Here is a 234,979-nt window from a genome sequence, read left to right on the forward strand (position 1 = left end):
TGTTGTGGCAACAGTAGCCCGACAGTTTCAAATCTGCCTTAGACTTCCCTTCTTTCCTATCAGAGTTGTTTTTTTTTTAACACCTTTATTGTAGTATAATTGCTTTACAATGGTGTGTTAGTTTCTGCTTTATAACAAAGTGAATCAGTTATACATATACGTATGTTCCCATATCTCTTCCCTCTTGCATCTCCTTCCCTCCCATCCTCCCTATCTCAGCCCTCTAGGTGGTCACAAAGCACCAAGCTGATCTCCCACTGCATTGAGGCTGATCTTCCACTGCATTGCGGCTGCTTCCCACTAGCTATCTATTTTACGATTGGTAGTGTATATATGTCCATGCACTCTCTCACTGTGTCACAGCTTACGCTTCCCCCTCCCCGTATCCTCAAGTCCATTCTCTAGTAAGTCTGTGTCTTTATTCCCATCTTACCCCTAGGTTTTTCATGACTTTTCCTTTTTATTTTCTTAGATTCTATATATATGTGTTAGCATATGGTATTTGTTATTCTCTTTCTGACTTACTTCACTCTGTATGACAGACTCCAGGTCCATCCACCTCACTACAAATAATTCAATTTCGCTTCTTTTTATGGCTGAGAAATATTCCATTGTATATATGTGCCACGTCTTCTTTATCCATTCATCCAATGATGGACACTTAGGTTGCTTCCATGTCGTCCTATTGTAAATAGAGCTGCAATGAACATTTTGGTACATGACACTTTTTGAATTATGGTTTTCTCAGGGTATATGCCCAGTAGTGGGATTACTGGGTCGTATGGTAGTTCTACTTGTAGTTTTTTAAGGAACCTCCATACTGTTCTCCATAGTGGCTGTATCAATTTACATTCCCAACAGCAGTGCAAGAGTGTTCCCTTTTCTCCACACCCTCTTCAGCATTTATTGTTTCTAGATTTTTCATGGCCATGATGACCAGTGTGAGATGATATCTCATTATAGTTTTGATTTGCATTTCTCTCATGATTAATTATGTTGAGGATTCTTTCATGTGTTTGTTGGCACTCTGTACATATTCTTTGGCAAAATGTCTATTTAGGTCTTGTGCCCATTTCTGGATTGGGTTGTTTGATTTTTGTTATTGAGCTGCATGAGCTGCTTGTAAATTTTGGAGATTAATGTTTCGTCACTTGCTTCATTTACAAATATTTTCTCCCATTCTGAGGGTTGTCTTTTGGTCTTATCTATGGTTTCCTTTGCTGTGAAAAAGATTTGAAGTTTCATTAGGTCCCATTTGTTTATTTTTGTTTTTATTTCCATTACTCTAGGAGGTGTGTCAGAAAGGATCTTGCTGTGATTTATGTCATAGAGTGCTCTGCCTATGTTTTCCTCTAAGAGTTTGATAGTTTCTGGCCTTACATTTCAGTCTTTAATCCATTTTTAGCTTATTTTTGTGTATGGTTTTAGGGAGTGTTTTAATCTCATACTTTTACATGTACCTGTCCAGTTTTCCCAGCACCACTTATTGAAGAGGCTCTCTTTTCTCAACTGTATATTGTTGCCTCCTTTATCAAAGATAAGGTGACCATGTGCAAGTGGGTTTATCTTTGGGCTTTCTATCCTGTTTCATTGATCTATATTTCCGTTTTTGTGCCAGTACAATACGGTCTTGATTACTGTAGCTTTGTAGTATAGCCTGAAGTCAGGGAGTCTGATTCCTCCAGCTCCGTTTTTCGTTCTCAAGTTTGCTATGGCTATTCGGAGTCTTTTGTGTTTCCATACAAATTGTGAAATTTTTTGTTCTAGTTCTGTGAAAAATGTTAATGGTAGTTTGATAGGGATTGCATTGAATCTGTAGATTGTTTTGGGTAGTCGAGTCTTTTTCACAATGTTCACTCTTCCAATCCAAGAACATGGTATATCTCTCCATCTATTTGTATCATCTTTAATTTCTTTCATCAGTGTCTTATAATTTTCTGCATACAGGTCTTTTGTCTCCTTAGGTCGGTTTATTCCTAGATATTTTATTCTTTTTGTTGCAATTGTAAATGGGAGTGTTTTCTTAATTTCACTTTCAGATTTTTCATCATTAGTGTATAGGAGTGCCAGAGATTTCTGTGCATTAATTTCATATCCAGCTACTTTACCAAATTCACTGATTAGCTCTAGTAGTTTTGTGGTAGCATCTTTAGAATTCTCTATGTATACTACCTTTTCATCTGCAAACAGTGACAGCTTTACTTCTTCTTTGCCAATTTGAATTCCTTTTATTTCTTTTTCTTCCCTGATTACTGTGGCTAAAACTTCCAGAACTATGTTGAATAATAGTGGTGAGAGTGGCAACCTTGTCTTGTTCCTGATCTTAGTTTAAATGGTTTCAGTTTTTCACCATTGAGCATGATGTTGGCTGTGGGTTTCTCATATTTGACCTTTATTATGTTGAGGAAAGTTCCCTCTATGCCTACTTTCTGGAGGGTTTTTATCATAAATCAGTGTTGAATTTTGTCGAAACCTTTCTCTGCATCTATTAAGATGGTCATCTTGTTTTTCTCCTTCAATTGGTTAATATGGTGTATCAGGTTGATTGATTTGCATATATTGAAGAATTCTTGCCTTACTGGAATAAACCCCACTCGATCATGTTGTATGATCCTTTTAATGTGCTGTTGGATTCTGTTTCCTAGTATTTTGTTGAGGATTTTTGCATGTACGTTCATCAGTGATATTGGCCTGTAGTTTTATTTCTTTGTGATATCTTTGTCAGGTTTTGGTATCAGGTTGATGCTGGCCTCGTAGAATGAGTTTGGGAGTGTTCCTCCCTCTGCTATATTTTGGAAGAGTTTGAGAAGGATAGGTGTTAGCTCTTCTCTAAATGTTTGATAGAATTCGCCTGTGAATCCGTCTGGTCCTGGGCTTTTGTTTGTTGGAATATTTTTAATCACAGTTTCAATTTCAGTGCTTGTGATTTTTGTGTTCATATTTTCTACCTCTTCCTGGTTCAGTCTCGGCAGGTTGTGCAATTCTAATAATTTGTCCATTTCTTCCAGGTTGTCCATTTTACTGGCATAGTTTTGCTTGTAGTAATCTCTCATGATCTTTTGTATTTCTGCAGTGTCAGTTGTTACTTCTCCTTTTTCATTTCTAATTCTATTGATTTGAGGTTTCTCCCTTTGTTTCTTGATGAGTCTGGCTAATGGTTTATCAATTTTGTTTATCTTCTCAAAAAACCAGCTTTTAGTTTTATTCATCTTTGTATCGTTTCCTTCATTTCTTTTTCATTTATTTCTGATCTGATCTTTATGATTTCTTTCGTTCTGCTAACTTTGGTTTTGTTTTTTGTTCTTCTTTCTCTAATTGCTTTAGGTGCAACCTTAGGTTGTTTATTTGAGATGTTTCCTGTTTCTTAAGGTAGGATGATATTGCTATAAACTTCCCTCTTAAAGCTGGTTTTGCTGCATCCCAGATGTTTTGTGTCGTCTTGTCTCCATTGTTATCTGTTTCTAGGTATTTTTTTAGTTTCCTCTTTGATTTCTTCAGTGATATCTTCGATATTAATAATATATTGTTTAGCCTGCATGTGTTTGTATTTTTTCAGATCTTTTCCTGTAATTGATATCTAGTCTCATAGCATTGTGGTCAGAAAAGATACTTTATATGATTTCAATTTTCTTAAATTTACCAAGACTTGATTTTTGACCCAAGATATGGTCTATCCTGGAGAATGTTCTATGACCACTTGAGCAAATTGTGTATTCTGTTGTTTTTGGATGGAATGTCCTGTAAATATCAGTTAAGTCCATCTCACTTAATGTATCATTTAAAGCTTGTGTTTCCTTATTTATTTTCACTTTTGATGATCAGTCCATTGATGAAGGTGGGTGTTAAAGTCCCCTACTATGATTGTGTTCCCGTCGATTTCCCCTTTTATGGCTGTTAGTATTTGCCTTATGTATTGAATTCTTCCTATGTTGGGTGCATAAATATTCACAATTGTTATATCTTCTTCTTGGATTGATCCCTTGATCATTATGTAGTGTCCTTCTTTGTCTTTTGTAATAGCCTTTATTTTAAAGTCTATTTTGTCTGATATGAGAACTGCTACTCCTGCTTTTTTTTGATTTCTGTTTGCATGGAATATATTTTTCCATCCCTTCACTTTCAGTCTGTTTGTATCCCTAGGTCTGAAGTGGGTCTCTTGTAGACAGCATATATATGGATCTTGTTTTTTTATCCATTCAGCCAGTCTGTGTCTTTTGGTGGGAGCATTTAATCTATTTACATTTAAGGTAAGTATCAATATGTATGTTCCTATTCCCATTTTCTTAATTGCTTTGGGATTGTTATTGTAGGTCTTTCCCTTCTCTTGTGTTTCTTGTGTAGAGAAGTTCCTTTAGCATTTTTTGTAAAGCTGGTTCGGTGGTGCTGAACTCTGATGTTTTGCTTCTCTGTAAATTTTTTAATTTCTCCATCAAATTTGAATGAGATCCTTGCTGGGTAGAATAATCTTAGTTGTAGTTTTTTCTGCTTCATCACTTTAAATATGTCCTTCCAGTCCCTTCTGGCTTACAGAGTTTCTGCTGAAAGATGAGCTATTAACCTTATGGGGATTCCCTTGTGTGTTATTTGTTGTTTTTCCCTTGCTGCTTTTAATATGTTTTCTTTGTATTTAATTTTTGATAGTTTCATTAATATGTGTCTTGGCATGTTACTCCGTGGATGTATCCTGTATGGGACTCTTTGCGCTTCCTGGACTTGACTAGCTCTTTCCTTTCCCATATTAGGGAAGTTTTCAACTATAATCTCTTGAAATATTTTCTCAGGCCCTTTCTTTTCCTCTTCTTCTTCTTTGACCCCTATAATTCGAATGTTGGTGAGTTTAATGTTGTCCCAGAAGTCTCTGAGTCTGTCCTCAGTTCTTTTCATTCTGTTTTCTTTATTCTTATCTGCATTAGTTATTTCCACTATTTTATCTTCCAGTTCACTTATCCATTCTTCTGCCTCAGTTATTCTGCTATTGATCCATTCTAGAGTATTTTTAATTTCATTTATTATGTTTTTCATCATTGTTTGTTTCCTCTTTAGTTCTCATGTTCCTTTTAAATGTTTATTGCATTTTATCTATTCTATTTCCAAGATTTTGGATCATCTTTACTATCATTATTATGAATTATTTTTTTGGTATACTGCCTATTTCCTCTTCATTTGTTAGGTCTAGTGGGTTTTAACCTTGCTCCTTCATCTTCTGTGTGTTTTCATATATTCTCATTTTGCTTATCTTACTGTTTTTGGGGTCTCCTTTTTGCAGGCTGCAGGTTCATAGTTCCTGTTGTTTTTGGTGTCTGTCCCCAGTGGCTAAAGTTGGTTCAGTGTGTTGTGTAGGCTTCCTGGTGGAGGGGACTACTGCCTGTGTTCTGGTGGATGTGGCTGGATCTTTGCTTTCTGTTGGGCTGGTCCATGTCCGGCGGTGTGTTTTGGGGTGTCTGTGGCCTTATTATGCTTTTACACAGTTTCTCTGCTAATGGGTGGTGTTGTGTTCCTGTCTTGCTAGTTGTTTGCCATAGGGTGTCTAGCACTGTAGCTTGCTGCTCGTTGAGTGAGGATGGGTGTTGGTGTTGAGTTGGAGATCTCTGGGTTTTTGCCATTTGATATTACATGGAGCTTGGAGGTCTCTGGTGGCCCAATGTCCTGAATTTGGCTCTCCCATCTCAGAGGCACAGCACTGACTCCTGGCTGGATCTCCAAGAGCCATTCATCCACACGACTCAGAATAAAAGGGAGAAAATATAGAAAGAAAGAAAGAAAGAAAGAAAGAAAGAGGATAAAATAAAATAAAATAAAGTAAGATAAAGTTATTACAATAAAAAATAATTATTAAGAAAAAAATTTTTAAATGTAAAAAAAATGAAAATGGACGAACAGAACCCTAGGACAAATGGTGAAAGCAAAGCTATACAGACAAAATCTCACACAGAAGCATACAGATACACTGTCACTAAAAGAGGAAAAGGGAAAAAAATAATATATCCCACTCCCAAAGTCCACCTCCTCAATTGGTGATTATTCATTGTCTATTCAGGTATTCCACAGATGCAGGGTACATCAAGTTGTTTGTGGAGCTTTAATCCGTTGCTTCTGAGGCTGCTGGGATAAATTTCCCTTTCTCTTCTGTGTTCACACAGCTCCTGGGGTTCAGCTTTGGATTTGGCCCAGCGTCTGCATGTAGGTGGCCTGAGGGCATCTGTTCTTCACTCAGACAGGATGGGGTTAAAGGAGCAGCTGATTTGGTGGCTCTGGCTCACTCATGCCTGGGGGAGGAAGGGGTACGGATGCGTCGCGAGCCTGCAGTGGCAGAGGCTGTCGTGACATTGCACCAGCCTGATGCATGCCATGTGTCCTCCTGGGGAAGTTGTCCCTTGATCATGGGACCCTGGCAATGGTGGGCTGTACAGGCTTCTGGGAGAGGAGGTGTGGGTAGTGACCTCAGCTTGCACACAGGCTTCTTGGTGGCTGCAGCAGCAGCCTTAGCATCTCATGCCCATCCCTGGTGTCCAGGCTGATTCCTGCAACTTGCACCCATGTCTGGAGCTCCTTTCAGTGGCACTGTTAATCCCCTCTCGTTGCACACCAGGAAACAAAAAGGGAAGAATAAGTGTCTTGCCTCTTCAGCAGCTCCAGACTTTTTCCCGGACTCCCTCCCGGCTAGCCGTGGCACACTAGCCCCCTTCAGGCTGCGTTCACGCCTCCAATCCCTGTGATCCAACCTAAGTCCAAGCCTCAGCTCCCAGCCCACCCCCGTCCTGGCGGGTGAGCAGACAAGCCGCTGGGGTTGGTGAGTGCTGGTCGGCCCTGATCCTCTGTGCGGGAATCTCTCCACTTTGCCCTCCGCACCCCTGTTGCTGCACTCTCCTCCACGGCTCCGAAGCTTCCCCCCTCTGCCACCTGCAGCCTCCGCCCACGAAGGGGCTTCCTAGTATGTGGAAACCTTTCTTCCTTCACAGCTCCCTCCCACTGGTGCAGTTCCCATCCCTATTCTTTTGTCTCTGTTTATTCTTTTTTCTTTTTCCCTACCCAGGTACGTGGGGAGTTTCTTGCCTTTTGGGAGTTCTGAGGTCTTCTGCCAGCATTCAGTGGGTGTTCTATAGGAGCAGTTTGACGTGTAGATGTATTTCTGATGTATCTGTGGGGAGGAAGATGATCTCCACATCTTACTCTTCTGCCATCTTTCTTCCAATCCCCCAGAGTTTTAAGTTTGATCAGAGATGAGAGCTCATTGTCTTCTCAGGTCTTTCTTGAGCTTGTGCACAGCTCTGGGCATGCATATAGACCTACACATGTGTATACTTCTAGATTTTGAGAAATATAGTGCTAGATTTCTAGAACTTTTCAAAGTCCCTTTTGGACTTACCATTCCATAACTTTTCCTTCTAAACATTTTGATTAGGTTATTGTCTCTCTCAGTTGATATTTCCCACTTGAGGCACATGTGTTCTTAAATAATTACTGCTAATATTTCTGAAAAACTGTTCCAGGGAAAATGATGTTCACACTGGGAGATCTCTGGGTCAGTTTAAACAAGCCCTGCTGGTGGCATTTTCCAGGGAATGTCCAGACAGATCCAATAGTAATAATTCTCTAGGAATGTGGCTTTGGAAGGACACAAACCTTAGCTTGGCCTTTCTAGTAGTGGCCAGGCTGCTGGTTTCCACTCTGGTTCCAGGTTATTTGTTGTCAAGGGTGCTGCAGGTCTCGGGAAAGAGTTACAGAAATAGAGCAAATTAAAACATCAGAAAGCACACTATTCTTCACAAGAGTTAGCCATTTTTCTCTAAGAAATATTCCATAGATTGTGGCAAGTGTTTAGTCAATTTTCAGAGTACTGAAAAAGTTGGTTTTGACACTCTTTCCAATGTTCTTATTGCTTTTATCCAGGAGAGCACTTTAAGAGGTCCTTATTCTGCCATTTTGAATCTATTGTACTTAGAATGAATCAATCTTCTTTAATGTGTAGATTGATATTTTTCATCAAGTTTAGGACATTTTCATTCATTGTTTCTTTGAATAAGCTTTTGCCCCTTTATCTTTTATCTTTGTTTCTTGTATTTAATTATGTGTCATGCACTTAATAATATCCCATATTTCTCTGAGGCTCCATTCATTTATCCTCCTTTTTTCTCTCTGTTCTTCAGATTGCATAATCTCTATCAATCTATCTTCAGTTTTACTTATTCCTTTCTCAGCCAGTTCAGATATATTTTTGAGCTCCTGTAGTGATTCTTTTTCTTTTTGTTATTGCAGCTTTTATCTCCAGAATTTTCATTTTTAATATAATTTCAACAGTTTACTGATATTCTCTATCTTATGATAGAAGGAAAGTCATAACACTTTCCTTCAATTCTCTCAAAATGTTTTCCTTTAGTTGTTTGAATATATTTATAATAGCTGTTTTGAAATATTTATCTGCTGAGTGCAACGTCTTGCTTTCCTCAAAGGAAATTTGCATTGCTTGTTCTTTTTACTATTTATAGGACTCATTTTCTTGTTTCTTTGCATGTATCATAATTTTTTTAAACTGAACAATTTTAAATAATATGTTGCAGCAATTCCAGATGCTGAAATGGCCTCCTCCTTGGGCCTTGTTGTTTGTTTGTTTGATTGCTTAATTTTTTTAGTGACTTGGCTAAGTTAGTTCAGTGAAGTCTATTTCTATTGCAGTGTGAAGCAGAAATTTTTCTTCAGAAGGCACAGCTTTAGGCATACATATTGTCTTCCTTACCAGTAGGACCACTTTAGATTTTTAGCCTAGAAAATTTGGAGGATATCACATTAATCAAGGAGTAGACTCACGGAGGGCATCATATTCACTGCCGTTTGGGATGCATTGACTCTCAGAGGGAACTATATTGTAGACAATTTTGATAAATCTATTTTGGAGTTATGTGTTTATCATAAGAGTACAGATTTTAATTTTGATGATATTACCAAGGAGCAGTAAAGAGAAAAGAAGAGAGGTTTAATGATGGTATGTTTTTCAACACTGAGATTTAAGGCTTGAAGGAGGAAAAGGAACAAGCAATAGATTTTTTTTTAAGAGCAATGAGAGAGGTAAGGCAGCATTGATAATGCAGTTATCAAACCACAGAGAACATTTCATGAAATGTGGAGAATGATAACTAACATTTACTGAAAGTTTATTGTGTTAAGGCACTTTAAATGAGCAATTGAGCCATTACATTAAATTCTCAGAATCAGCCTAAGGAGTAAATGAATTATCTCTGTTTTATAGATGAAGTCACTGAAGCTCAGATGAATAATATAACTTATCTATGATAACCCAGCTAATATGTGGCAACAAAGGATTTGAACATAGATATATCTGAACCTAGACCTAATTTCTTGTCCATGGTGTCTTCATACTGGTTAACCATGTCAAATGTCAGAGAGTTCAATAAGATATTGAAGAATGATCCATCAGAATGGGTGATTATGATGCATTTGACAACTTTTATTAGACAAATTTTAGAACAGGAGAGGGAGTAGAAGCCAGATTTTGGGGATTTGATTTGTAGAATGAGCACAGAGAATGTTGTTGGCATAAAGAAAGTGGAATTATTCAAGCGAGGAAGAAAAAAGGTTAGCAGTATATAATTGAAATAACTTTGGAGGCAGGCTATACTGAGTTCAAATACTGTCTTTGCCAGTCATTTAATCTTGGGCTCATTAACTAACTTCTTTGAATGTCGGTTTCCTCATGTGTAAAATAGAAATTCCTATCTTGCAATATTGTTGTGAGGATTACAGATAATGGATGTAAAATACTTTATATATTAGGCATTTATTCACTGAAGGAATTGAGATAGGATTTATGATGCAGAAGGGGCTACTGTTGTAAGAGGAGGTAGTCTAAAGTATTTTACCCAGTAGCTATTATTATTATTCCCAGTAGTGGTCCTTACATTTTTGGGGAGATCCCATACTTCTTTCAGAATTTGATGGAAGCTTTGAATTCTCTTCTAGAAAATTTCATATACACACAAATGTTAAAGATAACTTCCATGGCTTCACTGGTCCAATGAAGGTTAACAAAATAATAATTTACATGTATTGAATGCTTACTATATGTCAGATACTACTATAAGTTTTTCATATACATTAACTTATGTTCATTTTAAGATGAAGAAATAGGCTCAGAGAGGTTAAGAAACTTGCCTAAGGTCACACAGCTAGTAAGTAGGAGGGCTAGGATTCAAACCCAAACCACTCTACTATGTTGCTTTATAAATTCATATGTTGAAAATGCCACATATAAAATGACATTATTTACAGAAAAAATTTCAACAGCAAAAAATTATAAACCACCTAAACCACCAGTAGAGAAGAATTAAATTAATTATTAGACAGTCAAAATTGTCAAAAATTATTGGTACCTCCTTATTTTTACAGATAGGCAATTATGTCTAAGATAATTTACTAAGTGGAAAATCAAGGTGCAGATGAATGTATATAGTTTACTGCTTTCTTGTATTAAAAATGAGAGAAAACATATATATGTATGTGCTTGTATGTGCATAGAGTATCTGTGAAAGCATAAATAAGAACCTAAATATGGTAGTTGCCTCTGAAAGAGGGAAGCTGAGTAAATCTTATCTCAGCCTGCATTGTATTCTAGCGCTAAGTATATACATCCCTAACTTTCTAAATTAGATTTTAAATTCCTGAAGAGCAAGGACTTGTCTTATTCATCACTGAATCCACCCAAACATAGCCTAGCACAGGGTCTTGCAATTAGTGAATGCTCAATTAGCATAGCTACTCTGAATTCAAATGAATAAAGGAAAGTACTCTGAATTCAAATGAATAAAGGATAGTAAAGACAGAAGAGATAGCAAAGAGAATACCAAAGGTACATTTGAAGACAGCCAAAATGGCTCTACAGAGAACCTGTAACTTTCATGTTAATGCTAGAATAATATGATATAGATGTTATCAGTTGATTCCCAGTATGAATGTTTAACTATGTCTATAGTTATTTAGTCATAACATTTTGACTGAATTTTTTAACAATCCCTTATGAATCCCTATGAAACATGATTTGAGACAAAGATTCTTAAGGTGTGGTCTACAGATCACTGGAGGTGCTGAGACTCTTTCAGTGGGCCCTCAAGGTCAAAACTATTTTTATAACAATACTAAGACATTTTTACTTTTTCACTGTATTGACATTTGCACTGATGGTACAAAACATATGGAGGGTAAAAATGCTGATGCCTTAATATAAATCAAAGCAGTTGTGTCAAAGTATTCTAGTATTCTTCACTGCCATATATTTATGTGTAGAAAAAGCAGTTTCACTTAAGAATGTCCTTGATGTAGCAACAAAAAATATTAATTTTATTAAATCTTGACCCTTGAGTACAAGTCTTTTAATGTTTTGTGTAAAAAATAGGAAGTATATATAAAGTACTTCTGCTGCACATCGAAGTATAATGGTTGTCTCAAAGAAAAGCACTTGTAAATTATTTAAGGTTTATGCTGAACTAGACACTTTTTCATGGGACACAATTTTTACTTGAAAGAAATTATAGTTGTTCAGATTTGGGTATTTGGCAGACATTTCCTAGAAATGATCAAAGTAAACCTGTGGCTTCAAGGAAAAACAACTGACAAGTATTTGTTGCCAATATTAAAACTTGAGTTTTCAAGTAAATTAGAAATTGGACAACTTGCACCCATCATCATGTACTTGACAGCTTCCTATTACTTACAGACTTTTCTGATGAAAACGGTGGTGATTGTAGCAGATGTGGTGCATTTTTGATTCTGTATAGTGAACTGTATCAAGAGTAGCATAATTCCATGAACCAATATGTTCCAAGAGACCAATGCAAGTAGTTACAAATAATGCACGACTAAAAGACCAATTCAAAATACAAGATATATCAATGAATTTTAATAAAATAGAGTAGGAAAAGTTCCTTGATGTGCTTTCAGAATCCACATTGCAATTATCCTGTAAAAGGCTACTTCTAGTTTAGTTTTCGTATTGTAACAAAGAATATGTACACTCAAATGAAAGGATTATTAAAATGCTCACCTTTTTTCATCTCATCCACATGAGACCATATTTTTTCTCCTAAATTACAACTGAAACAATATATCATAACAGATTGAATGCAAAAATAAATATATGAGAATCCAGCTTTGTTCTGTTAAAGAGGTTTGCAAACATGTAAAACAATGTCACTCTTCTCACTATTTTTTAGAAAATTAGTTATATCTCATAAAATATATGCTAATTATGTTAACATACAATGTATTTATTATTTCAGGTGGATTAATAAATTATAATTTTATCGAAGTATAGTTGATTTACAGTATTGTGTTAGTTTCAAGTGTACAGCAAAGTGATTCAGTTATCATTTTCAGATTATATTCCATTATAGGTTATTAAAATACATTGAATATAGTTTCCTGTGTTATACAGAAAATCCTTGTTGTTTCTTTATTTTATGTATAACTTTGTATCTGATAGTCTAATACTCCTGATTTGTGCCTTCCCCACACTCTCTTCCCTTTGGTAACCATAAGTTTGTTTTCTATGCCATCAATTTTAAATGTCTAATATGGGAAATATTGATAGCGTTGACTTGAAACAAATAGACTGCCAGATATTTCTCCAGCAAAATGAGTTTATCAGGATCAACAGAGAATTGCAATTTGGGGTCTGTAAGCATGATAAGCTAAGTGCAAGTCCCCACACAGAAAGGGAAGGAGAGTGTTTTATAGAGAAGAAAAGAAAGTTTGGAGGGTCATAGTAAACAGCAAGTCCATGGCTTTTCATTCACTGAGTACTTGCCAGGAAAGAAGAGGAGTCTTTCTTCTTCCTGCTGGGCTCAGTTGCAGTTGCAGAGCATGAGAGCTCCACCTTCTGGACTACGAACTCTATTTAATTGAAGTTTTCGTTTATTAGTTATTTACAATAGATAAAACCCATATAAGCAAAAGCTTTTTGGGATCCTAAATAAGTTTTAAGAGTGTAAAGCGGTCTGAGACAAAAAGCTTGAGAATTACTTATTTGAGGATTTTGATTTAATTGCTGATTTGAGGAAGCTTTGTTGCTTGTCAATGCCTGAAATTCCAGACACTTGGAATCCATTCTCATGTGTTTGCAGTGCCCAAATCCTAAAAACCCTTCCTGTTTTAGTATTAAATATATAATCACATCAAATTCTTTTGTGACAACAGGAACCCAGAAGGTCTGGAAAAGCACCTTATCCTAGGAGAGAAAGCTGAACAAAAAGGCCAGAAAAGGAAGGTAGGGCACAAATATAGCCTTCACTTATTCCATCATGTTCTCAATGGTCAGTCCTAGTGATATTTATAAAGTTAGTAAACTTCATAGCAAGGAACCCAAAATAAGAAACCTGGAGAAGAAATACCTTTTCTCATCCCTTGTCCTCTTGCCCATTGTTCATGGCTTTGACTATATAGAAACCAAATAGATGACCAAGAATTTTGGGGAAGCTTATCATTCATGTTAATTCACAATATGTATATACAACCAACCAGTTAGCTGAAGGAACCCTCTTCTTATGGAAATTTTCTGAAATACATTTCTTTAGAAATTCACATCCTGTGAGACTAACCATTTCCCTTTTCAGGACTGTGGGTGCCTCACAGGGGGTCTCAAGATGTTGCTCTGTGCTAATATCTGTCTCCAAAACAAGCCTCTAGGGTTCAGGAAAATTAACTCCCCTTCCAGTTACAAAGTAAGGTTTTCTCATTGAAGAAAGATACTTTAGTGTGTGACTCAAAAACGTTTTAGTGAAAAATATGAAAAAATTAAACCCCTTCAAAGACTAATTTGTTCCTACTTGTGAAGATTTGTTTCCCCTTTCATTTTACTGATTACAGTTTTAAGTGCTCTTTTAAGAAAACTAATTCTTTTGAAATTACTCTTTATCTTCATTCTTACTGTCACTGCCCTAATCCATGCTCTTATTACCTTAAATTTAAATTATTGGCATTTCCTTCAATAGGTCTCTCCACCTTCTGTTTCGTCTCTTCTCCAATGCATTCTGTGCACCTTTGTCTCAGCAATCCTTCATGGAGTGGAAGAAAAGAGGTTGGGCTCTGGAGCCAGACATACTTGGGTCTGAATCTTGCCTCTCTCACTTATTTGTTGTATGATATTAGGGAATTTAATTACCCTCTCTGTGTTTTAATTTGCTTGTAGGTAGGATAGGACATAATATTAGTCCTTACTCCTTAGGATTTTTCTGAGGATTAAGTGAGAGGATGTGTGTAAATTGCCTAGAATGGTGACTAGTACATAGAAAGTACACAATAAATAAGAGTTTTTAATCTCCCTCTCTCAGCTCTGTTTAAAGCCCATCAATGATTTCCTAAATCCTGTGACTTCTATACTCTTAAGTTCTTCTTTATATGGTTTCACTCTCTGAGTTTCTTTCCTGCTGTTCCCTAGCATGCCCTATGCTTTAGTCAAGATTTTGTCCTCCCTATCACACAAATAGTATGTTTACTCTTCATTTACATGCTTGGCAATATTTCTTCTCTCTCCTGGAGTCCCTTGACTTCCCCTTTCTCTTTAAGCTGGTATTTGCTAAATTTCAGATATGCATATGTCTCTCCACTGTTTTTGTTATGTCTACTTACCCTCTATACTATTATTTGTATGTGTGTTGTTTAATCACACTTTTAAAAACTTAGCTACCTACTTTAGCCTCATCCTAAGTAGTATTATGAATGAAATCATAGATGTGAAGTGCTAATTTTATTACATTTAAAGCCTAAAAACAAATGTGTAACTTGAAAATGTTTAAACAGCAATTCCTTGTACCACCACAAATAACCTTGCATGCCTCCAGTGGGACATGCTTCACCCATTGGGAATACTACCGAAACCAAATTTGTCTGTTGAGCAAAGACCAGCCAACCTTCCCCAACAGGTTTTACCCATACTGAACTCATTTTAACTTCCACACAATTTAATAGCAAATCATACTGTTTATGCTTTCTATGTTATGTTTTCTAATTATTTTATGGAGTGATTAACCTATCACTTAAACTGTATACTCTTGGAAGATAGCAGACATATTTTATGCTTCTGAATTCCACTCTTCCCACTCAGCATCCCCAAATTGATTGTTGTTATAGCTTCTTAAGTACTTATTGAAAGATTAGTTTTTAAAAGTGCAAGAATAATCTGTGTTTACAGAATCAGATATGGGCAACTCTTGAAGACAGTTTATCTAAAGCAATTAATACTCACTAATTCTAATGCAAAAGGAATTGAGATCACAACTCACTCTTTCCTCTTTTTTTTCCACTTTTTGTTATACTATTGTTCCAGAAAGAATTGAAGATGGTTTAAAAGGATGCATACTATAGCAAGATAATATAAATACAAAATAGGTGGAAAATAATAAAGAAAAATGGACAAGGATGTAAAATTAGAGCCATGAAAGAAAAGCACACCATAAAAATATCTCCAAACTTGCAGCCAGCCGACTATAAATTAGTTCCAGGGTTTTCAGCAGATTATATTAAAAAAGACACATGACACAGTTATCAGTATCTGTTAAGAATCAAATCAAACCAATTGCTTAGGAAAAATCTAGCTGTTCCCAATACTAAGATCAGGTAGTATTATTGGGTCCTCCTAGAAAACACAGTATATTGTAATAAATAATGTCCTCAACAACAGCTATCACACCTAATTTACTGTTACTGTTAGAGAAGACCTAAAAGCCTTTGAAGCACAGACTCGTAAACTTTCCTAGGCCTAGGGAAGATATGATGTACCAGTTAAACTTTGAAAGGATACATAAGAGAGAAGGGAAGAGTTCAGAAGTATAGGCAAAGTGGGGCAGCTGTACTGTTTTTTAGACTTCTATGACTGGATATTTATTACTTGGTTTGAGATGATAATGATTCTTAGACTATCAGTCATACTCAATAACTAAAGTCTCTCTTCTAAAAGTTAATTGGAGACGATTGTGAAATTATCTGCTTTTTTGGTTTGTCCACAGATTTACTCCTTTAATTAACACTAAAAACTTTACCTAAGTTGAAATGTTCTTTGCCTAAACTGGGTCACTGTCTTCTGAGCTACTTTTGCTTCCCTTTTTAGAACCAATGAAAGGAGAAGACACTTGCATGCAAGAGAGCAATGAGGTAAGCTGGCAAGCTATTTTCTTAGCAATGTTAAGATGCTGTCTGGGAAATGAAAGTGGGCAGCCGTGACAGTAGCTAATTGTCAAGAAAGGGGTCATTTTATCCTTTTGTTCCAGGGTTTGGCTTTAAAGATCAACAGGTCTGGAATTTTCTTTGGCCAGAGAAGGATCATAGCCTAGGAAAACTGGCTTATACTGACCAAACTCAGAAGGGATGGATTTGTAACAGAAAGCCAATTTAATAATTTATATTGAAGACCAGAACTGCCAAATGGACTGAAATGTGTGTTGGCCTATCAGTGTATTCTTTCAGTAAGGGTGCCAAGTCAGAAAACTAAATTAACAACAGATTGGAGCTGGATAAATATATGTAAGAAGGGGATTGCAAGGTCAGGCACGTTTCATTTGATATACCTCAGCCAGAATGGGTACCCTCTTCCTTTACCAGTTCTCACAAGTCATGGCCTTTTCATCAATCAGTTCAAGTTCTCAGTTCCTAGTGCTGAAAGTGTCTCTTTTCCATCTCTTGATGTCCTTGAAATTTATATTAGTGATCTCTGAGTGTTGGGTGTGGCTCTATCTAGTTCTTGAATGATTCTAGTTTTACAAGAAGAGCATGTTGCAGATCCAGGTTGCCCTTCTACAAAAATGTTGTCATCCACTTTAATGAGTCTTATCCATAAATCCAGATGCTACTGTTTGATCTAACCCACAGTACTTTCTTTTCTCCTTTGTTATGGTTATTACCCAGAAGCTCTTTGCAGCTCTAGGCCCTGGGTTCTGAATGTAGCTTCCTCACATGCACACAGAGGTTTGTGCTGGTTTGCAAGCCTTGTTTCTCATAACTACTCTCAGACTTGGCTGATACTATAGTCCCCAAGTGTATGATCTTTCTTTACTTGCAACCTTATAAAGGCTCCACAGACAAAGACTAAACCTTAGTACACTGGAGGGAGACTGAAATATATATGGTTCATTTATTTATTCATTCATTATTTGAATATTTATTTTTTTCATTCATTCCTTCACATTCATTCAACAAACATTCATGAAAGTACCTCGTGCTGGACTAGTTGGAAATGCAGGGATAAGTCAGACATGATCTTTGCCCTGAAGCAGTTTGCAATACACTAAGAGGATAAGAAATGTATAAAAATAAACAAACTACACATTAAATTATAAGCCTTGAGATGAGAGGTTGTGGAAATGTGCTCCAAATGCAGAGAATAGCTTAAGCAAAGGTAGTCTTACTGCTGTTAGTTCTGACATGTACTTTTTATTTTTGGCACTACTTCATAAGTTTATTGAAGGTAAAGGTTATTTTTCTATAGCTTTATAATTAAACTTTTTTAAACCCTCACAATTTAAACATAAGTCAAAATTATAAATAGTACCTTCCTAAATCTACATCATAATTAAAACTCCCAAAGTTCAATAAAATAATAAATCACAAGTTGAACAAACTCAATTTAAGAAAATGTAATGGGAGTTGGAGAATATTCTCTGACAGGTATTCTTGAGGTTTTCTCAGTCTTTCTCTCTCAGGATTGAAGGCGTTGCAGTTCTTGTTCTTAGATAAACTCTCTTCAGATTTTGCCTCAGAATCCCATCCTGCCATAGAGCCTACTGGAATCTAATGAGATGGATAGGCATGTGGGTTGTAGTTGAAAGAGATAGGGTAAGAAACCGTGAAACCATGAGGAAGGCCGGTATACAGTCATTATTTGGTTTTGAACACCCTTTAGCTCTCTGCTCTTTGAATTTCTTTGCACGAATGAAGTAAAAACTAAATGAAACTTGAGTAATGTCTTCTGTTCAAGGGACTTACCTTTGGTCTGTGTAAATATGGTTTCTGTGGTGAGACACCAAATGCACTCAACTTCCTTTTTCAACAACAAATTTGTCAGTTATCAGTAAGCTCCATGCCACCCAGACTTAGGCTTTTCTGCCCCAAGCTCCCTGCAAAGAAACAAGCTCAGCAAGGCTCCAGGGTAAGTTATAGCTTAATATGTGGGAATTGGTATAATTCCATGTGGGAAGATTGGTGGGGACAAGAAGATCTGGGACAGAGACAGATGTGAAACCAGTGTCCAAATTGAAAATGGTCCCTGGTTTCTTATTTCAGACTTATTACAGCAGGAGCAATCGTGACTTCCCTTGAGTCTGACTAGAGTACAAAGTTAGGGTTAATGCCATCAGTCCCCACCATTATTCCAGGAGCATGGGGTTTGTGATGCAGCTCAGTCTTTGCTGAGGGTTCTTTGTTTCTTTATCAACAAGGGAAGATGGCACAAAGTGGTAAGAAAAGAGTATCGTTGGTGAGATTCATTGGGAAAGCTTGACCTATTCAGTCAGAAAAAGAGGATTTGGATTTCTGCTCTGTATAAATTATCTAGTTGCTTACTGAAGGAACATTTTTATGTATAAGCTCCCTTCTTTGGTAAGTTTAACTTTCACAGATACAGCAACAGATAGTAAATTCTCAGGAGAGAAAGAAAGAAAGTCAGATCATAGATTTTGGAGCTGAAGGAGCTCTTAGAGATCCAAATCCCTCACCATACAGATGGGAAAACTGAGAGACAGTGAAATGAAGACATTTAAGATAACCCAGCTAGTTAGCCGCAGAGCTGGAACTAGAACATGTATCTTCTAAATTACGGTCCCTTTTTCCTACAGAAGCTGGTATCTCCCAGAGAATACTGTAAATATATTTATAACTGTGTTGGATTTTAGGTTAGGAAAGGAGAAAATATCCTAGATGACAAAATCTGTTGAAAAGATTTCAAAGTCTGTTCAGAGGCATTTCTAGATCCTTTGAAAGCTGCTTTTTCGCCCAAGTTCATACCTAATGGATAACAGAGCCCAAAAAAGAGGCAGCTATCTTTTCAGTAATTATTGTTCTTATTACGTTGAGTGCTAGCAATCTCTCTGGTTCCGAGACAAGATGACTGAGTCAAAAGGAGACTTCCAGTTCGGTAATCCTTCAAGGTGGACTGTACCACAACAGTTGGTACCAGGATCATTTTGGATAGAATGATAACAAGCTTTATTGTGCTTTTTGGGTGGAGTAGTAGTCTCAGTCCCAAGGATCCTGCAAGTGGGAACACTTTTATTTTGGTTTTTCAAATGGACGTGGGAGTCCTTGCCATTTCTATTAATTGAGGAGTTTATCCCCTAGCTGTGACACAGTAAAATTATTCGCTGTTGAAAATATGTGATAGGTTGATATATTGAGGTTGAAAATAGCATGAACTATACTGAGAATCAAGTCATGCATTTGGGGTAATTATCTTTGGAATGGTTCCTTTTGAACAGAAGGCCTTCTTTGATCAAAGCAGTTCCTTTTTGGGCTCAACTGGAAAAGTTGTTGAGTGCAAGTTGTGCAGACTGCTCAAATCCTGGCAGTGGTGGAACACAAGGCTTCAAATGAGTAAGCATACTTCTGGATGGTTTTTGGTGGCTTTTCACACCTAGTTGTGTTTGAGGTAAGTCAGTTGATGCCCTAAGAGGCAGGGCAGTCTATGGACCTAATAAAGAGAACAGAGCTCTCTTTGTGAAACCATCTTTTCTACGTGTTCCAACAATCAGAGCAATGGCTGGCAGGAAGTATATGCTTTATTTAAAAACTTCTGCTCAAGACGTCTCATATTTCAGGTCGGGATATTTTATATTTAAGTGTTCATCTAGTATTGATTCACATGCATCACAGGCAGAGTGATGAAGTATATGAACCAACACACAGACAGAAAGTTTTGGTTCTAGCTCAAGTTCTGTCAATGATTCAGTTTTGACCTTGGGCAAGTTGCTTTATTTTTCTGGGTCTCAGTAGCCTCACCTATAATAAGGGGGGAGGGGCTTGAAATAGATGGTCTTCAATTTCCTTCCTAGTAATACAAATGTTTGACTCTAGGCTCCTGGTGCCTGAGAAGAGCTGCATATCATGAAGTGGTAAATAATGGGACCATAGTAGGGAAATCTAACTACAGTGAACCTTCTGGAAATACAGTCTAGATCTCAAAGGGAACTCAGTAATCTTTGCTAAGGGCCATTATACTTCTTTCAGAGTAATGTCATCATGAGACCTTCAACTTTTAGAGCACAGGCAAGTGTTTTGTAAATAATTTCCTTTATTTTTCAAATGATAAGATGCAAACATACAAAGGAGCAAGTTCTGTAATCTGATTTCCACAATGACAGTGTCACTCAATCAGTATTTCTCAATCTTTTAAGTGCAAAGTTCCATTTGAAAAACATAAAAATCTCACTAAAAAGTTATTGTGGACTTGCTTAACTAGGAACCAGACCTTGGACTCCTAGAAAAACCTATCCCATAACATTGACATTTTCCAAATACTGTAAGCCCAACAGCCAAAAAGATTTTTCAGATCTGCGCTTTCAACAGTTTGTATTATATGGACAATAATTTTGATTTCCAAATATATTTACTGTAATAAGGAATTTTCTTTTCAAGTAACACATGTTTTCCACTTTTCTACTTTAAGAATTATTGCATTAGTCTTACTAAATATTTCTCACATCTATGCTTTTGGGGAGATTTTCTAAACTTAGAGAAGTACAGCATCCAACCAAAGGCTCATGGAGATTACTCTCTGTACAAGTAAAGTGGAAATGAACTGAGATTTATTTAACATATACAGTGTACCAGACATGAAAATAGATACATTTTCTACTTAAAGATGTACATTTTCTATTTAATCTTTACAATGATATATGTTGCAGGCACTATGATCCTAATTTTATAAATGAGGAAGCTGAAACCAAGAGATACAGAGTCTTTTCAGGCTAGACAGCTGATAAGTGAGTCAAGATATGAACCCAGGTCTGCCCAAAGAACACGATTCTTTCCATCTCCAAAATGCTGCCCCAAGTACAAAAATGATGAATAATTAGGTCTCCTTCTTACCTTATTAAAAATCCAGTAAAGATGCATGCAGGGGAGTTCAATTCCAGCTCTAAGATATTAGTTTGTGAATAGTCTAATTGCTTTAATTTATTTTAAGGGTAAAATAATTTTCACTTCTAATTTTTGGGAAAAATGTCTAGACTTGCAGAATAGATACAAAATTTTGTGTTTCTGACATCAAGCCAGGTTATTTACAGTTGATTTGAATTAATTCAGGAAATGGCAGAGTTCCAGATTCCAGTTGCTCTTCTTTGGCTGTGGTTATGAGTGATTGAATGAAGGACACCATGGTCATGGGTATAGGACTGGCTTGGATAATTCATGTGAGACTTCTGTGGTTTAAATAAGAAGAAAAAGGGGGAAAAAGACAAGTTACATTCCCAAATGGCCTGTAGATATATTCCCCTGGAGAGTGGGAAGGACCTCCATCAGCAATATTTCTCTATTTAGTTTTCACTTCTCCTCCCAAGATGACAAGCCCACATACTGGCCCTATTATCAAAGAAAATAGGAGACACAAATTTGACAGACATGTTCATTTAGTGGTATTAGTGACTTAATGATGAGGGGTGAAAAGAGGGAGAGGACTAAGAGGGTAAAACTTTATAGAGTTGTACTAGGAAAAGAGCAGTTACTTTGATGTCAGAAGCCTATGTTCTACACTCTTCACTCTGCCACTTGCATAGTATTCAGGTAACTGTGATCACTTCTTGGAGTCTCAGTTTCCTGATCTGTAAAATGGGGATGATATCTTCTGACCTAATTTGTTCTATATATGGTGTACGATATGCATATATATATATATACATTTAATAATGATTAACAGCAATTATAGATGTAATAATGATATGTAAAGTGTAAATCAGCAGGTAGGTTGAGATGGTGGCAGCTGTATCAATGATGGCAGTGGCAGTGCTGATGGTATTAGCTAAGGGTGGGGGTTTAGAGGAGCCAGGCCCATAACATCATGGCAAGTTAGATCAGAAGGTAATTAACATGATCAAGTTCATATTGTCTTATTTTGATAATGAGGGAATTGAAACCCACATAAGGGAAGGGGATTAGCAGGACAATACAAAGAGACAGAATTTGAATAGTTACTAGAATCCAAGTGTTTTAGCTCCAAATCCAGTGTTCTTTTTAATAAATTCTACTGCTTGAGATTCCCCATCCTATCTGTCTTGTTATATTCAGCTCACCACTCTTATAAATACATTGTTCCAATACTCTATCCATAGATCTATTATGGTTTGGGTTCATAGGCAAAACTCGTTAAAGATCCCTGGTTTTGATACTACCATACGCTGACACCTGGTGGGCAATCATTTGCCATATATGTATAGTCATAAAAGTGCTAGAAATAGAACCAAGATTATTAGCTTCTTCATCTTTGAAGAATTGTCTTATCCACAGAAATGTTACTTTAAGGTATTTCTGTGCAACAAATTGTTTGCAGAGAAGAATTTTAGCTGTCTCTGCTCATGAAGAGCCTCATTATGACTGAAATCGTAATAGCTGTGACTTTGAGAAAGAAACTTTATCCTGCTGAGCCTTCATTTTCTGATACGTAAAGGGGTATAATAATAATTAACTCAGAGTTCTCTCAAAGATCAAAGATAATATATTAACAGCGCTTAGCTAAAAACTGACAGGATGCATGTGGAAACTTCTTGAACTTAGTATTTCACTGAAACTTAGGAGTCTGGTACAAATTCTGATGCTGCCATAAAATAAGTTCAGTTTGGCTGTAACTTTGTGAAAGCACAGCATTAAGCTAGTTGGTTGGGAAATGAAGCTGCTTTTGGGTAGACATTATTGGTACCTATGATGTTCTTGGACTCAGTCATAGTATGAGTCATATTTAGTGACATGACATACCTTTGTGCTCTGAGACAAAATTTAGTTATTTCCATAAAGTCAAGTGTTTAATGACAAAATTCTCACTTAACTTTATGGGATTCCTACTGGCTTTAAAATAAAAGGTTGGGATTACAGGCTTTGGAGCTTTTAGATTTGTTAGACTCCAACCTTATTATCCTTGCCTTGACCATATTTTCCTCAGTAACAAAGGGTGAAAAACTATTGCTGTTGTTCAGGAGAGTAGCTTATGGGAGAGACATTAGAAATAAAAATGCCGAAGGCTCTGCTAATATGTGCCTATTCTCCATAGTCTTACCTTTATAAACCAATGTGTATGAACTGAGATCCTACTACATGCCTAACCCTCTGCTAAACAAAATGAGGGATATAAAAGTGTAAGATACAGTCTTCCCTCATTGAGACTACATTCTTATAGTGTAGCCTAAAAGTCCAGTACAAACACAAAAAAGGAAGAAGTTGCCCCATGCAAGGAAAAGATGACAGTTGAGATGGGATCTGGAGAGAGGAGTAAAATATTTACTTCTGAGATGGGACCCAGAAGAGAGGAGTTTGATGAAGTTTTAGTCATAATTTTTTTTTTTTTTTTTTTGCAGTACGCGGGCCTCTCACTGTTGTGGCCTCTCCCGTTGTGGAGCACAGGCTCCAGATGCGCAGGCTCAGCAGCCATGGCTCACGGGCCTAGGCGCTCCGCGGCATGTGGGATCTTCCCTGACCGGGTCACGCACCTGTGTCCCCTGCATCGGCAGGCGGACTCTCAACCACTTGCGCCACCAGGGAAGCCCTAGTCATAATTTTATACCAATCTTCATTATCAGGAACATTCTTAAAGCTGCACACTGAAAGTGAATCTTGTTAGCTCGATCATGGTAGCTGATTTTCCTGCTCTGCTTATTAGATTAGAAGTCTGTGCTGGTCACTCCCTTTAGGGTTTAGCTCCCATTACAGACCCCTATTTCAAGAAGAGGCATCTCTATGAAGGTACTGGCCTTTGATGTAGGCAGTGTGTACCCTGGATAGAGCACTGAACATTGGATAAACCAAGAGGCATTTACTTCTTTAAGGATGGTATTGGAGGCACTGGGAATTTAGCCCTCATTCTATCTGGGTGGTTCACAGTCATAGAGCTAGGAGCTCAAGTATATACTAAAGATATGGCATTTTCACAGGTTATAATTTTGCCTGGGTTGTATTTTCTGTGTGGTCCTGCTTAGCTGAGTTGGTTATGCAACACCAGTGAGGTTAAGCCTTTAGGATTAATCCCCACATGAGCCAGTTAACATCAATTTTTTTAATAGTGCTATATATTTAGCCTTGTTCTAGGGTGAGAGAGAGAGAGAGAGAGAGGGGGCGGGGAGGGAACAAAATTTAGGGCATAACCCCTGACTTTACAAAGCTCACAGCCCAGTGTAGAGAGATTCATAAACAGATAAACAATAAAAGAGTTGTCATAAGGCAGAATATTTGCCCAGTTAAAATATTTACTAAGTGATTATGTGCTAATTATTCTGCTAGGTTCTAGAGATTTAAAGATGAGTAAGGCATGCTGTTTGGCTTCAAAAATGCTCATAGTTTAGTTAGAAATAAAGAGATATAAACGGAAACATTCTATAGCAGTGAGTGTATTGTTAAAGCAATCCCTATGATGACACGGTAGCCCAGATTTGCCTTTTTGATATATCATTTTGGCAGCAGAGTATAGAATAGATTTTAAGAGGGCAATCCTCAAAGCAGGTAGATCAGTTAGAGAGTGTTTTAATAATCCAGAGAGAGAGGAGGGAGAGAGAGTGGGAGAGGGAGAAAACTTGGTTGATTGAATGAGAGTGAAGGGATCTAGGATTATTTTAAGGCTTCTGGCTCTTGTAATTGGATAGATGGTGTGGATAAGTAAAAGATCAGGGAGTATGATGAGTTTAGTTTTGAATATTTTTATTTTGCGACACCTGGGAGACATTGAAATGGGAAATCTCCACTGAAAGTTAGACATATAGGTTTAATATCTGAGAGGAGGCCAACCCTGGACATTGAGACATAAGAGTCATCTGGATATGGGTGGTAACAGAAGCCATGAAACTGGGTGATGTTACTTAGCATGAGGGCACTGAATAAGAAAAGAATATGCAGACCTTAGGAAAACAAACATTTAAAGGATGTGCAGAGATAAAAGAAACCATAAAGGAGACTCGGTATGAATGGATAGATAGTTAAGAGGAGACTCAAGAAAGAGTTGTGGCTTAGAAGCCAACAGAAGAGAGCATTTAAAAAACATGGAAACGATCAGACTGTGTCCAAGCTGGCAGAGAAGCCCTGCCTGATTTGGAAATGTGATGGTCACTTGTCACCTTTATTAAAGTAGTTTCAGTGATGTTGTAAAGGTATGCATGTCACCTTGGAATGCATTAAAGAATGTATATAAAATGAGGAAAAGAAAACAGTCAGTGTCAAAAACTATTGTGAGACGTTTATTTAAGAAGAGAAGGAAAATGACAAAGAGCTAGAATAAGATGCATTGACAAGAGAAGTATTATTTTGGGTGTTGGAGAGACTTGATGACAAATATCTAGCTGAGAGTGAAGGGCAACATGATGATCTAGGAGTGAAAGGGAACAGCTAATGAAAGAAGATCCTGAGAAAGATAAAAGGGATTAAGAGCATGGGAATTCATCTTGTGCAATAGGAAAGACAGCTGTGTTGGGAAGGATGCAGTTGTAGATAAGATTGTGTGGGTTGGGAGGGGACAATGGATGAAACTGAGTTGTTTCTCACCCAATAACCTCAATTTTCTTGTGATTTAAGAAGTAAGTTTCTCTGCTGAGAAAGTTGGGGGATGGGAGAACAGTAGAGAAGAAACTTTAGAAGAGTTGTGAAGGTGCTGCATAGTCAATAGGAGAAGAAACTAATCAGGCATGTGCAAAAAGAGGCTGGAGCAAAAAATCTTAGGCTGGAGATCATACACTTCTAGCTTTAGCATTTCAAATATATACTGGTATTTTTAATAGGATCATTCAGCAGTTTGGATAGTAAAAAAGAAAATGGATTGTGGACTTGATCTGGGATTAAGACCTTGCCAGGCTGGTACGGCAGAAGAATCATGAGCAAAGAAGTTGAGGGTTCTTGTGTGAGAATAGTTAATTTGACCATTTAATGTAGTCTGTGTAAGGGAGGAAGTAAGATGAGGGTGGGTGCCAGATTGGCCCAGGAGAAATGGCGAGATTTAGAAATTTAAGGTCTCTGGGAGTGTCTGGTGCAAGCTAGCGTAGTGCAACTTGCAGTGAAGTTCAGTGATTTTAATGTTAGAGAAAGCAAACCATCTGAAGAGTCAGGAATTTATGAAGCTTGGCAGAGAGTACAAATTCGAAAAGTTCTGGAATAAGGAAGAGTTTACTTTTGACTCAGAGTGTCAGGAATAGTGAATACTGTGAGCTGCTAATCTGAAAGGGCTTTGGTACAGTACGAAACTGCGATATCCTTGTATAACATTTGACATGTTTTATAAATGAAGTTATCTTTGACTCCTCAAGCAGTCTCCCAAACTGGTCAATTCCATATCTGACTTTTACTTGAAATTCTAATATTCATGCCATACCAGGTCACAGCTTTTTTTTTTTTTTTTTTTTTTTTTACTTCCTTGACTGTTGGAATAGTAGGATGATCAATTATTCTGTTTGTCCTGGACTGTCACCGAAAATATTACATACTGGGACACCCTCAGTCCTAGGCAAACCTGGACTGTTGGTCACCCTACAAACTCACAACTAATTTGGACTTCCTGTCTCTGGTCTCCCAATCCATCTTCCACACTGTTGCCAGAGTGGTCTTTCTAAAACACAAGTATAGTAATATCACATCTCTTCCCAGAATCCTTCAATAATTCCCCATAAAACCCTCCATGATCTAGCTGCATCTACCTTTTAAGTTGCTTTTCCCTTCCACTACCTTCTCCCACTCTAATCTCCTATTCCACCTTCCCCACCATCTCACCCTGTTTTCCAGCTGGTATAGAACACCTATTCTTCCTTTCTATGGGTCATTCATTTTTATACTTTGAGAACTTTGAATGCTCTTCATTCACCTCTGAAACTCTTTTTTCATCCCTTTTTCCTACAGCCTTCCCACTCCAGCTGCTTATTAAAAGTGAACTTATCCTTCAGGATGAGCTCTAAGACTCCTCTTCTGTGCAGGATTCATTTCTACTCTCACAGAAATTTCTTTGTTATCCCTTTCATGGCACATTTAAAAATCCATTATGGTTAGTTATTCTTATGTCTTTTACTCCTTAAATGACTATAAACTTCTTGAGGACGACAATCATGTATTATTCTTCCTTGAAATTTCCCACCTCACTACACTATCTTTATCAATTTACATATCAAATACACATAAAGCAGAATGTCCCTTTGCTGGATAAAATTATGAATTGCTAAATCCCAGGTGAATGGTATTGATAATACCAAGTTCAGCCTTTCTTGAAGAGATGGGACTCGACCACAGCTTTGAAGGGCAATTTAGATTTAAATACAATAGTGTATAATTCAGGCAAAGTAAGGTTAACTTTTATCTCCTCCCCAGCCACCATCAGCAGTTTGCTCTCTAACCCTGTCCCTGTAGTGACTAATAAAAGAATGCAGATAGCTTGACACAAGTGCCATCTTCTCTGGCTTGAGGTGATCTATCTCTCCTAATTTAATAGAAGCAGCCCAACATGGTTGAAAGAGCGTTAAGTAAGAGGCGTACAAACCTGACTTTTGGTCCTAGTTTCACCATATTTTAACCCTGTGACTTTGGACAGGGTACTGAGTTGTTCTTGAATGCGTCTCTTTGTAAACTAAACAATATGGTAGGGGTATTACTGATATCTGTCCTGCTTACCTCACAGAGATGATGCTGTGCCAACATGAGGATTTCTTATCACCTATGCCATTCACCTCAGTTCTTGTCATGCATTGGTTGTGATGTTGGAAATTAAAAAAAATATTTTCTCCACCACACCAGAAGTTTCTCAGGGACAGAGATTATAGCAGATGATTCTATATTCTCCATAGAACCTAGCACAGAGTTCATAGTATGATGCTTATTAAGTATATGTTGGTTGAGTGTTGGCCTCCAAGGCAGCCAGAGCCCTCAAAAGGCCAAAGAAAAAAGTAAATACACAAGTTGTTTTCCTTTTATGCTTAATTTCCATGTGGAAAATTAAGCTCTGGGGACTACAGATGTTACCTCTCACTCTCGTTCCAAGTCCCACATGTAGGTGGGTAGGAAGCCATTTGCTGATGAGATGAGGCAGGTATATATTTCATTTGCAGAATGACAATCAACAAAAATAAAGGGTTGAGAAGCTTTTGGAAGCAGATCACAAGGACTACCCTCTCCCTGAGGTCTAGATAATAGTGTTGATGGTACTCTGAGATGTTGGGCTGTGCTGGTATCTACCTACAGGATATGTCTGACCACCTCTGATTCTAAATTGAATATTTTGCTCTTTTCTCAGCCTTGTGAAGGCATGTTTTTTCTGAGTTGTAATGGGTAAGTGCAGCAAATATTGATGATAATAGCCCAAATCAGGAGACAGCTTTTGAGGGAAATAACAAACAGCAGAAATATTGGGCTGGCCAAAAAGTTCGTTCGGGTTTTTCCATAAGCTCTTACCCAATATATTAGTTGACATATCAGGGCTTGCATTTTTACTTAATGATTCCAAATAAGGACTTTAAACTATTTTGTATGCAATTGAATCCAATTATATCACTTTTCTTTGGGTGTTTACTAAGTCACAGGCTAAGTCTTGGCTATATGGTCATAAACAGAATAGATCTTTTTATGGCACTAATAGAGCTAACAGCACAGTGAACGAAATAGTCAATAAAAACTGAGCAAACATCTACATTACAAGTATTGATGCTACGAAGAGAAATTGGACGGAGTGTGAGAGTATGTAATGCTATGTAGAATGGCCTAAATAATAGTGACAGTGAAGATGTCTCTGACCTGCAAATTGAGGTTAAAGGAGACAGATATCTGAAAAAGAAGGAAGATAATTCCAGACAGAGGAAACAACGTGTGCAGATGTTTTTGTCAGGAGAAAAGCTTGGCTTGTTCTAGAAACTGAAAGCTTCTCAGTATAATTGAAACAGTAGTGAATGAGGAAAAGAATGGCATGAAGTGATGTTAAATGACACAGGAATGGCCTTCAAGCCATAGTGAGAAGTTTGGCCTTAATACAATAGAGAACGAACAAAGGATTTTAGACAGGAGAATGACAAGATATTTCAAAGAAAGAGCACTTAGGCCACAGTGGGGAAGAGGTTAGAAAGGATTAAGAGATGACATAGTCCCTGCCATCAAGGAGTGCAAAGTCTAGTTAAACAGAAAGACATGTTAGCAGAATTTCAGTGTGTGTGTAGTAAGTACCATGACAGAGGTAAGGGAGTATGGAGACAAGCATGGGATCCAATTCTTATATACCACCTCTACACTATGCAAGTTTTGTGACTTTGGCACAACTTATTTAACCTCTCTGGGTCTCAGTTTTCTCATTTGTAATATGGAAATAATCATTGAGTTGCTATAAGGATTAATGAGATAATATGTGCTTAGCTTGTAAATAGATGGAAGCTCTCAATAAGCAGTAGCCATAATTAATGTTAATGTTAGACACAGTATGGGGATGAACTGCAGGAGACAAGACTGGGGTGCCGGGAGTCCAGTAAGGCATCTTCTACAATAATCAAGAGGAATGATGACAGTGGCCTGGGTTAGAATGGCAACAGTGTAAGTGGAGATGGATTGGAGATAGATTTGCGAGATTTAAAGGAGACAGAATCACCTGGTTTCTGATTAGATATGGGTGAAATACAGTGGTAGGAGTTGAATGAATTCCCAATTTCTATCTGTAGTGTCTGGGAAGAGAGTCATGGCACAGACAGAGAAGGGGAGCTTAGACTCAAGAGTGAATCACCAATCTTGTACCCTTTCCTGAGAGAGGAACCAAAAATATGTCTAGATTGGAGGGAAGAGAGACTAGTATCACAGGGGGCACGAACCAACCAGAAATAGTCAATAATAGAGCCAGAGCCAAAGAGAGAGACACAGAGACAGGAGCAGGGGCAGAGACTGAGAGAAGGAACATGTTCTGACTTTGGCCCTTCCATTCAGCCTTCTCCTGTTAGTGGCTTCTTTGGTTGTTCTCCATTCTAAAATTTCAGTAGTGTCACAGATTGTTAACAGGAAGCTAAATGTTCCCTGAGAGAGTTTATATTTTCACCCTACCCCAAAAAATTCCCCCAGTCTCCCATTACCATGGGGATTTTACATTTAATTGTCACCAGACATATTTGGGGAAAAACCCTTCCTACTTCCCCTTCAGTCTGGAGAAGAAAAAAGATTTTGGAAAGCAGGTCATGTAAGTCTCTAAACTTGAAATAAACTGAATTGCAGAAGCGTAAGAAACCACAGAAACAAAATAAATTGTGAACATAATGCTGTTCTGGCCTAATAGGACTCTGTTATTTAGCACAGAGGTATGAAAACAACCTGTCCCATTAGTAAGTGAAATTTTCTGTACCAGTGAAGCAGAAACAAATATCCATGCTTGTAAAGTGCAGAAGTGGAAGTGTGAATTTGGTGGGTGTGAGCTGTTTTTAGTTCTTAGAACTGTAATGCACTTGATATAGCCTCCCTTGTTCTGTCACAAGCCTATGCATAGATAATAGTAGAAACAGGATCAATACTGAAGTAATATGGAAATAATCACTGGGCTGCTATGAGGATTAATGAGATAATATGTGCAATAAAATGTGAGATAATATGTGAGATAAAAGTGGGTGGTAAGGAGGGGTGGGTGACATGTGTGGGGACAGATGTTTAGTTATATCCTGATGGCATAGCTAGAGTAATTTTAATGTTACAAGATCATAAGGTCCTACTATGGGGTTAGAAAGGTTCTGCCATAATGTGCCCTCCAGATATCACAATGATCCTCATTCTATTAAAAAGTCCCTCCTGAGCAGGGAGAGGCAAGTGGTATAATGGAAATAGCACAGACTTTGGAGCAAGTCAGGCATGGTAGTAAATCCCATTTTTACCATTTTTTAACTTTGTTACCTAAGATAATTTACTGAATCTCTCTGAAACTCAGTTTCTCATCTGCACTATAAGAGTAATAATAGTAACTTAACGATGGTTGTGAGAATTGAATTATGTAATGCATGTGAAAAATTCCATTGCAGATTCTGGGGTACATCATTGATAGACCATTATAATTATTTCCTTTCTTTTCACCTGTGAGTACCCCTACCTTTGTTCTAAGTCATACATACACAAGCAAGATGACTGCATGACTCTTTAGGATATATCACAGATAGGTCAAATAGGGAGTATAAGAGGAGGGAAAATGAAAGTACTCTTTAGAGTAATGGTAGCTTATAAAGTTGACTCTCTTTTATCTGTGAATTAATCCTTTGTGGTTCTGTTCTTTTATCACATTTCTATTCCCTGGAGTAGACTTAGAATGATATAGGAAGTCATTCTGCTACTTATGAAGAGAATCTAAAAGAGGCCACTCCTTTGTTTTTGTAAACATACTTAAAACAAAACAATACCAACAACAAAACTCCACCTGAGAAAACCTCAGTACTTTTTTTTCCAATTCTAGCTCTAAAGGCAATAAACATTCCTGCAGTATGGACAGAAGCTATGTTTGTAAAATTTGTCTTTGAGAGGAAAACAAATGATGGACAGAAGGGTGTGTGTAAAGATTAACCACCTTTTTCCTCCTTTCTGAAGTCCCAGATCTTTCATTTAGTAGATTTGTGGCCTTAATAAATCCCTCTCTGGGCCTTGCTTCTTCTACCTATATCATATGGTGGCTGAATTAAATGTTTTTTAAAGGTCCTCTTCAGTCCAAAATTCTACAAATAAAATAACAAGGTTGTTGCTGTCCTGACATTCTTATTTGCAAACAGCCTGCATAAATCCGTGGCCAGAACGTGAGAAGCCCTAAAAATTATTGTATATTCCCCATGTCTTACATATAATACACAATAAAAACTATACTAAAACATAAAATAAATTAAGGAAGTCCAAAAAACTTTCTCATTATGATGAATAATAAAAAAATATTAAATCTTAAATTGTTTCAGAAAAATGATTTTGGTGGCCTATTTTGCTGGTACCTTAATCGATGTTCACTGTGGCTGTTGGATAATCTGCCAAGACATGATGTCACACCAGTACAGAATTCCCCTTAGATAGAGAATAGGTCTCTTCCCTTCCCAATCACATAAGGGAAAATATCCTGGTTCAGCTTCTAAATCCATATATTACTGAAAATTTTCATGTAAATTTGGAATGAAACCTAAGCTAAGAGAAAGAGAGAAAATGCATGAAAACCACCAGCTATTGTGATAGAATAATAAGGAGGTAATATTCCCAAGCCCTGAAAATCAACAAGGATACTGGTAATGCAGGCTAAAGGAGGCAGATCTGTTTTCCAGGTGCTGTGATGCCAAGTTAGGAAGTCAGGACTCAGTGAGCAAGGTGGCAGACAGAGGAGAGGCAAGAAGACCTGAACAAGAAGACTGGATTTCTACCATTGCAATTGGGAAGTAGTGAACAGTGGTCATCCCAACCAGAGCTTGAGGCAAGAGAAGTCTTGATACAAAAGAAACAGACTCAAATATCACATTCTTTTTCTGTTGTTAGAAAAACCGATGGAATATTTCAGGACTTCCTTACCTGCAAGACACATCTTTGACAATCTGGTAGGGTAAGGCAGTTGGATGACAATTCCATGGTTCTCTAACTGATTCACTGGGTGACCTTGGATCAATAGTATATCTTCCTTGAGCACCTTCTTCTTCATCTGTAAACAAATCCCTTCTAATTTTAATATCCTATGACTCTGTAGGTATAAAAACATATCTGGTGACACCTCATCATAGTTTTGATTTGCTTTTCTCTAATAATTAATGATGTTGAGCATCTTTTCATATGCTTGTTGGCCATCTGTATGTCTTCTTGGAGAAATGTCTGTTTAGATATTCTGCCCATTTCTTGATTGGGTTTTTTTTTTTTAATTAAGTTGTACAAGCTGTTTGTGTATTTTGGAAATTAAGCCCTTGTCAATTGCATTGTTTGCAAATAATTTCTCTCATTCAGTAGGTTGTCTTTGTGTCTTGTTGATGGTTTCCTTTGCTGTGCAAAAGCTTTTAAATCTAATAAGGTCCACCTTGTTTGCTTCCGTTTCCATTACTCTAGTAGATGGATTTTTAAAAAAAAAAACTATTGCTGTGATTTATGTCAAAGAGTGTTCTGCCTATGTTTTCCTCTAGGAGTTTTATAGTATCTGCTCTTACATTTATACCTTTAATCAATTTTGAGTTTATTTTTGTGTATGGTGTTAGAGAATGTTCTAATTTCATTCTTTTACCTGTAGCTGTCCAGTTTTCCCAGCACCACTTATTAAAGGGATTGTCTTTCCTCCATTGTATATTCTTGCCTCCTTCATCATTAGATTAATTGACCATAAGTGCGTGGGTTCATTTCTGGGCTTTCTATAATGTTCCATTGATCTATATGTTTTTTTCGTGCCAGTATCATACTGTTTGATTACTGTAACTTTGCAGCATAGTCTAAAATCAATGAGTATGATTCCTCCAGCACCTTACATTTTCTTTTTTTTTAAACATCTTTATTGGCGTATAATAGCTTTACAAATGTGTGTTAGTTTCTGCTTTATAACAGTGAATCAGTTATACATATCCATATGTTCCCATATCTCTTCCCTCTTGCATCTCCCTCCCTCCCACCCTCCCTATCCCACCCATCTAGGTGGTCACAGAGCACCGAGGTGATCTCCCTGTGCTATGCAGCTGCTTCCCACTAGCTATCTATTTTACGTTTGGTAGTATATATATATGTCCATGCCACTCTCTCACTTTGTCACAGCTTACCCTTCCCCCTCCCCATATCCTCAAGTCCATTCTCTAGTAGGTCTCACTCTTTATTCCCATCTTGCCCCTAGGTACTTCATGAAATTTTTTTTCTTAGATTCCATATATAAGTGTCAGCATATGGTATTTGTTTTTCTCTTTCGAACTTACTTCACTCTGTATGACAGACTCTAGGTCCATCCACCTCACTACAAATAACTCAACTTCGTTTCTTTTTATGGCTGAGTAATATTCCATTGTATATATGTGCCACATCTTCTTTATCCATTCATCTGTTGATGGACACTTAGGTTGCTTCCATGTCCTGGCTATTGTAAATAGAGCTCCAAAGGACATTCTGGTACATGAGTCTATTTTTTTTTTTTTTTTTTTTTTTGCGGTACGCAGGCCTCTCACTGCTGTGGCCTCTCCCGTTGTGGAGCACAGGCTCTGGATGTGCAGGTGTAGCGGGCACGGCTCACGGGCCCAGCCACTCCATGGCATGTGGGATCCTCCTGGACCAGGGCACGAACCAGTGTCACATGCATTGGCATGCAGACTGCCAACCACTGCGCCACCAGGGAAGCACAGTATATGACTCTTTTTCAATTATGGTTTTCTCAGTGTACATGCCCAGTAGTAGGATTGCTGGGTTGTATGGTAGTTCTATTGTTAGCTTTTAAGGAGCCTCCATTCTGTTCGCCATAGTGGCTGTATCAATTTACATTCCCACCAACAGTGCAAGACGGTTCCCTTTTCTCCACACCCTCTCCAGCATTTATTGTTTCTAGATTTTTTGATGATGGCCATTCTGATTGGTGTGAGATGATATCTCATTATAGTTTTGATTTGCATTTCTCTAATGATTAATGTTGTTGAGCATTCTTTCATGTGTTTGTTGGCACTCTGTATATCTTATTTGGAGAAATGTCTATTTAGGTCTTCTGCCCATTTTTGGATTGGGTTGTTTGTTTATTTGTTATTGAGCTGCATGAGTTGCTTGTAAATTCTGGAAATTAATCCTTCGTCAGTTGCTTCATTTGCAAATATTTTCTCCCATTCTGAGGGTTGTCTTTTCATCTTGTCTATGGTTTCCTTTGCTGTGCAAAAGCTTTTAAGTTTCATTAGGTTCAGTTTGTTTATTTTTGTTTTTATTTCCATTTCTCTAGGAGGTGGGTCAAAAAGGATCTTGCTGTGACTTATGTCATAGAGTGTTCTGCCTATGTTTTCCTCTAAGAGTTTGATAGTGTCTGGCCTTACATTTGGGTCTTTAATCCATTTTGAATTTACTTTTGTATATGGTGTTAGAGAGTGTTCTAATTTCATACTTTTACATGTACCTGTCCAGTTTTCCCAGCAACACTTATTGAAGAGGCTGTCTTTTCTACACTGTATATTCTTGCCTCCTTTATCAAAGATAAGGTGACCATATGTGCATGGGTTTATCTCTGAGCTTTCTATCCTGTTCCATTGATATGTGTTTCTGTTTCATAGATAATGAGTCTCATAGATAATGAGTAGGTCTTTATGAAATCCAGCACCTAACCATGGTAGTGCCCCCAAGATCAAGCCCATATCTATTCCCCTACCTCATCTCTTAACTACTCTCTCCTTCACACCTGAACTCCAGATACATTGGTCTTCTTTCCATTATTTAATAAGTGAAGCTCATTCTTGTCTTAGGGCCTTTGCCTTTGCTGTTCTCTCTGCTTAGAATACATCTCCACTAGGTCTTCACGTGGCTAGCTCCTTCTCATCATTCAGGTTCAAATGTCACCTCCTCAGAAAAGCCTTCCCTGATCATACAATCTACAGTAGATATACAGTTACTCTTATCAACTTATCATATTATAATTTTCTTCATAGAATTCTCTGATTTTTTCTTTTTAATTGATTTGTTCAGTGTCTGTCTACATCACTCTCCAAAAAATATAGGTTCCATAAGGGCAGCAATCATGTTGCTCTGTTTCAGTACAATAACTAGTACATAGTAGACACTCAAGTAATATTTTTTTAATGAATCAAAGTGGGAGAACCGGGATGGCAAACCAGGTCTGTATGACTTTATGGCTCTTGCTCCATACTGCCTCTTTTATTTATTTATTTTTTTACATCTTTATTGGAGTATAATTGCTTTACAATGGTGTGTTAGTTTCTGCTTTATAACAAAGTGAATCAGTTATACATATCCATATGTTCCCATAAGTCTTCCCTCTTGCATCTCCCTCCCTCCCACCCTCCCTATCCCACACATTTAGTTGGTCACAGAGCACCGAGCTGATCTCCCTGTGCTATGCAGCTGCTTTCCACTAGCTATCTATTTTACGTTTGGTAGTATATATATATGTCCATGCCACTCTCTCACTTTGTCACAGCTTACCCTTCCCCCTCCCCATATCCTCAAGTCCATTGTCTAGTAATCTCACTCTTTATTCCCATCTTGCCCCTAGGTTCTTCATGAAATTTTTTTTCTTAGATTCCATATATAAGTGTCAGCATATGGTATTTGTTTTTCTCTTTTGGACTTACTTCACTCTGTATGACAGACTCTAGGTCCATCCACCTCACTACAAATAACTCAACTTCGTTTCTTTTTATGGCTGAGTAATATTCCATTGTATATATGTGCCACATCTTCTTTATCCATTCATCTGTTAATGGACACTTAGGTTGCTTCCATGTCCTGGCTATTGTAAATAGAGCTTCAAAGAACGTTTTGGTACATGACTCTATTTTTTTTTTTTTTTTGTGGTACACGGGCCTCTCATTGCTGTGGCCTCTCCCATTGCGGAGCAAAGGCTCTGGACATGCAGGCGCAGCGGGCATGGCTCAAGGGACCGGCCACTCTGTGGCATGTGGGATCCTCCTGGACTGGGGCATGAACCAGTGTCACCTGCATCGGCATGCAGACTGCCAACCACTGCGCCACCAGGGAAGCCCAGTACATGACACTTTTTGAATTATGGGTTTCTCAGGGTACATGTCCAGTAGTGGGATTGCTGGGTTGTATGGTAGTTCTATTGTTAGTTCTTAAGGAACCTCCATGCTGTTCTCCACAGTGGCTGTATCAATTTACATTCCCACCAACAGTGCAAGATGGTTCCCTTTTCTCCACACCCTCTCCAGCATTTATTGTTTCTAGATTTTTTGATGATGGCCATTCTGACCAGTGTGAGATGATATCTCATTGTAGTTTTGATTTGCATTTCTCTAATGATTAATGTTGTTGAGCATTCCTTCATGTGTTTGCTGGCAATCTGTATATCTTATTTGGAGAAATGCCTATTTAGGTCTTCTGCCCATTTTTGGATTGGGTTGTTTGTTTTTCTGATATTGAGCTTCATGAGCTGCTTGTAAATTTTGGAGATTAATCCTTTGTCAGTTGCTACATTTGCAAATATTTTCTCCCACTCTGATGGTTGTCTTTTGGTCTTGTTTATGGTTTCCTATGCTGTGCAAAAGCTTTTAAGTTTCATTAGGTCCCATTTGTTTATTTTTGTCTTTATTTCCATTTCTCTAGGAGGTGGGTCAAAAAGGATCTTGCTGTGATTTATTTCATAGAGTGTTCTGCCTATGTTTTCCTCTAAGAGTTTGATAGTGTCTGGCCTTACATTTGGGCCTTTAATCCATTTTGAGTTTATTTTTGTGTATGGTGTTAGAGCGTGTTCTAATTTCATACTTTTATATATACCTGTCCAGTTTTCCCAGCAACACTTATTGAAGAGGCTCTCTTTTCTACACTGTATATTCCTGCCTCCTTTATCAAAGATAAGATGATCATATGTGCGTGGGTTTATCTCTGAGCTTTCTATCCTGTTCCATTGATCTGTTTTTGTTCCAGTACCATACTGTCTTGATTACTATAGCTTTGTAGTATAGTCTGAAGTCAGGGAGCCTGATTCCTCCATCTCCATTTTTCTTTCTCAAGATTGCTTTGGCTATTCGGGGTCTTTTGTGTTTCCATACAAATTGTGAAATTTTTTGTTCTAGTTCTGTGAAAAATGCCAGTGGTAGTTTGATAGGGATTGCATTGAATCTGTAGATTGCTTTGGGTAGTAGAGTCATTTTCACAATGTTGATTCTTCCAATCCAAGAACATGGTATATCTCTCCATCTATTTGTATCATCTTTAATTTTTTTCATCAGTGTCTTATAATTTTCTGCATACAGGTCTTTTGTCTCCTTAGGTAGGTGTATTCCTAGATATTTTATTCTTTTTGTTGCAATGGTAAATGGGAGTATTTCCTTAACTTCACCTTCAGATTTTTCATCATTAGTGTATAGGAATGCAAGAGATATCTGTGAATAAATATTGTATCCTGCTACTTTACCAAATTCATTGATTAGCTCTAGCAGTTTTCTGGTAGCATCTTTTGGAATCTGTATGTATAGTATCATGTCATTCGCAAACACTGCCAGTTTACCTCTTCTTTTCTGATTTGGATTCCTTTTCTTTCTATTTCTTCTCTTATTGCTCTGGCTAAAACCTCCAATACTATGTTGAATAAGAGTGGTGAGAGTGGCCAACCTTGTCTTGTTCCTGATCTTAGTGGAAAAGTTTTCAGTTTTTCACCATTGAGGACAATGTTGGCTGTGGGTTTGTCATATATGGCCTTTATTATGTTGAGGAAATTTCCCTCTATGCCTACTTCCTGGAGGGTATTTATCATAAATGGGTGTTGAATTTTTTCTAAAGCTTTTTCTGCATCTATTGATATGATCATATGGTTTTTCTCCCTCAATTTTTTAATATGGTGTATCACATTGATTGATTCGCGTGTATTGAAGAATCCTTCCATTCCTGCGATAAACCCCACTAAATCATGGTGTATGATCCTTTTAATGTGCTGTTGGATTCTGTTTGCTAGCATTTTGTGGAGGATTTTTGCATCTAAGTTCATCAGTGATATTGGCCTGTAGTTTTCTTTCTTTGTGACTTCTTTGTTTTGTTTTGGTATCAGGGTGATGGTGGCCTCTTAGAATGAGTTTGGGAGTGTTCCTCCCTCTGCTATATTTTGGAACATTTGGGAAGGATAGGTGTTAGCTCTTCTCTAAATGTTTGTTAGAATTCGCCTGTGAATCCATCTGGTTCTGGGCTTCTGTTTGTTGGAAGATTTTTAATCACAGTTTTAATTTCACTGTTTGTGATTGAACTCTTCATATTTTCTATTTCTTCTTGATTCAGTCTCGGAAAGTTGGGCATTTCTAAGAATTTGTCCATTTCTTCCACAGTGTCCATTTTATTGGCATAGAGTTGCTTGTAGTAATCTCTCATGATCCTTTGTACTTCTGTAGTGTCAGTTGTTACTTCTCATTTTTCATTTCTAATTCTATTGATTTGAGTGTTCTCCCCTTTTTTCTTGATGAGTCTGGCTAATGGTTTATCAATTTTGTTTATCTTCTTAGAGAACCAGCTTTTAGTTTTATTGATCTTTGCTATCATTTCCTTCATTTCTTTTTCATTTATTTTTGTTCTGATCTTTATGATTTGTTTCCTTCTGCTAACATTGGGTTTCTTTTTCTTTTTTCTCTAGTTGCTTTCGGTGTAAGGTTAGGTTGTTTATTTGAGATGTTTCTTGTTTCTTAAGGTAGGATTGTATTGCTATAAACTTCCCTCTTAGAATTGCTTTTGTAGCATCCTAATGGTTTGGGGTCCTCGTGTTTTCATTCTAATTTGTTTCTAGGCATTTTTTGATTTTCTGTTTGATTTCTTTAATGATCTGTTGGTTATTAAGTAGTGTATTGTTTAGCCTCCATGTGTTTGTATTTTTTACAGATGTTTTCCTGTAATTTATATCTAGTCTCATAGCACAGTGATCAGAAAAGATACTTGATTTGATTTCAATTTCTTAAATTTACCAAGGCTTGGCTTGTGACCCAAGACATGATCTATCCTGGAGAATGTTCCATGAGCACTTGAGAAGAATGTGTATTCTGTTGTGTTTGGATGGAATGTCCTATAAATATCAATCGAGTCCATCTTGTTTAATGTGTCATTTAACACTTGTGTTTCCTTATTTATTTTCATTTTGGATATCTGTCCATTGGTGAAAGTGGGGTGTTGAAATCCCCTACTATGAATGTGTTACTGTCGATTTCCCCTTTTATGGCTGTTAGTATTTGCCTTATGTGTTGAGGTGCTCCTATGTTGGGTGCATAAATATTTTAATTGTTATATCTTCTTCCTGGGTCGATCCCTTTATCATTATGTAGTGTGCTTCATTGTCTGCTGTAATAGTCTTTATTTTAAATTCTATTTTGTCTGATATGAGAACTGCTGCTGCAGCTTTCTTTTGATTTCCATTTGCATGGAATAACATTTTCCATCCCCTCAATTTCAGTCTGTATGTTTTCTTAGGTGTGAAGTAGGTCTCTTGTAGACAGCATATATATGGGTCTTGTTTTTGTATCCATTCGGCTAATCTGTGCCTTTTGGTGGGAGCATTTAATCCATTTACATTTAAGGTAGTTATCGATATGTATGTTCCTATTACCATTTTCTTAATGTTTTGGGTTTGTTATTTTAGGTCTTTTCCTCCTCTTCTGTTTCCTGCCTAGAGAAGTTCCTTTAGCATTTGTTGTAAAGCTGGTTTGTTGGTGCTGAACTCCCTCAGCTTTTGCTTGTCTGTAAAGGTTTTAATTTCTCCATTAAATCTGAATGAGATCCTTGCTGGGTAGAGCAATCTTGGTTTTAGGTTTTTCTCCTTCATCACTTTAAATATGTCCTGCCACTCCCTTCTGGCTTGCAGAGTTCCTGCTGAAAGATCAGCTGTTAACCTTATGGGATTCCTTTGTGTGTTATTTGTTGTTTTTCCCTTGCTGCTTTTAATATGTTTTCTTTGTATTTAATTTTTGATGATTTGATTAATATATGTCTTGGCCTGTTTCCCCTTGTATTTATCCTGTTGGGACTCTCTGTGCTTCCTGGACTTGATTTCCTATTTCCTTTCCCATATTAGAGAAATTTTCAACGGTAATCTCTTCAAATATTTTCTCAGTCCCTTTCTTTTTCTCTTCTTCTTCTGGAAGCCCTATTATTCTAACGTTGGTGCTTTTAATGTTGTCCCAGAGGTCTCTGAGACTGTCCTCAATTCTTTTCATTATTTTTTCTTTTTTCTGCTCTTCAGTAGTTATTTCCACTATTTTATCTTCCAGATCACTTATCCATTCTTCTGCCTCAGTTATTCTGCTATTGATCCCTTCTAGAGAATTTTTAATTTCATTTATTGTTTTATTCCTCACTGTTTTTTTGCTCTTTACTTCTTCTAGGTCCTTGTTAAACGTTTCTTGTATTTTCTCTATTCTATTTTCAAAATTATGGATTATCTTTATTAACATTATATTGAATGCTTTTTCAGGTAGACTGCCTATTTCCTCTTCATTTTTTAGATCTGGTGGGTTTTTACCTTGCTCCTTCATTTGCTGTGTGTTTTTCTGTCTTCTCATTTTGCTTAACTTACTGTGTTTGGGGTCTCCTTTTCTCAGCCTGCAGGCTCGTAGTTCCCGTTGTTTTTGGTGTCTGTCCCCAGTGGCTAAGGTTTGTTCAGTGAGTTGTTTAGGCTTCTTGGTGGAGGGGACTTGTGCCTGTGTTCTGGTGGATGGGCCTGGATCTTGTCTTTCTGGTGAGCAGTTCCACGTCTGGTGGTGTGTTTTGGGGTGTCTGTGGCATTATTATGATTTTATGCAGCCTCTCTGCTAATGGATGTGGTTGTGTTCTTGTCTTCCTAGTTGTTTGGTATAGGGTGTCCAGCACTGTAGTTTTCTGGTTGTTGAATGAATCTGGGTCTTTGTGTTTAGATAAAAGTCTCTGGGAGATTTTATTGTTTAATATTACATGGAGCTGGGAGGTCCCTTGTGGACCAGTGTCCTGATCTTGTCTCTCTCTCCTCAGAGGCACAGCCCTCATGCATGTCTGGAACACCAAGAGCGTTTCATCCACATGGCTTTGAATAAAAGGGATAAAATTTAGAGAGAAAGACAGAAACAAGATAAAATAAAATAATGTAAAATACAATAAAATAAAGTTATTAAAATAAAAAATATTAAGAAAAAATGTTTTTTAAGTAATAATAATAAAAAACCGTAATGAACAGACAGGACCCTAGGAAAAATGGTAAAAGTAAATCTATAGAGGCAAAATCACACACAGAAGCATACACATACACACCCATGTAAAGAGAAGAAAAAAATTATATATATCTTTGCTCACAAAGTCCACTTCCTCAATTTGGGATCATTCATTGTCTATTCAGGTATTCCACAGATGCAGGGTACATCAAGTTTATTGTGGAGGTTTAATCCTCTGCTCCTTAGGCTGCTGGGGGAACTTTCTCTTCTTTGTTCGCATAGATCCCGGGCTTCATCTTTGGATTTGGCCCCACCTCTGTGTGTAGGTCGCCTGAGGGCGTCTGTTCTTCACTGAGACAGGACAGGGTTAAAGGAGCAGCTGATTCGGGGGCTCTGGCTCACTCAGGCCGGGGCTAGATATGGGTACGATGCAGGGAGGGCCTGCGGTGGCAGAGGCCAGTGTGACATTGCACCAGCCTGAGGCACACCGTGTGTTCTTCTGGGGAAGTTGTCCCTGGATCACGGGACCCTGGCAGTGGTGGGCTGCACAGGGTCCCATGAGGGGAGGTGTGGATAGTGACCTGTGTTTGCACACAGTCTTCTTGGTGGCTGCAGGAGCAGCCTTAGCATCCCATGCCCGTCTCTGGGATCCGTGCTGATAGCCACGACTCGTGCCTGTCTCTGGAGCTCCTTTAAGCAGCGTTCTTAATCCCCTCTCCTCGCACACCAGGAAACAAATAGGCAAGAAAAAGTCTCTTGTCTCTTCGGCAGTCCAGACTTTTTCCCAGACTCCCTCCCGGCTAGTCGTGGTGCACTAACCCCTTCAGGCTGTGTTCACGCCACCAACCCCAGTCCTCTCCTGGGATCTGACTGAAGCCCGAGCCTCAGCTCCCAGCCCTCGCCTGCCCTGGCGGGTGAGCAGACAAGCCTCTCGGGCTGGTGAGTACTGGTCGGCACCTATCCTCTGTGTGTGAATCTGTCTGCTTTGCCCTTTGACCCCTGTTGCTGCGTGTCCTCTGTGGCTCCAAAGCTCCCCCCCCACCGTCACCTGCAGTCTCCTCCTGTGAAGGGGCCTCCTAGTGTGTGGAAACCTTTCCTCCTGCACAGCTCCCTCCCACTGATGCAGGTCCCGTCCCTATTCTTTTGTCCCTGTTTTTATCTTTTGTGCTACCCAGGTACGTGGGTGAGTTTCTTGCCTTTTGGGAGGTCTGAGATCTTCTGCCAGTGTTCAGTAGGTGTTCTGTAGGAGCTGTTCCACATGTAGATGTATTTCTGATGTATTTGTGGAGAGGAAGGTGATCTCTGCGTCTTACTCTTCCGCCATCTTGAAGCTCCTCCTCCTGCACATTTCTTTCTCAAGATTGTTTGGCTATTCTGAGTCTTTTGTGTTTCCGTGAGGTCTCACCTCACACTGGTCACAATAGTTATCATCAAAAAATCTACAAATAATAAATATTGGAGAGGGCATAGAGAAAAGGGAACCCTCCTACACTGTAGGTGGGAATGTAAATTGGTACACCCACTATGGAGAACAGTATGGAGGTTCCTTAAGAAAACCAAAAATGGTTATCATATGATCCAGCAATCCCACTTCTGAGCATATATCCAGAAAAGCCAAAAACTCTAATTCAAAAAGGTACATGCACCCCAATGTTCATAGCAACACTATTTACAAAAGCCAAGACATGGGAGCAACCTAAGTGTCTATTTACAGATGAATGGGTGAAGATGTGGTTGTGTGTATATATATATATATATATATATATATATATATATATATATATATATATATAGTTGTGTGTGTGTGTGTATATATATATATATATATATATATATAAATCTTACTCAGCCATAAAAAGAATGAAACATTTGTAGCAACATGCATGGACCTAGAGATTATCATACTGAGTGACGTAAGTCAGACAGAGAAAACCAAATATGATATGATATCACTTCCATGTAGAATCTAAAACAATGGTACAAATGAACTTATTTACAAAACAGAAATACACTCACAGACATAGAAAACAAACTTACATTTAAAAGAGGGGAAAGGGAGAGAGGGATAAATTAGGAATTTGAGATTAAGGGGTACACACTACTGTATATAAAATAAATTTTAAAAAAGGACCTACTGTGTAGCACAGGGAACTATATTCAATATCTTGTAATATCCTGTAATGGAAAAGAATCTGATATAACTTAATCACTTTGCTGTACACCTGAAACTTTGTAAATCAACTATATTTCAATTTTAAAAATTCTGGGTGTCAGCTAAAGTACTGGTTAACCATTATACCCTTTTTCTTTCTTTCTTTTTTTTTTTTTTTTGGGCAGGGATCATAACTTCACGGCTTACCTTGATGAATATACTGAAATATTCAAGATGGGCAGCAACAGTACCAGCAATGCTGAGACTCACTGCAATGTCACTAATTTGACATTTCAATACTCCCTCTATGCCACCACCTACATCCTCATATTCATCCCTGGTCTACTGGCCAACAGTGCAGCCTTGTGGGTTCTGTGCCGCTTCATCAGCAAGAAAAATAAAGCCATCATTTTCATGATCAACCTCTCTGTGGCTGACCTTGCTCATGTGCTGTCCTTACCCCTCCGGATTTACTATTACATCAGCCACCACTGGCCTTTCCAGAGGGCCCTTTGCCTGCTGTGCTTCTACCTAAAGTATCTCAACATGTATGCCAGCATTTGTTTCCTGACATGCATCAGCCTTCAGAGGTGCTTCTTTCTCCTCAAGCCTTTCAGGGCCAGAGACTGGAAGCGTAGGTATGATGTGGGCACCAGTGCTGCCATCTGGGTCATCGTGGGGACTGCCTGTTTGCCATTTCCCATCATGAGAAGTACAGACTTAGCCAACAACACTGAGTCCTGCTTTGCTGATCTTGGTTACAGGAAAATGAATGCAATGGCTTTGGTTGGGATGATTACAGCTGCTGAGCTGGCAGGATTTGTGATCCCAGTAGTCATCATTGCATGGTGTACATGGAAAACCACTATATCCTTGCGACAACCACCAGTGGCTTTCCAGGGAATCAGTGAGAGGCAGAAAGCACTGCGGATGGTTTACATGTGTGCTGCAGTCTTCTTCATCTGTTTCACTCCCTATCATATTAACTTTATTTTTTATACCATGGTAAAGGAAACCATCATTAGCAGTTGTCCCATTGTCCAAAGCTCACTGTATTTCCACCCTTTTTGTCTATGCCTTGCAAGTCTCTGCTGCCTTTTGGATCCAATTCTCTACTACTTCATGGCTTCAGAGTTTCGTGACCAACTATCCCGCCATGGCAGCTCTGTGACTCGTTCCCACCTAATGAGCAGGGAGAGTGGTTCATCAATGATTGGTTAAAAATAAAATAACCCTTTGATTATGGCTTTGTTTAACTATGTTTCCTGGCTTTTTCCAAAGGTGAAAATGACCAGCCAGACAATTTTGTTAATTGAACTTTGGGAACAACAGAAATAGTTGTGCTCACAGGGTTGTGATGGTGGAGGGAGAGTGTGAAAAATGAGGGAGAGGAAGGGAAGATGGGAGTTGTATGTTTCCTCTTTGAAATTCAAGGCACTTTCTTACTTAAGAGATCTAGATCAAGGCTTTACAGATGTTTTAAACAAATGGAAGTTGGATATTTTATCTTAAACCTTTCTTTATTAAATGTGATGTTGTTAATGATACAATAAATGCATGAATCTTTTCCAGAATGTAAAAACAAATCTCTTTCATATGAAGACCATTATTTGTGAATGAGAGCAAAAAAATCTCCAGTCTTTCTAAGGTATAAATGCACAGGCAAGGGGGTGTGAATGTTGAAGCAACATGTGCATCAATTTTAGGACACAAACCTCTTATTGAATAAAGGGCATGGGAATTTGTTCATTCATTGAAAATATGTTGAATGTCTATTGTATTCTGGGTTACCACTTTCCTGGGTACTTCCACATATAGCATCTCATCTAGCTCTTCTAATAAAGTTGTAGAAGGTTATACAAATGAATAAATGGAACCTCAGACAGATGAAACAACTTCCCTGGAGATAATCAGTGGTGAGCAAAATTTGTCCTGAATACACGACATATGCTTAAATTATTACCTCTATTTGTGTTATTATTCACTAGGTTAATGCTAAACTTGGTTTGAATGGTGAAAACACAGACCAAATTTAAGCCATCCAAGACCAAGATCATTTCTATACAATTTTTCGAAGATTATTTGAAAAGTCTGTGGCTTGTGGGGATGGTGTGTCAGGCTTCAGGTTGCAAGGTATCAAAAAATACATAGATTTTTCTAATACTGTCCCAAACTACAGAGTCCTGATGATCAGGGGCATAGGACACACAAGTAGTTCATTATTAACACAAAATATACTTAAGTCTTAATGTTGGTAATATAAACCCATAAATGGAAGAAAGAAAAAAAAATCTATAAGGCTGGAAAATAAGCATTCTGTAAAATTTAGATTTTTTTGAGTTCAACCAACCTTTCTTCTTAAACATTACTATGCATCGCTCTGAACAGATTTGTGTTTATTAAGAAACTTCTCTGTGAGCAGAGCTTACAGAATTGTTTTGGAAGCATAATATTATCACATCATAAATGAATGGCAGAATAGTTTATGTCCTCTTTCTGGAAATCTTATCTTCATTTTTTTTTAAAGGTTATGGCTACTGTTTCAGAATTACTATGGAGGTTTTAAATGCAAGCAATCCTCAGATTCTTGGGTTGGCATTTATGAAGCTCAATCCATCACTCTCATTTTTTATTTATTATTATTATTTTTGTGTGTGTGTGGTACACGGGCCTCTCACTGTTGTGGCCTCTCCCGTTGCGGAGCACAGGCTCCGGACACGCAGGCTCAGCGGCCATGGCTCACGGGCCTAGTCGCTCTGCGGCATGTGGGATCTTCCCGGACTGGGATATGAACCCATGTCCCCTGCATCGGCAGGCAGACTCTCAACCACTGCGCCACCAGGGAAGCCCATCATCACTCTCAGTTTTTTTATTCCTGCAGTTTAAGTAGCATAGACACTTGGTGTACAGGGAGGAGAAGGGAAGTGGTAGTCCTCAGATATCCATTTGAATACAATGTCTATGGAAGAGGAAGTAGGGACAACTGAAAAAGGAGGAATTAAAAGGAAAAAAAAACATAAGTTTTCTAGGGAAGAAGAGAGTTCTGTAATTATAAAGTAATGAAACTTTTTTTGTGTGTACTTTATTAACCAGAATCTAAAGGCATAGCCTAAAGAGGGTTTCCAGATATTCATAGGCAACCCTACTCTAAGGAGATTATTGTGAAAGAAACCCACTTGGAACTATACATCCTGTTATCTTTGTGAACAAAAGGAACCTCAGTTCCAAATAGTCACACTTCATATTCCCTCCTTTCACGTTGTTGACAAGAGGCTGTGCTTCAAGCACCAGATGTGTGGGTTTGTGACCAAATTAAATTTCATCTGTCCACCATTAAAGAGGAATCTTTGGGCCTTTTCTGACATGTGAATCTCTATTGTAATGAGAGAGAAAAAGATAACTTCAAAACAAGCAATGATTTGTTCTTGAATTTTAAAGGCTGGATTGCCTTATATAATGTTAGAGGGAAAGGTAACAGTGCTTGATCTAATGAAATAAGAGTTCAAGAAATAGGTGAGGCTACTTTAAGGTATTACAATGACCAATTTGGGCAAGGACATTCTGTGTGACAAAGAGGATAACAGACATATATCCTTGAATCAGCTTTTCAAGAAGTCAACTAAAAAAGCTGTACATTTCCCAAAAATCTCTGTAAGACGTGTGTCACAATCCAATTATTAACCATTCAGAATCTCATAACCTTAATGAAATACTCTTTAGTTTTGTGATAGTTTTGGTTTAAAAAAAGAAAGGGATTTTGAGGAATATAGTAAAGTTGTACAATAATCTATATGATCTTAAATACAGTTTATGCATGATTGGTTATGCTGTTTACTTTTAGAAAACTTTAATTACTAGTACAGACTATAGATATAGCATTTATCATAGATTAAATTGATAGATACTCTTTATGGAACATGAGGTCATTTTTATAAAAAAATATTAAGCATCATTCTCTTATTTGAAAATTGAACTCACTTATTATAAAATTGCTTCTATAAGAAAATCAGTTTCTCCTCACATGCTTTTGTGTGTTTTCCAGGAATGTAACCCACCATAAAAGTAAGGTACTGCTTAAATAGAAATTTTAAACCACATTCCTCTTTTAACTAGTAAGTAGTTTGGGTGTCATATTAACTCTTTAGAGGTAATACTGTGCCTTTAAGTACATTAGAAACACAATATGTAATTACAAGTAAAAGTATGCTACTATTCTCTAAGGCTTTGAAAGAGTTAATTAATCTCACAAAGTTCCAAATTTACCACCAATGAATAATTAAGTTATTTTCAATTCCTGACATTTCAATAATTAACCACAATTTTGTTTTTGGAACAGGAAATAGGTTTCCTTATTTCTTTTTTTTTTTTTTTTTTTGCGGTACCCGGGCCTCTCGTTGTTGTGGCCTCTCCCGTTGCGGAGCACAGGCTCCGGACGCGCAGGCTCAGCGGCCATGGCTCACGGGCCCAGCCGCTCTGCGGCATGTGGGATCCTCCAGGACCGGGGCACGAACCTGTGTCCCCTGCATCGGCAGGCGGACTGTCAACCACTGCACCATCAGGGAAGCCCAAGTTTCCTTTTTTAATACAGGTATTACTTTGTCCAAGTAAACTGTGCAGAATTTGTAAAGTAGGGAGGGAAAAATTGGTTTACAGAAGCTGAATTTCAAACTGGTTACTAAGGAGAAAGATGGAGAGTAGCAAACTTTCAGAAGCTGTTATCATAGACTAGCAGATTTCCTGATCTTCTGGAGTTGAGGGGGGGCAGATTTCCTTGACCTGAGAAATTGCATTTGAACTTGGTCTTACACGATAGAAAAGTTTGAAAATTGTTTTTAAATACCAAAGAAGAGTAAGCATTCTTATTGGAAATCCTCCTGAGCCAAGGAAGGAAAGAGAAAAAAACTGGAAGGTGACTAATACTGAATACTATAGTTTGGCTAGAACTATATGAGGGAGCAATAAGTAATGAGGCTGTAATGAGGCTATGTAGAAGCCTAGTTCTGGTTCAAGTCCCTGAACTCACCTCATCCTAGGGACACACCAAATCTATAAATATATGCTGAAGAGTTTCCTTTGAAAAAAGCCAAAAAACCCAGTGGAGGAACCACTTCACATTGAAGAGTGAGACAAAAACCACATTGAAGAAGGTAGGAAAGGCTAAGACACAGCCTCCTCATAAACCCCACCCCATCTATGGTGACCCACAATCAGGAGGGAATTCAAAACACAAATATTCATCTTGAGGAGCAAAGGGTCTGTATCTGACGTTGGGCACCCCAACGTTTAATACTCACATCTGAGAGATGAGCCCCTGCCAAACATCAGGCTTTCAAGACCAACAGCACTCAAGCCCACAACATCAGTGGGGATATGGTGAACTTAAAAATGACTCTTAAAGGCCTCACATATATCTCACCTGCTCCAGGGCCCAGCACAGAAACAGCCCTTTGAAAAGTGCTTAGACTTTCTGTGAAAGGGACCCAGTTGCAAATTTTAAAAAATCAGTCTGAGGGTCCTGCTTGGATATTCTCTGGAGATGGAGACTGGTAGATATCATCTTCAATGCTCTTCCTTTGCCTTGCTAAAGCAGGAGCCATGTGATTTTTTCTTTTTCTTCTTCCTTTAAAAAAAAATCTTCTTTTTTTTTCACTTTGCTTTTCTTTATATATTTTTTCTTTTTGGCTTTCATTTTACTTTCTTCTATCTTCTTTTCTTATCTTTTTTTCTTTTCCTTATCTTTTTTGGCAGATGGCATCTTTTCATTTTTTAACATATATTTTTATTTTTTAACGTTTTATTGGAGTATAATTGCTTTACAGTGGTGTGTTAGTTTCTGCTTTATAATGAAATGAATCAGTTATACATATACATATATCCCCATATCTCTTCCCTCTTGCATCTCTCTCCCTGCCACCCTCCTTATCCCACCCTTCTAGCTGGTCACAAAGCACCGAGCTGATCTCCCCGTGCTATATGGCTGCTTCCAACTAGCTATCTATTTTACATTTGGTAGGATATATATATCCATGCCACTCTCTCACTTTGTCCCAACTTACCCTTCCCCCTTCATGTATCCTCAAGTCCATTCTCCAGTAGGTCTGCATCTATTTTCGTCTTGCCCCTAGGTTCTTCATGACCTTTATTTTTCCTTTTTGTTTAGATTCCATATATATGTGTTAGCATACGGTATTTGTTTTTCTCTTTCTGACTTACTTCACTCTGTACGACAGACTCTAGGTCCATCCACCTCACTACAAATAACTCAATTTCTTTTCTTTTTATGGCTGAGTAATATTCCACTATATATGTGCCACACCTTCCACATTCCACCCATGTGCCACATGGGTACATTCATCTGTTGATGGAAACTTAGCTTACTTCCATGTCCTGGCTATTGTAAATAGAGCTGCAATGAACATTTTGATACATGACTCATTTTGAATTACGGTTTTCTCAGGGTATAACACCCATTTATGATAAAATCCCTCCAGAATGTAGGCATAGAGGGAACTTACCTCAACATAACAAAGGACATATATGACAAACTCACAGCCAACATCATCCTCAATGGTGAAAAATTGAAATCATTTCCACTAAGATCAGGAATAAGACTAGGTTGCCCACTCTCACCACTATTATTCAACATAGTTTTGGAAGTTTTAGACACAGCAATAAGAGAAGAAAAAGAAATGAAAGGAATCCAACTTGGAAAAGAAGAAGTAAGGCTGTCACTGTTTGCAGATGACATGACACTATACATAGAGAATCCTAAAGATGCTACCAAAAAACTGCTAGAGCTAATCAATGAATTTGGTAAAGTAGCAGGATACAAAATTAATGCACAGAAATCTCTTGTATTACTATACACTAATGATGAAAAATCTGAAAGATAAATTACAAAAACACTCTCATTTACCATTGCAACAAAAAGAATAAAATACCTAGGAATAAAGCTACCTAAGGAGACAAAAGACCTGTATGCAGAAAATGATAAGACACTGATAAAAAAATTTAAAATGATACAAATAGATAGAGAGATATACCACATTCTTGGATTGGAAGCATCAACATTGTGAAAATGATTATATTACCAGAAGAAATCTACAGATTCAATGCAATCCGTACCAAACAACCAATGGCATTTTTCACAGAACTAGAACAAAAAATTCCACAATTCATATGGAAACACAAAAGATCCCAAAGAGTCAAAGCAATCTTGAGAAAGAAAAATGGAGATGGAGGAATCAGGCTCCCTGACTTCAGACTATACTACTAAGCTACAGTAATCAAGACAGTATGGTACTGGCACTATAACAGAAATATAGATCAATGGAACAGGATAGAAAGCCCAGAGATAAACCCACGCATATATGGTTACCTTATCTTTGACAAAGGAAACAAGAATATACAGTGTAGAAAAGACAGCCTCTTCAATAAGTGATGCTGGGAAACCTGGACAGCTACATGTAAAATAATGAAATTAGAATACTCACTAGCACCATACACAAAAATAAATTTAAAATGGATTAAAGACCTAAATGTAAGGCCAGACACTGTCAAATTCTTAGAGGAAAACATAGGCAGAACACTCTATGACATAAATCACAGCAAGATCCTTTTTGACTCACCTCCTAGAGGAATGGAAATAAAAACAAAAATAAACAAATGGGACCTAATGAAACTTAAAACTTTTGCACAGCAAATGAAACCATAAACATTACGAAAAAAAAGCCCTCAGAATGGGAGAAAATATTTGCAAATGAAGCAATTGACACATGGTTAATCTCCAAAATTTACAAGCAACTCATGTAGCTCAATATGAAACAAAAAAAAACCTGATGCAAAAATGGGCAGAAAGCTTAAATAGACATTTCTCCAAAGAAGATATACAGATTGCCAACAAACACATGAAGGAATGCTCAACATCATTAATCATTAGAGAAATGCAAATCAAAACTACAATGATATATCATCTCACACTGGTCAGAATGGCCATCATCAAAAAGTCTAGAAACAATAAATGCTGGAGAGGGTGTGGAGAAAAGGGAACCCTCTTGCACTGTTGGTGGGAATGTAAGTTGATACAGCCACTATATTGAACAGTATGGAGATTCCTTAAAAAAACACAAATAGAACTACCTTATGACCCAGCAATCCCACTATTGGGCATATATCCTGAGAAAACCATAATTCAAAAAGAGTTATGTACCTCACTGTTCATTGCAACTCTATTTACAATAGCCAGGACATGGAAGCAACCTAAGTGTCTATCAGCAGACGAATGGAGAAAGAAGATGTGGCACATATATACAATGGAATATTACTCAGCCATAAAAAGAAACGAAATTGAGTTATTTGTAGTGAGGTGGATGGCCCTAGCGTCTGCCATACAGAATGAAGTAAGTCAGAAAGAGAAAAACAAATACCATGTGCTAACACATATATATGGAATCTAAAAAACAACAACAAAAAATGGTCTTGAATTACCTAGGAGCAAGACGGGAATAAAGATGCAGACCTACTAGAGAATGGACTTGAGGATACAGGGAGGGGGAAGGGTAAGCTGGGACAAAGTGAGAGAGTGGCATGGACATATATACACTACCAAATGTAAAATACATAGCTGGTGCGAAGCAGCCACATAACACAGGGACATCAGCTCGGTGCTTTGTGACCCCCTAGAGTGGTGGGATAGGGAGGGTGGGAGGGAGGGAGACCCAAGAGGGAAGAGATATGGGTATATATGTATATGTATAACTGATTCACTGTGTTATAAAGCAGAAACTAACACACCATTGTAAAGAAATTATACTCTAATAAAGATGTTAAGAAAAATAAATCCATGCTGACTATAAGAGATTCACTTCATATGTAAGAACATATGCAGACTGAAAGTGAAGGAGTGGAAAAATACTCCATGCAAATGGAAACCAAAGGTTGCTGGGGTAGCTCTACTTATATTGGTCAAAAATAAACATTAAAACAAAGATTTCTGTAAGAGGGAAAGAAGGATATTACATAATGATAAAGGGGTAACTCTAACCAGAGTATATAACATTTGTAAATATTAATTCACCTAACTTAGGATCACCTAAATAAATAAAGCAAATATTAACAGAATTAAAGGGAGAAATGGAAAATAAAACAATAATAATAGGAGACTTTAATACTCCACTTACTTCAATGGGTAGATCATGTAGCCAAAAAATCAGTAAGGAAACATTGTCTTTAGAGGACACTTTAGACCTGTCAGACATAACAGTTATATACAGAACATTTCATCCAAAAGCAACAAAATAAACATTTTTAGTGCACACAGAACATTCTCCAGGCTAGATCATAAGTTAGGCCACAAAACAAGTATTAACATACTTAAGAATATTGAAATCATATCAAACATCTTTTTCCACCTCAAAGGTATGAGACTAGAAATTAGTTACAAGAAGAAAACCAGAAAATTAAAAATACGTGGAGATTACACTATGTAATACTGAACAACCTATGAGTCAATGAAGACTTCAAAAGAGGAGTCAAAAAATACCTTGTGACAAATAAACTTGTAAATAAAATATATCAAAATTTATGAGATATGAATAAGTAGTTCAAACAGGGAAGCTCATAGCAATACATTTTTACCTCAAGAAACAAGAAAAATCTCAAATAAACAATATAAATTTACACCTCAAAGAATTAGAAAAAAAAACAAATGAAGTCCAAAGTTTGTACAAGAAAGGAAATAATAAAAAAAGATCATAACATAAATAAAGTAGAAACTAAAAAAGAAAATAAAAAAATAATTAAACCAAAAGCTGGTTCTTTGAAAGATAAACAAAACTGACACACCAAGAAAAAAAGAAAGAGAACTCAAATAAATAGAATCAGAAATGAAGCAGGAAATGCTACAACTGATACCCCAGAAATACAAAAGATCAGAACATACTATTATGGATACTTATACCAACAAACCAGACAACCTAGAAGAAATACATTCCTAGAATTAAACAATCACCCACAACTAAATCATGAAGAAATAGAAAATATGATAGATAATTACTAGTTAGGAGATTGAAGCAGTAATCAAAAACCTCCCAACACATAAAAGTCCAGGAAGATATTGCTTCACTGACGAATTCTACCAAACATTCAAAGAAGAGTTAATGTTTATACTTCTCAAACTCTTCCAAAAAATAGAAGTGAAGGGAACATTTCCAAACCCATTTTACATGGTGAGCTTTACCTTGATACCAAGAACATACAAGGAAGCCACAAGAAAATTACAGGCCAATGTATATAATAAGCATAAATGCAAAAATCCTTAACAAAATACTAACAAACCATATTTAACAGCACATTAAAAGCATCACACAACATGATCAAGTGGGATTTATGCCAGGGATGCAAGGTTGGTTCAAAGTTTGCAAATCAATGAGATACACCACATTAATAAATGAAGGATAAAAATCTTATGATCAACTCAATAGATGCAGAAACAAGTATTTGACAAAATAAAACTCAATTTATAATAAAAACTCTCAACAAAATGGGTATAGAGGGAATGTGCTTCAACATACTAAAGGCCATATATGACAATCCTACAGCTAACATCATACTCAATGATGAAGAGCTAAAATCTTTTCTTCTAAGATCAAGAACAAGACAAGAAAAACCCTAAAGTCTCCACCCTAAACCGTTAGAATTAATAAATTCAGTACAGTTGCAACATACAAAATCAATACACAAAAATTGGTTGCATTTCCATGAGTTAATAATGAATTATAAGGAAGAGAAATTAAGAGAACAATAACATTTACAATCTCATCAAAAATAATAAGATGTCTAGGAATAAAATTAACCAAGGAAGTGAAAGACCTCTATTCTGAAACCTATAAGATACTGATGAAACAACATTAACAAAAACTTGAAGAAGACACATATAATTGGAAAGATATTCCATGCTAATAGATTAGAAGAATCAATATTGTGTAAATGTCTGTACTACCCAAAGCAATCTACAGATTCAGTACAAGCCCTATCAAAATTCCAATGGCATTTGTGAAACCTAACTCAAAATGAATTATAGACTTGAATGTGAGATTGGATCTGGATGGCAGAGTAGAAGGACATGAAACTCACCTCTCCCCACAAACACATCAAAAACACATTGACATGTGGAAAAATTCTCATGGAAAACTAACTGGAAACTGGCAGAAAAACTATACAATCAAATCTGCAAGAAGGATTTCCACATAACCAGGCAGAAAGGAAAAAAGGCATAGCATCAGGACCTCTGCCCCTGGAAGGGATATGAAAGGAAGAGAAAGTCTGCACAGGCAGACACTCGTCCTGGGGAGTGAATAGGTTGAGCCACACACTGGGTGTCTCAGTCCTGGGGTCCTACACAGAGGAGGCAAACCTCCTTGGATGCTGGGACAAATGAAAGGGCTGGAGGGGCTTCCCTGGTGGTGCAGTGGTTGAGAGTCTGCCTGCCGATGCAGGGGACACTGGTTCGTGTCCCAGTGCGAGAGGATCCCACATGCCATGGAGCGGCTGGGCCCATGAGCCATGGCCGTTGAGCCTGTGCATCTGGAGCCTGTGCTCTGCAACACGAGAGGCCACAGCAGTGAGAGGCCCGCATACCACAAAAAAAAGGGGGGGGGGGGCTGGAGAAGACTAGATTCTACTCATGAAGAGTGCATGGGTGCTGACTTGCCAACAAACAGTGTGGAGAGAGCTCTGCACTGCCAGATGCCACCTTGACACACTCCTCAATACAAGCCAGGTTAACACCCTGGCCTCACTCATTCCACACCACAGCTTGGTGCTGGATCTAGGGCAGCTGGACCCTGGGAAAAGACTAGCAATGCAGAAATGGTCTGAGGGTCTGGTGTGTGGTCAAGGTGGGGCTGCAGCGGCCATTGTCAGTACTTACTTGGGTGGTGCCTCTAGAATCCCTGCGACCAGCATTTTTTATCTCCCAGCCTATTGAGTGCTCTGGCCCCACCCACTCCACACTACAGCTTGGTGCTGGATCTGAAGCAAACAGGTCTTAGGAGAAGACTTGATCTAGAGACACAAAAGTCCTGGGAGACTTGGATGTGGTCCAGGTAGAGGAGCAGTGGTCATTGTTGGCAGTTACATGGGTAGCAACATGGGAGCCACCATGACAATCACACTGCAGTCTGTTTCCTAGCTAAGCAAGTGTTCTGGCCTCACCCACTCCACACCACATCTTGGCACTACATCTGGGCAGATAGGTCCTAGGAAAAGACTGCCACAGAGGCAACCCAGATCTATGAGGTCACTTCAATATCTGCAGCTACAATCCCAAGTTCCCACCTAGCAAATACTCCAGTCCTGCCCACTCCACACCACAGCCTTGCACTAGATTTGGAACAACTACAACAGGGGAAGATATGTAACCTTTGGCTGCATCTGAGCAGAGCCATGAATACCTATAAAGGTGGTAAATCAGTCTTATCTGAGTGCACTGGCCTCACTTGCTTCAGCACTCTCCTCCTTTGGGGCAGGCCACTCAATAAAGGGGAATGATGTCTGATTGAGCCTGAAAATCAGAGCTTCTGATCCAAGGGCAGAAGACCAGACCCCACCCCTGAAAGGGTGGCAACAGCCATGGAGCATAGAAGTCCGACCTCATTCACTGCATAGGCTTTAGATCTTCCAACACCAACCACAGCCACTATCAAAATGATAGTGGCCAGAACACTCTGAGGAAAGATGTGGCTGACATCCATATCAAAATCAGCTCTCACACCAAAGACACTGGACACACAGAGCCTACATAGGAATGTTCTCACATAAAAACACCCCTTTGAGACCACAATTGATAATTGTTTCTCTTAAATTCATAGAGACAGAGAAAGTTAAGTAAAACGAAAAGGTAGAAGAACCACTCCCAATTAAAATAGTAAGAAAAATGCCCTGAAAGAATAAATAAATAAACAGACATCATTGATTGACCATACACTGAGTTCAAACAGGTGGTATTAAAATTCTAACTGAATTAAGAAAGATTACTGTAACAAGAAACTAGAAACTATAAAGATGAATCAATCAAATAAAGACAATTCAATCACTGAGATAAAAAACAATCTGGAAGTAATGAATAGAAGACTAAATGACATGGGAGAATGAATAAATGATCTGGAAGTTAGAATAATGGAAACCACACAATCAGATTAGTAGACACAAAGAAAAATGAAAAAAGAAAAAGAAAGCAACATACAAAATTGATGGGATAATATGAAATGTGCTAACCTACACATAATAAGTGCTCCATAAAGTGCAGAGAGAGAGAGAGAAGGGAATTGAAAACGTATTTGAAGAAATTATGGATGAAAACACCCCAAGTGTAAAAATCGAAACAGATATCCAGGTACAGGAAACACGGAGAGTCCCAAACAGGATGAACCCAAACAGACCCACACCAAGACATATCATAATTAAAATGGTAAAATTAAAAATAAAGAGAGGTTTCTAAGGGCAGCAAGAGAAAAGAAAAGAATCAGTTACAAGGGAATCCCATAAGGTTTTCAGCTGATTTCTCTGCAGAAACTTTTCATGCCAGAAGGGAGTGGCATGATATATTCAAAGTGCTGAAAGGGGAAAATCTACAACGTAGGATACTCTACCTAGCAAAATTACCATTTAGGATAGAAGGAGAGGTAAAGAATTTCTCAAACAAGCAAAAATTCAGCAATACTAAGCCTAACCTAAAAGAAATATTAAAGGATCTTCTCTAAGTAGGAAAGAAACAAGAATTTATAGAAAGGAGAAAATCACAATAGAAAAGGCAAATATATAGTAAGAATTGGAGATCACTTAACTAAGCTACTACATAGATTAAAAAAAACAATCAAAAAATTGTAAAAGCAATTATAACTACAACAAACAGAAAAAGGATAAGCATGAAGATATAAAATAGGACATCAAAATCACAAAATGTAGGGGAGTGGTATATAAAACCATAGATATTTTAGAAAGTATTTAAACTTGAATGACAGTTTAAAGCAAGTAGATATAGTTATGGGTAAACATACTTGAACTCCATGGTAACCACAAATAAAAAACATACAGTAGATACACAAAAACAAAAAAGAAATTAAAGCATAATACAAAAGAAAATCATCAAAACACAAAAGTTAAAACAAAAAAGAGTAAAAAATGAACAAAGAAGAACTACAGAAACAACTGGAAAAAAAGGGTTAAAATGGCAATTCATACATACCACTCAATAATTACTTTAAATGCTCAGATTAAAAGACTGAGCATTGGATTTAAAAAAAAGATATAATATGCTGCCTATAAGAGATTCACTTCAGTGTGAAAGACATACACAGACTTAAGGGGAGGGGATAGGAAAAGGTACTTCATGCAAATGGAAATGACAAGAAAATGGGGGTAGCAATACTCATATCAGATGAAATAAACTTTAAAACAAATGCTATAAAGAAAAACAAAGAGAGGCATTATATAATGATAAAGACATCAATACAAGGAGAGGATAATAACACTCATTACCATAAACACACCCAATATAGGAGCACCTAAGTATAGAAAGCAAATACTAACAGACATAAAGGGAGAAATTGACAGGAATACAATAATAGTAAGAGACTTTAATTCTTGCTGACATCAATGGACAGATCATGCAGACAGAAAATCAATTGGCAACAGAGGTCCTAATGACACAATAGACAAATTGGACTTAATTGATATCTAAAGGACACTATATCCAAAAAAACCAGAATATACCTTTTTTAAGTGTGTAAGGAATGTTCGGTAAGATAGACCACATAGCAGATCACAAAGCAAACCTCAACAAATTTAAGATAAGAAGATAGAAATTATATTAAGCAACTTTTCTTACCACAGTTGTATGAAACTAGAAGTCAACTACAGAAAGAAAAAACAGGAAAAGAACAAACATGTGGAGATTAAGCAAAATGCTACTAAAAAACCTATAAGTCAATGGCAAAATCAAAGAAGAAATAAGACAATACCTTGAGGAAAACAAAAAGGAAACACTTTACAAAATCTGTGGGATGCAGCAAAAACAGTTCTAAAAGGGAAAGTTCATAGGAATACAAACCTTCCTCAAGAAATAAGAACAATCTCAAATAAACAACCCAACTTACCACATAAAAGAATTGAAAAGGAAGAAAAAACAAAGCCCAAAGTCTACATAATAAAGGGAATGATAAAGATCACAGAGGAAATCAATGAAATAGAAATAAAAAACACAATGGAAAAGAATCAATAAAACCAAGAGTTGGTTTTTTGAAAAGATAAAATTGGCAAACCTTTAGATAGGTTCACTAAGAAGAATAAAGGAGGACTCAAATAAACAAAAAGTGAAAGAGGAGAAATTACAACCAATAACACAGAAATACAAAGAATCCTAAGAGAATACTATGAACAATTTTATGCCAACAAATTGGACCACCTAGAAGAAATGGACAAATTTCTAGAAACATACATCATGTGAAGGAGGTGAAAGACCTATGCTCTGAAAACTAAAAAATATTGATAAGGAAATTGAAGTTCATTCATAGAAATGGAAAGATATCCCATGCTCATGAATTGGAAGAATTAATAGTGTTAAAATGACCATACTACCCAAAGCAATCAACAGATTTAATGCAAACCCTTCCAAATACCCATGATATTTTTCACAGAAACAGAACAAACAATCCTAAAATTTATATAGAACCACAAAAGACCCATAATTGCCAAATCACTCCTGAGAAAAAAGAACAAAGCTGGAGGTATGGCCTTTTGAGACTTCAGTCTATACTACAATGCTATAGTAAAACAGCATGGTACTGGCACAAAAACAGGCACATAGATCAGTGGAACATAGTAGAGAGCCCAGAAATAAACCCATGCATCTATGGTCAATTAATCTACAACAAAGGGGCAAGAATATACAATGGAGAAAACACAGTTTCTTTAATATTTGTGCAGGGAAAGCTGAAGATACAAAAGTAAAGCAATGAAATTAGAACATTCTCTCACACTGTATACAAAAATAAGCTCAATGGTTTAAAGACCTAAATGTAATACATGACACCATAACACTCCTAGAAGATAATATAGACAGAACACTCTTTGACATAAATCATAGCAATATTTTCATAGATCAGTCTCCCAAGGGAAAATAAATAAAATCACAAATAAACAAATGGGACCTAATCAAACTTAAAAGATTTGCACAGCAAAGGAAACCAGTGACAAAATGAAAAGATGACCTACAGAATGGGAAAAAAAAACATTTGAAAATCATGTATTTGATAAGCAGTTAATATCCAAATATATATTTAAAAACTCATACAACTCAGTAGCAAATAAACCCCAAATTATCCAATCTTAAAATGGGCAGAGGATCTGGGTCGACATTTTTTTGAAGAAAACATACAAATGGCCAACAGTTACATGAACAGATGCTGAACATCACTCATCATCAGTGAAATGCAAATCAAAACCACAGTGAGATATCACCTCACACTTATTATAATGGTTATTATCAAAAATACAAGAAATAACAAGTATTGGCAAGGATGTGTGGAAAAGGGAATCATAGTACACTATTGGTGAGAATGTAAATTGGTTGAGCCACTATGGAAAACAGTATGGAAGTTCCTCAAAAATTTAAAAATAGAAGTACTGTGGCTTCTGCAATTCTACTTCTGCATACTTATCTGAAGAAGATAAAAACAATAACTGGAAAGTATATATGCACCTTCATGGTCACTGCATCATGATTTACAATAGTGAAGGTATGGAAACAACCTAAATGTCCATTGACAGATTAATGAATAAAATGTGAGAAATATATATTATTAAGACATAATAAAAACAATGAAATCTTGCCATTTGCACCAACATGGATGAAACTTGAGGACATTATGCTTAGTATAAGTGAGATAGAGAAAAACAAATACTATATGATCTCATATTAGGACACCCCTCCAAAAAAAAAAAGCTATAATTATAGAGAACAGAATGGTGTTTGCCAGAGGTGAGGGTGGGGTAAGAATGAAGGATTGATGAAATGGGTGACAGGAGGCAAAAGGTAAAAAATTCCAGTTATAAAATATATAAGTCATGGGGATGTAATGTACAGCACAGTAATTATGGTGCACAATACCATATTGAATATTTTAAAGTTGCTAAGAAAGTAGATATTAAAAGTTCTCATCACAAGAAAAAAATTTTGTACCTATATATGATGAAGAATGTTAACTAGACGTATTGTAGTGAAAATTTTGCAATATATACAAATATTGAATTACTATGTTGTACACCTGAAACTAATATAATGTTGTTTTTCAGTTATATGTCAATTTAAAAAATAGAGGCCTATAATATGGAGGAACTTGAATGCACTTTTGTGTGGTGGGTGAGGAGGTGGATCATAAGAATTATGAAAATAAAATACCTTATATCTAACAGGTCTTGAGAAATAATGATAAAATATAAGAATGTGAGGGGCTTTATATGGTTTGTCACAATCCTCACAATTCCATGATAGGTATGATAATTATCCTCATTTGCTAGATTACAAAAAACAAAACAAAAAACACAAGATAGAGAGGTTATGTAATTTGGTCAAGGATATACAGCTTATAATTAGTGATAGGGCTGGGAATTTTATAATCCTGGAAGCCTGAGTCCAGAGATCATGAGTTTAATCACTGTAGCATTAGTCTATAACCTAATTCAGTAAAATATATTTCATGGGAAGCATTTACATTTTAAGGTGTTTTTCCCTTTTAATAAAAAAATATGTATCATACACTCAGAATGTTGTGATACATGCATTTGGATTTTGTTCACATTTTCCAACATCCTAAAAACTCATTTTTGTCTCTACCTTCTTTCTAAATGCTTATTTCAATCTCTTGTGTGGGAGCAAACCTTGGAGATGACTGTAAATAAATATATGATATTATGAATGGTCTCAGCCATAATTGTATACAAATGCATAAAAGAAAAACAACACTGAAATATTAAATTTGGTTATCTTTGGTAAACTTTCTTATGAATAGTTATAATTTTCTATTTTAATTTGTCTGATTTGCTAGAATTTCTTTAGTATACATATTGGTTTTAATCAGAAAATAGTACTATAAAGCATGACTCAGCAATTAGGTAAATGAAGAAAAATACAATTGCTTCAGAACAAATAACATTTTGAGATGCACTAAAAAAGACAGTAAGGCATAATGGATAGTTGGTAGACATTACATCACATAGAAAGGGAGTATAGGTTATGAAACATCCATGGAATGTATTATATACTAGATTATATACTAGATCTTATAGGAAACCTGAGATGAATAAATCAGTAATTATGAATGTGACCTTATGAGACCAAGGTTAGAATTACCAATAATGTAGATAGTAGAAAATAAAAAGGGCACTGAATAACCAACATAAGATAATGTAAGGCAATGGTATGATATCTAATGCAAATCAATTTTAAAATTCATTGAAATAGATGATTTTCTATTAAAAGAATTATCCAGGCTTCCCTGGTGGTGCAGTGGTTGACAGTCCGCCTGCCAATGCAGGGGACACAGGTTCGTGCCCCAGTCCAGGAAGATCCCACATGCCACGGAGCAGCTAGGTCCGTGAGCTATGGTTGCTGAGCCTGCGTATCTGGAGCCTGTGCTTCACAACAGGAGAGGCCACAACGGTGAGAGGCTTGCATACCACAAGAAAAAAAAAAGAATTATCCAAATGAAATAAGAATATAAAAATGAAACCATAGAACATTTTCTAACACCATATACAAAAATAAATTCAAAATGAATTAAAGACCTAAGTGTAAGACCAGAAATCATAAAACTCCTAGAAGAAAACATAGGCAGTACAGTCTTTGACATGATTCTTAGCAATATTTTTTGGATCTGTCATCTTGAGCAGGTGAAACAAAATTAAAAAATAAACAAATTGGATGTAACTAAATGCAAAAGCTTTTACACAGTGAAGGAAACCATCAACAAAACAAAAAGAAAACCTACAGAATGAGAGATGATATTTGCAAATGTTACTTCTGATAAGGGGTTAATATCCAAAATATATAGATATCAATACCCAAAAAGCAAACCGATTAAAAAATGTGCAGAAGATGCAATTAGCCACTTTTCCAAAGAAGACATACAGATGTTCAATAGGCACATGAAAAGATGCTCAATATCACAAAGCATTAGGGAAATGCAAATCAAAACCACAATGAGATATCACCTTAAATCTGTCAGAATGGCTATCTTCAAAAGAGAGCAAATAATAAATGTTGGCAAGGATGTGGAGAAAATAGAACCCTAGTTCACTGTTGGTGTGAATGTAAATTGGTACAGCCTGTATGGAAAACAGTATGGAGGTTCCTCAGAAGATTAAAAATAGATTTACCATATGATCCAGCAATTCCACCCCTGGATATTATCCAAAATAAATGAAAACATTAATCTGAAAGGGTATATACACCCCAATGTTCATAGCAACACTATGTACAATAGCCAAGACATGGAAACAACCAAAGTGTCCATTAACAGATGAATGGATAAAGAAGATGTGATATACATATATAAAATGGAATATTCCTCAGCCATAAAAAAACTAAATTTTGCCATTTACAACAACATGGATGGGTATTATGCTTAGTGAATTAAGTCAGAGAAAGTCAAATACTGCATGTTTTCACTTATATGTGGAATCTAAAAAATAAAACAAATGAAAAAAATAACAAAATATAAATACACTCATAGCTACAGAGAACAAAACAGCTGTTGGAAGAAGTGTGGGGAGGGGGCAAGATAGCAGAATGGGATGAATAAGTACAAACTACTAGGTATAAAATAAATAAGACATCCCTCACCCCTATTGTCAATTAATCTACGACAAGGAGGCACATATATACAATGGAGAAAAGAGAGTCTCGTCAACAAGTGGTGCTGGGAAAATGGGATAGTCACATGTAAAACAATTAGATTAAAATATTCCCTTGCACCTTCTAGAAAAATAAACTAAAAATCATTTAAAGACCTAAATGTAAGAACAGAAATATAAAACTCCTAGAAGAGAATATAGGCAGTACACTCCTTGACATAACCTGCAGCAATATATTTTTTTGGATCAGTCTCTTAAGGCAAAAGAAATAAAATGAAAAGTAAACAAATGGGACCTAATTAAACTTAAGAGCTTTTGTACAGCAAAGGAAGCCAATGACAAAATGAAAAGACAACTTATGGAATGAAGAATATATTTGCAAATTATGTGACCGATAAAGGGTTAATATCCAAAATACATGAGCAGCTCGTGCAAATCCATATCAAAAAAAAATCCAATCAAAAAATGGGCAGAAGACCTGAACAGACATTACTCCAAAGAAGACATACAGATGGCTAACAGACAAATGAAAAGATGTCCAACATCGTTAATTATCAGAGAAATGCCAATGTAAACAATGGTATATCACCTCACACCCGTCAGAATGGCTATCATCAAAACGTTTACAAGTAACAAATATTGGACAGGATGTGAAGAAAAGGGAACCATTTTACACTGCTGGTTGGAACGTAAATTGGGGCAGCCACTATGGAAAATAATTTTAGAGGTTCCTTAAATACCAAAAATAGAGGTACTATATAACTCAGCAATTCCACTCCTGGGCATATATCTAGAAAAAAAGACTAATTCTAAAAGATACACCCCCCCCCCCCCGTGTTCTTAGAAGCCCTATTTACAATAGCCAAGACATGGAAGCATTCCAAGTGCCCAAAAGATGATTGTATTAAGAAAATATGGTATATATATATACAATGGGATATTAGCCATAAAAAAGAATGAAATTCTGCCTTTTGCAGCAAAGTGAATATCAGTGAATATTATGCTTAGTGAAATAAGTTATATAGAGAAAGACAAATACTGTATGATATCACTTGTGTGTGGAATCTAAAATATAATACAAAGGAATGTATATCCAAAATAGAAACAGATTCACAGATTTAGAAAGCAAACTTGTCATTACCAAAGGGTATAGGGAAGGGGGTAGGGACAAATTGGGGGTATGGGATTAACAGATACAAACTACTATATATAAAATAGATAAGATACAAGGATACACAGTATAGCACAGGGAATTATAGCCATTATCTTTAATATTCTCTAACAGAGTATAATCTAAAAATATACTCAATCACTATGCTATATACCTGAAAGTAATGTAATATTGTAAATCAACTATACTTTAAATAAATAAAGGAAGGAATTAAGGAAAGAAAGAGAGAAAGAAAGAAAAAAAAGAATGAAAGAAAGAAAGAAAGAAAGAAAGGAAGGAAGGAAGGAAGAAAGAAAGAAAATACAACAGTGTAATGCACAGCACAGGTAAGGTAAACAATATTTTATAATAAATTTATTTTATTATTTTATTTATTTTTTATTGGAGTATAATTGCTTTGCAGTGTTGTGTTAGTTTCTGCTGTACATCAAAGTTAATCGGCTATGTGTATACATATATCCCCTCCCTCTTGAGCCTCCCTCCCACTCCCCATCCCACCCCTCTAGGTCATCACAGAGCACAGAGCTGATCTCCCTGGCTATACAGCAGCTTCCCACTAGCTATCTATTTTATTTATTTATTTATTTATTTATTTATTGCCCATTTTTATTTTTATTTTTTTAACATCTTTATTGGGGTATAATTGCTTTACAATGGTGTGTTAGTTTCTGCTTCATAACAAAGTGAATCAGTTATACATATACATATGTTCCCATATGTCTTCCCTCTTGTGACTCCCTCCCTCCCACGCTCCCTATTCCACCCCTCCAGGCTGTCACAAAGCACCAAGCCAATATCCCTGTGCCATGCGGCTGCTTCCCACTAGCTATCTACCTTACGTTTGTTAGTGTGTATATGTCCATGTCTCTCTCTCGCCCTGTCACAGCTCACCCTTCCCTCTCCCCATATCCTCTATTTTATACATGGTAGTGTGTATAAGTCAATGCTACTCTCTCAATTCATCCCACCCTCCCTTTCCCCCTGTGTTTCCACACGTCCATTCTCTACATCTGTGTCTCTATTCCTGCCCTGCAGATAGGTTCATTAGTACTATTTTTTATATTCCATATAAATGCACTAATATACAGTATTTTTTTTCTCCTTCTGAATTACTACTCTGTATGACAGACTCTAGGTCAACCCACATCACTACAAATGACCCAATTCAAACTTTTTATGGGCGAGTAATATTCCATTGTATATATGTACCACAACTTCTTTATCCATTCATCTGTTGATGGAAATTTAGGTTGTTTCCATGACCTGCCTATTGTAAGTAGTGCTGCAATGAACTTTGGAATACATGTATTTTTTTGAATTACGTTTTTCTCAGGGTATATGCCCAGTAGTGCGATTGCTGGGTCATATGGTACTTTTATTTTTGTTTTTTTAAGGAACCTCCATACTGTTCTCCATAGTAGCTGTATGAATTTACATTCCCACCAAAAGGGCAAGAGGGTTCCCTTTTGGCCACACCCTCTTCAGCACTTATTGTTTGTAGATTTTTTTATGATGGCCATTCTGACCGGTGTGAGGTGATGTCTCATTGTTGTTTTGATGTGCATTTCTCTAATTATTGATGTTGAGCATATTTTCATGTGTATGTTGGTGATCTGTATGTCTACTCTGGAGAAGTGTCAATTTAGGTTTTCTGCCCAATTTTTGATTGTTTGTTTTTTGATATTGAGTTGCATGAGCTGCTTGTATATTTTGGAGATTTACCCTTTGTCAGTTGCAAATATTTCATGTGCAAATATTTTCTCCCATTCGGAGGATTGTCTTTTCATCTTGTTTAGGGTTTCCTTTGCTGTGCAAAAGCTTTTAAGTTTAATTGGGTCCCATTTATTTATTTTGCTTTTTATTTTCATTATACCAGGAGGTGGGTCAAAAAGGATCTTGCTGTGATTTATATCAAAGAGTGCTCTGCATAAGTTTTCCTCTAACAATTTTATAGTGTCTGGCCTTACATTTAGGTCTTTAATCCATTTTGAGTCTATTTTTGTGTATGGTGTTAGGAAGTGTTCTAATTTCATTCTTGTATATGTAGCTGTGCAGTTTTCCCAGCACCACTTATTAAAGAGACTGTCTTTTCTCCATTGCATATACGTACCTCTTTTGTCAAAGATAGGGTGACCATAGGTGCGTGAGTTTATCTCTGGGTTTTCTATCCTGCTCCATTGATCTATATTACTGTTTTTGTGCTAGTACAATACTGTCTTGATTAATGGAGCTTTGTAGTATAGACTGAAGTCAGGGAGGCATCAGGCTCCAGCTCCATTTTTCTTTCTCAAGATTCCTTTGGATATTCCAGGTCTTTTGTGTTTCCATACAAACTGAAAAATTTTTTGTTCCAGTTCTTTGAAAACTGCCATTGGTAATTTGATAGGGATTTCATTGACTCTGTAGATTGCTTTGGGTAGTATAGTCATTTTCACAGTGTTGATTCTTCCAATCCAAGAACATGGTATATCTCTCCAACAGTTTGTGTCCTATTTGATTTTATTAATCAGTGTCCTATAGTTTTCTGCATACAGGATTTTTTCTGCCTTAAATAGGTTAATTCTTAGATATTTTACTCATTTTTTGCAACAGTAAATTTGATTGTTTCCATTTCTGATTTTTCATTGTTAGTGTGTAGGTATTCAAGAGATTTCTGTGTATTAATTTTGTATCTTGTGACGTTACTAAATTCATTGATGAGCTCTAGTCATTCTCTGAGAGCATCTTTAGGGTTTTCTATGTATAGGATCATGTCATCTGCAAACAGTGACAGCTTTATTTCTTCTCCAATTTGGATTGTTCTATTTCCTTTTCTTCTCTGATTGCTGTGAATAAAACTTCCAAAACTAGACCAGAGGGCAGACAGCAGAAGCAAGAAGAACTACAGTCCTGCAGCCTGTGGAACAAAAACCACATTCACAGAAAGGCAGACAAGATGAAAAGGCAGAGGGCTATGTACCAGATGAAGGAACAAGATAAAACTCCTGAAAAACAACTAAATGAAGGGGAGATAGGGAACCTTCCAGAAAAAGAATTTAGAATAATGACAGTGAAGATGATCTAGGACCTCGAAAAAACAATGGAGGCAAAGATCGAGATGATGCAAGAAATGATTAACAAAGACCTAGAAGAATTAAAAAACAAACAAAAAGAGATGAACAATACAATAACTGAAATGAAAACTACACTACAAGGAATCAATAGCAGAATAACTGAGGCAGACGAATGGATAAGTGATCTGGAAGACAGATGGTGGAATTCACTACTGAGGAACAGAATGAAGACAAAAGAATGAAAAGAAATAGAGACAGCCTAAGACACCCCTGGGACAATATTATACACAACAACATTCACATTATAGGGGTCGCCGAAGGAGAAGAGAGAGAGAAAGGACAGGGAAAATAATTGAAGAGATCATATGCAAAAACTTCCCTAACATGGGAAAGGAAAGAGCCACCCATGTACAGGAAGCACAGAGAGTCCCATACAGGATAAATCCAAGGAGAAACACACCATGACACATAATAATCAAATTGGAAAAATTAAAGACAAAGACAAATTAATGAAAGCAGTAAGAGAATAATGACAAATAACATACAAGAGAACTCCCATAAGGTTAACAGCTGATTTCTCAGCAGAAACTCTACAAGCCAGACCTTCCTTGTCTCTTGTAACATTCTTTATTTTAAAGTCTATTTTACCTGTTATGAGTATTGCTACCCCAGCTTTCTTTTGGTTTACATTTGCATGGAATATTTTTTTCCATCCTCTCACTTTCAGTCTGCATGTGTCCCTAGGTCTGAATTTGGTCTCTTGTAGACAGCATATATGTGGGTCTGTTTCTGTATCCATTCAGCAAGCCTGTGTCTTTTGGTTGGAGCATTTAATCGATTCACGTTTAAGGTAATTATTGATATGTATGTTCCTTTGACCATTTTCTTAAGTGTTTTGAGTTTGTTTTTACAGGTCCTTTTCTTTTCTTGTGTTTCCAACTTAGAGAAGTTTCTTTACATTTGTTGTAGAGCTGGTTTGGTGGTGCTGAATTCTCTTAGCTTTTGCTTGCCTGTAAAGCTTTTGATTTCTCCATCGAATCTGAATGAGATCCTTGCTGGGTAGAGTAATCTTTGTTTTAGGTTCTTCCCTTTCAACACTTTAAATATATCATGCCACTCCCACTACATAATGATCAACGGATCAATCCAAGAAGCAGATATAACAACTATAAATATATATGCACCCAACATAGGAGCACCTCAATACGTAAGGCAACTGCTAACAGCCATAATAGAGGACACAGTGACACAATAATAGTGGGAGATTTAACACGTCACATCAATGGACAGACCAATGAAAATGAAAATATATAAGGAAACAGAAGCTTTAAGTGACACAATAGACACGACAGATTTAATTCATATTTATAGGGCATTCCATCCAAGAACAGCAGATTACATTTTCTTCTCAACTATGCACGGAACATTCTCCAGGATAGATCACATCTTGGGTCACAAATCAAGCATCAGTAAATTTTAGAAAACTGAAATCATATCAAGCATTTTTTCTGACCAGAATGCTATGAGATTAGAAATGAATTGCAGAGAAAAAAATGTGAAAAACACCAACACAAGGAGGCTAAACAATACGTTACTAAATTACAAAGAGATCACTGAAAAAGTCAAAGAGGAAATCAAATACCTAGAGACAAATGACAAGTAAAACACAACGATCCAACACCTATGGGATGCAGAAAAGGCAGTTCTAAGACGGAAGTTTATAGCTATACAAGCCTTCCTCAAGAAAGCCCTAGAACCCTAGAAACAAGAAAAATCTCAAAAAAAGCAAGCTAACCTTACACCTGAAGGAACTAGAGAAAGAAGAACAAACAAAACCCAAAGTTAGCAAAAGGAAAGAAATCATAAACATCAGAGCAGAAATAAATTAAATAGAAACAAAGAAAACAATAGCAAAGATCAATAAAACTAAAAGTGGGTTCTTTGAGAAGTTACACAAAATTGATAAACCACTAGCCAGACTCATCAAGAAAATGAGGGGGATAACTCAAATCAATAAAATTAGGAATGAAAAAGGAGAAGTTACAACAGACACCACAAAAACACAAAGCATCCTAAGAGACTACTACAAGCAACTCTATGCTAATAAAATGGACAACCTGGAAGAAATGGACAAATTCTTAGAAAGATATAACCTTCCAAGACTGAACCAGGAAGAAATAGAAAATATGAACAGACCAATCACAAGTAATGAAATTGAAACTGTGATTAAAAATCTTCCAGCAAAAAATGTCCAGGACCAGATGGCTTCACAGGTGAATTCTATCAAACATTTAGAGAAGAGCTAACACCCATCCTTCGTAAAATCTTCCAAAAAATTGCAGAGAAAGGAAGACTCCCAAACTCATTCTATGAGACCACAATCACCCTGATACCAAAACCAGACAAAGATACTGCAAAAAAGAAAATTACAGACCAATATCACTGATTAATATAGATGCAAAAATCCTCAACAAAATACTAGCAAATAGAATCGAACAACACTTTAAAAGGATCATAAACCATGATTAAGTGGGATGTATCCCAGGGATGCAAGGAATTTTCAATATTTGCATATCAATCAATGTGATACACCATATTAACAAATTGAACAATAAAAACAATATGATCATCTCAATAGATGCAGAAAAAGCTTTTGACAAAATTCAACACCAATTTATAATAAAAAATCTCCAGAAAGTGGGAATAGAGGGATCCAATCTCAACATAATACAGGCTATATATGACAAACCCACAGCAAACATCATTCTCAACGGTGAAAAACTGAAAGCATTTCCTCCAAGGTCAGGAACAAGACAAGATTGTCCACTCTCACCACTATTATTCAACATAGTTTTGGAAGCCCTAGCCATGGAAATCAGACAAGAAAAAGAAATAAAAGAATACAAATTGGAAAAGAAGAAGTAAAGCTCTCACTGTTTGCAGATGACATGATACTATACATAGAGAATCCTAAAGACGCCACCGGAAAACTACTAGAGCTAATAAATGAATTTGGTAAAGTAGCAGGGTAGAAAATTAATGCACAGACACCTTTTGCATTGCTATACAACAATGACGAAAAATCTGAAAGAGAAATTATGGAAACACTCCCATTTACCATTGTAACAAAAAGAATAAAATACACAGGAATAGACTTACCTAGGGAGGCAAAAGACCTGTATGCAGTAAACTATAAGACACTGATGAAAGAAATTAAAGATGATACCAACAGATGGAGAGATATACCATATTCTTGGATTGGAAGGATCAATATTGTGAAAATGACTATAGTACCCACAGCACCCTACAGATTCAACACAATCCCTATCAAATTACCAATGGCATTTTTTACGGAACTAGAACAAATCATCTTAAAATTTGTATGGAGACACAGAAGACCCTGAATAGCCAAAGCACTCTTGAGGGAAAAAAATGGAGCGGGGGAAATCAGACTCCCTGACTTCAGACTATACTACAAAACTGCTGTAATATAGACAATATGGTTCTGGCACAGAAACAGAAACACAGATCAATGGAACAAGATAGAAAGCCTAGAGATAAACCCACGCACCTATGGTCAACCAGTCTATGACAAAGGAGGCAAGGATATACAATGGAGAAAAGACAGTCTCTTTTCTCCTTTTTTCTTTTTGCTGTCAGAAAAGACAGTAAGTGGTGCTGGGAAAACTGGACAGCTACATGTAAATGAATGAAATTAGAAAACTCCCTAACACCATACACAAAAATAAACTCAAAATGGATTAGAGACCTAAATGTAAGACTGGACACTATAGAACTCTTAGAGGAAAACATAGGAAGAACACTCTTTAACATAAATCATAGCAAGATCTTTTCTTATCCACCTCCTAGAGTAATGGAAATAAAAACAAAAATAAACAGAGGGGATCTAATGAAACTTCAAAGCTTTTGCACAGCAAAGGAAACCATAAACAAGATGAAAAGACAACCCTTAGAATGGGAGAAAATATTTGCAAACGAATCAACGTACAAAGGACTAATCTCCAAAATACAAAGAGCTCATGCAGCTCAATATTAAAAAAAAAAAGAAACAACCTGATGCAAAAATGGGCAGAAGACCTAAATAGATGTTTCTCCAAAGAAGACATAGAGATGGCCAAGAAGTACATGAAAAGCTGTTCAGCATCACTAATTATTAGAGAAATGCAAATCAAACCTACAATGAGGTACCACCTCACACCAGTTAGAATGGGTGTTATCAGAAAATCTACCAACAACGAATGCTGGAGAGAATGTGGAGAAAAGGGAACCCTCTTGCACTATTGGTGGGAATGTAAATTGATACAGCCACTATGGACAACAGTATGGATGTTCCTTAAAAAACTAAAAATAAAATTACCGTATGATCCAGCAATCCCACTACTGGGCATATACCCAGAGAAAACCATTATTCCAAAAGACACATGCACCCCAATATTCATTGCAGCACTATTTACAATAGCCACGTTTTGGAAGCAACCTAAATGCCCATCGACAGACTAATGGATAAAGAAGATGTGGTACATATATAGAATGGAATATTACACAGCCATAAAAATGAATGAAATTGGGTCCTTTTTTGAGACGTGGATGGATCTAGAGACTGTCATACAGAGTGAAGTAAGTCAGAAAGAGAAAAACAAATATCGTATATTAATGCATATGTGTGGAACCTAGAAAAATGGTACAGATGAACCGGTTTGCAGGGCAGAAATTGAGACACAGATGTAGAGAACAAATGTATGGACACCAAGGGGGGAAAGCGGTGGGGGGGTGTGGGTGGTGGTGTGATGAATTGGGCGATTGGGATTAAGATGTATATACTGATGTTTATAAAATTGATGACTAATAAGACCTTGCTGTATAAACATATAAATAAAATTAAAAAAAAGAAAAAAAAAACAAGACAGACTTGATAACTGCTGAACACTAAATGAACTCCCCAACCCATATCCAAGCAGACCCATCACCAGAGGGTAAAAGACTTACCAGATTTGAGGTGTCTGAGCAAAATCTCTGTCCAAATCATTGACTTATCATTAAGCTGTGTAAACACTGATATGAACTCTAGGAAGTCAGGCTATACAAAAAACAAAACAAAACAAAACAAACAAACAAAAAAACTTCCAAAACTATGTTGAATAATAGTGGCAAGGATGATCACCCTTGTTGTGTTCCTTGTCTTAGAGGAAATGCTTTCAATTTTTCACAATTGTGAATGACGTCTTCTGTGGGTTTGACATGCATGGCCTATATTATGTTGAAGTAGTTTCCTTCCATGCCCACTTTCTGGAGAGTTTTTCATAAATAGTTGTTGAATTTTGTCAGAAGCTTTTTCTGCATGTATTGAGATGATCATATGGTATTTACCATTCAAATTGTTAATATGTTGTATCAAATATATTTGCATATATTGAAGAATTCTGGCATTCCTGGAATAAACCTCACTTGATCATGGTTTATGATCCTTTTAATTTGTTGTTGGATTCTTTTTGCTAGTATTTTGTTGAGGATTTTTGTATCTCTGTTGATCAGTGATATTGGCCTGTAATTTTCTTTTTTCTGATATCTTTGTCTGGTTTTGCTATCAGGGTGATGGTGGCCTCATAGAATGAGTTTGGGAGTGTTTCTCTCATTGCAATATTTTGGATGAGTGAGAAGGATAGGTTTTAGCTCTTCTCTAAATATTTGATAGAAATTGCCTGTGAAGCTATCTGTCCCTGGGCTTTTGTTTGTTGGAAGATTTTAAGTCGTGGTTTCAATTTCAGTGTTGTGATTTGTCTCTTCATATTTTCTATTTCATCTTGATTCAGTCTTGGAAGGTTTTACTGTTCTATGAATTTGTCCATTTCTTCCAGGTTTTCCATTTTATTGGCATACAGTTGCTTATAGTAGTCTCTTATTATCCTTTGTATTTCTGCAGTGCCATTTGTAACTTCTTTTCTTTTCTAATTTTGTGGATTTGTATCCCCTCCCTTTTTTTCTTCATGAGTCTGGCTAAAGGTTTATCAGTTGTGTTTGTCTTCTCATAGAACCAGCTTTTAGTTTTATTGATCTTTGCTGTTGTTTTCTTCATTTCTTCTTCATTTATTTCTGCTCTTATGCTTATGATTACTTTTCTTCTACTAAGTTTTGGGGCTTTTTGCTCTTCTTTCTCTAATTGCTTTAGGTGTAAGGTTAGGTTTTTTATTTGAGATGTTTCTTGAGGTAACAATGTATTGCTATAAACTTCCCTCTTAGAACTGCCTTTGTGGCATCCCATAGGTTTTGCATTGTTGTGTTTTCATTTTCATTTGTTTCTAGGTATTTTTTATAATTTCCTCTTTAATTTCTTTAATGATCTCTTGGTTATTCAGTAGCATATTGTTTAGCCTCCCTGTGTTTGTATATGTAAGTTTTTTTTCCCTCTAATTGATATATAATCTCATAGTGTTGTGGTCAGAAAAGATGCTTGATATGATTTCAGTTTTCTTAAATTTACTGAGGCTTGATTTGTGACCCAAAATGTGATCTATCCTGGAGAATGTTCTGTGTGCACTTGAGAAAAAAGTGTATTCTTCTGCTTTTGGGTTGAATGTCCTAAAAATAAAATTAAATCTATCTGGTCTACTCTGTCTTTTAAAGCTTGTGTTTCCTGATTAATTTTCTGTCTGGATGAATTGTACATTGGTTAAAGTGGGGTGTTAATATCCCCTACTATGATTGTGTTACTGTCGAGTTCCCCTTTACGGCTGTTAGCATTTGCCTTATGTACTAAATTGCTCCTATGTTTGTTGCATAAATATTTATAATTGTTATGACTTCTTCTTGGATTGATCCCTTGATGTTATGTAGTGCCCTTCCCTGTGTCTTGCAACAGTCTTTATTTTAAAGTCTATTTTATCTGATATGAGTTTTGCTACTCCAGCTTTCTTTTGATTACCAGTTGCATGGAATATTTTTCCATCCCTTCACTTTCAGTCTGTATGTGTCACTAGGTCTGAAATGGGTCTCTTGTAGACAGCATATACACAAGTCTTGTTTTTGTATCCATTCAGCCAGTCTGTGTCTTTTAGTTGGAGCATTTAATCCACTTACATTAAAGGTAATTATCAAAGTGTGTGTTCTTATTACCATTTTCTTAATTGTCTTGGGTTTGTTTCTGTAGGTCTTTTCCTTATCTTTTGTTTCCTGCCTAGGGAAGTTCCTTTAGCATTTCTTGTAAAGCTGGGTTCATGGTGGTGAATTCTCTTAACTTTTGCTTGTCTGTAAAGCTTTTGATTTCTCCATTGAATCTGAATGAGATCCTTGCTGGGTAGAGTAATCTTGGTTGACAGTTTTTCCCTTTTATCACTTTAAATATATCCTGCCACTCCCTTCTGACCTGCAGAATTTCTGCTGAAAAACCAGCAGATAACCTTATGGGTGTTCCTTTGTCTGCTATTTGTTGCTTTTCCCTTGCTCCTTTTAATATTTTTCTTTCTGTGTATTTTTTGTTAGTTTTATTAATGTGTGTCTCATCATGTTTCTCCTTGGGTTTAACATGTAGGGAACTCTCTGTGCTTCCAGGATTTGACTATTTCCTGTCCCAAGTCAGGGAATTTTTCGACTGTAATCCCTTCAAATATTTTCTCAGGCCCTTTCCCTTTCTCTTCTTTTTCTGGGACCCCCATAATTCGAATTTTGTTGTGCTTAATGTTGTCCCAGATATCTATGAGACAGTCCTCATTTATTTTCATTCTTTTATCTTTATTCTGCTCTGCTGCAGTTATTTCAACCATTCTATCTTCCAGCACACATATTCATTCTTCTGCCTCAGTTATTCTGCTATTATTGTATTTTTCATTTCAGTGATTATGTTGTCCATCACTGATTGTTTTTTCTTTAGTTCTTCTAGGTCCTTGTTAGTCATTTCTTTTATCTTCCAATCTGTGACTCCATTCTATTTCCAAGATTTTGGATCATCTTTACTATCATTACTCTAATTTTTTTTTAGGTAGATTGCCTATTTCATCTTCATTTATTTGGTCTTGTAGGTTTTCACCTTGCTCTTTCATCTGCAACATATTTCTCTGTCATCTCATTTTGTCCAATTTACTGTGCTTGAGGTCTACTTTCCCCAGGCTACATGGTTGTAGTTCATTTTGCTTCAGTCTCTGCCCTTAGTGAGTGAGTTTGGTCCAGTGTCTTGTGTAGGCTTCCTGGTAGGAGGGACTGGTGCCTGCATTCTCATGGGTGGAGCTGAGTCTTTTCCCTCTGATGGGCAGGACCATGTCAGGTGTTGTGTTTTACCGTGTTTGTGAGCTTAGTATGACTTTAGGCAGCCTGTCTGCTCATGGGTGGGTTTGTGTTCCTCTCTTTTTTGTTGTTTGGTTTGAGGCATCCAGCACTGGGGGCTGCAGGCAGTTGGGTGGTGCCACGTCTTGGATTAAGGTGGAGGCCTCCATGAGAGCTCTCACTGATTAATATTCCTTGGGGCCGGGAATTCTGTGGTGCACCAGCATTTTCATTTGTGGGAACACACACTATCCATTCAGATATTCCATACATTCAGGGTCTACTTAGCTGTTCACAGGGATTTAATCTGCAGCTTGTGGAGCTGATGGAAAAATTTTCAATCCTCTTCCTTAGTTGCTCTGCCCCTGGGGCTCAGCTGTTGTTTTATCCCCACCTCTGTGTGTAGGCTACCCCAGGAATCTGCTCCCAAGGCTGCCCTGGATCACTTTTGGGGTATGTCCTGGTGAGGACAGGGTGCAGAGGTGGCACAACTGGTTGGATTGTGGGAACCCTGGTGGCTCCAGGTGTGCAAGGAAGCTGGTGGCCACAGGTGATTATAATAGTTTTAAATGAAGTACAGCATGTAAAAATATCAAATCACTATGTTGTACACCTGAAACTAATATAACATTGTACATCAACTATACTTTAATAAAAATTTTAACAAAAATATTTTTATAAAATGAAACCATTGACTGCATAAGAAATTAAGAAAAGTTAAACACATCTCCACCAAAGGCAAGTATCCATGATGCATTGTTTACAATTTTCAATGAGTAGATTTCCTTTTTTCATAATTGCTCCTAAAGTATAGAAACAGATGTAAGCTTCTAATTCATTTTGTAATGCAATATGGTCCTTATAAAGATAAACACATAAAAATAAATTACTTTTATTTATAAATATAGACTCAAAGCTAAATAAAATATTGGGAACTAAAGTTCAGCAATGCATTGAAAACTTAATACAGTCATTTTAAGTGGTAATTTTATAGCATATTTTATTTAAGCATAATTTTAGTACAATGTCAGGAATAAAAGGAAATTTCAAAAGAAAGTTTTTCCAAGTATAAATAAACCTAACCAAATCAAACCTTTTTTTCTGTTCTCCCCAAGTTGAAAATAAAACTATCTTCAAGGGGAAAATCCAAACACATGTCAGTCTGTAAGGGATAGTTAAATAAAGTGATGTGAATTATCTGGTTGTCTTAGTTGGCTATTGTCAAATAATCCAAAAGAACAAAAAGTATATATATCATTTTATTAACACCATTTGATCAAAAATGTAATCCAATGATTGTATTGACTGTTAAGCCCCATAAAATTTGACCTTTTAATGTTCTTCAGCCTTTTGGGAACTTATAGATGATTGGCCCATGGAAGACAGTAGATTTCAGTTTCCAAAGTATGTGGTCAGTCTCACTCAGGTTTGGGATAGGAGAAATATTTGCTAACAGTCTCTAGAGACAGTCTGTGTCAAGGCTTAAAGGCAAGATAATTATGTATGTAAACATAAGAAAAATAAAGACAAGGCATTGAAACCTGGACCAACAATGCATTTTTGGGACACCTGACAAATTTTTAAAACTAAGAACTGTGCCTTATGGAAGGGTAACTATAAAGACTTTCGTAATACAATTAATGGAACACCAAGAAACACAAATCCTCATTTCACTGCATTAAAAGTATTTTTAAAAATAAAACTTATTTCTTGTTACTCAAGATACATGAAGTCTTTGGAGAGAAAGAAATTTAGCCTATGTTTTACTTTGGAAAATCAAACTTAGTTTAAACAGCTACGTTTCTTTCTATGTCATCTGCAAGCCATGGTAATGAATCACTAGTTTCTGATACACAGTGTGGCTACCCTTGGATTGTTGACATATATCTAAAGATGCCATGGACATGGCTTCCTTCCAATCACAGACCAAAGGAGGGTGGCCAAGTCCTCCCTGTGATGTGATGGAAAGCACACATGCAAACCATAGGAGTGGCACATCAGAATGATAATGATTACTTTTTAAAGATATAAAAAAAGAGGGAGAGGGAAGAGGAGAGTCTATGAAAAAACAAAACAGTCTTAGTTTTAACTTGCTTTATTCTGGCTTCTACCTCCTTTAGAGTTTGTTTTAGTCTCCCATTATGGGTGCACAGATGCTGCCTTACTTGCCTCTGTTGTCTTGACAGTATCTGTACTCTTATTCTTCTTCGCTCACTCAGACAATCACCATAATGAAGTAGAAGCACAGCTTTAGAGTCAAACAGACTGGCTCCAAGTCCTGATTCTTCTACTTATTGGCTGTTTGACCTTATGCAAGTCAGTTTACCTCTTTTATCTGGGATTCTCTGAGCCTCAGTTTCCTTATATATAAAGAGAAGCTACCAATATTTCTCTCTGAAGACTATAGTGAATATTTAATAAATAATGGCTATGAAATACTCTGTAATCTGCTATATTAATATAGTTTTATTGTTCATTCTGTATTTGCTGTCTATAATAAGTTAAAGGCAATGCTGTACATCTTTAAGGGCATAAAGTGAAATAAATAAGGCAATTTCTGCCATTGAAGGACTCCTCTAAGATCTGGGTATTCTCTACCCTACATTCTCTCATGTACATGTACTTATCAAAATTTACCTGGTCTATGTTCCATTCCCTCAGGACTCTGATTTCAGTCATTCAATATAATAAAATAATCTATGATAATGTGCTCATGCTTCCTGAGAGCATCATTGGTTACCATGCAGGATATCTGGGTATAGGTCCTTGCAGACTATGTGGTACAAAAGGAATGACTGATAGTGGGAATTTCAAGTGACCCACATACCCAAAGTTTAGGTTTCTGTAAACCACATATGGAAGTAGTTTTAAGCACTCACAATGTGTGGGAGACTAGTCTTGCTAATATTTTACTGCAATGAAAATAGATGACTCCCTTTGGGAAAAGCAGTTTGGAAAAATGTATCAGGAGTTTTTAAAATGTTCACACATTTTGACTTAGTAATTCCATTTTGAGAAATACCTTAGTGAACTAAATTTGATTACAAATGTTTTTGACAAAAATGTTCATTCTGGTGCTATCTATAATAGCAAGCAATAGCAAACAATATAAATGACCAATAACAGAGGAGCGATTGCATAAATTGTACTCTTTCCATATGACATAATGCTATAGACCCATTAAAATTATTTAATGAATATTTTAATGATGTATGGAAAAGTTTATGTTATAATGTTGATTAAAATCAAATGAAAAGTTGGATTTGGCTTGAATATACAAAGTCATATTTACAATAATAGTCAACTACATAAAATAGATACTTAAAATTATATTCAAAAAGTAAGATATATCCTCTTAAACAGATCTTTATTGAGTACTTACTATTTGCTAGGTGCTTCCTAGACACAGAGTTTATACAGGTGAACAAGATAAAAACAGTCTTTGCATTCATGAATTGGGAAGAGTAGGGCAAAAAGCTAGTTATTAATTGTATGAAGTACAATGAAAGAATTAAAGGAATTATGTGAAATGAAATACCTAGAATAAACTAATTTAAGATTAGGTGGTCAATGAAAGTTTTTATGAGGTGATATTTGTATTCATTCTTGAATAATCTGAAGAGGGCATTCATCAAAAACTTGGGTAAGAACTGTCCAGGCAGAAGAGATGGAATGTTCAAAGACCTTAAAAGAAAATTGACATGGCATGTTCATAGAACATGAAGGGGACACTATGGCAGATAATAGTTAACTATAGAAAACTGGAATGTAATAAATTTAGAGAGGTAAATATGAGCCAAATAATGGATGACCTTTTAGTTACAATATGAAGTCTGGGTTTTGTTTCAAGAAGAATGGAAAGCCATTCAATCACTAAATTTTTCATTATATAAAAATAATAAAAATCTAGAACACCAACAGTGCAATATGACCCAGCAAACCCACTACTGGGTATATACCTTGAGAAAACCATAATTCAAAAGAGTCATGTACCACAATGTTCATTGCAGCTCTATTTACAATAGGCAGGATGTGGAAGCAATCTAAGTGTCCATCGACAGATGAATGGATAAAGAAGATGTGGCACATATATACAATGGAATATTACTCAGCCATAAAAAGAAACAAAATTGAGTTATTTGTGGTGAGGTGGATGGACCTAGAGTCTGTCATACAGAGTGAAGTAAGTCAGAAAGAGAAAAGCAAATACTGTATGCTAACACATATATATGAAATCTAAAAAAAATGGTTATGAAGAACTAGGGGCAGGACAGCACAGGAATAAAGATGTAGACCTACTAGAGAATGGACTTGAGGACACAGGGAGTGGAAAGGGTAAGCTGGGACAAAGTGAGAGAATGGCATGTACTTATATATACTACCAAGTGTAAAATAGATAGCTAGTGGGAAGCACCCACATAACACAGGGAGATGAGCTCCGTGCTTTGTGAACACCTAGAGGGGTGGGACAGGGAAGGTGGGAGGGAGACATAAGAGGGAGGAGATATGGGGATATATGTATAGCTGATTAACTTTGTTATAAAACAGAAACTAACACACCACTGTAAAGAAGTTATACTCCAATAAAAATGCTAGAAAAGTATATATATATATATATATATATATATATATATATATATCTTAAAAAAAATCTAGAACAAAATACATCATAAACAAAGTCAAAAGGCAAGTACCAAACTGGAGGAAACTATTTTCAACATATGCAACAAAAATTTAACAGCCCTAAAAACAGTTATTATAAATGTAATAATACAAAAGAAGGCCACTGCAATGAAAAACGGACAAGGGACATAAACTGGGAATCCACTAAAGAAAAATTGCAAGCTATCCATAACCATGAAAAAATATCTAACTTCAATATCAAATAAATACAAATTAATACAAAAATAGGATATATGTATCCTGTCAAAATAACATCAATTAAAGGAAATGATAATATGTCATCTTGGTGAGTGTTCAGGGAAAACAGGCCCTTTTAGTTGAATTGTAAATTAGTACATTTCAGGAAGGCACATTTTTTTTCAGCAATAATATTTCTAGAAATGTATCCTTATTATGGTGCTTAGAGTTCCTCTGGAAAACTTATGCTCAAGGGAACAAACTTGACATTCCTTTCAGCTACATGAGTCTATGATGAAGTCCCTGACATCTTGGTATGAATGAGTTTGAATATTTTTTTTGTGTGTGTGTGGTACGCGGGCCTCTCACTGTTGTGGCCTCTCCTGTTGCGGAGCACAGGCTCCGGACGCGCAGGCCCAGCGGCCATGGCTCACAGGCCCAGCCGCTCCGCGGCATGTGGGATCTTTCCGGACCGGGGCACGAACCCGCGTCCCCTGCATCGGCAGGCGGACTCTCAACCACTGCGCCACCAGGGAAGCCCGAGTTTGAATATTTATGCTTTAAAAGAGAATGAGACAGAAGTCAATGTTTCACTAAAAATTTAAACTGTATGATTTTAAACACTTTAGCAGCATGTCTTTTTCAGCCACCCGTGAAATCATACAGTCATTAACAGAAAACACTAATTAAGTGGTATAGTATGTTAGACACTGAGGATGCAGGTAGACACAACCTTTGAGCAAATTTCATGTCATGTGGAGAAACACCCCCTAGACCTTAAAAGAGAAATAGTAAGTTTTGTATTTATGTGTTATGCTGTGTCTCAACAAGAAATGCCAGAGAGATTGGTCCAATTCCACTAGAAGTCACCTGTTTGCTGGAAAATTACAAGAGCCAGGTGCTATCAGGACCCCTGAAGTACATTTTAATGTTAACAGGACACAATTCTGAATGATAATAGCAAAGGAGCAAATATTTAGTGAACACTTACTGTATGTCAGACACTGGGCAAAGAGGTTTATATTTAGCTTTCAAAAAAATCCTATGAGATAGGTAATATTATCAATTCCATTATATACATGATAAAACAAAGGTTCAGAGAGGTTAAGAAATGTGTCCAAGGTCATATAAGTGGCAGGTGATAGAGCCAGACTTTGAACCCAAAGAATCTGAATTATTTTGGATAATGAGGACTGTAAAAACTGGTATTTTTATAGCACTTTACCTTATAAGGGGCTGTCTCATAAACTTTTTTTTTTTTTTTTTTTGTGGTACACGGGCCTCTCACTGTTGTGGCCTCTCCCATTGCGGAGCACAGGCTCCAGATGCGCAGGCTCAGCAGCCATGGCTCATAGGCCTAGCCGCTCCACGGCATGTGGGATCTTCCCAGACTGGGGCACGAGCCCGTGTCCCCTGCATCAGCAGGCGGACTCTCAACCACTGCGCCACCAGGGAAGTCCCTCATAAACTTTTTAAATCCTTATTACAATCCTTAGAGATAAGTTTTGTTATTATCTCCATTTTGCTGGTAAGGAAATAGAGAAGTCAAGTGAAGTAAACCCAAGCTTAGAGAGCCAATAAGGACTACACTCAGGTTATCTGCCTCCAAATTTTATGTTCTTTCCGTGACACCACAGTCCGCATTTACTGGTTTCCACATTTTGGGTAGTCTCAGAATGCAGTGCATGATTCCTAATCCAGCCATATTTTATGAATACGGTCCACCAGACACTTTCTTGTTCTTAACTTGACACACAGAGATGTGTGAGAGTATTTTGCATGTTTGTATGTGTGTGAGAGAGAGACAGACAGACACCAAGAGTAAAAGAGACAGAAAACAGACATAGATAGTGAGATAGAGTGATTCAGAAAACAAGTCAGAGAGAAAAGGATACAAAGGCATCATGGAACAAAGAAATAGGAGAAAAAAGGAATATGGATGTTAACTTCTAGAAATCAAAGAATTGCACATTAAAATAGTGAGAAACTTATCTGGAGTCCAATGTTAAAATTGCCCATGATTTTTTAAAAGAAAAAATAAAACCCTGTTAAAGCTGTTGATATAAATTGCTATACTCCCACATTATCTCCAACACCACATTACAAGTGTTCTCAAGGCTTTAATAATCAAATAGACTCTAACATCAAGTTGAAAGAAAGAAGATGGACTGTACTACTAAAATATGTGTGATTAGGAATCATGTGCTACATTTTGAGACTATCCAGAATGTGGAAATCCATAACCACAGACTGTGGTATCGTGGAAATAACATAGATTTTGGAGGCAGATAACCTGAGTCTGAGTCCTTCCTGGCTTTCTATATTGGATTTACTTCACTTAACCTCTCTGAGTAAATTTCCTAATCAGCAAAATAGGGATAACACCAATACCTATCTCTAAGGATTGTAGTAAGGAGTAAATGAGTTTACGAACGAGCCCTCTGTAAAAGGCAAAGTGCTATAATAGTTTTAGGCAGTAATTTTACGTTAAATAACAAAAGTCTTAGAAAAATGATCATTCCTTTCAACCCTATCGTTCAACTTCTAGCTATTTAGCTTAAAGAAATAATTAAGGATACACGCAGATTTAGCTACAAGGATCACAGTATATTTTATGAAAAAATACAGTAGCCCCCCCAACTCTTATCTGCAGAGGATATGTTTCAAGAACCCCAGGGCATGTCTGAAACCATGGATAGTACCAAACCTTATGTATATCATGGTTTTTCCTTTATTAATGTGTGGGTAGTCTATATGGTGTGGATGCACTGGACAAAGGGATGATTCACGTCCTTGGCCAGATGGAATGTGTTGGTGCAAGATTTCATCATGCTACTCAGAGCAGTGCACAATTTAAAACTTGTGAATTACTTCTGGAATTTTTCATTTAATATTTTTGAATCGGCAGTTGACTGTACGTAACTGAAACCTCAGAAAGTGAAAGTGTGGTTAGGAAGGGGGGGGAACTACTGTATTGGTGATAACTTAAATGGTACTATAAATTATGGTCTACATAATCAAAAGAATAAATACTATGTAGCAATTTAAAATAGTGTTGCAGTTGATTATTTACCAAATATACTAAGATGAGTAGATTGTATAACATTATTAATATTATATTTCAAATTTAATGATTACCATGAATGCATAGATAATTAAATTATGGATGATTTATATTTTCTTTCTTTTCTTTATTCTTGTTTTCTTGCTGCCTTCCTTTCTGCTTATTTTATCTGAAAAATATTTTCTCATTGAAAATGAATATTCTTTTGACATTGGAAAGATAAGTTATTTTAACTAAAGAAGAAAAGAAATTAGTTCTACTAGAGAAAGTATATTTTAAAAAAGACACTTCGAAGAATGATCATATTGAAGAAGATACTTGAAAATCCGTAATCACATCTCTCTCTCTCCAAAGCTTAAAAACTCTTCACTAAAAGAGTGTTCTGCACACTAGTCTAATCAGACAGGCTTGTCAAAGGTAATCTTTCAAGATGATTCTTTCTACCTTCTTCACACATGAGTATCTTACTTAATAGCTCATCTCAAGGCAATGATGTAAACTGGAAAATAGTCCTTCACCAACTTACTGCATAGTCTAAAATAAGTTACAGAGCTTCTCCAATTTTTTTTCTATTTCTGACAACTACTAAGAGTAAACTTAGATTTGTATTTGTTTTTTTTTTGGAATCTTTATTGGAGAATAGTTGATTTACAATGTTGTGTTACTTTCTACTGTACTGCAAAGTGAATTAGCTATACATATACATATATTCCTTCCATTTTTGGATTTCCTTCCCATTTAGTTCACCAGCATTGAGGAGAGTTCCCTGTGCTATAAAGTAGGTTCTCATAAGTTATCTACTTTATACATAGTATCAATAGTGTTTAAATGTCAATCTCAAAATTCATCCCACTACTGCCCCCTTCCCCTTGGTATCTATATGTTTGTTCGCTGTGTCTCTGTCTCTATTTCTGCTTTATAAATAAGGTTCTCTATACCAGTTTTTTTCAGATTCCACATATATGCGTTAATATATGATACTTGTTTTTCCCTTTCTGACTTCACTCTGTATGACAGTCTCTAGGTCCGTCCACATCTCTGCAAATGGCACTATTTCATTGTATTTATGGCTGAGTGATATTCCATTGTATATATGGGTCACATTTTCTTTATCCATTCATTTGTTGATAGACATTTAGGTTGCTTCCATGTCCTGGCTTCTGTAAATAGTGCTGCAATAAACATGGGGGGTGCCTGTGTCTTTTTGAATTATGGTTTTCCCTGGGTATATGCCCAGGAGTGGGATTGCTGGGTCACATGGTAGTTCTATTTTTAGTTTTTAAGGAACCTCCTTCCTGTTCTCCATAGTGTCTGTATCAATGGACACTCCCACCAGCAGTGCAAGAGGGTTCCCTTTTCTCCACAGCCTCTCCATTATCTATTTCTTGTAGATTTTTTTGATGATGGCCATTCTGACTGGTGTGAGGTGATATCTCTTTGCAGTTTTGATTTGGATTTCTCTAATAATTAGTGATGTTGAGCATCTTTTCATGTGTTTGTTAGCCATCTGTATGTCTTCTTTGGAGAAATGTCTGTTTAGGTCTTGCACCCATTTTTTGATTGGGTTACTTGATTTTTTTGATATTAAGCTGCATGACCTGTTTATATATTTTGTAGATTAATCCTTTGTCAGTTGCTTTGTTTGCAAATATTTTCTCTCAATTGAGCATTGTTTTTCTCTCTTATTTATGGTTTCCGTTGTTGTGCAAACAATTTTAAGTTTAATTAGGTCCAATTTGGTTATTTTTTTAACACCTTTACTGGAGTATAATTGCTTTACAATGGTGTGTTAGTTTCTGCTTTATAACAAAGTGAAACAGCTATACATATACATTTATCACCATATCTCCTCCCACTTGCATCTCCCTCTCACCCTCCCTATCCCACCCCTCTAGGTGGTCACAAAACACTGAGCAGATCTCCTTGTGCTATGCAGCTGCTTCCCACTAGCTATCTATTTTACATTTGTTAGTATACATAAGGCCATGCCACTCTCTCACTTCGTCCCAGTTTATGCTTCTCCCACCCCGTGTCCTCCAGTCCATTCTCTAAGTGTGTGTCTTTATTCCTGTCCTGCCCCTAGGCTCTTCATAACCACTTTTCTTTTTAGATTCCATATATATATGTTAGCATACAGTATTTGTTTTTCTCTTTCTGACTTACTTCACTCTGTATGACAGACTCTAGGTCCATCCACCTCACTACAAATAATTCAATTTCATTTCCTTTTATGGCTGAGTAATATTCCATTGTATATATGTTCCACATCTTCTTTATCCATTCATCTGCTGATGGACACTTAGGTTGCTTCCAGGTCTGGGCTATTGTAGAGCTGCTATGAACATTGTCATACATTACTCTTTTTGATTTATGCTTTTCTCAGGATATATGCCCAGTAGTGGTATTGCTGGGTCGTATGGTAGTTCTATTTTTAGTTTTTTAAGGAACCTCCATACTTTCATAGTGGCTGTATCAATTTACATTCCCACCAACAGTGCAAAAGGGTACACCTTTCTCCACACCCTCTCCAGCATTTACTGTTTGTAAATTTTTTGATGATGGCCATTCTGACTGGTGTGAGGGGATACCACACCATAGTCTTGATTTATGTTTCTCTAAAGATTAGTGATGTTGAGCATTCTTTCATGTGTTTGTTGGCAATCAGTATATCTTCTTTGGAGAAATGTCTCTTTACTTCTTCTGCCCATTTTTGAATTGAGTTGTTTGTTTTTGATATTGAGCTGCATTAGCTGCTTGTAAATTTTAGAGATTAATCCTCTGTCAGTTGCTTCATTTGAAAATATTTTCTACTGTTCTGAGGGTTGCCATTTTGTCTTGCCTATTGTTTCCTTTGCTATGCAAAAGACTTTTAAGTTTCATTATGTCCCATTTGCTTATTTTTGTTTTTATTTCCATTTCTCTGGGAGGTGGGTCAAAAAGGATCTTGCTGTGATTTACATGATAGAGTGTTCTGCCTATGTTTTCCTCGAAGAGTTTTATAGTGTCTAGCCTTATATTTTGGTATTTAATCCATTTTGAGTTTATTTTTGTGTATGGTGTTAGGGAGTGTTCTAATTTCATTCTTTTACATGTAGCTGTCCTGTTTTCCTAGCACCACTTATTGCAGAGGCTGTCTTTTCTCCATTTTATATTCTTGCCTCCTTTATCAAAAATAAGGTGACCGTTTGTGCATGGGTTTTTCTCTGGGCTTCCTATCCTGTTCCACTGATCTATATATCTGTTTTTGTGCCAGTACCATACTGTCTTGATTACTGTAGCTTTGTAGTATAGTCTGATGTCAGGGAGCCTGATCCCTCAAGCACAGATTTTCTTTCTCAAGATTGCTTCAGCCGATTGGGGTCTTTTGTGTTTCCATACAAATTGTGAAATATTTTGTTCTAATTCTGTGAAAAGTTCCATTGATTTTTTTTTTGTTTTTTTTTTGTTTTTTGATAGGGATTGCATTGAATCTGTAGCTTGCTTTGGGTAATATAGTCATTTTCATAATGTTGATTCTTCCAATCCAAGAACTTGGTATATCTCTCTGTTTGTATCATCTTTAATTTCTTTCATCAGTGTCTTATAGTTTTCTGCATATAGGTCCTTTGTCTCCTTAGATATGTTTATTCCTAGGTATTTTCTTCTTTTTGTTGCAATGGTAAATAGGTGTGTTTCCCTAACTTCTCTTTCATACTTTTCATCATTAGTGTATAGGAATGCAAGAAGTTTCTGTGCATTCATTTTGTATCCTGCTACATTACCAAATTCATTGATAAGCTCTAGTAGTTTTCTGATTGAGTCTTTAGGGTTCTCTATGTATAGCATCATGTCATCTGCAGTGACAGCTTTACTTCTTTTGGCATTTGGATTCCTTTTTTTTTCTTTTTCTTCTCTGATTGCTGTGGCTAAAACTTCCAAAACCATGTTGAATAATAGTGGTGAGAGTGGGCAACCTTGTCTTCTTTCTGATCTTAGTGGAAATGGTTTAAGTTTTTCACCATTGAGAATGATGTTCGCTGCGGATTTGTCATATATGGCCTTTATTATGTTGAGGTAAGCTCCCTCTATGCCTGCTTTCTGGAGGGTTTTTGTTTGTTTGTTTGTTTGTTTTTTGCTGTACACGGGCCTCTCACTCTTGTGGCCTCTCCCGTTGTGGAGCACAGGCTCCGGACGCACAGGTTCACAGGCCCAGCCGCTCCATGGCATGTGGGATCTTCCCGGGCTGGGGCACGAACCCATGTCCCCTGCATGAGCAGGCGGACTCCCAGCCACTGTGCCACCAGGGAAGCCTTCTTGAGGGTTTTTATCATAAATAGTGTTGAATTTTGTCAAAAGCTTTTCCTGCTACTATTGAGATGATCATATGCTTTTTCTCCTTCAATTTGTTAATATGGTGTATCACATTTATTGTTTTGCATTTAGTGAAGAATTCTTTCATTCCTGGGATAAACCCTCCCTGATCATGGTGTATGATCCTTTCAATGTGCTGTTGGATTCTGTTTCCTAATATTTCAGTGAGGATTTTTGGATCTATGTTCATCAGTGATATTGCCCTGTAGTTTTCTTTCTTTGTGACATCTTTGTCTGGTTTTTGCATCAGGGTAGCATGGCCTCATAGAATGAGTTTGGGAGTGTTCCTCCCTCTGCTATATTTTGGAAGAGTTTGAGAAGGATAGGTGTTAGCTCTTCTCTAAATGTTTGATAGAATTTTCCTGAAGCTATCTGGTCCTGGGCTTTTTTTTTGGAAGATTTTTCTTCACACTCTCAATTTCAGTGCTTGTGATTGGTCTGTTCATATTTTCTATTTCTTTCTGGTTCAGTCTCAGAAGGTTGTGTTTTTCTAAGTATTTGTTGATTTCTTCCAGGTTGTCCAGTGTACTGGCATAGTTTTGCTTATAGTAATCTCTCATGATCCTTTGTATTTCTGCAGTGTCAGTTGTTACATCTCCTTTTTTATTTCTAATTCTATTGATTTGAGTCTTCTTTCTTTTCTTGATGAGTTTGGCTAATGATTTATCCAGTTTGTTTATCCTCTCAAAGAAGCAGCTTTTAGGTTTATTGATCTTTGCTATTGTTTCCTTCATTTCTTTTTCATTTATTTCTGATCTGGTCTTTATGATTTCTTTCCTTCTGCTAACTTTTGGTATTTTTTGTTTTGTTCTTTCTCTAATTGCTTTCAGCGTAAAGTTAGATTGTTTATTTGAGATGTTTCTTGCTTCTTGAGGTAGGATTTTATTGCTATAAACTTCCCTCTTAGAACAGCTTTTGCTGCATCCCATAGGTTTGGGGCCTTCGTGTTTTCATTGCCATTTGTTTCTAGGTATTTTTTTATTTCCTCTTTGATTTATTCAGTGATCTCTTGTTTATTAAGTAGTGTATAGTTTAGCATCCATGTGTTTGTATTTTTCCAGATCTTTTCCTGTAATTGATATCTAGTCTCATAGCATTTTGTTTGGAAAAGATATTTCATACGATTTCAGTTTTCTTAAATTTACCAAGGCTTGATTTGTGGCCCAATATATGATCTATCCTGGAGAATGTTCCTTGAGGACATGAGAATAAAGTGTATTCTGTTGTTTTTGGATGGAATGTGAAAAATATCAACTAAGTCCATCTTGTTTAATGTATCATTAAAACTTGTATTTCCTTATTTATTTTCATTTGGATGATCTGTCCATTGGTGAAAGTGGGGTTTTAAGTCCCCTACTATGATTGTGTTACTGTCAATTTGCCCTTTTATGGCTGTTAGAATTTGCCTTATATATTGAGGTGCTCCTATGTTGGTGCATAAATATTTACAATTGTTATATCTTCTTCTTGCATAGATCCCTTGATCATTATGCAGTGTCCGTCTTTGTCTCTTGTAATAGTCTGTATTTTAATGTCTACTTTGTCTGATATGTGAATTGGTACTCCAGCTTTCTTTTAATTTCCACTTGCATGGAATATCTTTTTCCATCACCTCAATTTCAGCCTGTATGTGTCCCTAGGGCTGAAGTGGGTCTCTTGTAGGCAGCATATATATGGGTCTTGTTTTTTCATCCATTCACGTAGTCTATGCCTTTTGGTTGGAGCATTTAATCCATTTATATTTAAAGTAGTTATTGATATGTATGTTCCTATTACTATTTTCTTAATTATTTTTGGTTTGTTATTGTAGGTCGTTTCCTTGTCTTGTGCTTCCTGCCTAAAGAATTTCCTTTATCATTTGTTGTAATGGTGGTTTGGTGGTGTTGAATTCTCTTAGTTTTTGCTTCTCTGTAAAGGTTTTAATTTCTCCAACAAATCTAAATGAGATCCTTGCTGGTTAGAGTAATCTTGTTTGTAGGTTTTCCCCTTTCATCACTTTAGATATGTTCTGCCACTCCCTTCTGGCTTGTAGAGTTTCTGCTGAAAGATCAGCTGTTAAGCTTATGGTGATTCCCTTGTATGTTATTTGTTGTTTTACCCTTGTTGCTTTTAGTATCTTTTCTTTGTATTTAATTTTTGACAGTTTGTTTAATATGTGTCTTGAGGTGTTTCTCCTTGGGTTTATCCTGTATGTGACTCTCTGTGCTTCCTCTACTTGACTATTTTCTTTCCCATATTGGGAAAGTTTTCACTATAATCTCTTCAAATATTTTCTCATGTCCCTTTCTTTTTCTCTTCTTCTGGGTCCCCTATAATTCTGATGTTGGTGCATTTAATGTTGTCCCAGTGGTCTCTGAGACTGTCCTCAATTCTTTTCATTCTTTTTTCGTTATTCTTCTCTGTGGTAGTTATTTCCACTATTTTATCTTCCAGGTCACTTGTACGTCTTCTCCCTCAGTATTCTGCTATTGATTCCTTCTAGAGAATTTTTAATTTCATTTATTGTGTTGTTCATCATTATTTATTTGCTCTTTAGTTTTTCTATGTCCTTGTAAAACATTTCTTCTATTTTCTCCATTCTATTTCAAAGATTTTGGATCATCTTTATTATCATTATTCTGAATTCTTTTTCAGGTAGACTACTTATTTCCTCTTGATTTGTTTTGTCTGGTGGGTTTTTACCTTGCTCCTTCATCTGCTGTGTGTTTGTCTGTCTTCTCATTTTGCTTAAGTTACTGTGTTTGGGTCTCCTTTTCACAGCCTGCAGGTTCGTAGTTCCCATCGTTTTTTGTGTCTGACCCCAGTGGCTAATGTTTGTTCAGTGGGTTGTGTAGGCTTCCTGATGGAGGGGACCAGTGTCTGTGTTTTGGTGGATGAGGCTGGATCTTGTCTTTCTGGTGGGTAGGACTGCATCCAGTGGTGTGCTTTGCAGTGTCTTTGACCTTATTATGATTTTAGGCAGCCTCTCTGTTAATGGGTGGGCTCGTGCTCCTTTCTTGCTAGTTGTTTGGCAAGGATGTCCAGCAATGTAGCTTTCGGGTCGTTGAGTGGAGCTGGGTCTTAGCTTTGAGATGTAGATCTCTAGGAGAGCTTTTTCCATTTGATGTTACACAGAGCCAAAAGGTGTCTGGTGGACCAATGTCATGAACTCGGTTCTTCCACCTCAGATTTACATTTCTGACACCAGCTGGAGCACCAAGACCCTTTCAGCCACATGTCTCAGAAGAAAAGTGTAAAGACTGGAAGAAAGAAAGAAAATATAAAGTAAAGTAAAGTTATTAATATCAAAAATACTTATTAAAAATTAAAAAGTAATAAAAAATAAAATAAAATAAAACAAAGAAAAAGAGAGCAACCAAACCAAAAAAATAAATCCACCAATGATAATAAGCACTAAAAACTGTACCAAAAAAAAAAAAAAAAGTACAGACAGAACCCTAGGGCAAATGGTAAAAGCAAAGCTATACAGACAAAATCACACAAAGAAGCATACACATACACACACACACTGACAAAAAGATAAATAAATAAATAAATAAATAAATAAATAAATATATATATATATATATATATGTATATATATATATATATAGTTGCTCCCAACGTCCACCACCTCAGTTTTGGGATGATTCATTGTCTGTTCAGGTATTCTACAGATGCAGGGTACATCAAGTTGATTGTGGAGATTTAATTTGCTGCTCCGTAAGCTGCTGGGAGAGATTTCCCTTTCTCTTCTTTGTTTGCACATCTCCTGGGGTTCAGCTTTGGATTTGGCTGCTTCTCTGCATTTAGGTCATCTGAGGGCATCTGTTCTTTGCTTAGACAAGGCAGGGCTAAAGTAGCAGCTGATTGGGGGCTCTGGCTCATTCAGGCCGGGGAGATGGTGGGCTATGTAGTGCACAGTAAGCCTGTGGTTGCAGAGGCCAGCATGACATTGCAACAGCCTGAAGTTCACAGTGTGTTCTCCTGTGGAAGTTTTCCCTCTATCACAGGACCCTGGAAGTGGAGGGCTGTACGGTATCCCAGGAGGGGAGCTGTGGATAGTTATCTGTGCTTGCACACAGGCTTCTTGGTGACTGCAGCAGCAGCCTTATCATTTCATGCCTGTCTCTGGTGTCCGTGCTGATAGCCGCCTCTTGCACCTGTCTCTGAATCTCGTTTAAGCAGTGTTCTGAATCTCTTCTCCTTGTGCACCCTGAAACAATGATCTCTTGCCTGTTAGGCAGGTCCAGAGTTTTTCCCAGACTCTCTCCTGGTTAGCTGTGGTGCATTATCCCCCTTCAAGCTTTTTTCACACAGTCAACCCCATCCTCTCCTTGGAATCTGACCTCCGAAGCCTGAGCCTCAGCTCCCAGTCCCCACCTGCCCTGGTGGATGAGCAGACAAGCATCTCAGGTTGGTGAGTGCTGGTCAGCACTGATCCTCTATGCAGAGATCTCTCTGCTTTGCCCTCTGCACCCCTGTTGCTGTGCTTTCCTCCGTGGCCCCAAAACGACCCACCCGCACCCTCTGTGTCTGCAAGTGAAGTTGCTTCCTAGTGTGTGGAATTTTTTCCTTCTTCACAGCTCCCTCCCTGAAGTGCAGTTCCCGTCCCTATTCTTTTGTCTCTGTTTTTTCTTTTTCCTTTTGCCCTACCCAGGGACATGGGGAGTTCCTGCCTTTTGGAAAGTCTGAGGTCTTCTGCCAACTTTCAGTAGGTGTTCTGCAGAGTTTTTCCACATGTAGCTATATTCCTGATGTATTTGTGGGGAGGAAGGTGATCTCCACTTCTTACTCTTCCGCCATCTTGAAGTTCTCCTAGATTTGTTGATATAATTCCATCTGACAGTAACCAAGGAGCATCAGAAAATGTTTTGGCATGAAGCACATTTGCCATGATGTCTGGGCTCCCATCATACCCACCAAAAGTGAAACTTTGTATTTACCTCCAGATGTTTATCCCATTCTGAATGATGCTGCATTTTTACATGATCTTGTCCTCATATGTCTTCTCTGTTACCTTCTCTGCTTCAACACAAAATCACAAGTTCTTTCACAAGTCCAAAAGTATACTCTCAACATTCTTTGGGAGTCTCCATACCGAAAACAATAGGGACAACATCTCAGGAGAATGGCAAAAAACTCAGTCCCTATATACATATATAATCTCATATATACATAACTTTACATATAATTATATATATAATTTTTCTTCTTTAGAAGAGAGAAGAGAGGAAAGGTATGGGTTTCAGGGCATAGGATACTTTAATTTTTGAGCCCCTGTGAAATGAGAGATTAGAGAAGAAAGAAACAAGAATGCAAGAATGTATTTAGCAAGTAATATGGTAAATTTTGAAAGAACTTTGAAGGGTCTGCAGATTTGGGCTGTCCTGGAAGATGAATGATAAAGTATTGGAGGGATGATGTAGCATGGTATGGGAATGAGGTCCTGTGTGCAAAGGAGGAGGATGCTAATAAACAGGGTAATGTGCACTGTAAATAATGTAACCATGTGCTTATTTCTACTGACAGGATAGTGGAGCCTCAAGACATTCAGTATACACACACCCATGTGTAAAGAAACAAGGATGCTCCTATAACATTGGTCCAGAGGAGAAACCATGGGTGAAACATATTTATGCTTATATTAACAAAAATAGTATGTTAATATACATTTTAATCTCCCTTTTATATCTAGATTATGTATTAATATTTTCTAGGACTGTAAAATTCTATCATAGGCATAGCAAATTTAACAAATTCCAGTACTATTTTATGATAAAACCCTTCAACAACTATAATTCAATAGCAAAACAACAACAAAACAAAACCTACCAAAAAATCCAATTATAAAATGTGCAGAGAATCTGAACAGACATTTTTCCAAAGAAGACATACAGATGGCCAACAGGTATATGAAAAGGTGCTCAACGTCTCTCATCATTAGGGAAATGCAAATCAAAACCACAATGAGATATCTCATCACACTTGTTAGAATGGTTATTATCAAAAAGACAAGAAATAAAAGGTGTTAGTGAGGGTGTGGAGAAAAGGGCAAGCTTGTCCTCTGTTGGTGGGAATGTAAACTGGTGCAACCACCATGAAAAACAGTATGGAGGTTCCTCAAAAAAATAAGAATAGAACCAATATATGATCCAGTAATTCAACTTCTGGGTATTTCTTTGAAGGAAATAAAAACACTAACTCAAAAATAAATATGCACCCCATGTTTAATGCAGAATTATTTACAATAGCCAATACATAAAAGCAACCATAGATCGATGAAAGGATAAGGAAAATGTGGTATAAATGCAGGCATACTTACCTAGGAGATATTGCAGGTTCAGTTCCAGACAACCACAATAAAGGGAATATTGCAATGAAGAAAGTCACACAAAATTTTTGGTTTTCCAGTGCATATAAATGTTACGCTTACATTATACCATAGTCTATTGTGTGCAATAGCATTATATTTTAAAAATGTACATACCTAAATATATATATATATATATATATATATATATATATATATATATATATAGTACTGCTAAAAATGCTAAACATCATCTGTGTCTTCAGCAAGACATAATCCTTTTGTTAGTGAAGAGTCTTGCTTTGATGTTGATGGCTGCCTGCTGATTAGGATGGTGACTGCTGAAGGTTGGGGTGGCTGTGGCAATTTCTTAAAACAAGACAAAGTTAAAGTTTGTCACTTTGACTCTTTCTTTCATAAATGATTTCTCTGTAGCATGCCATTCTGTTTGATAGCATTTTATCTACAGTAGAACTTCTTTCAAAATTGGAGTCAGTCCTCCCAAAACCTGCCACTGCTTTATTGACTAAGTTTATGTAATATTCCAAATTCTTTATTGCCATTTCAACAATCTTCACAGCATTTTTACCAGGAGTAAATTCCATCTCAAGAAACCACATTTTTTGTTCATTCATAATAAGCAACTCCTCATTCATTAAAGTTTTATCATGAGATTGTAGTAATTAAGGCATTATCTTCAGGCTGCCCTTCTATTTCTAGTGCTCTTGCTATTTCCACCACATCTGCAGTTACTTCCTCCACTGAAGTCTTGAACCCCACAAATTCATCCATAAGGTTTAGAGTCAACTTCTTCCCAACTCCTTTAAATGTTGATATTTTGACCTCTTCCCATGAATCACAAATGTTCTTAATGGCATCTAGAATAGGAGATCCTTTCTACAAAGTTTTCAATTAATTTTGTCCAGATCTATCAGAGGAATCACTATCTATGACAGATATAGACTTATGAAATGTATTGTTTAAACAGTAAGACTTGAAATTCAGAATTACTCCTCAATCCATGGGCTTCAGGTGATGTTGTGTCAGACATGAAAACAGCATGTACACCTCATTGTACATATGTATCAGAGCTCTTGGATAATCTGGTGCATTGTAAATGAGCAATAATATTTTGAAAGGAATCTTTTTCTCTGAGCACTAGGTCTCAAAAGTAAGCTTAAAATATTCAATAAACTATACTGTAAACAGATGTGCTATCATACAGGCTTTGTTGTTAAATTTATAAAGCACAGGTAGAGCACATTTAACATAATTCTTAAGGGCTATAGGATTTTCAGAAAGGTAAATGAGCATTGGCTTCAGCTTAAAATCAGCAGCTGCATTATTCACTAACTAGTGGGTCAGTGTATCCCTTGAGGCTTTGAAACCAGACATTGACTTCTCTCTAGCTATGAAAATCCTAGATGGCATCTTCTTCCATGTAAGACTTTAGCTTCTACATCATCACTCGCAGCTTCATCTTGCACTTTTATGTTATGGAGATGACTTCTTTCCTTAAAGTTTATGAACCAACCTCTGCTAGCTTCAAACTTTTCTTTGGCAGCTTCCTCACCTCAGTCTTTACAGAATCAAAGAGAGTAAAGTCCTTTCTCTGAACTAGGTTTTGGCCTAAGGAAATGTGGTGACTAGTTTGATCTTCTTTCCACACCACTCAAACTTTTTCCATATCAGTAATGTCTGTTTGCCTTTCTTATCATTTGTGTATTCACTGAAGTAGCACTTTTAATTCCCTTCAAGAACTATTTTTTTTCTATTCACAACTTGCCTAACTCATGCAAAACACCTAGTTTTTGGTCTGTTTTTGAAATGTCTTCATTGATAAGCTTAAAGATTTCTCACCTTTGATTTAAAGTGAGAGACATGTGGGCTTCCCTGGTGGCGCAGTGGTTGAGAATCCGCCTGCCGATGCAGGGGACATGAGTTCATGCCCCAGTCCAGGAAGATCCCACATGCCATGGAGCAGCTGTGCCCGTGAGCCATGGCCACTGAGCCTGCACGTCTGGAGGCTGTGCTCCGCAATGGGAGAGGCCACAACAGTGAGAGGTCCATGTACCACACACACACACACACACACACACACACACACAAAGACATGCAACACTTTCTTTCACCTGAACACTTAGAGGTTATTGTAGGGTTATTAACTGACCTAATTTCAATATTGTTGTGCCTCAGAGAATATGGAGACCCAAGGAGAGGGAGAGAGATGGTGAATGGGTGGTGAGTGGAGCGGTCAGAACACACACAATATTTATCAATTAATTTAGTCATCTTATGTGTGTGTGGTTCATGGTACCCCCAAACAATTACAATAGTAACATCAAAGATCACTGATCACAGATCACCATAACAAATATAATAAGAATGAAAAACTTTAAAATATTGCAAGGATTACCAAAATGTGATACAGAGACATGAACAAATTCTGTTGGAAAAATGGCTCTGATAGAGTTGCTTGATGCACAAGCCTTCAATTTGTAAAAAATGCAATATCTGCAAAGCACAATAAGGCAAAGCACAATAAAGCAAGGTATGCTTGTATACATTACAGTATTATTCAGTTATAAAAACAAAGGAAATATTTCCATTTGCATAATAATGAATGGAGCTTGAGGGCATTATACTAAATGAAATAAGTCAGACAGAGGAAGACAAATACTATATGATCTCACTTAATTCTGGCATCTTAAAAAAAAAAAAGAATAGATATAGAAAACAGATTGGTGGTTGACAGAGGTGGGATGGGTGAAGGGGGCCAAAAGGTACAAACTCCCAGGTATAAAATAAATGTCAGGGGGATGTAATGTACAGTATGGTAAATACAATTAATAATATTATATTGTATATTTGAAATTATGCCAAGAGAGTAAATCTTAAATGTTTTCATCACACAAAGATGTAACTGTGTGGTGATCAATGTTAACTACACTTACTGTAATGATAATTTCACAATATATACAAATATTGATCATTATGCTGTACAACTTAATGTTATATGTCAATTATATCTTAATTGAAAAACTCAACAAAGTAGGACTAGAAGGGAACTTCCACAACATGATAACAGGCATTGATGACAAACACATAGCTAACATACTTAATGAGAAAGACTGAAAGTTTTCCCTCTAAGAACAGAAACAAGACAAGAATGTCTACTTTTGCTACTTTAATTCAACATTGTACTAGATATTCTACCTAGAATAGTTATAAAAGGGAAATACATAAAATGCAGTGAAACTATATCTATTTTCAGATAACATGATCTTATACATAGAAAATCCTAAAGAACTGACAAAAAGTGAAAACTATTGGTGCTGTTAGATGGATTCAGCAAAGTTAAGGATACAAAATGAACATGCAATAATCTGTTGTATTTCTATACACTAGCAGTGAACAATACAGAAAACAATGCAAAAAATAAAATTAGGAAAACAATTCCATTTACAATAACATGACAAAGATATAGTAATCAAAACAGTGTGGTACTGGAGTAGGAATAGGCATATAGATCAATGGAATAAAATTGAGAGTCCAGAAATAAAACTCCTTGTTTATTCTCAGCTGATTTTTGACAAGGCTGCCAAGACCATTCATTGATGGAAAGAATAGTATTCAGCAAACGATGCTTGGACAATTTGGATCACATACAAAAAGCTCAAAATAGATTGAAGACCTAAATGTAAGAGCTAAAACTATACATTTCTTAGAAGAAAGCAAAATAAATTTTCAACATCTTGGATTTGAATTCTTATATATGATATTTGAAGCCCAAGTGACAACAGGAAAAGAGATAAATTGGACTTCATCAAACTAAAAGTTTCTGTGAATTCAAGGACAATAACAAGACAGGGAAAAACAAATCACAGAATGGGAGAAACTACTTGCAAAGCGTATCTGATGAGGTACTTGTATCTATCAATACAATCTATAAAGGACTCTTGCAACTCAATAATATAGAGACAGACAACCCAGTCTAAAGTTGACAAATGTTCTGAATAGATATTTCTCCAAAGAAGATATAAAAATGACCAACAAACACATGAAATAATTCTCAACATCAATAGCCATCAGGGAAATACTAATCAAAAGCACAATGAAATATTTTATACTACTAGTATGGTAATAATAATAACAACAACAATAGAAAACAACAAGTGTTGGGGAGGATGAGGTTAATGGCTAAGAGGGTCACTAATTTTTTAGTGAGGATGGAATGGTAGTCTGTTATTTATCATTTGTTAAATAAATTTTTTTTAATAAAATTGACTGGGTAGAAACCTGTATATAAATTTCAGTCTATATTATAGAACAACCATTTTCAATTATTTTCCTGTCTAGAACTTCTTAGTCTTTTTCCTCCAATTTTACTGAGATACCATTGACATATAACATATAACATTGTGTATGTTTATGATATACAACATATTTATCGCATATATATATATATATATATATATATATATATATATATATATATGTATCAAAATGATTACCACAATAACATTAGCTAACCCCTCCATCCCCTCACATAGTTATCATTTCTTTTCTTTTGTGGTGAGAATATTTAAAATTAACTCTTTCAATAACTATTATGCATATAATACAAATTTTTTTTTACTTTTTTTTAACATCTTTATTGGAGTATAATTGCTTTACAATGGTGTGTTAGTTTCTGCTTTATAACAAAGTGAATCAGTTATACATATACATATGTCCCCATATCTCTTCCCTCTTGCATCTCCCTCCCTCCCATCCTCCCTATCCCACCACTCTAGGTGGTCACAAAGCACCAAGCTGATCTCCCGGTGTTATGCAGCTGCTTCCCACTAGCTATCTATTTTACACTTGGTAGTGTATATATGTCCATGCCACTCTCTCACTTTGTCCCAGCTTACCCTTCCCCCTTTCCATATCCTCAAGTCCATTCTCTAGTAGGTCTGTGTCTTTATTCCCACCTTGCCCCTAGGTTTATCATGACCATTTTTTCTTTTTTTTAATTAGATTCCTTATATATGTGTTAGCATACAGTATTTGTTTTTCTCTTTCTGACTTACTTCACTCTGTATGACAGACTCTAGGTCAATCCACCTTACTACAAATAACTCAGTTTTGTTTCTTTTTATCGCTGAATAATATTCCATTGTATATATGTGCCACATCTTCTTTATCCATTGATCTGTTGATGAGCACTTAGGTTAATAGCTATTATCACCATGACATACACTAGGCCCCCAGAGTTTCCAATTTTATAACTGAAAGTTTGTACCATTTCAAAAATTATCTCCCCACTTACCTGACTCCCAGCCCCTGGTAACCACCACTCAACTCTGTTTATCAGAGTTCAGCTTTTGTAGATTCTACATATAAGTGAAATCATGCAGTATTTGACTTTCTCTGTTTACCTGTTTAATTCAAAGCATTAATGTACAATTGAAAACCACTATATATTAATTTAAAATAGAATAAATAAGAACTCCAATAAGAGCATTTTTATTTATCTTTGAAAAGGTATAGTATTAAATTTATAATAACATTTTATTTTGAATTTATTATAGATTCATAGGAATTTGCAAAGACAGTATAGACTGGTCCTATGTACTCTTTACCAAGTTGCTCCCAATGATTATGTCTTACCTAGCTGTAGTACAATATTAAATTACGAAGTTAAAATTGGGACAATGTGTGTGTGTGTGCATAGTTCTATGCCATTTTCCACATGTGTAAATGGATGTAACCTCTATCACAATCAAGAGACTGAATTATACTATAATTTTTAAAAATCTCCTTTTGCTACACCTTAATAGTCACACCAACTTTATTCTCCCCCTGCCCCCAAATTCCCAACTTCTGGCAAACATTAAATTTCTTCTATCACTATGATTTTGTAAATTTGAACATGTTATATATATACCAGGGTGGTATTTTCTTTTTTTCCTTCAGCATAATGCCCTTGAGAAACATCCAATTGGTTCATTGATAAATAGTTTGTTCTTCAACAACAACAACAAAAACCCAATTGAAAAATGGGCAGAAGACCTAAACAGGCATTTCTCCAAAGAAGACATACAGATGGCCAACAGGCATATGAAAAGATCCTCAACTTTGCATAATTATTAGAGAAATACAAATCAAAACTACAATGACATACCACCTCAAACCAGTTAGAATGGCCGTCATTAAAAAGTCTACAAATAACAAATGCTGGAGAGGTTGTGAAGAAAAGGGAACCCTCCTACACTGTTGGTGGGAATGTAAGTTGGTGCAGCCACCATGAAAAAAGGTATGGAGGTTCCTCAGAAAACTAAAAATAGAATTACTATATGATCCAGCAATCCCACTTCTGGGCATATATCCAGAAAAAAAACCACTATAATTCAAAAAGATACATGTACCCCTATTTTCATAGCAGCACTATATGCAATAGCCAAGACATGGAAACAACTTAAATATCCATTGACAAATGAATTGGTAAAAAAAGATGTGGTACATGTATATAATGGAATACTACTCAGCCATAAAGAAATGAAATAATGTCATGTGCAGCAACATGGATGCAACTAGCGATTATCATTCTAAGTAAAGTTAAGTCAGAAAGAGAAAGACAAATACCATATACCACTTATATGTGGAATCTAAAATATGACACAAGTGAACCTATCTATGAAACAGAAACAGATCCACGAACATAGAGAACAGACTGGTGGTTGCCAAGGGGGAGGGCTTTGGGGAAGGCATGGAGTGGGAGGTTAGAGTTAGGATATGTAAGCTTTTGTATGTAGAATGGATAAACAGCAAGGTCCTACTGTATAGCACCAAGAGATATATTCAATATCCTGTGATAAACCATAATGGAAAAGAATATAAAAACTGTATATATAACTGAATCACTTTGCGGTACAGCAGTAATTAACACATTATAATCAACTATAATTTAAAAAATAGTTCTTTTTTTGGCATTCCATACTATGAGTGTACCATTATTTAACCATTAATTTATTGTAGTACATATGTGTTGTTAACAGTTTTTCACTGTTATAAATAAGTCTGCTGTGAACATCTGCATACAGATATTTGTGTGGGTATAAATTTTTATTTTTCTGGAATAAATGTACAAGAGTGCAATCACTGGGTTGTTTAATTTATGTTTACATTTTTGCCTTTTTTAAAAATTTATTTTTTTACTGCATGATTCTTTAAATTCTATAGTGCTTTATAATTTTCAAAAGTTTTACACAGATTTCACATATGTAATCCCATAATAACTCTTTTAAAAATTCTCTACCCCTATATTTCCCCTCCCCCTTTTGCTCTCCCTTCTGGTAACCACTAGTTTCATCTCTATACATGTGAGTGTGTTTCTTTTCCGTTATAATAAATAGTTAATTGTAATTTTTAGATTCCACATATAAGTAATATCATACAGTATTTGTATTTCTCTGTCTTACTTATTTCACTTAGCTTAATGCCCTCCAAGTCCATCAGTCCTTCTGCAAATGGCAAAATTTCATTCTTTTCTTTGGCTGATTAGTATTCCATTGTGTATATATACCACATCTTCTTTACCCATTCATGCACTGATTGACACTTAGGTTGCTTGCATACATTGGCAACTGTAAATAATGCTGCTATGAACATTGGGGTGCATATATCTTTTCAAATTTGTGTTTTTGTTTCTTTTGGATATATACCCAGGATTGGAATTGCTGAGTCTCATGGTAGTTTTATTTTTAGTTTTTTTCCTAACATCTTTATTGGAGTATAGTTGCTTTACAGTGGTGTGCTAGTTTCTGATGTATAACAAAGTGAATCAGCTATACATGTATATATATCCCCATATCTCCTCCCTCTTGCATCTCCCTCTCACCCTCCCTATACCCTCCCTCTAGGTGGACACAAGCACTGAGCTGATCTCCCTGTGCTATACGGCTGCTTCCCACTAGTTCTCTATTTTACATTTGGTAGTGTATATATGTCCATGTGAGAGAGTGGTATTTTTAGTTTTCTGAGGAACTTCTATACTGTTTCCCACAGTGTCTGCACCAATTTATATCCCCACCAACAGTGTATGAGGGTTCACTTTTCTCTACATATTCACCAACATTTGTTATTTGTGTCCTTTTTGATGACAGTCATTCTGATCAGTGTGAGGTGATACCTCATTGTGGTTTTCACTTGAATTTCCATACTACAAAGCTACAGTAATCAAAATAGTATAGTGCTGGCACAAAAACAGACACTTAGATCAATGGAGCCGAATAGAGAGCCCAGAAATATACCCACACACTTATGGTCAACTAATCTACAATAAAGGAGGCAAGGATATACAGTAGAGAAAAGACAGTCTCTTCAATAAGTGATGCTGGGAAGACTGGACAGCTACATGTAAAAGAATGAAATTAGAACATTCTCTAACACTGTATACAAAAAGAAACTCAAAATGGATTAAAGATCTAAATGTAAGACCGGTTACTATAAAACTCCTAGAGGAAGATATAGGTGGAATGCTCATCGAAATGAATCGTAGCAATATATTTTTGGGCCTACCTCCTAAAGCAAAAATAAACAAATGGCCCCTAATTAAACTTAAGAGCTTTTGCACAGCAAAGAAAACCAGTGAAAAGAACCTACAGAATGGTAGAATATATTTGCAAATGATATGACAGATAAGGCATTAATACAACATATAATATATAAAAAGCTCATACAGGGGTTTCCCTGGTGTTGCAGTTGTTGGGGGTCCACCTGCCGATGCAGGGGACATGGGTGCATGCCTCGGTCCAGGAGGATCCCACATGCCACGGAGCGGCTGGGCCAGTGATCCATGGCAGCTGAGCCTGCGCATCCGGAGCCTGTGCTCCACAGTGGGAGAGGCCACAACGGTGAGAGGCCCACGTACCACAAAAAGCAAAAAACAAAACAAGCAAAACAAAACAAAACAAAAAATATCTCATACAACTCAACATCAAAAAAACAAACAACCTTATTAAAAATGGGCAGAAAAGCCAAATAGACATTTTTCCAAAGAGGAGATGCAGATGGCCAACAGGCACATGAATAGATGCTCAACCTCATATGTTTAGTTTTTAAACTAATAGACAAACTGTTTTCCAAAATAGCTGTACCATTTTATTTTATTTTTATATTGAAGTATAGTTGATTTACACTGTTAATTAGTTTCAGGTATACAAAATAGTAATTCAATATTTGTATAGATTATAATCCAAAGTTACTATAAAGTATTTGTTATATTCACTGTACTTTACATTACATAGAGTAAGAGCTTTGTATCGTTTACTTTCTACTTAGTAGATTGTACCACTTCACCCATTCCCCTACTTTGCCCTTTCCCCTATACCTCTCCCTTCTGATAACTCCTAGGTTGTTTCATGTCTAACAGTCTGTTTCTATTTTGTTATATTCACTCGTTTCTTTTATTTTTTAAATTCCACATATAAGAGAAAACATACAGTATTTGTCTTCCCTTGTCAAAATTACTTCACCAAGTTTAATACTTTCTGTATCCATCCATGTGGCCCCAAATAGCGAAAAATTTATTCTTTTTTTATAGCTCTGTAATATTCCATTGTGTGTGTGCGTGAGTGTGTGTGTGTGTTTGTGTATCACACATCTTCTTTATTCATTCATCCGTTGATGGATACTTATGTTGCTTCCATATCTCGGCTATTGTAAATAGTGCTGCTACAAACATTGGGGTGCATATGTCTTTTAAATTTCGGTGTTTTGTTTTTTGCTTTTTGTTTTTTGGTTATACACCCAGGAGTGGAATTGCTGAATCATATGGTAGTTCTATTTTTAGTTTTTCTGAGGAGCCCCCATATTGTTTTCCATGTTGGCTGTACCAGTTTACATTCCCACCAACAGTGAACTGGGGTTACCTTTTCTCCACATCTTCACCTAGATTTATTATTTGTTCTGTTTTTGACAAGAGCCATTTTCCCAGGTGAGAGATGATATCTCATTGTGATTTTTATTTGCATTTCCCTAATGCTTGGTGATTTTGAACATTATTTTATGTGTCTGTTGGCCATCTGTGTGTCTTCTTTGGGAAAAAAAGATCTATTCAGTTCTTCCGCCTATTTTTAAAATTGGCTTGCTTTTTAATATTGAGTTGTGTGAGTTCTTTATATAATTTGGATATTAACCCTTTATCAGACATATCATTTGCAAATATTTTCTTCCATTCAGTAGGTTGTCTTTTCATTTTGTCGATGATTTCCTTTGCTGTGCAAAAGCTTTTAAGATTAATTAGGTCCCATTTTTAAATTTTTGCTTTTCAATCCTTTGCTTGAGGAGACAGATCCAGAAAAGCTACTGCTAAGATTTATGTCAAAGTCTGATCTGCCTATGTTTTCTTCTAGGAGTTTTATGGTTTATGGTATTTCATTTAGGTCTTTAATCCATTTTGAGATTATGTGAGAAAACATTCTAATTTCATTCTGTTGTATGCAGCTGCCCAGATTTCCCAATACCATTTACTGAAGAGACTCTCTTTTCGTCATTGTATATTTTTCCTCCCTTGACAAAGGTTAATTGAGCAAATGTGCATGGGTTTATTTCTGTGCTCTCTATTCTGTTCCAGTGATCTATGTGTCTGTTGTTGTGCCAGTAACACTCTGCTTTGACTATTGTGGCTTTGTAGTATAGTCTGAAGTCAGGGAGTGTATATCTCTAGCTTTGTTCTTTTTTCCCCAAGACTGCATTGGCTTTTGGGGGTTTTATGTGGTTTCATACAAATTTTAAGATTGACTGTTCTAGTTCTGTTAAAAATGTTATGGATATTTTGATAAGGATTAGCTTGAATCTGTAGATTGCTTTGGGTTATATAAACATTTTACCAATTCTCCCAATCCATGAACACAGGATAGTTTTCCATTTATTTGAACCATCTTCAATTTCCTTCATCACTGTCATAATTTTCAGAGTATAGGTCTTTCATCCCCTTGATCAAGTTTATTTCTAGGTATTTTATTCATTTTCATGTGATTTTGAATGGGATTGATTTCTTGCTTTCTATTTTTGATAGTTCATTTGTGTATAGAAAAGCAACAGATTTATGTATATTCTTCCTGTGTCCTGGGTTTTCTATGTATAGTATTATATCACCTGCATATAGTGACAGATTCACAACTTCCCTTCTAATTTTGATGCCTTTTATTTCTTGTTCTAGTCTGATTGCTGTAGCTAGGACTTCCAGTATTATGTTAAATAGCAATGGTGGGAATGTGCCTCCTTGTCTTGTTTTTGATTTTAGAGGAAAATCTTTCAGTTTTTCACAATTGAGTAAGATGGTAGCTGTAAGTTTGTCATAAACGTCTGTTATGATATTGAGGTATGTTGCCTCTATACCAATTTGTTGAGAGTTTTTATTATGAAATAGTGTTAAATTTTGTCAAAAGCTATTTTTGCATCTCTTGTAATGATCATTTGATTTTTATTCTTTGTTTTCTTAATATGCATATAACATTGATTGATTGGGTATATTGAACTATCCTTGCATCTCTTGAATGAGTCCCACTTGATCATGGTGTATGATCGTTTTATATGTTGTTGAATTCAGTTTTCTAATACTTTGTTGAGGATTTTTGCACCTATATTCATCAAAGATATTGGTCTATAATTTTCTTTTTCTGTATCATTTTGGTATCATTTTGGTATCAGGGTAATGGGGCCTCATATAATTAATTTGGGGTGTCCCCACCTTTTTAGTTTTTTGGAATAGTTTGAGAAGGAAGTGTATTAACTCTTCTATATATGTTTCGTAGAATTCACCTGTGATGCTGTCCAGTCTTGGACTTTTGTTTGTTGGGAGATTTATTTTTTTTTTTTTTATTACTGATTGTTTCAACACTAGCAATCTGTCTGTTTAGTTTATCTATTTCTTCCTGATTCAGTATTGGATGATTTAATGTTTCTAGGAATTTATCCATTTCTTTTTTAGGTTGTGCAAATGTTTGGCATATAACGGTTCATAGTATTCTTTTATGATTGCAATTCTGTGGTATAGTTTGTAATTTCTCCTCTTTCATTCGTATTTTGTTTACCTGGGTCCTCTCTCTTTTTTTCTTAATGAGACTGGCTAAAGGCTTATCAGTGTTTTTTATGTTTTCAAAAGCAACAGCTCTTGGTTTCACTGATCTTTTTGGTTTGTTTGTTTCTAATTTATTTCCTCTCTGATCATTATTATTTCCTTCCTTCTGCTGACTTTTGCCTTTGTTTGTTCATCTTTTGCTAATTCCCTTAAAAGGTAGGTTGGGCTATTTATTTGAGATTTTTCTTATTTCTTTAGGTACGCCTGTGTTGCTATAAATTTCACTCTTAGAACTGCTTTTTCTGTGTCCCATAGATTGTAGAAGTTGTATTGTTATTTTCACTTGTATCAAGGTGTTTTCTGATTTCCTCTTTGATCTCTTCAGGGATCCATTGGTTTTCTAGTAGCATGTTGTTTAACCTCCACGTGTTCACATTTTTCTCATTTTTCTGTATTTGATTTCTAGTTCCATACCATTGTGGTCAGAAAAGATGCTTGATATAATTTCTATTCTCTTAAATTTGTTGAGGTTTGTTTTGTAGCCTAGCATGTAACCTATCCTGGAGAACATTCCTTGTAGACTTGAAAAGAATGTGTATTCTGTTATTTTTGGTTGGAATGTCCTATTGATATCTGTTAAGTTCAACTTTTCTAAGTGTATTTAAGGCCACTGCTTCCTTATTGATTTTTATGTCTGGATAATTTGTCCATTGATATAAGTGGGGTATTAGAATCCTCTACTATTGTTGTATTATTGTCAATTTCTCCTTTATGCCTGTTGATATTTGCTTTATGCCTGTTGATATTTGTTTATTTATATAGATGTCCTTGTATTAGTTTTATATATGTTACGAATATTGTATCCTCTTCTTGTATTGATTCCTTTATCATTATATAATGCCTTTCTTTGTCCTTTATTATAGACTTTGTTTCAGAGTCTACTTTGTCTGATATGAGTATTGTTACCCAAGTTTTTTCATTTCCATTTGTATGGAATATCTTTTTCTTTCACTTCACTTTCAGTATGTGTGTCACTTTAGCTCTGAAATGAGTCTTTTATAGGCAGCATACAGATGAGTATTGTTTCTTAATCCAGTCAGCAACCATCTGTCTTTTGATTTAATTCATTGAATTTTAAAGTGATTATTAATGGGTGACTACCTATTGCCCTTTTGTTATTTGTTTTTTGGTTGCTTTGTAGTTCTCTATTTTCTTCTTCTTTTAGTCTCTTCCGTTGTGGTTTGAATTTTTTTTTAGTGTTATATTTGTGTTCCTTTTGCTCTAGTTTTTGCATATTTTGTTGTTTTTTGATTTTTGGTAACCGTGTTCTTCGTATATGTTGACTTATAACCATATCTACTTGTTTTAAACTGATAACTATTTTAGTACAAACACATTCTAAGAACTCTACATTTTTTACTGCCCTCACCCAAATATTTTGTGTTTTTGATGTTATATTTTACAACTTCATGTCTATTTCTTAACTGTTTATTTTGGCTATAGTTGATTTTACAATTTTTGTCTTTTAACCTTTGTACTAGCTTATTTAAGTGGTTGACCATAGCCTTTACAATATATGTACCATTACAATTGGGATTTTTCTTTCCTCTAATTTCTTATTTCTTGCTGTGGTATTTTTTTCACCTAAAGAAGATCATTTAACACTTCTTGTAAGTTTGTTTTAGAATTGATGAATTCTTTTAGTTTTTGCTTGCCTGAAAACTCTTTATCTCTCCTTCAATTCTGAATGATAACCTTGTTGGGTAAAGTATCTTGAGTTGTAACTTCTTTACTTTCAGCAGTTCAAATATATTATGCTGCTCCCTTCTGAACTGCAAAGTTTCTGCTGTAAAATCATCTGATAGCTTTATGGGGGTTCCCTTGTATGTGCCTTTAAAATTCTCTTATTATTTTTAACTTTTGCAAGTTTAATTACGGTATGTCTTGGTGTGGGTCTCTTTGGTTTCATCTTGTTTGGAACTCTGTGTTTATCGTACCTGTATATCTGTTTCCTACTTCAGGTTTGGGAAGTTTTCAGCCATAATTTCATTAAATACATTTCCAGCCCTTTCCTCTTTCCCTTCTCCTTCTTTGATTCCTGTAATGTCAATGTTAGTACACTTGATTTTGTCCTGGTGGTCCCATAAACCATTCTTATCTTTATAAAGTTTTTTTTTCCTATTTTGATTGAGTGATTTCCATTATTCTATCTTCAAGGTTGCTTTTGTATTCTTCTGTATCACCTATTCTCTTAATTGCCTCTAGTGTACTTTTCATTTCAGTTTTTGTATTCTTCAGCATACATGGTTCTTTTTTATATTTTCTAGTTGTCAAAATTCTCACTGTATTCATCTATTATTTTCCCTTGTTCAGTTAATATTATTATTACCATGTCTTTGAGTTCTTTAGCAGATAAATTATCTCTATTTCATTAGGGTTTTCTTCATGTTTTTTCCTTGTTCTTTCTTTTGAAACATATTCCTCTGTTTTCCCATTTTTTAACTTTATGTGTCTCTATGTAATTAGGTGGTAATTAGTTACTTATTCCAATATTTAAGTTGTGTCCTTGTGTGGGAGCATCACTTTGCAGTATGCCTATACCCAATGTCTTTTGTGGGAGAGTTGAATCTGTAGTGAGCTTGGGCTGTGTCTTCCACCAGGGTGTGCTGGCAGCCACTGCCTTCTTGGGAGGTAGGGCTGGAGTTGGATATGCTGGAACCAGAGCTAGGTGCAAACCAGGGCTTCTCCTATGCTCTATGGCTATCACTGCCCTATTAGGGTGGGGGTTGGGAGCCAAGGGACTGGAGCAAGAGCCCTGAGGGAGCTGGGTTTCTCCTGGGTGTGCTGGCAGTCTCCACCTTGGTTTGATACATGGCCAGGGCTTGAGGACTTGCAGTTGCACTTCTGTGCTCATTTCACTTTTCCCCCTAGGGTTTGCACCTTGGTTAGTGGCTGGGTTGGGGCCAGGGTGGTTGTTGGTACACTACTGAGCTGGTTTTTCTCCTGAAGGTTATGTTGGTCTCTGCCATGCAGCTAGTTTTGCTTCTCCTAAGTGTGGGCAGGGACGGATGTGCTAGCCATGGCTGCCTCTCCACTTATCTGAGGCAGGGTCAGGTCTGATCTGGCTCTGTTTCCCTAGCTGTGTGCACTCTCTTAAGCAATGGCAGCCTCCACCCTAGTGGAGAGCACTGCCATAGAAAATAAGTCTGGAGCAGGTGCCTGGTGTGGACTGGGGGGCATGCTGAGACTATCCTGGCAAGCTGACCCAGGCAGTTTTCAATCTGCTGCTTTCCTGTCATGACCAGGAGAAAGCAAATCTGTGCACATGCTCTTCAAGAGCAGTCTCTGTTTCTTATAGCTCTCTATTATGCCCTACTGCTTTTCAAACCAGCTAAGGGGCCTCAGCTTCTCAGTGTCAGGCCCCAGGGCTGAGGTTCCTAATATGTGGCTTAAACCCCTCACTCCCCAGGGAGGATCCCCGAGGATGTGATATACCCCTCTTTTTCTCTGTCCCTCACTAGGGGTGCAGGTCCTGACCAGGTCACTTCTCTTCCCTTCTTAGCCAACTCCTTATTGATAATTCTTTACAGGCTTGGTGTAGAGAAACTGTTCTGCTAGTCCCCAGGTTGATTTCAGCAGGAGTTGCTCTATACGTAGCTGTGGTTTTCATGTGGTTGTGAGGTAAGGTAAGCCCAACATCTTCCTTTTCTACCATCTTGATCTTCCCCACCCAAAATGGCTGTACTATTTTACATTCCTATCAGCAATATATGAAAGACTAAGTTTTTTCACATCTTCACCAGCCTTTTGCTACTGTCACTATTATTTATTTTAGCCATTCTTATAGTTATGAGGTGATATCACATTGTGCTCTTAATTTGCATTTCCTTGATGGCTAGTGACTTTGAACATCTTTTCATATTCTTTCTTGACATCGGTGCATCCTCTGCAGTAAAATTTCTTTTCACATTGTTTGCCCAGTTTTAAATTTGATAGTTTGTTATTTTACTTTTGAATTTTGTGCATTTTTGCATATGCTAGATATGAATACTTTTTCAGATATGTGTATTGTAAATATATTTTCTTAGTGGGTAGCTTATCTTTTTATCCTCTTAACAGGGTGTTTCACAAAATTGTTTAATTTTGATGAAGCCCAATTTAATGATATTTTAATTGATGGATCATATTTTTGGTGTCATGTCTAAGAACTCTTTATCAAGATCTAGGTCCTTAAGATTTTTCTTCTATGTGTTCTTTAAAAAGATATTTAGTTTTCATTTTACATTTAAAATTTTGATATATTTTGAATTAATTTTTTTAGAAGATGTGAGATTTAAGTCAGGTTCATTTTTTTGCCTATGGATATCTAATTACTCTAGAATCCTTTCCTAGGATCGAAACCATATTTTTCCTCCATTTAATTGCTTTAATACTTTTTTTCAAAAACCATTTGATTGTACATGTGTGGACCTATTTGGAGGTTCTCTATTCTTTTCTAGCTATCCCTCTGTCACTATCATACTGTTTTTGTTGATGTAACTATATAGTACATCTTGAAATCAGGTACTGATTCCTAACATTTCATTATTTTTCAAAATTGTCTTAGCTATTACAGCTTATTTGCCTTTCCCCATAATTTTATAATTGTCTTATATATGTCTACAAAAAAGTTGCTTGAATTTTTATAGGAATTCCACTAAAACAATATATAAATTTTAGACAAATTGTTATTTTTACTAATTGATTCTTCTGATCCATGAACAGTCTATCTCTCCATTTATTTAGATACTTTTATATTTCTTTCATTAGCATTTTTAATCTTCAACATAGAGATTCTGTATATGTTTTGTTTCAATTTTCTTACATTTGACAAGGTTTGTATTGTAAGCTTAAACTATAATCTATCCTGGAGAATGTTGCCTGTGTGCTTGAGAAGAATGTTCATTCTGCTTCCTGGATGGATTGTTCCATATATGTCTGTTAGGTCCATTTGGAAAACTTTAATTCAAACCCAATGTTTTGGTATAGATTTTCTGTCTGGATGATCTATTCATTGTTGGAAGCAGGATATTGAAGTCCCCTATTATTATTGCAGTGTTGCAATTTTTCCCTTCAGATCTGTTAAAATTTGCTTAATATATTTAGATGCTCCAGTGTTGGGTGTATATATATTTACAATTGCTATATCTTTTTTGATAAATTGACCCTTTTATAATTATATAATGATCCTCTTTATCTCTTGTTCCCTTTTATGGCTTAAAGTCTATTTTGTCTGTTATAAGTACAGCTATCCCTTCTCCCTTTTGTCTTTCACTTGCAAAAGATTTATTTTTCTATCCTTTCACTTTGAGCCTGTGTGTGTTCTTAAATCTGAAATGAGTCTTTTTTTTTTTTTTTTTGTGGTACGTGGGCCTCTCACTGTTGTGGCCTCTCCCGTTTTGGAGCACAGGCTCCAGACGCGCAGGCTCAGCAGCCATGGCTCATGGGCCCAGCCGCTCTGTGGCATGTGGGATCTTCCTGGACCAGGGCACGAACCCATGTCCCCTGCATTGGCAGGTGGACTCTCAACCACTGCGCCACCAGGGAAGCCCTGAAATGAGTCTTTTGTAGTCAGCATATAGTTGGATCTTGTTTTTCTTTTTAATCCATTCAGCTAGTCTATGCCTTTTTATTGGAGAATTTAATCCACCTACATTTAAATTAATTATTAATAGAGAAGGAGGACTTACTACAGCCACTTTTTAAATTATTTTCTGACTGTTTTATAGTTTCTTTTTTCCTTTTCTTCTCTCTTGACATCTTTCTATGTAAATTAACAATTTCTGTAGTGGTGTACTTTGATTTCATTTTCTTTATGTTACATGTATTTACAATAGCTTTTGTTTTGTGGTTATCCTGAGGCTTACTTGAGACATCTAAGAGCTATAACAGTCTATCTTAAGCATATAACAACTTAACTTCTATTGTATACAATATATTTACCCTTTCACTTTCCCTACATATTTTATATTTTGGATGTCACACTTTACATCTATTTATATTGTGTAACCATCAAAAAATTATTATACATATAGCTATCTATTTTAATACTTTTGTCTTTTAAACTTAACTAGAGTTAAGTGAATAACTCACCACTATTTTAGAATATTCTGAATCTGACTAAATACTTGCCTTTACTAGTATTTTGTATGTTTTCATATGGTTTCATGTTACTAGTTAGTGTCCTTTATTTCAGCTTGAAGAACTCCTTTGGCATTTCTTCTAATATAGGCCTAGTGGTGATAAACTCCCTCAGTTTTGTTTGTTTGGGAAAGTCTTTACCTTTCCTTCATTTCTAAAGGACAACTTTGCTGGGTAAAATATTCTTGGTTGGCAGTTATTTTCTTTTAGCACTTTGAATATAACTTCCCACTTTTTCCTCGCCTGTAAGGTTTCTACTGAAAAGTCAAATGGTATTTATATGGAAGTTTCCATGTACAAGAAAAAAAAAATATATATATATATTGCTGCTTTTAAAATAGTCTTTCTTTTTAGCTTTAGACAGTTTTATTATAATGTGTCTTGGAGAAGATTATTTTCTATTGGTGTGACCTATTAGCTTCATAAACATGATGTCCAATATATGTCCCCAGGTTTGGGAAGTTCTCAGGCATCATCTCTTTAAATAAACTCTTTACACCTTTCTCCCTCTCTTCTCCTTCTGATCCTCCACTTGTTTTCTTAATGGTGTCCCATAAGACCTGTAGGCTTTTAAATTTATTTTTATTCTTTTTCTTTTTGCTCCTCTGACTGGATAATTTCAAATGATCTGTCTTCAAGCTCACTGATTTGCTTTTCTGATTGTTCTAGTCTGTCAGTTGAAGCTCCCTATTGAATTCTTCAGTTCAGTTATTGTATTCTTCAGCTCCAAAATTTCTGTTTTTTCAAAAATTTCTTGAAGTTGTGGCACATATATATACAATGGCATATTAGTCAGCCATAAAAAGGAATGGAATTGAGTTATTTGTAGTGAGGTGGATGAACCTAGAGTCTGTCATTCAGAGTAAAGAAAGTCAGAAAAAGAAAAACAAATACCATATTCTAATGTATATATATGGAACTTAAAAAAATGGTACTGATGAACCTAGTGGAAAGGCAGAAATAAAGATGCAGATGTAGAGAATGGACTTGAGGATACAGGGGTGGGGAGGGGAAACTGGGATGAAGTGAGAGAGTAGTACTGACATATATACACTACCAAATGTAAAACAGATAGCTAGTGGGAAACTGCTGCATAGCACAGGGAGATCAACTCAGTGCTTTGTGACGACCTAGAGCAGTGGGATATGGAGGGTGGGAGGGAGATGCAAGAGGGAGTGGATATGTGGATATATGCATACATATAGCTGATTCACTTTGTTATACAGCAGAAACTAACACAACATTGTAAAGCAATTACTCCAATAAAGATGTAAAAAAATATCTATTGAACTTCTCATTTTGTTTTTATATTGTTTTCTTAATATTGTTAAATTAATATGTGTTTTCTTGTAGCTCTCTGAACATCTTTATAACAATTATTTTGAATTCTTTTTTTGGGCAATTACTATATCTATATTTCTTTGGAACAAGTACTGAAAGTTTATTGTATTCTTTTGGTGGAGTCATATTTCCCTGCTTCTTCATGGCCCCTTGTAACCTTGCATATATAACTGTGCATTAAAAAAAAACAGTCACCTCTTCTAGATTTTATGTTCTGACTTCTGTAGGAGTAAACTTAACCTGTGCATGGGGTATGCTGGAATGTGCTTTGACCACTGTTCTAGTGATGCAGGGTGTCAAGTCCAGGAACATGTGATGGGAGCTGGTCCAAGGGTGGTGACTCATTGGCTCAGGCTGTTGGGGTTCACAGCATTATCAACTGCATGATTCATGGTGAGCATTTCAGGGGGTCTGCTGAGGCTGCAAGAGCTGCTGGGGTCTTCAGCAGCACCTTCAGGTCAAGTGGCTAGGGACCAAGGCAAGCAGCAGTGTTGGCTGAAACTGATATTGTGCACATGGTCAGCTGTGGGGGCCTTCTGCAGGTATTTGTGGAGTGGCAGGGACCAGGGCAGGCAGCAAGGACCAAGGCCATCTGGGTGCAACTGGCAGCTGCAGGGACCCTGGATGTCAACATGCACTATCATGGTTGCTGGTTCTTGCCACAGGTGTATGGCAGTGGAGGCTGGTGATGATTGTTGGGTCAGGGGTACAAAGATTCACAGTTGCGGTGGCTAGCTTCAGGTTAACACTGTGACACAGACAGTGACAGAAGACAGGGCCTAATCTGGGTCCACAAACATCTGTGGAAGCCCTGGCCGTTGGTGTGCTCTCTAGTGGCTGCACAGTCTCTCTCTGGGTCTGTATATGGCTGGGAGGCATGTATGTGGAAATCTGAAGGAGCTAGCTCTGAGCACATTCAGGGTGGAGGTCAGCTGTGGGTTGTCAAGCCTGGAATGTTTCACTCACACAGCTACAGAGACCTGGGTTGGCTTCTAGTGCAGTTCCTGAGACTCTGGTAGAGGTAGGGTAGGAGAGGAAGTGAGGAGGGACTCAGTTGACTGGCACCAGTGAATGCAAATACCTGTGTGGTAAAGGCCAGTGAAATCTGCAGGGGGTTCTGAGGTGGTTGTGGTGGTCACTGGTTTCTTCTATGACAAAGCTGCTACGGTTTCTACAGAGAAGGTCACTGGGAACTATAGTCACGCTCAGCTGCATAGCTGATATTGGTAGCCCCTTCTTTCTTTCTTTGTTCCTAGACATCTCCATAAGCCTCGGTTTTGCTGGTCTCAGGATGGGGTGAAATTGATGCAGATAATGTGTTGTGTGCCAAAATCTATGGAAGCTTGTCACTCATACTCTCCTTTCTTCATGAGGTGAACTCTTTCTTGCTGGGAAGTTCCTTTATGATGCTGAGCAATTCCAGCTTGCAGAATGAATGATGCAGAAAAAATAAATCTCTTCTTCCATTTTTGTGTGGTAATCTCCAGTTATTTGGTTCCACTGAGTTGCTGAAGTTGCTTAAATGGACTCCAGATCTCTCCCATAGCTGTTTTGTTCATAGATAGCTGTCTAATTGTTGATTTTTGTGGGGAGACAGAAGCTAGGGTCATCTACACCTCAATCTTGATGATGTCACTCCCTCATCTTTGTATTCTGTGAACTTGCTGAACTTGCCCAATGATTCTGTGAGATTTTTTGGTAGATTCTTTGAGATTTTCTACATAGACTAGCATGTCATCTACAAACAGGGTACTCCAGATCTGTTTATCTTCTACATATTTTTTCCCTCATTGCACTGGCTAGAACTTCCAGTATTATTGTAAAAGTAGCATTATGTTTTTAAAAACTATTATGTTAAGCAATGACATTAGGCATCTTTGTCCTGTTCCCAGTAGTGGTGTCATGGGGGCGGGGAACGTTCAGTTTTCACCATTATGTATGATGCTAGCTGTATATTTTTTTGTAAATACTTTTTATCAAGTTGAGGAAGTTCCCATCTAATTCCAGTTTTTAGAGGTTTATACTCTGAATGGATATTAAATTTTCCAAATACTCATTTTGCATCAATTAATTTGATTATGTAATCTTTCTTTAGCTTATAAAGGATAGATTAATTGATTTTTTGATATAAATTCAGCCTTGCATTCCTGGGGGAAAAATCACTTAGTCATGGTTTGTACTCCTTTTTTATATATTGCTGAATTCTATTCACTAATATTTTAAGATTTTTGCATCTATGTTCACTAGGGATATTGGTCTATAGTAGCCTCTCTTTCTTTCTTTCTTTCTTTCTTTCTTTCTTTCTTTCTTTCTTTCTTTCCTTTCTTTCATTCTAACAATCTTTGGTTTTGATATCAGAATAATACTGTTTTCCTAGGAGGATTTGGGAAGTATTTCCATGTCTACTTTCTGACAGGTTGTGCAGAATTGATGTTAATTCCTTAAAAGTGTGGTAGAATTCTCCTGTGTAACAAATCAAACCTGGAGATTACATTTTCAAGATTCTTTGAATAATGAATTCAATTTCCTTCTTAGTTATATAGGCTACTCAATTTTTTAATTTCATCTTGAGTTGTGGTTGTTTATGATTTTTTAGAAATTGTTCCATTTTTTCCTATGATATCAAACTTATATGTAGAGGTATTTGTAGTATTTTCTTATTATTCTTTGATATCTGCATGCCCTTTAGTGATATCCTCTGTTTCTTTTGAGATATTGCTGATTTTTATTTTTTATTTTTCTTTCTTTGTTGGTCTTGTTTGATATTTCTAAATTGTATTAAACTTTCCAGAGAATCAGATTTTTATTTCATTGATTTGCTTTATTGTTTTTCTCTTTTCAATTTAATCAATTTCTTCTGTTATCTCTACTATTCCCTTACTTCCACTTGCTTACAGTTTATTTTGCTCTTCTTTTTCTAATTTCTTGAGGTGGGAGTGTAGATATTTAATTTTAGAATTTACCTCTTTTCTAATGTGGGGATGCAATGCTATACATTTCCATTTCATCAGTGCTTTAGCTGTGTATCCCACATATGTTGATGTTTATTTCATTTTTATTTAGTTCAATGTATATTTTTATTTTCCTTCAGACTTACTCTTTGATCCACAGATTATTTGGAAGGATATTATTTAGTTTTCAATTGTTTACAGATTTTCCTGATATCTTCCTCTTACCGATTTCTAGTTTGATTCCATTATGATCAAAAATACACTATGGGTTTCCCTGGTGGTGCAGTGGTTGAGAGTCTACCTGCCGATGTGGGGGACACGGGTTCGTGCCCCAGTCTGGGAGGATCCCACATGCTGTGGAGCAGCTAGGCCCGTGAGCCATGGCTGCTGAGCCTTCACGTCTGAAGCCTGTGCTCCACAATGGGAGAGGCCACAAAAGTGAGAGGCCCACGTACCGCAAAAAAAAAAAACAAAAAACAAAAAACACTATATATGAACTCAACATTTTTCCGTTGATTGAGGCTTGTTTTATGGTCCCTGGTCTAATTTACCTTGGAACATGCCTTTTTGGTGCTTGAAAATAATGTATGTTCTGTTTTTATTGGGTGGAGCATTCTAATTATGTCACTTAGATCCTGTTGATTGGTGGTATTGTTTACTTCTCCTTTATCTTTGCTAAAATTCTATCCAATTATTATACTAGTTGTTGAGATATAGTATGGAAATCTCCAGCCATATTTGTGAAATTGTCTCTTTCTTTCTTGAATTTATTCATTTTTGCTTCATGCACTTCAAATTAGTTGTTTAGCATATACACAGCAACTATACTTCAATATCTTCCAATAATGAATGTAGAATAACTTTTCATTAATTTAGATATTTAATTTCTTTTCATGAAATCTATAGTTTTTAGTATACAAGACTTACACTTCTTTTAATTTTTTCCTAAGAATTTTATTCTATTTTTATGCTACCATAACTGAAATTTCTTTCTTAATTTTATTTTGAAATTGTTTATTGCTAGTGTGTAAAATACTTTTGTATTTTTTTAATTGAAGTATAGTTCCTGCACAATACTATATATATTACAGGGTTGCAACAGCGTGATTCACAATTTTTAAAGATTATATTCCACTTGTAGTTATTAAATGTATGGCTATATTCCCCATGATGTACAATATATCCTTCTATTTTGTTTTATTACAAATATTTTGTATATCTTACTCCCCTACCCCTATTTATCCCTCTTCTCTTTCTTCCCCACACTGGTAACCACTAATTTGTTCTTTATATCTGTGAGTCTTCTTTTTGTTATAATCAATAGTTTGCTGTAATTTTAAGATTCCATACATAAGTGATATCATACAGTATTTGTATTTCTCTGACTTATTTCACTGAGCTTAATGACCTCCAAATCCATCCATGTTGCTGCAAGTTGCAAAATTTTATTCTTTTTAATGGCTGAGTAGTATTCTATTGTATATATATGTACAGTGGGCATAGGGTGTTTCCACATCTTGGTAATTGTAAATAATTCTTCTGTGAACATTGGAGTGCATGTACCTTTTCAAATTAGTGTTTTTGTTTTTATAGATAAATACCCAGGAGTGGAAGTGCTGGGTCATATTGTAGTTTTATTTTTAGTTTTCTGAGAAACCTCCATACTTTTTTCACAGTGGCTGCACCAATTTACATTCCCACCACAGTGTACAAGGGCTTCCTTTTCTCAACATTCTCACCAACATTTTTTATTTGTATTCTTTTCGTTGGTAGCCATTCTGACAGAGGTGAGGTGATATCTCATTGTAGTTTTGATTTGCATTTCCTTGATGATTAGAGATATTGAGTATCCTTCCATGTGCATTTTGGTCATCTGCATTTCCTCTTCGGAAAAAAATGTCTATTTAGTTCTGCCCAATTTTGAATTAGGGAGTTTGTTTCCTTGATGTTGAGTTGTATGAGCTGTTTATATACATTGGATATTAACCCTTTACAGGTAATATCATTTACAAATACTTTCTTCCACTCAGTATGTCATCTTTTTGTTGTTGTTGTTGATTGTTTTCCTTTGCTGTGTAAAAGCTTTTAAGTTTAATTAGGTCCCATTTGTTTACATTGGCTTTTCTTTCCTTTGTTTTAGGAGAGGGATTAAAAGAAATATTGCTGCAATTTATGTTAATGAGTGTTCTATGTTTTCCTCTAGGAGTTTGATAGGATATGGTCTTACATTTAGGTATTTAATCCAATTTGAGTTTATTTTGTATATGGTGTTAAAGAATGGTCTAATTTCATTCTTTTACAAGAAGCTGTCCAGTTTTCCCAGCACCACTCATTGAAGAAAAGACTGTTTCCTCCATTGCATATTCTTGCCCCCTTTGTCATACATTAATTGACCACAGATGTGTAGGTTATTTCTGGGCTGTCAATTCTGTTCCAGTGATTTATGTGTCTCTTTTTGTGGCAGTACCATACTGTTTTGATGACTGTAGCTTTGTAGTATAGTGTGAAGTCAGGGAACATGATTTCTCAACCCCTGTTCTTTCTCAAGACTGTTTTGGCTGTTCGGAGTCTTTTGTGTTAACATACATATTTTAAATTATTTGCTCTAGTTCTGTGAAAAATGCCATTGGTGGGACTTCCCTGGTGGTGCAGTGGTTAAGAATCTGCCTGCCAATGCAGGGGACATGGGTTTGATCCTTAGTCTGGGAAGATCTCACATGCCGTGGGGCAACTAAGACCATGCACCACAACTACTGAGCCTGCACTCTAGAGCCCACGAGCCACAGCTACTGACACCCTGTGCCACAAATACTGAAGCTCGTGCACCCTAGAGCATGTGTGCTGCAACTACTGAACCCTGTGCACCTAGAGCCCATGCTCCACAACAAGAGAAGCCATCACAATGAGAAGCCTGCACACTGTAACAAAGAGTAGCCCCCACTCACCACAACTAGAGAAAACCCACATGCAGCAAATGAAGACCCAATGCAGCCAAAATAAAAAAATGTCATTGGTATTTTGATAGGTTTTGCATTGAATCTTCAAATTGCCTTGGTTAGCATGGCCATTTTAACAATACTGATTCTTCCAATCAAGAACATATCTTTCCATCTGTTTGTGACATATTCAATTTCTTTCATCAGTGTCCTATAATTTTCTGAGCACAGGTCTTTTATCTCGTAAAGTAGGTTTATTCTGAGATATTGGATTCTTTTTGATGTGATGGTAAATGAGATTGTTTCCTTAATTTCTCTTTTGGAGAGTTCATTGTTAGTGTATAGAAATGCAACAGATTTCTGTATATTAATTTTGTATCATGCAACTTTACTGAATTCTTTGATGAGCTGTAGTATTTTTCTGGTGGCGTATTTAGGATTTTCTATGTATAATATTGTGTCATATGAAAACATGACCTGATACTATACATGTCATATATAATTCTTCCTTTCCAATTTGGATTCTTTTTATTTCTTTTTCTTCTCTGATTCCTGTGGCTAGGCCGTCCAAAATTATTTTGTATAAAAATGGCAAGAGTGAGCATCTTTGTCATGTTCCTGATCTTAAAGAAAATGCTTTTACCATTAAGTATGACAGTCGTTGTGGGTTTGTCATATATTGCCTCTATTATGCAGAGGTATGTTCCCTCTATGCCCACTTTCCGGAGAGTACATTTTTTTTTATAAATAGATGTTGAATTTTATCAAAATTTTTTTCTGCATCTATTGAAGTGATTATATGTTTTTTATTCATCAGTTTGTTAATGTCATATATCACATTGATTGATTTCCAGATATGGAGAAATCCTTGCATCCCTGGGATAAATCTCACTTGATCATGGTGTATGCCCCTTTTAATGTATTGTGTATTCAGTTTGCTAGTATTTTGTTGAAGATTTTTGCATCTATGTTCATCAGTGATATCGGCCTGCAATTTATTTTTTTGTGTGGTATCTTTGTCTGATTTTGGTATAAGGGTGATGGCCTCATAGAATGAGTTTTCAAGTGATTCTTCTGCCATTTTTTGGAGTAGTTTGAAAAGCATAGATGTTAACTATTTTCTAAATGTTTGATAGAATTTGCCTGTGAAGCCATGTGTTCCTGGACCTTTGTTTGTTGGGAGTTTTAAATTACTGATACAGTTTCACTACTGGTAATTAGTCTGTTCATATTTTCTATTTCTTCCTGGTTCATTGTGGTATATTATACCTTTCTAAGAATATCCATATCTTCTAGGTTGTCCATTTTATTGGCATATAGTTGTTCATAGTAGTCTCTTATGATCCTTTGAAATTCTGTGGTGTCATTTGCAATTTCTTTTCCATTTCTGATTTTGTTGATTTGACTGTCTCCCCTTTTGCTTGATGAGTCTGGTGAAAGGTTTATCAAATTTGTTTATCTTTTCAAAGAACCAGCTGTTGCATGAATTCTTTTTTTTTAGTTACTTCTGAGATATACATTTTAAAGTAATAACTAGAATTATGACATAACTTTACACCAGAACATATAAGATTTTTAGAAATTTAATGTAATGTCTGAAACATTTATATTAACATATTTCCATACAAATAACACAAAGAAAGTTTAGTATTAGCTGTTGTTTGTTTGTTTGTTTATACTGCAGGTTCTTATTAGTCATCAATTTTATACACATCAGTGTAAACATGTCAATCCCAATCACCCAATTCAACACACCATAATCCCCAACCGACCATAGTTCTCCCCTCTTGGTGTCCATACGTTTGTTCTCTACATCTGTGTCTCAAATTCTGCCCTTCAAACCAGTTCATCTGTACCATTTTTCTAGGTTCCAAATATATGCGTTAATATATGATATTTGTTTTTCTCTTTCTGACTTACTTCACTCTGTATGACAGTCTCTAGATCCATCCACGTCTCAAGAAATGACTCAATTTTATTCCTTTTTATGGCTGAGTAATATTCCATTGAATATATGTACCGCATCTTCTTTATGCATTCATCTTTCGATGGGTATTTAGGTTGCTTCCATGACCTGGCTATTGTAAATAGTGCTGCAATGAACATTGGGGTGCATGCGTCTTTTTGAATTAGGTTTTCTCTGGGTATATGCCCAGTAGTGGGACTGTTGGATCATATGGTAATTCTATTTTTAGTTTTTTAAGGAACCTCCATACTGCTCTCCATAGTGGCTGTATCAACTTACATTCCCACCGACCATGCAGGAGGGTTCCCTTTTCTCCACACCCTCTCCAGCATTTGTTGTTTGTAGACTTTCTGATGATGCCTATTCTAACTGGTGTGAGGTGATACCTCATTGTAGTTTTGATTTGCATTTCTCTAATAATTAGTGATGTTGAACAACTTTTCATGTGCTTCTTTGCCATCTGTATGTCTTCTTTGGAGAAATGTCTATTTAGGTCTTCTGCTCATTTTTGGATTGAGTTGTTTCTTTAATATTGAGCTGCATGAGCTCTTTATATATTTTGGAGATTAATCCTTTGTCCGTTGATTCGTTTGCAAATATTTTCTCCCATTCTGAGGGTTGTCTTTTTGTCTTGTTCATAGTTTCCTTTGCTGTGCAAAAGCTTTGAAGTTTCGTTAGGTCCCATTTGTTTATTTTTGTTTTTATTTCCATTACTCTAGGAGGTGGATTAAAAAAGATCTTGCTGTGGTTTATGTCAAAGAGTGTTCATCCTATGCTTTCCTCTAAGAGTTTTATAGTGTACAGTCTTACATTTAGGTCTTTAATTGATTTTAAGTTTATTTTTGTGTATGGTGTTAGTGAGTGTTCTAATTACATTCTTTTACATGTAGCTGTCCAGTTTTCCCAGCACCACTTTTTGAAAAGACTTTCTTCTCTCCATTGCATACCTTTGCATCCTTTGTCATAGATTAGTTGACCATAGGTGCGTGGGTTTATCTCTGGGTTTTCTATATTGTTCCACTGATCTATGTTTCTTTTTTTGTGCCAGTACCATATTGTCTTGATTACTGTAGCTTTGTAGTATAGTCTGAAGTTACAGAGTCTGATTCCTCCAGTTCTGTTTTTTCCCTCAAGACTGCTTTTGCTATTCAGGGTCTTTAGTGTCTCCATACAAATTTTAAGATGATTTGTTCTAGTTCTGTAAAAAATGCCATTGGTAATTTGATAGGGATTGCATTGAATCTGTAGATTGCTGTGGGTACTATAGTCATTTGCACAATATTGATTCTTCCAATCCAAGAACATGGTATATCTCTCCATCTGTTGGTATCATCTTTAATTTCTTTCATCAGTGTCTTATAGTTTTCTGCATACACGTCTTTTTTCTCCTTAGGTAGATTTATTCCTAGATATTTTATTATTTTTGTTGCAATGGTAAATGGAGTGTTTCCATAACTTCTCTTTCATATTTTTCATCATTAGTGTATAGGAATACAAGAGATTTTTGTGCATTAATTTTGGATCCTGCAACTGTACCAAATACATTAATTAGCTCTAGTAGTTTTCTGGTGGCATTTTTAGGATCCTCTATGTATAGTATCATGTCATCTGCAAACAGTGACAGGTTTATTTCTTCTTTTCCAATTTGTATTCTTTTATTTCTTTTTCTTCTGTGATTGCCATGGCTAGGACTTCCAAATCTATGTTGAATAATAGTGGTGAGAATGGACATCCTTGTCTCATTCCTGATCTTAGAGGAAATGCTTTCCGTTTTTCACCATTGTGAATGATGTTTGCTGTGGGTTTGTCATATATGGCCTTTATTATTCTGAGGCAGGTTCCCTCTATGACCACTTTCTGGAGAGTTTTCATCATAAATTGGTGTTGAATATTGTCAAAGGCTTTTTCTGCATCTATTTACATGATCATATGGTTTTTATTTTTCAATTTGTTAATATTGGGTATCACATTGATTTATTTGCCAATATTGAAGAATCCTTGCATCCCTGGGATAGAACCAATCGATCATGGTGTATGATCCTTTTCCTGTGTTGTTGGATTCTGTTTGCTAGTATTTTGTTGAGGATTTTTGCATCTATATTCATCAGTGATATTAGTCTGTAGTTTTCTTTCTTTGTAGTATCTTTGTCTGCTTTTGGTCCATAGAATGGTGGACTCATAGAATGAGTTTGGGAGTGTTCCTCTGCAATTTTTCAGAAGAGTTTGAGAAGGATGGTGTTAGCTCTTCTCTAAATGTTTGATAGAATTCACCTGTGAAGCCATCTGGTCCTGGACTTTTGTTTGTTGGAATATTTTCAATCACAGTTTCAATTTAATTGCTTGTGTTTGCTCTGTTCATATTTTCTATTTCTTCCTTCAGTCTTGGAAGGTTATACCTTTCTAAGAATTTTTCCATTTCTTCCAGGTTGTCCATTTTACTGGCATAGATTTGCTTGTAGTAGTCTCTTAGGGTGCTTTATATTTCTGTGGTGTCTGTTGTAAATTCTCCTTTTTCATTTCAAATTTTATTGATTTGAGTCCTCTCCCTCATTTTCTTGATGAGTCTGGCTAATGTTTTTTCAAGTTTTTTCAATTTCTTTGTTTTTCATCTCAAAGAACCAGCTTTTAGTTTTATTGATCTTTGCCATTGTTTTCTTTGTTTCTATTTCATTTACTTCTGCTCTGATCTGTATGATTTCTTTCCTTCTGCTAACATTGGGTTTTGTTTGTTCTTCTTTCTCTAGTTCCTTTAGGTGTAAGGTTAAATTGTTTACTTGAGATTTTTCTTGTTTCTTGAGGTAGGCTTGAATAGCTATAAACTTTGCTCTTAGAACTGCTTTTGCTGCATCCCATATATATTTGATTGTTGTGTTTTCATTGTCATTTTTCTCTAGGTATTTCTTGATTTATTTTTTGATTTCATCAGTGGTCTCTTGGTTATTTTGTAATGTATTGTTTACCCTCCATGTGTTTGTGTTTTCTTACATTTTATTCCCTGTAATTCATTTCTAACCTCATAGTGGTGTGGTCAGAAAAGATGCTTGGTATGATTTCAATTTTCTTAAATTTACTGAGGGTTGATTTGTGACCCAAGATGTGATCTATCCTGGAGAATGTTCCGTGTGCACTTGAGAAGAAAGTGTAATCTGCTCTTTTTGGATGGAATGTCCTATAAATATAAATTAAATCTATCTGGTCTATTGTGTCATTTAAAGCTTCTGTTTCCTTATTTATTTTCATTTTGGATGATCTGTCCATTGGTGTAAGTGAGGTGTTAAAGTCCCCCACTGTTATTGTGCTACTGTTGATTTCCTCCTTTATAGCTGTTAGCTGTTGCCTTATGTATTGAGGTGCTGCTATGTTGGGTGCATATATATTTATAATTGTTAATCTTCTTCTTGGATTGTTCCTTTGATCATTATGTAGTGTCCTTCCTTGTCTCTTGTAACATTCTTTATTTTAAAGTCTATTTTATCTGATATGAATATAGTTACTCCAGCTTTCTTTTGCTTTCCATTTGCATAGAATATCTTTTTCCATCCCCTCACTTTCAGTCTGTATGTGTCCCTAGGTCTGAAGTGGGTCTCTTGTAGGCAGCATATATATGAGTCTTGTTTTTGTATCCATTCAGCAAGCCTGTGTCTTTTGGTTGGAGCATTTAATCCATTCACATTTAAGATAATTATCCATATGTATGTTCCTATGGCCATTTTCTTAATTTTGGGGGGTTTGTTTTTGTGGGTCTTTTTCTTCTCTTGTGTTTCCCATTTTGAGAAGTTCCTTTAGCATTTGTTGTAGAGCTGGTTTGGCAATGCTGAATTCTTTTAGCCTTTGCTTGACTGTAAAGCTTTTGATTTCCCCATCAAATCTGAATGAGATCCTTGCTAGGTAGAGTAATCTTGGTTGTAGGTTCTTTCCTTTCATCAGTTTAAGTATATCATGCCACTCCCTTCTGGCTTGTAGATTTTCTGCTATTAACCTTATGGAAGTCCCCTTGGGTATTATTTGTCATTTTTCCCTTGCTGCTTTCTATAATTTTTCTTTGTCTTTAATTTTTGCCAATTTGATTACTATGTATCATGACGTTTTTCTCCTTGCGTTTATCCTGTATGGGACTCGCTGTGCTTCCTGGACTTGGCTGGCCATTTCCTTTCCCATGTTACAGAAGTTTTTGACTATAATCTCTTCAATTATTTTCCCTGTCCTTTCTCTCTTCTCCTTCGGGGACGCCTATAATGCGAATGTTGTGTTTAATGTTGTCTCAGATGTCCCTTAGGCTCTCTTCATTTCTTTTCATTCTTTATTCTTTATTCTGTTCCATGGCAGTGAATTCCACCATTCTGTCTTCCAGGTCACTTATCCGTTCTTCTGCCTCAGTTATTCTGCTATTGATTCCTTCTAGTGGAGTTTTCATTTCAGTTATTGTATTGTTCATCTCTGTTTATTTGTTCTTTAATTCTTCTAGGTCTTTGTTAAACATTTCTTGCATCTTCTTGATCTTTGCCTACATTCATTTTCTGAGGTCCTGGATCATCTTCACTAACATTATTCTTAATTCTTTTTCAGGAAGGTTGCCTATCTCCACTTCATTTAGTTGTTTTTCTGGGGTTATATCTTGTTCCTTCATCTGGTTTATAACCCTCTGCCTTTTCTTCTTGTCTATCTTTTGTGAATGTGGTTTTTGTTCCACAACCTGCAGGACTGTAATTCTTCTTGCTTCTGCTGTCTGCCCTCTGGTGGATGAGGCTATCTAAGAGGCTCGATGGGAGGGACTGGTGGTGGGTAGAGCTGACTGTTGCTCTATTGGGCAGAGCTCAGTAAAACTTTAATCTGCTTGACTGCTGATGGGTGGGGCTGGGTTTCCTTGCTGTTCCTTGTTTGGCCTGAGGCAACCCAACACTGGAGCCTACCTGGGCTCTTTGGTGGGGCTAATGACAGACTCTGGGAGGGCTCACATCAAGGAGTACTTCCCAGAACTTCTGCTGCCGGTGTCCTTGTCCCCATGGTGAAACAGAGCCACACCCCACCTCTGCAGGAGACCCTCCAACAATAGCAGGTAGGTCTGGTTCAGTCTCCTGTGGGCTCGCTGCTCCTTCCCCTGGGTCCCAATGTGCAAACTACTTTTTGTGTGCCCTTCAAGAGTGGAGTCTCTGTTTTCCCCAGTCCTGTCAAAGTCCTGCAAAACAATCCCACTAGGCTTCAAAGTCTGATTCTCTAGGATGTCCTCCTCCTGTTGCCGGACCCCCAGGTTGGGAAGCCTGACGTGGGGCTCAGAACCTTCACTCCAGTAGGTGGACTTCTGTGGTACAAGTGTTCTCCAGTCTGTGAGTCACCTACCCAGCACTTATGGGATTTGATTTTACTGTGATTGCGCCCCCTACTGTCTCATTTTGGCTTCTCCTTTGTCTTTTGTTGTGGGGTATGTTTTTGGGGAGTTCCAGTGTCTTCCTGTTAATGATTGTCCAGCAGTTAGTTGTGATTCTGGTGTTCTCACAAGAGGGAGTTAGAGCACGTCCTTCTACTCTGCCACCTTGGTTCCTCCCATGAATCTCTTATATTGTTATTTTAGTGTCTAATCCATTCATTTCTGCTCTAATCTTTTTGATTTATTTCATTGGGTTTTGGTTGTTCTTCTTTCTCTAGTTCCTTTAGGAGTTACGTTAGTTTTTTTTCTTTTTTTGAGATTTTTCTTATTTCCTGAGGTAAGCTTTATTGCTATAAACTTCCCTCTTAGAACTGCTTTTGCTGCATCCTATATGTTCTGCATCATTGTGTCTTCAGTTTTATTTGTCTCTAGGCATTTTTTTATATCCTCTTTGATTTCTTCAGTGATCCATTGGTTGTTTAGGAGCATATTGTTTAGCCTACATGTGTTTGTGTTTTTTGCAGTGTTTTCCTGGAATTGATTTCTATTCTCATAGTGTTTTGGTCAGGAAAGGTGTTTGATATGATTTCAATTTTCTTAAATTTACCAAGGCTTCTTTTGTTGCCTAGCATGTGATCTGTCCTGGAAAATATTCCATGTGCACTTGAAAAGAATGTGTGTTTTGCTTCTTTTGAATGGAATGCTCTATGTATATCAATTACATACATCTGTTCTAATGAGTCATTTAAGGTGAGTGTTTCTTTACTGATTTTCTATCTGGATTATCTGGCCATTGATGTAAATGGTTGTTAAAGTCCCCTACTCTTATGTTTCTGTTGATTTTAATATTTACTTTATGTATTTAGGTGCCCTTATATTGGATATATATATATATATAGTTGTTATATCTTATTGGATTGATCCCTTGATCTTTATGTAGTATGCTTCTTTACCTCTTGCAGTAAACTTTATTTTAAAGTCTATTTTGTCTTATATAGGTATTGTTACTGTGGCTTTCTTTTGACTTCCATTTAACTGAAATACCTCTTTATATCCCCTCATTTTCAGACTGTGTATCTCTAGATCTGAAGTGACTCTCTCGTAGGTTGCATATATGAGGGTCTTTTTTTTGTATCCACTCAGTCACTCTATGTCCTTTGATTGTAGCATTTAGTCCATTTACATTTAAGGTAATTTTATTGATATGTATGTTCTTTTTGCCATTTTGTTAACTGTTTCAGATTTATTTTTGTAGCTCTTTTTTTCCCCCTTTCTTCTTCTTTTGTTCTCTCCTCTTGTGATTTGATGACTATCTTTAGGGTTGTGTTTGGAGTTCTTTTTTCTTTTTCAGTGTATATCTATTACAGTTTTTTGGTTTGAGGTTACCATTAGGTTTTTGTATAGCATTCTCTCTCTCTCTCTCTCTCTCTCTCTCTCTCTCTCTCTCTCTATATATATATATATATATATATATATATATATCTGAAACATGTTCCTCTACCACCACATTTTGTCTATGTTGCTATTTGTTTTTTTATCTATGTGGTAGGTTACATTTCTCTACCTTGGAGAAGTGGCCTTCTGTAGGAGACATCTTATGTGTCCTGGCAGCACACTCCCCTCTTGTCACTCAAGCTATATGCTCTAGGGGTTTCCTCAAAGAGAGATGTGTGGGTTCTTCTTTTCTGGTGGGCTGACTATATGGGCTTTCTGGTAGAGTTTGTTGGCCCCTAGCCTGATTATCTGCAAGCCTCTGCCTTTTGCGGATGTTGTGGGCTACTTGCTAGTGGGGACCAGTCACAAAGTAGCTGGATGCAGAACCTTAGGGGGTCCCATGGCTAGTGCTGGCTCATTGATGTGTGGAGTCAGGGCCCAGCAGACTCCAGGACTGTTGCATGCCAACTGGTATGTGAAGCCAGGTTTTGGGGTTAATGCCGAATTTCTGGCAGACAGAGCTGGGTCTTGGAGTCTGGTTGTAGGGCTCAGATATTCCAGAGCTGGTGTCAGATTGCTGATTGTGAGGTTGGTTCCTGAGATAGTTGGATGTGGGTTCTGGGGTGCCATGAAGCTTGCATTGGCATGCTAGTGGACAGGACCAGCACCCAGCAGGACTCAGGGTAGGATCTGGCCTGCTGTGGGTGGGCTGGGTCTGAAGGCTGGTGTGTTGGGTTTTTCCTGCATCTGGTATCTGCCCCTGGTTAGTGAGTCTTGTCTAGAGGCTAGTGCAGGCTTCCTGGAGGGCAGAGCTCATGACAGCCCATTGGTGGTTGGAGCTGTGTCTTGGGTCTCTGTTGGGCAAGGCAATGCCTAGGGCCATGTTTAGAGGCAGCTCTATGCTCAGGAAGTCTTTAGGAAGCCTGTCAGCTAATGGGTTGTCCTTTGTCCCTGCCCAACTAGTAGTTTGCCCTGGTGCCTACAGGTTGTTCAGTGGGGCCAGATCTTGGCACTAATGAACTAGCAGGAGGATCTCAAGATGGCAGCCACCAGCAGGAGTGTCCTTGCAGTTTAGTGCTCCCCACTATCACTGCCACCAGAGTCTATGTACCCAGGGAGTGTCCTTGCCATAGATAGATTCCGACTGTGGCTACCACCAGTGTCAACATCCCCAGGGTGAGCTCCAGCTGCCCCCCAGCCTCTCTTAGAGACTCTCTAAGACCAAAAGGTAGGACTGGCACAGGGTCCATTCAAATTAGTGCTTTTGCCCTGGGTACCAGTGCACATGACGTTTTGTGTGTGTCCATTTTTTTCATATTGTTTTATTTCTTTATTTTAATTTTGTATTGATTACTTATGAATCAAAAAAATATTCCTGAGGTTTGCATATATAATATTAAATTCCTACAACTTTAAACTTGTTTATCAAATCTTGATGACATAATTTACTAACATTCTCTCTCTCTCTCTCTAAAATTATAAAACCACATGTGAATTTATAAATTAGGTTTAATTTAATGAGAATTTATCTCCAAGATATTTACTTGATGTCTCCCCTTCATTGCAGTTTCTCTTAAGATATTCTTACTTAAGAATACTTAGTAAGTTCTCTTTAGTTCTCTTATTCTCAGTCTGTACTGTCTGTTTAAAGTTCCACTAAATATTTTAACATCTCAAATTCTAAATTAAAATCAAGATATTATGTTGTTATTCTGGAGTGGGATGTTATAACACACTGGATTTGAGTGGTAGATTACTTCTGCCAATATTCCAAAATATCTCACACTCTCTCTTAAGTGAGAACAGGAAGAAAGCCTGCTGGAATGGTGATGATGATAAGAGGGAAAATAGCTTAGGAAAATGTCTGCAAGAGCTAGAGCATTTCATACTGTTCCTTAATGCTTTTTCTGTTTGTTTCGTTTCCTTATTTTTTAATATTTATTTTACATTAGATCATAGTTGATTAAAAATGTGTGTTTCAGGTGTACAAAAAGCTGATTCAGTTATACATACACATGTATCTATTAGTTTTCAAATTCTTTCCCCACTTAAGTTATTACAGAATATTGAACAGTGTTCCCTGTGCTATACAGGTCCTTGTTGATTATATATTTTAAATCTAGCAGTGTGTACACGGCAATCCCCAAATCCCAATCTATTCATCTCCCCAACTCTTCCCACATGGTAACTGTAAGTTTCTTCTCTAAGTCTGTGAGTCTGTTTCTGTTTTGTAAGTAAGTTCATTTGCATCATTGTTTTATATTTCACATATAAGCTATATTATATGATATTTGCCTTTCTCTCTCTGACTTACTTCAGTTAGTGTGATAAGTTCCAGGTACAACCATCTTGCTGCAAATGGCATTATTTCATTCTTTTTAATGGCTGAGTAATATTTCATTGAACATATGTACCACATCTTCTTTATCCATTCATCTGTCAGTGGACATTTATGTTGTTTCCATGTCTTGGCTATTGTAAACAGCGCTGTAATGAATATGGGGGTGCATGTATCCTTTCAAACCATGGTTTTCTCTGGATATATGCCCAGGAATGGAATTGTGGAACATAAGGTAGCTCTATTTTTAGTTTCTTAAAGAACTCCCATACTGTTCTCCATAGTGGCTCTACCAATTTACATTCCCACCAACCATGTATGGGGGTATTGTTTTACCCACACCCTCTCCAGCATTTAGTGTGTGTAGACTTTTTGATGATGGCCATTCTCACTGGTGTGAGGTGATACCTCATTGCAGCTTTGATTTGCATTTCTCTAATAATTAGCAATGTTGAACATCTTTTCATGTTTTCTTTTTTTTTTGGCTGTCTGTATATCTTCTTTGGAGAAATGTCTATTTAGGTCTTCTGCCATTATTTGATTGGGTTGTTTGTTTATTTTTGATATTGAGCCACATGAGCTGATGGTAAATTTTTCAGTTTAATCCCTTGTCAGTTGCATCATTTGCAAATATTGTGTTGGCCAAAACGTTCATTTGGGTTTTCCCCAACAAACAAGGTATATCTCTACATCTCTTTGTGTCATCTTTGATTTTCTTCATCAGTACCTCACAGTTTTTGCAGTACAGGTCTTTTACCTCCTTAGGGAGGTTTATTCCTATGTATTTTATTCCTTTTGAGGTGATGGTAAATGGGATTGTTTCTTTAACTTATTTTTCTGATTTTTTGTTTTTAGTGTATAGGAATGCAAGACATTTCTGTGTATTAATTTTGTATCCTGCAAAATTGCCAAATTATTTGATGAGATCTAGTAGTTTACTGGTAGCATCCTTAGAATTTTCTATGGATAATATCATGTCATCTGCAAACAGTGACAGTTTTGCTTCTTCTTTCCCAAGTTGGATTCATTTTATTTATTTTTCTTCTCTGATTGCCATGGCTAGGACTTCCAAAACTATATTGAATAAAAGTGATGAGAGTGGATATCCTTGTCTTGTTCCTGATTGTAGAGGGAATACTTTTAGCTTTTCAGCCTTGTGTATGATCTTAGCTGTAGGTTTGTCATATATGGCCTTTATTATGTTGAGGTAGGTTCCAATTATGCCCACTTTCTGAAGAGTTTTTTTTTTTTTAATTATAATGGGTGCTGAATTTTGTCAAAAGGATTTATGCATCTATTGAGACAATTGTGTGGTTTTTATTCTTCAATTTGTTGATGTGGTGCATCACACTGATTTGAAGATATTGAAAAAATCCTGGTGTCCCTGGGATAAATTTCACTTGATTCTTTTAATGTATTGTTGGATTCGGTTTGCTAGTATTTTGCTGAGGATTTTTTCATCTATGTTCATCAGAGTTATTGGCCTGTACTTTTATTTTTTTGTCATATCTTTGTCTGATTTAGGTATTAGGGAGATGGTGGTCTCATAGAATAAGTTTGAGAGTATTCCTTCCTCTGTAAATTTTTGGAATAGTTTCGGAAGGATAGGTGTTAACTTTTCTCTAAATGTTTGATAGAATTTTCCCATGAAGCCATCTTGTCCTGGACTTTTGCTTGTTGGGAGTTTTAAAATCTCAGTTTCAATTTCAGTAGTTGTGACTCATCTGTTCATATTTTCTATTCCTTCATGGTTCAGTACTGGGAGATTTTACCTTTCTAAGAATTTTTCCATTTCTTTTAGGTTATCCATTTTATTGGCATATAGTTGCTTGATGTAGTCTCTTATGATCTTTTGTATTTTTTGGTGTCGGTTGTAACTTCTCTTTTTTTCATTTCTAATTTCATAGATTTGAGCTCTCTCCCTCTTTTTCTTGATGGGTCTGGCTAAATTTTTTTTCCAATTTTGTTTATCTTTTCAAAGAATCAGCTTTTAATTTCATTGATCTTTTCTACAGTTTTCTTCATTGTTATTTCATTTATTTCTGCTCTGATCTTTATGATGTCTTTCCTTCTACTAACTTTCAGTTTCATTTATTCTTCTTTGTCTAGTTGCTTTAGGTGTATGGTGAGGTAGTTTATTTGTGATTTTTCTGTTTCCTGAAATAAGGTTGTGTTGTTATAAACTTCCCTCTTAGAACTGATTTTGCTGTGTCCCATAGGTTTTGGATTGTCATGCTTTCATTTTTGTTTGTCTCTCTTTTTTGTTTGTTTGTTTGTTTGTTTTTTTAATTTCCTCTTTGATTTCTTTAGTGATCCATTGGTTGTTTAGTATCATATTGTTTAGCCACCACGTGTTTCTGTAATTTTACAGTTTTTTTCTTGTAGTTGATTTCTAATCTCTTAGCATTGTGGTTAGAAAGGGTGCTTAGTATAATTTTAATTTTCTTAAATTTACCAAGGCTTGCTTTGTGGCTCAGCATGTGATCAATCCTGGAGAATGTTCCATGTGCACTTGAGAAGAATGTGTATTCTGCTGCTTTTGGATGGAATGCTCTATAAATATCTATTAAGTCCATCTGGTCTAATGTGTGATTTAAGGCCATTATTTCCTTATTGATCTTCTGTCTTGATGATCGATCTGTTGATGAAATTGGGGTGTTAATTCCCCCACTCTTATTGCATTACTGTGGATTTCTCCTTTCATGGCCATTAGAATTTACCTTATATATTGAGGTGCTGTTATGTTGGGTACATATATATTTACAATTGTTATATCTTCTTCTTGGATTGATCCCTTGATCATTACATAATGTTCTTCTTTGTTTCTTGTAATAGTATTTATTTTAAAGTCTATTTTGTCTGATATAAGTATTGCTACTCCAGCTTTCTTTTGATTTCCATTTTGCATGGAATACCTTTTTCCATCTCCTCACTTTCAGTCTGTATATGTCCCTAAATCTGAAGTGGGTCTCTTGTAGGCAGCATATATACAGGTCTTGTTTTTGTATGCATTCAGCCAGTCTGTGTATTTTGGTTTGAGCATTTAATCCATTTACATTTAAGATAATTATCAAGATATATGTTCCTATTGCCATTTTCTTATTTGTTTTGTGTTTGTTTGTCTTTTTCTTCCTTTCCTTTTTTGTTCTCTTGTGATTTGATCACTAACTTTAGTGTTGTATCAGGATTTCTTTTTCTTTTTTATGTGTGTATCTATTGTAGATTTTTTGTTTTCAGTTACCATGACGTTTTGATGTAACAGACTGTATGTAAACAAGGTTGTTTTAAGTTGCTGGTCTTTTAATTTCAAATGCATTTCCAGTATCCTGCATTTGTGCTCTCCTCTTCTCACCATTCCTGGTTTTGATATCATATTTGTGTGCTGATGATTTCCTAACTTTACTTTCATTTTGCCTTTACTTGTGAGCTTTTCCATTTGTAATTTTCTTGTTTCTAATAGTGACCCTTTCTTTTCCACTTAAAGAAGTTCCCTTAGCATTTACTGCAAAGCTGGTCTGGTGGTGCTGAATTCTCTTAGATTTTGCTTATCTGTAAAGCTTTTGATTTCTCTGTTAAATCTGAATGAGAGCTTTCCTGGGTAGAGTATTCTTGGTTGTAGGTTCTTCCCTTTCATTACTTAAAATATATTGTGCCATGCTCTTCTGGCCTGCAGAATTTCTGCTGAGAAATCAGCTGATATCCTTATGGGAGTTCACTTGTGTGTTATTTGTTCCACTTCTCTTGTTGCTTTTAATAGTTTTTCTTTGCCTTTAATTTTTGTCAGTTTGATTACTATGTGTTTTGACATGCTCCTCATTGTGTTTTTCCTGACTGGGACTCTCTGCACTTCCTGGACTTGGGTTACTGTTTCCTTTCCCATGGTAGGGAAGTTTTCAGCTATTATCTCTTGAAATATTTTCTCAGGTCCTTTCTCTCTCTCTTCTGCTGGGACCCCTGTAATGCAAATGTTGATGCGTTTAATGTTGTCCCAGAGTTCTCATAGAATGTCATCATTTCTTCATATTCTTTTCTTAATTTCTGTTCCGCAGCAGTGATTTCCACCATTCTGTCTTCCAGTTCACTTATCTGTTCTTCTGCCTCACTCTGCCATTGATTCCTTCTAGTGTAGTTTTCATTTTGGTTATTGTATTATTCATCTCTGCTTATTTGTTCTTTAGCTCTTCTAGGCCTTTGTTAAACATTTCTTGCATCTTCTTGATCTGTGCCTCCATTCTTTTTCCAAGATTTTGGATCATCTTCACTATCATTATTCTGAGTTCTATTTTTTCGGAGGGTTCCCTATCTCCACTTCACTTAGTTTTTTCTGGGGCTTTATCTTATCACTTCATCTGGAACATATTCCTCTATCTCTCATTTTGTCTAACATTCTGTGATTGTGGTTTCCATTCCACAGGCTGCAAGATTACAGTTGTTTTTTTTCACTTCTGCTGTATGTCCTCTGGTGGATGTGGCTAAGAGTCTTGTGCAGGCTTCCAGCTGGGAACATCTGTTTCCTGCTTGCTAGTGGGTGGAGATGGTCTTGTCCCTCTGGTCAGCAGGGCCATGCTCAGGAAGACTTAAAGCAGTCTGTCTGTTGATGGTTGGGGCTGTATTTTGGCCCTGTGGGTTGTTTGGTCTGAGGTATCCCAGCAGTGAAGCCTACAGGCTGTTGGGTAGGGCTAGGTCTTGGAGAGGAAATGGCAACCTCCATGAAGGCTCACACCAATTAGTACTCATCAGAATTGCTGCTGCCTGTTTCTTTGTCCCCACAGTGAGCTAGAGCCACACTCCCCTCAACAGATGACCCTCCAGTACTAGAAGGTAGGTCTGGCCCAGTCTCTTATAAGGCCACTGATTTATTCCCTTGGGTCCTGGCATGCATGGGACCTTTTTTGCCCCCTCCAAGATTGGAGTTTCTGTTTCCCCCAGTCCTATGGAATTCTTGTAATCAAACCCCACTGACCTTCAAAGCCAGATTCTCTGTGGACTCCTCCTCCCATTGTCAGACCCCAAGGCTGGGAAGCCTGACATGGTGCTCAGGACTTTTACTCTTGTGGAAGAACTTCTGTGGTATAATCATTTTCCAGTTTGTGAGTCACCCACCTGGCAGTTATGAGATTTGATTTTATTGTTATTTTCTCCCTCCTACCCTCTTGTTGTGGTTACTTCTTTGTGGATGTAGGGTGTCTTTTTCGGTAGGTTCCAGCATTTTGTTTGTCAATGTTTTTTCAGCAGTTAGTTGTGATTTTGGTGTTTTTCTAAGAAGAGGTGAGCTCACACCTTTCTACTCTGCCATCTTGCTGGCCAATCTGTGTGTGTCCTTTAAGAGTGAAGTCTATTTCCCCAAGTCCCTTGGGCATCCCAAAATTAAGCCCCAGTGGCCTTTAACGCCAAATGCTCTGGAGTCTTATCTTTCTGGTTCAGGACCCCTGGTCTGGAGAGCCCATTGTGGGGCTCAGAACTCTCACTCATGTGGGAGAACCTCTGCAATGCAATTATTCTCCACATTGTGGGTTGCCCATCTAGGGGTATGGGACTTGATTATGTCATGTGTCCACCCTTCCTACCTGTCTTGTTTTAGTTCCTTCTTTTCGTCTTTAGTTGTAGAAGATATTTTCTGGTATATCCCAGTCTTTTACATCAATGGTTGTTCTGCAGATAGTTGTGATATTGATGTGCTCATAAGAGGAGGTGAGCTCAGGGTCTTACTACTCTGAAATCTTGGCCAATCTCTAGATTATATTTGGTCTTGTATTTAATCTTATATCCTGCAAACTTACTGAACTCATTTATTAATTCAAATGAATTTTAATATTCTTTAAGATATTTTATATTCAAGATCATGTCATCTTTAATTAGAGTTTTACACTTCTTTTCCAATCTGGAAGACTTATTTCTTCTCCTTGTTTAATTTCTCTTAATCTTAGAAGGAACATTAAGAAAGATGTTATTGGGAGGGAGACGCAAGAGGGAAGAGATATGGGAACATATGTATATGTATAACTGATTCACTTTGTTGTAAAGCAGAAACTAACACACTATTGTAAAACAATTATACTCCAATAAAGATATAAAAAAAGAAGGATGTTATTTACATTTTTATAGGTGCTCTTAATCAGGTTGAGGAAGTTTCCTTGCATTACTAGTTTCCTTTTATTTCTTCCCTTCCTAGGATTTTTATGATGAAAATGTGTTGGATTATATAAAATCTTTTGTCTGAATCTACTGAGATGATTATATTTCCTCCCTCATATTCTATTCATATGATGAAGTACATCAATTTGTTTTCAGCTGTTAAATCAAGCCAGCATTAATGAGGTAACTTCTACTTTGTCATGAAGTATAGTTCTTTTTAGATGTGGCTGAATACAGCTGGCTAGTATTTTTGTGGGGATTTTGGCATCTGAATTCATAAATTATATTACTCTGAACTTTTCTCGTGGTTTCTTTGTCATATTTTGGTATCACTATAATACTGGCCTCCATTTAGAATGAACTGGGAAGTGTTCCTTATTTTTAAATTATTTTACAAGATTTTGTGAAGGATTGGTGTTAATTCTTCTTTAAACATTTAGTAGATTTCACCAATGGAACTGTTTTGGGGCTATTCTTTGTGGGAAGATTTTACTTAATGTTTCAGTAAATTTAATACTGTTTCCTTTTCTTTCTTATAGGTCTTTTTAGGCTTTCAGTTTTCTTCTAGATTGAGTTTGATTTGTTTCTTTCTATGAATTTATCCCTTTCATCTAGCTTATCTAATTTGCTGGCATATAGTTGTCATTTTATTCCATTGTAATCCATTTTATTTCTTTAAGTTCACTAGTGATAATTGCTCTTTTATTTTTGATTTTAGTAATTTGAGTCTTCTTTCTTTGTTCTTCTTCAATCTAGGTAGACGTTTGTCATTTTTAAAAACCTTTTAAATTAACCAACTTTTTGATTTGTTGATTTTTCCTCCTGTTGTACTGTTCTGTAATTAATTTATTTCTCCTCTAATTTTTATTATTTTCATCCTTCTGCTTGAACTAGGTTTACTTTATTATTCTTTTCTTAAGATGGAAGATTAAGTCATTGATTTCAGATCTTTCTTCTTTTTAATATAGGTGTTTACATCAATACATTTCACTCAAAGTACCACTTTTGTTGTGGTCAATAAATTTTAGTATGTTGTGTTTTCACTTTCATTTATCTCAAAGCATTTTAAATTTCCTTTGTGATCATTTTTGACTCATCGGTCATCAGTAGTGTGATTTTAAATTTCCACATGTTTATGAATTTCCCAAATGTCCTACTGTTGTCATTTTCTAATTTCATTCCACTTTTTTTTCTGAGAATATACTTTATATGATATCAATACTTTTATATATATTCAGATTTATTTTATGGTGTAACATAGATTCTATCTTGGAGTATGTTCCATATGCACTTGAGAAAAATGTGTATTCTGATTTTGTTGGGTGGAATGTTTTGACAATACCTGCAAGTATATTTGCTTTAGTGTTGTTCAAGTTTTGTGTATTCTTGTTGATCTTCTGCTTTGTCTGCTGTTTATTATTGAAAGCTGGGTATTGAAATCTCTATTATCTTGAATTGTTTATCTCTCTTCAAGTCTATCTTTTTGTTTAATTTACTTTGGGACTCTGTTTATAGGTGTTTATATGTATATAACTGTAATATGTTCCTGATGGATTTACCCATTTACTATTAAAATGTTCTCTTTTTATCTCCAGTAATAGTTTTTTATTTATATTTGTCTGATATTAGTTTAATCAGTTCAGCTCTCTTATGTTTGCTGTGTGAATGGTTTATGTTTCATGCAGTTATGGGGTTTAGTAGATTTTCTTGAGTGAACGTTTCTGATTGCTGTATGTCCTTTAGAAAATTTCTAGATACTTTAAGTAAACATTCATACATTTTTTTCTTGTTAAATAGCTGTTTTGTAGGAAAGGTTGTCCACTGCACTCCACAGTCCACCATTCTGGAAATTGATCTCTCTTGCTTTCTTTCAATTAATGTTTACATGGTATATCTTTTCCCATCCTATTTCCTTCAATCTACCTGTATCATTATAATTGATATGAGTGTCTTGTAGATAGGACACAGTTAGTTCATCTGTGTTTTTCTTTTTTAATCCACCTTACCAATCTTTGTGTTTTAATTGGGATATTTAGATCATTTATATTTAATGGAATTATTGATATATTAGAGGTTAAGTCTGCCCTTTTACTTCTTGTTTGCTATTTGTTCCCTCTGTTTTATTTTCTCAATTTTTTTCCTACCTCTTTGTGGATTATTTTACTTTTTTTAGAATTCCATTTTGATTTATTTGTGACACTCTAAGGACATGAATGTTAGATATTTTGTTAGAGTCCTATAGGTCTCTGAGTATGTTTTCAAAAAATTTTTTCAGTTTATTTTATTTCTATTGTTTATATTGTTTAATTTTATTTTTTCAGTTTTAATTTTCCTTTTTGAAGTTTTATTACATTCGCTTTTTTCAGAAACTTTCTGTTTCTTTGCTGATACTTCCTGTTTTTTCATTTGTTTCATGTGTGTTTATAATTACTCACTGAAGAATTTTTATGATGACTACTTTGAAATGATTGCCACATTATTCTAACATCTGCATCATCTCAGTGTTGTCATCTCTTTTTATCTTTTCATATTCATATTTTAATTTTTCTGGCTATTGTTATGATGAATACGTTTTAATTAAAACCTGGAAATTTTTGTTATTATGTTATGAGACACTGAAGCTTATTTAAATCTTCTCTTTAGATAGGCCGCCTCTGACACCATTTAAGTGCAGGAAAGGGAATGTTATCTTATTACTGACAGGTGGCATGGAATTTTAATTTCCCCAGTTTACCTCTTTTGACACTTGTGGGTGATGATTGCCTTGTTTCTGCTCCCATGTGGCCTCCACTGATACTGTGAGGGATGCTACCCTTGTTATCACTGTTGAAAATACTGAATCTCTGCAAGTTCTCCTCTGATTCCACCCTGTCCAGTGCTAGGATGCACCTTTTCTTTTCCTTTGGCTTGAGAAAAAAGGGTTTTGTGGGATTTTTCTAATCTGCATCCATTGATATTCCTAGGTTCTGCTTCTCTAGCATCAAATTTGTGATATATGAGGCAAAAAGAAAATCTAGGAAATTCACTGCTCTGTTGCTGTTCAGCTCCTAGGGTACCTAAACCATCTGTCTTCTTTATATCTTTTAGGGTCTTTTCATGTTTTTTAATATATAATGTCCAAGGCTTTTAGCTGTACTTAGTGGGTAAAACAGGGAAAAGCACATCTACTACAGGGTTCCAGAAGTAAAAATCACCCATTTAATAGTTTTAATTTTCATTTCTTTAATTGAGCATGAGGAGAATGGTTTGTTCAAATGTTTATCAGCTGTTATTGTTTCCTCTCCCCTTTATTTCCTGCACATCTTATGTTCATTTCTGTATTAAAATTTTTCCACTGACTTATAAAAGCTCTTCATTAATGATATGACCCAAATATTGATGACAAATATTTGCCCAGAGCTAGTCATTTACTTTATAAGTTTCTTATAATGTTTTTTAATGCATATGTTTTTAATTTTTAAAGTGTCAACCCCATTTTCTTTTCTCTTGCATTTGATGTTTTGTATTCCCTATAACAAAATTATGTAAATATCTGCTTAATATTACCCCTCTGGCTTGAAATGTTGGCTTCAGCAAAGGTTGAATTCTTTTCTCATTGCCACAAATAGGCTTCATTTGTAATTTAATGTATAGTATACAGAAAATAAGTTATACTTATCTCAGATGTCCAGTGTCATGAGTTAATGTTAAATTCTTATGTATACTTGGCTCTCTTCCTCCATCCCCTTAATCTTGAATCTTTTTAAAGTTGTTTGACATAACAATTAGCTTTGTGAAATCTTGTGCTTAGATTTCTCCTGAATGAGTCTCAAAGCACATCTATTTTTATGATGTATAGTTTATTTACAATATTATATTAGTTTCAGGTATACAACATAGTGATTCAAAATTTTTATGTATTATACTCCACTTAAAGTCATTATAAAATGTTGGCTATATTCTCTGTGCTGTACAATATATCTTTGTAGATTACATATTTAATATATAGTAGTTTGTACCTCTTATTCCCTTACCCCTCCCTACTTCCCTCTCTCCACTGGTGACTACTATTTGATTCTTTATATCTGTGTCTCTTTCTTTTTTTTTTTTTTTTTCTGTACGTGGGCCTCTCACTGTTGTGGCCTTTCCCATTGCAGAGCACAGGCTCTGGACGTGCAGACTCAGTGGCCATGGCTCACGGGCCTAGTCGCTCCATGGCATGTGGGATCTTCCCAGACTGGGGCACGAACCTGTGTCGCCTGTATCGGCAGGTGGACTCTCAACCACTGCACCACCAGGGAAGCCCTCTTTCTTTTTTGTTATATTCATTCATTAAAAAAAATTTTTTTTAGATTCTTCATGTAAGTGATAACATCCAATATTTGTTTTTCTCAGTCTGACTAATTTCCTTAAATATAATACCCTCCAGGTCCATCTATGTTGTTGCAAATGGCAAAATTTCATTCTTTCTTATGGCTGAGTAGTATTCCATTGTATGTATATGCCACATCTTCTTTATCCATTCACCTGATGATAAACCCTTAGGTTGTTTCTTTATCTTTGTTATTGTAAATGATGCTGCTATGAATATTGGAATGCATATGTTCTTTCAAATTAGTGTTTTCATTTTCTTTATATATATACCTAGGAGTGGAATTACTGGGCCACATTATAGTTTTATTATTAGTTGTTTTGAGGAACCTTGACTGTTTTCCATAGTGAATGCAGAAATTTACATTCCCACCAACAGTGTCCAAGTGTTCCCTTTTCTCCACATCCTCTCCAGCATTTATTATATGTAGACTTTTTGATGATAGCCATTCTGGCCATTGTGAGGTGATGCATCATTGCTGTTTTGGTTTGCATTTCTCTAATAATTAGCCATGTTGAGCATCTTTTCATGTGCCTGTTAGCTATCTGTATGTCTTCTTTGGAAAATGTCTGTTCAAGTCTTCTGTCCATTTTTTTCTTTTTGATGTTGAGCTGAATGAGCTGCTTTTATATATGTTAGATATTATCCCCTTATTGGTCATATGATTTTCAAATATTTTCTCCCATTCTGTAGGTTGTCTTTTTGTTTTGTTGATGGTTTCCTTTGTTGTGCAAAAGCCTTTAAGTTTAATTAGTTTTCATTTGTTTAGTTTTGCTTTTGTTTTCTTTACCTTAGGAGATAGATTCAAGAAATTAGTGCTAAGGTTATGTCAAAGAATGTTCTGCCTATGTTTTCTTCTAGAAGTTTTATGGTTTCTTGCCTTACATTTAGTAATGGATTTCTTTAATTCATTTTGAGTTATTTTTGTATATGGTGTTAGAGAATATTCTAATTTTATTCTTTTACATGTAGCTGTCTAGTTTTCCCAGCATTACTATTGAAAACACAGTGTTTTCTGCATTGTATATTCTTGCCTCCTTTGTCATAGATTAATTGACCATAAGTATGTGGGTTTATTTCTAGGCTCTCTACTCTGTTCCATGGAGCTACGTGTCTATTTCTGTACCAGTATCATATTTTTTGATTACGGTAGCTTTGTAGTATAGTTGGAAGTCAAGCAGCATGATACCTCCAACTCTGTTCTTCTTTCTCAAGATTGCTTTGGTTATTCGTGTCTTCTGTGTTTCCATACAAATTTTTAAATTATTTTGTTCCTGTTCTGTGAAAAATGCCATTGGTATTTTGGTAGGGATTAAATTAATTCTGTAGATTGCTTTGAGTAGTAGTACATTTTAACAATATTAATCCTTCCAATCCAGGAACATGGTATATCTTTCCATGTGCTTGTGTCATTTTCAATTTCTTTCATGAATGTCTTATAGTTTTCTTAGTACAGGTCTTTTACCTTCTTAGTTAGATTTATTTTTAGGTATTTTCTTCTTTTTGATGGGATTGTTTTCTTAATTTCTCTTCCTGATAGCTCATTATTAGTGCATAGAAATGCAACAGATTTATGTACATTAATTTTGTGATTTCTCAAAACATATTAATGTTAACACCTGGTCTTTAATAATCAGCAGTACCTTCACCAGCTTATTATAAGTGGCTCAGATGATTTCCAGGCCCTGCCCAAACCAACATTCTTATTAAGAATTAGGGTTTGCCCCTTAACCTAGAAATGTTCCTACCAAAACCAAGATCCTGTCTAAGACATTAAGTATCAGTATCATACAGATTGAAAAAAAATAAAGTGGGGTCTTAGGTCCACAAAAAGTGCTGACATCTGTTTGGATATTAAATATATGGAAAGAGACCAAACCAAGTTAAATTGCATCATAAGAACCCCAAAGTAATATTTCCCCCTGGATTTACTTCTGGAGGAAATATTAAGTAGATTTCTCTGAAAGACAAACAGAACAAACCTATATCACTCTTTCCTCTCTTTTGAATAGACTCTGTTTTAGAGCCCTTCTAAATTGTCATCCCAAGGTTATAAGCAATATATTTCAGGAACTTATTTCCTTTTTCTCATTTATTTTGAATACTCAATGACCCCTTTAGATTCCTGAAGCAAGAGCCAGTTATAAATATGGGCACAGAAATGATATTAATTGATTTTCAATAGATTATGTTTTACTGTGGTCCATTGGTGGTTTTTCAGAATACATATTTCATAGGAAAGAACAAAAGAGGTAATCTGTTGGGCAGCCCAAGGTCACTGGGGTATAGAACATGGACACTGACTTGGCCACAGAGGAATGTTTTAGTGTCAGGGAGTGTTGGTAGAGCTCAAAGAGTTGTTGCAATATTTTAGTAAACCAGAATTGAACTTTTATCAAAAAGTAAAGGAGAGTAATTTTGTTTTTTGTTTCAATTTCCTCTTCTTCTTAGTTGCTCCCCAATTTCTGCCTTAAAGGTATTTATATGCCATTTTTCCTCATATTCAAAATTTTTCCTTTATTTATGTTGAAGCAGGAGTGACTTGTTCATTCTTTCTCAACTTACAGTGCTTACTATGTACAGGGCACTGGGCTAGTGTTAGGGGTGAATTAGGTAGAATATATACCATTAAGGATCTCATAGACCACAGATTAAAATATTAACCCAGGCGAGGGGGTCGGCATTTTAATTGAAATCAAAGTCTGCAGTTGGAGAGCTGGACTGCCAACATTTGGCATTTTATGCACTACTTGGAAGTATTTGGTGAACACTAAAATCACTCCCAGAAGGCTCAGCTGCTTCTAAAAATAGGTCCTGGTTGTGTCAATGGGTCCTTCAAATAAGGGCAGTCACACAACTTTTACAAAGTAGACTATTTTTTAAGGTTTGTTGAGTTATAATAGATATACAAAGTGAAGTGGATTGTTAAAAATCTGATTAAATTGTAAATCTGTGGAAGTCAGGGACTATGTTTTTAATAATTGCTGAATACCCAGCACGTACCAGAGTGCTTAAGTTTAAGAAACATTGGCTCTAGAAGTAAATCAATAGGAGAGGATGGAAAAAACTACAGGTCAGATTATGCCCAATATTTCCCTCACACAAATGTATTTGAGAGTGCACTCAGGCACCTGAAAAGCCCTGTGAGAAGGTCTCCTTCTTTTTTTTGTGGTTACATCTCACATTATATGCTTTTCCAACTGAGAAGTGATAGTCTTTCATCAAGAAGCTAAATGAGGCTGAACAGCCAGTGTGTAAAAAAAATGGTTCTTTTTGGCTCACTTTCGAGAGTGACCTTTTTCATATAGCTGATGGATATTATTAATAAATTAGTCAACATATAATTGATTAATCCATGCAAAATTTTATGTTGAATATTATATAAAGTGTGAAAAAGAAGGCAAAGTATCCTTCTCATGAAAGAAGCAACATAATTTACTGAAAAGAACAGAGGCCCTGGATGGGCATGGTTTGAAATCCTGGCCAAGCTACTTATAGTTGTGTAACCTTGGACAAGTTGTTTGAGGAAGATTTTAAGCCTCAGATTCTTCATTAGTAAAATGGAGGTAATAATATTCATATAAGGTTTCTCTAAGGATTACAAGATAACATATGTAACTTAAATTTTCATTGTAAAGTGAAACTTTGAGATTCCTCAGAAGACCCCATGATTTTCACTCATGTATTCATCCTGCACCCAGAAGTTTCTGGTATGTTATAGATTTTCAGTAAGTGTTTGTGGAATTAACCTGTTAAGTACATTTGTACAGAAGCAAATTCCTTTTAACCAGTTTTTTAAGGAACAAAGAGAACGCAAATTAACAACTTTTTCATTTTAATAGGACCTACAACATAGGCAAAAATTAAATAAACCCTCATTCTAAAGTAAATTCCTGAAAGCCTAAATTTATTGCTGCATACACAATTGTGAAGACTTCAGCATCCCATGAGAAGCTATAGCTTAGTTTTTAAAATGATTTCCATGTTTTTTAAAGATAAAAGAAAAAATATCTCTGAGACAATGCTACAAATTTGAGAAACAACTACAACTTTCTTGAAAGCTCATCACAAACTATAAGAAATGTGAAAACAGGATCCCTACGGTTTAATTTCACAGAAATATGTGACAGGGCTTGAAGCAAATTTGCTTGTTCTGGTCAGGTTAAAACACCAGTAAAATTAAGTCAATTACTTCTAATCAACCATTTCAATGAATGTAATATTGCAATGTCACAAATTTCTCTGCACAGAAATTCTCATCATTTAATGGTGCCAAGAAAAAATCAATGTTGTTTAAAGGGGTCTAGAAAGCTATCTCTCTCGCCACCCAAATAGGTGAAACATACTGAAATTTGTTAAACTGTCTTTCAGTGGGATAAATTTCTGAAAGCAAGAACGGGGTAGGCTCAGATAAAGATGTATTAGGGGATAGGCTCATACAAATTAGAGGAAAGATGATCATCTTAACAAGTCAATTTATATTTGCCCAGTGTATTTATATGGAAAAATTAGCTTTTGATTATTAGATAAACTATCCATGAGCTTTTTTTTCTTCCTTTCTACTCTTCAAAGGAGTGAGGGTGTTTCTCTCTAATGATGTTCCTTCTAGTAGGAACAAAAATCCCAATATGTAAAAAAAAATCTTGAGAACAAGAGCCATGACCTATTCATCACTGTATCACTGAGCACAGTGCCTTCCAAGTACTAGTTGCTTAATAAATACTTGTTGAAGAGATTTTTGATACCATTGCCTGACTTAAAAAAATTCACATTGTGAGAGCTGTGAGTTAAGTTTTATTTTGGGCAAAATAAGGACTATAACCTGTAGATAACATTTCAGATAGCTCTGAGAAACTACTCCAAAGAGGTAGGGGGAAAGTCAATATATATGTGAATTTGATGAAGGGGAAGTACATGCAATCAAGCATATATATATATATATATATATATATATATATATATATATATATATATAATTTTTTTTTTTGCAGAAGGTTTCTGCTAGTCTCATGAGGGTTACTGCCAGGCACAAGGAGCAGACATTACCATGAAAGATTTTAGAGCTTTTCTAGATATGAGGAGATACAAGAATTGGGCTCATAAAATCAGCTCCTGAAAATGTATAACTATCTGAAGATCTGTTCTGCCGTTTTTTCTCAAACCACAGAGTGCCTCATTTCTGCTCTCCACACTGAACTCCTTTCAGGGGATGTTGAAAGTCAACAGCTGCAGCAGCACCTGATTTAATCCTTGTAGAGATAGATGGAAATGCCCATGGCAAGTGTCAATTTGTAGTTGACACAATCATTCAGCCAGTGACCTAGGCTCAAAGCATAGTAATCGTTGATTATCCAATTTCTTTCAGTCCCCCAAATCAGTGAAATGCAAAAATCAATTGTTTCTTTCTTTGTAACCTCTCTCAAACCCATTATTTTCTATTGTAACCACCAATATGACCTGCCACAGTGTGCAGGGACACAGTAAAATGGTCTTTCTTCTTGTTTGTCTTTGGTCCTTTAGTACACAGCCACACCTTGTACAATCTTGTTTACTCACACCCAGTACATAACACGAGTTCAGGAATTATTTCTTCTCAGAACACTGGTCACAACTTTCCTGTGTTGCTGATGTGTAATTAATTATCTATAATAGGCTATGAGACTTTTTTTTTAGAATTTTTATCATTCCCATTTCCTCCTGCTTAAACTAAATTTCTGAGTACTGAGTCTGCTTCTAGTTGAACTTTTCTTCTTATTTGAATCTTGAAATGATGACTCCCAAGTCTATTTACTCACTTCCAGATGCTGTAACAGTAATGATTATCTATCTATCTATCTATCATTTTTCATCTCTTTATGTCTCCTATTCATTTTCCCAAATGTAAATTTGAAGGTAGTTTACAATAAAAACAATTCTAAATGTGATAGCTAAAATAATATTAAATTTACAATAAAAGTCTATTAGCAGTTTGCCCATAATTTCAAGAGTTTTATGAGACTATGGAGATCCATCCATGAAATGAAGAGTGAGATGTCCTGATTTAGAGGAAGAAAAGAGGATTGTGGTAAGGACACGGAACAAGGAATTCAAAACACTAAACTCAACTCTGAGTGTCCTAGAAAGTAGAACAAGGAAAAGGTAAACCTGGCTGGCTACTCAGTCTTATTGTCTGGCAGTACTACTATGTAATCATCACATCACTCTGTAAAGCAGCTAATCTCCTGACTACCTCCTTTTGATGGGATAACAATTAAATCTTTTACTTTCTAATAGCCTATCTCACTTCTTGGTATTGAGTCTTTCTTTCTCAACTACAATTTTCAATTGCTCATGGATTGTTCATGACAATTTGCAACTTCAAATCCTTATCAATTCATGCTTACACTATTACAATACTCCTGACTGGTTTCCTTGCCTTCAGACTCACTGCATCACCAATATATTTGTAAACTATCTTCAGGAGATTTTTAGAAATAATATATTTGATAGATGTAATTTTCAGTTCATCTTGTTTCCTTATAAAATTAGGAATCAAGTGTCCCTCTCAGCCTATCATAGTCCTCTGGTTAAAAGGTTTGCCTTTTATAAATTAAAAAAGTTACACATCTTCTTGTAGGTGAAGCAGCACCATGCTTAAGCGCTGCCTTAGATTTCAGTTCCCATGAACATCTTGGATAGTCACTCTTTCATACTGCATAACCCTGTCCAGCAGCCCTGGCTTTGTTTACATTATTTCTGTATGCCAAACTTTTATCGAAGGCCTATGGCTTATAACAATGTCATGATCACTTGATTTTTCTTCCATATAAACAGGTCCAAAATAATATGGAAAGGAAAAGATCCAAAAGCAAAAGAAGGTCCCCAAGAGGCATTTAAAATCTTACACCCACAAACTATAACTACATCAATAGTAGAACTGACATTTTGGGAAGGAATTAATGAGACCTACTCCAAATAGCTTACCCACTTTTTTGGTTTCAAAGCTTTGCTCTCTCTGCATTTAACACATTATCAGACAAAAGTCAGTTGAATGGCTATTAACGAATCCTTCTAATGGGACCAGTCAATGTCAAGTTTATGAAATCCTGAAAGTTTGTCTTTAGAATCCTTACCACACCTTTCTGAGCAACTTTTTCCAGTTTTTAGGCATTTTATTTCTCTTCCACCCATGCCTAAAGTTACACAAACAACCCATTCCCAATACAGTGTTAAGGATATAATATGTTAAAATTAGCACTTTCAAAGACAAATGTATGAAGAGGGCAATGCTTAACCCCCCACAAATGCCTCAGAAAGCTTTATGAGAGACACCGTTAAGCATATTCTTTCTGGTGACTTCCAATTATTCCATTTTGGTAACCCAATAAGGTTTTTCAAGATTCTGAAGGAAATTCCTATTATTACCACCCATTAACACTTGAAACAGACAATATGGAAGAGCACAGCCAATGTTCTAAATACTTCAATATGGCTTAAAAACATTTAGCTCGTATAACCTATCTAAAAATCATATTTGACTCACATGCACTCATACATACACAGAGAAAGCAGAAAGAAAGGAAGGAAGGAAGGAAGAAAAAGAAAGAAAGAAAGAAAGAAAGAAAGAAAGAAAGAAAGAAAGAAAGAAAGAAAGAAAGAAAGAAAGAAAGAAAGGAAAAGAAAAAGAAAAAAGATAATAGAGTAAGATGGGTGTGTGCATATCAAGAAGTTCAGTGCATTTTTGACACATTCTCTTTTCAAGCACAAAGACACATGTCTTTATGTCATTAGTTAAAAACAGCAGCCATAGCATCTATGGGATCTAGTGATGTTTGGAAGTATAATATCTTCTGTAAGTTTATCAAGTTATGGAATAGCCTGCTGATAGTCTTCAGAGTATTACAAATGAATTCTCCCAAGGAGTAGACTTCTTGCAAGACTGTGAAGCCGGAAGAAGTCATTGGTAAGGAACAAAACACATGAATAGACAATGGGGAATTATTGTAAAAAAAATCTTTAATGTTCTCTGTTAAAAAAATGATCAGCTTTTTAAAGATATTACAAGTTATTTTTACTTTATTTTTTAACAGCAAAGTAAAATTCTAACAGTTAAGCTGGATTTTTGCACTTTAAACTTTCAGAATAAACTGAGAAAACTATGGTAATACGTGGCAAATTAAAGTCAGATACTCTGTTCCTGATTGAAGTGTACAAATCATGGAAACTCTGAATTTATCAAAGAAAAAATTTCAATTTTCTTTGCCCACAGTATCCTCTAAGGGGAATGTTTTCCTAAACTGAGTGATGATGACTAACAGTTCTACCTCCCATTAGAGGTAAACAATTTTGTTTTTTTTTCTCCTGTTTTACTAAATAAACTACGTTACTTCCTTTTGTAGCTGTACAAGCCTGCAGTTCTCTACAGGATATCTGGGTAAAAGGATGAGGTTCTTGGATTTCTTTTCATACATTAAAACATCTAACTTAAATATCTCTGTGAATTGAAATCGACAATGTGAATTTCTGCTGCTTCCATTGAAAATGTAATCCTGAATCTGCTAATATCTTCTGAAGTTCTGAAGGATATATTGTTATGAAGAATAGAGACTCCAGTGAGGTAATATCTATTTATAAGTTTAAGTGGTTAACGTGTTCACTGAAACTGCTGCATGCTTTGTGTAAAGAAATGTGGCTGTCTAGATAGAAAGCTCCTTTCTCTGCAACATGCCATTGATATATAAACCAGGAGACCAGAGTTAAACACTGTTTCTAACAAATATGTGTTAAAATTATAATAGTCATTGATTAAATGCATTTCTGTTAGTGTGTACAGTGGGGGAAAAAACTTGAAATTTTAAATCCAGGGTTTTGTCAAACAAATTAAGCTGCATTCAAATGGTAAATACATTTAAATGCCTAAATCTTTTCATAAGATGAGATTTGACAGTTTCCTTTGGTTAGGACATTTTTCATGCATGCCTTTTGGGGTATGAAATGAGAACTTCAAATAGCACAAAAAGATTTTCATCCAGCCATAGAAGCTAGCACAGCTGTCAAATCTCATAGGGGCTGATTCTCAATTTACAATGAACATTTCCTTGGATGTATTTTTAATTTGAGAACATGGGAAATATTTCAGGAAGGGGCTCCAAGTGCTGTGCTGTCTTTGTTAGAAGGAATTCCTTCCATTTTCCTTATTTGAAATAATAAAACAGCCATTGCCCTTTAAAAAGTCCACTAATTTCACACATGGAGTTTGATTCTTAAGTATGCAAGATTATTCAGAATAAGTAAAAATTATATAGGTCCTAGAGAAGTTAGTGCAAGTCACCTAAGATCTCCATGAGATCTGGTAATACTGAAAGCTTCTCATGATGTGAGCAAATCAGTGTATTTTTTATAAACTGAATTCTCCCAGGTTAGAGTTGGAGACACTAAACTCCCTTTTAGTAAAAGATGCTTAATGTAGATTTTACAGTGAAATATCAGGATAAAGACTTTATTGTACTATTAGCTTTATTTTCCAGAAATGAAATGTAGCTAACAGCTGTAGGCTACATAAGCATGACTCACAGAATGGCACCATATGCATATTATGGTTGCCAAGTGGCACCATAAAGTAGGATATTGAAAACAGCTCTGCCTAATCTCTCTGACCACAAGTATAGGTGGGGTTTTCCTCTATGGAAGCAGTTCCAAAGTGGCTGAGACATGGGATAATGTTTGAAATCCTGGCAGGCTAGACGGCTGCAGGGCTTTGGGAACCTCCAAAAGAGCTGAGGTCAGCAGTGCTCCTTGGAATGATTTTCCCCAGGAGTTGTGCTTTGGTAGGACTATGAAGAAAATATCTCCTCAGTAGACTTGAAAGCTCTGGGTTGAGTTTTTTCTTCCCAATCTTCTTCCCTTCCCCCACCTATCAAGCAAGTTGACTGAGAAGGAGGCTAGCTGTTTAACCAGCTTCTAAGACTGGGTGCTGGGGTTGGGGGGAAGAAATTAGTCATCTCTGTAGCCCTAATAGCAAAGTTTAGCCTAAATCTGGTGCTTAGTAGAGCCTTACAGGGAGGGAGGGTTTGCTGTTGGCTGACTGTGCTGAGGTCTTGCTTTCTGCAGCTGTGAATGTGGGTGTCCTAGAAGACTATAAATTATTCACTAGGACTAGAGACAGTTTTCCACTTGGTCAAAATTATTGCTCAAGATTGGAAAATAATGCTTGTCCCTAATTTCTGGGGGTATTAAATGATGACATATTACTAGAATTAGACTTGAAAATTAGCAACAAATTAAAAGTATTATTTTGAGATTGGGAGAAGGCACCCCCAACCTGATGTGTCTCCTAGCCCTACCCATGTGTCTGCCTCCAACCAGAAATGCCCTTATTAGTAATCTATTTTCAGAAGTTACTTACTGTCTCTCTAAATTCTTATTTCTTGAATATAAATGTTCTTGGGAGTGGTAAGAAGTCTAAGTGAATGAGCTTATGAGCTAGATTTATTAGTCAGCTGCTAGATTTTCTGAAACAAGAAAATTGGCACTTCAGAAGGTACTAGGTAATTGAAAAGAGGGCAATGGGAGCAAAAAGGGAGGCCATGCAGGGTAATGGAAAGGAAACTGACTTCACATACCCTGCTTACTTATTAACCAGAAGTGTTTAAGGCACATGTTCCATACCTAGCCAACAACTTATAACTATGAAAAATCCTGGGGTTAAATTTTCTTTCCTGACTTTAGAATACAACAATAATGCTGCATCTCTGTAAGTCAGAGATTGCAGAGTTGGTAGGAACTTACAATAAGATTTCCTGACTGTCTTGCCTGAGAGCTGGCTCTGATGAGAGATTCAATTCAATGGCTTCAGAATGAGCACATTTTTTTTTTGTTGTTCTTTTCCAGAGAGACTTCTGAAGGATTTGTAATTATACTTGCCAAAGCCAGATAGTGATTTGTATGTCAAAAAAACCCAAGCAGAAACATATTTCATAATTGTGGATCAGCATTTACGACAAATAATAGCATGGGAAGCCACGATTTGGTAGATCATAACACGATTCCTCCAAAATGTGTTATACATGAAAAACCTGAGATAAGTCCTTTCTGATTGGTTTCTTCATGGAGCCAGCCAATTAGGCTTCAGTGCATATCAGGAGGAAGACTTCTTTCCTAACTTTTATTTTGAAATACTTTTAGATCCACAAGAAGTTATAAAAAATAGTATAGAGCATCCCCATATACCCTTCACCCGGATTTCCGCAGTGATAAAATCTTAAAAAACGGTAGTACATTATCAAAACCAGGAAACTGATATTGATATAATACTATTAACTAGACTGTAGACCTTATTTAGATTTTGTCAGTTTTTACATGCACTCATTTGTTTGTGTTTGTATGTATAATTCTATAAAATTTTATCATATGTGTATATTTGTGTAACCACAACCACAATCATGATTCATAAGTGTTCCGTCATCCACAACAACAAAAAATACATTTGTACTACAACTTTACAACACAAATTCCTCCCATCCCTAACACTCTGGCAACTACTGATATTTCTCCATCTCTATAATTCTATAATTTTGAGGATGTTATACAAATGTAACCATTTCAGACTGGTTTTTTTCACTTAGGAAACAGTCCTTGAGACCTATACAAGTTATTGTATGTATCATTAGTTGCTTCATTTTCATTGCTAAATACTATTAGAATGTATGTATATACCACAGTAAGCTTATCCATTCATCCACCAAAGGGTATTTGGGTTGTTTACATCTTTAGAATATTACAAATAAAGCTTCTATGAAAATTCATATACAAGTTTTTGTGTGGACATGTCTTTTTAAAAATATCTTTATTGGAGTATAATTGCTTTACAGTGTCATGCTAGTTTCTGCTGTACAACAATGTGAAACAGCTGTATATATACATATATCCCCCTCCCTCTAGAGCCTATCTCCCACCTTCCCTATTCCACCCCTCTAGGTCAGCACAAAACATCAAGCTGATCTCCCTGTGCTACACAGCAGCTTCCCACTAGCCATACATTTTACATTTGGTAGTGTATATATGTCAATGCTACTCTGTCACTTCATCCCAGCTTCCTCTTTCCCCCCTGTGTCTTCAAGTCCATTCTCTACATCTGCACCTTTATTCCTGCACTGCTACTAGGTTCATCAGTACTGTATTTTTAGATTCCATTTTTAGATAGCATCTGGTATTTGTTTTTCTCTTTCTGACTTACTTCACTCTGTATGACAGACTCTAGGTCCATCTACCTCATTACAAATAACTCAATTTCGTTCCTTTTTATGGTTGAGTAATATTCCATTGTATATATATGTGGCACATCTTCTTTATCCGTTCATCTGTTGATGGACATTTAGGTTGCTTCCATGTCCTGGATATTGTAAATAATGCTGCAATGAACATTGTGGTACATGCATCTTTTTGAATTATGGTTTTCTCAGGGTATATGCCGAGTAGTGGGATTGCTGGGTCATATGGTAATTCTAATTTTAGTTTTTTAATAAACCTCCATACTGTTCTCCATAGTGGCTGTATCAATTTATATTCCCACCAACAGTGCAGGAGGGTTCCCTTTTCTTGTGGACATGTTTTGATTTCTCTTCAATATTTACTTAAATACCAGAGTGGAATTTCTAGGTTATATAGTAAGTGCATGCTTAGTTTTGCAAAAAACTGTCAAAATGTTTTCCAGTTAGTTGTACCATTTACCATTTCTAACAGCAGCGCATTTGAGATCCAGTTCTTAATCCTAGTCAGTACTTGCTATTGTCAGCATTTTTTATTTTATAATTCTAATAGGTATATCATGATATCTCATTGGGACTCTAAATCACATTTTTCTAATGACTAGTGATGTTGAATATCTTATCATGTGCTTTTCAGGATATTGGTTATTCATGTCCTTTGTCAATTTTTCTTGTTCTTAAATTGAAGTATAATTGACATACAATATTATGTTAGTTTCACGTATACAACATAGTGATTTGGTAATCAAATACATTACAAAATGATCACCACAATAACTAGTAACTATCTATAACCATACAGAATTATTAAAGTATTATTGACTATATTTATTATTCTATATATTATATCCCTGTGACTTATTTTATAACAGGAAGCTTGTACCTCTTAATGCCTATTTTGCCCAACCCCACATCCCCTCCCTTCTGGCAACCACCAATTTTTTCTCTGTATCTATATGTCTGTTTCTGTTTTGTTGTGTTTGTTCATTTGTTTTGTTTTTTAGAATCTGTATATAGCTGATATCATGTAGCACTTGTTTTCCTCTGTCTGACTTATTTCATTTAGCATAATATGCTCTAGGATGATCCAGGTGTCACATATGGGAGATTTCATTCTTTTTTATGGCTGAGTAAAATGTGATATATATATATATATATATATATATATATATATATATATATATATATCAAATCTTACCTATTCATATATTTTTTATTTTAACATCTTCATTGGAGTATAATTGGTTTACAATGGTGTGTTAGTTTCTGCGCTATAACAAAGTGAATCAGCTATACATAAACACATATCCCCATATCTCCTCCCTCTTGAGTCTCCCTCCCACCCTCCCTATCCCACCCTGCTAGGTGGACACAAAGCACCGAGCTGATCTCCCTGTGCTATGTGGCTGCTTCCCACTAGCTATCTATTTTACATTTGGTAGTGTATATATGTCCATGCTACTCTCTCACTTCATCCCAGCTTCCCGTTCCCCTTCCCCGTGTCCTCAAGTCCATTCTCTACACCTGCGTCTTTATTCCTCTCCTGCCCCTAGGTTATTCAGAACCATTTTAATTTTAGATTCCATATATATGCATTAGCATATGGTATTTGTTCTTCTCTTAAATCTCCACAATTTATTCATATCTTGATGGACATTTAGGATGCTTCCATATGTTGGCAATTGTAAATAATGCTGCAGTGAACATAGGGGTACCTATATCTTTTAAAAAATTTATTCATTTATTTATTTTTGGGTGCACTGGGTCTTCGTTGCTGCTTATGGGCTTTCTCTAGTTGCAGTGCATGGGGGCTACTCTGTTGTGGTGGGCAGGCTTCTCATTGAGGTGGCTTCTCTTGTTGTGGAGCATGGCCTCTAGGCACGTGGGCTTCAGTAGTTGCAGCACGCAGGCTCAGTAGCTGTGGCTCTAGGGCTCTAGAGTGCAGGCTCAGTAGTTGTGGCACATGGTATTAGCTGCTCCGTGGCATGTGGGATCTTCCCAGACCAGGGCTCGAACCCATATCCCCTGCATTGGCAGGAGGATTATTAACCACTGCACCACCAGGGAAGTCCAGGGGTGCATATATATATTTTTGAACAAGTGTTCTTGTTTTCTTAAGGTAAGTAACCAGAAGGGGAATTGCGGGATTGTTTACTAGTTCTATTTTTAACATTTTGAGGCTCCTATATTTTTTCCATAGTGACTGCACCAACTTATATTCCCACCAATACTGCACTAGGGTTCTCTTTTCTCCACATCCTCACCAACACTTCTTAATCATTGTCTTTTTGACGATAGCCATTCTGACAGGTGTGAGGTCGTAACTCATTGTGGTTTTGATTTGCATTTCCCTGATGATTAGTGATTTTGAGCATCTTTTCAAGTGTCTGTTGGCCATTGGTATGTCTTCTTTAGAAAAATATCTATTCAGGTCCTCTGCTCATTTTTTAATTAGATTGCTTTTTTTGCTGTTGTGTTATCTGATTTCTTTATATATTTTGGATATTAACCCCCCATGAGATATACAATTTGCAAATATATTCCCCCATTTAATAGGTTGCTTTTTTATTTTGTTGATGGTTTCCTTTGCTGTGCAAAAGCTTTTTTAGTTTGGTACAGTTCCAGTTAAAAAAAATAATTTAGTTTTGTTGCCCTTGCCTAAGAAGACAGATCCAAAGAAATATTATTATTATTATTATTATTTTATTAATATTATTATTTTAATCTGGCTCCTTAATTTATTTATTTATTTTTGGCTGTGTTGGGTCTTCATTTCTGTGCAAGGGCTTTCTCTAGTTGTGGCAAGCGGGGGCCACTCTTCATCGCAGTGTGCGGGCCTCTCACTATTGTGGCCTCTCTTGTTGTGGAGCACAGGCTCCAGATGCACAGGCTCAGTAGTTGTGGCTCACAGGCCTAGTTGCTCCTCAGCATGTGGGATTTTCCCAGACCAGGGCTCAAACCCGTGTCCCCTGGATTAGCAGGCAGATTCTCAACCACTGCACCACCAGGGAAGCCCAAAAAATATTATTAAAACTAATAAAAATTAACATACTTCCCATGTTTTCTTCTAGGGGTTTTATGGCTTCTGGTCTTACATTTAAGTCTTTAATTCATTTTGAGTTTATTTTTGTATATGGTGTAAGAAAATTGTCCAGTTACATTCTTTTACATGTAGCTGTCTAGTTTCCCAGCACCAGTTATTAAAGAGGCTGTTTTTCCCATTGAATATTCTTACCTCCTTTATTGAAAATTAATTGAGCACATAAGAATGGGCTTACTTTCTGGCTTTTTATTCTGTTCCATTGATCTATCTTTCTGATTTTCTGCCAGTATGATACTTTTTTGATTACTATAGCTTTGTAATATAGTTTGAAAACAGGAACATGAAACCTCCACTTCTGTTCTTCTTTCTCAAGATTGTTTTGCTTATTCAGGGTCTTCAGGTTCCATACAAATGTTAAGATTTTTTGTTCTAGTTATTTGAAAAATGCCACTGGTGTTTTGATAGGGATTGCATTGAATCTGTAGATTGCTTTGGGTAGTATGGACATTTAACAATACTAATTCTCCTAATCAATGAGCATGTAATATCATTCCATTTATTTGTGTCCTCAGTTTCCTTCATTAATGTCTTATAGTTCTCAGAGTACAGGTCTTCCACTTCCTTGGTTAAATTTTATCCTAGGTATTCTATTATTTTTATGCAATTGTAAATGAGATTTTCTTCACTTCTCTTTCTGATAGACTGCTATTAGTGTATACAAGTTCTACAGATCTGTATATAACTTTGTATCCTGCAACTCTACTGAATTACATTATTAGTACTAATAAAAGTTTTGTTGGGGTTTATAGGTTTTGTCATCTGCAAAGAGTGAAGTTTTATTTCTTTCTTTCCAATTTGGATGCTCTTATTTATTTTTCTTGTCTGATTTCTATGGCTAGAGTATTATGTTAAATAAAAGTTACAAGAGTGGGCATCCTGTCTTCTTCCTAATTTTAGAGGAAAAGTTTTCAGCTTTTCACCATTGACTATGATGCTAGCTGTGAGATTCTCATATATGACCTTTATTGTGCTGAGGTATCTTTTCTCTGTACTCACTTTATTGAGATTTTTTTTATCATAAATACATGTTACATTTTGAAAAAAGCTTTTTCTGCATCTTTTGATGTAATATTACTTTTGTCCTTCATTTTATTAATGTGGTGTATCATGTTGATTGATTTGTGGGTATTGAACCATCCTTGCATCCTTGGGATAAATCCCACTTAATCATTGTATATAATCCTTTCAATGTGTATTTTAATTTGGCTTGCTAATATTTTTTGAGGATTTTTGCATCTATGTTCATCAGGGATATTGACCTGTATTTTATGGTTTTTGTAGTATCTTTGTCTGGTTTTATTAACAGGGAAATGTTGACCTTATAAAATGAGTTGGAATATATTCTCTCTTCCTCTGTTTCTGGAACAGATTTATAGAATTGGTATTATTTCTTCATTTAATGTTTGGTAGAATTAGTCTGTGAATACATCTAGGTGTGAAAATTTATTTTTTGTAAGTTTTTAACTTTATAATTTCAAGTTCTTTAATAGCTATGGGAATATTCAGATTATATATTTTCTCTTGACTGAGTTTGGTCATTTGTAATTTTTAAGAAATTGGTACATTTAATCTAAGTTTTCAAAATTTTTTTCCTCATGACTTTATTTTCCTGAACAAAGCAATTACATATAGATGAGAATAAAACCAACTTGCTGTTTCCTTCCATAACTTATATAGCTTTTTAGATTTACATAAACTGTATCTTAAACATGCAAGACTAACTGTGCTAAACTATGTTGAACTACAGCAATTATTTACTTGATTTCATTTGTTATGTTGCTAAAACCTTCCTTTTATTTACTTTTTGTCCAAAAATTGCCAAAAACCATCTTTCCTTTCCTATTACCATAACAGAATTTCAGATCTACTTTGTTTCTTATTAAGCTTACTATCTATTCTCTGAGTCCATTAAATCTTGGAATTAATATTGCTTTATGTATGAGATGGCCAATAATATTATATTTTTACTTTGAATTCACCTCTTGCTAATACTAATACTCTTTTCAAAAAACAAATTTTATTGGAGTATAGTTGATTTACAATGTTGTGCTAAAGTGGATCAGTTATGTACATACATATATCAACTGTTTTTAAGATTTTTACCCATATAGGCCATTACAGAGTACTGAGTAGAGTTCCCTGTGCTATACAGTAGGTCCTTATTAGTTATCTATTTTATATATAGTAGTGTGTATATGTCAATCCCAATCTTCCAGTTTATTCCTCCCCCCATTACCCCAGTAACCATAAGTTTGTTTTCTACATCTATAACTCTATTTCTGTTTTGCAGATAATTTCATTTTTATACTTTCTTTAAATTCCACATATAAGCAATATCATATGATATTTGTCTTTCTCTGTCTGACTTAGTTTACTCAGTATGACAATCTCTAGGTCCATCCATGTTGCTGCAAATGACATTATTTTGTTCTCTTCTATGTCTGAGTATATTCCATTGCATATGTGTAGAACATCTCCTTTATCCAATCATCTGTTGAAGGACATTTATGTTGCTTCCATGTCCTGGCTATTGTAGATAGTGCTGCAATGAACATTGGGGTGCATGTACTCTTTTGAATTATGGTTTTCTCTGGATATATGCCCAGGAGTGGGATTGCTGCATCATATTGTAGCTCTATTTTTAGATTTTTGAGGAACCTCCATACTGTTCTCCATAGTGGCTGTACCAATTACATCCTTACCAACAGTGTAGGAGGGTTCCCTTCTCTCCACACCCTCTCCAGCATTTATTGTTTGTAGACTTTTTGATGATGGCCATTCTGACTGGTGAGATGATAACTCATTGTAGTTTTGATTTGCATTTCTCTAACAATTAGTGATGCTGAGCATATTTTCTTGTGCTTTTAGGCCATCTGTCTGTCATTTTTTCGATTGGGTTGTTTGTTTTGTTTTGTTTTGATATTGAGCTGCATGAGCTCATATATTTTGGAGACTAATTCCTTGTTGGTTGCTTCAGTTGCAAATACTTTCTCCCATTCTGAGGATCGTCATTTCGTTTTCTTTATGGTTTTCTTTGCTGTGCAAAAGCTTTTAAGTTTAATTAGGTCCCTTTTTTTATTTTTATTTTTACTTCTTTTACTGTAGGAGTTGCATCAAAAAAGGTCTTGCTGCAATTTATGTCAAAGAATGCTCGGCCTATGTTTTCCTCTACTAGTTTTTATAGTATCTGGCCTTACATTTAGGTCTTTAATCCATTTGGAGTTTATTTTTGTGCATGGTGTTGGGGTTGTTCTACTTTTATTTGTTTACATGTAGCTGTCCTGTTTTCCGAGCACCACTTATTGAAGAGACTTTCTTTTCTCCATTGTGTATTCTTGCCTCTTTTGTCATAGATTAGGTGACCACAGGTGCATGGGTTTATCTCTGGAATTTCTATTCTGTTCCATTGATCTATATTTCTGTTTTTGTGCCAGTACCATACTATTTTGATGACTGTAGCTTTGTATTATAGTCTGAAGTCAGGGAGCCTGATTCCTCCAGCTCCGTTTTTCTTTCTCAACGTTGCTTTGGTTATTCATGGTCTTTTGTGTCCCAAAACAACTTGTAAATTTTTTTGTTCTAATTCTGTGAAAAATGTCATTGGTAATTTGATCATGTTTGCACTGAATCTGTAGATTGCTTTGGGTAGTACAATAAGTCCCCTACATATGTACAAGTTCTGTTCTGAGAGCGTGTCTGTAAGTACAATTTGTTCATAAGTTTAACAAACTTAGCCTAGGTACCCAACAAACACAATTGGCTATATAGTACTGTACTGTAATACTTTTCCCACAAATAATACATAAAAAACAACTAAACACACATAAAAACATTTTTAATCTTACAGTACAGTACCTTGATAGTACAGTAGTACATTACAACAGCTGGCATACAGGGGCTGGCATCAAGTGAATAGGCAAGAAGAGTTACTGACTGGAGGAGGGAGAGGAGGTGGGAGATGGTAGAGCTGAAGGATCATCAGCAGTAGGAGATGGAGGGCAAGTTGCAATTTCACTCATGCCTGACGTTGAGGACACAAGTTCTGGTTCCTTGATGGATTCAATTCTATCTACCCTCTTGAAAAACTGATCCAGTGATGTCTGGATAGTAACTCTTTTTTCTCATTATAGATGACATGGTAGCAATAGACTGCTTTCTGAAGAGCTGCTGCAACCTCCTAGTACCAATCTATTTTCAGGTCCTGTGCCTCAAAAACTAACAGTGCCTCCTCAAATAAAGAAAATCCCCTTGCCATTTCCTGCACTGTGAATCTCTTCAGTTCTACAGTTACTTCTTCCTCTTGTCGCTCTTCTTACTTTCTCTGGGCCTAAAATCCTGGTGTTTCTTATCAGTACCAGCTACATCACCAATGTTTTTATGCTTGCTTCTGGATATCCTGGGCTTGAAATAAAGACACTGTACCACTGTACCCTATACAGTACTATACAGTAAAGAACACAAAAGCACAACCACTTGTCGAGGATGCACACACATGAAAATGTACACCAGACATGTGAATTAACTTCCTTTACCAGGCATGCAAACTCACGTTCCCATCTTTGAAAGTTTGCAACTTGAAGTTTCATATGTAGGGGACTTACTATATAGTCATTTTCACAGTATTGATTCTTCCAACCCAAGAACATGGCATATCTCTCCAACTTTTTGTGCCATCTTTTATATCTTTCATCAGTATCTTACAAGTTTCTGAGTATAGGTCCTTTGTCTCCTTAAGGTATGTTTATTCCTAGGTATTTTATTTTTTTTGATGCAGTGATAAATGGGATTGTTTCTTTGATTTCTCTTTCTGATTATTCATTGTTAATGTATAGGAATGCAAGAGATTTCTCTGCATTAATTTTGTATCCTGCAACTTTACTGAATTAATTTATTAGTTCTAGTATTTTTGTGGTAGCATCTATAGGGTTTTCATGTACAGTTTCATGTCATTTGCAACCAGTGACAGTTTTTCTTCTTCTTTTCCAGTTTGGACTCCTTATATTTCTTTTGCTTCTCTAATTGCCAGGGCTAGGACTTCCCAAATTATGTTGAATAATGGTGGTGAGAGTGGACATCCCTGTCTTGTTCCTTATCTTAGAGGAAATGCATTCAGCTTTTCTGCATTGAGAATGATGTTTGCTGGGGGTTTGTCATATATGGACTTTACTATTTTGAAGTAGCTTGCCTCTATGCCCACTTTATGGAGAGTTTTTATCATAAATGGGTGTTGAATTTCGTCAAAAGCTTTTTCTGCATCTAATGAGATGATCATATGGTTTTTATTCTTTGATGTGTTGATGTGGTGTATTACATTGATTGATTTTTGGATATTGAAAAATTCTTGTACCATCACAAATAAATCCCATTGATCATGGTGTGTGATCCTTTTGATGTGTTGCTGGCTTCCGTTTGGTAGTATTTTGTTGAGGATTTTTGCATGTATGTTCATCAGTGATATCATCCCATAATTTTCTTTTTTCCTTGAAATCTTTTTCTGGTTTTGGTATCAGAGTTAAGGTAGCCTCGTATAATGACCTTGGGAGTATTCATTCCTCTGCAAATTTTTGGAAGAGTTTCAGAATGGTAGGTGTTAACTCCTCTCTAAATGTTTGATACAATTCACCTGTGAAGCCATCTGCTTCTGAATTTTTTGTTTGTTGGGAGATTTTTAATCACAGTTTCAATTTCAGTAGTTGTGATTGTTCTGTTCATATTTTCTATTTCTTCCTAGTTCATATTTGGCCAGTTGTACCTTTCTAAGAATTTGTCCATTTTTTCTAGGTTGTCCATTTTATTGGTGTGTATTTGCTTGTATTAGTCTCTCATGATCCTTTGTATTTCTGCTGTGTTCATTGTAACTTGTCTTTTTTCATTTCTAATTTTGATGATTTAAGCCCTCTCCCTCTTTTGCTTGACTAGTCTGGCTAAAGGTTTATCAAATTTGTTTATCTTCTCAAAGAACCAGCTTTTAATTTTATTGATCTTTGCTGTTGTTTTCTTCATTTCTTTTTCATTTATTTCTGATATGATATTTATGATTCCTTTCCTTTTACTAAGTTTGGGTTTTTTGTTTGTTTGTTTGTTCTTCTTTCTCTAATTGTTTTAGTTGGAAGGTTAGGTTGTTTACTTGAGATTTTTCTTGTTTCTTGAGGTAGGATTGTATTGCTATAAATTTCTCTCTTAAAACTGCTTTTGCTGCATCCCATAGGTTTTCGATCATTGTGTTTTCATGGTCATTTGTCTCTAGGTATTTTTTTAAATTTCTCCTTTGACTTCTTCAGTGAATCATTGGTTATTTAGTAACATATTGTTTAGCTTCCATGTGTTTGTCTTTTTACAGTTTTTTTTCCTGTAATTGATCTGTAATCTCATAGCAATGTGGTCAGAAAAGATGTTTGATATGATTTCATTTTTTTTACATTTCCTGAAGCTTGATTTGAGACCAAAAATGTGATCTATCCTGGAGAATGTTCTGTGTGCACTTGAGATGAAAGTGTATTTTTTGCTGATTGCAGTTACAATATCCTATAAATATCAATTAAGTCTATATGGTCTAATGTGTCACTTAAGGCTTGTGTTTCCTTATTAATTTCCTTTCTGGAAGATCTGTTCATTGGTGTAATTGGAGTGTTAAATTCCCCCACTACTATTGTGTAACTGTTGATTTCCCCTTTTATGCCTGTTAACATTTGCCTTATATATTGAGTTGCTCCTATGTTGGGTGCCTAAATAATCACAATTGTTGTATCTTCTTCTTGAATTGATCCCTTGATCATTATGTGGTGTCCTTCCCTGTCTCTTGTAACAGTCTTTATTTTAAAGCCTACTTTAAAGTCTATTTTAAAGTCTATTGCTACTCCAGCTTTCTTTTGATTTCCATTTGCATGGAACATCTTTTTCCAGCCCCTCACTTTCAGTCTGTGTGTGTCCCTAGGTCTGAAGTGGGTCTCTTGTAAACAGCATATAAATGGGTCTTATTTTTGTATCCATTCAACCAGTCTGTGTCTTTTTGTTGGATTATTTAATCCATTTACATTTAAGGTAATTATTGATACATATGTTCCTATGGCTGTTTTCTTTATTGTTTGGGGTTTGTTTTGTAGATCTTTTTCTTCCCTTCTTCTTTTGTTCACTTCTCTTGTGTTTACTACCTAAAGAAGTTTTTTTTTTTTTTTTTTAGCATTTGTTGTAAAGCTGATTTGGTGGAGCTGAATTCTCTTAAATTTTGCTTGTCTGTAAAGCTTTTGATTTCTCTGTCGAATCTGAATGAGAGCCTTGCTGGCTAGAGTATTCTTGGTTGTAGGTTTTTCCCTTTCATCACTTTAAATATACCATGCCATTCCCTTATTGTCTGATGAGTTTCTACTGAAAAGTCTGCTGATAGCCTTATGGGGATTCCCTTGTATGTTACTTTTTGCTTTTCCCTTGTTGCTTTTAATATTTGTCTTTGTATTTAATTTCTTAAAATTTGATTAATATGCGTCTTGGCATGCTCCTCCTTGGGTATATCCTGTATTGGACTCTCTGCACTTCCTGGACTTGGGTGACTATTTCTTCTCCCATGTTAGGTAAGTTTTTGACTGTAATCTCTTCAAATATTTTTCTCAATCCCTTTCTCTTTTTCTTCTGAAATCCTTATAATTCGAATGTTTGTGCATTTAAAAATGTCCCAGAGGTCTCTGAGACTCTTCTCATTTCTTTGCATTCTTTTTTCTTTATTCTGTTCCCTGGCAGTGATTTCCACCATTCTGTCTTCCAGGTCAGTTTTCCATTCTTCTGCCTCAGTTTTCCTGCTATTGATTCCTTTTAGTGTATTTTTCATTTCAGTTACTATATTGTTCATCTCTGTTTGTTTGTTCTTCAGTTTTTCTAGGTCTTTGTTCTTCTCCATTCACGCCTCCATTCTTTTTCCATGATCTTGGATCATATTTACTACCATTACTCTGAATTCTTTTTCAGGTATATTGCCTATCTCCTTCTCATTTAGTTGTTCTTGTAGGTTTTTATCTTGTTCCTTCATCTGCAACATACTTCTTTGTCTTCTCATTTTGTCTGACTTACTGTGTTTGTGTTCTCCTTTTTGCAGGCTGCAGGATCATAGTTCCTCTGGCTTCTGGCGTCTGCCCCCTGGTGGGTGAGGTTGCTCCAGAGAATTGCTCTGTTATTCCCTTGACAGGGGATTTGATTTGTGTTATGTTGACCGGGGCGTGCCCTTGATATTGATTGGGGCCTCCCCTTTGCTCTGTAGTAGTCACTGTGCTGTCAGGACTGGGGTCTGCTCCCTAGTTGTTTGAATAGAGGCTCCAGGTCTGTTTCTTAGCTGAATTTCTTATCTGCAGTACAAGGAAGGCATTATTAAGGCACTCCCACTGGGAGAGAAGCCACTGAGTATTCCTCTTCTGGAGCTGCTCACCTGTGAATGTGTTCTGTTGTGTCTCCTTTCACTGGTTGTGTGGGCTCACAACGTACACTGTTTTTGGCACTGCTTTTGGTACCTCCTTAACTGTGGGTATGCCAGAAATTGGCCCTGATGACTCTCAGATGGTATTTTCACCAGGTCACCAATGTAGATCCACTGAGGTCAGGTCCCAGGACTGCAGTAGTCATGCACCTTGACCCACTGTGGGAGCTATGGAGGCAGCTCAGACTCTGACATGGCACAACCCTCATGTGTATGTGCCCACAAATCCCAAAACTACTAAGGTTAGAGCTGTCCTAGCTGCAGGAGCACTTGTTCTTTGGGATGTTTCACAGTCCCTGAATTTATGAAGCCATCAGCAGAAGTGTAACTCCATGATTCACACAGTAGCAAGGAGAGGTTTCAACTCTTCTTTCTTAGTCATGGACCCTTGGGGCTCAGCTGTGGTTTTAGCCCCACCTCTGCATGTGTTCCTTCCACTGAGATCTGCTTCAGAAGTTGCCTGAACACATGAGCACCTCAGGCAGGAAAGAAGTGAGGCAGTGATTGTGGGGAGCAGGCCACCCAGGTGGTAGGATGCCATGGTAGCAATTGGAACACTTGAGCCCCTCGGGCTGGATTGGGGAAAAGCAAGCCACCCAGGCAGGAGGGTACTGGGGTAAGGATCGGAACACACGCACCTGTCAGTCAGCGATCAGGGCAGGTACATCGCCCAGGTTGGTGGGGATGGGGGAGGTGATAGCAGGGATGTGTGAGCTGGCTGTGGCAGGAGCCCTCCCTAGTGCCTGTGGAGGCAGGGGCCAGCACAAGAGGAGAGAGCCTGCAATGGTGGTCCTGCCCTTTGAACACCACTCAACAATTGCACTTCACTCCTGTGGTGGTCCAGGCTTCTTCCATGAGCATTCCTGGTTGAGCAGCTCCTCACTCCCATCCCTTCAGGCTGTCTCCTCACAGCCAACAGCAGTCCCCTTTCCAGGTCTGCTCTCCAAACCCCACGTTCCATCCCCCATCCCCCATGCACACCAGCGGACACTCATCTTGGGCTGGGGCAAGCAAGTCTTTTGAACGGACCACCTGTGTGGATCTCACTCTGTCCTTCCTGCCAAAGACTGGTTGCTGGGCTCTTCTCTGAGCCCCCAAAACTCCCTTTCTGTACCAGCTGATCTCCATGCTGGTGAGGGGGCTTCCCCAGATGCAGGAAACTCTCCTCACCTTCAGCTCCCTGTCAGGAGTGCAGGTCCAGTCCTGTTTCCTCTCCTCTTCCTTTCTTTTTTCTTTCATCCTACACAGTTACATGAGGATCTTGTCCTTTCATGTGTTTGAGGTCCTCTGCTAGTATGCAGCAGGTCCTCTGTGAAAATTGTTCCATTTGTAGGTGTGTTGAGGTGTTTGTGAGGAGACACAAACTCCATGTCCTCCTACTCCTCCACTATCTTGGAAACCCTCCTATGTTTTCAAATTTAAGTGCATAAAATTGTCCATAGTATTTTTTTGTTAGCCTTTTATGTCTGCAGTGTCTACAATGAAGTACAAAGGATTTTTACATTTTTTTATTCTTGATAAGGTCCAATTTATATATTTTTGTCTATCATTTCTTTGAAAGTGCTTTTGATATTGTATCTAAGAGACCATTGCCTAACTCAGTGTCACAAAACTTGTTCTGATTACTTCTACTAAGTGTATTATAGCATTAGCTCTCACATTTATGTCTATAATCCTTTTTGAGTTAATTTTTTTGTATATTGTGTGAGTTAAAGGACTCTATATTTCAGTGTTCAACGAGACAAATAGAACCAGTAAGATATATATATATATATATATATATATATATATATATATATATATATCCATTTCCATTTCTGAGAAAAAAAAATAATCAAGTGCACCGTTTGAGTTCTGCCTATGGAAGGGTTTATCTCCACTATATTCCTTCAGGGATGTCTCAGAAAAGGCTCATAATGCTGCAGTTGACCACTTTGGGTGGTGCCTGCACATGAAGAACCATCTGTAAACCCAGCTTGAGTTTTCTCTTTCTCAGTGAACTTGTCGTAGAGAACTCTTCATGAGGCCATAGGTGTGGAATATGAGAGAGAGGATAATGTGGCAGGATTAAGGGCATGGACATTTGGGTCACTTCCTCATGCAACTTACTTGTGCCTTCAAGATCTGTCTGAACTTGGTCTCCTGTACACCATTTCTATTTGATAATGTAATGCTGCTGTGCATGCCCAAATTTATGGCTTGGAAGGCCATATAACATCTAATCTATGATTGGCAGATCAGGTTGCATGGTAACTTAGTGATCCATGATTAAGTGTTCAGTCTCTATTAAGGCCTAGTAGCAAGCCAAAAGGTGTTTCTCAAATGAACACTATTTATTCTCAGAGGATGACAGGGTTTTACTCCATATTATAAGGGCTGGCACTTTTATTCTTCCATAAAAGTCTTCTCAAAGGCTGCACACAGCATCTCTACCTTCCACTGACACTTCAAGTACCATCTGATCTGCTCCATCATATGGCTTGAATGGCAAAGCAGCTTGCATGGCAGTGTGGGCCTATTGCGGAGCCTTCCTTTGTTATGGACCTCACTAAATGCTAGTAGTTTTTTGGGTCACTCAGTAAATGGGCTAAAGTAGCTCATTCAAATGTGGAATATGTTGCCTCTAAAATTCAACAGGGTCACCTAGGAGTTATGTCTCTTTATGGTGGTAGTAGGGACCAGATATAGTAATTTATCCTTCATTTTAGAAAGGATATCTCAAAAATGCCCAACCCCATTAGACTCCTAGAAATCTCACAGAAGTAGAAGCCTTCAGAATTTTTGTAGAATTTATTTATACTTTCTGACATGCAAATGTCTTACTGTCATGCATAGAGCAGTTCTTACTTCCTACTCACCATATCCAACCAGCATAGTATCATCTATGTAATAGACAAGCATGATATACCTGATCTTGTGCAAGGAAAAGGTGATCAAGATCTCTGTGGACTGGGCTTCCCTGGTGGCACAGTGATTGAGAGTCCGCCTGCCGATGCAGGGGACACGGGTTCATGCCCTGGTCCGGGAAGATCCCACATGCCGCAGAGCGGCTGGGCCAGTGAGCCATGGCCGCTAGGCCTGTGTATCCGGAGCCTGTGCTCCGCAACAGGAGAGGCCACAACAGTGAGAGGCCCACATAATGGAAATTAAAAAAAGATCTCTGTGGACTAAATTATGACCAAGTTGGAGTTGATTTACCCCTGAGATATGACAGAAGGTATTTTCTGGCTTTGCCAGCTGAAAGCAACTGCTTCCGGTGGACTTTACTAGCAGGTATCAACATAAAAGCATTTGCCAGCTCAGGAGAGATGCATATGTACCAGGAAATGTGCTACTTGTTCAAACAACAAAACTGCATTTGGAATAGCAGTTGCAAATGGGGCTGCCACCTGATTAAGTTTATGATGGTACACTATCATTCTCCAACATCCATTTGTTTTCTGCACAGGCCAAGTAGGCAAGTTAAATGGGGATGTGGTAGGAATCACCACTCCTACATCTTTCAAGTCCTTGGTGGTGGCAGTAATCTCTTCAGTCCCTCCATGAATTATATTCTTTTTTATTATTTTTGTAGGTGGAGGTAATTCTAGTGGTTTCCAGTTGGGTTTTCCTACTTCAAAGGTCAAGGAACCAATGTAGAGATTCTGTCAGTTGCTATGTATGTCTATTTTCATTATATAATACATTCCAGAACTGGGGAAATAACCATAGGATGTGTTTAGGAAGCTACTGAACTCACTGTGAGATAAATCAGAGCTAAAATCCCATTGATCACCTGACTTCCATAATCCCGTATTCTGACTGTAGGAACTCAGTGACAATATGAGTATCCTGAAATGAGTGTCATTTCAGAGTCAGTATCTAACAATCCCTGAAAGGTATGATTATTTCATTTTCCTCAGTTCACAGTCACTTTTTAAAATGGCTATATGTCCCTTTAGGGAAGGCTTGGAGAAAGGCTAACAATATAAATTTTGGCCAGTTTAGAAAGATTATTCTTCAAGGGGACTTGGCTTCTCCTTCATTCAAGAAAGTCTGGGTTTATAAATAGGTTCAAGTATGGGAGTGCATGGTGTGGCCCTGAAACTTTGTTTTGGCAGCTTAAGTTAGATTTCTGTTCACTAGTCCTAGAACTTTTTTATTTCTTGGTTTATGCAGATTAAGTAAGAATTGCATAGACTGCCCATCTATTTCTTTTCCAGAGATATCACAATCAACTAGCCAATACTATATGTTCCTGTGAATCAAACTATTCTGATTACTGTTTTGGCTCTATTCTCCATTATGTTAACCATGGCCACCTTCTTGGCAATTAAATGCTGTAACTTGGTCCCTGACACAAAGAACAACCACAGAGCTCTGCACGAATGCTGGGGTTTCCTTCGCGCATGTATTTCTCATATGTATAGTGAAAGGTTGGTCTTCTGGACTCTCCTAGAGTGGGTGAGAAAATTTTATATGATAAATCCACTCTAACATTCTAATCTCCTTAAGCCTTTGGATTTCTTCCTCTACAGTACACCAAGGCAATTTAGCATTTTACCTTAATTTAGTGTAGGTCACTATTGGATTCATGACAACCAACAAAGCAACTGACCAACCAACAAAACTCTTAGTGTTCCTTCTAACTTCTCAAGCTAAAACTTTGAATCTAATCTAGAATCTCTGCTTAGTGGACCCCTACCAATACATTCAGCCTGATACAACTTTATATTTCTTCAATGATTATTCCGCACACTTAAGATTGATTTCCACACATATTTCCCATATCAGTTGGGAAGACTATGCAATTATTTTGGTGTGTATCATACCTTTTCATGGGTCATATTTTGTACCTCATCTTTTGGCTCCTGCTAGGAATTGCGTTTGGTTATAGATGTGGAAGCAAAGAAGAGTGTTGGGGTAGGTCCTGTAGAGAATTAGCAGTGCATTGTAAGACAACTACCCTAGGGAGGATAGTACAGATTCTTCAGTCAAAGGGGAAGTAGCATCCTCAGGGAAGGATAGAGGGCCTTCATCTACTGGAAAAAAGATTCAGCAGAATTTAGAGGTTTGATGTTCCCAGCCTCATTGGGTTCTGCCCATATGGTCCCATTCCTTACCAATCAATAACTCACTTTAATGGAAGATACCCTGTAAGGATGGGGACCTAATTTGTGTTGTAATTTAGCCAATTGCAGGTTGGAACTCTGTTTTTGTCTTAAATGTCTCAGCTCTGTGACTACAGAAGATGGGGGTTTATTTCTGGACAGATAAAGAAGCTGTGTGATCATTAATGTAAAGCTTGAGCTGCAAATTTGAAGCAGGGAACTAATATTTTTATTTTGCCAGTTCTTTTACCACAGTTAAAACTAACCAGCCAAACCCATTATACTCCTTAGCTTGACTAAAATATTCTAAGGGAATAAATGTATGCTCACCCAGAAACTCAACTTATGTAATAATTTGATTAGGAGCATCCAATGGTAATATTTTGTGCATCTCTATTGCCATATTATACCATAGACTACCACTGTCTCTTTACCACTGAAAAAAGTTATTAATACACTTAATTCTAATTGGATTGGGGAATCAAGTTCACAAAACCCAGAGGCAATTCAGAAATGTATCCTTAAGATGTTGCTCCTCTAGAACCACTTCCATTATCAGATAAGGTTCAACCAATGAATTAGAATGAGGTGTAGATACAAATTAAGATATACATCGCAATAAATTGTTTACCTGATTTTGGGGGCTGACTAGGCAATAATAGGTCAGGGTGTTACAAAGGTTTGGCTTGAAGACAAGCTGCAGCTGCTGTCCACAGGCAGAATTTCTTCAGAGAAGCCTCAACTGGGCTCTAAAGATTTTTTTTTTTAACATCTTTATTGGAGTATAATTGCTTTACAATGGTGTGTTATTTTCTGTTTATAACAAAGTGAACCAGTTATACATATATATGTTCCCATATCTCTTCCCTCTTGCATCTCCCTCCCTCCCACCCTCCTTATCCCACCCCTCTAGGTGGTCACAAACCACTGAGCTGATCTCCCTGTGCTATGTGGCTGCTTCCCACGAGCTATCTATTTTACATTTGGTAGTGTATATATGTTCATGCCACTTTGTCACAGCTCACTCTTCCCCCTCCCCACATCCTCAAGTCCATTCTCTAGTAGGTATGTGTCTTTATTCACAACTTACCCCTAGGTCCTTCATGGTCTTTTTTTTTTTTCCCCTTACATTCCATATATATGTGTTACCATATGGTATTTCTTTTTCTCTTTATGACTTACTTCACTCTGTATGACAGACTCTAGGTCCATCCACCTCACTACAAATAACTCAATTTCGTTTCTTTTTATGGCTGAGTAATATTCCATTGTATATATGTGCCACAACTTCTTTATCCATTCATCTGTTGGACACTTGGGTTGTTTCCATGTCCTGTCTACTGTAAATAGAGCTGCAATGAATATTTTGGTACAAGACTCTTTGCATTATGGTTTTCTCAGGGTATATGCCCAGTAGTGGGATTGCTGAGTCATATTGTAATTCTATTTTCAGTTTTTTAATGAACCTCCATACTGTTCTCCATAGTGGCTGTATCAATTTACATTCCCAACAAAGGTGCAAGAGGGTTCCCTTTTCTCCACACCCTCTCCAGAATTTATTGTTTCTAGTTTTTTTGATGATGGCCATTCTGACCAGTGTGAGATGATATCTCATTGTAGTTTTGATTTGCATTTCTCTAATGATTAATGATGTTGAGCATTTTTTCACGTGTTTGTTGGCAATATGCATATCTTCTTTGGAGAAATGTCTATTTAGGTGTGCGCATTGTTGGACTGGGTAGTTTGTTTTTTATTTTTTGTTATTGAGCTGCATGAGCTGCTTGTAAATCTTGGAGATTAATCCTTTGTCAGTTGCTCCATTTGCAAATATTTTCTCCCAATGTGAGGGTTCTCTTTTGGTCTTGTTTATGGTTTCCTTTGCTGTGCAAAAGCTTTTAAGTTTCATTAGGTCTCATTTGTTTATTTTTGTTTTTATTTCCATTTCTCCAGGACGTGGGTCAAAAAGGATCTTGCTGTGATTTATATCATAGGATGTTCTGACTATGTTTTTTTCTAAGAGTTTTATAGTGTCTGGCCTTACATTTAGCTCTCTAATGCATTTCGAGTTTATTTTTGTGTATGGTGTCAGGGAGTTTTCTAATTTCATACTTTTACATGTAGCTGTCCACTTTTCCCAGCACCATTTATTGAAGAGACTGTCTTTTCTCCATTGTATATCCTTGCCTCTTTTGTCATAGATTAGTTGACCATAGGTGTGTGGGTTTATCTCTGGGCTTTCTATCCTGTTCCATTGATCTATCTTTCTGTTTTTGTGCCAGTACCATATTTTCTTGATTACTGTAGCTCTGTAGTAGAGTCTGAAGTCAGGGAACCTGATTCCTCCAGTTCCATATTTTGTTCTCAAGATTGCTTTGGCTATTCGGGGTCTTTTGTGTTTCCATACAAATTGTGAAATTTTTTGTTCTAATTCTGTGAAAAATGTCAGTGGTAGTTTGATAGGGATTGCATTGAATCTGTAGATTGCTTTGGGTAGTAGAGTCATTTTCACAATGTTGATTCTTCCAATCAAAGAATATGGTATATCTCTCCATCAATTTGTGTCATCTTTAATTTCTTTCATCAGTGTCTTATAATTTTCTGCATACAGGTCTTTTGTCTCCTTAGGTAGGTTTATTCCTAGATATTTTATTCTTTTGGTTGCAATGGTAAATGAGAGTGTTCTCTTAATTTCACGTTCAGCTTTTTCATCATTAGTGTATAGGAATGCAAGAGATTTCTGTGCATTAATTTTGTATCCTGCTACTTTACCAAATTCATTGATTAGCTCTAGCAGTTTTTTGGTAGCATCTTTAGGATTCTCTATATATAGTACCATGTCATCTGCAGACAGTGAGTGTTTTACTTCTACTTTTCCAACTTGGATTCCTATATTTCGTTTCTTCTCTGATTGCTGTGGCTAGACTTCCAAAACTATGTTGAAAAAGAGTGGTGAGAGTGGGCAACCTTGTCTTCTTCCTGATCTTAGTGGAAATGCTTTCAGTTTTTCACCATTGAAGGCGATGTTGGCTGTGAGCTTGTCATATATGGCCTTTATTATGTTGAGGAAAGTTCTCTCTATGCCTACTTTCTGGAGGGGTTTTATGGTAATTGGGTGTTGAATTGTGTTGAAAGCTTTCTCTGCATCTATTGAGATGATCATATGGTTTTGCTCCTTCAATTTGTTAATGTGGTGTATCACGTTAATTGATTTTCATATATTGAAGAATCCTTGCATTCCTGGAATAAACCCCACTTGAACATGGTATATGATCCTTTTTTAAAATGCTGTTGGATTCTGTTTGCTAGTATTTTGTTGAGGATTTTTGCATCTATGTTCATCAGGGATATTGGACTGTAGTTTTCTTTCTTTGTGACATCTTTGTCTGGTTTGGGTATCAGTGTGATTGTGGCCTTGTAGAATGAGTTTGGGAGTGTTCCTCCCTCTGCTATATTTTGGAAGAGTTTGAGAAGGATACATGTTATCTCTTCTCTAAATGTTTCATAGAATTTGCATGTGAAGCCATCTGGTCCTAGGCTTTTGTTTGTTGGAAGATTTTTAATCACAGTTTCAATTTCAGTGCTTGTGATTGGTCTCTTCATATTTTCTATTTCTTCCTGGTTCAGTCTTGGCACGTTGTGCATTTCTAAGAATTTGTCTATTTCTTCCAGGTTGTCCATTTTATTGGCATAGAGTTGCTTGTAGTAATCTTTCATGATTTTTTTTATTTCTGCAGTGTCAGTTGTTACTTCTCCTTTTTCATTTCTAATTCTATTGATTTGATTCTTTTCCCCTTTTTTCTTGATGAGTTTGGCTAATGGTTTATCAATTTTGTTTATCTTCTCAAAGAACCAGCTTTTAGTTTTATTGATCTTTACTATCGTTTCCTTCATTTCTTTTTCATTTATTTCTGATCTGATCTTTATGATTTCTTTCCTTCTGCTAACTTTGTGGGTTTTTGTTCTTCTTTCTCTAATTGCTTTAGGTGCAAGGTTAGGTTGTTTATTTGAGTTGTCTCCTCTTTCCTAAGGTAGGATTGTATTGCTATAACCTTCCCTCATAGAAGTGCTTTTGCTGCATCCCATATGTTTTGGGTCGTCGTGTTTTCATTGTCATTTGTTTCTAGGTATTTTTTTGCTTTCCTCTTTGATTTCTTCAGTGATCTCTTGCTTATTAAGTAGTGTATTGTTTAGCCTCCATGTGTCTGTATTTTTTGCAGATTTTTCCTGTAATTGATATTGAGTCTCATAGCGTTGTGGTCAGAAAAGATACTTGATACGATTTAAATTTTCTTAAATTTACAAAGGCTTCATTTGTGACCCAAAATATGATCTATGCTGGAGAATGTTCCATGAGCACTTGAGAAAAATGTGTATTCTGTTGTTTTTGGATGGAATGTCCTATAAATATCAATTAGTCCATCTTGTTTAATGTATCATTGAAAGCTTGTGTTTCCTTATTTATTTTCATTTTGGATGATCTGTCCATTGGTGAAAGTGGGGTGTTAAAGACACCTACTATGATTGTGTTACTGTCGATTTCCCCTTTTATGGCTGTTAGTATTTGCCTTATGTATTGTGGTGCTCCTATGTTGGGTGCATAAATATTTACAATTGTTATACCTTCTTCTTGGATCGATCCCTTGACCATTACCTAGTTTCCTTCTTTGTTCTTGTAATAGTCTTTATTTTAAAGGCTATTTTGTCTGATATGTGAATTGCTACTCCAGCTTTCTCTTGATTTCCATTTGCATGGAATATCTTTCTCCATTCGCTCACTTTCAGTCTCTATGTGTCCCTAGGTCTCAAGTGGGTCTCTTGTAGACAATATATATATGGGTTTGTTTTTATATCCATTCAGCCAGTCTGTGTCTTTAGGTGGGAGCATTTAATCCATTTACAGTTAAGGTGATTATTGATAGGTATGTTCCTATTCCCATTTTCTTAATTGTTTTGGGTTTGTTATTATAGGTCTTTCCCTTCTCTTGTGGTTCTTGCCTAGAGAACTTCCTTTAGCATTTGTTGTAAAGCTGGCTTGGCGGTGCTGAACTCTCTCAGCTTTTGCTTGTCTGTAAAGTTTTTAATTTCTCCATCAACTCTGAATGAGACCCTTGCTGGGTAGAGTAATCTTGGTTTTAGGTTTTTCTCCTTCATCACTTTAAATATGTCCTGCCACTCCCTTCTGGTTTGCAGAGTTTCTGCTGGAAGATCAGCTGTTAACCTTATGGGGGTTCCCTTGTGTGTTATTTGTTGTTTTTCCCTTGCTGCTTTTAATATATTTTCTTTGTATTTAACTTTTGATAGTTTGATTAATATGTGTCTTGGTGTGTTTCTCCTTGGATTTATCCTGTATTGGACTCTGTGTGCTTCCTGGACTTGATTAACTATTTCCTTTCCAATATTAGGGAAGTTTTCAACTATAATCTCTTCAAATATTTTCTCAGGCCCTTTCTTTTTCTCTTCTTCTTCTGGAACCCCTATAATTCGAATGTTAGTGCGTTTAATGTTGTCCCAGAGGTCTCTGAGACTGTCCTCAGTTCTTTTCATTCTTTTTTCTTTATTCTACTCTGCAGTAGTTATTTCCACTATTTTATCTTCCAGGTCACTTATCCATTCTTCTGCCTCAGTTATTCTGCTATTGATCCCTTCTAGAGTATATTTAATTTCATTTATTGTGTTGTTCATTGTTGCTTGTTTCCTCTTTAATTCTTCTAGGTCCTTGTTAAATGTTTCTTGCATTTTCTCTATTCTATTAACAAGATTTTGGATCATCTTTACTATCATTATTCTGAATTCCTTTTCAGGTAGACTGCCTATTTCTTCTTCATTTGTTAGGTCTGGTGGGTTTTTACCTTGCTTCTTCATCTTCTGTTTTTTCTGTCTTCTCATTTTTCTTATCTTACCGTATTAGGGATATCCTTCTCACAGGCTGCAGGTTAGTAGTTCCCATTGCTTTTGGTGTCTGTCCCCAGTGGCTAAGGTTGGTTCAGTGGTCTGTGTAGGCTTCCTGGTGGAGGGGCCTAGTGCCTGTGTTCTGGTGGATGAGGCTGGATCTTGTTTTTCTGCTGGGCACTTCCACATCTGGTGGTGTGTTTTGGGGTGTCTGTGTCCTTATTATAATTTTAGGCAGCCTCTCTGCTAATGGATGGGGCTGTGTTCCTCTCTTTCTAGATGATTGGCATAGGGTGCCCAGCACTGTAGCTTGCTGGTCATTGAGTGATGCTTGGTCTTGGTGTTGAGATGGAGGTCTCTGGGAGATTTTTGCCATTTGATATTACGTGCAGCTGGGAGGTCTCCTGTGGACCAGTGTCCTGAAGTTGTCTCTCCTACCTCAGAGGCCCAGCAGTGACTCCTGGCTGGAGCAGCAAGAGCATTTCATCCACACAGCTCAGAATAAAAGGGAGAAAAAATAGAAAGAAAGAAAAAGGATAAAATAAAATAAAATAAGATAAAATAAAGTTATTAAAATAAAAATTATTATTATGAAAAAAATTCTTTAAATAAAAAAAAAGAAAAGAAATAAAAAACGGACGGATAGAACCCTAGGACAAATGGTGAAAGCAAAGCTATACAGAGAAAATCTCACACAGAAGCATACACATACACACTCACAAAAAGAGGAAAAGGGGAAAAAATAATATATCTTGCTCCCAAAGTCCACCTGTTCAATTTGGGATGATTCGTAGTCTCTTCATGCATTCCGCAGTTGCAGGGTACATTAAGTTGATTGTGGAGCTTTAATTCGCTGCTTCTGAGGCTGCTGTGAGTAATTTCCCTTTCTCTTCTTTTTTCGCACAGCTCCCAGGGCTCAGGTTTGGATTTGGCCCCGCCTCTGCGTGTAGGCCTCCTGAGGGCGTCTGTTGTTCGCTCAGACGTGACGGGGTTAAAGGAGCCACTGATTCGGGGCCTCTGGCTCACTCAGGCCGGGGGGAGGGAGGGGTACGGTTGTGGGGCGAGCCTGTGGCGGCAGAGACCAGCATGACGTTGCAGCAGCCTGAGGCCTGCCGTGCATTCTCCCGGGGAAGTTTTCCCTGGATTATGGGACCCTGGCAGTGGCGGGCTGCACAGGCTCCCAGGAGGGGAGGTGGGGATAGTTACCTGTGCTCGCACATAGGCTTCTTGGTGGCGGCAGCAGCAGCCTTAGCGTCTCATGCCCGTCTCTGTGTTCCACGCTGATAGCCGCAGCTCGCGCCTGTCTCTGGAACTCCTTTAAGCAGCGCTCTTAATCCCATCTCCTCGAGCACCGGAAGCAAAGAGGCAAGAAAAAGTCTCTTGTCTCTTTGGTAGCTCCAGACTTTTCCTGGACTCCCTCCGGGCTAGCAGTGGTGCACTAATCCCTTCAGGCTATGTTCACACCGCCAATCCCAGTCCCCTCCCTGCGCTCCTACTGAAGCCCAAGCCTCAGCTCCCAGCCCCCGCCCGCCCTGGCGTGTGAGCAGACAAGCCTCTCGGGCTGGTGAGTGCACGTCGGCACCGATCCTCTGTGCAGGAATCTTTACGCTTTACCCTCCGCACCCCTGTGACTGCGCTCTCCTCCTCGGCACCGAAGCTCCCCGCCTCTGCCACCCACTGTCTCTGCCTGCGAAGGGACTTCCTAGTGTGTGGAAAGCTTTCCTCTATCACAACTCCCTCCCACTGGTGCTGGTCCCATCCCTATTCTTTTGTCTCTGTTTTTTCTTTTTTCTTTTGCCCTACCCAGGTACATGGGGAGTTTCTTGCCTTTTGGGAGGTCTGAGGACTTCTACCAGTGTTCAGTGGGTGTTCTATAGGAGCAGTTCCACGTGTAGATGTATTTCTGATGTATCTGTGGGGAGGAAGGTGATCTCAGCATCTTACTCTTCCACCATCTTCTCCTAAAGATGTTTTAATTGATTGAATCTGGTCCACCCAGATTACTTAAAATAATATCCCTTAATTAAAGTTAATGGATCATGGATTTTTATCAGTTCTACAAAATAGCTTCACAACAACACTTACATTAATATATGATTGAATAACTGGACCCTGTAGCCTAGCTAAGTTGACATATAAAAAATGACTATCACAGTTATCAACTTTATTCTCTTCCATGTGAATGTCTGATTGTCCTAGCACCATTGGTTGAAAAGACTATTCCTTTCCCCTTGATCTTTCTTTTCATTCTTGTTGAAAACCAGTTGACCATAAATGTAAAGGCTTATTTCTGGATTTTTAACTATACTCTATTGATTTATATGTCTGTCATAATGATAGTGCCACAGTCACTTGCTGACTGTATATTTGTAGTAAGTTTTGAAATCAAGAAGTGTGAGTCCTCCAATTTTGTTCTTCTACTCCAAGTGTGGTTTGGTATTTTGCATTCTTTGCATTTACATTTACATTTAAGATAAGCTTGTCAAGTTCTACCAATAAGACAGCTGAGGTTTGGCTAGGCATTGCATTTAATCTATAGATTGATAGTACTGCCATCTTAGCAACATTATGTATTCCAATTTATAGGCATAGTAGTCATTCCATTTATTGTGGTTTTCTTTAATTTCTTTCAACAGTGTTTAGTCTTTCCTTTGTACAAGTTTTGCAAATCTATGATTAAATTTATTCTAAGTATTTTATTCTTTTTGATACTGTTGTAGATGGTATTCCTTTTTTAACTTCATTCTTAGACTATTTATTGTTAGTGTATAGAAATATGATAGATTCTTAAAATTTTCAACTGTATTCTGCAAGCTTGCTGAATTTTTTCATTACTTCAAAAGTATTTTTAGTGGATTATTTAGGATTTTCCATATATAAGACTATGACATCTACAAATAGGCATAGCTGTACTTCCTTTCCTTCCTTACTTAATTCCACTGGCTATAGCTTACAGTAAATTATTTAAAATAAGTGGTAAGAGTGGATATTTTCTTCTTGTTCCTTATCTTAGTAGAAAAACATACCGTTTTAACCATTAAATATAGTATCAGCTGTGGATTTTTCGAGATGCACTTTTTCTGGTTGAGGAAGTGAAATTTTAATTCCTGGTTTGTTGAATATTTTTCCTCATGAAAAGGCATTAGAATTTATCAAATGCTTTTTTTTGTATCTATTGAGATGGTCATGTGGCTTCCATTTTTCTTCTGTTAATATAATGTATTATATTGATTGATTTTCAGATGTTAAACCAACCTTGATCATGGTATATAGTTCTGTTTTATATATTGCTGAATTCAGTTAGTAGGTAATTCAGTGAGAATTTTGGCATATGCATTCATAGGAATATTGGTTTGTTTGTTTCTTTTTCCCTTTCCTTTTGATACCTTTGACTGGCTTTTGTGTGAGGGTGATACTTGTCTCCATGTCAGATGAGTTGGGGGTGTTTTCTCTTCCATTTTTGGGAGAAGTTGTGAATAATTGGTATTAATTATTCTTTAAAAATACAATAAAATTCACTCATGAAGTCATTTGGTCCTGAACTTTTCTTTGTGGGTAGTTTTATGAATACTAATCCAATCTCTTTACTTATAATAAGTCTATTCAGATTTTCAAATTTCTTTTTGATTCTGTTTCAGTCGTTTCTGTTTGATAAATTTATCTATTTCACCTGTGGTTTTAATTTGTTGGCACACATTTGTTCACAATAGTCACATATAAACTTTTAAATTTCTATTAAGTCAGTAATAGTATTCTTCTTTTCAATCCTGATTTTAGTAATTTGAGATTTCTCTCTCTCTCTCCTTCTGTTTCAGTGTAGTGAAAGCCTTGTCAATTTTATTGTTATTTGCAAGGAATCAATTTTGGTTTTATTGTTTTTATTGACTGTTTTTCAATTCCTTCTCTCATTAATTTGTGCTCTGATATTTATTATTTTTTTCCTTCTACTTGCTTTGGGTTTATTTTTATTTTTTTCTTTCTATTTTTAATTTCCAATGGTAAGAGCTCCAATAATTGATTTGAGTTTATTTTTTTTTTTCAATATATGTGTTTATATCTGTAAATTCTCCTCTAAGGACTAATTTAGTTATGTCCTATAAGTTCCAGTATATCGTGTTTTCATTTTCATTCATTTCAAACTATTTTCTAGATTCTCTTGTGATTTCCCCTATGACTCATTTGTTATTTATGAGTACGTATTTAGTTTCTTATATATTTGTGAAATTTTGAAAGGTCATTCTATTATTTAGTTCTAATTTTAAAAATTATAGCTTTAATATTTATAAGATAAAGCTCCAATCATTTTTCCACTTATATATTATAGAATTTCAGTTCCATTCAAGGTAGATGAATTTAAACAGTTATTCACCAGAAAAGAGAGAAGAAATCTGTCAGCTTTCTTTTTCTGTTTCTTTTAAATAGAAATTTAAAATCTAAATATAAAACCCCAACTTTTCATGCCCCATTCTTTTTGATATAAAAATTGATAAAACCCCAACTGTATACTTGAACCTTTTAGAAAATGCCACTTTTATAGCAGTGGAGATTCTTACTGTGCTTTCCAGCTTTAATCCACATTTTTTTCATTTTGTTGTGTTTTTTAATATTTTTTCCAGGTTTATAGAGATATTGTTGATAACATGTAAATTTAAGGCATGGAATATGATGACTTGATACATATATGTATTATAAAATGATTACCAGAATAAAAACACCTCCATCCCCTCACATAATTATATTTTTATGGTGATAATATTTAAGTTTTACTCTCTTAACAACTTTCAAGTAAATAATACAATACTGTTTGCTATAGAAACCACGTTGTACATAGATTCCTAGAACTCATTTATCTTATAGCTGAAAGTTTGTACCCTTTGACAATCATCTCATTTGCACACCCCCCAACCCCTGGTAACCACCATTCTATTCTCTATTTCTATGAGTTTGATTATTTTAGATTCCACATATAAATGAGAACATGTAGTGTTTGTCTTTCTTTGACTTATTTCACTTACCATAATTCCCCAAAGGTCTATCCATATTTTCACAAACAGCATAATTTCCTTCTTTTTTAGGGATGAATATATATATATTTGACATTTTCTTTATCCATTCATCTGAAAATGGACACAATTTGTTTCCATGTCTTGACTATTGTAAATAATGCTGTGATAAACATAGTGCTGAGGATGTCTCTTTGAGATAGTAATTAATTTTTTTATTGAGGTATAATTGACATACATGATATTAGTTTTAGGTATACATAAATGATTTGATATTTGTATATATTGTGAAATGATCACCACAATAAGTCTAGTTAACATCTGTCACCATAGATAGTTACAATTTTTTCCTTGTGAGTAGAACTTTTAACATTTGCTCTCTTAGCAATTTTCAAATATGCAATACAGAATTGTTAACTGTAGTCTCCATGCTGTACATTACAGCCCAATGACTAATTTATTTTATAACTGGAAGTTTGTACCTTTTGACTCCATTCACCTGTTTCATCCACCTTTCAACCCCCATTCTGGTAATAACTAATCTGATCTCTATATCTATGCATTTGTTTTGTTTTAAATTCCACATATATGTGCAATCATTCAGTATTTGTCTCTCTGTGACTGACATATTTCATGGTAATTCTATTCTTAATTTTTTGAGGAACCTCTGTATTCTTTTCCACAGTGGCTGTGCCAATTTACATACCTACCACCAGTGCACAAGGGTTCCTCTTTCTCCATATCCTCACCAACACTTATCTCTTGGCTTTTGATAGTAGCCATTCTGACAGGTGTGAGGGGATATCTCATTGCAGTTTTAATTTGCATTTTCCTGATGATCTTTCCATATACCTATTGGTTATTTGTATGCCTTCTTTGGAAAAATGATTATTAAATTTCTTTGCCAATTTTTTAGTCAGATTTTTTGCTATTGAGCTGTATGAGTTCCTCATATATTTTGGATATTAAATCATTATATGTATGGTTTGCAAATATTTTTGCTCATTCTGTATGGTGTTTTTTGAATTTGTTTATTATTTCTTTTGTTGTGTAGAAGGTTTGATGTAATGGCCCCCTTCTCAAATATTAATTGACTGTAAATACATGGGTTTTATTTCATAGCTCTTGATTTTGTCCATTAGTCTATGTGTCAGTTTTTAGGTGAGTACCATAATATTTTGATTAATATAGCATTATCATATTGTTTGAAATCAGGAAGTGTGATGTCTCCAAATTTGTTCTTTTCTTTTCAGGATTGCATTGACTGTTTGGGGTCTTTTATTACTCCATATACATTTTTGGACTGTTTTTTTTTTCTATTTCTGTGAAAAATGCCATTGGAATTTTGATAATTGTATTGAATATACAGATTATTTTGGTAATCATGGACATATGAATAAATTTAATGATATTAATTCTTATGATCCACGAGCATGGAATATCTTTCCTTTTGTTTGTGAGTTCTTCAATTTATTTCATTAAATTATGTAGATTTAGTATTTACATCTTTCATATCCTTGGTTAAATATATTTCTGAGTATTTTATATTTTTGGTGCTGTTGTAAGTGAATTCTTTTTAATTTCTATTTAAGATAATTTGTTGTTAGTGTATAAACACACAACACATTTTTTATGTTAATTTGTATCCTATAATTTTACTAAATTTGTTGATTACTTTTACCAGTTTATTGGTAGAATATTTAGGATTTTCTATATATAAGATCATGTCATCTGGAAACAGAAATTTTCTATCTTTTTTTCTTATTTGAATGTCATTTATTTCTTTTTCTTGACTGATTGCTCTGGGTAGGACTTCCAGTACTATGATGAATAGGAGTGGTGATAGTGGGCACCCTCGGTTTTTCCTCATCTTAGAGGCAAAGCTTTCAACTGTTCACCATTGAGTATAATGGCAGTTGTGCTTGTCATATTTGGTGAGGTACATTCCTTATGTTGAGGTACCTTACTATAGAAATTTGTTGAGAATTATATTTTTAATATGAAGGGATGTTGAATTATATCAAAGGCTCTTTCTGTATCAATTGAGACTACTATATATATATAATTTTTATCTTTCATTTTATTAACGTTATGTATTACATTTATTGATTTGCATATGTTGAGCCATCCTTGCATCTCAGGATAAATTCCACTTCATCAAGGCATAAGATCCTTTTAATTTGCTGTTGAAGTTACATTGGTTCAGCATTTTTAATCTATATATATCAGGGATATTACCTTTAATTTTAATTTCTTTTAGTGTCTTTATCAGGCCTTGGTATCAGGTAATACTGACCTTGTAAAATTAGCTTGAGAGTGTTCCAATTTTTTTGAAATATTTTATAAGGATTGTTGTTATTTTCCCTTTAAATATTTTGTAGAATTCACCAGTGAATTGATCTGGTCCTAGGCTTTCCTGTGTTGGCAGGATTTTGATTACTTATTCTATCTCTTTACTCATTATTGTCCTGTTCAGATTTTCTATTTCTTCATGATTTTGTCTTAGTAGGCTGTATGAATCTAGGAATTTATTCATCTCTTCCACGTTGTCCAATGTGTTGGTGTATAATTATTCATTGTGATTTCTTATGATTCTTTGTATTTCTGTGGTGTCCGTTGTAATGCTTCCTCTTTCATTTCTGATTATATTTATTTGACTTGTCCCTTTTTTCCTTAGTTATTCTACCTAAAGTTTTGTCACTTTTGTTTCTCTTTACAAAAAAAAACAAAAAACCCCAACTTAGTTTCTTTGATCTATTCTCTTGTTTTCATGGTCTCTATTCAATTTATTTTGCTCTTATCTTTGTTATTTTCTTCCTGATGCTAACTTCGGGTTTAGTTTCTTTTCTATCTAGTTCCTTGAGGTGTACTGTTAGGTTATTTATGTTGTCCCGTTTTTTTACTTAATGTGGGAATTTATTGCTATAAACATCCTTATTAGAACTGTTTTTGCTGCATTTCATATGTTTTGTTATGTTGTGTTTCCTTTTTATTCATTTAAAAATATCTTTTTACTTCCTTTTCAATTTATTCTTTGACCTATTTGTTGTTCAGGATAGTGTTGTTTAATTTCCACAGATTTGTGAATTTTCCAGTTTTCCTCCTGTTATTGATTTCCAGATTCATACCATTGTGGTCATAAAAGATACTTGGTATGATTTCAACTTTCTCACATTTGATAAGGCTTATTTTGACCTAACATATGATCTATCCTTAAGAATTTTTCATGCATGTCTAAGAAGAATGTACATCCTGCTACTGTTGGGTGGAGTGTTCTCAATATGTCTGTTAGGTCTATTTGATCTAAGGTATAGTTCAAGACCAGCATTTCCTCATTGGTTTTCTGCCTGGCTTATCTTTCCATTGTTGAAAGTGGATTATTGAAATCTCCTACTATTATTGTACTGTTTTCTGTTTTTCCCTTCAGATCTGTTACGATTTGCTTAATATCTATAGAAAATCTGATGTTGGGTACTTATTTATAGTTGTTATATCCTCTTTATGAATTGATCTCTTTATCATTATATAATGACCTTCTTTATCTCTTGTTATAGTTTTTGACTGAAAGTCTATTTTGTCTTATACAAGTGTAGCTAACCCTTTTCTTTTTTGTTTTCCATTTGTTTGCAATATCTTTTTTTTTTTCCTTTTCTTTGAGCCTATGTATGTCCTTAAAGCTGAAATGAGTTTCTTTTAGATAGCATATAGCTGGATCTTGTTTTTCAATCTGTTCAGCCAGTCTATGACTTTTGATTGAAGAATTAAATTAATTATATTTATAGTAATTATTGATAGGTAAGGATTTATGAATGACATCATATTAATTGTTTTCTTGTTTTGTAGTTCATTTGCTCCTTTCTTCCTCTTATGTTGTCCTTCTTTGTGAACTGATGATTTTCAATAGTGGCATGCTTTGATCCCTTTCTCTTTATCTTTTGAGTATCTACTGTAAATTTTACTTTGTTGTTGTTATAAGACTTCCATAAAACCTTTTATAGGTGTTACAGTCTATTATAAGCTGATAATAACTAAACTTAGATTACATACAAAAAGCTCCATCATTTTTCTTCCCCACAACACCATTACATATTTTAATTTTCAATGTCATAATTTGCCTCTTTCTATATTGTGTATCCATTAAAACTTGTTGCTGATATTATTTTTAATATTTTGTTCTAAAACCTTATACTAAAGTTAATTGATTAACATACCATTATATTACAATGTTGGAGAATTGTGAAATTGACTATATACTTATCTTTAACAGCATGTTTTATAGTTTCATTTGTTTTCATATTAATAGTTATCATCCTTTTATTTCAGCTCAAAAAACTCCTTTCAACATTTCTTGTAAGGCAGGTCTAGTGATGATGAACTCTCTCAGCTTTTGTTTGTTTGGGAAAGTCTATATCTCTCCTTTATTCATGAAAGATAACTTTGCTGGGTAAATTATTCTTGGTTCCCAGTTTGTTTCTTACAGCATTGTTTCCGTCTTAAAGGGGTTTCCTTATATGTGAGTATATTTGTTCTTACTGCTTTTTAAAATTTTCTCTTTTGCTTTGGTTTGCACTGTTTTATTATAATGTGTCTTAGAGAAGATCTTTTGAGGTTGAAATTTTGGGATGATCTATTAGCTTCCTGAACTTGAGTGTCCAAATCTTCCCCCAGATAGGCAAAGTTCTCATTCATCATTTTTTAAAATAAGCTTTTGCTTGAAAAAGCTGTTCTTCTGTGACTCTAATTACACATAGTTTTTTTTTCTTTTAATGGTATCCAATAATTCAAAAAAGTTCTTCACTCTTTTCATTCTTTCTTCTTTTTGCTGCTTGTTCTGGGTGAGTTCACATATTGTGTTCAATAATTCTTTCTTCTGATTGATCAACATTGCTCATGAAACTTCCTATTGAATTCTTCAGCTCAGTTAATGTAGTCTTCAACTTTTGGATTTCTCTTTGCTTTTTTTTTTTAATAATTTATATTTCTTTGTTGAACTTCTCATTTTGTTGGTGCATTTTTTAAAAAAAAATTCTTAAAGTTGTCTATTTATGTTTTATTATAGTTTACTTATTTCTTCTAAGAAGATTATTATGCATTCTTTTGTTTTAAGACAGTTCATAGATCTCCATTTTTTAGGGTCACTTGTTGATGTTTTATTAGTTTCCTTTTGTGGAGTCATATTTCCTTGATTATTCAAGACCCTTGTGGCCTTGTGTTGGTCTCTGTGGATGAGACAGATGTTGAGGATGTAAGCACCTTTTCCAGTTTTTATAAACTGGCTTTGGCAGACAAAACACTTTACCAGTCAGCCTGTCCAGAGACTGTGGTTGGGTGGTCTGGTGGTGTCAATGGGTGTTCTAGCTACTGCTGTCCTTGAGACTGAAAGCTGGTCCCTGCATCAGTCATGAGTCAGGCTTGGTGTTTGGGTACATAAGAACCAGACTCATGCCTTGGTCTAGGGGGTGGAAATGAAGCCTGGGTTCAGTGAGGAAGACAGGGCTCTTGAGTCTGTAGTGATGGGTTTGGGTCTGTGTCCACATGGGTGATCCTGGATCCAGGGTACACAAGTGTCAATCACATGCTGGGGACCACTAGTGTGGGCCCAGTGTCTGGGTCTACAGGAGCCAGTCCAGTACTGGAATAGGCTTATGGGATCTTACTGGAACCCTGAGCCACAGGATTCACTCTAGGTCATGGGAGCTGGCCAGCACTGTGTGTTGTATGAAACTGGGTTCATGGGAGCCTACTGGGAGTGTGATCCCATAGTAGTTGACTGGTACCAAAGTGAGCTGGTAGCCTGGGATCACAGGAGCTTATTAAGATTCTCCTGGGGCTGCAGGAAGCAGCAGGTGTCAGAATGAATCAGGGGCTTGGATTTGCAAAAGCTCACCAGGAGCTTGATGCCATAGAAGCTGCCTGAAGCCTTGGGAGCCACCTGGGGCCTCTGGAGTTTCCTGGTGCCTGGCTGGGCTGGTGTCTTGCATTCATGGGGCTCTCTGGGAGTCTGGAGCCAAGAAAGCCACATGGAGCTGCAGGAGCCACTTGGGACCACTGAAGCCAGCAAGTGCTGGGGAGAGCCAGGGCCTGGATTCATGGTAACCTGCTAGGGGCCTGATCCCATGAAAGCTGCCTTGGGTCACTGGAGTTGGCAGGCATTGTGGTGAGATAAGGGTCTGAATTTTCAGGAGCCCACGGGGAGACTGGTGCCAAAAATGCTGCCTGGGGTTGCAGGAGTAGCCTGAGGCTGCTAGGGTCAGCAGGCATCAGGGTGAGCTAAGGGGTTAGGTTTGTGGGAACCTTCAAGGAATCATCTGAGGTGGCAGGTGTTGGTCTGGTATTGTGACATGCTGGCTCTGTTACCTGTGATGAAGTTGGGCACTCACTTTACTCTTCTTCTCTCATGGGGTGGGTATCTCTCTCTGCACTGGGCTTCCCAGGCTTGGTGGAGGTGTAATGGGAGTAGTGTGAACCTATCTTTCCTACCCTCCTCAATGTGTCTTTGTCATTTCTATGTTTCAATCTGGTGCTATAATCCCTCACCTGGGATCCTTGGCTCTTGTGAGGGTATTTTAATGTATGAAAATTTGCTCAAATTGATATTTATAGGAGGAGACAAATGCTAAAAATTCCTGTGCCACAATTTTGCTGACACCATTCCCTTGTATCCATTTCTATTTTTATGTAATTATAGTCAGAGAACACACTTTGGATAATATTAATCCTTTTAAAGTTTGTGAAGGTTGTATGGCTTAATATATGTTCTATCTTGGATAATGCTCCATATTTACTTGAGAAGAATGTATATTATGCTGTTATTGGGTGGAGTATTCTATGACTGTCTGTTAGGTTTAGTTGGTTTATAGTGTTGCTCAAGTCTTGTATATCCTTGTTGATCTTCTTCCAAGTTGATTTTTCCATTATTAAAATTAGGATATTGAAGTCTCCAACTGTTATTGTTAAATTTTCTATCTCTTTTCCCTTCTCAGTTTTTAGTTCATGTATTTCAAGGCTATAATTTTAGGTGCATATATGTTTTTAATTGCTATGTCTTCCTTATTAAATTACCCTTTATTTTTATATAATGTCCTTTTTGTCTTGAATAGAAATTTATGTCTGAAATTTACATTTTCTGAATATTAATATAGCCCTTCCAGCTCTCTTTTAGTTACTGTTTGCATGGTATATCTCTTAACTTCTTTTTATTTTCAACCTATCTGTGTCTTTGAATCTAATATGTGTCTCTGTAGTCAGCATATGGTTGTATATTGTTATTTATTTTAATCCACTCTACCAATCAGTACTTTGTCATTGGAGTCTTTAATCTATTTATATTTAATATAGTTACAGACAACACAATTATGGATCTTCAATTTTGCTGTTTTTTTCTTAATGTCTTATGACTATAGGGCACTCTTCTCTAATCTTCCATTTCTATCTTCATTTGTGTTACATAGACACTTTCTTGTGTACCATTTCAATTACTTTGTTGTTTCTTTTTCTTTCACTTTTGACTTATTTTCTTAGTGGTTTCCTTGTAGATTTCAACTAACAACTTACTGTACAATAATCTAGTACAGATTAATAACTTAATTTCAGTACTATAAAAAAAAACTTGTTTCAATATAGCCCCATTCCCTTCTTTCTCTTTTGTTCTATTATTGTCATGATTGTTATATCTTTATATATTATCAACCCATCAACAGTTATGTAATTATTTGCAGATAATGTTTTATGCAAACTTCCTTTAAATTATAGAGTAGAAGAAAAGTGCTACAAACAAATATATGTTTATGCTCTCTTTTATATTTACTTATGTACTCACCCATACTGGTGAACTTTACTTCGTCCTTTGGGTTCCAGTTACTGTTTCATTTCCTTTCAGTTCATCTTAAAAGACTCCTTTTAATATTTCTTGTTGGAGAATACTACTATAAATGGTTTCTATTAATTTTTGTTTATTTGGTAATATCTTAATTTTCCTTCATTTTGAAGGAATTTTTTCTGGATATATTATTCTTTAGGTTGCTTCTTTTTCAAGCTCAGTGTTTGGGTTTTTCCTTTTTTTTCTGTCATCATATCCTTTGTGTTTGAAAAACTTTCTTTTGCAATTATTTTAGAGCACATCAACTTAGTTTACCTCATCTGGGTAATTGCAGAAGATATTTTGCTGACGTCCATGGTTTTAGATTGTAAATCTCCTGTCATTTGAACATGCATTGTTTCTTTCTGGCTCCTTTGAGATTTTATTGTAGTCTTATTTTTTTCAGAAGGTTGACTATGATGCTCTTGTATATGAATTTCTTTGAATTTATCCTGTTTAGGGTAAACTCACTTCTAAAATTCATAGCTTTATGTCTTGCATGAAATTTGGAAAACTTTCAGCCATTTTTTTTGAATATTTTTTCTCATTTGTGGGCTTATTCAGTATGCCAGTGCCCAGTCCAGGATACATAGGAGGCAACACACATAAACACACACATACTAAAAAGAATCTCATGTTGTTCCTTGAGTCTTGAGACCTTTAGCCACTATTTCTTATTTCCTCCACATATTGGAGTACTCTGACATTTATTTTATGTGTTTTACTTATTTTACGTGTTTATGATGGCTTTCTGAATTAGGGTAGAGATAATGCAGAAAGATTGGCTAAATTTTAAAATTAGGAAGATAGAAATCATAGGATTTGCTGGTTGTACATGGGTTTATTAGTAGATGATAAAATTAAAGGTATCACCTACATTGTGTGAATGGGCAGATGGCAAAGTAATCATATAACATTATTCAAACTAGGACATTTTTTAAATGAAAGGATGAGCAATTATATATTACACTAGGATAACAGGTGTAAACCAGGATATTTCCAGACAAATCAGAATATATGGTCTGCCTAGTATATAGTAATTCTGGTAGGAAAGAAGAGAGTCTTTTGGAGGAATTTTATACTTTGTTTGAAAAGTTTTAAATTGAAACACCTATGAAACATATAAATAGTCTAATAGGTGCTTATATCTATTTGTATATATATGTAGGTATCTAGAGCTCAGGAAATAGCTGTAGCCTCAAGATACAGATTTGAGAATCATGAGCTTAAATTTAATAATTGAAGATATAGTAGTAGATAAGGTAGTCTATAGAATGCAGGTAGAGTGAAATGAAAAGGCTTAGGACAACACTGAGGGAACACTATGATTTATGGAATTATCAGAGGGAGATTAAGAAAAAGATAAGGAATAGTCAGAAAAAGAGGAAATAAAAAAGTGTGGAATCACAAAAGCCAAGGAAAGAAAGTCTTTCAAGAAGTAGGAAGTGCCTGGCAGAACCAAACTGAACATAAGTCAGATATGATAATGTTATATATGAATCTATTGTATTTAGCTGTGAGAATACCACTAGGGTTTTTTATGAGAAAAAAATGCTTGAATTAGGTTATGGCTTTGATCACTGATAAATTATAACTTTCTTTGGATGGAGTGAAAATTGTCATAGGTCATTTATGTTTTAGAATAAATTATTTCTCCTGAAAGGAGGTTTCAGTAAACTAAGGATAGTGAGAAGGCTTGAACATTAGGTGTGGAATAGGGATGAATGTGTTACTAAAAATTGGGAAAGGAGCACTGGAGGGAAGGTATGACAGCCCTAAAACAAGTTTGTTATACTCCCTCTAGCCTGCAACTTAGGATCCTTAAACTTTTCATCTATGTGATGTTAGAGTTTATAATGAATTAATGTCTATGCATTCAGAATCTTTACTCAATCCTATGGGATACTTAAGTGGTGAATGTGCTCTTACATATCCTGAGACAGCCTTCCAAAGTCAGGATGGTGGTACTCTTGCAGTGTCTCCCTAGATACCATCTCATGTGTAACTTCTATATCCCCAAATGTAATCAACATATTGACAAGTCTTTACTGAACACTACTCTGCACCCAGTGTGGCAGCATCCAGACTTGAAGAAAAATGCAGATTAACAGATGTAAAATGTGAAATAACTATAGAAAAATTCAAATCTGAATAGAATTAAATATTAAATAATATGATATAGTGGGAAAATTACAATGAACAGGGCAAGATCTGGATTCAAGACCTGGCTCATTTTGGAGTTCTCTGTGTGTCTTTGGGCAAAGTCTTTCACAGTCAGGGCTTCAGATTACTCATTTTTAGCACAGAAGTCATAGACTAGGTGATCCCTATGTTCTATTCTGGAACTATGACTCTCTGACTCAAGTTTAGCTGAAGAAGTGCTAAATAAAATGTAACAAAGGAAAAGTTAACAGTGAAAAACTTAATGCATGGCAGTGCCATATTGTTAAGTAGCTGCACAGGTATTTCATAACTCCTGTATAACCTCGGGCCAAGAAGTATTCCAGCCACAGAGGTCAGTTTGTTTTTGCCCCAATCCCTTTATTCTCCCTTTCCTATAACTTTTGAACAAAGCACTGCCTTTCCCGTTGACTTTATGGAAGGACAGGTCACAGGCCTATGTAACTGCTAAATAATAATGATAATAGTTGCTATAAATTAAGTGCTTACTGTAGGCTAGGTACTCACAACAACCCTATTGCTTTTTTCCATTTAAAAATGAGGAAACTTGGGCACATGGAGGTCAAGAAACTTGCCCACAATTAGTATGTGACAGAGACAGTATCCAAAGTTAGACAGTTTAATACCAAATTCTGTGTTCTTCATCAAGATGCTAAATTACCAATGGAATGTTACTTACCCATTCAGTTCCTTAGTAGACTACATTTGGCCACTTATGTGGCATGAGAGACACAGGGTAGTGGTGCTGGAGAAAGAAGAAAACATTTTATTTCACTCTGGTGTGCACGAACTACTAATCATTATGCTTTTCTGCAGTCATGTAACAGGAAGTAAATAAAAAACTTAAAGTTACCTTAGTGCTATTGGATTCTGTGTGGAACACTGGGGTTTTTCTGTAAAGTTAGTCACTGCTTTCCCTCCCTGAGTCTTATTTTCCTATATCACCATACTTGAGTGTAAATGGGAACAGAAAAATAATACAATTTATTGTAGGTAGCATAAGCCTTTGTGTTACTATCATCAAGGAACAGTAAGCTCTAGAGCAGAGCTGGATTTACACAGGTACAAAATAAGTTATTAGCCATAGCTATGGTTTGAGAGGTACAGAAAATTCCCTGGCCCCAAGTATCTTTTAAATGAAACTCTACTGTTTGAAATTCCACCATTCAATTCTTTAAATGAAGCTATTTTTTTTAACCTTTTTCCCCTTAAGTGGAATACTGTTCTTGCAAGGAATGCTGTTTTAAGCTATAATGAGTCACTAATATCTCAATGTTAATTGTTTCATTACATAATTGACCCTATTTCTAGAAAGGGACTGTAGCAAGAGTGTTGTGAAAGACTTTCAGAGAAAACTTCATTAAGAATGTACAACTTAAATATAACTTTGATGGATGAGTATTATTTTGTGGGGTGGATATAGTACAATGAGTTTATAAGCTTCATGAAGGCAGAGACTATGCCTGTCTTTATAACACCTTATCATCAGTACCTAAAATAATGTCTAATACATTGAAGCCATGTAAAATATTATATTAATTCAATAATATTTATTATATTTAGAGAGAAAGTTGTATTCTGAGGCCCAGATAAGGACTGTTTTGTACTTGAAGTTATGTGAAGTGAGCTAACCAATAGAAGGGTACCAAGTCCTGTGTGTACTTCAAATAATGACTGTTATAGGTGGAGGAGAATAAGAAAGGTTAAATTAGTGTAATAAAAAATTCCTATGGATGCCCATCTCTCTTTCCCACTGAACCACAACTCAACTTCTCCATACTTTTCCCTACCATCAGTGCACCCTCCTTTGGGGGATGTCCACATAAAACTTTCTTTTCTCATCAGGAAGGTAGCCACATCAAGTAGAAAGATTATTAAAGTGAAAGGCTGATTTCTACCTACATTTCAAAGTCTAACTATGGGTTTTTTTATCCTCAGGGAAGTTACTTTACCACTTTGTGCCTGTGCCTCACCAAATGAGATCATGAATGTGAAGATTCAAATTATTTAATTTTTTTTCTGTGGGTAGAATCCCCCATTACTGAGGCCATTGAGTTGGGCCATGCAGAAGCAGGTAACATTTTGTTGTTAACCTTTCTGAAAAGGGAGTGCTCTGCAACCGTCTCTGCTGGCTCAGTCCTCAGTAAGAAACATGAAATTCAGACAAGCCAAAGGAGCACAATAGTAGTGAGATTATTCTGTATCCAAGCCTTTTGTTATCTAAAACCAGCAGCTGTCTCTAATAAGCACTGACAGGCAGAGGTGGAAAACATTCATGGTCCTGTAGTTGAAGAAAAGAGGATGTGGTCTCCAGTCTCAAAGGATTACCATTTATCTAAAAGCCATTTGCAGAGCTAGTATTTCAGGGAGAGCTAAAAGCTTTAAAAGAAATAAGTGGAGCTTGCTACTCATAAAGCAATTTTAAGAGTAGAATCCCTAGAGAATATAGTCTAACTACAGGACTATGAAGGGAAACTGGGGAAATCCTGAACAGGCCAGTGACCCAGCCATGGATGCTTGCAGTAGAATTTCCAGAGTAAGATTCTCTGACCACTATTGGCATAGTCTCTGTTTCAGTGAAGATAAAGGAAGATGTTTGTGAAAGGATTTGTACTCATAGACCACACCCTAGATACAATAGCAAATAAAGTTCTAATAGGAGATAATAATGCATAAGTTAAAAGTTTTACCATTTCTTAATGGTCAAATGGGCATAGTGACAGTATCTCTCTCTTATAGGATTTTCATGAGGATTAAATAATATAATATATGTAAAGTGCCTGGCACAGAGTAAATGTGATTGTTATTAAATACTGATGCCATGTAGTATAATTTGCTACATACTTCAGAAATCCCAAGAAAGTTGAAGTCAACAAGGACTCTAGAGAAGGAAGGGGTGGGTTCCTGGAGTGTTTGGAACTTGAATTGGGCTTTGAAATGTATTTATATTTTACCTTTCTTTGTGGCTCAGAAGACACACACAAAGAACATTACAATAACACTTACTGTGATATTACTATGTACCATATACACGCATTGCATATATTATCTTATCTCTTTGGATGCACACAAGTATTAGATACATTGTAGAGTGGACAAAACTATGTATCAGATAAATTAGGAAATGCAACTCACAAGCAGAGAAACTTGGATTCAAACTCAGGTTTGTCTGACTCCAAAGCCTAGTTTGGAACACTGTACTGACTGTTAAGGAAAAAAATATCCAGAAAACTGAATTTAAAACATATTAGGATCAGGTGAAAAAAGAATTTTAAATTTTTAAAAAGAATTTTAAATTGGGATAAACTTTATAAGTCTCTCCAATTTCTGAAGGAAAAGCAACATCAGAAATATATTGTCCCTTTAAAATGAAAATCAGTCATGACAAAGTGCTTACCAGCTAAATATGGAAAGTTAATGAAAAGTCTTAAGACAAATGCATTTTTGCTTTGATTGAATTTACTGTTTTCACGTTTCTGACACTGAAAGTAGGAAGTCTAAGATCTCATAGTTTACTTTTCTGTAATAATGTTTTGTCTTTTAGTAGTTTTGGATTTTTGGAAAAACGGTTCATATAATCCATAAAACAGTAGTTATTCTGAAAATTAATAATGTTTTTTTATATTGAAACAGTTGGACTTGAATGCTTCGGGAATAAGTTTATTAGGCCTTTCTCAAAGATCCACTGTGGTGGGGAAAAAAAGCTTTTTCAAACTCAGCTTTTCATTATAACATTAAGAGAACTGCAGACTAGTTTTTTAAACATAGGAATCCTGATTGTTTTCTAAAAAATAAACACAATGCAACATTTTCCTCATTGTTTTTGTTTTGTTTTATTATCACTTCTCTTCTATGTGGTCAAGACAGGAGAAATAATAGAATGTAGATAAATAGAAAATTAGGTCTTGAACTTGTCTGTTAGTTTCCTCATCCAAAGTAGAAAAAAATATATGATTAATCAGCTTACTCTGTTTGGGCTGCTATAACAAAATCCCATAGACTGGGTGGCTTAAACATTTATTTCTCACTGTTCTGGAGGCCAAGACTTCCATGATCAAGACGTCATCAGTTTTCATGTCTGGTGAGAGCCCACTTCCTGGCTCATAGTTGGCCATCTTCTCACTGGTGGAAAGGGCAAGGGAGTTCTCTGGGGTCTCTTTTATAAGGGCACTAATCCCCTAATAACCTAATCACCTCTTAAAAGGCCCCACCTCAGAGTACCAGCACATTGAGGATTAGGCTTCAACATATGAATTTGGAGGTTACATAAACATTTAAATATTGTCTATAGCATTAATTAAATGGTTCACAATATTTGTGAGGAGACAACATACTTGTTTTTTGGACAAAACACAATCTTTGCTCATATAAATAGTGTCTTAGGGCAGTGGATTTCAATGTGTGGTCCATGGATCACATGGGAACTTATTAGAAATGTAAATTCTTGGGCCCTACCCCAGATCTACTGAATCAGAAACTTTGTGGGTGGTACAGCCCTTCAGATGATTCTGAGATATGGCCAAGTTTGAGAACAACTGTGTTAAGGTGGGAATAATAAAATTCTGTCTGGGTTGATTTGTGACTAGGTAGAGGTAGTTGCTTTGAGCTAGGCCTTAAAGAATTAGTCAGAATTCTGTATACCATACTTCCTCAAGCTAAAAAGAATTTGATATATTTTAAAAACTAACAGATTTAATATTGTGATGTTATGGGAAAGAGCATTATCTTTGGAATTTCATATAGGATGACTTTGTGGAGAATGATTTGGCATTACACATTTAAAGCCTAGCAATTCCACTTTTAAGAATTTATTCAAAGGAAATAGTTGCTGAAATGTACAAAGATGAGGGTACAAGAATGTTTATCAGGCATTGTTTCTAATAGTAAAAAAATGGGAATCTACCTCAGTGTCCACTAAATAAATTATGACACATAAATCTGAAAGAATTCTAAGTATCCATTAAAATGGCTATTTAGATGTCTATTTATTGACAAGATATTACATTCATAATTATGATTGAATACAAACTCAAACTATGATTATAAAAGGATATATGTATATGAGTCAAATTTGGTAAAAATATCTATACATGTATCCATTTATAGATCAATAGGCACAGAAAAAATGTAAATGTTTATACACCAAAATGTTTGCAATGGAAATATTGGTGATAGATATGTATGTATTTTGGTTTGTTTTTGCCTATATCTATTTTCTAATGTGAAACTCTATTTTTTGTATGAAGAAATAATAAACATTTCAAAACAAACTAAGACTTTTAAGCAGACTTTTTACAGTCTTATCATTCAGGACTTGAAAATACTCATTCTGCTTTTAAAAAACACTACATTTGTCCTGGAATATTTGGAAAGAACCAATTTGTCTTGTTGTAACAGTTCACTGTCAAGGTTAGTGTTCTAAAATCTGGCATTGGTTTACTTCTGAAAGTATGTATTATTATTAATCACAAAAATATGGTTTTCCTCTTAAAAGTTCCTGGAAAAGTAAAAATTGTTCTGTAGAGGGAGGTAAGAGATCCTGGTTCAGCCTTTGTTGCTAATTTTCTTTTTGTGTTTGGAAAATTTAATCTCCCTGTCTGGGGCTTTGTTTTCTCATCTATAAAATGTGACAGGATCAGAAGATCCTAATGATCTTAAACAGCTCTAATATTCTAGGAATCTGCAATGACTTTAGAAGCCAAATTATATTCAGAGAGCTCTATGAGGAAGTATGATGACTAAAAAAAATAAAATAAAATAAATTCAAACTCTTTAAAATGCCCTTTAAAATATTCTTCTTCTGGTGTTGCACAGGATGTTATTGATACTTCTATCCTTTATTATGATTTTTCCATTAATGACATTTTTAAATAAATTATGTGTTAAAAATATCAAGATGTTTGAATGTTGGTATACTTATGACACCTGGTGGTCAAGTCAAACACCATAGCTAAATTCAGATTCCCCAGACACTCATTACCATCCTCTCAGTAGGACTTTTTTCCCCTGATTCATCCATTCATCATGCATTCAGTCATTCACTCAAAAAACACTTAGTGGATCTCTAATATGTACAAGATAATTACTAGACACTTTACTATGGAAGAAAGGAAGAAGTAAGAGAATGTATTTTTGATATGCATGTAGAAGATTGCAACCTATTCAGGGGAACAAAATGAACTGCATGGAAAGGTCAATAATAGAAGCATGCTAGTGTGTTAAGTGCACTAAAGAAAATTATCAGAACTAGGGATACTCTGAGGTTGTATTAGTGATCCATGGTAGCAAGAGGTCAGGAAAAGCTTTCTTGGAGAAAGTGAGCCTTGCCTTTCTTGGGACCTCATTGTTGTGGAGGATTACTGTGAAAGGAGAGTGTATATAAAGTATAGCACCTTGCCCAAAGTAGGCCTTCAGCAATTGGTAACTATTATTATAACAAAACCAAAGGTGATCAGGGAAGATTTCATGTATATTAACTGTTCCCTAAGTTTTATTTCAAGAAAAGTTCTGGTTCCAATTTATATGGTTTTTTTTTTATTTAGACAGTATAAAGAACAAAAGGTCAATTATTTTAGTTGGTTCAGTGGATAAACAAACAAACCACAAAAAAGATAGTGTTGACCCTATCTACAGTTTGTTAGACTAACTGGACAATTAAGCAAAACAGTCAACTCGTGGGAAAAAATGCATTTAAAGTAATTGTTTACTGGAATGAACTGCTTGATTGCAATGATCTCTCAGAAAACAGTCTGAGAAACACATGTAGTCAGCACAAAGGCATCAAATAGGTTGTTTTGGCACTGTAAGAGCTGTGTGTGGGTGGAATGATTTTTATATCTTGTAATTTAATTTTTATTGGAGTATAGTTGCTTTACAATGTTGTATTAGTTTCTACTGTACAGCAAACTGAATTGGCTATATGTATACATATATCCTCTCTGTTTTGGATTTCCTTCCCATTCAGGTCACCAAGAGCATTAAGTAGAGTTCCTTGTGCTATACAGTAGGTTCTCATTAGTTATGAATTTTATACATAGTATCAAGAGTGTATATGTGTCAATCACAAACTCCCAATTCCTCCCACCCACCTCCCTTTGCCCTGGGTATCCATACATTTGTTCTCCACATCTTTGTCTTTATTTCTGCTTTGCAAATGAGACCATTTATACCATTTTTCAATATTCCACATGTATGTGTTAACACACGATATTTGTTTTTCTCTTTTTGAATTACTTCACCCTGTATGACAGTCTCTAGGTCCATCCACGTCTCTACAAATAACCCAATTTCATTCCCTTTTATAGCTGAGTAATATTCCATTGTGTATATATACCATAACTTCTTTATCCATTCCTCCGCTGATGAACATTTAAGTAGCTTCCATGTCTTCACTACTGTAAATAATGCTGCAATGAACATTGTGGTGCATGTGTCTTTTTTTTTTTATTATTGCATGTCTTTTTGAATTATGGTTCTCCCTGGGTATATGCCCCGTAGTGGGAGTGCTAGGCCAAGTGGTAGTTCTATTTTTAGTTTTTTAAGGAACCTCCATACTGTTCTCAGTAGTGGCTATATCCCACCAACAGTGCAAGAGGGTTCCCTTTACTCCACACCCTCTCCAGCATTTATTGTTTGTAGATTTTTTGATGATGGCTATTCTGACTGCTGTGAGGTGATACCTCATTGTAGTTTTGATTTGCATTTCTCTAATAATTAGTGATGTTGAGCATCTTTTCATGTGCTTTTTGGCCATCTGTATGTGTGCTTTGGAGAAATGTCTGTTTAGGTCTTCCACCCATTGTTTGACTGGTTTGTCTGTTTCTTATGATATTGAGTTTCATGAGCTGTTTATATATTTTGGAAAGTAATCATTTGTTTCACTTGCTAATATTTTCTCCCATTCTGAGGGCTGTATTTTCATCTTGTTTATGGTTTCTTTGCTGTGCAAAGGCAATTAAGTTTCATTAGGTCTCATTTGTTTATTTTTGTATTTATTTTCATTACTCTAGGAACTGGGTCAAAAAAGATTTTGCTGTGATTTATGTCAGTGTTCTGCATATGATTTCCTCAAAGAGTTTTATAGTGTCTGGCCTTACATTTAGGTCTTTAATCCATTTTGAGTTTCCTTTTGTGAATACTGTTAGGGAGTACTTTAATTTCATTATTTTACAGGGAGCTGTCTAATTTTCCTAGCACCACTTATTGAAGAGGATGTCTTTTCTCCATTGTATGTTGTTGCCTCCTTTGTCATATTAGGTGACAATAGGTGTGTGTGTTTATCTCTGCGCTTTCCATCCTGTCCCATTGATCTATATTTCTATTTTTGGGCCAGTACCTTACTGTCTTGATTACTGTAGCTTTGCAATATAGTCTGAACTCAGGGAGCCGGATTCCTCCAGCTCCATTTTTCTTTCTCATGATTGCTTTGCCTATTCAGGGTCTTTTGCGTTTCCATACAAATGGTGAAATTTTTCATTGTAGTTCTGTGAAAAATGACATTGGTAGTTTGATAGGGATTGCATTGAATCTGTAGATTGCTTTGGGTAGTATAGTCATTTTCACAATGTAGATTCTTCCAATCCAAGAACATGGTATATCTCTCCAACTGTTTTTATCATCTTTAATTTCTTTCATCAGTGTCATAGTTTTCTGCATACAGGTCTTTTGCCTCCTTACGTACATTTATTCCTAGGTATTTTACTCTTTTTGTTGCAGTGGTAAATTGGAGTGTTTCCTTAATTTCTCTTTCAGGTTTTTCATCATTAGTGTATAGGAATGCAAGAGATATCTGTGCCTTAATTTTGTATCCTGTGACTTTACTAAATTCATTGATTAGCTCTAGTAGTTTTCTGATGGCATCTTTAGGATTTCTTATGTATAGTATCATGTGATCTGCAAACAGTTTTACTTCTTCTTTTCCAATCTGGATTCCTTTCATTTCTTTTTCTTCTCTGATTGCTATTACTAAGACTTCCAAAGCTATATTGAACAACAGTGATGAGAGTGGACACCCTTGTCTTGTTCCTGACCCTAGAGGAAATGCTTTCAGTTTTTCACCATCGAGAATAATGCTTGCTGTGGGTTTGTCATATATGGCCTTTATTATGTTGAGGCAGGTTCCATCTATGCCCATTTTCTGTATCTATTGAGATAATCATATGGTTTTTATTCCGCCATTTGTTAAAATGGTGTATCTCATTGATTGATTTGAGTATGTTGAAGAATCCTTGCATCCCTGGGATAAATCACACCCAATCATGGGGTATGATCCTTTTATTGTGTTGTTGGATCTGGTTCGGTAGTATTTTGTTGAGGATTTTGCATGTATGTTCATCAGTGATGTTGTCTGGTAATTTTATTTTTTTGTGATATCTTTGTCTGGTTTTGGTATCAGGGTGATGGCAGACTTGTAAAATGAGTCTGGACATATTCCTCATTCTGCAATTTTTTTGAAGCTTATGAGAAGGATAGGTGTTAGCTCTTCTCTAACTGTTTGATAGAATTATCCTGTGAAGCCATCTGGTCCTGGACTTTTGATTACTGGAAGATTTTTCATCACAGTTTCATTTTCAGTGCTTGTGCCTGGTCTCTTCATATTTTCTATTTCTGGTTCATTCTAGGAAGGTTGTACTTTTCTAAGAATTTGTCTGTTTCTTCCAGGCTATCTATTTTTTTTTTCTTGGTGTATATTTGCTTGTAGTAGTCTCTTTTGGTCCTTTGTATTTCTGCAGTGTCAGTTGTAACTTCTCCTTTTTCATTTCTAATTTTACTGATTTGAGTCCTCTCCCTTCTTTCCTTGATGAATCTGGCTAAATGTTTATCGAGTTTGTTTATCTTTTCAAAGGACAAAGTTTTAGTTTTATTGATCTTTCCTACTGTTTTCTCTGTTCTTATTTCATTTACTTCTGCTCTGATCTTTATGATTTCTTTCCTTCTACTAAACTTTTTTTGGTTGTTGTTTTTTTTCTCTAGTTGCTTTAAGTATAAAGTTAGGTTGTTTATTTGAGGTTTTCTTGTTTCTTGAGGTAGGAATATATTGCTATAAACTTCCCTCTTAGAACTGCTTTTGCTGCATCCCAGATGTTTTGTGTCATCATGTCTCCATTGTCATCTGTTTCTAGGTATTTTTTAAATTTCCTCTTTGATTTCTTCAGTGATATCTTCGTTATTAATAATATATTGTTTAGCATGCATGTGTTTGTATTTTTTACAGATCTTTTCCTGTAATTGATATCTAATCTCACAGCATTGTGGTCGGAAAAGATACTTGATACAATTTCAGTTTTCTTAAATTTACCAAGGCTTGATATGTGGCCCAAGATATGATCTATCCTGGAGAATGTTCCATGAGCACTTGAGAAAAATGTGTATTCTGTTGTTTTTGGTTGGAGTGTCCTATAAATATCAATTAAGTCCATCTTGTTTAATGTATCATTTAAAGCTTGTGTTTCCTTATTTATTTTCATTTTGGATGATCTGTCCATGGGTGAAAGTGGAGTGTTAAAGCCCCCTACTATGAATGTGTTACTGTCGATTTCCCCTTTTATGGCTTTTAGTATTTGCCTTATGTATTGAGGTGCTCCTATGTTGGGTGCATAAATATTTACAATTGTTATATCTTCTTCTTGGATCGATCCCTTGATCATTATGTAGTGTCCTTCTTTGTCTCTTCTAATAGTCCTTATTTTAAAGTCTATTTTGTCTGATATGAGAATTGCTACTCCAGCTTTCTTTTGGTTTCCATTTGCATGGAATATCTTTTACCATCCCCTTACTTTCAGTCTGTATGTGTCTCTAGGTCTGAAGTGGGTCTCTTGTAGACAGCATATGTAAGGGTCTTGTTTTTGTATCCATTCAGCCAATCTGTGTCTTTTGGTGGGAGCATTTAGTCCATTTACATTTAAGGTAATTATCGATATGTATGTTCCTATTCCCATTTACTAAATTGTTTTGGGTTCGTTATTATAGGTCTGTTCCTTCTCTTGTGTTTCTTGTCTAGAGAAGTTCCTTTAGCATTTGTTGTAAAGCTGGTTTGGTGGTGCTGAACTCTCTCAGCTTTTGCTTGTCTGTAAAGGTTTTAATTTCTCCATCAAATCTGAATGAGATCATTGCTGGGTAGAGTACTCTTGGTTGCAGGTTTTTCTCCTTCATCACTTTAAGTATATCATGCCACTCCCTTGTTGCTTGTATGGTTTCTGCTGAGAGATCAGCTGTTAACCTTATAGGGATTCCCTTGTGTGTTATTTGTTGTTTTTCCCTTGCTGCTTTTAATATACTTTCTTTGTATTTAATTTTTGACAGTTTGATTAATATGTGTCTTGGCATATTTCTCCTTGGATTTATCCTGTATGGGACTCTCTGTGCTTCCTGGACTTGATTAACTATTTCCTTTCCCATATTAGGGATGTTTTCAACTATAATCTCTTCAAATATTTTATCACTCCCTTTCTTTTTCTCTTCTTCTTCTGGAACTCCTATAATTTGAATACTGGTGCATTTAATGTTGTCCCAGAGGTCTCTGAGACTGTCCTCAGTTCTTTTCATTCTTTTTTCTTTATTCTGCTCTGCAGTAGTTATTTCCACTATTTTATCTTCCAGGTCACTTATCCGTTCTTCTGCCTCAGTTATTCTGCTATTGATCCCATCTAGAGGACTTTTAATTTCATTTATTGTGTTGTTCATCGTTGCTTGTTTCATCTTTATTTCTTCTAGGTCCTTGTTAACTGTTTCTTGCATTGTGTCCATTCTATTTCCAAGATTTCGGATCATCCTTACTATCATTATTCTGAATTCTTTTTCAGGTAGACTGCCTATTTCCTCTTCATTTGTTAGGTCTGGTGCATTTTTATCTTGCTCCTTTATCTGCTGTGTGTTTTTCTGTCTTCTCTTTTTGCTTATCTTACTGTGTTTGGGGTCTCCTTTTTTCAGGCTGCAGGTTCGTAGTTCCCGCTGTATTTGATGTCTGTCTCCAGTGGCTAAGGTTGGTTCAGTGGGTTGTGTAGGCTTCCTGGTGGAGGGGACTAGTGCCTGTGTTGTGGTGGATGAGGCTGGATCTTGTCTCTCTAGTGGGCAGGTTCATGTCTGGTGGTGTGTTTTGGGGTGTCTGTGGCCTTATTATGATTTTAGGCAGCCTCTCTGCTAATGGGTGGGTTTGTGTTCCTGTTTTGTTGTTGTTTGGCATAAGTTGTCCAGCATTGTAGCTTGCTGGTCGTTGAGTGAAGCTGGGTGCTGGTGTTAAGATGGAGGTCTCTGGGAGATTTTCGCCATTTGATATTATGTGGAGCTGGGAGGTCTCTTGTTGACCAGTGTCCTGAAGTTGCCTCTCCTACCTCAGAGGCAGAGCCCTGACTCTTGGCTGGAGCACCAAGAACCTTTCATCTCCACAGCTCAGAATAAAAGGGAGAAAAAGTAGAGAGAATTAGTAGAAGTATGAAGAAAGAAAGAAAGAAAGGAGGGAAGGATGGAAGGAAGGAGGGAAGAAAGAAAGAAAGAAAGAAAGAAAGAAAGAAAGAAGCAAAGAAGGAAAGAAGGAAAGAAGGAAAGAAAGGAGGGAGGGAGGGAGGAAGGAAGGAAGGAGGGAAAGAAGGAAAAAATACAGAAAGAAAGAAGATACAGTAAAATAAAATAAAGTATAATAAAGTTATTGAATTAAAAAATAATTATTTAGAAAAAGAAAAAAAAAGGGACAGATAGAACCTTAGGACAAATGTTGGAAGCAAAGCTATATAGACAAAATCTTACACAGAAGCATACACATACACCCTCACAAAAAGAGGTAAAGGGGAAAAAATCATAAATCTTGCTCTCAGAGACCACCTCCTCAATTAAGGATGATTCGTTGTCTAAAGAAGGGAAGGAAGGAAGGAAAGAAAGAAAGAAAGAATGAATGAAGGTAAAGTATAATAAAGTTATTAAATTAATTATTAAGAAAAAAATTTAAAAAAAAAACCATGGACGGATAGAACCCTAGGACGAATGGTGGAAGCAAAACTATACAGACAAGATCTCACACAGAAGCATACACATACACATTCACAAAAAGAGGAAAAGGGGAAAAAATCATAGATCTTGCTCTCGAAGCCCACCTCCTCAATTTGGGATGACTCGTTGTCTATTCATGTATTCCACAGATGCAGGGTACATCAAGTTGATTGTGGAGCTTTAATCTGCTGCTTCTGAGTCTGCTGGGAGAGATTTCCCTTTCTCTTCTTTGTTCTCACAGCTCACAGGGGCTCAGCTTTGGATTTGGCCCTGCCTCTGCGTGTAGGTCGCTGGAGGGCGTCTGTTTTTTGCTCAGAGAGGACGGGGTTAAAGGAGCCGCTGATTCGGGGGCTCTGGCGCACTCAGGCCGGGGGGGGGGAGGGGCACTGTGTGCGGGGGTGGGCCTGCGGCGTCAGAGGCCGGCGTGACGTTGCAGCAGCCTGAGGCCCGCCCTGCGTTCTCCCGGGGAAGTTGTCCCTTGATCCCGGGAACCTGGCAGTGGTGGGCTGCATAGGCTCCGTGGAAGAGGGGTGTGGATAGTGACCTGTGCTCGCACACAGGGCCCTTGGTGGTGGCAGCAGCAGCCTTAGTGTCTCCCGCCCGTCCCTGGGGTCCGCGCTTTTAGCCGCGGCTCGTGCCCATCTCTGGGTTCCGCGCTTTTAGCCGCGGCTCGCGCCCGTCTCTGGAGTTCCTTTAAGCAGTGCTCTTAAACCCCTCTCCTCGCGCACCAGGAAACAAAGAGGGAAGAAAAAGTCTCTTGCCTCTTTGGCAGGTGCAGACTTTTCCCCGGACTCCCTCCCAGCTAGCCGTGGTTCACTAACCCCTTCAGGCTATGTTCAAGCCACCAACCCCAGCCCTCTCCCTGCGCTCCGACTGAAACCGAAACCCGAGCCTCAGCTCGCAGCCCCACCCACCCCGGCGGGTGAGTAGACAAGCCTCTCGGGCTGGTGAGTGCCGGTCGGCACCGATCCTCTGTGCGGGAATCTCCCCGCTTTGCCCTCCGCACCCCTGTTGCTGTGCACTCCTCCGCGACTTCGAAGCTCTCCGCACTGCCTCCCGCAGTCTCCGCCCGCGAAGGGACTTCCTAGTGTGTGGAAACTTTTCCTCCTTCACAGCTCCCTCCCACTGGTGCAGGTGCCGTCCCTGTTCTTTTGTCTCTGTTTTTTCTTTTTTTCTTTTGCCCTACCCAGGTACGTGGGGGAGTTTCTTGCCTTTTGGGAGGTCTGAGGTCTTCTGCCAGCCTTCAGTAGATGTTCTGTAGGAGTTGTTCCATGTGTAGATGTATTTCTGGTGTATCTGTAGGGAGGAAGGTGATCTCCGCGTCTTACTCTTCTGCCATCTTCAAGGTCCCCTCCTTTGCTGCTTTTAATATGTTTTCTTTGTATTTAGTTTTTGATCGTTTGATTAATATGTGTCTTGTCATGTTTCTCCTTGGCTTTATCCTGTATGGGACTCTCTGTGCTTCCTGGACTTGAATAATTATTTCCTTTCCCATATTAGGGACGTTTTCAACTATATTCTCCTCACATATTTTCTCAGTCCCTTTCTTTTTCTCTTCTTCTTCTGGGGCCCCTATAATTCGAATGTTGGTGTGTTTACTGTTGTCCCAGAAGTCTCTGAGACTGTCCTCCATTCTTTTCATTCTTTTTTCTTTATTCTTCTCTACAGTAGTTATTTCCACTATTTTATGTTCCAGGTCACTTATCCATTATTCTGCCTCAGTTATTTTGCTACTGATTCCTTCTAGAGAATTTTAAATTTCATTTATTGTGTTGTTTTTCATCGTTTGTTTACTTTTTTGTTCTTCTAGGTCCTGGTTAAACGTTTCTTGTGTTTTCTCTGTTCTATTTTCAAGATTTTGCATCATCTTTACTATCATTACTCTGAATTCTTTTTCAGGTAGACTTCCTATTTCCTCTTCATTTGTTTGGTATGGTGGGTATTTACCTTGCTCCTTCATCGGCTGTGTGTTTATCTGTCTTCTCATTTTGCTTAACTTCCTGTGTTTGGTGTCTCTACTTCACCGGCTGCAGGTTCCTAGTTCCCATTGTTTCTTGTGTTTGCCTTCAGTGGCTAAGGTTGGTTTAGTGGATTGTGTAGGTTTCCTGGTGGAGGGGACTTGTGCCTGTGCTCTGGTGGATTAGGCTGGGTCTTGAATTTTTGGTGGGCAGAACCACAACGGGGGTGTGTTTTGGTGTATCTGTGAACTTTTTATGATTTTAGGCAGCCTGTCTGCTACTGGGTGGGCTTGTGTTCCTGTGTTGCTAGTTGTTTGGTATGAGCTGTTCAACACTGTAGCTTGCTGGTTGTTGAGTAGAGTTAAGTCTTAACTCTGAGATGGAAATCTGTCAGAGAGCTTTTGCCCTTTCATATTACATGGGGCTGGGAAGTCTCTGGTGGTCCAATATCCTGAACTCAAATCTCCCACCCCAGAGGCTCAGGCCTGACACCCGGTCAGAGCACCCAGACACTGTCAGCCACACAGCTCTGAGCAAAATGGAGAAAAAAGAAAGAAAGAAAGAAAAATAAATAAAATAAAATAGTTATTGAAATAAAAATATTATTAAAAATAAAATAATTAAGAAGTAGTAAAAATAAAAAAAGAAGAAAGAAAGCAAGAGGGAAATCAAACCAATAAACAAATCCACCAGTGATAACAAGCACTACAAACTGTACTAAAAAAGAAAACAAAAAACACTGACAGAACTGTAGGACAAATGGGAAAAGCAAAGATGTATGAACAAAATCACACAAAGGAGCATACACATACACACTCACAAAAAAAGAAAAAGGAAAAAAATATATATATATATAAAGAGAGAGCAACCAAATCAATAAACAAATCCACCAATGATAATAAGCTCTAAATACTAAACTAAGATAAACATAAAACAAGAAAGAAATTAAATTGTGCAAGCAAACCCCAATTCTATAGTTGCTCTCAAAGTCCACCACCTCAGTTTTGTAATGATTCATTGTCTATTCAGGTTTTCCTCAGATTCAGGGTACATCAAGTTGATTGTGGAGATTTAATCTACTCCTCCTCAGGCTGAAAGTTGAAATTTCCCTTTTTCTTCTTTGTTTGCACATCTTCTGGGGTTCAGCTTTGGATTTGGCCCTGCCTCATGTCAGTCACCTGAAGGCGTCTGTTCTCTACCCAGACAGGATGGGGTTCAAGTAGCAGCAGATGAGGGGGCTCTGGCTCACTTAGGCCTTTGGGAGGGACGGGTACAGTAGTTATAATTGGAATGTGGGGTGAGCATGTGGCAGCAGAGACCAGCACGACTTCGCAGCAGACTAAGGCATGCCATGTGTTCTCCCGGGAAAGTTGTCCCTGGATCATGGGACCCTGGCTATGGCAGGCTGCACAGGCTCCTGGGGGGGAGGTGTGTGTGTGTGGATAGTGACCTGTGCTTGCACACAGGCTTCTTGGTGGCTGCAGCAGCAACCTTAGTGTTTCATCCCCGTCTCTGGTGTCCGTGCTGATAACCGTGGGTTGCGCCTATCTCTGGAGCTCAGTTAGGTCGTGCTTTGAACCCTGTCTCCACACTCAGCCCAAAATATGTTCTCTTGCCTCTTAGGCAGTTCCAGAGTTTTTCCCGGACTTCCTCCTGGCTAGCTGTGGTGCACTAGCCTCCTTCAGGCTGTGTTCATGCAGCCAACCTCAGTCTTCTCCCTGGGACATGACCTCCGAAGCCTGAGCGTCAGCTCCCATCTACCCACCACCCTGTCAGGTGAGCAGACAAGCCTCTCAGGCTCGTGAGTGCTTGTCAACACTGATTCTTTGTGCAGGAATCTCTCTGCTTTGCCCTCTGCACCCCTGTTGCTGCCCTCTCCTCCATGGCTCCAAAGCTTCCCCCCAGCCCATCCCCCATCCCTGCCAGTGAAGGGGCTTCTTAGTGTGTGGAAACTGTTTTTCCTTCACAGCTCCCTCCCAGAGGTGCAGTTCCTGTCCCTATTCTTTTGGTCTCCATTTTCTCCTTTTTTCTTTTGCCCTACGCATGTATGTGGGGAGTTTCTTGCCTTTTGGGAAGTCTGAGGTCTTCTGCCAACATTCAGTAGGTGTTCTGTAAGAGTTGTTCCACATGTAGATGTATTTCTGATGTATCTGTGGGGAGGAAGATGATCTTCACATCTTACTTCTCTGCCATCTGAAGGTCCTTTCTCTGCAGATGTATTCGTGAGGAGTGACAAATTCCGTGTCCTCATCTTCTGCCATCTTGACTCCTCCCCTTCTGATTTTTACATTTTAATTGGTTGTGTTTAGGGTTGAGTAGGCACTGTTTTAGACTCTATATTGCTTTCAATAGTTATGCTAAGTCTGTCGTATTTTCCTTTTAATTCTATAATTGTGAAGCAGTCTAAATGTTTTTGCAAGTGATGACAATTATAAGAGAGTATTAAAATCCCATTTATGCTTTTGTTCTGCAATCAAATGCATAAGTTATATTTCCTAATATATCAAACATTTGGGTTCTTTAACTCTCCTTTCCATGGGTAAAATAAGCTGTGTTGTAGTGACTTTTGGCTGAAAGCAAAATGTCCTGATCCAAAAGAAAGCCAAGGAAAAGAATGATGCCATACTAGGAATGAACGTATAACCTGGATAAGGGAAGATATGAGAGATGACAGAATTCCTATCTTTAGATATTTGAAGAGTGTCATGTGTAAGAGGGAGTAGACTTTATTTTATTTGGCTCTAGTAGGCTGAACTAGGTTAAAATATCAGGGATGTGGATTTTTGTCTCCCTAGAAGGGAGGACTTCTAACAATTATGATTGTTAAAAATATAACCATCCACATTAATAACTTTTTCACTGAACTTGCCCTGAGAGCTAGAGCTGAAGTAGAGGCAGCCCCTTTTGCTGCATCTACCACCAGATACCCTCTAGTCTGTCACATATTCTGGTAGTTGCTTTCAATGGTTGCAAGGATAGTCTCAATAAATATGAATGTCTGAAGCTACTGTAATTCTGTTAATAAATACAGATCTTTAAAGTTACTGAAGCTTCTGAAAGTTCCGTGCTATATAAGCAGAACTAATTGTGCCCTCAGCCAAATTCTGAAGGAGACAAAGTTTATCTGAGTTGTAATATCTTTTCCAAGCCCCTATCTTTCAAGGCCTAGTGACCTGCCAGCCCTTCCCCAGACCTTTATCCCATGTTTCATTCCTAAATGTTCATCGACTAACCTCAGCAGTCATCTAATCCCTGATAAGGTTGTCTTTCAAAATAAATTGAGTTTTATCTCTCTCAGCATTGAGGATAGGAAAAGCTGGATCTCAAACTTTGAAAATACAGATAGAGATAATTGTAAAACTGAATGTAAAACAAGAATTTTGAAATGTATGTTTGGCGGCTATTTGCCAGGAAGACTTACTTTTTGGTTATCTCTGCAAGTTTGATTACTTCCTCTGACTACTAAGGGAACAACCTGACTGAAGTTATTGCCAAAACACTGATCTTTTTGGTTCTGAAAATATCTTCAACAGTACTGTTATCCAGTTGTAGATTGGCAAGATATTTTCACCTTACATAGAAAAGACCTTTTGAGTTTATGAAAGTTCACACTTGAATACCTCTTTGGTAGAATACAAATACATTTGTATACCCAAACGTGGACTGATATGCCCTTGACCCTATTTTTCTCTATTTTCTGCAGAAATTATCATTCTGATCCTTTCCCTAAGGAAGGAACACAAATTCTCAAGATGGGAAATAACAGCGCAAACAGTACAAGAGCAAAGTGCACTGATCTTCAAATGTCATTTCAGTACTCTCTATATGCAACCACCTATATCCTCATATTTATCCCTGGTCTCCTGGTTAACAGTGCAGCCTTGTGGGTTTTGTGCTGCTTCATCAGCAAGAAAAATAAATCCATCATTTTCATGATCAACCTCTCTGTGGCTGACCTTGCTCATGTGCTGTCCTTACCCCTCCGGATTTACTATTACATCAGCCACCACTGGCCTTTCCAGAGGGCCCTTTGCCTGCTGTGCTTCTACCTAAAGTATCTCAACATGTATGCCAGCATTTGTTTCCTGACATGCATCAGCCTTCAGAGGTGCTTCTTTCTCCTCAAGCCTTTCAGAGCCAGAGACTGGAAGCGTAGGTATGTTGTGGGCATCAGTGCTGCCATCTGGGTCATCAGGGGGACTGCCTGTTTGCCACTTCTAATTCTGAGAAATGCTGGATTAGCCTACAATACTGAATCCTGCTTTTCCAATTTAGGGCTTCAACATATTAGCATGGTGTCTACTATTGGCATGGTAACTGTAGCTGAACTTGGAGGGTTTTCTTACCTGTTGTAATTATTACTTATTGCACATGGAGAACAAGAAAGATTTTACAGGAATTCCAAGATCCCCCTCAGAATACCAAAGAGAGAAAAAAGGCTTTGTGGATGGTCCTGTTGTGTGCAGTGGTATTCATTGTTTGTTTCACACCCTACCACCTCAACTTCCCTTTCTTTATGATGGTGAAGCAACGAATCTTTTCAAACTGCTCCTTTATTAAGAGCACTCTATTTTTCCACATAATTTCCCTGTGTCTTGCAAATTTAAATTGCTGTTTTGATCCAGTTGTATATTATTTTGTGACCTCAGAACTTTGTGATGGATTTTCAGAACATGGTAGTTTGGTTCTTCAGTCATGTGTGAAATGCAAGGATGGTGCTTTGGAAATTCAACATAGGAAGGAGGATCTTCAAACTCTCTCTTGAATTTATGGATGATTCCAAAACAATGTAATCAAATAATTACCGAAAATAATCTATATGCTCTATCAGTTTATCTATGTCACCTTGAAGATCTTTCTTAAAAATAATGGTACCCTTAAGTGCCTTAATGAAACATGGCTCCCTTCCCTTAATCCTCAATATGATTTTTCTGGAAAAAAAAATTAAAGCCTATATTTTCTGTCCAAATGGAAATATTGTTCTATGGAGTATATGAGAAAATAACTTTATTTACACAAAAGGATGAACAACAGAATGAATTGCATCCCTGTTCCTCAGCAATAGGTCCAAAATTTTCACCTTCCCCTGCTAGAAACAAAATGCAAATTGAAAATACATGAACATAGATGAATTGTCTACACATTTAAAAATGTACAGGAGAACAGTACTATCCTTGCTTTATCAAGAAGTTATACACAGGTGGAGTGGCCAAGATGGCAGAGTAGGAAGACCCTGATCTCAACTCCTTCCACAGGCACACCAAAATTACAAATACTTACAGAGCAACTATTGATGAGAACAACCTGAACACTAGCAGAAAAGATATTTTACAACTAAAGATGTAAAGAAGGAACCACAACAAGATGGGTAGGAGAAATGGAGACACAGTATAGTCAAGAGCCATACCCCTGGATAGGTGACCCACAAACAGGAGAATAATTACAATTGCAGAGGTTCTCCACAAGGAAGGAAGTGTCTGAGCCCCACATTGAGCTCCCCAGCCCAGAGATCCTGTACTAGAAAGACAAGACTCTAGACTGTTTGGCTTTCAAGGCCAGTCGGGCTTAGTTTCAGGAGAGCTGAAGGGCTGTGGGAAATAGAGACTGTACTCCTAAAGGGTACACACAAAATCTCACAAGCTCTGAAACCCAGGGCAGAAGCAACAATTTGAAATAAACTTGGGTTAGACCCACTTGCTGATCTTGGAGAGCCTCCCAGAGAGGAGGCAATTGGGACTCACCCTAGGGACATTGACACTGACAGCAGCTATTTTTGGAAACTCATCTTACCATGAGGGTACTGATGCTGGCAACACCATTTTGGGATCTTCCCTCTAGCAGGCTGGCTGATTTAGGACCCCCTGAGCTTCCAAGGACTTGGCCTTATTCACCACAGCACACAAGATCCAGCCCAACACACAACAGGCCAACACCAGGTCTGTGAAATCAAGACCCCAGAGCCAGAGTAACCAGGACCCAGCTCCACCCACCAGTGGGCCAGCACTAACCCTGGGGTCCAGCCTTACCTCCCAGGGTTGGGAATTAGCCCTGGGATATTTGGGTCCCAGCCCTTCCCACATGTGGGTGGACATCAACTCTGGGACCCCCTGCACACTGCAGGCAGATATGCCAGGATTCATTTGTGCCCATTGGGCCAGAACTAGCCCAAGGACCCTCTTGGTCCCAGCTCCACCCACCATTGAGTTGACACTATCTCTGGGACTCCAGACCATAGTCAGAGACCCCAGGTCCTAACTCTGCACACAAGGAGCTGGTAGTATCCCTGGGACCAAGCTTTACCCACTAGTGGGAAGGCACCAGCGTCAGGATGCCCAAGGCACCATATCCTCCCATGAGGATGTTGAAACCAGCTCCAGGACACTGAGCCCCTCAGCCACATGCCCTTGGCCATGGCCCAGCTCAATAGCAGGTGGATACTAGCTCCAGGATCCTAACCCTGCAGCCAGCCACCTTGTGACATAGCCCAACTCACCAGTAGGCTGGCACCAGGATGAGGATTTCCCTTGTCATGCACCTAGTCATGGCAGGATTATGCCTTACCCACCAGAAGCCAGTAGTCTCTACACAAGGCAGGGGCTGGCAACCAACTGGAACAGGAGACAGCTACACCTACCAGTATCTGTAGTAGTCAGCTTATCACAGCAGAAAGACCCAGATAGCCCCTATAGGGGGCACCCTGAGAGCATATAGCTCTGGTGACAAGAAGGGAGTGTGCTGCTGTGCCCCATAGCATGTCTCCTACATAAGGCCACTTCTCTAAGATAGGGAAATATAAGCAGTATACCAAATACATAGAAATAAAAACAGCAAATTAAGCAAAATGAAGTGACAGAGCAATATGTTCCAAATTAAGCAACAAGATAAAACCCCAGAAGAAGAACTAATTTAATTGGAGATAAGCAATCTACCCAATAAAGCATTCATGGTGGTGATCATAAAGATGCTCAAAGAACTCAGGACAAAAAGTGGGTGAACACAGTGAGAATAGTAAAGAAAAAGAGTTAGAAAATATAAAGAAGAACCAAACAGAGATGAAGAATATAATAAATGAACTAAAAATTAAACTTGAATGAATCAACAGTAGATTAGATGATACATAGGAACAGATCAGCAAAGTGGAAGACAGAGTAGTGGAAATTGTTTTAGCTAAACAGAAAAAAGAACACAGAATTTTAAAAATTGGGAACAGTTTAAGAGACCTCTGAGACAACACCAAGCATAACAACATTCTCATTATAAGGGTCCCTGAATGAGAAGAGAAAGAGAAAGTGGCAAAGAACATATTTGAAGACATAATAGCTGAAAACTTAACTAACCTGGGAAATGAAAAAAAAACCATCCAGATCCAGGAAGCACAGAGACTTTGCAAGCAGGATCAAACCAAAAATGACTACACAAAGACACACTGTAATTAAAATGAAAAAAAGAAAAAGAAAAAGAAAAAAGAGAATATTAAAAGCAGCAAGGGAAAAGTAGCAAGTTACATACAATGAAACTCCCATAATACTATCATTGACTTTTAGGCAAAAACTCTGCAGGTAGAGGTGTGGGCCATGATATGTTTAAAGGGATGAAGTGGAAAAAACTATCATGAAGAATACTCAACCTGACAAGGCTAACATTCAGATTTGAAGGAGATATTAAAAGTCCTACAGACAAGCAAAAACAAAAAGAGTTCAGGAGCACAAAACCAGATTTAAAAGAACTGTTAAAGGGATTTCTCTAAGCAGAAAAAGAAAGGCCTCAGCTAGAAATATGAAAATTACAAAATGAAAAATCTCATTGGTAAAGGCAAATATGCAGTAATGGTAGTAAATCAATGACATATAAAGCTAGAAGGAAGGTTAAAAGACAAAAGTTGTAAAATCAGCTGTATACATGATAAGTACTTAAGGGGATACACAAAACAAAAAGATGTAAGTTATGATGTCAAAAACAATAAATGGGGGAGAAGTAAAAATTCATGGTTGGAAAAATGCATTCAAAGTTAAGAAATCAGCAACTTATATAACATACATATATATAGATTGCTGTATATAAAACCCACGATAACCACAAAACAAAAATCCATAATAGATACAGAACACCAAAGACAGAAATGAATCCAAACATACCACTGAAGATATTTATCAAATCACAAGGGAAGAGACCAAATGAAGAAGAAAGGAACAAAAAGAACTATATCTATCAATATTTATTTATTTATTTATTTGTTTTTATTTTTGGTTGTGTTGGGTGTTCATCATTGTGTGTGGGTTTTCTCTAGTTGCAGCAAGCGGGGTCTACTCTTCATTGCAGTGCATGGGCTACTCATTGTGGTGGCTTCTCTTGTTGGGGATCATGGGATCTAGGCATGCAGGCTTCAGTAGTTGTGGCACACAGGCTCTAGAGCACAGGCTCAGCAGTTGTGGCACACAGGCCCAGTTGCTCCGCTGCACTTGGGATCTTCCTGTACCAGGGCTCTAACCCATGTCCCCTGCATTGGTAGGTGGGTTCTTAACCACTGCACAACCAGGGAAGCCCAATAATTACTTTAGATATAAATGGAATATATGCTCCAATCAAAAGACATAGAGTGGCTGAATGGATACAAAAACAAGGCTCATATATATGTTGCCTGCAAGAGATTCCCTTAAGATCTCAAGACACATGTGGACTGAAAATGGGAAGATGGCAAAAGGTATGCCATGCAAATGGAAATGAAAAGAAACAGGGGTAGCACTACTTCCATCAAACAAAATAGACCTTAAAATAAAGACTGTAATAAGAGACAAAAAAAGACATTACATAATGATAAAGGGATGTATACAAGAAGAATATATAATAATTGTAAATATGTATGCACCCAACCTCAGTATATAAATACATAAAGCAAATATTAACAGACATAAAATGAGAAATTGACAATATCACAATAATTGTAGGGGATTTTAACACTCCACTTACATCATTGGACTGATCATCCAGACATAAATTCAGTAAGGAAACACTGGCCTTAAATGACACATTAGATCAGCGACAGAATACAAATTATTTTCAAGTGCACATGAAACATTCTCCAGGACAGATCACATGCTAGATGAAAAAACAAGTCGTGGTAAGTTTAAGAAAATTGAAATCATATATCAACCATCTTTTCCGACCACAATGTTATGAGACTAGACTAGAAATCGATTACATGGAAAAAAACTGCAAAAATCACAAACACATGGAGGCTAAACAATGTGCAATAAACAACCAATGGATTACTGAAGATCTCAAAGAGAAAATCAAAAGTACCTGGAGATAAGTGCAAATGAAATCACAATGATCCAAAATCTGTGGGATTCAGCAAAAGCATTTCTAAGAGAGTAGTTTATAGAAATATCATACAGTAAGTTCCATACATACAAACCTTCAAATCACGATCTTTCAAAGATGTGAACATGCATTTGCATGTCTAATCATGTAAGTTAGTTCACGTGTCTGGCATACATTGTGTCATACATGCATCCTGTATGAGGGGTTGTGCTTTTGTGTACTTTATTGTACAGTACTGTATAGAGTACAGTATCTTTATTTCAAGCCCAGGAAGTCCGCAAGCCAAGTGTAAAACTAGCACTATATAGCCAATTGTGTTATTTGGGTACCTATGCTAACTTTGTTGGACTTACGAATGCACTCTCAGGATGGAATTTGTTCGTATGTAAGGGACTTACTGCACAAGCTTTTCTCAGGAAACAAGAAAAATCTCAAATTAAACAGCCTAGCCTTACACCTATAGGAACTAGGAAAAGAAGAATTAACAAAACCCAAAGTTAGTAGAAGGAAAGAAATAAAGATCAGAGCTGAAATAAATTAAATAGAGAAAGGTCAGTAAAACTAAGAGTTAGTTCTTTGTAAAGATGAACCAAATCGATAAAGCTTTAGCCAGGCTCATCAAGAAAAATAGAGAGAGGACCCAAATCAATAAAATGAAAAACGAAAAAGAAGTTACAGGTGACACCACAGAAATGCAAAGGAACATAAGAGCTAACTATGAATAGCTATATGCCAATAAAATGGACAACATAAAAGAAATGGAAAAAATTCCTAGAAATGTACAATCTCCCAAGACTGAACAAGGAAGAAATAGAAAATACGAACAGACCAATTATCAGTAATGAAACTGAATCAGTAATTTAAAAATCTTCCATCAAACAAAGGTCAGGAACAGATGGCTTCACAGGTGAATTCTACCAAACATGTAGAGAAGAGTTAATACTTAGTTTTCTCAAACTATTCAATAAATTTGCAGAGCACATAATGCTTCTGAACTAATTCTAAGAGGCCAGCATCATCCTGTTACCAAAACCAGACAAATATATCACAAAAAAACATGAAAATTACAGGCAAATATCAGTGATGAACATAGATGCAAAACTTCTCTACAAAATATTAGCACACCAAATCCAACAATACATTAAATATATCATACATAATTATCAAGTGGGATTTATTCCAAGGACACAAGGATAGTTCAATATCTGCAAAATAATTTGATATACCACATTAAAAAATTGAAGAATAAAAATCATATGGTCATCTCAATAGGTGCAGAAAAAGCTTTTGACAAAATTCAAAATCGTTTTATGATATAAAGCTCTCCAGAAAGTGGGAATAGAGGGAATATACCTCAATATAATAAAGGCTGTATATGACAAGCCCACAGATAACATTATACTCAATGATAAAAAGGTGAAAGCATTTATTCTAAGTTCAGGAGCAAGACAAGGATGCCCACTCTCACCACTTTTATTCAACATAATATTGAAACTCCTAGCCACAGCAGTCAGGAATCCAATGTGGAAAGGAAGAAGTAAAACTGTTATTGCTTACCAATGACATGATACTCTATATAGAAAATCCTAAAGATGTCACCAAGAAAACTACTAGAACTCACTAAAGAATTCTGTAAAGTGCAGGACACAGGATTAATATATAGGAATCTGTTGCAATTTTATACACTAAAAAGGAACTATTAGAAAAAGAAATTAAGAAAGCAATCCTATTTACTATCACATCAAAAAGAGTAAAATACCTACGAATAAATCTAACTAAGTAGGTAAAAGACCTGTACTCTGAAAACTATAGCTCAGTGATGAATGAAACAGAAGAGGACACAAGCAGATGCAAGGACATACCATGCTCATGGATAGGAAGAATGAATATTGCTAAAATGACCATACAACCAAGGCAATCTACAGATTCAATGCAATCTCTATCAAATAATAATGGCATTTTTCACAGAATTAGAACAAATAATTCAAAAATGTGTACAAAACACAAAAGACCCTGAATAGCCCAAAGTATCATGCTCCCTGATTTCAAACTATACTACAAAGCTATACTATACTACAAATCAAAACTTTATGATATAGACATACTTATATGGGCAATTAATCTATGACAAAGGAGGCATGAATATGCAATGGAGAAAAGACAGCCTCTTCAGTAAATGTTACGGAAAACTGGACAGTTACATGCAAAATAATAAAACGGGATTAATTTCTAACACCATATACAAAAGTAAACGAAAAATGGATTAAATGGACCTGAAACCATAAAACTTCTAGAAGAAAATATAGGTAATATTCTGTGAAATCTGCATTAGCAATATTTTTTAGATGTGTCTCCTCAGGCAAGGGAAACAATAGAAAAAAATAAACAAATGGGACTACATCAACAAAAATATTTTGCACAGCAAAGGAAACTATCAATGAAATGAAAAGGCTGCATACTGAATGGGAGAAGATATTTGCAAATGATATATCTGGTAAGAGGTTAATATCCAAAATATACAATTTACCATCAAAAAGCTAAATATTTGATTAAAACATGGGCAGAGGACCTGAATATACATTTTTCCAAAAATAACATACAGATAGCCAACAAATATATTAATATATTAAAAGATGCTCAACACCACTAATCATCAGGGAAATGCAAATAAAAACTAAAATGAGATATAACCTCACACCTGTCCAAATGGCAATTATCAAGAGCAAAAAAATAAGCTTTGGCAAATATTGGAGAAAAGGGTACTCTCATGCACTGTTGCTGGGAATTTAAATTGGTGCGTCCACTATGGAAAAAATTATAGAGATTCCTCAAAAAGGTAAAAATAGAAGTATCATATAATCTAGCAATTTCACTCCTGGATATTTATCCTAAAAAGACAAATACAATATTTAGATATGATATATGCACCCCTATGTTTTTGAAGCATTATTTACAATAGTCAAGATATGGAAGCAACCCAAGTGTCCATCGATAGATGAATGAATATTGAAGATGTAGTATATACATATATATAATGGAATATTATTTAATCATAAAAAGAATGAAATCTTACCATTTGTGACCACATGGGTGAGCCTAGAAAGTACTGTTTTAAGTAAAATAAGTCAGACAGAGATAAGTACTGTGTGATTTCACTTATATGTGGAATCTAGAAAACAAAACAAAACAAATGGACAAACACAACAAAACGGAGACATAGATACAGAAAACAAATGGTGGTTGCCAGAGGGAATGGGGGTGGGAGGAGGAGAGAAATAATTGAGGGAGACTGAGGTACAGACTTTCAATTACAAAATAAATGAATCACAAGTTTGAAATGTGCAGTGTGGAGAATAATCAATAATTATGTAGTATCTTTGTGTGGTGACAGATGGTAACTAGACTTATCATGGTGATCATTTTGAAATGTATAGAAATATCAAGTCACTATGTTATGTAACAGGAACTAACATAGTGTTTTAGGTTAATTATACTTCAGAAACAAAGAATCAAGCAAAGTCATAGAAAAAGAGATCATATTTGTGGTTACCAGAGGCATAGGATGGGGCAGGGGGAATTGGTTTAAGGTGGTCATAAGGTACATATTTACTGTTATAAGATAAATAAATACTAAGGATGTAATGTACAACATGATAAATATAACTAGCACAACTGTACATCATACATGAAAATTTTTGAGAGAAAATCCTGAGTTCTCATCAAAAGGCAAACATTTTTTTCTATTTCTTTATAAAATAGAAAAAAACAGATGCTATTCTTTGTATCTATATAAGATGATGGATGTTCACTAATCTTATTGTGGTAATCATTTCGTGATGTATGTAAGTCAGATCATTGTGTTGTACACCATGAACCTATACAGTGCTGTATGTCAATTATATCTCAATAAAACTGGAAGAAAAGAGAAAGTAAGACACAGACCCCTGTCTTACAAGTACATGTGACAAGTATTAACAGAAGTCTGGACAGTTGTCAGGGGAGTACAGGAGTGAAATGTGCTCAAGAGTATCAAAAAGACAACAAAATATCATTCCACCATTTGTTTCTCTCAAGCTAAAAGAGGCAGGATCCAAAAATTTGCTCAACACAGAGTGGAAACTTCTTGTCTCCAAAGTGAAAAAAACAAAAATTATCCCAGTGGACAGACTACCCATAAAGAGTATTATTTTTCTCATATAAAGAATATATTTAAGAAATAAATATCTTCTTATGTTGATATCTGATAATTTTAACAATAATTGAAAATATTTACCAAGCTCTTACTATGCATCTGGCATGTAAGTGCTTCTGATACATCAACTCATTTAATTGTCACAATTTCTCTAAGATGAGAAAAGACAGAGAGATGAAACTTGCCTAAGGACACAGGACTAGTAAGTAGAGTTTTCCCTCTGGAGACTATGCTCTTTCACAAATATACTCTTTCTCCTCCCTGGAAATTCTGATCACTGTGGAATTAAAAAATGGCTACCTGAGAGGATGGTGTATTTCTATAGTAATTTCTACATTGCTTTTGCTGCTGACAAAGATTCTCACTAGATTAAATAGATGATGTTTCTCTACATACACACCCAACATGCTTCCTCTCACCCAAACATTTAAAATAGGAAGGTTGAGTTCTAAGCTCCTTTACAGGGAATTTTCTTGAGAGTTTCCCTTTACAGGGAAATAACAGGGAATTTTCTTGAGAGTTATCTCCTTTAAAGAGGCTTAATTCTCTGGGTGATCCTAGAGGTCAGGGGGTTGATGTTTCTTTGGAGAGATAAGACTAGAGGAAAGAGGGATACCTTTCTTAAAACTCATACAGGTTTAGATTTTCTTAAGTTTCTGCAAGTGTTGGAAGGTCCTTGTTCATTGTGCATGGCGTGGTAACTACAGGATGGCCATGGAGTCTTGACTCTAAGCACTGTTACCTTAAGCACATTGATAGAATCTCTCTGGTGTGACATGTGATCGCTTGGAAGACTAATCTGATAGGCATTTCAGTGCCTGCCAAATGTGGAAGGTCAGGATCCATGAAAACATTTAGCAGGTTTGATGTCAATGATGGCAGTCACCAAGGCTTACAGCAGTCAATCCTAATTTATAGGCAACTCAAAGTGCCTAGAATAGGAACTTGGAGAGTGGGAGGTCACCCACATTCCTCCATCTATTCTAATGAGTGGGGGCTCAGAGTCAAAATTACTGAGATTTATAAACATTATATAAGGTAAGATTTCATGGACCTGAGCATGTGGATGATATCCATTTCACCATACTGTGATATATGTGACTCTTAGAGTAATTGCTCCATAGGACTGCAAAGACATAAAAAGCAACAGTGAATCAAAAAGAATTGAACTTGAAAACATTTAGTACTTGATAGATAGTTTTTATATGAATATGTAATAAAAACAAATTTATAGAGGAACTTTCATGTTTATTTCCAATAATCTTACAGATGCTCCCTTTGTGTCCCTCATGTCAAAGTTTCCACATCAGTGTTGTTGCTGATTCATCCTAGAGCATACATCTCCACTGAAGGTAGAAGTGAAGCCACAGTGTTATGTCTTTCCTCAAGACCACAAGGAGATGTAAACCCAAGGTTGTTCGTGAATCCCCACAAGAAGTCAGGTAGTCTAGAACATTTTAAAAGTCTTCCATTCTGTTTGAATCACCCTGTTTTTGTACTTATATTCTCTGACAATATGTCAAAGGTGACGATTTAAACTTTTTTGGAGAACATCCATGTTATCAATAACAATTTACCTAAACTTCATGCAGTCAACACACTTACATTACACCACAGATGTGCCACATGTTAATCAAAGGTCTCCAGAGGAGAGGAAAATAATGTTTCACAATGTTACTGTGATTAAAAGCAGAGTACCTGGAGTTACCTTGCCTGGGTTCTTAGATATGTCCCCAATATAACAAGATCACAAATTAGTAAACTGGGGAAGCATTAAACCATATTAAAATATTTATGTATATGAGGGAATGAGTATATTTGTGAATGTGTGTGTATGTAGTATCTTCCATACATTTGATCATTTAAATTTAGGTATGCACTGTGACATTGAGACAATAAAAACATATGCCATACTTTTTTCATTGCTTGCAATCTGGTATGATCATGATTGTAGTATAAACAAATTTCAGAATTTTATAATGTAATTATGGCACAGGTTTAAGGCATTTGTGTTTATTTCTATCATTCTTTTCAAGGATAATGTATTGCCATGTAATTAATCCTTTATAGGAATTTTTTAAAATTAAAAGTAAAAAGAAAAAAAGAAAATATGCACTATTTGAGAAAAGTAGCCTAAAGAAATGTTTATTAATATTATTAGGAGTTATGGGAATTAATATCCTTATAACTTGGAATATCTATGAGACTTTCATTTTCTCCCCTTAGGGAAATAAACAATTTGGATTCACCCCAAATATCTCAAAACTATCATGAGATTCACACACAACACATACAGCTTAAGCACAAAATAATATTGTATCCTAATGTATTTCACGAACTTCAGAGTTTCAGAGTTTGCAATGAAAGCTCTTTGCTTGGATGTCTGTATGTGTGAAGTAATGTACGCTTTTATATAATGACACTCATTTAGCAAATATTTTGTTTATTCTTTCATTAAAATCAACTGTGCCATGGTCTGCCTAGATTAATTCCTCTGTAAACATCCTCAGTCACAACCTGATATATGTAAACTGTGAGTTAATGAAGAATCAAACACAGGCATATAGTTTTTTGGTTGGACCTCATTTCTCACAAGTAAAGATACATGTAAGCAGAACAGTGGTGAATTGAATTTTATTATAAATGCAGAAAGAAAAATTGCTATTTTTGAAATCTCTGTGGTTAAGTCATTTTGTAATACAAATAACTCCCATTGGAAAATTTGATAATTAAAATTTCATATTTGGATTTCATTAAAATGGTATTTTAAAAAGCAGTGGTTAGTTTTATAAAATTTATAAAACTTTATATATTTATAAACTTATTTTCTTGTCTTTAAAAGATTGGAAATTCACAAAATGTTTTGTGTGAATTTTTTTGTAATAGTGATTGCCTAACAAAACAAAAACAGATAACATTTACCGCGATGGTGGCGGCAGGGTAAAACCTAGATTTTCTGAAGTCCTCGAAGAATCTGTATTTCAGACAATTGTATTCTGTAGAAATGATCAAGTAGCTCTTTAAGTATCTGAATATTTAAAACACCATTTTAGGTGCAAATATTTATAAATTATATTCTTTCCAACACACATAAGCCGTTTGTTTTAAACAAGGGTACATGGTGTATGAGAGAAGCATTAATCCAGATTCAGAGAACAAGGATCCTAGTTTCAGGTCTGCCACTGATAACCTATGTGACTTTGGGTAAGTTATCTTTCTTTGGGATTTAGTTTTATTATTTGTCCACAAGGAAGCTAGACTAGATGATCTCAATATGAAGCATACTTTTTAGAAAGTGCTTTATAAACTCTTAAGCACTTTACAAATGTTTGCTTTTGTTATTATTAGTATTAATATTGTTATTATTTAAGAAGAGGTTCAACTCTAACATTTAATGTAATCTTTTTAGGATGACTGAAGGTCATATTATAAACTTCAGTTATTTTACTGTATACATTTGCTTCTTTCAGAGGTATTGAAATTTGTAGGACTGCCTGTACCTACACTAAAATTGTCCCATGGATTTCTTTTTTTTTTTTTAACATACGTAGTGGATTTATTATTTATTTATTTTTTTATTCAAACAGAAAGTCACAAAAATTATAATCATAATCATCAGTTCACTCAGTCCCATGTAATTAATTTTATTTCATCTTGATCTTTTGTTAGCCCTTTTATGAATTCATCAGTTTTCCATTAGAGTTCTGAAAATGATAATTCATTCAGTTTAGCAGTATAGTCATGTAACAGAAACCTGCGCTTGTCAGAGCCTTTTCCATGAATTTCTTGAAGATGAAACCCTTTTATAGGAACATTTTTGCAAAAGCATCAGAGTACAAACAGAACTGTCTGTAAATGTCAAAAGATTTAAAAATGACCACGGTTAAAGATTTGATGAAAGTTCAAAATAATGCAATTGACAAGGAAATTTAGTTATTTCTGAGATATACATTTTAAAATAATCACTAGAATTATGACTTATAACATGATACCAGAACATATAAGATTTTTAGGAATTTCATGTAATGTCTGAAATATATATATTAACATATTTCCATACAAATAACCCAAAGAAAGTTTAGCATTAGTTGTTTTTTGTTTTTAAATTTTAAATTTTATTTATTTTTTTATACAGCAGGTTCTTATTAGTCATCAATTTTATACACATCAGTGTATACATGTCAATCCCAATCACCCACTTCAGCACACCACCCATGCCCCGGCTTTCCCCCTTGGTGTCCATACATTTTTTCTCTACATCTGTGTCTCAATTTCTGCCCTGCAATCCGGTTCATCTGTACCATTTTTTAGGTTCCACATACATGCGTTAATATACGATATTTGTTTTTCTCTTTCTGACTTACTTCACTCTGTATGACAGTCTCTAGATCCAACCACGTCTCGACAAATGACCCAGTTTCATTCCTTTTTATGGCTGAGTAATATTGCATTGTATATATGTACCACAACTTCTTTATCCATTCATCTGTCGATGGACATTTAGGTTGTTTCTATGATCTGGCTATTGTAAACAGTGCTGCAATGAACATTGGGGTGCGTGCGTCTTTTTGAATTATGGTTTTCTCTGGGTATATGCCCAGTAGTAGGATTGCTGGATCATATGGTAATTCTATTTTTAGTTTTTTAAGGAATCTCTATACTGTTCTCCATAGTGGCTGTATCAATTTACATTCCCACCAGCAGTGCAAGAGGATTCCCTTTTCTCCACACCCTCTCCAGCATTTGTTGTTTGTAGATTTTCTGATGATATCCATTCTAACTGGTGTGAGGTGATACCTCATTGTAGTTTTGATTTGCATTTCTCTAATGATTAGTGATGTTGAACAGCTTTTCATGTGCTTCTTGTCCATCTTTATGGCTTCTTTGGAGAAATGTCTATTTAGATCTTCTGCCCATTTTTGGATTGGGTTGTTTGTTTCTTTAATATTGAGCTGCATGAGCTGTTTATATACTTTAGAGATTAATGCTTTGTCCATTGATTCATTTGCAAATATTTTCTCCCATTCTGAGGGTTGTCTTTTCATCTTGTTTATGGTTTCCTTTGCTGTGCAAAAGCTTTGAAGTTTCATTAGGTCCCATTTGTTTATTTTTGTTTTTGTTTCCATTACTCTAGGAGGTGGATTAAAAAAGATCTTGCTGTGGTTTATGTCAAAGAGTGTTCTTCCTATGTTTTCCTCTAAGAGTTTTACAGTGTCCGGTCTTACATTTAGGTCTTTAATTGATTTAGAGTTTATTTTTGTGAATGGTGTTAGGGAGTGTTCTAATATCATTCTTTTATATGTAGCTGTCCAGTTTCCCCAGCACCACTTATTGAAGAGACTGTCTTTTCTCCATTGTATATCCTTTCCTCTTTTGTCATAGATTAGTTGACCAGAGGTGCGTGGGTTTATCTCTGGGCTTTCTGTCTTGTTCCATTGATCTATGTTTCTGTTCTTGTGCCAGTACCATATTGTCTTGATTACTGTAGCTTTGTAGTATAGTCTGAAGTCAGGGACTCTGATTCGTCTAGCTCCGTTTTTTTCCCTCAAGACTACTTTGGCTATTCGGGGTCTTTTGTGTCTCCATACAAATTTAAATTTTTTTTGTTCTAGTTCCGTAAAATTGCCATTGGTAATTTGATAGGATTGCATTGAGTCCGTAGATTGCTTTGGGTAGTATAGCCATTTTCACAATATTGATTCTTCCAATCCAAGAACATGGTATATCTCTCCACCTGTTGGTATCATCTTTAATTTCTTTCATCAGCGTCATAGTTTTCTACATACACATCTTTTGTTACCCTAGGTAGGTTTATTCCTCCATATTTTATTCTTTTTTTTGCAATGGTAAATGGGAGTGTTTCCTTAATTTCTTTTTCAGATTTTTCATCATTAGTGTATAGGAATGCAAGAGATTTCTGTGCATTAATTTTGTATCCAGCAACTTCACTAAATTCATTGATTAGCTCTAGTAGTTTTTTGGTGGCATTTTTAGGTTTCTCTATGTATAGTATCATGTCATCTGCAAACAGTGACAGTTTTACATCTTCTTTTCCAATTTGTTTTACTTTTATTTCTTTTTTTTCTCTATTGCCGTGGCTAGGACTTCCAAATCTATGTTGAATAATAGTGGTGAGAGTGGACATCTATGTCTTGTTCATGACCTTAGAGGAAATTCTTTCAGTTTTTCACCATTGAGAATGATGTTTGCTGGGGTTTTGTCATATATGGCCTTTATTATGTTGAGGTAAGTTCCCTCTATGCCCACTTTCTGGAGAGTTTTTATCATAAATCGGTGTTGAATTTTGTGAAAAGCTTTTTCTGCATCTATTGAGATGATCATATGGTTTTTAAACTTCAATTTCTTATTATGGCATATCACATTGATTTATTTGCCTATACTGAAGAACTCTTGCATCCCTGGGATAGATCCCAATTGATCATGGTGTATGATCCTTTCACTGTGTTGTTGGATTCTGTTTGCTAGTATTTTGTTGAGGATTTTTGCATCTGTATTCATCAGTAATATTGGTCTGTAATTTTTTTTTGTAATATCTTTGTCTGGTTTTGGTATCAGGGTGATTTTTACAGTGTAGAATCAGTTTGGATTTGTTCCTTCCTCTGCAAATTTTTGGAAGAGTTGAGAATGATATGTATTAACTCTTCTCTAAATATTTGATAGAATTCACCTGTGAATCCATCAGGTCCTGGACTTCTGTTTTTTGGAATATTTTTAATCACAGTTTCAATTTCATTACTTGTGATTGGTCTGTTCATATTTTCTATTTCTTCCTGGTTCAGTCTTGTAAGGTTATACCTTTCTAAGAATTTGTCCATTTCTTCCAGGTTGTCCATTTTATTGGCATAGAGTTGCTTGTAGTAGTCTCTTAGGATGCTTTGTATTTCTGTGGTGTCTGGTGTAACTTCTCCTTTTTCATTTCTAATTTCATTGATTTGAGTCCTCTCTGTCTTTTTCTTGATGAATCTGGCTAATGGTTTATCAATTTTATCTTCTCAAAGAATCAGCTTTTACTTTTATTGATCTCTGTTATTGTTTTATTTGTTTCTATTTCATTTATTTCTGGTCTCACTTTTATGATTTCTTTCCTTCTGCTAACTTTGGGTTTTGTTTATTCTTCTTTCTCTAGTTCTTTTAGGTGTAAGGTTAGATTGTTTATTTGAGATTTTTCTTGTTTCTTGAGGTAGGCTTTATAGCTATAAACTTCCCTCTTAGAACTGCTTTTGCTGCATGCCAAATGTTTTGGATCATTGTGTTTTCATTGTCATTTGTCCCTAGGTATTTTTTGTTGCCTCTTTGATTTCTTCAGTGATCTCTTGGTTATTTTGTAACGTATTGCTTAGCCTCCATGTGTTTGTGGTTTTTTCGTTTTTTTCCCCTGTAATTCATTTCTAATTTAATAGCTTTGTGTTCAGAAAAGATGCTTGACATGATTTCAATTTTCTTAAATTTACTGAGGGTTGATTTGTGACCCAAGATGTGATCTATCATGGAGAATGTTCTGTGCACACTTGAGGAGGTAGTGTAATCTGCTGTTTTTGGATGCAATGTCCTATAAATATCAATTAAATCTATCTGGTCTATTGTGTCATTTAAAGTTTCTGTTTCCTTAATTATTTTCATTTTGGATGATCTGTCCACTGGTGTAAGTGAGGTATTAAAGTCCCCCACTATTATTGTGTTACTGTCGATTTCCTCATTTATAGCTGTTAGCAGTTGCCTTATGTATTGAGGTGCTGCTATGTTGGGTGCATATATATTTATAATTGTTATATTTTCTTCTTGGACTGATCCCTTGATCATTATATAGTGTCCTTCCTTTTCTCTGGTAATGTTCTTTATTTTAAAGTCTATTTTATCTGATATGAGTATTGCTACTCCAGCTTTCTTTTGATTTCCATTTGCATGGAATATCTTTTTCCATCCCTCACTTTCAGTCTGTATGTGTCCCTACGTCTGATGTGGGTCTCTTGTACATAGCATATATATGGGTCTTGTTTTTGTATCCATTCAGCAAGCCTGTGTTTTCTGTTTGGAGCATTTAATCCATTCACGTTTAAGGTAATTATTGATATGTATGATCCTATGACCATTTTCTTAATTGTTTTGGGTTTGTTTTTGTAGGTCCTTTTCTTGTCTTGTGTTTCCCACTTAGAGAAGTTCCTTTAGCATTTGTTGTAGAGCTGGTTTGATGGTGCTGAATTCTCTTACCTTTTGCTTGTCTGTAAAGCTTTTCATTTCTCCATCGAATCTGAATGAGATCTTGCCAGGTAAAGTATTCTTGGTTGTAGGTTCTTCCCTTCCATCGCCTTAAGTATATCATGCCACTCCCTTCTGGCTTGTAGAATTTCTGCTGAGAAATCAGCTGTTAAACTTATGGGAGTTTTCTTGTATGTTATTTTTCATTTTTCCCTTGCTGCTTTCAATAATTTTTCTTTGTCTTTAATTTTTGCCAGTTTGATTACTATGTGTCTCACCATATTTCCTCTTAGGTTTATCCTGTATGGGACTCACTGTGCTTCCTGGACTTAGGTGGCTATTTCCTTTCCAATGTTAGGGACGTTTTTGACTATAATCTCTTCAAATATTTTCTCTGGTACTTTCTCTCTTCTCCTTCTGGGATCCCTATATTGCGAATGTTGTTGCATTTAATGTTGTCCCAGAAGTCTCTTAGGCTGTCTTCATTTCTTTTCATTCTTTTTTCTTTATTCTGTTCCACAGCAATGAATTCCACCATTCTGTCTTCCAGGTCACTTATCTGTTCTGTGTCAGTTATTCTGCTATTGATTCCTTCTAGTGTAGTTTTCATTTCAGTTATTGTATTGTTCATTTCTATTTGTTCTTTAATTCTTCTAGGTCTTTGTTAAGCATTTCTTGCATCTTCTCTATCTTTGCCTCCATTGTTTTTCTGATGTCCTGGATCATCTTCACTATCATTATTCTGAATTTTTTTTTTCTGGAAAGTTGTCTATCTCCACTTCATTTAGTTGTTTTTCTGGGGTTTTATTTTATTCCTTCATCTGGTACATAGCCCTCTGCCTTTTCATCTTGTCTATCTTTCACAGGCTGCAGGAGTGTAGTTCTTCTTGCTTCTGCTGTCTGCCCTCTGGTGGATGAGGCTATCTAAGAGGCTTGAGTAAGCTTCCTGATGGGAGGGTTGGTGGTGGGTAGAGCTGACTGTTGCTCTGGTGGGAAGAGCTCTGTAAAACTTTAGTCTGCTTGACTGCTGATGAGTGGGGCTGGGTTCCCTCACTGTTGATTGTTTGGCCTGAGGCAACCCAACACTGGGAGCTACCTGGGCTCTTTGTTGGGGCTAATGACAGACTCTGGGAGGGCTCACACCAAGGAATAGTTCCCAGAACTTCTGCTGCCATTGTCCTTTTCCCCATGGTGAAACAGAGCCACCCCCTGCCTCTGCAGGAGACCCTCCAACAATAGCAGGTAGGTCTGGTTCAGTCTCCGCTGGTCTCACTGCTCCTTCCCCCGTGTCCCCATGTGCACACTACTTTGTGTGTGCCCTCCAAGAGTGGAGTCTCTGTTTCCCCCAGTCCTGTCGAAGTCCTGAAACCAAATTCTACTAGGCTTCAACGTCTGATTCTCTAGGAATTCCTCTTCCCATTGCCAGACTGCCAGATTGGGCATCCTGACGTGGGTCTCATAACCTTCACTTGAGTGGGTGGACTTCTGTGGTATAAGTGTTCTCCAGTCTGTGAGTTACCCACCCAGCAATTATGGGATTTGATTTTACTGTGATTGAGACCTCCTACCATCTCACTGTGGCTTCTGCTTTGTCTTTGGATGTGCAATATCTTTTTTGGTGAGTTCCAGTGTCTTCCTGTCGATGATTGTCCAGCAGCTAGCTGTGATTCTGGTGTTCTCACAAGAGGAAGTGAGAGCATGTCCTTGTACTCCACCATCTTGGTTGCTCCAGATTTATTGCCCATGGATTTTTAAGTGCTTCTTTCTCCACCTTTTCAGGTGATCCATTCTTATTTCTTTCCATTGTCAGTGTTTCTATTTAATGAAATCCCTATCATTTCAATTAGTTCTTTCTAATCTTTTGTAGCTTTGAAAACACACCAATCATGCTAGTTTTAACAGAGTTTAAGGTTAAATTTAACAAACATGAGTGAAATCCTGCTTATTTTATTTTATTTGGAGAGGGTGTGTGTGTGGAAAAGGGAAAAAAATCTCCTATGGCACAAAGTATATGGGTTTCAGTTGATGAATTTTATGGCATCTCTTTGGGCTATGCAGACCTATTTTGCTTCCTTCTTGGCTCTGTCAGCTGCGTTTGGATAGCTGAGGTCGCCAGATATTTGTGTTCTGGATTACCAAGTTGTGACTAGTTGTTTATGACACCTAAAATTTCTTGGACCATAAATATTGCCAGCTTAAAATTTATACATATATTTTTATATAATATATAAATACATATATATATGTATATATGTAACTGCATATATAATTAAATATCGAAAAAACATTATTGTTTCATTAAGAAAAAAATATATGTGAAACTGCTTTATTGCACTTCAGGAGGTTATTTTCCATTTCCTATAACACTTTTTTCTTCAAATTTATTTTTATTTATTTATTTAGGCTGTGCAGGGTCTTAGTTGTGTCAGTCCTGGATCTTCATTGTGGCATGTGGGATCTTTTAGTTGTGGCATGCGGGCTCTCAGTTTTGACATGTGGACTTCTTAGTTGTGGTATGCATGCAGGATATAATTCCCCCACCAGGGATAGAACCTGGGCCTTCTGCATTGGGAAGCCGGCATCTTACCCATTGGACCACGAGAGAAGTCCCCTCTTATAATGCTTTTAAGAAAGCATCTGCTCACTCTGGGCTTTGCTCCCTTCCTCTTTAAGAGTGCTTGATAGAAATTCCCTTATGTATTTGAAGTCTTATTTGAGCTACATTAATACTTTATTTGAAGTTGGTCTATTGTTATCATGAGTAATGAATATTATCCAAAAGATTTGGAGATGCACAGAAAACAGAATGACTTACCAACTCTCTTGAAGTTATCATAATTCTCCAGGAAACTCCGATTTATTCCTACTTCTAGAGGACAGGATATATGCAGTTACCTTTATCCAGTATTTATGGGGCCAGGCAAATAGCCCACCCCATCCCTATATTTCCTGTTCCCAAAAATACTGTAATGCAGGAGTTCAAAAAATGGAAAGCATGAGTCTATAGCTGTAAATGATTGATAATAATTAGGTTCTAGTAGTACTTCTGCTCTTTCTTAACTGTGTGATATTGAGCAAGATGTTTTACCACTCTGAAGCTGTTTCTTCATCTTCAATATCGTGTTAATAATCTTTGCTCCTTCTGCTTTGCAAGACTCTTGCAAAGATTCAGTAAAAAATATAAACGAAAATTACTTTAAGCTATAATGATTATTTAAACATAAGGCCACAGAGAGAGGTAGTATTAAGAAAGGAGTCAGGGAAGGGAGAAAAAGTGTCCCTCTTAACCTATAAAAACACAGAGAATATTATTAAAGATATTAAGCAACCTCTCAGTAACATAGAAAATGTGAAAGTTAGAAGTATTGCCCAGGGTCAAGGCAATATTTGCTGAGGACTGGAGAGTAACAGAAGGAACCATTTACCTTGTCCCCAGCCATGAGTTAATTAGGTCCAGCCTTTTGGAGGAGAGAGTTATGATTAGAGTTATGGATCTTTGAAGAAATTAAATATCAGAGACTGACCATAGCCTTAGGGAAGCAAAGACGATAAAATAGGGCATAGTATCTCCTATGAATAAATTCTGTAGATGGAAGACAAGGTCTCCAGAACTTTGGGAAGAAATTGATTTGAAACCAATCTAGAGGGACCTACAGTTGTAAAGGGGAGAGCTGAGGGCAGGAATAGGTTACCTAGCAACATTTTTTGGACATGGATACATTTGTTGGGGGCATTTAAATATTCAAAGTACTTCTTTCATTCAATGCAGTTCTACAATCCCTAGTCTGGTTAAACATATTGGATAATCAAATCTGCATAAATATGAAATATGTAAAAAGTCTTCTTAAAAAACATTGAACATGCACACTTCTGCCTTTGCTCACACTGTTTCCTTGCCATGTATGCCTTTGCTTCTCCTCTCTGTCAAGTTCTACCAATTATTTAAGATGCAGCTTAAATCCTACCTTACTGTAAAACTACATCTCTGTTTCTTTCCCTGAAATGAAGTCATTTGACAACAGCTACATCAAGGAATGGTATTTGGGTGTGGGGAAGAAAAGGCTTAAACTTTCTCTTTCCATCACGTTCTACTCCTCTATTCTATAACATTGACAAATAGCATTTTCTGAATCCTGCAAATGCAGAATCAATTTGACTCTCCTAAGAAACTACCCTTCACTCTCTGATTCTTTCCACCTGGATTGCCACTCTTGAACTCTAGTTACACAGAAGCAAATTCTAAGCATCCTTTCTAACTTAGATTCTATGCCAAGTATGCTAAATACAATAGGTATGGTCCAGCCAGTTGGTGCTTCAGGGGCACAAAGGAAAGAGACATCACTGAGTGTGATAAGAATAGTGATACATAAAAAAAAAGAATAGTGATACATTCCTGAATCAGGTGGGATCTAAAGTAAAGGATGATGGGATTTTAATAGGCTGAATAGTAGAGAGTGTCTTCTGGGAAGAGGGGTCAGGAGGCAGAGAGTTGGAAAATTCTGAGAGAAAGTGAAAAAAATAATTTAGCTGGAGCAGAGAAATAGATGAAGATGGGCTGGGTAAAGAAGCCTGGGGCTAGAGTAGATGCCAGGCCAAGAACTCTGGGTTTTTCTGCCATTGGCAGTGGATGCCAAAGGAGATATGCTGAAGTAGGGCACTAAGAGGTGATACTAAATACAATTTGAGGCCTATATGCAACGATAAGCTACCAATAACCAACAAAAAAGGTTAAATTTTCCTTGTATACCCACTCACATCCTTGTCCTAGACTATATATGGTCCTTTTGTAGCATTCTCCTCCCTCCCATAGCTGTTTTTCCATTAACCTAGTTTCACAAATGTTGGACCCTAGTTTGTGATCAAGGCAGTAACTTATCATTGGCCTCCAGGTGGGACAAACCCACAGAAGTACAATGAAAATCTAATTGGGATGCCACTAGTGACCAAAGGAGAAGAATGTCCCAAAGGAGATAGAGTGACTCAAGAATGTCAAGCTAGAACTGGAGCTGAAGTGAAAGCAAGAGCAAGAACAGGTTCCTGTCTATAGGAAACACAAAAAGGTGGTTCTATAAACAACTTGGATAGAATTCATACAAGTCTGACTTTATCAACACTTTATTGAATTCATTGGAATAAAATAAAGAAACGATAATATAAAAGAAAGAAGGAAAATTTAATTAATCTTGTGAGATATTATATTTATTCAGCACCCATTCCTTCACACCTCCACTCCCCTGATGAGGAAAGAAGGCATAAATTATATTTTGTTAACAGCAACAACCACACCATAAATGTTAAAAGTAATCAACCTTTCAAAAACATTTTTTAATGTTTTAACATTTAATGAATAGCTTACAAACACATTTTACAGAGCTACAAAAGTCAGAGTCTACTGTAACATTTTCACCTAGTTGACCAAGAACCAACCAGACTGTGACCCCATTTGTATTTAGCAATTCAACTGATCTGCCAAGATTCAGTGACTATAGTGGCAGATATTCATTATACATGTACATTAAATTATCATTTTGTATACTTTAAATATATATAACTATATTTGTTAATTATTCTTCAATAAAGTTTGGGAGAAAAAAGAATTCCTTTTCAGGCCCTTAGATCCTATCAGTTGTCATGGTAATTAAAGGGAGAATAATAAGTGCACAAACCTCGTAACACTTATTGATGTCAACTTTATAGAGACTAGCCTTTTGGATATCTAACTAAAGATAAAGATGAAGAGAACAGGACTGGAAATCAGGATATCTGGATCTCAGTCCCCATTCTAACACTACTTACTGTGGGATTACTTACTATAGGACTCTGGAAATATGTAATAACTGGTCCTGATTCATTAACATATTTAATCTTGGTCATTTGCAAATAATCTCTGGGTTAGATGACTATTTCCATGGAAATCAGAACTTACTCTCATTTAAATCTCTGATTCTACTACCAGTAACTATGTCTTCATGTCTTGGTTTGACTCAGTTTACAAATTTGATATTTAACTAACATGCAAAATTTGACTCAGGGTGGCCAAAAGCAGAGAGCTAGTATGAGTCAGGCTTAAAAACAAGAAAAAGAAAGAAAGAAAGAAGAAAGAAAGAAAGAAAGAAAGAAAGAAAGAAAGAAAGAAAGAAAGAAAGAAAGAAAGAAAGAAAGAAAGAAAGAAAGGAAGAAAGAAAGGAAGGAAAGAAAGAAAGAAAGGAAGGAAGGGAGGAAGGGAGGAAGGGAGGGAAGAAGGAAGGAAGGAAGGAAGAAAGAAAGAAAAAAGAAAGAAAAGCAGAGAAAGAAGAAAGAAAGAAAAGAAGAGAAAAGAAAGAAGAAAGAGAAGA

The 234,979-nt window shown here is 36.4% G+C and overlaps 2 protein-coding genes across 3 annotated transcripts; both read left to right on the top strand.

Annotated features, from left to right (window-relative positions):
* The first annotated feature begins 18,076 nt into the window (after window positions 1-18,076).
* Window positions 18,077-45,863, top strand: LOC114905601 (putative P2Y purinoceptor 10). 2 transcript variants are annotated; one of them, XM_029239917.1, is made up of 3 exons: window positions 18,077-18,145; window positions 28,445-28,479; window positions 44,289-45,863. In XM_029239917.1, exons 1-3 carry the CDS (start codon window positions 18,077-18,079, stop codon window positions 45,322-45,324), a joined length of 1,140 nt encoding a protein of 379 aa, XP_029095750.1. In that variant the 3' UTR covers window positions 45,325-45,863. The 2 variants fall into 2 exon arrangements, with proteins under 2 accessions (XP_029095750.1, XP_029095749.1); XM_029239916.1 differs by lacking the exon at window positions 28,445-28,479 and having other exon boundaries at window positions 18,091-18,145.
* On the top strand, window positions 18,099-211,874 carry LOC114905600 (putative P2Y purinoceptor 10). The gene is given in 4 exon segments (XM_029239914.1): window positions 18,099-18,145; window positions 210,618-211,252; window positions 211,255-211,671; window positions 211,674-211,874. Coding segments are annotated over 3 exon segments (1,107 nt in total). The 5' UTR covers window positions 18,099-18,145; window positions 210,618-210,666; the 3' UTR covers window positions 211,778-211,874.
* Window positions 211,875-234,979: the final 23,105 nt, after the last annotated feature.

The sequence above is a fragment of the Monodon monoceros genome, unplaced genomic scaffold (assembly GCF_005190385.1).
Source record: "Monodon monoceros isolate NGI ecotype Baffin Bay Population unplaced genomic scaffold, NGI_Narwhal_1 Super_Scaffold_22, whole genome shotgun sequence".
NCBI lineage: Eukaryota > Metazoa > Chordata > Mammalia > Artiodactyla > Monodontidae > Monodon > Monodon monoceros.

Bases quoted from the DNA above. Each gene is read 5' to 3' on its own strand.
- LOC114905601 (XM_029239917.1), top strand. From the start codon at position 18,077: ATGCCACCCAGACTTAGGCTTTTCTGCCCCAAGCTCCCTGCAAAGAAA. The intron at 18,146-28,444 runs GTAAGTTATAGC...CTCTTTTCTCAG, and splicing joins AAGCTCAGCAAGGCTCCAGG to CCTTGTGAAGGCATGTTTTT. The intron at 28,480-44,288 runs GTAAGTGCAGCA...TTTTTTGGGCAG, and splicing joins TTTTTTCTGAGTTGTAATGG to GGATCATAACTTCACGGCTT.